Raw genomic sequence first — 269,346 nt, forward strand, 5'->3', positions numbered from 1 at the left:
AGACACTGAAATAGAGAACAGGCTGACAGTGACCAGAGGGGAGAGGGGAGGGAATTTCGGGGGAAATAAGGGAGGGATTTAGAGGAACCTATATAAAGGATACATGGACAACAACTGAGAAGGGTGGAAATGGGAGGGAGGGGGGAGGATGCGGGGTGGGATGGGATGGGAGTAATAGACAGAAAACTGTACTTGAAAAATAATTAAATAAACAAATTGAAGAAAAAAAAAAAAGAAAACCACTTAATAGGCTCCTAAGTTATTCAAAGTAAAAAGTATATGCCCAATTTTCCTGGAGAAAAATGTAAAAAACCAATAACCTGACAGGAGTTGTAATACAGGGTGTAGCTAAGAGGGGGGCCACAAAAGGGATTTATAATGGGGTCTAGAACTCTAGGTGTTTAATGAATATTAGAAAGACATATAAGATGTCCTCACCCCTTCTCCACCACAGGTGTGAGTTGGGAGGAGGGACACATGGAGCAGGAACATGCAGGGCTATTTTGTACAGCCACAGCTTTGCAGCTAATCAATGGCATGGTTATTTAACATATCTACAACCTTTAACTGTCTGCATAGATATGTTAAATAGTTGTGGCCATGCTCTGAGCCAGGGGAATCCAAAGGGACTTCCTCCCAAGATTCAACTGGGGGCAGTTCCGCCAGGTGACAGTGCCTGCATGAGAGCTGGGACAAGATTGGCTCCATGACATGGGGTCACAGATGCCCAGACTTGCAATGGCAGCCCACTAAACTTGGAATAATACAGGTATGCTGGCAGGTGTACCAACTGATTGTATGTAGGAGGAGTCAGAAATGAGGGTACAGAGGAAGATTGGCGGGGAGATTTAAACCCAGACACAGCAGCCACTGGGGGGTAGAGCTATGCACTTTTTTGGCCAGAGTGAGGATCCCCTCTTGGCTTTGCCAGGAAAAGAGATCCACATGGTTTGGCCAGAGTGCAGACCTCCACAGCTCTGACTGAGAGAAGAGCCATGTGGTTTTGGCCAGAGTGGGGAACCCTGCAGCTTTGGTAGAAGAGGACCGTGTGGCTTTGGGGTGCTCCCTTTGGCCACCTGGCCTGGGAAGGAGGAATGACTTTTCCTGGAAGAAAGTTGAGAGAACTCTTGCCAGTAGGCCATGAGAAGGTGCCACATGGCTTTGAATTAATTAGGAACAAGGGGACAGTGACTAGAGGGGGGAGGGAGGGAATTTCAGGGGGAAAGGGGGAAGGATTTACAGGAACTAGTATAAAGGACACATAGACATGTTCTTATACATGAAATTTGTTGGATTCCATGATATTCAGAAGTAAGTATTCTTTTTTTTAATATAGACCTTTGTTTTCTTTTTTAAGCCATAAATTAGTTTACAGACTTTTATAGAAATATGTATGGCACAGTAAGAAGCATTTTTATTCAGGGAAAACAAAGGATCTGAGTGAAACATTCTTGAGCCATGACTAACTAAAAATATAAGAACAAATAAATTTTAAAAAGTGAATCTGAATAGTAAAACAGGTTCAATTTAAAGGATCAAGGTTGGGGAGTGAGGATGGCTGGGGTGGAGGAGAATGGAGGGGGTAAAATGGAGACAACTATACTTGAAAAATTAAATTAAAAATAGGCCCTGGCTGGTGTAGCTCGGTGGATTGAGCGCGGGCCTGCGAACCAGACGATCGCGGTTCAATTCCCAGTCAGGGCACATGCTTGGGTTGCAGGCCAGTTTCCGGCAGGGGCCAGTTCCCTGCAGGGGATGCACCAGAAGCAACCATACATTAATGTTTCCTTCCTCTCTCCTTCCCTTCCCCTCTAAAGATAAATAAATAAAACATTTAAAAAATTTTAAATTAAAAATAAACTTAATGGAAAAAAATTAAGAGCTTATACCACCTGAAACTGATTAACCTGGTAAAATCTCAGGCTATATAATCTTCATAGCAAGGTTAAATAGTACAATATATCACAAGAATTGGTCTCCTAATCTATTTCTGCTTCCTACAGTTTATTTTTTAAAATTTATTGTTGTTCAAGTAGAGTTGTCTCCATCCCCCCCAACCATGCCTCTGCATGCCAGACATTCCCTCTTCCCACCTATGATCTTAACCCACTTTTGTTTTGTACATGTGTCTTTTATACCTGTTCCTGAAGACTCCTCCTACTTTTACCCCATTTATCCTCTCCAACCTCCCCTCTAGGTCCTGTCATTGTTCTTAATTGCACTGTAACTTTGTTGTGTTTCCATCATAATTGGATGCTTCACCTTATCAAATGCTTTTTTGTATCTATTGATATGATCATGTGGTTTTTGTCTTTCTGGTGCAGGCAGGGCCTTGGTGCACTGGGAGGTTTTTGATTATTGCTTCAATTTCATCTGCTGTTATCAGTCTGTTCAGGCTTTCTGCTTCTTCTTCATTCAGTTTTTGTGGGGGAGCTCCTCCCAGCAAAGTTCTCCCAGCTGCCATGGATGAACAGAACTTGCTTGGATGGTTTAAAGCCAGCAGGAGGCTTTTGTTGTTGTTGTTCCTTCCCTGTCCCCCACAAGTGAGGCATTAAGATCTGCAGCTGTGGAAGGACCAGAGTCAGTACCAAAGAAGGCTCATCCCAACAATTGAGAAACTGAGACAAATTTCACTTTGCTATTCCAGAAAATGTGCAAGTTATAGCTGTATTATTATTTTTCAATATTTTTAATTTTTATTCATATTTTGGTTTCTCTTCTTTCTGTGTAATTTTCTTTGTTTTGTTTGTTTAATTGTACTGTTTGACTTGTTTCCCTTGTTCTCTTTTTCATAGTGTATTTTTAATTTTCCATCTTTCAAAGGTCAAAGCAATGGTTATAAGGAAGCTTTCTTGCTGGACAATGCTCCATGGTCAGGTAGACCAGTTGAAGTTGATAGTAATCAAATCAAGCTATTAATTGAGAATAATCAATATATCATGTAGAGATAGCCGATATATTCAAAATATACAAATCAATAAAGTCATTAGTAAAAATAAAAATGTGTCTTTTATTATGGAAAAAAACTAAACAAGGCATTTGGCTAACTCCACAGTAGTGACAGCAGAGAATTAACTCAGCCTTTGATCCTGCTTTTTCCCTTGCAAATGACAAACTGCACCCAATGGATACAAACACACTGATCCAGTCACAAGAAAACTACTGTAATAAAATACCCACTTGCAAACTTTTTTAAAAATTCATGAAAAAATCATGAAATCATGAACACATGAAAAATCATGTGTTCCAGGCAAGATCTAAAAATCTTTAATTAAAATGAAAATAAAATCATAATAGATAAAAACACCAGTGTCTTCAGTACAATCTATATTTGATATTTAAATGCATGTTTTGTCCTCCAAAGCATTTTTACTTTGTCTTCACTGGTATTTCAGTAACCCAAGAATAAGTATAGAAAGTTCAGGTAGAAAAAAAGAAAAAGCTTCCCTGCTATGAACCTAAAATTGCTCTAAAAAATAAAATTTATCTTTAAAACTACATAATACCTTGATTTCAGTTCCAGTTTCCTTTCCATCACTATCAGTTTCCTGTGCATTGTCCTTCATTTCAATTAGTTTAGCCTTCATATGTTCCTCTAATTTGTGACTAAAACCAACCAGTTCTGTGAGCATCCGGATCACCAGTATTTTGAACTGTGCATCTGAGAGGTTCGCTATTTCTTGGTCTCTTAGAGTTATTGGCTCTGGGGCTTTAAGTTCTTGAGCCATATTTTGGACTGTTCATGCTTGTTATGTATGAGGAGTGGAGCCCTAGGTGTTCACCAGGGCGGGACAACTCAGTCTCTGGGTTGTGATGCTGTATGTGGGGGTGGGGTCAAAGAGGAGCAATGGCTGTCCCCTCTTCTGCTTCCTGCACCTGGGGCCTGCACGGTTCATCCCACGGCGCGCAAATGTGTGACGGCAGTCAGCCTGCCACCTTGCGCCCTCACTGGGTCCGCCTGTTGCCACCCTATGCCTGGGATCTGTCCCAGCTGCCTGGGTGCCTGGGGTTGGGGGATCCTTCCTGCCCGACCCTGCTCTGCTGCTGGCTCTGCCCCTCTTACTGGTCTGGTTGAACGATTTGTTGTTGTCGGACTTCCTTATAGTTCAATTTTCTGTTCTTTGGCTGCGTCTTTGTTTACTAAACCTTTGTTGTATTCAAATTTGGTTGTGGGAGAAGGCACAGTGTTTCCACCTATGCCTCCATCTTGGCAGAAGACCAAATAGAAAAATGTGAAGTAACAAGAATTCAAAAAAATGAGGAGAGGCTTAGGAACCTCCAGGACATCTATAAACATTCCAACATCTGAACTATAGGGGTACCAGAAGGGGAAAAGAAACAGCCACGAGTGAAAAACTTATTTGAACAAATAATAAAGGAGAACTTCCCCAGTCTGGCAAAGGAAATAGACTTCCAGGAAATCCAGGAAGCTCAGAGAGTCCCAAAGAAGTTGGACTCTAGAAGGAACACACCAACGCACATCATAATTACATGAGCCAAGATTAAAATGAAGGAGAGAATCCTGGAAGCAGCAAGACAAAAGGGGACAGTCACCTACAAAGGAGTTCCCATCAGACTGTCAGTGGATTTCTCAAAAGAGACCTTACAGGCAAGAAGGGGCTGGGGAGAAGTATTCCAAGTCACGAAATCCAAAGACCTACACCCAAGATTGCTCTATCCAGCAAAGCTTTCATTTAGAATGGAAGGACAGATAAAGAGCTTCTCAGATAAGGTCAAATTCAAGGAGTTCATCATCACCAAGCCTTTATTATATGAAATGTTAAAGGAACTTATCTAAGAAAAAAAGATAAAAAATATGAACAATGAAAGGACAGCAAACTCATGGTTAACAACCACACCTAAAACAAAAGCAAACGAAGAGGACAGCTAGATCGGGAGCAGAACCATAGAAATGAAGAACACATGGAGGGTTAGCAACAGGAGAGTGGGAGGAGGAGAAGAGGGTAGAAGGTACATAAAATAAGTAGCATAGACGGTAGGTAGAAAATAGATAGGGGGAGGGCAAGAATAGTAGGGGAAATATAGAATCTAAAGAACTTGAGATACATGGTCATAAACTAAAGGGGGGGGATGGTGGGGGAGGGACTGTGCAGTGTGAAGGGGAATGAAGGGAGGGAATAGAACAACTGTAATGGTATAATCAATAAACTATATTTTGAAAAACTACATAATACCTACAACACTACTCATATAATAAAGTTTTAATGCCTCAAAAAATCTAAATGTGAGATTTGAGACAGCTAGGATTCTGTCATCTGAAAGCGCTACCCACCTGCTAAAATTAACGGTCTTTTAAAAAATTATTTTATTGTTGTGCAATTACAGTTGTCTGCATTCCCCACCACCACCACTCCACCCTACCCCACCCAAACACCCCTCCTTCCCTTGCTTCCATCCTCTACCTTTCCCCCCATTATCACTGCCACCTCCTCTCTGGTTACTGTCAGATACTACTTACTTTCAGTGTCTCTGGCTATATTTTCCTTGCTTTATTCTTTTGTTGATTCTTTTCCAGCTAAAATCAGCTTATACGGTATTTGACCTTTACTGCCTGGCTTATTTCACTTAGCATAATGATCTCCAGCTCCATCTATGCTGTCTCAAAGGGCAGGAGTTCAGTCTTTCTTTCTGCTTCTTAGAATTCCATTGTGTAAATGTACTACAGTTTTTTGACCCACTCATTTGCTGATGGGCACTTAGGTTGCTTCCAGCACTTGGCTATTTTAATTGTACTGCTATGAACATTGGGGTGCATAGGTTCTTTTGGATTGGTGTTTCAGAATTTATATGGTATAATCCCAGCAGTTGAATTGCTGGGTCAAAAGGCAGTTCCATTTTTAGTTTTCTGAGGAAATTCCATACTGTTTTCCACAATGGCTGCACCAGTCTGCATTCCCACCGACAGTGCATGAATGTTCCCTTTTCTCCACATGGTCTCCAACACTTGTTTGTTGCTTTGTTTATGGTAGTCATTCTGACTGGTGTGAAATGGTATCTCATTGTGATTTTAATTCACATCTCTCTGATAGCTAGCGATGCCAAGCATCTTTTCATATGTCTCTGATCCCACTCTATGTCCTCCTTGGAGAAGTGTCTGTTCATGTCTTTGGCCCATTTTTTTGTCTTCCTGAAGCAGAGTTGTATAATTTCTTTATATATTTTGGAGATTACACCCTTGTCCCAGGTCTAACTGGCAAATATCTTTTCCCATATAGTTGGTTCTCTTTTCATTTTAATGTTGTTTTCTTTAGCCAGGCAGAAGATTTTTAATTTGATAAGGTTCCATTTGTTAATCTTTCTTTTATGTCCCTTGCTTTAGGGGACATAACAGTGAAGATATTCCTAATCGGAATGTCTGAGATATTATCCTGATGTTTTCCTCTAGGAATTTTATGGTGTCATAACTTATATTTAAGTCTTTTATCCACCTCAAATTTATTTTTGTGTATGATGTAAGTTGGTGATCGAGTTTCATTTTGCATGTAGCTGTCCAGATCTCCCAACACTATTTGTCAAAGAGGCCATTTTTACTCCATTTTATGCTTCTTCTTCTGTTGTCAAATATTGACCATAGAAACTTGAGTTTATTTCTGGCCTCTCTGTTCTATTCTATTGGTCTATGTGTCTGTTCTTATGCCAGTACCAGGTTGTTTTCATTATAGTAGCTTTGGAATAGTTTGATATCAGGTGTCATGGTCCCTGCTACTTTGTTCTTCTTTCTCAAAATTGCTGCAGCTCTTTGGGATTATTAATAGTTTCACATAAATTTCTGAAATATTTGTTCTATATCTGTGAAACATTTCATTGATACCTTAATAGGGATTGCATTGAATTTATAAATTGCTTAGGGTAGTATGGTAATTTTGATTATGTTAATTCCTCCAATCCATAAGCATGGTACATACTTCCATTTGTTTGTCTTTCTTAATTTTTTCCTTGGAAAAAGGAAAAAAAACCTAACCTCCTTGGTTAGGTTTATTCCTACGTACTTTGTTTTTCTTGTTGCTGTAGCAAATAAGATTTTTTTCCTATTTTTTTTGCTTCCAATATTTCATTGATGGTGTCCAAAAATTCCTTTGATTTCTGGATGTTGACTTTGTATACTGTTGTTTTGGAACATTAACTTATTAGGCCAAGTAGTTTTTTGGTGGAGTCTGTAGGATTTTCTAAGTACACTATCATGTCATCTGCAAACAATGACAGTGTTGCTTCCTCATTTTCAATTTGGATGCCTTTATTTCTTTTTCGTGTATGATTACTGTGTCTAGGCCTTCTAATACTATGTTGCATTGGATTGGTGAAAGTGGGCATCCTTACTTTGTTCCTGATCTTAGTGGAAAAGCTCTAGATTTTTTCCCATTGAGTATGATGTTGTCTGTAGGTCTCTCATATGACCTTTATTATACAGAGGAACTCTCCATTTCCACTTGCAGGGTGTTTTTCTCATAAATGAGTTCTGTACCTTATCAAATGCTTTTTGTGCATCTATTGATATGATCATATGGTTTTTATCTTTGCTTTTATTTATGTGATGTACTATGTTTATTGATTTGCAAATGTTGTACAATTCTTGCATCCTTGGGATGAATTTCACTTTGTCATGGGCTATGATCTTTTTAGTGTATTCCTGAATGTGTTTTGCCAATATTTTATTGAGGATTTTTGCCAATATTTTAGCGTGTATGTTCATTAGTGATATTGGCCTGAAGTTTTTTCTTTATTGTCTTTATCTGTTTTGTGGATTAGGATGCTGGCTTCATAAAAAGAGTTTGGGAGTCCTCTGTTTTCTTGGATTTTTTGTAATAGTCTGTGAATGATAGAAGTTAGCTCTTCCTTAAATGCTTTACAAAATTATCCTGTGAAACCATCTGGTCCAGGACTTCTGTATGTCAGGATTTTTTTGATACTGCTTCAATTTCATCTTCTGTTATTGTTCTGTTCAGACTTTCTGCTTCTTCATTCAGTTTTGGGAGTTAATACTTTTGTACAAATTTGTCCATTCCCCTGAAGTTTCCATATTTCTTGATAGACAGTTGTTTGTAGAATTTCTTACAATCCTTTGTATTTCTGTGGTATCAGTTGTAATCTCTCCTCTGATTGTGTTTATTTGGGCCCTGTCTTTTTTTTTCTTGATGAGTCTGCTTAAAGGCTTGTCAATTTTTTTTCAAAGAACCAGCTCCTGGATTATTTGATCCTTAGAATTGTGCTTTTTGTCTCTATGTCATTTAATTCTCCTCTGATCTTAGTTATTTCCTACCTTTTACTTGCGATGGGCTGTGTTTGTGGTTGTTCTTCAAGTTCTTACATATGTAGGGTTAGGTTGTTTATTTGAAATGTTTTTTTTATCTTTTTAGGTAGGCCTGGTTCACTATCAACTTCCTTCTCAGGACTGCCTTCACTGTGTCCCATATGTTTTCATTGCTGTGAGTTCATATTCACTTGCTTCAAGAAACGCTTTAGTTTTTTCCTTAATCTTATTTTTAAACCATTCATTGTTTAATAGCATACAATTTGATCTCCATGAGTTTGAGTGTTTTTGAGTTTTTTTCCTTGAGGTAGGTTTCTAGTTTCAGTCCCTTGTGGTTAGACAAAATGCTTTGTATGATTTCAACTTCCTTGAATTTGTTGAGGCTTGTTTCCTGTCCTATCATGTGGTCAATCTTTGAAAGTGTTCCTGTGCATTTGAAAAGAATGTGTATTTTGCTTCTTTGGGATGAAAGGCTTTATTATATCAGTGAAACCCATTTGATCTAGGGTATCATTCAATGCCACAATATCCTTATTGATATTTTATTTGGATGATCTGTTCATTTTTGACAGTGGGGTGTAAAACTCCTCTACTATAACTGTGTTGCTTCCAATATCCTTCTCAAAGTCCTCCAAGATTTTATTTGGCACTCCAATGTTGGCTGCATATATTTATAATGTTTATGTATTCTTGATGGATTCTTCCCTTGAGTATTATGAAGTAACCCTCTGGGTTTCTTTTTATAGCCCTTGTTTTGAAGTCTATTTTGTCTGATATGAGTATTGCTACCCCAGCTTTTTTTTTTTCCTGTTTGCTTGGAAAATTTGTTTCCAGCCATTCACTTTTAGTCTGTGTAGGTCTTTTGTCCTGAGGTAGGTCTCTTGTAGGCAGCATATGTGTGGGTCATTCTTTCTTATCCATTCAGCTATTCTATGTCTTTTGATTGGGGCGCTTAATCCATTTATGTTTAATGTTATTATTGATTGGTACTTATTCATTGCCATTTTTTGTACCTGTGTTCCTCTTTCTCTCTCACTCTTTTTCTTACTGTTCTTAAAGCAGACCCTTTAGCATCTCTTGCAGAGCTGGTTTGGAGGAGGTATATGCTTTCAGGCTTCTTTTCTCTGGGAAGCTCCTTATTTGGCCTCTATTTTTATTGAGAGCCTTGATGGATAGAGTGGTCTTGGTTGTAGGCCCTTGGATTTCATTACTTGGAATCCCTCCTGCCATTCCTCTCTGCCTGTAGCATTTTCATTGAGAAGTCAGCTGCTAGCCTTATTGGAGCTCCCTCATATGTTACTTTTTGTCTATCCCTTGCTGCCTTTAAGATTCTGTCTTTGTCTTGGAATTTTGCCATTTTAATTATGATATGTCATGAAGTAAGCTCCTTTGGGTTCCTCTGGATAGGGGCTCTCTGAGTTTCCTGGATTTTTTCTCATCAGATTAGGAAAGTTTTCCATTATTACTTTTTCAAACAAGTTTTCCATTCCTTGCTCTTCTTCTTCTCCTTGTGGTATCCCTATAATACAGATATTACATTTCATGTTGTTCTGCATTTCCCTTACTTCCTCTTCATTGTTTCAGAGTCTCTTTTCCTTTTCTGCTGTTTGGGTGTTTTTTTCTACTTTGTCCTCTAGCTCCCTGATCCAGTCCTCTGCTTCATCGATCCTGCTTTTGATTCCTTCTACTGTGTTCTTAAGTTCATAAATTGTATTCTTCATTTCTTCTGGGCCCTTATTGATAGTTTCTATTTCCTTTTTCATGTTGATATAGTTTGCAGTGAGTTCACTGTAGTTTCCCTGTAGTTTCTGCTAATACTCTGTGAGCTCATGGAACTTCCTGATCACCATTGCTTTGAATTCAATATGTGATAATTGACTTGCCTATATTTCATTTATCATTCTTCCTGAGGTTTCCTCCTTTCCTTTCATTTGGGTATAGTTTCATCTTTCCATTGTTTGTGAGGCTCTTCTTGTTAGCCTCAGCTTGTTAAATTGATTTTTTTCTGACTCCCTTAATTTATAGAGTGAATTTCTATGGTAGAATACCCATGAGATTCAGGCTTGTCTTGGGGTGTCATTTATGTTGGCTCTCTGTATGTTATGGGTTTTGAGTGTTGCTGTGTCTTTCTTTGTTGGGTCCTTCCCTCCAGATGGTTAACTAAGTGTCACTTCATCAACCATGTCTTCTATTCTGTTGTGCAGGTGTGACAGGTTGTGTTGAAGCTGGTTCTTCTGTATATACGAGGTTTTCAGTCTTCTCACTATTGTTCAGTTCTTTCTCCTGGGTAATTTCTCCACCCTTTAGTTGCATTTCCAGATCAGTTCAGGGCAGAGGTTAGTGTGTCTTTCACTCACTGCTTCACCTTCTTCTGTTTTTATCTGTTCATGATTCCTTTGTTGGTGGGTTTCCTCTTCCTGCACATATACTGGTGTTCACAGTTCCCTCCTACTCTTTTTTGTGATGTTTCATGGGGAAGGCAAAATGGTTTAAGACAGTGGGAGTATATTCTATGGTATTTAAAGTACCAGCCCATAGAGAAGATACAGGAGATCCTCTGAGTAAGTATAATGTTAGTGGTGATATTTCACCCAACTAGTCACTTTTTATAAAGGGTGTCAAAATATGAGTCTTGTGGGGCAAAGTATTGTGAGTTGAATCTAGAAAGCAGTGACCTTATGGGAGGGCAGATTATGAGGTAAAATGTGAGTAAAGGATAGAAAATAGGTGTAGTATACAAGAGAATATAATTAACTACAATGGCAATATAGTTCCAGAAACAGAGAAGTGAGTTAAGATGTGGGAATTGTGTTATGTAGTATTTACAATTGTATGGAACAGCAATTATTTACAATAGTAATGGAGCAACAATCATATGACAGAATCTATGTGTACTAAGACGAATAGGAAGTAGAGGACCTAGAATAGTGTGCTATTGGATCCCAAGTGAAGTGAAAGATGGAAAATTAAAAATATACTATGAAAGAGAGAACAGGGGAAATTTGTCAAACAACACAATTTAACAAACCAATTGAGAATACTAAACAGAAAGAAGACAAATAAAAAAACTAATGAAAAATGTAAACCTAATGAAAAAATAATAATAATACAAATATACAATAACTTGCAAGTTCTCTGGAGTAGCAAAGTGAAATCTGTCTCACTGTCTCAGTTGTTGGGATGACCCCTCTTTGGATCTAACTCTGGACCTTTCACAGCTCCAGGTTTTATTGTCTAACTTGTGGGAATAAAAAAGAAAGAAGGAAGGAAGAAGGAATATTTTTTTAAAAAGAAGAAAGGAAGAAGAATAATTTTTAAAAAGGCTTCTTGCTGGCTTTAAATAAACCAGGACAATTCTGTTGGTCTTCCTGGCTGTAGCAGGCTAGGGGGATTGGTTTCACTTTTATCCTTTCCTGTGGTTCTGAGAGAATAGGGGCCAGGTCTGAGTCTCACTCTTCACAGTTGCCCATCCTCCATTGCAGTTCCTCAGTCCACTGCCAGGCCCTCGGTACCCTTCTGTGCTTGGCCTATGCCTGCAGCCCACCAGTTGTGCTGTTCTTGAGGTGCACCAATTAGGGGCAATTCACACTCCACCTTCTCACTCTTTGCTATCCTAGATGTTAGGGACTCTCAGAGTCTCTTCAGGGTAGTTCAGCCCCCCACTAATTAAGTCTTTCTGGGGATTGCTGACTCCCTGAGCCCTGCAGATCTCCTCTGCAGGGGTGTCTCTGCCTTTGTCTTAGAGAGCCAATCAGCCCTGCAGGGCAGGGGCACTACCATGGCTGCTGCAGCTGATGCTGCACACACCTCCACAGCTGTGCCTGGGGAAGTGAGGTTGGGTGTGAGGTTCCTCTGGGCAGCAGGGTAAGGTGTGTGCCATCCTCAGGGATGTGGGCATGTGTACTCAGCCTCTGCAGCTGGGTGAGATTAGCAGGCGCTGGCCCGAGGGTTCAGGTATGTGCCATCTCTGGGGCTTCAGGTGTGAGCATGCAGCCTCTGCTGCTGCTGCTGCTGCACTGGCTGGGCGTTTGGTGGTGGGGTGAGGTACTTTCTGCCCTGAGGCTGTGCACGTGAGTTCTCAGCCTCCTAGAGAGGGAGTGCAGTCACTTCGAGGGCAAAGGTGTCAGTGCATACCAGCCTCCGCTGCTACAGCAGCAGCTGCAAAAGGGTGGGGGCAGCTGGGTCAGTGGCACACCACTGGGATCACAAGTGAGGCTGGGGCTCCTCTGCTGCTGCAGCCAGGGGTAGGGTCTCAGTAGTGGTCCTGGCAGCAGAAGTGGGCCCACAGCTGAGGCTGAAAAGGCAGCACACACAGGAGAGGTGGGGACGGCTGCTGTGGGAGAATACCCTAAACAGCTGCCAAGTAGCTTTTTGTTTTTTAAAAACTTCCTCCTATTCAATCCTGCTGCTCCAGAAAAGCACCTGGCCTTTCACACAATGGTCCAACCAAACTGGAGACTCTCTGGGTAGGGTCTGTCATGGCCCACCTCTTCAGGCTGTCAACCACAGTCTCAGTGGGCATACACTGTCCCTGTGGTTTGCCACTTTGTCCTTATACCCTGAAGCAATTTCAACCATCCAGATGCATCCTGTTGCTGCACAAACTTTGTTTGGCAGCGAAGGGAGCCATTGACCTCGTTCTCCCCCAAGAATCCTGTGGCAGACCCAGTGGGCTCCAGACCTGGGGCTATAGCTGCCCTGGTCCCTGTTCTGGACCCAGGGACTCTATACTCCTGAAGAACTCTCCTTACTATCTGATTTTTCAATGTCCTCTACAGTTTTGGCCTCCAATCTTCATATATGCTGACATACCATTTGCTCTTCACTCTGATCCTCAACAGATAAGCTAGGGGTTCCACCCATGAACAGGAGGAAATGGACTCCACCACCATCTATCTCACTCATATCTTCTCAAATTAAAAATTTTGACAAATACACAAATCCAAAAAATTAACATCACTTTCTGTATTTTTTATTTAATTGTTCTTCAAGTACAGTTTTCTGTCTTATATTTCCAGCCCTGCCCCCCAGTGCCTCCCACCTTAGTTATTGTCCATGTGTCCTTTATGCTTGTTCATGTGAGTCCATCCCCTTTGCCCCTATGATTTTCTCCTCTCTCCTCTCTGGTGCCTGTCAGCCTGTTCCGTATTTGAGTGTCTTTGGTCATATTTTGCTTGCTTGTTTGTTTTGTTGTTTAGGTTCCTGTTAATGGTGATATCATATGATATTTGTCTTTCACCACCTGGCTTATTTCACTCAGCATAATGCTTTCCAGTTCCGTCCATGATGTTGCAAAGGGGAGGAGCTCCATCTTCCTTTCTGCAGCATAGAATTCCATCGTGTAAATATACCATAGCTTTTTGATCCAGTCATTTACCGATGGGCAAGTAGGTTGCTTCCAGTACTTGCCTATTATAAATTGCGCTGCTATGAACATCGGGGTGCATAGGTTCTTTTTGATTGGTGTCTCAGGGTTCTTAGGATATACTCCTAACAGTGGAATGGCTGGGTCAAAAGGCATGTACATTTTCAGTTTTCTTAGAAAATTCCATACTGTTTGTCATAGTGGTTGTACCAGTCTGCAATCCCACCAACAGTGAACTAGGGTCCCCTCTTCCCCACACCCTCTCCAGCACTTGTTTGTTTCTTTGTTTATGATAGTCATGCTGACTGGTGTAAAGTGGTATCTCATTGTGGTTTTGATTTGCATCTCTCTGATAGCTTGTGATATTGAGCATATTTTCATGTATATCTAGTTCCTCTGTATGTCCTCCTTGAAGAAGTGTCTGTTCAAGCTCTTTGCCCATTTTATAATTGGATTGCTCGTCTTCTTTAAGTGGAGTCAAGTGAGTTCTTTGTATATTTTGGAGATTAAACCCTTGTCTGAGGTATCATTGGCAAATATGTTTTCCCAAGCTGTTGCTTCTCTTTGTATCTTGATACTGTTTTCCTTAGCCATGCAGAAGCTTTTAATTTTGATGAGATCCCATTTGTTTATTCTTTCCTTTATGTCCCTTGCTCTAGGGGATATATCAGTAAAAAACTTCCTGTGTGGAATGTCTGAGATTTTCCAGCCAATGTTCTCCTCTGGGGCTTTAATGGTTTCACGGCTTATATTTAAGTCTTTTATCCACCTTAAATTAATTTGGTGTATAGTGTAAACTGCTGCTCGAGCTTCATTTTCTTGCATGTAGGTGTCCAGTTCTCCCAACACCATTTGTTCAAAAGGCTATCTTTACTTGATTTTATGTTACTGCCCCCTTTGTTGAATATAAATTGATTGTAGACATTTGGGTTTATTTCTAGACTCTCTGTTCTATTCCATTGGTCTATATGCCTGCTTTTATGCCAGTACCAGGCTGTTTTGATTACAGTGGCCTTGTAATACAGTTTGATATCAGGTATTGTGATCCCTCCTACTTGGTTCTTTTTTCTCAAAATTGTGAAGGCCCTGGCTGGTGTAGCTCAGTGAATTGAGCATGGGCCTGCGAACCACAGGATCGCGGTTCGATTCCCCGTCAGGGCACATGCCTGGATTGCAGGCTGGTTCCCAACAGGCCCACTCCCAGCAGGGGACGCATGAAAGGCAACCATACATTGATGTTTCTGTCCCTCTCTACTTCCCTCCTAAAGATAAATAATAAAATCTTAAAAAAAATTGTGGCTGCTATTCAGGGTCTTTCATGGTTCCATATAAATTTTTGAAGTGTTCGTTCTATGTAAGTGAGATATGCCATTGGTACTTTAATAGTATTGAATATAGCATTAGACTCTTTCAAAAGCATTGAATCTATAAATTGCTTTGGGTAGTATGGACATTTGGATGATGTTAATTCTTCCAATCCATGAACACAGTATATGTGTCCATTTATTTGTGTCTTCCTTGATTTCTTTCTTCAGTGTTGTGTAGTTCTCTGCATATAGCTCTTTTACCTCCTTGGTTAGGTTTATTCCCAGATATTTTATTTTTGTTTTGCTATATCGAATGGGAATTTTTTCTTGATTTCTGCTTGTGCTGCTTCATTGTTGGTATATAAAAATGCCTTTGATTTCTGGATATTGACTTTCTATCTGGCTGTTTTCCCAAATTCATTTATTATTTTGAGCAGTTTTTTGGTAGAGGCTATAGGATTTTCCATGTACACTACCATGTCATCTGCAAACAATGCCAGTTTTCTTTTCTCCTTTCCGATTTGGATGCCTTTTATTTCCTTTTCTTGTCTGATCACTGTGCCTAAAACTTCCAATACTATATTGAATAGAAGTGGTGAAAGTGGACAACCTTGTCTTGTACCTGATCTTAGTGGAAAAGCTTTTAGTTTTTGCCCATTGAGTTATGTTGGCTGTAGTTCTTTCATATATGGCCTTGATTATATTGAGGAATGCTCTATTCCCACGTTGCTGAGTGCCTTTATCATAAATGGGTGTTGTACCTTATCAAAAGCTTTTCCAGAGTCTACTGATATGATCATGTGGTTTTTGTCTTTGCTTCTGTTTATGTGATGTATTACATTTACTGATTTATGAATATTGAACCATCCTTGCATCCCTGGGATAAACCCCACTTGGTCGTGGTGTATGATGTTTTTGATGTATTGCTGGATGCGATTTGCCAATATTTTATTGAGGATTTTAGTGTCTATGTTCATCAGCGATATTGGCCCGTAATTTTCTTTCTTTGTTGTGTCTCTATCTGGCTTTGGAATTAGGATGATGCTGGCTTCATAAAAAGAGTTGGGGAATTTTCCTTCCCTTTAGATTTTTTTGGAATAATCTGTGAAGAATAGGGGTTAGCTCTTCCTTAAAAGCTTTGTAGAATTCTCCTGTGAAACTATTTGGTCCAGGGCTTCTGTGTGATGGGAGTTTTTTGATTACTGCTTCACTTTCATCTGCTGTTATTGGCCTGTTCAGGCTTTCTGCTTCTTTTTCATTGAGCTTTGGAAGATTATATTTTTCTAGAAATTTATCCATTTCACCTAGGTTTTCAAATTTCTTGGCATACAGTTCTCCATAGTAATTTCCTACAATCCCTTCTATTTCTGTGGTATCAGTTGTAATCTCTCCTCTTTCGTTTCTGATTGTGTTTATTTGGGTTCTCTTCTTTTATTGATGAGCCTACTTAAAGGTTTGTCTATTTTGTTTATCTTTTCACAAAACCAACTCCTGGATTCATTGATACTTAGAATCGTGCTTTTAGTGTTTAAAATATTTAATCCTGCTCTGATCTTGCTTATTTCCTTCCTTCTACTTGCTCTGGGCTGTCTTTGTTGTTCTTCCTAGAGGTCTTGTGGGCGTCAGGTAGAGTTGTTTGTTTGAAATGTTTCTGTCTTCTTTAGGTAAAGCTGTGTTGCTATGAACTTCCCTCTCAGGACTGCCTTCACTGTGTCCCATAAGTTTTGGGTTGTTGTGAGTTCATTTTCATTTGTTTCCAGAAACTGTTTGATTTTTTTCCTGATTTCAATCTTGACCTCTTCATTGTTTAATAGCATACCAGTCAGTTTCCATGAATCTGGTTGTTTTGTTTGTTTTTTTCCTGTGGGGTTAGATTCCAATTTCACTCCCTTGTGGTCAGAGAAAATGCTTGGTATGATTTCTATTTTCCTGAAATTGTTGAGACTCGGTTTGTGTCCTATCATGTGGTCTATCTTTGAAAATGTTCCATGTGCGTTTGAAAAGAATGTGTATTTAGCTTCTTTGGGATGAAGGGCTCTATATATATCAGTCAAGTCCATTTCATCTAGGGTGTCGTTTAATGCTGCAACATCTTTGTTAATATTTTCTTTGGAAGATCTGTCCATTTTTGACAATGGGGGGGTGGTTAAAATTCCCTACTATAATTGTATTGCTGTCAATATCTTTCTTGAGGTCCTTTAGGATTTTCTTTATATATGTGGGTGCTTCTATGTTGGGTGCATATATATTTATGATGTTTATGTCTTCTTGGTGGATTCTTCCCTTGAGTATTATGAAGTGACCTTCTGGGTCTCTCTTTATGGCCCTTTTTTTGAAGTCTATTTTTTCTGATATGAGAATTGCTACCATGGCTTTTTTTCCAGTCCATTTGCTTGGAAAATTTGTTTCCAGCCTTTCACTTTTAGTCTGTGATGGTCTTTTGACCTGAGGTGGGTCTCTTGTAGGCAGCATATGTGTGGGTCATGCTTTCTTATCCATTCAGCTATTCTATGTCTTTTGATTGGTGCATTTAATCCATTTACGCTTAAAGTTATTATTGAAAGGTACTAATCATTGCCACTTATGTACCTGTGTTCCCCTCTGTCTCTCTCTTTTCCTTTCTTTCCTTAAAGGAGACCTTTTAGTAATTCTTGTAGTGCTGGTTTGGTGGAGGTGTATTCTTTTAGACTTCTTTTGTCTTGGAATCTCTTTAGTTTCTTGGAAACTCTTTTTTTTTGGCCTTCTATCTTGATTGAGAGCCTTGCTGGTTAAAGTAGCCTTGGTTGTAGGCCTCCGTTTCTCATTATTTGGAATAATTATTGCCATTCTCTTCTTGCTTGGAATGTTTCCATTGAGAAGTTAGTAGCAAACCTTATTGGGACCCCCTTGTATGTTACTTCCTTTTTCTCCATTGCTGCCTTTAGGATTTTCTCTTTGTCTTGGAGGTTTGCTATTTTAATGATGATGTATCTTGCAGTAGGCCTCTTTAGGTTCCACCTGCCTGGAGTCTCTGTGATTCCTGGATGCCTGTGACTTTCTCTCTCCTCAGCTTAGGAAAATTGTCTGTTATTACTCTTTCAAGTAGGTTTTCTATCCCTTGTTCTTCTTCTTCTCCTTCTGGTATTCCTATTATTCAGATATTATTACGTTTCATATTGTCTTGTATTTCTCTTAAACTCTCCTCATTCTTTCTGATTCTCTTTTGCATTACTTCGTCCGTCTGGGAGATTCTTTCTACCCTGTCCTCTGCCTCATCAATCCTATTTTTCATACCTTCTACTGTGTTCTTCAGTTCAGAAATTGTATTCTTCATTTCCTCTTGGCCTTTGCTGATGGTTTCTATTTCCTTTTTCATGTTGGTATAGTTTGCAGAGAGTTCATTGTAGCTCCCCTGTAGTTTCTGGTAGCTCCTTGTAAGCTCTTTGAATTTCCTGATAACCAGTGCTTTGAATTCCATATCTGATAGTTGACTTGCCTCTATTTCATCTAACATTCTTTCTGAGGCTTCCTCCTTTTCTTTCATTTGGGGATTGTTTCTTTGTCTTCCCATTGTTTGTGGTACTTTTCTTGTTGGCCTCAGCTTCTTAAATTGATCTGTTCTGGTTCCCTGGGTTTATGGTGTGAACTTCTGTGGTAGGATACCTGTGAGATTCAGTGGTGCAGTCTCCTGTACGTATCTCAGTCTTTTCCACTTCCACCTACTCCTCTTGTTGGCTTCCAGCTGGTCAAACCTTTTCTTCTGGTCTCACTAGCTGCAGCAGCCCGAGGGGCCAATAGTGTGGCCTTCCTTGCTTCTTGGTGAACTCAACCGGTCTCACCAGTGCCCTCCCACGATCCAGACTTGCGCTGCTCTCTAGCACCCCACTGAGAGCAGATTTTTCCCCATGATTCCCAGTCCTGGCCTGGCATGAGTGCGTGCGCTCTCAGCAAAGCTTTCCTGGTCTCGCAGGCTTGGGCGTGGACCTTTCCCAGTGCTATGGAAGAACGCAGAGGGCAACTCAAAATCCTCCCAAGCTCGCAACCATGGCCTGATTCCAGGCGTTTTTCAGTCCGCGCCGGCTGGGTAGGGAGGGATCTGATGACTGGCTTTCTTCCAGGGGCCTTGCTAGTAGCCCTAGGCTCCCTGAGACTGTGGGAGACCTGGCTTGGCCCAGCGGTACAGGGAACACACGGGCGACTCTCAGTTCTCCCAAGCTGACAGCTACAGCCTGACTACTGGTGCTTCTCAGTCTCCCTTGGGTGGGTAGGGAGGGAGCTGGTAACTGGCTCTCTTCCAGCAGCCTAGCTAGTAGCCTGAGGCTCTCAGAGTCTGTGGCAGACCTGGCTCTGTCCTCGAGCTGCAGGGAATGCATGGGTGACTCACAGTTCTCCCAAGCCAGCAACCACAGCCTGACTCCACGGGTTATCAGAGCTCTCTGGTTTGCTTCCCAATGCCCACTCTTCTCTCTGCCACTACAGGCAAATCGATCTCTCCTGGTGTTTTCCAATCTGTGCCCTGCTGGATAGGGAGGGTGCCAGTGACTAGTTCTCTCTGAGGGTTGTTGTTGCCTGCCCTTGGCTCTCAGAGACCAAGGCATCCCGGCCAGGGCCCTGGCGAGGCCCAGCAGAGGGCCTGCAGCCTCTGCGCTGCTCCCTTGTACCTTGTTGATCTGTGGTCGACTCCTCTCCTCAACCTCTGGTCATTCAGTGTCCACTACACTTTCTGGAGTCCTGCCCTCCTATATGCTGGGTCCCTGTTGAGTATCCGCTGCGCTCCTCCGCAGATCAGCCCGGTTTTTCTCCGGCGTGTGGAGGGAAGCGAAATCCTTTTCCCTCCTCCGCTGCCATCTTCTCCAAGGGCCAAATTAACAACATTTTCATTCTTTCTACCTTTTTGTAATTTCACAAACTTAAAGAAGAAAGCTTCACTGTGAGTGATAAACCTTTTATCATTTTCAATAAGTGCATGAATATCATATCTTAATATCTGAACCAAATTTGGTGGGTGATCCATCTAATTTTTACAAGGAGAACCCAACACTTGTCCCAATCAAATGCTGTAATTAATTCCAGAAAGAGATGTGTCCATGTGTGTGAGAAGGTATGAGAGCCATGTAGCTTCTGAGCAGTATTTCACAGACCTCTCGTTTTAACACTGCATTTTGTGGAAGCTTCCAGAGACTCTTGACATTTGTAGTAGCTTCCAGATGAGTCTGAAGAGTCCTGCACTTCAGTGATGGGTTCGTGGAGATATTCCTGCCCTTTCACCTAAGCTTTCCAATGACTGTAAACCTCAAACTCTCTACAAGCCCAAGTCCTGCTACTGAAATGAGTGGTGAACCTGTTTTCTGCACTGAACCCTGCTGATAAACTCAATTAATAACAAGCTCAGTGGGGTCTCAGATTTAGTGCACACATGTAAATATCCATCCCATGAGGGCAGACTTTCCCCTTTATCTGTTAGAGTCTGAATCAGCAAGATGAGGCAGGATGAGTACATTTTAGCAAGCCATCCATCACAGGAAGCCCAGGATTGGTACTGATCAGGAATATAAAACCAGAGAGCAGTTGCTAGTCTACGGGTGAGATTAAATCAGATCTGGAAGAAGGACATTTGAAACACAGAAACAAAGCAGGGAGGAAGGAGATTTCACATGGAACTCAGTGGAGGAGATATTTTTCCAAACACAGTGCATCTTTGACAAATTCATTGAATAGTTGCTGCTGGTTAGGATAACTTTGATTGGCCAACACTCAAATATTGAAGGTCTCTTCCATGTGTCTACATGCAATCATATGACTCCTGATCTGCCTCAACTAGGACACCCTGAGTAATAAAATCTAGCAGGAATGGAGTCCACAGACATATCAAGAAGAAAAGCCAGCCCCTGGGTGCCCAAAGAAGCCTGAAGAGGAAATATACTTTCATTAAAGTGTCTCTAGAACTGATTGGTAAAAAGCAGAACCAAAATGAGAACAAGAGTCTCTGTAGTTCTGGAATGTAATCCTTTGTCCTTGTTTATACACATTTGGGGGCAATTTGTTGCTGGCCAATTGGCTTTACTTTAAAGTCCATGAACCTCACACTGCAGACTGTCTCTGAGACTTTACAGCTGCTAAATAACACCTGACATTGTTTTTTAGGTTTTCTTCCATTTTGGCTGGCAAGTCTGCAGAACCCAAAATTTCCCCTGTTATCTGTAAAACCATTTGCTGCTGCTGTTGAGAACAGTTGTTCTGCTAAATATATCATGACTCAGATTTTCATTTGGTGTCTTCATGTGAACATTGCCAAAAATGCTTGCTAGTCATCTTTTCCTGAATCCTCCTCTCACCCTTATCTACATCTGTTCTGTCTTCCAACCGAAGATCAGTGGCTTCTTTTCTCTGAGTTAAGAATCTGTTCAGCTCACACTAATATTCTCCTCATTCACCTCCAAGATAAAGACACTAGAAGTAGAAAGGCACTTTAGTAAGTTTCAAATCTTTTGAAAGAACAGGTATGGGAGAACTGTGCAGAGGGGAATATTTTGCTTGCTAAAATCAACTTGTAAGGTACTGTATTAAAATCCAAAAACAGTCAGCAGTGACCACATATCTGTATATTTCTTGTTGCTGCATCAGATACCTCCCTAGTTTTATCCTTTAAGGGTGGGCTGCTATCAGTGTTATTTTTTAGGTTTTAAAATATATTTTATTGATTATGCTATTACAGTTGTCCCATTTCCCCCTTTCATTCCCCTCCACCCTGCACACCCTCTCCCACCCACATTTCCCCCCTTTAGTACATATCCATGTGTCTTAAGTTCTTTAGCTTTTACATTTCCCATACTATTCCTGACCTCCCTATTTTCTACCTACCATCTATGCTACTTATTCTCTGTACCTTTTCCCCCCTCTCCTCCTCCCACTCCCCTGTTGCTGTCCCTCCATGTGATCTCCATTTCTGTGGTTCTGTTCCTGTTTTAGTTGTTTAACTTGCTTTTGTTTTAGGAGTGATTAATAATTGTGAGTTTGCTGTCATTTTACGATACACGTTTTTTATCTTCTTCTTAAATAAGTCCCTTTAACATTTTATATAGTCAGAGCTTAGTGATGATGAACTCCTTTAACTTGACCTTATCTAGAGAGCACTTTATCTGCCCTTCCATTCTAAATGAAAGCTTTGCTGGATAGAGCAATCTTCGATGTAGGTCCTTGCCTTTCATAACTTGGAATACCTCTTTCCAGCCCCTTCTTAACTGCAAAGCCTCTTTTGAGAAATCAGCTGACAGTCTGATGGGAACTCCTTTGTAGGTAACTGTCTCCTTATCTCTTGCTGCTTCTAGGATTATCTCCTTCATTTTTATCTTGGGTAATGTAACGATGATATGCCTTGGTGTGTTCCTCCTTGGGTCCAACTTCTTTGGGACTCTCTGAGCTTTCTGAACTTCTTGCAAGTCTATTTCCTTCACCAGATTTGGGAATTTCTCCTTTATTACTTGTTGAAATAAGTTTTCCACTTGTTGCTCTTCCTCTTCTCCTTCTGGTACCCCTATGATTTGGATGTTGGAACATTTAAAGATGTCCTGGAGGTTCTTAAGCCTCTCCTCATTTTTTTGAATTCTTGTTTCTTCATTCTTTTCTGTTTGGTTGTTTCTTTCTTCCTTCTGGTCCACTCCATTGATCTGAATCGCAGTTTTCTTCCCAGCACTATTGGTTCCCTGTGCATTTTCCTTCATTTCACTTAGTGTAGCCTTCATTTTTCCATCTAATTTTGGATCAAATTCAACCAATTTTGTGAGCATCCTGATCACCAGTACTTTGAACTGTGCATCTGATGGGTTGGCTATCATTTGGTCACTTAGTTGTAGTATTTCTGGAGCTTTGATCTGTCCTGCTTATGCCTTTTTTTTTTTTGGTCTCGTTGCACCTCCAGTGTTACTTTATGATTCCTGGTTGAGCTCTGGGATCCACAGTCTGGAGATTCTGAAAGAGCAAAGACATGAGTGATACCACTGATGCTGCATTATGGTGAAGGTGAGTGGCCAAGATGGCAGAAAGTTAAGCAAGACACAGCCAATCAATATTGGTAAGCAAATGTCTTAGAAACAAGTACAAAGGAATATAGCCTTGTTCACATGCAAGTTATCCACTTTTATATTCTTTGATATAGACACATAAACACAAAGTTACACTCACTATACTAATCCTTCTTGTCAAGTTTGTTCACATGTGACACATGACAGACCAAGATAAGTGCAGACAGAGAACCCCCATAACCACACTGACTGAGGCTGACAGATCCCTGAGTAAAGCAACACATGTGTGTACTCAGGCCTACATTATCCCAGAACACACCCACAGACAGATGACAACTGTGTGGATGCCTTTGTCGTGTATGACAGGACAAAGTGCTGTCAATCATACGCACTTATCTGTCATGTAGTAATTGTGTGATGTCATCAATTCCCTCCTTAAGTCTTTTTTCTCTGATTAACAGTTACATTCCCTCAGAAAATCATTTTGACAAAATCTTACTGATGGAAGAAGACTCAGAAAAAATTAAAATAAAAACCGAAGCACACTTCAAGTTTCTGAGTATAAAATATTGAATCATCTTTTACTGCCATGGCATTTCCAAGTTCCTGTTTAGTCCTCTTCTGAACACTGAGTTTTCTGGAGTATTTTAGAACAGGATAATCATTTAAATAGTATAATTTCCCCTTTTCCTTGAATTATGGTCTCCATAAAAGTACTTAGAGAGCTAGGAAATACGTCTACACTAATAAAAGTATGAAATACTTCAGACAAAGTATAGGAATATAATGTAACTATTTGATTTCAGGAACTGAACATCTTGAAGAAGAAATAAACATTTGTGCCATTAAATAGTACATGATTGAAAGAGTTAAAGAAAAGGTCAAAATGTAATAAAATACATGCTGGAGATTTAGAAAAAGCCCACAAACTTGTAGAAATAAAGATCTTCACATATAATAACTAAGGCTATTGACATTGCTTGCTATGATAAAAACAAGATTTTCTTTGTAGTAGGAAATGGAATTTCAGGTATGTTAATTATGCTACTCTTCTGCTGTTTTTAGCACTAATGCAAATTCATAAGGCACTATCTCCCATTAAAGCAATTCAGATTTCAATCTTCAGATCACCTACTAATATCACTATGACTCTTGAAGGAGGTCAAAACTAACCTTGAAATCCAAGGCCCAAATATTAATCTAATGTTCTATTTGACACCTAGAGAGAGTTTCTCTGATGCTAAATTATATTCACAAACTCCCTCTAGAATATTTCCAGATTAAGCTCCTATTATAAACACGTCACAGTCCATGGGTGGTAAAATGCTACATTTTAGAAGAGTCAGTGGACCATAAAACTGCCATTAGACACAAATGGCTTTGCACACTCATAAAAAGTGCAAGAGCCATGTCCAAAGCTGAGGTCCTCCTCAGTCAGTAGCACCCTGAGGACACTGAGAATAGCAGAGACTAAAAAGACAGGTAGGCATTTCACAGTAGCTTGCTGTTTTGTGATGTATCAAGTTAGAAAATTCAGTCAGTAATAATTATTACATTTTAATTAATAATAAAACCTTTTATGGATTGGCTTACTTACCCTTTACTCTCTCCTCCTTCTAGTTGGGAAGCTGCAAAGCTAAAATTTTTATTTCCCAGACTCCACTGTAACACGGGATTATATACACAAATCAAGTTCTGCCTGGCACATATACTCAGTTCATATGTGGAGGCAGAATTGAGGCCAAGAGCAGCTTGCTGTGGCTCTGGGAAGTGGCTGCTGGCTATCCTGGTTATGGAGACACAAAGCTTCTTTACAGAAGCTCTGCAGCATTTACACATTAGCTCCCAGAAGCAATGGCCATGATCTAGATCACAGTACAGTTGTCCCGCCTCCACATTCCTCAGACAACTAAGGGCATAGTGAAGGTTCTTGTGCTGACATGTCACTAAGGGATGCCTAAAGGCAATGCTCTCCCTTAAGTTACACCTGCATGGTGCTAGGACTCAGCAAGGGGCTTGTGCCAGAACTGGTGCCTTACATCTTTCCACTAGATTTGTAGGCTCCAAACACTTGAATTAAATCCCTACCTGATTAAAATACACCAAACTCTAGCTGACATTTCACCTATTTGTACACAATTTATAAATAGACCATGAGATATAGTCCAAGAGTGGCTTTACAGGTGGATTCTAATCCTGGTCTGTCCATGTATTAGTTATGAGCTTATCTAACTTTTCTCAGTCTCCATATTTCTAAACAGCAATTTTCAACTTGTATGTGCCAGTACACCAGTGTGCTGCAAGAATTTTTAAAAACAAGAATCCTAAAACACCAATCCAGGGGGTCTCAGGGACATGAGTAAGGACGGAGGCGGCCAGACCGGCGGCAGCCATTAGCCGGCGCGTAAAGACCTCGGAGCCGTGGCTGCCGCAGCGGTTGGAGCCCAGAGGCTTCCTTCCATCTGTGCCCAGTGACAGGGGCGTCTGCAACGGAGAACTCATCAGGAGCCCAGCAACCCTGAGAAAAGTCAAGGGCAGCAGCAGCGGTGGCAGCGGAGGCAGGACGGCAGCCATTGGCCGGCGCATAAAGACCTTGGAGCCTTAGCTGCCTCAGTGGTCGGGGCCCAGAGGCTTCCCCCTGCGCCCAGCGACAGGGGCGTCTGACACAGAGGACTCATCGGGACCCCAGCACCTGTGAGTAAAAACAAAAGCGGCAGCGGCAGGGCCGGCTGCCTCGGGAGCCAGACACCCCAGAGTAAAGTCAAAAGCAGCAGCGGCGGGACCAGCAGCCATTGGCCGGCACGTAAAGACCTCGGAGCTGCTGCTGCCGCAGCTTCCAGGGCCCAAAGGCTGCTATCCATGGCCAGCGTCCGGGCGTCTGCCACAGAGGACTCAGCGGAAGCCCAGCAACTGTGAGTAAAGACAAAAGCGGCAGTGGCAGGACCGGCTGCCCTGGGCCAGCCCAAAACGCCTCAGAGCCGCCACTGCCGCTGTGTTAGGGGTGTAGAGGCTTCTATCTGTGGCCAATGCCACGGAGGACTCGTAGGGAGCCCAGCACCCAGTGGAGGATTGGGCCGGCTGTGGGGTCCCTGGAAGAGCTGGCTCCCTCCCTCACCATCTAGGAGGGGCTGGGTGGCAGAGACCTGTCTGCCTAGGTGTGTGGGGAGGGTGGCAAGGACAGGGGGCCGTGTTCAGTTGCGATCTCTGTGGTCGCCAGCCCACCAGCCTGCCAGCCCAGGAAATTTGAGAGGAGCATTGTCCTAACCAGTCAGGTTGGGGTTGGCCTGGGCTGAGAGGCACGCTTTCTGGAGAAGTTTTTACTGGAAAGTGGACTGAGGTGTTCTGTGAAGGCAGCTTGACTTGCTTCTCACCCAGCCACTGTACAGTACCAGATAGCGTGGGACCAAGGCAGCGTGTAAGGTGGGCGGGCGCCTGCACCCCAGTCTGGTAGCCTGGCTGGTGGGCGGGTGTGCGCCTGGGCCTAAAACCCAGTCCACAGAGGGGCCCCAACAAAACCAGAAAAACCGGATTGGACAGTTTGAAACCAACAAGGAAGGAGTTTTTGTTGTTGGGTGTTTTTTTTGTTTTTTTGTTTTTGTTTTTTACTTTTATTTTTAAACTTTTTTCAGTAATCATATATATTTTTTAATTTTATTGTTGCTGTATCTTTCAGTACTCTGTTCCTCTCCTTTCTTTTTTCCTGTTTTAGTCCCTCTTCATTTCACCCCAAACTTATTGCATTTTCCTCACTTCTCTTGCCCTTTTTTTGTGTGTTTGATTGTTTGTTTGTTGCTTTCTATAGCACTGTAAATACTTCACAACAAATCTCTCCAGTCTTAGCCCACTTTACAGGTTCCTGAATTCTATTACTGTAGTGACTAACTCTACTTGCTCACACACTACGTCTATTAACTATTCTTTACTCTCACCTTACCTCAAAATCTGAGCACCCGAAACCTCACTGCTTTCTAGATACAACTCACAAGCCTTCCCTCGCCAAAAAGAGGCTTATCTTTGGTCTATCCTTTCCTAGAGGTGGCAAATTGGGTTGAAGATTACAGTTAACACTATATAGAGCCTAAAGATCTTCTATCTCTTCTCTGCCAGCTGTGACTGTAAATATCATACTCTCCTGCTGTCATAAACCATTTTGCCTCCCCCTCCAGCTGATCACACACACACAAAGAAAGGAGTAGGTGGAAGCAGAGAACATCAAGATACCTGCAGGAGACTGTACCACTGAATTTCACAGGAATTCTACCACAGAAGTTCACACCATAAACCTAGGGAGTCAGAACAGATCAATTTAAGAAGCTGAAGCTAACAAGAAGAGTCTCATAAGCAATGGGAAGACAAAGAAACAATGCCCAAATGAAAGAAAAGGTGGAAGTCTCAGAAATAATGTTGGATGAAAGAGAGGCAAGTCAGCTATCAGATATTGAATTCAAAGCACTAGTTATCAGGAAATTCAAAGAGCTCACAAAGAGCTACCAGAAACTAGAGGGGAGCTACCAGAAACTAGAGGGGAGCTACCATGAGCTCTACACAAACTATACCAACATGAAAAAGGAAATAGAAACCATCAGCAAAGACCAAGAGGAAATGAAGAATACAATTTCTGAACTGAAGAACACAGTAGAAGGAATGAAAAGCAGGATCGATGAGGCAGAAGATCGGATCAGTGAGTTGGAGGACACAGTAGAAAGAATCTCCCAGAAAGAGCAAGAAAGGGAAAAGAGGCTCAAAAAGAATGAAGATGGACTAAGAGAAATGCAAGATAATATGAAACGTAATAATATCCGAATAATAGGAATACCAGAAGGAGAAGAAGAAGAACAAGGGATAGAAAACCTATTTGAAAGAGTAATGATGGAAAATTTTCCTAATTTGATGAGAGAAAAAGTTACACGAATCCAGGAATCACAGAGAGTCCCATTCAAGAGGAACCCAAAGAGGCCCACTTCAAGACACATCATCATTAAAATGGCAAAATTCCAAGACAAAGAGAGAATCCTAAAGGCAGCAAGGGAGAAAAAGGAAGTAACATACAAGGGAGCCCCAATAAGGTTAGCTACTGACTTCTCAATGGAAACACTCCAAGCAAGAAGAGAATGGCAAGAAATATTTCAAGTAATGAGAACCAGAGGCCTACAACCAAGGCTACTTTACCCAGCAAGGCTCTCAATCAAGATAGAAGGCCAAATAAAGAGCTTCCAAGACAAAAGAAGTCTAAAAGAATATGCCTCCACCAAACCAGCTCTACAAGAAATACTAAAAGGGCTGCTTTAAGGAAAGGAAGGAAAAGAGAGAGACAGAGAGGAACTGTGGTACAAAAATGGCAATGAATAAGTCCCTATCAATAATAACCTTAAATGTAAATGGATTAAATGCTCCAATCAAAAGACATAGAATAGCTGAATGGATAAGAAAGCATGACCCACACATATGCTGCCTACAGGAGACCCACCTCAGGACAAAAGACCATCACAGACTAAAAGTGAAAGGCTGGAAACAAATTTTCCAAGCAAATGGACAAGAAAAAAAAGCCGGGGTAGCAATTCTAATATCAGACAAAATAGACTTCAAAAAAAGGGCCATAAAGAGAGACCCAGAAGGTCACTTCATATTGCTCAAGGGAAGAATCCAGCACGAAGACATTAACATCATAAATATATATGCACCCAACATAGGAGCACCCAAATATATAAGAAAAATCCTAGAAGACTTCAAGAAAGATATTGACAGCAACACAATTATAGTAGGGGATTTTAACACCCCACTGTCAAAAATGGACAGATCTTCCAAACAAAATATCAACAAAGATATAGCAGCATTAAACGACACTCTAGAAGAAATGGACTTGACTGATATATATAGAGCGCTTCATCCCAAAGAAGCTAAATACACATTCTTTTCAAATGCACATGGAACATTTTCAAAGATAGACCACATGGTAGGACACAAAATGAACCTCAACAAATTCAAGAAAATTGAAATCATACCAAGCATTTTCTCTGACCACAAGGGACTGAAATTAGAAACCAACCCCACAGGAAAAAACCCCAAACATCCAAAATCATGGAGACTGAATGGTATGCTATTAAACAACGAATGGGTCAAGATTGAAATTAGGGAAGAAATCAAAAAGTTTCTGGAAACAAATGAAAATGAACTCACAACAACCCAAAACTTATGGGACACGGCCAAGGCAGTCCTGAGAGGGAAGTTCATAGCAATACAGGCTTACCTAAAGAAAATAGAAACATTTCAAACAAACAACCTAACCCGACGCCTGCAAGAACTCGAAGAACAACAACAAAGACAGCCCAGAGCAAGTACAAGGAAGGAAATAACCAAGATCAGAGCAGAATTAAATGACATAGAGACCAAAAGCACAATTATAAGGATCAATGAATCCAAGAGTTGGTTTTTTGAAAAGATAAACAAAATAGACAAGCCTTTAAGTAGGCTCATTAAGAAAAGAAGAGAGAGGACACAAATAAACACAATCAGAAATGAAAGAGGAGAGATTACAACTGATACCACAGAAATAGAAGGGATTGTAAGGAATTACTATGAAGAACTGTATGCCAAGAAATTTGAAAACCTAGGTGAAATGGACAAATTTCTAGAAAAATATAATCTTCCAAAACTCAATGAAGAAGAAGTAGAAAGCCTGAACAGACCAATAACAGCAAATGAAATTGAAGCAGTAATCAAAAAACTCCCATCACACAAAAGCCCCGGACCAGATGGTTTCACAGGAGAATTCTACAAAGCGTTTAAGGAAGAGCTAACCCCTATTCTTCACAGACTATTCCAAAAAATCCAAAATGATGGGAAACTCCCAAACTCTTTTTATGAAGCGAGCATTATCCTAATTCCAAAACCAGATAGAGACACAACAAAGAAAGAAAACTTTAGGCCAATATCACTGATGAACATAGATGCTAAAATCCTCAACAAAATATTGGCAAATCGCATCCAACAATACATCAAAAAGATCATACACCATGACCAAGTGGGATTCATCCCAGGGATGCAAGGATGGTTCAATATCCGCAAATCAGTAAATGTAATACACCACATAAACAAAAGCAAGGACAAAAACCACATGGTCATATCAATAGACGCGGAAAAAGCTTTTGATAAGGTACAACACCCATTTATGATAAAGGTACTCAGCAAAGTGGGAATAGAGGGAGCATTCCTCAATATAATAAAGGCCATATATGAAAGACCTACAGCCAACATCATACTGAATGGGCAAAAACTGAAAGCTTTTCCACTAAGATCAGGAACAAGACAAGGTTGTCCACTTTCACCACTTCTATTTAATATAGTATTGGAAGTTCTAGCCACAGCAATCAGACAAGAAAAGGAAATAAAAGGCATCCAAATCGGAAAGGAGGAAACAAAACTGTCACTGTTTGCAGATGACATGATAGTGTACATGGAAAATCCTATAGACTCTACCAAAAAACTGCTGGAACTAATAAATGAATTTGGCAAAACAGCGGGATACAAAGTCAATATCCAGAAATCAAAGGCATTTCTGTATACTAACAATGAATCAGCAGAAGCAGAAATCAAGAAAAAAATCCCATTCGATATAGCAAAAAGAAAAATAAAATATCTGGGAATAAATCTAACCAAGGAGGTTAAAGACCTGTATGCAGAAAATTACACAACACTGAAGACAGAAATCAAGGAAGACACAAACAAATGGAGACGTATACCGTGTTCATGGATTGGAAGAATTAACATCATCAAAATGTCCATACTACCCAAAGCAATTTACAGATTCAATGCAATACCTATTAAAGTACCAATGGCATATTTCACAGACATAGAACAAACACTTCAAAAATTTATATGGAACCATAAAAGACCCCGAATAGCAGCTGCAATGTTAAGAAAGAAGAACAAAGTAGGAGGGATCACAATACCTGATATCAAACTGTATTACAAGGCCACTGTAATCAAAACAGCCTGGTACTGGCATAAAAACAGGCACATAGACCAATGGAACAGAATAGAGAACCCAGAAATAAACCCAAATCTCTACAGTCAATTAATATTCGACAAAGGGGGCAGTATCATAAAATGGGGTAAAGATAGCCTCTTCAACAAATGGTGTTGGGAGAACTGGACAGCTACATGCAAAAAAATGAAACTCGAGCACCAACTTACATCATACACCAAAATAAATTCAAGGTGGATAAAAGACTTAAATATAAGCCATGACACCATTAAAGTCCTAGAGGAGAACATTGGCAGGAAAATCTCAGATATTTCACGCAGCAACATTTTTACTGATATGTCCCCTAGAGCAAGGACTATAAAGGAAAGAATAAACAAATGGGATCTCATCAAAATAAAAAGCTTCTGCGCAGCTAAAGAAAACAGCATTAAAATAAAAAGACAACCAACTGTATGGGAAAACATATTTGCCAATGATACCTCAGACAAAGGTTTAATCTCCAAAATATACAAAGAACTCACACGACTTCACTCTAAGAAGACAACTAACCCAATTAAAAAATGGGGAAAGGACTTGAACAGACACTTCTGCAAGGAGGACATACAGAGGATCCAGAGACACATGAAAAGATGCTCAATATCACTAGCTATCAGAGAGATGCAAATTAAAACTACAATGAGATACCACTTTACACCGGTGAGAATGGCTATCATAAACAAAGCAATAAACAACAAATGTTGGAGAGGGTGTGGGGAAAAGGGGACTCTGGTCCACTGTTGGTGGGATTGCAGACTGGTACAACCATTATGGAAAACAGTATGGAATTTTCTCAGAAAACTAAAATTGGACTTGCCTTTTGACCCAGCAATTCCACTGCTGGGATTGTATCCTAAGAACCCTAAAACACCAATCCCAAAGAACCTATGCACCCCAATGTTCATAGCAGCACAATTTACAATAGCCAAGAGTTGGAAGCAACCTAGGTGCCCGTCAGTAAATGAATGGATCAAAAAACTATGGTACATATACACAATGGAATTTTATGCTGCAGAAAGAAAGAAGGAGCTCCTACCTTTTGCAACAACATGGATGGAACTGGAAAGCATTATGCTGAGTGAAATAAGCCAGGTGTTGAAGGACAAATACCATATGATCTCACCTCTAACAGGAAGCTAAACAACAAAGCAAACAAGCAAGCAAAATATAACCAAAGACACTGAAATAGAGAACAGGCTGACAGTGACCAGAGGGGAGAGGGGAGGGAATTTCAGGGGAAATAAGGGAGGGATTTAGAGGAACCTATATAAAGGATACATGGACAACAACTGAGAAGGGTGGAAATGGGAGGGAGGAGGGAGGATGCGGGGTGGGATGGGATGGGAGTAATAGACAGAAAACTGTACTTGAAAAATAATTAAATAAACAAATTGGAAAAAAAATAAAATAAATAAAAATAAAAATTAATTTTACTCTTTAACATTTTGTATAAATAAATTCATACAGTATAACTGTAAAAAAACAAACAAACCACCAATCCAAAAGAATCTATGTGCTCCAGTGTTCATAGCAGCACAATTTACAATAGCCAAGTGATGGAAGCAACCTAAGTGTCCATCAATAAATGAGTGGATCAAAAAAGTATGGAATGTTTACATAATAGAATACTATGCGGCAGAAAGAAAGGGGTTCTTGCCCTTCATGAGAGTATGGATGGATCTGGAGAGCATTATACTAAGTGAGATAAGCTAGGCAGTGAAAGACAAATACTGTATGATCTCATTTATGAGTGGAACCTAATTAATAAAAAAAAAAACAAGCAAGAAAAATATAATCAGACATGGAAATAAAGAGCAAACTGACTACAATCAGAGGGGAGGAGGAGGGGGATAACAGGGGATAAAAAAGGAAGGATCATCAAAGAACATGTATAAAGGACACATGGACAAAGCCAAAAGAGGGTAGGATCAATGGTCAGAGGTGGGGACAGGTGGAGCAGTGGGATCTGGTGGGAGAAAAATGGAGACAACTGTACTTGAACAACAATAAAATAATAAGAATAAATTTAAAAATAAAAAAGGAATTTTTAAAATATTCAATACCTGACTATTTGGTCAGGATCACTTAGCTATTTTCCCTTAGGCTGTCAAATTAAAAAATGATTACAGCCAATATAACAAGAGCCATCAACTGTGAATAAATTAAAATTATAGTTATTTTTGTCAGACTGGCAAAAAATATAACATACTTTTTGGTATGTGCAGAATTTTAGCAATTAATTTGTGTGCCATGACATCAAAATGTTTGAAAATTGCTGTTCTAAAATAGGCACAATAACTGCCTCACATGGTTAAATATATTAAATTAGACCTTAGGAATAAAGTGACTTTCCCAGCATTAAGCATAGATTTGATTCTCAAAAAGTTTGTACCTGACTCTTTCACAAGTCTCACTCAATGAATGTTATATACTCAGAAAATTTATTTCTTTTCCCCTTTCCTGTTCACAACTGTAATCTCATTTATTTTATATCTCTATTAAAAAACAAGTATTACTTAAGAAAAGTAATTACAAATTTGACCCTCAACACCTATCAGACACATATTAGGTTACCAACAAATGAGTAAGATTAATGTATATCCAAACTTATCACAACACAATTTTTCATTTATAAATATTGATCCATGTACTTCTTCACTCACTATGCACAGAATAAAAATGGAAAACACTACTAAAAATCCCAAGGTTTATAAACCAGACACCATAAAAACAGAGTTAAGCTACTTAACAACTGGGTTATTGTTTATTATGAAGAGCTAAAACTAGTGTTTGTCTCTTTCTCCAATGTTTTTAATACTTAAAACCTCATAACAACCTTTGAGGTGGTAAAATTAGGGATACTGATAGGGCCAGCCACTATGTACCCCTAGACCATATTCAAGCCTCTCTGAAGCTCAATCACAGCCTTTGAACAAGAGGACACCAAGAATTCCTATCCAATAGAGCTACCTGAGATTTCAGTGAGCCATGTGGTCTTGTTACTCTTCTTACATCTTATATTCTGGAATCCCGTAAGAGATATTTTCACACAATGACCATCTTTTCTACACTCCTTTGCCTTGAAATTCCTAATGAAAAAATTCTTATTTGTTGTGCTATGAACCTGGAAAAAACAGCTGCTCTCTTCAACTTGTTTCTATCTCTCCTTCCCTGAGAATTTTGAATCAAAGACCTTGTGATTGCTTCTATCCAAGATAGGTATCTGCCTGAAGACCACCTGCTGCTCACCAGACACACAACAAAAGGGCATCTGTCTTGTTGGTCCTGGGTACAGCCTGGAATTCTGATGACTGATGATGGTCTGATGCCCGACATGTTATCCTTAGTCAGCTGGCTGGGCTAAGTTCCCCATTAGCAATGTCCAAGGGTTCCGCCCATTGATACAAGACTGACATTAGTGTTTATGCTGACAAGCTGAATTTGTTCACTCTCTCCTTCTGATAGACAAACTTGTAACTGGCCACTCATACTCTCAACAAAGGTTTAAAGGGGTTCTTTGTGCCAAAACCGAGCCAAGTTCTAGTGATAAAAAGGATGAATGATACTCCCTGGTCTCAAGGAGGTCACTATCTAATACAGTCAGTCTTCATGAAACAAGCTCCATCTCAATGTCTGCTCTCATCAGAAGCAGTGTGATTTGCATTTCTGTTTCATTGGCCTCATAAAGGACTAAACATGAATATATATGTGACCAGACCACATGCCTTCTATCTCTGCTTAATCTGTTTTCACAAGGATTTTTCTAGAATGATACTTGTGCTATATCAGTTATTCCAGTCAAAATCTGGATTCTTAGCTAAAACCTGTTTTTACCATGTTGCTTGCTTTTGTTTTCATATTTACCAGAGCTATCAGGGACTATATTCTTTTATTCCAAATTAAAGCTTTCCAGCTGTATTAAGAAACTCTGGCCTCCTGCAGATCAATATACACTCAACTTACTTGGAACCTGATAGTTTTATTTTTATTAGGGCAAATGTTACTTAAAGGAAAAGTATGCTGGGGCCAACATGTAATGATCTAAGAGTGACCTGGATAGTTCTAAGTGCACAACAATATGTTTCCCATCCAGATGTCACAGCAACTGACATTTCAGTACAGAGATTTATTCCTTTGAATTGTGTCCCTGCCACCTGCTTTCAGTGCTAGTAACATCATGTAGCTCACACTGAAGAGCTGCAAGGGCTATGTTCCAGCAAAGACTGTACTGCTATAAATGAAGGTTTTCTTTATTAATTTTGGTAATACTATCAACCACTTAATGATTTCCTAATGCATCCAACAGCAAGGGAGTATTCACAGTTCTATCATTTAATATGTACAACAAACTTGTAGGACCAGCATTATCATCACCCACATTTTACAGCTGAGAGGAACTTGAGGAGAGTAGTTAGAAAGCCCTGACTTGGGGGAGAGAGAGGCACAGAAGAAATTTCAAAATCATTACTCACTAGCAATGTGTCCTTGGAAAATTTAGTCCCTTCACCTGTGAAAACAATGGCAATGATATTTTATTCCTGAGTTTGCTACAAAGAGTAATAGGTACCTGACAGAGACTGAGTCTCAAACGCTGGATCTGAAGGATAGGTAAGGAAGCCATGATCAGAGGTCAACCCAGCTGCCCTAGTCACAGCGAACAAGACCCCACAGCCTAGATTACCTCCACCACAGTACAGAGGTGGTAGGTAGTGACTAAACTTTCCATTTAGCTTTGTAGTTTGTTCAGCTTAGTGCTGCAAAGAACTGTGTACTTCAAATTCAAACATTTTAGGTAACCATGAAAGGGCTCCTTTTCTCTCTAATTGACATCTTTTTCCCTCATTTATCCATTTATGCTGCCTCAGACCTAATCTTCTGTGTCTGATATTTGCTAAAACTATCAAACACAACCAAACGTAAATTCTAAGAAAAATCTTGGTCTCTCCTCCTCTCCCTGTCACCTTCTTTTGGGCCAGAAGAGACAGTCTGTGTCTTCATGATCAGTTGCCAATTATCCTAAGAAGATCATTCTTATAAACCGTGGCTGTGTGGTGATATCCCCTAATGTGGCTCCTCAGGCCTAAACAAGTCTGATTACTCAGTTTCCAAAATAAGAAAAGGAAGTAGAAACCATCAACCAGCTTTCTTCTTACTAAATATTGTGCTTTTTTAAAAGAAGAAAACCTTTCCTTTTCACAGAAAATACTACTTGCTTCTGAAAAAAACACTTGTGAAACCTCTGTCTTCTTGAAAATAGCAAATATCTAAAATTTTGGAAAAATTTTCACAGGTTGGAATAGGTGTGCTCTCAAAGGTCAAACTTCCTGAGCCCAGCTCTACCTCTCCAGCTGTCTCTCCATATCATCCTGTGGATGTCCCAGCTGGTTTAGCACAGAGAGCTCTCCCAGCCTCCTTCTCACAGAAAGGTCATTGGCCCAGGTGCTATATTGCCTGCAATGTCCCCACCACAATGGTCCCTCACCATCCAGTGCAGTTGGCCTCAATAGCTCCAGCCTGTCTCTGCATTCTCACTGCTCAGCTCTCTTCACCTTTCCAAAAATCTGCAAGAATCCATCAATGGCATTCTGGACTCCTCCAGTATCCTTCACCCCATTGCCAGCATTTCTTTTCTAAAATACAGAATGAAGTGACAGCATATCCTGGCACCACTTCCTGTCTGGTCCCACTTCATTCCTGCTGCTCCTCATGGCTGGCCACCATCCCATTTCCTTCTGTGTGACTCAGTGCTCCCAACTTATTGTCTCTGCCTAGACCCTCTTCCTACACCTCCTAACATCCAGAACATGCTTGGTGTCACAAATGGCCTGTTCCACCCCACAGCACTGCCATGGAAAGCTAACATCATCTCATGTATGTATGTGCTTTAGGTTTACTATTGGTCTCCTTCTAAGTCCCTGGAGGATAGGCTGCTTATTCTGTTTCCTACTCAGTTCTCAGCACCCAACACAGAACCTGACACATTAAGCAATATTTACTGCTCTGGCCTGGTGGCTAAATTTGCTGGAGCCTCATCCCCTACACTGGGTGTCCAACCATTTGGTGTCTCTGGGTCAAACTGGAAGAACAGTTGTCTTGCGCCACACATTAAATACATTGCAATATGTAATCACAAAAACATTTTCAATGTTTTAAGTAAATTTATACTTTGTGTTGAACTACATTCATAGTCATCCTCAGCTGCATGTGGCCCACAGGCTGCAAGTCGAACTCCAAACATGGCAGGTTTGATCCCTGATTGTAGTGGGTACAGGAGGCAACAATGCTTCTCTCTCACATTGATCAATGTTTCTCTCTCTTTTTCTCCCTCTTTCCCCCTTCCTCTCTCTCTACAATCAATGAAAACATATCCTCAATGAGGATTTAAAAGATAACAAAAATAATGTTTACTAAAATAACTCAATAAAAAGCACAACATTGATCATGTATTATGTTGTATTTCAGTAATTTGTGTGCATTCCCATCTTTCTTTTTTATTTTATTTTTTAATTTTAATTTTTATTTACTTCTTGTTCAAGTATAGTTTTCTGTCTTATATCCTCAACCTTGCTCCCCCAGTGCTCCCTACCTCCCTCCCATTTCCACCCCCCACCTTAGTTATTGTCCATGTGTCCTTTATACTTGTTCATGTGAGTCTATCCCCTTTTCCCCTATGATTCTCTCCCCTCTCCCCTCTGGACCCTGTCAGACTCTTCCGTATTTGAGTGTCATTGGTCAAATTTTGCTTGCTTGTTTGTTTTGTTGTTTATTCCTGTTAAAGGTGAGATCATATGGTATTTGTCTTTCACCGCCTGGTTTATTTCACTCAGCATAATGCTTTCCAGTTCCATCCATGATATTGCAAAGGGTAGGAGCTCCTTCCTTTCTGCAGCATAGAATTCCATTGTGTGAATGTACCACAGCTTTTTAATCCAGTCATTTACTGATGGGCATCTAGGTTGCTTCCAACTCTTGGCTATTGTAAATTGTGCTGCTATGAACATCGGGGTGCATAGGTTCTTTTGGATTGGTGTTTTAGGGTTCTTAGGATATACTCCTAATAGTGGAATTGCTGGGTCAAAAGGCACGTTCATTTTTAGTTTTCTTAGAAAATTCCATATTGTTACCATAGTGGTTGTACCAGTCTGCAATCCCACCAAACAGTGAACTAGGGTCCCCTTTTCCCCACAACCTCTCCAGCATTTGTTGTTTGTTTCTTTGATTATGATAGCCATGCTGACTGGTGTTAAGTGGTATCTCATTGTGGTCTTAATTTGCATCTCTCTGAGAGCTAGTGATATTGAGCATCATTTCATGTGTCTCTGGATCCTCTGTATGTCCTCCTTGGTGAAGTGTCTGTTCAAGTCCTTTGCCCAGTTTTGAATTGGGTTGCTCGTCTTCTTTGAGTGGAGTCGAGTGAATTCTTTGTATTTTTTGGAGATTAAACCTTTGTCTGAGGTATCATTGGCAAAAAGGTTTTCCCAAGCTGTTGCTTCTCTTTTTATCTTAATACTGTTCTCCTTAGCCATGCAGAAGCTTTTAATTTTGATGAGATCCCATTTGTTTATCCTTTCCTTTATGTCCCTTGTTCTAGGGGATGTATCAGTAAAAATCTTGCTGCGTGGAATATCTGAGATTTTCCTGCCAATGTTCTCCTCTAGGGCTTTAATGGTTTCACGGCTTATATTTAAGTCTTTTATCCACCTTGAATTAATTTTGGTTTATGGTGTAAGTTGGTGCTTGAGTTTCACTTTTTTTGCATGCAGCTGTCCAGTTCTCCCAACACCATTTATTGAAAAGGCTATCTTTACTCCATTTTATGTTATTGCCCACTTTGTCAAATATTAATTGACTGTAGAGAGTTCGGTTTATTCCTGGGCTCTCTGTTCTATTTCATTGGTCTATGTGCCTGTTTTTATGTCAGTACCAGGCTGTTTTGATTACAGTGGCCTTGTAATACAGTTTGATATCAGGTATTGTGATCCCTCCTCCTTTGTTCTTCTTTCTCAAAATTGCAGCTGCTATTCGGGGTCTTTTATGGTTCCATATAAATTTTTGAAGTGTTTGTTCTATGTCTGTGAAATATGCCATTGGTACTTTAATAGGTATTGCATTGAATCTGTAAATTGCTTTGGGTAGTATGGACATTTTGATGATGTTAATTCTTCCAATCCATGAACACAGTATATGTTTCCATTTGTTTGTGTCGTCCTTGATTTCTTTCTTCAGTGTTGTGCCCATCTTTCTTCTCAATTGTAACCTTCTTGAGAGCTGAGACTATGTATTAATTATACTTATATTCCCCAGAGCACCTAGCATTTCACAAGGTCATATCAATGATCAATAAAACTTCCTGAACAGTAACTGTATCTCTCACAAACCTATACTCATCTCCCCAAATGTAAAGAGCATTGGATGCAGGGAACCATGGCCTCAGCCTCAAAGCTCTTAGCTCTCATCCAATTAAGATCTGACTGACCCATGTAAACTTGCTTAACTTCTCTGAAACTCTAATTGCTCATATGAAAACAGCGATGATGGAAATGCTTCTGCCCAATTCACAAGGTAGCTGTGATGATTAAATGTATGGTTTAATCACATGTATGTGATTAAATGATGATTTAAGCACATGTATGCATTTCTCTCTGATTAAATTGCAGTCTCTTCAAGGGCAGAACTGATGTGGGCTGCTTATTTCCCTCATCTATACAAAATAGCCTCACACTGTGGGCCCAGAGAGCAACCAATAATAGCTGTCCTTTACTGAGCACTTGCTATGTTATCCACACTGCAGTAGGCACCTGGCATATGATATCATGCTGGGAACCATCCTGCCTGGTTTCAGGAGTTATAACCCCACCAACAGGCAAAAAGTCCCCAGAGCTAGGGGACCATGAGACAATAAGCCACTAAGGAGATAAAAGTTATCCTCCCAGCAAAGGCTCAGTCTCTGCCCCCTGTACTTCACCCTGTTTGGCCCCAGGTGGATGACTGGTTAGCTGATGATGGGTAAGATTCCTCAAGAAAGGAACAACCTAAGACAGGCACAGTCACAAAGGGACCACCAGGGAAGGACTTAGGGGACTATAGCAGAGGGGTGATGGACCCTCACCCTTCAGCTTTGTCACAGCCTGAGTCCTCATTCTATCTGTAAAAAGTCTCCTAATCTCTTGGCTACCTGCATTCCCCACCTGTTCAGGCTTGAAACAATGCCAGAGGTAGGTGCGGCCTTGTGCTGGAAAAGGCAGTTCCCCAGGACAATCAGGCCTAAGAAAGAATGCATAAAATCCTGTGAAACCTGCCTTGCTAAGAATACCCTCCTTTTAAATGTTAAGTACCCACGTATAAAATGAGTTTGTTTCCCAAAGGGTTTTATGGCCCTTTGGCTATCTGATCCTGACTCAGAATAAGTCCTTATAGTTCTTTGATCTATTCCTTGATAATTACTGCCTGACAATGCTTGATGAGCTTTATGTATATGCCCAGTATTCCTGTGCAAACTAAACCCAATAAAGCCCATTGAGAAAGAGACTCAAGGCCCTTATCCGCTGAGAGATTGGCCACCTTTCTTACCCAAGCAGATTATGCCTTGGTAGATTTATTCTCATCTATGTGGTTGGGAGGGCTTTGCTGGACAAAGCTACCCCACAACACCATATTTAATTTAATCCTTAAATTACCAGGTAAAACTAAACATTGGGACACCCATTTGAGGGAGAAGAAAAATGCCTATAGAAATGGTATTTGCATAAGCCATACAGTTAGTCACTATCGATGCTGACATTTGACAGCAAATCTGTGTGAACATTTTAAGTACTAATATGTATTTATCTTTTTTGACTACCCAAGATCCACATCTTTCCTGAGAGTTGCCCTACTGCCTTAGTAAATCCTGGTTTCTGCTAGAAGCCCAAGGGAGCCCTTCAATCCCTCTCATTCCCATTTTGAAGACAGGTAAGGACCATGCCCATGACCTAAATGTGACCATGTTCCCCCCAGGGCAGCATGTCTTGAGAGAGTGATAGAGTACAGAGGCAAGAAGGAGTTTACTGTCACCAGTGTGTTCCTTACAACACTGTCCTGTGGTCCCTGCCACAGATCATGTAAGGGCCGTTCCTCCTCTGCTTCTAACCTGGTCCTCCAGTCCTCATTCAGGATATTGAGTTCCCTTCTAGTAAGTCATTTCTGTCCTTAAATTCACTAAGTTAAGTTTTTAGCATTAACAAAACCCCAACTATGCAAAAAATGATGTAAATTATAATGAAGTCTAAAAAAACATTGTAATGAATAAATAATAAATATGCTAAGGAATATCCCTATTCCTATAAGCACATAAAATATTAAATAATAGGTTAAGTACTACATTCAAACACATCACAAAAAGGTAATGCCCCAAGATAGTACATGATTAATTGCCAAATGAAGAGCCAAGGCTGTGAGTACAGAAGGAGATCAAAGGGAAAAAGGACATCACAAACTTGCATGGTTCGGGAACCTCCATAATTCCACATACTTGCTGAGTGAGCATGGATAATACACTTCCTTGGGCACCCCTAGGGGCACTAATGAATATGATTCTTCTCTCAGACATGAAGGTGGGAGTTGGAATGGCTCAGCAAACATCAGCCTCACTACTCCTCCTCACAACCATGCAACCCAGCAAGGACTTGCCACAGGGAGAGAGAGAGAGAGACAGGCTCTGTTCACCACTGTAGGTTTAGGTGCTGCCAGTCAACAAGCCCACATAGAACAACCAGTGAACCAGACACCGGGAAGGTGCTGGGATCACACAGAGGTGTCTTGTTCAGACTCCAGAATTGCACTAAATGAACAGAGACACAGTTGAAATATTGTGAATACATGTAACTGCACAGAAAACAGCCGAAAAGCTGAGCAAACTCTCAGATGGAACATCTGACACAATGGGAGGCAGGACAGCCTTTTAGAAGATAGCTGCTTAGGTAGATCTTCAAGAACAGATAGAATTGACAGAGAAAAGTCAGGAGACTGACTTTCTATGAAGACAGACAAATATTAGCAAAAACACAGGAACAAGGAGTACTGAGATATGCACAGGTGTGGTGTGAGATAGGTAGTAAAAAGAAACCAAATTCTAGTGGAAAGCAGGAGCTGAATATGGAGCATTTATATGTGGTGACACTGTGGCCCTGCATTGACCACACAAACCCTCACTGGCCAAACATAAGTGTGATGCCCACCTTTGCAGGTTGGAGAGGAATACACATCATTCAAGCTCCATGAATTGAGGAGAAATGAAGAGATGTCCTGAAGGCTGAGAAACAGCTGATATACATAGAGAAAACTAATGGTTGCATCAAAATCCAGTGACCAAAGAACTTAATCATAATTATACTCTTTCATGAATAGTAATTTCAGCTTAACAATAAAATCTGTAGAACCATGCTGGACTGTAGGCACTATCAAGAAAAAGACATGCTTAGTACATAGTACATGCTCAACTGAATCTGTTCAATAAATAAAGAATTCATATAATGTCAAGTTTTATACTCACTGCCAATTTTATAAGGTGGATATTTTTATTCCTACTTTATAAATAGGTGAATTATTTTATTGTGAGCTGAAATTATTTTGGTAATTTTTGGTGAAGAAATATATAATCAGATTATTATTTTTTTGGACATTGAATAAAAATAAATGATTCAAAATCTAGAAGGCAGGATTTTTATTTTATTTATAAAAAAACTACTTTCCTAGGAAGACAAAAAATCTACTAGTCTTAGGATGTTTCCCACTTAGTGAGATGTTGATGTAAATAAAAACTGCTTTCCTTGGAGCAGGAAGATGGACACCCTGAGCTTCAACAAAGTAGTCTGTAATTTCTCTTGTAGTGTTGTAATATTTCCTAGGGAAAAAGGTGTCTGAATGGCTGATTTCTTTTGCTACAGTGACACCTACTGTTACTACCAATACCTTGCCTCTAAGAAAGAAATATTTGGAAAATATGCTGGAGCTCTACTAAAAAGGCTGTGAATATGAATTTTTTTATGTTGGTGGTTTAACTTATAAGTTATAATATTTATAAAGGTTAAAATAAATATATATCATTTATACACCTTTGAAATATATGTGGATAAAGTCTTACCAATTATTAAGATATTAACTTAATAAATGGTCATTACAAGATCTATACACACATATGCATATGTATTAATGCATATATTCATTTTATATGTGCATATATAAGGCATTTTAAACAATAATTACAAAAATTTTAATATTAAGCTTAGAAAAGTTTAGACATTTTGTCAAATTAGTAACCCTTATACATTTTGTATGCAAATAGGAGAACATTTTCTCCAAGCTGACAAAATAACTCTAAAATGTCCATTTTGAATAGTATTAAATATAGCCTATGTACACATTTATATTCACTATAATAAATGCCTAATTTTTCTAAATTTTTTAAGAACTAGAAAGAACCTAAAAGGACACTGGGCCCATTTTGCAATCTCAGGAGTATGCATTTAATTCATCTCAGGAGGGTGAGAAGCTCATTGAGTTGTAGCCCACAGCTCAATGGAGATGGAGAGGTAAGATCTCTCTTGCATGGTAGATGTTAGTTTTTCACACAAACATCTTAAAAACATTAAAATTTGAGTAGAATCAAACCTCAAGTTGTCTCCATTTACTGGTTTAAAGTGCTCACTATGTGAACAGGCAAGATCATCTCACTCAGCTCACACTAGACTGAGTCTCATGTATCTCCACACAGAAAATAAGGAAACAGGCACAGAAACATTAGTGAACTTTCCTGCAGGAGAGCAGCCAGTGGTAGGTGGAACTATTAAACCCAGAACAAACAGGGTACAGGGAGAGAGCCCAACCTAGGATCACCAAGGTTTTTAATGTTTTGATGCATGAAAAGGAGCACAGAGTTTTAAAGAGAGAAGAGCAGTTTGAGGAAAGGCAAAGTCCTGTGTATTGGAAAGTGCCCAGCTACCTCCACTCTCCCTCTGCGGTCCCTGCCTAACACTCCCAGTGGGACACAAAAGAGCAGGAAAATCTCAGTATAACTGATCTATACAACATGCCTGTTCAACCCCACAGCATTATTTTACTTGAATAAACTCATGCTTTTTAGAAAACATACACAGGTACAGTGATCAAACCAAAGTAAAAGAAATAAAGCATTGTATAGAAATCAATTTAAAAAAAAAAGAAAACAAGTAATCATGGTGATCACACAAGCATGACACCAATTGTAAACTGACAATGTTAAAAAGTGGGCTGCACCAAACCCAGGAGAGATTTCCCCCCAGGCTCTGGACTGCTGAATGCAGACAGACTAGATTAACAACCAAGGAGTCAAACACAGACAGTAGATCTTTGGCAAAGAGCAGGCAGAGTGGATTAGAGACATTTCAGGAGAGACTAGGGATGAAGACTTTGGGGAGAGGATTGAGAAAGCAGCAGCCAGGATGCCAGTGCTGAGTATCCCCCCTACAGTAGCAGCCATCCTGCTCAGGCAGACCACTCCCACTTGAGCAGCAGCAGCCTGATGAGAAACAATAGCCCCCACACCAGGTGGTATTCTTCCTCCAAACTATGGGGCTTAAGCCTGTCTGCTGAGTACATAGTTACTAGATTAACAACTGAAGAAAACAATTATAGACATTAGATCTCTGGAAGTCTTGGAGAAGGCTGCCTAAGTTCACATGGGGGTGAACATCTGACATCACCAGAGGTGGGTCCAGAAAGAAAAAAAAGTGATAAATAAAAGAGGATACCAAGATGAAATCCACTGTGCTCTTGTCCATGATTTGTGATATGATCTTTCCTGCATAGCTTTTAAACATTCATTTCCTGTCCATCAAGTTTGTGCATATTAAGGCACCATATTTTATACTATAGTTTATTTTTATTCTTAATCTTTTTACCCCCTTATTAGCACTGGTCCATTTGCTGTTGATATTGGGTTTGTGGGGGAAGTATATTTTCATGGATGAGGGTTTCTTCCCTGGGCTTTGTGGTTTTCTTCTGGCAGCAACTGCACAACAGATGCTTAGCCAAATGACGCTCAGTCAACCAGCTGGAGGGAAGGTCCCACCAAAGAATGAACCCAACCCAATCAAAGCCAAATTATACCCAGAGAGCCAATATAAGTGGCATAAAGAGAATCCCAAGAGCATAAAGTTCAGAAGATAAACGAGACTCAACCACTGAATCTTATAGGTCTCCTACCATAGAAGTTCACACAACAAACTCAGGGAGTCAAAACAGATCAATTTAAGAAGCAGAAGCAAACAAGATGAGTCTTAATAATAATTGGAAGACAAGGGAACAACCCCCAAATGAAAGGAAAGGAGAAATCCTCAGAAAGAGTGTTAAATGAAATACAGGCAACTCAACTCATAGATACCGAGTTTAAAACAACAACTGTTATATAGAAGCTCAGTGAGCTCAGTGATAATTAACAAAAATACAGGGAAGCTACCAGAAACTTACTGCAAATTACACCAGCATGAAAAAGGACACAGAAAAAAATCAACAATGGCCAGAGAAAATGAAGACTACAATTTCAGAATTGAAGAACACAGTAGAAGGAATCAAAAATAGGCTAGATGAAGCAGAAGATCTAATTAGTAAGCTTAAGGACAGGTAGAGATGAAAGCTCCCAGAAAAAGCAAGAAAAGAAAAAAAAAACATTAACAAAGAATAAAGAAGCATTAAGAAAAGTACAGGACAATATGAAACATAGTAATATCCAAATAATATGGATGCCAGAATGAGAAGAAGAGGAGTAAGGGATAGAAAATGTGTTTGAAAACTCATGATGGAAAGCTCCCTTATTTAATGAAAGAAGTCATACAAATTTAGGAAGCGGAGAGTATCCCAATGAAGAGGAACTCAAAAAGGCCCAACTAAGACACATACCATAATTAAAATAGCAAAATTCCAAGATAAAGAGAGAATCTTAAAGGCAGCAAGGGAGAAACAGGAAGTAACATGTAAGGGAGCCCTGATAAGCCTAGCACCTGACTGTTCAATACAAACGCTACAAGCCAGAAAGGAATGACAAGAAATATTCAACTAATGAAAAGCAAAGGCCTGCAACCAATACTAAACTAGCCAGAAAGTCTCTCAGATAAAATAGAAGGCAAACTAAGGGGTTCTCCAGAGGAAAAAAAGCTAAAAAAATATAGCCCCACCAAAAAAGCATTGCAAGATAAGCTAAAGACACTACTTTAAAAAGATGATGAAAAAGAGTCATAGAGAGAAGAACACAGGTAATAGGAAAGTAAAATAGCAATTGATAAGTACCTATCAATAATAACCTTAAATGTAGAAAAATTCAATGCTCCAATCAAAAGACATAGAATAGCTAAACGGATAAGAAATCATGACCCATACATATCCTGCCAACAAGAAACTCACATCAGAACAAACCACCCACACAGACAGAAAGCGAAAAACTGGAAAAAATATTCCAAGCAAATGGACAGGAAAAAAGCTGGGATAGCAATACTCATATCAGACTTCAAAAAGGGGGGTATAAAAACAGACCCAGAAGGTCACTTCATAACACTCAAGGGAACAATCAACCAAGAAGACATAAACATTGTAAATATATATGTACCCAATGTAGGAGGACCTAAACACATAAAAAAATCTTAGAGGACTTCAAGAAAGATATTGACAGCAACGCAATTATAGTAGGGGATTTTAACATCCTACTGTCAAAAATGGACAAATCTTTCAAGCAAAATATCAACAAAGATATTGCAACATTAAACAACACCCTAGATGAAATGGATTTAACTGACATACATAGAACCCTTTATACCAAAAAAGCTAAATACACATTGTTCTCAAATGCACATTGAACATTTTCAAAGATAGACCACATGATAGGACACAAAACAAGCCTCAACAAAGAAAATTGAAATCATACCAAACATTTTCTCTGATTACAAGGGACTGAAACTACAAACCAACCCCAAGGAAAAAAAACCAAAACATTCAAAATCATGAAGATTGAATAGCATACTAATAAACAATGAATGGGTCAAAAATGAAATTAGGGAAGAAATCAAAAAGTTTCTGGAAACAAATGAAAATGAACTCACAACAAACCAAAACTTATGGGACACAGCAAAGGCAGTCCTGAGAGGGAAGTTCATAGTAATACAGGCCTGACTAAAAAAGATAGAAACATTTCAAATAAACAGCCTAACACTAGAACTACAAGAACTCAAAGAACAACAAGAAAGACAACCCAGAGAGAGTAGAAGGAAGGAAATAAACAAGATCAGAGCAGAATTAAATGACGTAGAGACAAAAAGCACAATTCTAAGAATCAATGAAGCTAGGAGCAGGTTCCTTAAACAGATAAACAAAATCAACAGGCCTTTAATCAGGCTCATCAAGAAAAACCAACAGAGGACACAAACAGACACAGTAGAAATAAAAGAGGAGAGATTACAACTGACACCACAGAAATACAAGGGACTGTAAGAAATTACTATGAAGAACTTTGTACCAAGAAATTTGAACACCTAGGTGAAATGGACAAATTTCTAGAAAAATATAATCTTCCAAAACTCAATGAGGAAGAAGCAGAAAGCTTCAACAGATCAAAAACAGCACATGAAATTGAAGCAGTAATCAAAAAACTCCCAACACACAAAAGCCCGCAAGTGTGTGGTTTCACAGGAGAATTCTACAAAACATTTAAGGAAGAGCAAACCACTATCCTTTACAGACTATTCCAAAAACTCCAAAATGATGGAAGACATCCAAACTCTTTTTATGAGGCCAAAATCCTAATCCCAAAACCAAATAAAGACACAACAAAAAAGAAAATTTTAGGTCAATATTGCTGATGAACATATACTATACAATCCCCAATAAATTATTGGCAAACCACAACCAACAATACATCAAAAAGATCATACATCATGACAAAGTGGAATTCATCCCAGGGAATGAAGGATGGTTCAACACTTGCAAATCAGTAACTGTAATACGCCACCAAAAATGACATGATCATATAAATAGATGCGGGAAAAGAATTGGATAAGGTACAACAAACATTTACAATAAAAAACTCTCAGCAAAGTGGAAGTAGAAGGAGCACTTCTCAACATAACAAAGGGCATATATGAGAGACCTACAGAAAACATCATACTCAATGGGAAAAAACTAAACGCTTTTCTACTAAGATCAGGAAAAACACAAGGTTGTCCACTTTCACCACTTCTATTCTACATACTATTGGAAGTTTTAGACACAATGATCAGACAAGAAAAAGAAATAAAAGGCATCCAAATTGGAAAGGAGGAAACAAAACTGTCACTGTTTATAGACCAAATGGCAGTGTACATGGAAAATCCTATAGACTTTACCCCAAAACTGCTCGATTTAATAAATGAATTTGGCAAAAAGCAGGATACAAAGTCAATATCCAGAAATCAAAGGCATTTTGTAAAAGGCAAAAGATTTATAAAATCTGAAGAGAAACTAGATTATCAAAGGCATTTTTGTATACCAACAATGAAAAAGCAGGAACAGAACTGAAAAAAATCCCATTCGATATATGAAATAGAAAATTAAAATACCTAGGAATTAACCTAACCAAGGAGGCAAAAGACCTGTATACACAAAACTACACAAGACTGAAGAAAGAAATCAAGGAAGACACAAACAAATGGGAACATATACCATGTTCATGGATTGGAAGTAATAAGATCATCAAAATGTCAATACTACCCAAAGCAATTTACAGATTCAATGCAATACCCATTAAAGTTCCAATGGTATATTTCACAGACATAGAACGAACACTTCAAAAATTTATATGGAACCATATAAGAGCCTGAATAGCTGCTGCAATTTTGAGAAAGAACAAAGTAGGAGGGATCACAATACCTGATATCAAACTGTATTACAGGCCACTGTAATCAAAACAGCCTGGTACTGGCATAAAAACAAGCACATAGACCAATGAAATAGAACAGAGAGGCTAGAAATAAACCCAAATTTCTACAGTCAATTAATATTAGACAAAGGGGGCAGTAACATAAAATGGACTAAAGATAGCTTTTTCAACAAATGGTGTTGGGAGAACTGGACAGCTACATGCAAAAAAATGAAACTCAAGCACCAACTTACAACATACACCAAAATAAATTCAAGGTGGTTAAAAGACTTAAATATAAGCCGTGAAACCATTAAAGCCCTAGAGGAGAACATTGGCAGGAAAATCTCAGATATTCCACGCAGCAATGTTTTTACTGATATGTCCCCTAGAACAAGGAACATAAAGGAAAGAATGAACAAATGGGATCTCATCAAAATAAAAGGCTTTTGCATGGCTAAAGGAAACAATATTAAAATAAAAAGAGAACGAACCATTTGGGAAAGCATATTTGTCAGTGATACCTCAGACAAGGGTTTAATCTCCAAAATATATAAAAAACTCACACAACTCCACTTTAAGAAGGCAAGTAACACAATTACAAAATGGGCAAAGGTCTTCAACAGACACTTCTCCAAGGAGGACATACAGAGTATCCAGAGACGCATGAAAAGATGCTCAGTCTTGCTAGCTATCAGAGAGATGCAAATTAAAACCACAATGAGATACCACTTTACACGGGTCAGAATGACCATCATAAACAAAGCAAAAAACAACAAGTGTTAGAGAGGTTGTGGGGAAAAGCGGACCCTAGTTCATTTTTGGTGGGATTGCAGCCTGGTACAACCACTATGGAAAACAGTATGCAACAGTATGCAACTTTTCTGGATACTCTGGCAACTTTCTAAGAAAACTAAAAATGAATCTGCTTTCTGACCTAGGAATTCCACTGCTAGGATTATATCCTAAGAACCAAATGGATCCAAAAACTATGGTACATTTACACCATGGAATTCTATGCAGCAGAAAGAAAGAAGGAGCTCCTACCCTTTGCAACAGCATGGATGGAACTGGAAAGCATTATGCTGAGTGAAATAAGCCAGGTGGTGAAAGACATATACCATATGATCTCACCTTTAACAGGAACCTAAACAACAAAAGAAACAAGCAATCAAAATATGACCTAAGACACTCAAATAGAGAAGAGGCTGACAGTGTCCAGAGGGGAGAGGGGAGGGAATTTCAGGGGGAAAAGGGAGGATTTACAGGAATAAGTAGAAAGAACAAATGGACAAAAACTAAGGTGGGTGGAAATGGGAGGGAGGTGGGGAGCACTGAGGGGGAGGGCTGTGATGTGAGTAAAAGACAGAAAACTGTACTTGAACAACAATTAAAATAAAAAATTAAAAAATAACTTACATGGAACCATAAAAGACCCCAAATAGCTGCTGCAATTTTGAGAAAGAAGAACAAAGTAGGAGGGATCACACCTGACATTAAACTATATTACAAGGACACAGTAATCAAAACAGTCTGGTACTGGCATAAGAACAGACACATAGGTCAATGGATTGGAATAGGGAGCCCAGAAATACACCCGTGTCTCTGTCATCAAATGATATTGAACAGAGCGAGCATAAGTATAAAAAGAAGTAAAAAAGAGCCTCTTCAACAAATGGTGTTGGGAGATCCAGATAGCTACATGCTAAAAAATGAAACTTCCCCACTAACTTATACCATACACAAAAATAAACTCAATATGGACAAAATACTAAAGAGTAAGTCACAACACCATAAAACTCCTGCAGGAGAACATAGGCAGGAAAACTTCAGACATTCCATGCGGCAATATCTTCACTGATATGTCACAGTCACAACACCATAAAACTCCTGCAGGAGAACATAGGCAGGAAAACCTCAGACATTCCATGCAGCAATATCTTCACTGATATGTCCCCTAGAGCAAGGAACATAAAGGAAACGAATGGGACGTCATCAAAATAAAAAGCTTCTGCATGGCTAAAGAAAACATCAGTAAAATAGAAAGGGAACTAACGGTACCAGAAAATATATTTGCAAATGATACCTCAGACAGGGGTGTGATCTCCAAAATATTTAAAGAACTCATGGGAGCCTACTCCAGAAAGACAAACAACCCAATTAAAAAATGGGCAAAGGACCTTAATATACACTTCAAGGAGTATATACAAAGGGGCCAGAGGCATATGAAAAGATGCTCAGTACCACTAGCCATCAGAGAGATGCAAATTAAAACCACAGTGAGATACCACTGCACATCAGTCAGGATGGCCATCATAACCAAATTAACAAAAAAGTGCTGGCAATGTTGTGAAGAAAAGGGAATCCTAATGCACTGTTGGTGGGAATGCAGGCTGGACAGCCACTGTGGAACACGTATGAAATCTCCTCAGAAAACTAAAAATGGAACTTTCTTTTGGCCCAGCAATTTCACTGCTGGGACTATATCCTAAGAACCCTGAAACACCAATTCAAAAGAACCTATGCACCCCAATGTTTATAGCAGCACAATTTACTATAGCCAAGTGCTGGAAGCAACCTAAGTGCCCATCAGTAAATGAGTGGATCAAGAATCTGTGGTACATTTGCACAATGGAATACTACACAGCAGAAAAAAGGAGGAGCCTATATACTTTGCAACAGCATGGATGAATATGGAAAGTATTATGCTAAGTGAAATAAAACAGATAGTGAAAGGCAAATACAATATGATCTCACCTATAAGTAGAACCTAATCAATAATACAAAGAAGCAAGCACAATATAGCCAGAGACATTGAAATTAAGAACAAACTGATAGTAAGCAGAGGGATGGTATAGGGGTTAATGGGTAAAAAAAGGGAAGGGTCATCAGAGAACTGTATAAAGGACACATGAACAAAGTCAGAGGGGTGGGAGGTGTGAATGGCTAGATTGGTGGGGCAGAAATAGAGACAACTGTACTTGAACATCAACAACAAAATATACAGAATAAAAATTAAAAGTTGGCTCCAATGAAGAACAAATTTCACTACTATAAGAAGTAAAGTGGAAAAGAACCTCAGAGTTAAGGCTCTGTCCTAGCCTCTCAGGAATTAAATAGCAAAGGAGTCAGGGAAATTTCATGAACACAGACATCACAGCTATCAGCATTCTCATTCCTTTGAAGGAATTTCCTTGACACAAATATACTTGTACAAGACATGTAGATGAATGCATATGATGAGCTCTACAGAAACATGGATCTCTTTCTGAACTTGGCCCAGTCATCTATGTCATCACAAAACTACACTAATAAGGAAAACATCATTCAATATGCATGTTTTGAAGAGAACATAAGTGAACAGTAGGAAGGACAGAAAGAAATACAAGGATGGGGAAAATATTCTTCACATATGAGAATTAACATTATCAGACAGAACACCAGACTTTCATATATTAAATTATGGGGTTTGAGAAAGAATGACAACCTACCACTCAGATTGTTTCAGAAGGGTTAGTTCACAAGAGGTAAGGAGTAAGGAGGTGATTTCTTTTTATTGATGTATTTACAGAGGCAAAGAACAGGGAAAGCGTTCTGGGCAGGGTGGAGTCAGTCAACTTCAGAAGGAAGTGTTACATGTGTGCTCCGAAGCTGGTTGTCCTGAGAATAGAGAACTCAGAGAGGCTACTGAGTCCATGATTCACCAAGAAATGTGGGGCTGCCAACTCAGGAGTTAGTATTTCATTGTACTTGGTGACAAGATTTAGAAAGATTTTTATCATAGGGATGACTCTACAAAAGCAGTGTTTTAGGAATAATATTGGTAGAGATGGAAAAGATAGACCAAGAGGAACAGAGGTAGGTATGACCAGCTGAAATTTGTGGTATTCACACAGGTATGAGATTGTAGGATCTGAATCAGGCTGTTCACACTACAAGTAGTAATAATAAAGCAAGATTACATTTAAAGGATTTGGCAAAGACTGATCAGGCTGGTATTTGCCTGTGGTGCAAAGTGCAGATAACAAAGAGCAAGAGGAAACTCACCCAGCAGAGGCTCCAAATGGTCAGCTGTCCTGAAGCCTCAGAATAACCAGCCAGGTAGGGGTCTGCACTCCTAGGAGAGGCCAGGGAAATAAATACAACAGTTGAAATAAATAGAACAGTTGAAAATTACACAGAAAGTGTGAGGATTGTTCTATTCATTACCCAGAATGAAAGAATGTCCTCTAAATAGTAATGACTGTAAAAGCCAAGTCAATATGTGCAAAATCCAAGCTGTTTGGACCAAGTAACAGAAAAGGATACACAAGAGAGAAGAAATAAGAAAAATAAAAAAAGGGACTTCCGCCAAGATGGAGGCATAGGTGGAAACCCTGTGCCTTCTCCCACAACCAAGTTTGAATACAACAACGGTTTGGAGACCAAAGACACAGCAAAAAACCAGAAAACTGAGTTATATGGAAGTCCGACAACCACTAACCATTCAACCGGGATGGTAAGAGGAGCGGAGCCAGCAGCGAGCAGGGTTGGGCAGGACAGATCCCCCGACCTAGGCCCTCAGGCAGCCCGGAACCAGTTGGGGTACGGGGCAGACTGACCTCAGTCACACATTCGCGCACAGTGAGACGGACCACGCAGGCATCAGGGGGCAAGGGCTGACGGCGGTGGCACACTCGCGTGCAGAGGGACAAAACGCACAAGCCCGGTAACAGTGGCAGCTGCAGCACCTGTGGGGGCCGTGGTGGGAGGCGGCAGACGGAACGGCATAGTTCCTCGTTGACCCTGCCCCCACATACAATGTCACAACCCAGCGATTTAGTTGCCCTGCTCTGGTGAACACCTTAGGGCTCCGATCCTGCTCCAGAACAGGCACAAACAGCCCGAAAGATGGCACAAGAAGAACTCAAAGTCCCAGAGCCGAGAACTCTCAGTGACCGAGAAATTGACAGTCTCTCAGAAGCACAATTCAAAACACTGTTTATTAGGATGCTAACAGAACTGGTTGATTATAGTCACAAATTAGAGGAACATATGAAGGCTAAACTAATTGAAATGAAGGGAGATGCACAGGAAACCAATAGTGCAGGAAAGGAAACTAGGACTCAAATCAATGGAAGGGACCAGAAGGCAGAACGAAACATATGACCAGAAAGGAATGAAGAAATGAGAATTCAAAAAAATGAGGAGAGGCTTAGGAACCTCCAGGACATCTTTAAACTTTCCAACATCCAGACTATAGGGGTACCAGAAGGGGGAAAGAAACAGCCACGAATGGAAAACTTATTTGAACAAATAATAAAGGAGAACTTCCCCAGTCTGGCAAAGGACATAGACTTCCAGGAAATCCAGGACACTCAGAGAGTCCCAAAGAAGTTGGACCCAAGAAGGAACATACCAAGGCACATCATAATTACATTAGCCAAGACTAGAATGAAGGAGAGAATCCTAGAAGCAGCAAGAGATAAGGGGACAGTCACCTATAAAGGAGTACCCATCAGACTGTCAGCAGATTTCTCAAAAGAGACCTTACAGGCAAGAAGGGGCTGGAAAGAAGTATTCCAAGTCATGAAATCCAAAGACCTACAGCCAAGATTGCTTTATCCAGCAAAACTTTCATTTAGGATGGAAGGACAGATAAAGTGCTTCTCAGATAAGGGCAAGTTCAAGGAGTTCATCATCACCAAGCCCTTATTATATGAAATGCTAAAGGGACTTATATAAGAAAAAGATGAAAAATGTTAACAGTGAAAGGACAGCAAACTCATTGTTATTAACAACCACACCCATAACAAAAGCAAACCAAGAGGACAGCTAGATCAGGAGTGGAACCATAGAAATGAAGAACACATGGAGGGTTAGCAACAGGGGAGTGGGAGGAGGAGAAGGGGGGGGAAGGCACAGAAAATAGCATAGATGATAGGTAGAAAATAGATAGGGGGAGGGCAAGAATAGTGGGGGAAATATAAAATCTAAAGAACTTGAGACACGTGGTTATAAACTAAGGGGGGGAGAATGGTGGGGGAGGGAGTGTGTGGGTGGAGGGGAATGAAGGAGGGGAATAGAACAACTGTAATGGCATAATCAATAAAATATATTTAAAAATAAAAATAAAAATAAATAAATAAAAATGTCAGGCAGCCAATAAGACAAGCAAAAAAAAAAAGTGGCAAGAAAATCATGTCATGAGAAGTGGCAAATAGTTGTCACCTTGACAAAAGAAGATCAGAGATAACAGTGCACACTGAGGAGCTAGTACAGCCTGGAAGGCCAATGTGGCCATGAAATTAAACATCCATAATAAAAAATTAAACATCTGTCATTCAGTCACCATAACAGTGCCTGATTCCCAAATCAGAAAATAAAAGCCTGTGAGATCACCAGTCCAGATTTACTTATGAGGGCAACAAACAGAATACTCGGCATTTGACATTCAGGAAGGGAAAGAAAGGCAGAAAGTGGAAAGAGCATCCAAGCCATACAAATCACCTCCCAAAGTCCCTGCTGTCCACCATACAGAAATGCTCTTCCCTGGATCTTCCCATAATTCAGAGCCTCCCTTCTTTCACTCTCTACACAAATATAACCTCCATGACCTCACCAGTCAAATTAACATCTCACTCAGCCAAGTCACTCTTTAACTCTCTAAAGTGTGTTTTTATCTACACAACCTGTGGCTCACTGAACTCACACATTTATTTATTTATTTATTTATTTATTTATTTAATCCTTACCCAATAACATTTTTAAATTGCTTTTAGAGAGAGAGGAAGGGTGATGGAGAGAGAAACATCATGTGAAAGTGAAACATTGATCAGCTAACTCTGGTACGTGTCCTGACTGGAGATGGTGGCCTGAGAGGGGAGTAAACCTACACTTTGCTTTACAGGACAATGCTCCAAACAAGTGAGGCACACCAGCCAAGGCTATAGCTTTATTTTTTAGTGTTCTATTTCCTGCCTTGCCCTAAAAGTTAAGTTCTCCAGGACCAGGAACCTTATCTTTCTTATTCATCAGTGCATTCTATTAATTCGACAAGTTCCGCATTGTTTAGGAAATGAGTGGATGATTCTCTACCCTCTCCCCTCTGGACCCTGTCAGTCTGTTCTGTATTTGAGTGTCATTGGTCATATTTTGCTTGCTTGTTTGTTTTGTTTAGATTCCTGTTAACGGTGATATCATATGGTATTTGTCTTTCACCACCTGGCTTATTTCACTCAGCATAATGCTTTCCAGTTCCATCCATGATGTTGCAAAAGGGAGGAGTTCCTTCTTCCTTTCTGCAGCATAGAATTCCATTGTGTAAATGTACCATAGCTTTTTGATCCAGTCATTGACCGATGAGCATCTAGGTTGCTTCCAACTCTTGGGTATTGTGACTTGTGCTGCTCTGAACATCAGGGTGCATAGGTTCTTTTGGTTTGGTGTTTCAGGGTTCTTAGGATACACTCCTAACAGTGGAATTGCTGGGTCAAAACGCATGTCCATTTTTAGTTTTCTTAGAAAAATTCAATACTGTTTTCCATAGTGGTTGTACCAGTCTGCAATCCCACCAACAGTGAACTAAGGTCCCCTTTTCCCCACAGCCTCTCCAGCACTTGTTTGTTTCTTCGATTATGATAGCCATGCTGACTGGTGTAGAGTGGTATCTCATTGTGGTCTTAATTTGCATCTCTCTGATAGCTAGCAATATTGAGCATCTTTTCATGTGTCTCTGGATCCTCTGTATGTCCTCCTTGGAGAAATGTCTGTTCAAGTCCTTTGCCCATTTTTTAATCGGGTTGCTTGTCTTCTTTGAGTGGAGTCGAGTGAGTTCTTTGTATATTTTGGAGATTAAACCTCTGTCTGAGGTATCATTGGCAAATATGTTTTCCCAAGCTGTTGCTTCTCTTTCTGTCTTGATACTGTTCTCCTTAGCCATGCAGAAGCTTTTAATTTTGATGAGATCCCATTTGTTTATTCTTTCCTTTATATCCCTTGCTCTAGGGGACATATCAGTAAAAATATTGCTGCATGGAATATCTGAGATTTTCCTGCCAATGCTCTCCTCTAGGGCTTTAATGGTTTCACGGCTTATATTTAAGTCTTTTATCCACTGGGCTCTCTGTTCTATTCCATTGGTCTATGTGCCTGTTTTTATGTCAGTACCAGGCTGTTTTGATTACACTGGCCTTGTAATACAGTTTGATATCAGGTATTGTGATCCCTCCTCCTTTGTTCTTCTTTTTCAAAATTGCAGCTGCTATTTGGGGTCTTTTATGGTTCCTCATAAATTTTTGAAGTATTTGTTCTATGTCTCTGAAATATGCCATTGGTACTTTAATAGGTATTGCATTGAATCTGTAAATTGCTTTAGGTAGTATGGACATTTTGATGATATTAATTCTTCCAATCCATGAACACGGTATATGTTTCCATTTATTTGTGTCTTCCTTGGTTTCTTTCTTGAGTGTTGTGTAGTTTTCTGCATACAGGTCTTTTACCTCCTTGGTTAGGTTTCTTCCCAGATATTTTATTTTTGTTTTTGCTATATTGAATGGGATTATTTTCTTGATTTCTGCTCCTGCAGCTTCATTGCTGGTATACAAAAATGCCTTTGATTTCTGGATATTGACTTTCTATACCGCTGTTGTGCCAAATTCATTTATTAGTTCCAGCAGTTTTTTCGTAGAGGCTATAGGGTTTTCCATGTACACTACCATGTCATCTGCAAAAAATGACAGTTTTGTTTTCTCCTTTCCAATTTGGATGCCTTTTATTTCCTTTTCTTGTCTGATCACTGTGGCTAGAACTTCTTATATTGAATAGAAGTGGTGAAAGTGGGCAACCTTGTCCTGTTCCTGATCTTAGTGGAAAAGCTTTTAGTTTTTGTCCATTGAGTATGATGTTGGCTGTAGGTCTTTCATATATGGCCTTTATTATGTTGAGGAATGCTCCCTCTATTCCCATTTTTATGAGTACCTTTATCATATATGGGTGTTGAACCTTATCAAAAGCTTTTTCCGCATCTATTGATATGATCATGTGGTTTTTGTGTGTGCTTTTGTTTATGTGGTGTATTACATTTATTGATTTGAAGATATTGAACCATCCTTGCATCCCTGGGATGAATCCCACTTGGTCGTGGTGTATGATCTTTTTGATGTATTGTTGGATGCGATTTGCTAATATTTTATTGAGGATTTTAGTGTCTATGTTCATCAGCGATACTGGCCTGTAATTTTCTTTCTTTGTTGTGTCTCTATCTGGCTTTGGAATTAGGGTGATGCTGGCTTCATAAAAAGAGTTGGGGAGTTTTCCCTCCTTTTGGATCTTTTGGAATACTCTGTGAAGAATAGGGGTTAGCTCTTCCTTAAAAGCTTTGTAGAATTCTCCTGTGAAACCATCTGGTCCAGGGTGTTTGTGTGATGGGAGTTTTTTGATTACTGCTTCAATTTCATCTACTGTTATTGGCCTGATCAGGTTTTCTGCTTCTTTTTCATTGAGTTTTCCAAGATTATATTTTTCTAGAAATTTGTCCATTTCACCTAGGTTTTCAAATTTCGTGGCATACAGTTCTGCATAGTAATTTCTTACAATCCTTTCTATTTCTGTGGTATCATTTGTAATCTCTCCTCTTTCATTTCTGATTGTGTTTATTTGGGTCCTCTCCGATTCTTGATGAGCCTTCTAAAAGTTTTGTCTATTTTGTTTATGTTTTCAAAAAACCAACTCCTGGATTCATTGATCCTTAGAATTGTTCTTTTAGTCTCTATGTCATTTAATTCTGCTTTGATTTTGCTTATTGCCTTCCTTCTACTTGCTCTGGGCTGTCTTTGTTGTTGTTCCTTGAGTTCTTGGAGGTGTCAAGTTGGTTGTTTGCTTGAAATGTTTCTGTGTTCTTTAGGTAAAGCTGTGTTGCTATGAACTTCTCTCTCAGGACTGCCTTCACTGTGTCCCGTAAGTTTTGGGTTGTTGTGAGGTCATTTTCATTTGTTTCCAGAAGCTTTTTGATTTCTTCTCTAATTTTAATCTTGACCCATTCATTGTTTAATAGCATACCATTCGGTCTCCATGTTTTTGGGTGTTTTGGGTTCCTTCCTGTGGGGTTGGTTTTTAATTTCAGTCCTTTGTGGTCAGAGAAAACGCTTGGTATGATTTCTATTTTCCTGAAATTGTTGAGACTCAGTTTGTGTCCTATCATGTGGTCTATCTTTGAACATGTTCCATGTGCATTTCAAAAGAATGTGTATTTAGCTTCTTTGGGATGATAGGCTCTATATATATCAATTAGGTCCATTTCATCTAGAGTGTCATTTAATGCTGCAATATCTTCGTTGATATTTGTTTGGAAGATTTGTCCATTTTAGACACTGGTGTGTTAAAATCCCCTACTATAATTGTGTTGTTGTCAATATCTTTCTTGAGGTCCTCTACGATTTTCTTTATATATTTGGGTGTTCCTATGTTGGGTGCATATACATATATGATGTTAATGTCTTCTTGGTGGATTCTTCCCTTGAGTATTATGAAGTGACCTTCTGGGTCTCTCTTTATGGCCCCGTTTTTGAAGTCTATTTTGTCTGATATGGCAATTGGTACCCTGGGGTTTTTTTTCTTGTCCATTTGCTTGGAAAATTTGTTTCCAGCCTTTCACTTTCAGTGTCTGGTGGTCTTTTGACCTGAGGTGGGTCTCTTGTAGGCAGCATATGGGTGGGTCATGCTTTTTAATTCATTCAGCTATTCTATGTCTTTTAATTGGTGCATTTAATCCATTTACATTTAAGGTTATTATTGATAGGTACGTATTCATTGCCATTTGTGTACCTGCGTTCCTCTCTGTCTCTCTCTTTTCCTTCCTTTCCTTAAAGCAGCCCTTTTAGTAATTCTTGTAGTGCTGGTTTGGTGGAGGCATAATCTTTTAGACTTCTTTTTTCTTGGAAGCTCTTTTTTTTGGCCTTCTCTCTTGATTGAGAGCCTTGCTGGATAAAGTAGCCTTGGTTGTAGGCCTCTGTTTCCCATTACTTGGAATATTTCTTGCCATTCCCTTCTTGCTTGGAATGTTTCCACTGAGAAGTCAGTAGCCAACCTTATTGGGACCTCCTTGTATGTTACTTCCTTTTTCCCCCTTGCTGCCTTTAGGAGTTTCTCTTTGTCTTGGAGGTTTGGCCTTTTAATTATGATGTGTCTTGCAGTAGGCCTCGTTGGATTCCACCTGCCTGGGACTCTCTGGGATTCCTGGATCCCTGTGACTTTATCTCTCCTAAACTTAGGAAAATTTTCCGTTATTACTCTTTCAAGTAGGTTTTCTATCCCTTGTTCTTCTCTTCTCCTTCTGGTATTCCTATTATTCGGATAATATTACGTTTTATATGGTCTTGCATTTCTCTTAAATTCTCCTCATTTTTTCTGAGTCTCTTTTCCATTACTTGGTCCATCTGGGATATTCTTTCTATCCTGTCTTCGATCTCACTTATGCGATCTTCCGCCTCATCAGTTCTATTCTCCATACCTTCTACTGTGTTCTTCAGTTCAGAAATTGTATTTTTCATTTCCTCTTGGCCTTTACTGATGGTTTCTATTTTATTTTTCATGTTGGTATAGTTTGCAGAGTTCATTGTAGCTCCTCTGTAGTGTCTGGTACCTCCTTGTAAGCTTTTTGAATTTCCTGATAACCAGTGCTTTGAATTTCCTGATAACCAGTGCTCTGAATTCCGTATCCCATAGTTGGCTTGCCTCTATTTCATCTAACATTCTTTCTGAGACTTCCTCCTTTTCTTTCATTTGGGGATTGTTCCTTTTTCTTCCCATTGTTTGTGTTGCTCTTCTTGCTGTCCTCAGCTTCTTAAATTGATCTATTCTGGTTCCCTGGGTTTCTGGTGTGAACTTCTGTGATAGGATGCCTATGAGATTCAGTGGTGCAGTCTCCTGCAGGTATCTTGATGTTCTCCGATTCCACTACTCCTTTGGTTGGTTTTCAGCTGATCAAACCTTTTCTTCTGGTCTCACTAGCTGCAGCAGCCTCAGGGGCTATTAGTGTGGCCTTTCTCCCGTCTTGGTGAACTCAGCTGGTCTTGGCAGTGCCCTCCCAAGATCCAGACTGGCGCCGCTCTCCTGCACCCTACTGAGAGCAGGTTTTTCCCCAGGCTTCCCAGCCCTGGCCTGGCCTGAGTGTGTGCGCTCCCAGCCAGGCTTTCCTGGTTTTGCAGGCTTGGGCTTGGACCTTTCCCAGTGCTGTGGCTGAACACACAGAGCAACTCTATTCTTCTAAGCCGGCAGCCACAGCCTGACTTCCAGTGCTTCTCAGTCTGCGCTGGCTCTGTAGGGAGGGAGCTGGCGACTGCCACTCTACCAGGGGCTCTGCCAGTAGCCGCATCTCCCCAAGACTGTGGGAGTACCGGCTCAAGTCCCGCCCTCTCAGTTCCCCAAGCCGGCAACCACAGCTTGACTCCATGGGTTACCAGAGCTCTCCGGTTTGCTTCTCAATGCTCACTTCTCTCTCTGCTACTACAGGCAGGCCAATCTCTCCTGGTGTTTTCCAAACTGTGTCCTGCTGGTTAGGGAGGGTGCTGGTGACTAGTTCTCTCCCAGGGTTGTTGTTGCCCGCCCTCAGCTCTCAGAGACCGGGGCAACCTGGTCAGGGCCCTGGCGTGGCCCAGCAGGGGGCCTGCATCCTCTGTGCTGTTCCCTCGTACCTTGTTGATCTGCGGTCATCTCCTCTCCTCCACCTCTGGTCATTCAGTGTCTGCTACACTTTCTGGAGTCCTGCCTTCCTATATTTTGGGTCCCTGTGAGTATCCGCTGTGCTCCTCTGCAGATCGGCCCGGTTTTTCTCCGGCGTGTGGAGTGAAGCGAAATCCTTTGTCCTACTCCGCCACCATCTTCCGAATTTTTCTATTTTAATGATGGCAATATTCTTGCCATTTTGTCATTTAATGATGATGTGTCTTGAAGTGGGCCTTTTCGGGTTCCTCTTGATTGGGACTCTTTGTGTTTCCTGGATTTGTGTGACTTTTCTCATCAAATTTGGGAAGTTTTCCATCATTACTTTTTCAAATATGTTTTCTATTCCTTACCCTGTCTTATCCTTCTGATATCCCTATTATTCGAATATTATCATGTTTCATATTGTCTTGCATTTCTCTTAATCCCTTTTCATTCTTTCTGAGCATCTTTTCCTTTCCTTGCTGTTTCTGGGTGGTTTTTTTTCTATTTTTCCTACAACTCACTGATCTGATCTTTTGCTTCATCAATCATGGTTTTGATTCCTTCCACTGTTTTCTTCAGTTCAGAAATTCTATTCTTCATTTCCTCTTGGCCCTTGCTGATAGTTTCTCTTGCCTTTTTCATGTTGATATAGTTTGCAGTGAATTCATTGTAGTTCCCCTGTAGTTTCTGCTGGTTCGTTGTGAGCTCTTTGAACTTCCTGATACCCAGTGCTTAGAATTCAATATATGATAGTTGACTTGCCACTATTTCATCTAGCATCGTTTGTAAGACTTTCTCATTTCCTTTCATTTGGGGATTGTGTCTTTGCCTTCCCATTGTTCATGAGACTCTTCTTGTTAGCTTCAGCTTCTTAAATTGATTTTTTCTGGCTTCCTGGGTTTATGGTTTGAACTTATGTGGTATAATACCTATGGGATTCAGTGCTGTAGTCTCGTTGATTTCCCAAGCTCACTGGTCCTGGTCTGTCCTTTAAGATGTCTATGTAGTTTGTTTTGGGGTTTTGGTTGTTTTGGTGTCTTTCTTTTGTGGGTCCTTCCTACCAGCTGGGTAACTGATGGTCTTCTGTCCACCTCCTATTTTACTTTGTTGTACTGGTGAGTGCAGGTTGTGTTGAAACTAGTTCTTCCATGAGTACAAGGTTTTCAGGATTCTCTTTTGCTCTTGTTCAGTTGTTACTACTGGGTAGTTTCTCCACTATTTAGTTGTATTTCCAGATAGGTCTTGGATTGAGGTTTGTGTGGTTTCCACTCCCTCCTTCACCTTCTTCTGTTGTTTTTTGTTGCTGGCTCCTTTGTTGCTGTTGCTTCCAGTGGATATCCTGGTGTTCATTGCTTCCACCTACTCTTTGTGTGTGTGTGTGTGTGTGTGTGTGTGTTTGATCAGTTGGAAGGGAAGGCAAAATGGTTTGTGACAGCAGGATAATATTCTATGATACTTACAGTAGCAGCCAGTAGAGAAGAGATAAGAGATCTTTTGGCTATGTATAGTGTTAACCATAATCTTTGACCCAACTAGCCCCTTTGAAGAAAGAATGGACAGAAGATAAGACTCTTTTTAGGGAGGGAAGTCTCTTGTGAGTTGGATCTAGAATATGGTGAGGTTGTGGGAGGTCATAATCTGAAGTAAGGTGAGAGTAAAAGATAGTAAATAGGTATAGAGTGTGAGAGAATAGAGTTAACCACTACAGTAATATAGTTCAGGAAGCAGGTTAAGATCTGGGAGGGGTGTTGTGAAATATTTACAGTTGTTTAGAACATCTATTACTTATAATAATATTAGAGCAATAATCATATGATAGAATCTACGTGATCTGGATAACATAAATAGGGGGTATAGAACTTTGAGTAGTGTGCTAAAGGAACACAAGTGACATGAAGGATAGTAAATTAGCAATACACTATGGAAGAGAGAACAGGGGAAATCTGTCAAATGATACAATATAACCAGCCAAGGCAAAGAAGACTATACAGAAAGAAGAGGAATACAACAATACTATTAAAATAAAAGACATAAGAATAATGAAAAATATAATAATACAATTATGCAGCAACTTGTAGCTTCTCTGCTACAGCAAAGTGAAATTTGTCTCTCTGTCTCTACTGTTGGGATGCTCCCTTTGTGTTCAACTCTGGTCTTTTCACAGTTCCAAGTTGTTTGCCTCACTTGTGGGTAAAAGAAAAAAAAGAAGAAAAAAAAGTCAGGAGAAGGGAGCAAGAAGCAATAAATTTGGAAAGAAAAGACGAAGGAATACAACAAGAATGAAGGAAAGAGAGGAAAAAGATATTGAAAGATAAAGCAATAATAAAATTAAAAAAATAAAAGATTACTTTAAAAAAAAACACATCTCATTGGTTTCAAATGGTTTCAAACTGGCCAAGTTGGTTTTTCTGGTCTTGCTGGCTGCAGCAGGCTGAGGGGTGATTGGTATGGCCTTTCTCCCTTCCTGATGTGTATTCAGCCAGTCCTTCAAGCACTCTCCCAAGAGCTAGTCTGGTGCCTCTCCTCAGTGCCCCATGCAAGGGATTCAGGTCATCTTCATAGCACTCTTTCCCCAAGGAAAGAGTCATTGCCAGTCATTGCCATGGGCTGGGGTGCGGGTGGACCCACCTGGCCAGGCTGCCTAGGTCATGTGGGTTTGGGTGAGAACTCCTCCTAATGCTGTGGGAGAATGCAAGGCCTTCCGCCCAACCTCTGGATCACAGCCAGGCTGGGTGGAGAGTATGCCAAGCAGCTATGGCAGAAGAATTCTTCAAACAGTTTATTTTTTTAGAAATTCCTCCTAATCAGGCCTGCCACTCAGTTTAGCCCAATTCTCCAGCCAGACCAGTGACTATCAGAGTCAGAGCCCGACACTGCACCTGTCAATTCTACCAAGCCGGTGACCCCAGACTCCAAGCATGATCATGGCCCTTGTGTTTACTTCTTGGTCCTTATTCCCCTCTCTGCAAACTCAAGCAACCAAGTCTCACCAGGTGTTGCCCAAACCCTGCTTGGCCGGGGAGGGAGGGAGCTGATGCCCTGGCTCTCTCCCAAGCACCCTGTGGCAGGCCCTGGGCTCCTAAAGAGTCCGTGGTAGACCTGCCGGGTGCTGGGCGCCGGCCGAGGCTGCCACCACCTTTGTCTCCCTGCTAGTCCCTGGAATCCTACTGTCCTACAACTGTCTCCTTACTGTCTGGTTTTTAAGTGTCCGCTACAACTTATGGTCTCTTATTTTCATATATGCTGAGGTACTGTTGCCTGTTTGCTCTGTTCCTCCATAGATCAGCCAGGTTTTTCTCCCATGTGTAGGGGGAGGTGGAATCCACTATGTCCTACTCTGTCGCCATCTTCCAAAGTCTCAGGATGACCATACCTTCATATTGATGTTCTCATTCTTAATCTACCATCCATATGTGCATAGTGGACAACATGCTTCCTTCCTTCCCAGAATGCTCTGGAGGACCTCTCATCCAGTCACATCCAACTGACTCAGGAGCCTGGCCCTCCTTCCAGGTCCAAGCGTGGCAACTAACACAGGAAGGGTTCCTCAGAGGGCCAATGGTAGGTACATGGATTGGCATGGACTCCAAAGTAGGGCAGCTCAGACTCAGGCCCAGGGGTACTCTTGAAGCTGAATGATCTTTGTATTCTCTGAAGTCTCTTACAAGTAGAGCATAAGCTTGTTTGTTACTGAATGAAGGGTTGTTGCCAGAAAATTAATCCAACATGAAAGGAAAGCAGAGATACATGTGAGAAGAGATGTATTTCTGATAATGTGGTTTGAATTCCTGGATGAAAAGGTGCCTGAAATTTAACATTTTCAACTTTCTAGGAACACAAGATCATCAAAGCATAACCTTATTTAAGCTAATTTGAGTTCAATTTCTTTCTCTTGCAATGGAAAGAGTCCTGACTAATGAAAATTTTGAAAATTCAGGCAAGTCCCACATCAGTTACTTGTAAAACAGTGAAAATAACACCTACTGGCTGTGGAGAAAATCAGTACTAGTTTAAATCATACAAATAAAGAACAAAAATAACAAAGTGCCTCATACAGTAGACACTCAATAAATGGGAAAAGAAGCTCACACGTGTTTACAGAAGCATTATGAAGAGCAGCAGAGATCATTGCCTTCAAAAGGAGCAATGGAGATAGGTTTTCATGTGAGCTCTATCCATAAGAGAGAGGCTGACATGAGCTACATTCAGACTGAGCACATGAGAAATAAAACCAGCACCACACCTCAGAATGAAGATGGTAAGATATGAACTGAAAGAAAAACAAGAAGATCAAGATTGTCCACCAGGTGAGCAAATTAGAGATACTGAGTTGCTAGGAAGTCAAGTTTGGAATACTGGAGACAAAAAAATAGATTGAATTGGGTGAGTGCAGACAGCTGAGGTAATATTGCAGCCATGTACTCTGGCCATCTCATGAAGACCCTGGTCTCATTCACTGGACAGACAGCATATCTCTGAAACATCAGATACTTTTTCTGATGTACTGTATCCCAAATTAACTTAATTAATGAATCAAAATAGGTACAGACACCCTCTTGAAATATGAATTCCTTTCTTTCTTCTGGTAATGGCAAAGCTTTATAATGTTCTTCTCCTATGGAAAGAAAGTGAGTCCTTGAACACAGCTCGGAAATCAGCCTGACCCTAGCTCTGTTCTACACAGTGTGTAGTCCTCTGCATCATTTCACATCAAAGGGGCACCTGGTCATGGTATTCATCATTTTTTAATCAACTAAATATCGTTGAGAATGATTTTACCATGCAATTATGAAAGCAGTCCTCAGTAAGAAGATTAATGTATTTTCCTATCTTGTGTTCAATGTTAACTGAAAATAAATATAAATGTATATATACAAGCTAGTGCATGAATTTATTTCATTTATTTTCTGAGGAGTAATTTGGTATTTTGAAATAAGACATATCAGAGGAGACTAACAGTATCTTGAGAGTCAGAAAACTTTGAAGCCGAAGTAGTTTCCCAGTGAACTGAGATTCATGTGAAAACCTTACTATTCATCCCTGAAAACCAGCCCCAATAACACTACTCCAAGAGATCTTTCTGGCACTGACCCCAAAGATCTGTTCTCATTTTCTACCATCTGTACCATCTCATAGTATCTCCACAGGAAAGTAATTCTTTCTGTACTTTTGCTTCCCATCCACCTGCATTACCACATCCCAAAACAATGAACTTCCTGAAAACACATCCCATAACTCTAACCCTAATACAGAGCCAGACCAGGCAGGGGAGCAGTGAGGGACAGTGGCTGGATGACATAGCCTATTGGATATATTTACACTGCAGTCACATGAACCTATTTTGTCAAAACTTAGTTTATTATCACTCTAACAGCTGTTGGGGAATCAAATTCACTCAGATTTTAAAAGAATGAAAGTAGATTGATCTAGCATTCGCTAACCTTAAAATTTCTCATAACTTAGAATAATATTATCATCTAGAAGCATTTCAAAAACATTTTCTCTGTGTTGCTTTGCTTCAACAGTGAACTAATGTATTGGTGCATGGGAAACACTTCATATGTTTTCATCATCTTCCCATATGTTTAGTAGAAGTTAATATCAACACTGATTTTTTAGTTGAGGATAGCAAAGGTCAAGTATGGAAAAACTCTTGCTAAGAAAGCAGGGTTGCCATTTGTCAATATTTTTGTCACTTCCCCACTCTTTATTGTTACCTCATTGATTCAACTAATGGACCAGAGTGTTTTTCAATATATGAAGTGTGGTGAAGCAAAATTCTGAGGAAAGTTGATTCAGCTGAAAAATAACATGAAGAGTTCAAATTCATTACAAGGATGTAATTAGAAGAAATTACAAGGATGTAATTTCTGACATATTGCTTACACCTAGAATTCTATTCAGAGTCAAATGTTATAGAAACCTGTGGAGGAAAGTGTGACCTGAGGTTACTCTGCAGAGCTGTTGCTACAGAACACCTAGTAGTTAAGAGCACTGACTTTCAGAGTTGATACTCCTGAACTTGAACACACCACCTGTAGGATTAGAAATTGACACGTTTCTTATCTCTCTACACAGCTCCCTTATCTGTAAAATGAGAACAATAGTAGTATGACTATTTTCAAATTAAATTGGTCCATGGGAAACAAAGTATTCAGTACATTTTTAGCTAACACTATTGTTATTTTTGCCCCATTATTATGGAGATATCTTAGGCCTGAGGCTTAATCAAGACTGTAAAGTCTCCTGATACATATGTTGAAATGACAGGAGTTAACTCCCCTTCATATAATCAATACACTTAGGTAAAGAAAAAAAATCACAGAATTAGATAATAGTAACAGATAAAAAAGGCATGGCATCTACATGGAAGAGAATAAATGATGGCTTCTTCCAAAAATTAAAGAACCATTTGGTACAAGGTTCTTTGGTTTAGAAATGCAGAATAGAAGCCCTGGCTGGTGTAGCTCAGTGGATTGTTTGCGGGCCTGCGAACCACACGACCGCGGTTCGATTCCCAGTCAGGGCACATGCCTGGGTTGCAGGCCAGTTCCCAGCAGGGGACGCATGAGAGGCAACCATACATTGATATTTTTCTCCCTCTCTCCTTCCCTTCCCATCTAAAAATAAATAAATAAATATCTTATGAAAAAAGACTGAGAAATTACCTTCTTTCTTCTGCTGGTTTGAGAGGCAAGTCATAAAAATGCCTGGGTATAATCAATCATATGTTGAGATGCAATTCAGATTTGCCCTGGCTGGTGTAGCTCAGTGGATTGAGCACAGGCCTGCGAACCAGAGGATCGCAGTTCGATTCCCAGTCAGGGCACATGCCTGGGTTGCAGGCAGGTTCCCTGCAGGCCAGTTCCCAGCAGGGGATGGACGAAAGGCAACCATACATTGATGTTTCTCTCCCTCTCTCCTTGCCCTCTAAAGATAAATAAATAAATAAATATTTTTTAAAAAAAGAAATGCAGAATAGAGAGCTGAGTGATTACTAACTCCAAATGTTGCCCTGGAACTTGCTTTCTTGAAAGATTAACTAATGAGTGAGTAAGTATGTGTGTGAACTTAATAATTTCATATTTTTTCATAAAGGAATGTGAACATAGAAGTTCTGCACAGATACAAAACTTCTGGGTAGGGTTGTCAGAATTAGCAAATAGAAACACAGCACACCAGATAAGTATGAATTTTAGATAATTTTTAGTACAAGTATGCGTATGCCTCATGCACACCTCCAGGCTAGTATCCTGGAAGGTAGAGGTACTCCATAACAAATTTACGTATTTATCCCTGCCCAGAACCAGTGGTAAAAGGAGGATGAACTATGTGAAATACCACTGAAATGAGGCTTTGCAGAAAGAGGTCAGAAAAAAGGGCAAATCACTATAACCTTCTCAGCTAAAAAAGACATAGATCCCCTCAAACATTACTCCCAGCTTAATGAGTCCATAAGATACCATGGAATTTCAAGATTTAAGTTCTTGACACACAGGTCTCAATAAATACATTTTTAATCATATGTCTCTGGACCCTTTGTATGTCCTCCTGGGAAAAGTGTCTGTTCAAGTCCTTTGTTTAATTGGGTTGTTTATCTTCCTGGAGTGGAGTTATGTGAGTTCTTTATATATTTTGGAGATCAAACACTTGGCCAATGCTCAGGATCACTAGCCATCAGAGAGATGCAAATTAAAACCACAGTGAGATACCACTTCACAACAGTCAGAATGGCCATCATAAACAAAGCAACAAACAAATGTTGGAGAGGATGCAGAGGAAAGGGAACCCTAGTGCACTGTTGGTGAGATTGCAGACTGGTACAACCACTGTGGAAAACAGTATGCAATTTCCTCAGAAAACTAAAAATGGAACAGTCTTTTGACCTGGCAATTCCACTGCTGGGATTATACCCTAAAGAGCCCTGAAACAGCAATTCAAAAGAACCTGTGCACTGCAATGTCCATAGCAGCACAGTTTAAATAGCCGAGTGTTGGAAGCAACCTAGGTGTCCATCAGTAAATGAGTGGATCAAAAAACTATGGTATATTTACACACATGGAATACTACACAGCAGAATGAAAAAAGGAGCTTTTACCCTTTGCAACAGCATGGATGGATCTGGAGAGCATTATGCTAAGTGAATAAGCCAGGTGATGAAAGACAAATACCACCTAATCTCACTTATAAGTGGAACCAAATCAGCAAAACAAACAAGCAAGTAAAATATAACCAGAGACATTGAAATTAGGTACAAACTGACAGTAACCAGAATGGAGGGGGGAGGATTAATGAGGATAGAGGGGGAAAGGTTTTCAGCAACATGTAGTATAAAGGACATATGGACAAAACCAAATGGGAGTAGCATCAAGGGTGGGAAGTAGGGATGGCTGGGGCTGAAGGGGAGGGGTGGGGAAAAATGGAGACAATTGTACTTGACTAACAAAAAAAAATTGGAAAAAGTAGATTTTTACTCAATAATTAGAAACAAGTGCTGCTCAGTTTTAAGATTATTTTTTCAAGGTAAATGGCAATATACCTTTGTATTCAGTAGGTACTGAAAAGTTGGCAGTTGTTAAAGAAAAGACCTCTAAGTTCACTGCCTGCATTCATGTTTGTATGAAGTCGTTAACAAGAAGTCCCATGTCTATATCGTGAGTGCTAAGTGCTCCTGCTTTCATATGACTGGACTCTTTTAAGATCTTTAATCCTCTGAGGGGCTGAGAAGGATTTGCACTTGTGCACTTGGAGCTGAGATGAAATTCCCTGAGCACTTCTGGTAGGGAGAGGCACTGCCATTCTCAACCCCATTTAGCACCAACATCAGTATAAAAAGCAGAAAAAAAAAGGAAAAATATTGCAGCAACTGAGTGATACAAAGGACATGAGTCTATTATAGTGACAGAGCTTGCAGCAGTCTCACTCAATATGACACAGCATGTCATGCACTTGAAACTGGGCCCCATGTAGTAACTAAGAATTTCAGTTTTCCAAATTTTACAGAATTCTGTATTATGTTGGACACTCCATTTTTACACTAATGGCTGGTTCCACAATGCTGACAAAATACAAAGATGAGAAAATATCACTAAAAAATGCAAAAAGTGCTTGCAATCTTGATGCTATAAAACCAATTTCCTAGGATAAATTTCCATTTTCACATCATCATGACACTTTCCAGTGGCAACTGGAGGGTTTGCATCTTACTGGGAGCAGTAAGGTAGGAGTTGTTGGCCTTCTGTGATCTCCTCAGGGCATTTCTCTACCCTGGCCCTACTTGTCACTCCATGTCAGCTCCTCACATTCATAGAAGAGATTATTTTCCCCAAACAAGTTAAAATCTAAGAGATTTTAGCAAGACTAAGACAGGGGACCAATCTCATGGGTCATTCCCCTCCATCAAGCTTCCATGGGACTGAGCTGGGCTGTAGTTCAGGTGAAAATGAGAGCCTTGCTCACTCTCTAGCTGTGTCTCTGAAAAGTGGTCCTTGCTTCCTCTCTGTCCAGCTGAATGAGTCCAGGGTCTCTGCATGATGCTGCCTGAGATGCAGACAAGCCCCTCTCCCCTGGCTCTGCAGCCCACCCTGGGCAGGAATATCCCCAAAGACATGTGAAGATGTAACAAGGTTCAGACTCTCTTAGCTTACTCCATGCTGCCTCTGCCTCTGTTTCCTTTTCCAAATGTCTTCCTGCTTCAGCCAAATCAACCTTGGTACCATGTGTGCCCTGCTTTTCTGGCCTCCCAATTCACAACTGGCCACTTGTCTTGTGTGCAGTCATTTGTAAGTCTGATTAATTACCTGGCTGATGCTCCTTTGACGGGGACTCAGGCTTGTCTGGTTAGCTGCTCCCAGAGGCAGCTCTAGGGAGCGTTCTGTCCTTTCTGGGGTCTCACCCTCCTGATTCAGTACCAGAAAGTCAGATGTGGACCTGTATTCTCAGACCCCTAAAAATAATTCCTTCTAATTAAAAGTCACTTGGTAAGGAGGTAGTGTACCATGATGGAAAGAGTACAGGTTTTGAAGACAGACAATCAAGAGTGTGAAATCCTGACTCAGCCCTAATCAGCTACACGACCTTACCAAAGTTACTTGACCTTCCTGATCTTCCATTTCTCCATCTGGAAAATGGAGGCACTGGTCCTGTGCCTGGAAGGAGAGCAGTGAGATGAAGATTTGTAGGGTGTGTGTTGGAACGCTGCCCCCAAAACTGGGCTTTCTGATTATAACATACATTTGATATTATACTTTACTGCCTTTCACCTCTCTTCCTGGAAGAAAGGGGTTAGACTGCCCCTCATCCATCCACTCATCCTCTGTAAAACTGTTTTGTACTCAGATGTGAGCATTTTTCCAAGATTGTTGAGGCACTCAATAAAGCTCAATGGGAAAAATTTACTGTATTACATATCATTACCCCAGTGGGAATATTTTGTGCTTATAAAATGCAGGTGTCTCTTTTTATATTGGTATAAAATGTCATTAAAATCTACCTACAAATGAAAAGTTATTTATTATTAAAAAGAAAAGACTGTATTTTAAAAGAAGCTGATTGGCTGCTATGTGTTGGTTAATATGCTTATCGGAAATCACTGCATTCCAGCATTTGCATCTCAGACTGCCATTTGCATCTCCATCTGTGCCACTGAAGGGGCAAGAAGTAAAGCCACTGGTAAATCCTGCTTCCACAAAAATCCAGGCCAAAAGCACCTTGTCATAGCATGTAATGACAATACAGTGATAGATTACACTGCCAGAAAATTTACCTTCCTTTATTCCTTTCAAATGCTTACAAGAATCCCTTATGTCTGTGTCCTGGGCACTTGTCACCAATAATAGGTGACACCTTCAGGAATACCATGTGGCTGCAAACCATACACTACATTCCCAGCTGAGAAGTCATTCCCAGGAACACTTCTTAGAAAGTGGGTTTCTGGAAATGGAAGAAATCCAGAATACACTACCTTCATTACTGACACTTAATGGTCATAACTGTAACGTCCATGTATATGTATTATACTGCAAATGTTTACTTTTTATAAAGGTCTTCCATTAGCTTTCTGTACCAAATATGAATATTAGAATTAGAATTTTTCTACCAAAAATTTAAAAAAGAAAAAGACAGTTGAAGCCTTGCCGTTGTCTAGGTCACCCCAACTGGGCTTTCCTTTTTTAAAAAAAGATTTTATTTATTTATCTTTAGAGGGGATGGGAAGGAGAGAGGGAGAGAAACATCAATGTATGGTTGCCTCTCGTGAGTCCCCTGCTGGGAACTGGCCTGCAACCCAGGCATGTGCCCTGACTGGGAATCGAACTGCGATTGTGTGGTTCGCAGGCCCACACTCAATCCACTAAGCTACACCAGCCAGGGCAGGGCTTTCTTGATAGGGCTAATAATATTAGCCCTAGGGCTAAAAGTAAGCTTTCTAATATTCATGTTTGGTACAGAAAGGTAATGGAAGTACCATTAGCTTGATAGGGCTAAAAGTATTAGGGCAACATAATAACTTCCATTACTGAGCACATACTCAAAATGTAGCAGAACTCCTTTAATTTAATCCTTACAACAACCCTAGTAGGTAAATTATTACTTCTCTGTTTCTTACAAATAAACTTACTTTTATTTATTTTGCTTGTGTTATTTATTTATTCTTATCATTCCCTTGCCTCTTATAAGTAAGGAACCTAAGACTTACAGAAGATAAGTAACTAGTCTCCACAGCTAGTGCTGTAGCCAAATTCAATGCCTGGTTTTAAGTCTCAAATACAACTAGTCACAACATGAGTATCCCTCAGTCATTTGAACAGCCAGTTCTTCCTCAGTACCCAAGGCAGGGGTCAGATCTGAAATGCTTTTAGGAGTTAGATAGATAAAGAACCAAGTTTCTGGTGTAAAAATCAAAGAAAACAGTAGGCTCTATGGTAGAACTGGAGGGTATTGGTTCCCTCTAAAGACATTCAGCATTTTTATGATACTAGCAATCAAAATAAACAGATGTAGCAGCCACTTCATCCAAGACAACATGCTTAAAACTCTCAACTTCTAGACTAATTTTAAGAAAATATCAGTCATGGAGTATTTTCAGAACATTCTTTGCTGTTTATAAATACTGACTCTCTAACCAGTGAAAATGAAGCAGATATGAAACAGAAGAAAATAAAATGTTAGCTTTCATGGAAGAGATGATTAAAGAATATTGATATGGGAACTCAAGAATATTGATATGAGAATTCTCCTGCAGCAGTCATTCAGGCCTCCTCCCTACCCAGCTGGGCAACACTCCCGAGGTGTTAAGGAAGGCCCTTCACACTCCCATAGCCATGGGAAGAAGAGTGTGCACCCAAACCTGAGGGTCTGGAAGTGACCTGGTGGAGCACAGATGCCAGCAACCAAGGGAGAGTGCACTCTGAGGAAGGCCTAGTTCCCACACCCAAAGTCCTGGAGAGAGGGACCAAGCTAGCCCTGGGGAGAGTGGGCACCCAAAATGTGGAACTTGGGGAACCAGAGGCTACTGGGGAGATGGGATGGAGGTTGACTGACTGCAGATCAGGAAGGGAGAAGAGCAAAACCAATTGTCCTTCAGCCTGCTGCAGCCAGGAAGACCAGAAAAACAAGTTTGGCCATATTGAAGACAGCAAGATGCTTTTTTAAAAAATGTAATTTGTTTTTTTATTATTACTTTTTTATCTTTCAACTCCTTTTCCTTCTTGTTCCTTCTTTCTTGTTTTATTCCTTCCTCCCCTCTTTCCAATTTTATCTCTTCTTCCTTCTCTTTTTTTTAAATTCCCACAAGTGAGACAAAAAAACCCCTGGAACTGTGAAAAGACCAGAGTTGGAACCAAAGACAGGTTATTTCAACAGCTGAGACAGTGAGACAAATTACACTTTGCTACTACAGAGAACCTGAAAGTTATTGCATATTTGTATTATTATTTTTTATTATTTTACATCTTTTATTTTATTAGTATTTTTGTATTCCTCTTTTTTCTCTTTTGTCTTCTATGCTTGGATGGTTAAACTGTATTGTTTGACAGTTTTCCCTTGTTCTCTATTTCACACTGTATTGTTAATTTACTGTCCTTCACTACACTTGTGTCCCATTAGCACACAACTCAAGATCCTATACATCCTATTCTTGTTATCCAGATCACATAGATTCTGAAATATAATTGTTGCTCATTATTATTGTAAATAATACCTGTTTCATACAATTGTAAATACTACACAACACCCGTTCCAGATCTTAGTCAACTTTGGTTTCCTGAACTATATTACTAGGGTTGTTAACTCTATTCTCTCACACACTACACCTATTTACTACCCTTTATTCTCACCTTACCTCAGAATCTGACCTCCCACAACCTAACTGCTTTATAGATCCAATTCACAATCAACCCCTCACACACAAGGCTTTTATCTTCTTTCCATCCTTTCTTAAAAGTGGCTAGTTGGGTGGAATATCACAGTTAACACTATACAAAGCCAAAGGATCTCCTATCTCTTCTCTAGTGGCTGCTACCATAAATATTATAGAATACACTTGTGCAGTCTTAAACCATTTTGCCTTCCCCCTTCAACGGATCAAACTAAAGAGTAGGTGGAAGCTGTGAACACCAGGATAACTAACGGAAGAGGAAACCCAACAACAAAGGAACCACCAACAGATAACAACAGAAGAAGGTGAAGGAGGGAATGGAAGCCACACTAACCTCAATCCAGGACCTATCTGAAAATACAACTAAATAGTGAAGAAAATAGCCAGAACAAACAACTGAACAAGGGCAAGAGAGAATCCTCAAAACCTTGTACATAAAGAAAAACCAGTTGCAACACAACCTGCGCACACCTGCAAAATAAAATAAAAGAGGTAGTGCGCAGAGTAACCCTCACTTAATCAGGTGGTGGGAAGGACCCACCAAAGAAAGACCCAACAACAATAAAAATCCAAAGACAAACACAGAGCCAACATAAACAACAGCCCAAGGCCAGTGATCTCAGGATATCAAAGAAACAACACCACTGAATCTCATAGGTATTTCACCATAGAAGTTCACACCATAAACACGGAGTTACAAGAGATAAATTTAAGAAGCTGAGGCTAACAAGAAGAGTCTCGCAAACAATGGGAAGACAAAGACACAATCCCCAAATTAAAGGAAAGGAGGAACAATATAAAATGAAACAATATAAATGAAATACAGGCAACTCAACTTTAAATATTGCGTTCAAACCAATGGTTATCAGGAAGCTCAATGGGCTCACAAAGAATTACCAGAAACTACAGAGAAACTACAATGAACTCACTGCAAAGTATATGATAATGAAAAAGGAAATAGAAACTATCAACAAACACCAAATGGAAATGAAGAATACAATTTCTGAACTGAAGAACACAGTAGAAAGAATCAAAAGCAGAATCGAAAAAGCAGAAGATCGGATCAGTGAACAGGAGGACAAAGTAAAAAACAACACTCAGAAAGACCAAGAAAAAAAAAGAGACTCAAAAAGAATGAAGAGGTGGTAAGGGAGCTCCAAGACAACATAAAATATAATAACATCCATACAATAGGGAAAACAGAAGGAGAAGAAGAAGAGGAATGGATAGAAAACCTATTTGAAAAAGTAATGATGGAAAACTTCCCTAATTTGATGAGATAAAAACTCACACAAATCCAGGAAACACAGAGTATTCCAATTAAGATGAACACAAAGAGACCCACTTCAAGAAACATTATAATTAAAACAGCAAAATTTTAAAACAAAGAGAGAATCTTAAAGGCAGTAAGGGTGAAACAGGAAGTAACATACAAGGGAGCCCCTATAAGGTTAGGTGCTGACTTCTCAATATAAACTCTCCAAGCCAGAAACGAATGGCAAGAAATATTCCAAGCAGTGAGAACCAGAGGCCTGCTACCAAGGCTACTTTACCCAGCAAGGTTCTCAATCAAAACAGAAGGCCAAATAAGGAGCTCCCAAGACAAAAAAAAAAAAGTCTGAAAGAATACACCTCCTCTGAACTAGCTGTGCAAGAGATGCTAAAGGTACTGTATTAATGAAAGGAAGGGAAAGAGAGAGACAGAGGTGAACACAGGTACAAAAATGGCAATGAATAAGTACCTATCAATAATAACCTTAAATGTAAATGGATTAAATGCTCTAATCAAAAGACATAGAATAGCTGAATGGATAAGAAAACATGGCCCACACATGCTGCCTACAAGAGACCCACTTCAGGAAAAAAGACCTATACAGACTAAAAGTGAAGGGCTGGTAACAAATTTTCCAAACAAATGGACAGAAAAAATAATGTTGGGATAGCAATACTCATATTAGATAAAATAGACTTGAAAACAGGGTCCATAAACAGAGACCCAGAAGGTCACTTCATAATACTCAAGGGAAGAATCCATCAAGAAGACATAAACATTGTAAATATATATGCACCCAACACAGGAGCACCCAAATATATAAAGAATATCTTACAAGATTTCAAGAAAGATATTGACAGCAACACAATTATAGTAGGGGATTTTAACTCCCCACTGTCAAAAATGGACAGATCTTACAAATAAAACATCAACAAAGATAATGTGGAACTGAACAATGCCCTAGATGAAATGGACTTAACTGACATATATACACCTCTTCACCCCAAAGAAGCTAAATACACATTCTTCTCAAATGCACATGGAACATTTTCAAAGACAGACCACAGGATAGGACACAAAACAAGCCTCAACAAATTTTAAAAAAAAACTACAATCATACCAAGCATTTTCTCCAACCACAAGTAACTGAAACTTGAAACCAACCCAAAGGAAAAAAAACCAAAACATGCAAAATCATGAAGATTGGATAGCATGCTATTAAACAACGAATGGTTCAAGAATGAAACTAGGATAGAAATAAAAAACTTTCTGAAAACAAATGGAAATAAACTCACAACAATACAACACTAATGGGACAAAGTGAAGGCAGTCCTGAGAGGGAAGTTGACAGTGATACAGGCCTACCTAAAAAAGATGAAAATATTTCAAACAAAAAAACAACATAACCCTATGCCTCAAGAACTGGAGGAACAACAACAAAGACAGCCAAGAGCAAGTAGAAGGAAAGAAATAACCAGGATCAGAGCAGAATTAAATGACATAGAGACTAAAAGCACAATTCTAAGGATCAATGAATCCAGGACCTGGTTCTTTGAAAACATAAACAAAATTCACAACACTTTAAGACTCATCAAGAAAAAAAGAGAGAGGACCGAAATTGACACAGTAGAAATGAAAGAGGAGATTACAACTTATACCACAGAAATAGAAGGATTGTAAGAAATTACTATGAAGAACTGTATGGCAAGAAAGATGAAAACCTAGGTGAAATGGACAAATTTCTAAAAAAATATAATCTACCAAAACTCAGTGAAGAAGCAGAAAGGCTGAACAGACCAATAACAGAAGATGAAATTGAAGCAGTAACCAAAAAGCTCCAGCCACCAAAAGCCCTGGACAGGATGGTTTCACAGGAGAATTCTACAAAGCATTTAAGGAAGAGTTAACCCCTATCTTTCACAGACTATTCCAAAAATCCAAACTTATGGAAGTCTCACAAACTCTTCTTATGAAGCCAGCATAATCCTAATACCAAAACCAAATATACACACAACAAACAAAAAAAAACTTCAGGTCAATATCCCTGATGAACATAGATGCTAAAATCCTTGACAAAAAATTGCCAAACCACATCCAACAATACATTAAAAAAATAATACATAATGGTCACATGGGATTTATCCCACGGATGGAAGGAAGTTTCAACACTTGCAAATCAATAAATGTACTACATCAGATAAACAAAATCAAAGATAAAATTCACATGATCATATCAATAGATGCAGAAAAAGCATTTGATAAAGTACAACGCCCATTATGATAAAAAACACTCAGCAAAGTGGGAATAGAGGGAGCATTCCTCAATATAATAAAGGTCACATATGAGAGACCCACAGCCAAGATCATCCTCAATGGGCAAAAACTAAAAGCTTTTCCACTAAGATCAGGAACAAGACAAGGTTGTCCACTTTCACCACTTCTATTCAATATAGTATTGGAAGTGTTAGCCACATCGATCAAACAAGAAAAGGAAATAAAATGCATTTAAATCAGAAAGGAGGAAACAATTGTCATTGTTTGCAGATGACAATAGTGTACATACAAATCCTATAACTCCACCAAAAAACTGCTTGAACCGATAACTGAATTTGGCAAAATGGCAGGATGCAAAGTCAATAACCATAAATGAAAGGCATTTTTGTATACCAACAATGAAACAGCAGAAGCAAAAATTGAGAAAAAAATCCCATTTGATATAGCAAAAAAAAATAAAATACCTAGGAATAAACCTAACCAAGGAGGTAAAAGATGTGCATGCAGAAAACTGCACAACACTGAAGAAAGAAATCAAGGAAGATACAAACAAATGGAAACATACACCGTGTTCATGAATTGGAAGAACTAACATCATTAAAATGTCCATACTACCCAAAGCAATTTACAGATTCAATGCAATACGTAAAGTACCAATACATTAAAGCACCAGATTCAATGCAATACCTAAAGTACCCAACACAGTAAAGTACCAATGGCATATTTCACAGATATAAAACAAATACTTCAAAAATTTATGAGGAACCATAAATGACGCCAAATAGCTGCTACAATTTTGATAAAGAGGAACAAAGTAGGAGGGATCACCATACCTGATATCAAACTGTATTACAAGGCCACTGTAATCAAAACAGCGTAGTACTGGCATAAAAATAGGCACATAGACCAATGGAAGAGAATAGAGAGCCAAGAAATAAACTCAAGTCTCTGTGGTCAACTAATGTTAAAAAAAAGGGGGCAGGAACACAAAATGTAGTAAAAATAGCCTCTATTTTTAGTAAAACAAATGGTGTTAGTAGAGCTGGACAACTACATCCAAAAAAATTAAACTCGAGCACCAACTTACACCATACACCAAAATAAATTCAAGGTGGATAAAAGACTTAAATATAAGTTGTGATACCATAAAATTCCTAAAGGAGAACATAGGCAGGAAAAATTCAGATATTTTATACAGCAACATTTTCACTGATATGTCCCCTAGCGCAAGGGAGGGACATTAAGGAAAGAATAAACAAATGGGACCTCATCAAAATAAAAACCTTCTGCATGGCTAAACAAAACAGTATTAAAATGAAAAGATAACCAACATTATGGGAAAACATATTTGCCAATGATACCTCAGACATGGTTTAATCTCAAAAATATATAAAGAACTTACATGACTCCAATCTAAGAAGACAAGCCAATAAGAAAATGGGCAAAGGACTTGAACAGACACTTTACCAAGGAGGACATTTCAGAGGATCCAGAGGCATATGAAAAAATGCTCAGAATTGCTAGCTCTCAGACAGATGCAAATTAAAACCACAATGAGATAGCACTTCACACCAGTCAGAATGGCCATCATAAAGAAAGCAACAAACAACAAATGTTGGTGAGGTGGTGGAGAAAAGAGAAACCTAGTGCAATGTTGGTGGCAATGGAGACTGGTACAACAACTATGGAAAACAATATGAAAATTTACTCAGAAAACTAAAAATGGAAATGCCTTTTGACCTGGCAATTCCACTGGTAGGATTTTATCCTAAGAACCCTGAAACACCAATCCAAAAGAACCTATGCACCGCAATGCTCATAGCAGCAGAATTTACAATAGCCAAGTACTTGAAGCAACCTAGGTGCCCATCAGTAAATGAATAAATCAAAAAACTCTGGTACAGACTTCCAGCCAAATGGAGGTATAGGTAGACACACTGTGCCTCCTTGCACAACCAAAATTAAGAACAAGAAAAAAATTAGAAACAAAAAAACATCCAGAACTAACAGAAAATTGAACTGTTTGGAAGCCCAACAACCATTCATCCAGACTGGTAGAGGGGCAGAGTCGGCGGCCAGCAAATCCTGGGTGCGGGGTGGGGGGGGGGGGGGCCTGAACAGACCCAGTGAGGCACTCAAGGTGGCTGGCTGACCTAGGTCCCACATTCAGGAGCAAATAAACCAGGCAAAAACAGGAAGTGAGACAGATTGCGCAACCCAGGGCCCAAGCCCTGAGAAACAAAGCCTAAAAGCACTAATTGGAAATACTTGTGGGGGTCGAGGTACTGGAAGAGACTCGTAGCCTCACAGGAGAGTTTGTTGGAGAGACCCACAGGGTCCTAAAACATACACAAGCCCACCCACCCAGGAATCAGCACCAGAAGGGCCCAATTCGCTGGGAAGTGGAATAAGGAACTGAAATCCCAGAGAGAGTGGAGCAAATGCCATTGTTCCCTCTTTGACCCTGCCCCCACATACAGCCTCACAACCCAGGGACAGCAGTTGCCCCACCCTGATGAACACCTAAGGTTCTGTCCCTCACTATGCAATAGGTGCAACCAGATGAAAAAAAAAAAATGGCTCAAACAGAAGAACAGATCAGAACCCCAGAGTCAATACATCTAAGCGACCAAGAGATAGCCAACAGTTCAAAGTACTGGTGATCAGGATGCTCACAGAAATGGTTGATTTTGGTTGCAAATTAGATGGAAAAAAGAAGGGTATGCTAAGTGAAATGGATGAAAATGCACAGGGAACCAATAGCAATAGAAAGAAAACTGGGACTAAAATCAATGGAAGAAAGAAACAAACAACCAAACAGAAAAGAAAGAAGAAACAAGAATTCAGAAAAATAAGGAGAGGCTTAGGAACCTCCAGAACATCTTTAAACATTCCAACATCCGAATTATAGGGTTACCAGAAGGAGAAGAGGAAGAGCAACAAGTGGAAAAGTTATTTGAAAAAATAATAAAGAACTTCCCCAATCTGACAAAGGAAATAGACTTCCAGGAAGTCCAGGAAGCTCAGAGAGTTCCAAAGAAGGTGGACCCAAAGGCATATCATAATTACATTACCCAAGATTAAAATGAAGGAGAGAATTCTAGAAGTAGCAAGGGATAAGGGGACAGTCACCTACAAAGGAGTTCCCATCAGACTGTCAGTTGATTTCTTAAAAGAGACCTTACAGGCAACAAAGGGCTAGAAAGAAGTATTCCCAGCCATGAAATCCAAAGACCTACAGGCAAGACTGCTTTATCCAGCAAAGCTTTCATTTAGAATAGAAGGGCAAATAAAGTACTTCTCAGATAAGGTCAAGTTAAAGGAGTTCATCATTACCAAGCCCTTATTATATAAAATGTTAAAGGGACTTATCTAAAAAAAAGAAGATAAAAAATGAGAACAGTAAAAAGCAAACTCACAGTTATTAACAACCACACCTTAAACAATAGCAAGCTAAGGAAACAACTAGAACAGGAATAGAACCACAGAAATGGAGATCACATGGAGGGTTAGCAACAGGGGAGTGGGAGGAGGAGAAAGGAAAAAGGTACACAGAATAAATAGCATAGATGGTAGGTAGAAAATAGACAGGGGGAGGGCAAGAATAGTATGGGAAATGTAGAAGCTAAAGTACTTATGACACATGGACATGAACTAAAGGGGGGGAATGTGGGTGGAAGGGGGTGTGCAGAGTGGAGGAAAATGAAGGGGGGAAATGGGACAACTGTAATAGCATAATCAATAAAATATATTTTTAAAAAACTATGGTACATTTACATAATGGAATTCTATGCATTAGGAAGAAAAAATGAGCTCCTGCCCTTTGCCAACAGCATGGATGGAACTGGAAAGCATGATGCTAAGTGAAATAAGTCAGGCAGAGAAAGACAAATACCATATGATCTCACCTTTAATAGGAATCTAATCAACAAAGCAAATAAAGAAGCAAAATATAACCAAGACAATGAAATTGAGAACAGGCTGACAGTGATCAGAGGGTAGAGGAGAAGGAATTTCAGGGGATGGGGGAAAGGGTTTACAGGAACAATTATAAAGGGCACATGGACAATAAGAAGGGGTGGGGTGGAGACAGGAGGAGGTGAGGGCTGGGACAATGGGCTGGGATGGAGATAAAGGACAGAAAACTGTACTCAACAGCAGTTAAAATTTTAAAAAGTTAATGCAAAATAATAATGTTATCTTAATTTGAGAGCAATTACAATGACATAAGCAGTTCAGCATATTCCAACTCACAGAAAGAGCTTTTTGTGAAAGGAGTGGGAGGCAGTGAGACTGTTCAGGAAGCAGTTAATATGTATTAAGCGCCCGCTGTATGCTATGCTTGTAACAGGCTTTCATCTACTCGGAGGACACTAACAAAAAGATTTTAAAAATCCTAACAACTTTTACAAAATTCCACCATGTCCAAATCTAAAATAATTCTCAAAATTAGAAACACATACAATTAAAAGAACAAAAATATCATTAATTCCCTTGCCACTTCCTATATAACATGAACTGAAGAAAAAGTCAGGAAGCATGCCACAAACATTGGGTACAAAATATTTATATTAACATGTGGCAACTGTAAAATATTTTACAGAAGTCCTCCATAAAACAGCAATAACATGTAGTTCGTGAAATTTAAAAATAGCTACCCTTTTTAACAGGTTCCTTTTAAGGCCAAAATATTAATGCTTCAACTTTTATCATGTATTGCCTAAGAGCAGACTTTCCCAGTGTCTTTACCTGACATTATCTGCATAAATGATTTTTTCACAACAGGAAAGTCAACAGGAGTCCTGCCATATTTCAGAGCTTAATGGCTGCTGGCATCAGGATCATGAAAAGCAAACTAGGTTTGGGAATTTGCCAAACTAAAGAAAATTGCTGGGGCCTCTGGGACACTCACCACAACAAAGAATAACAAGTGTCCAAAAAACACCCCAAAACAAAAACCCTGGGGAAAGGTACCCAAGTCACCTGGTAGAAACGTTGGCTTTCTTATTGTCAAAAGAGGGATGAACAAAGTATAAAGTAGGATGCTAGTTATTACAGGAAAATAGATCTATGAGAAATAATCTTCTAGGAGAGTCTCTATTTAAGTCATTCAATTTTACTGGACAAAAAAGAGAAATTTTACAACACAACTTAATCCTATGAAAGTGAGAAAGTAAAAATGATTTTTAAAAGTTTCTGTCAATATGTTTCTATAGTTTATGTTTCAAAACAATGTTATTAGCTAAACTGTTAAATTAACTTACAACTTGAGACTAGATGGCCAATATGCAGGTTTTCACACAGAAAGCATCACTACAGAAAACAAAGCCTTCCTTCCTTCTTCCTGGACAGAAATAATGTATTTTACTGTGAATTAAATGAATCAAAACAATCAAACAAACTTAGTCCTGTATCCTAACTCTACCACTTGCAAACCATATGGCTCTGGACTTAACCCCCTGCATCCTGGGTTTCTATCTAATAAAATGGAAAAGGTGACAGTCACCTTACACAGTCCCATAGACAAATAGAAAAATAGAACTGTCCATCTCACACTCTTAGTGATTGGTGTACACATTCATTTATGCATTTGTACACTCAGCAGATGTTTCCCAAGACTTCCTGTGGGTCAGCCCCTGCTCTTGGTGCTGGAGACACAGCAATGACAATCCGGGACAGGTCCTGCCTTCATGGCATGCACATTGTAGTGGAGAACACAAACAATAATAGGACATCTCCAAATACATAATACAAATACAATTTCATGTGATGATGAGTGACTTGAAAAAGTAAAGCAGGGTAAAGGGCAGAGAAAGGGATTAGGTGATGTAGGGTATGGTGAAAATAGAATTCATCAGCTTGGGTGGGAGGGAAGTCGTCTCTGAAGACAGGAGACCTGAATTAGGTAAAGGAGGGTGCCCTGACAACATGAGGGTACAGAATCCTAAGCAGAGGGAGGAGAAATCTGGAAATAATTTGGCAAGAACAAAAAAGTCTATGTGCAGGAGCAGAGTGGAGGTGGGGAAAGGGCAAGAGATGATGATATGTCAGGGCAGCCTCCAGCCAGGTCAGAAAAGTCCACACTAAGAGATCATTGTCTAAGAAAAACCCGTTAAAATTATAAAGTCTGGATGGCAGTGTTCCCTGAAATACAAATTTATCCGCCATTAACTCTAACAAACTGTGCATGTTCTGAAGCCTAGGAGTGGCAACAGTTTGGAAGTGGCACCATTTATCAGCATTGTTGTTCATCAGACAGGCCATTCCCATGTGTATTATGATTACACATACCACCTGTGCTGGATGATTCATCAAATCAGACACTCTCACTCAGGCCTACAGTACATGTAAACAATAGCTGCCATAAAATGCAAACAGCAGAAACAAAACATCTAAAGAAAAACCTTTTTGAAATTTGTAACCAAATGCCCATCCATAGTCCTTGTCCTTTTTCAAGGCTCTATTAATCATCTGCCTGCTGATGATCTACAAAAGGACTGAGGTAAATGGACTAAAAAAAAAATATGAACACTAATAAAACAGACTTTTTTAGTTTAAAAAATGTTTTTGTTTCTTCAAAAACGTATCTTCACTACCTGAGGAGAAGCAAAATGAAACGCAAATGAAAAAAAAGGTGTCATGCTGAATAATTTTGAATTTATAAGTGTTTAGAATAAATTTATTAATCTTCATACATTTATTTAACTAAAGAAAAATAAGATCCTAATCGCATGCATCAATGAATAGGAAACCAACTGCAAATTACCTATTACATTAACAACACATTGTCACACCATAAAAATGATAAAAGGTTGATCCTGTTCCCACTCCAGAATGTACCAGAAGCAGTCATGCAAATCCACAGTCTGCAGCATTGCTAGAATCTGCCTCTATCTCTGCTCATTGGCAGTAGCTCTGGAATGTCTGCATGAACACCACAACCTGATGGAAGCTGGTGAGCTCTCCCACTGATCTCTACAGCATCCAGATAATAGGTCAGCACATAGAGAAAAGACTCTAGAGGGCTGGTCTGGGGCTCACACTCCCAGAAGAGTTGCACCTATGACCTTGGACCAGACTCACATACAGACCATGGCAGAGACGCTTGCCCATTCATATATCTGGATAAATCCCAAGAGGCTTTATGTGACTGCATCTCCAATGTACATAACAGGGCTCTGAGCTAGTTTAACTATTCCGGGAATCTACCTAGCTGATTTAACTTTTTGAAAATTATACTCTTTTTTTTTTTTAAAGTAAATCTTTTTTTTTTAAGATTTTATTTATTTATTTATCTTTAGAGGGGAAGGAGAGGGAGAGAAACATCAATGTATGGTTGCCTTTCATGTGTCCCCTGCTGGGAGTTGGCCTGCAGGAAACTGGCTTGCAACCCAGGCATGTGCCCTGACTGGGAATCGAACCGTGATCCTCTGGTTCGCAGGCCTGCGCTCAATCCACTGAGCTACACCAGCCGGGGCTGAAAATTATACTCTTAAAAACTGATGGCAAACTGTACAACTAACTGTATTTGAATCATTCTACTAAATTAAGGATAAAGACCCTTTCAGACTAGGAACTAAGATCAGGTTAGTATATTCAAAGCTTGCAAGAAGATCAAGTCTTCATAACAAAGTTAAGGTTACAGTTATGCAATACTGATAGCATCATCATCATCATTAGTAACACTTATTAAACACTTAATTAGTCCAATGCTTTTTCCTAAATCCTTTACATGAACCACCTCATTTAATTATCACAAAAGCACATGGTGGGACAAATGCATATTCATGAAAATGTGTAAATCAGAAATTGTGTGCAACTCCTTACAACATGTCAGCAATCCTTGGATTTCACTATGATGCTGACTTATACCACCTAGAAGAAACATTATATTGTTATCCACCCAGTAGGAGTTCAGCTCTTATTTTTATTAATTATATTATTACAGTTGTCCCAACTGTTCCTCCTTTGTTCCCTTCCACCCAGCACACCCCACTCCCTCCAGCAATCCCCTCTCCTTTGCTGATGTCCATGGGTCATGCATATAAGTTCTTCGGAAACTCCATTTCCTATACTTGTTGTTAACATTCCCCTGCTTATTCTGTAACTACCAATTTGTATGTACTTCTTAATCCCTCCTCCATTTCCCCTATTCCCCCTAACCCCCTTCCCAACTGGCCACCACACCAATGTTCTCCATATCTTTGATTTTGTTTCTGTTCTTGTTTGCTTAATTTCTTTTTTAAATTCAGTTGTTGATAGTTTTTCATTGACATTTCAATGTTCACAGTTTTTATCTTTTTATTTTTTCCCAATTTTTTAATTTAATTATTTTGCAAGTACAGTTTTCTATTACTCCCATCCCATCCCACCCCCTGTGCTGTGCCCCCCTCCCATTTCCACCCTTCTCAGTTGTTGTCCATGTATCCTTTATATATGTTCCTTTAAATCCCTCACCTATTTCCCCTGAAATTCCCTCTCCTCTCCCCTCTGGTCACTGTCAGCCTGTTCTATATTTCAGTGTCTTTGGTTATATTTTGCTTGCTTGTTTGTTTTGTTGTTTAGCTTCCTGTTAAAGGTGAGATCATATGGTATTTGTCCTTCAACACCTGGCTTATTTCACTCAGCATAATGCTTTCCAGTTCCATCTATGATGTTGCAAAAGGTAGCAACATCTGTGCTTTGATTCTAAATGATAGGTTTGCTGGGTAGAAAAACCTAGGTTGTAAGACCTTGCTTTTCATCACTTTGAATACTTCTTGCCAATTCCTTCTAGCCTGCAAAGTTTATTTTGGGAAATCAGCTGATAGTCTTATGGGAACTCTTTTGTAAGTAACTATCTGTTTTTCTCTTGCTGTTTTTAAGATTCTCTATTTATCTTTAACTTCTGGCATTTTTAAAATACATTTTATTGACAATGCTATAACAGTTGTCCCTTCTTCCTCCCTTTTATTCCCTTCCACCCTGCATCCCCTCTTCTCCTGAATTAGTTCATATCCACAGGTCATTCGTACAAGTTCCTTGGATTCTGCATTTCCTTTACTATTTTGTATATACCATTTTGTATATACCTGTCTATTCTGTATATACCATTTACTCTTATTCCCTATACCTTTTCTCCCATTCTCCCCCCTCTTCCTCCCCACTGATAACCCTCCATGTGATCTCCATTTCCGTGATTCTGTTTCTGTTCTATTGTTTCCTTAGTTCACTTTTGTTTGAGGGTTTTGTTTAGGTTCAGTTGTTGATAGTAGTGAGTTTATTGTCATTTTACTGTTCACATTTTTGTCATCATCTTTTTCTTAGATAAACCCCTTTAACATTTCACATAATAGGGGCTTGGTGATGATAAACTCCTTTAACTTGACCTTATCTGGGAAGCGCTTCATCTGCCCTCCTATTCTAAATGATAGCTTTTCTGGATAGAGTAATCTTGGATGTAGGTCCTTGTCTTTCATGAATTTAAATACTTCTTTCCAGCCCCTTCTTGCCTGTAATGCTTCTTTTGAGAAATCAGCTGATAGCCTATGGGCACTCCTTTGTAGGTAAATGTCTCCTTTTCTCTTGCTGCTTTTAAGATTCTCTCCTTATCTTTACTCTTGGCTAATGTAATTATGATGTGCCTTGGTGTGTGATTCCTTGGGTCCAATTTCTTTGGACTCTCTGAGCTTCCTGGAAGTCTATTTTCTCCACCAGATTGGGAAAGTTCTCCTTCATTTTGTTTTCAAATAAGTTTGCAATTTTTTGCTCTTCCTCTTTTCCTTCTGGCACCTCTATGATTCAGATGTGGGAATGTTAAAGGTTTTCCTGGAGGTTCCTAAGCCTCTCATTTTTTTATTTAATTCTCGTTTCTTCATTCTGTTCTGTTTCAATGTTTATTTTTTACTTGTGCTCCAAATTGTTGATATGAGTCTCAGTTTTCTTCCTTTCACTGTTGGTTCCCTGTATACTTTCCTTTATTTTACTTTTCATAGCCTTCACTTTTTCCTCTATTTTGCAACCATACTCAACCAATTCTGTGAGCATCCTGATTACCAGTGTTTTGAACTGTTAAACATCTGAGAGAGTGGCTATCTCTTCATTGCTTAGTTGCATTTTCTCTGGAGCTTTGAACTATTCTTTCTGTTGGGCCATTTTTTTTTTTTGGTCTCAGCACTCCTGTTATGTTGTAAGGGGCACAGCCCTAAGTATTTGCCAGGAAGGGGCAACCTAAGTTGCTGCATTGTGGCACTATGTCGGGGGTAGTGGTCTGAGAGGGAACGATGCCACTTGTTTATCTTTTTGCCAGCTTTCAGTCACTTCCCCCGCTACCCACAATCAAATTGGGCCCTTCTGGTGCTGATTCCAGGTGGATGGGTTTGTATACATTCTAGGATCCTGTGGGTCTCTCCAATGAACTCTCCTATGAAGCTGGGTGTTTCTCCTGATGCTTCAACCCGCACAGGTCTTTTCAGAGGTTTGGAGGCTTTGCACTGGAACCATGGGGTGTGCAGTCTGTCTTGTTTCCCAGTTGTTCCTACTGGTTTATCTGTATGCAAATGTAGGTCTACTGGCTCCACCAGTTGCCTATTCCGCCAGCCGCCACCTTGCTGGGAGTCCTCTCCACCAGGCTGCCCATCTCCACTCCTCCTACTGGTCTGAATAAATGTTTCTTCTTTAATTCTTTAGTTGTCAGTTTGATTGTTCTGTCAGTTCTGGTTGATTTTTGTTTTTAAATTTGTTGTTGTCCTTCTTTTGGTTGTGCAAGGATGCAATGTATCTACCTGCACCTCCACCTTGGCCAGAAGTCTATACTGATATATTTAACCAGTGTCATCTGTCTCCATGTTCTCTGGCCTTCTGAAATAACCCCCTTTGTGTGTGTGTGTGTGTGTGTGTGTGTGTGTAAAAGCTGTCCCAAGCCGCCATGCCACATAGGTGAAGAAATGCTTTATTCCCCTATCATTTCCTCCCACTATGCTTCCAAATGATGTTTCTTCACCTTCGCTCCAGCAAGAAATAAGCTTCTAGGAAGTAAGAGCTCCCACCCCACCCCACTCTCCATGTCTATGACATCCTCTTAATTCTCATTCAGGCAACTCCAACCTGCTTTTATTTATCCCTTCCTTCCAGACCACACTCTGAGTTCCATCTGTTCACACCCAAGTGATTCTGTAAGTGATTTTACTGAATCAAGAGACAATCTTTCCATGATTAATTATGGCACTGAAATGTTCTCCCTACAACTTGTGTACAGTGCATTCAAAACACACCTAGATACTGTGGGCTGATGTACCAGAAATCACATTTTATCTCTTCAAGAGAAAAAGCTGAAACACACTCTGTAGAGTTAAAAAAAAAAAAAAAAAAGAAGTCACCCTGGAGCAGGTATGAACACCCATTCTGGAAAACAGGCCTGACATCTCTGCACAGTTATCAGAGATTTCAGCACAGGTCAGGACACTCAGCATGAGAGCCTGGGTGCTTGAAATTCAGGCAGAGAGGGGGATAACACACAGTGCTGTGTTATGAAGTTTAACAACTGGTTCACTGAATTTGGATATAAATGCTTATTAACCTTTTCATTTCTGTTAATGAACAAGACAAAAATGAAACAATAGAGATGAATGATAAAACTTAAGCCATTTGTAAATATGAGCAACTGTATCACTAAAATAAAAAGATACACCAAATTGTATTTTGGGGTCTATACCATTCTTCTAAAACCATAAAGTTATAAAAGTTATAAAGTTATAAAACCATAAAGTTATAAAACCATAAAGCTAAATTTTTAATTGTAAAGTGTTTTTTTTTCACTTTCCATCCATGTTCCATGGTACCCATCCATTTAAACAAAGGTTCTAGCCTTAGCCAGGTGGCTCAATTGGTTAGAGCATTGTCTTATACACCAAAAGGTTGCAAGTACCAGTCCCAGTTAGAGCATATACCTAGGTTTCAGGTCTGATCCCCCATTAGAGCACATATGAGAGGCAACCAATCAATGTCTGTCTGTCTGTGTCTCTCTAAAAGCAATAAACATCCTTGGGTAAGGAAAAAAATCTTAAAAAAAATTGTCTATGCTCTATATATGCTTTAAAGTATTAGAATAATATAGCAGAATCTGTCATATCTAACATATTTGTTAGAGTTCCTCTAAAGTATAAATGAGAGCATTTTCCATTCCACCAATAAATACAGTTTTATGAAGATATTCTCAAATGTTTCCAGTTTTATTTCATTACTAGCAGTAACAACCTACCTCTGCCATCTTCCTAATGACAATTTTCATTAGGAAGATAAGAAAAGCCATTGTGTTTAGAAACTCAGCATTGCAATTGTAATTCTTTGGTGAACATTTCCATCACTTCCTGTTTTTCCTGTTCAGCATTAATCAACTACCTCCCCATAAATATTCTACATTTCATTTAGAGATGGTGTGTAAAGTTAATCAACTCCTATACTCTATTTCATTTTCAGGAACCATTTGGGTATGTGTCAGGAGAAAACAAATATTAAAGCTGAAAATGTATTTCTTAATGGATTTAAAGTAACATTTCATTAATTTAAGCCCTTTCATACAAAAGAAGTGAAATGAAAAGATCCCAACATTTCATGAAAGTATTCTGTGAACGTAATTACAGGAAAAGGTTTTCTGGCCACATCTGAAAAGAATGGTAAAGAAGACCACCTTACCCTAAGCTTGGGCTATTTTCTGCAGTTCCCCAGCTACACAGAATGGTTCTAGTTTGATAGTTTCTAGTAAACATCCAGACCTTTCCTCCCATAGAAAAGTCAAAGTTTCATAATAATTTTCCTATTTAGCAGCAGTTTCTGGCCTTAACCTACCACTAGATCTGTGTCAGCACTCTTACCAGAGGGCTAGTGTGGTATGAATACCACATGGTGAGCTTCTGAATGACTTCTCAAGAAGTCCCTAAGGTAGGAAACTGAAATTCACAACAATGGGTCATGAAGGATCTGTGTGTCCATGTATTATTTGTTCAATAAACATGTTCCAAATCCTTACTAAGTGCCAGGCACAGGCTAAGTAATGTCCCCTGCCCTGGTAGGCTACAATTCCTGGATGATTATTTGTTGGGAATCACTCTGCATGGTTTCAGGAATTGTAACGGCCTCCCATGGCAAAGGATGAGTGAGTGACCTTCAGAATGCAAGCCACAAGGAGACAAAGCTTGTCTCTGGTAGCAAATGCTGCCTCTGTTTCTTCCTCTGCCCTCAATGCATGGTCAGATAATTAGAGATGGGTACGACCCCTCAGAAGGGGGGCAACCTAAGCCAGTCACAATCACTTGGGAGGCCTTCATTGGAAGGACTCGGGAGCTGCAACAAAGAGGGAGTGATGGACCCTCACCCCCTGGCTATTCTGACAGCCCGCCTGAATCCCCCTGTCCTCTGGGAGAAGTGCTTCCTGGCTCTAATCCACTTCAGCTGGAAAACCTGTGGGGTTTTTGGGAGGCAGTGCAGCCTCTTGCTGGCTAGAGCGGGATCTGGGGTGATCAGGCATAAGAAAGAATTCCTTAAAGTCCTGTGAAGCCTGCTTTGCTAAGGGTGCTTTTACTCATATGTTAAGGGTCCAAACAGGAAATGAGTATGTCTCCCAAAGTTTCTGCAACCCCCTTTCCTGACAGACACTGACTCAGACTAAGCCCTCAGATTTCTTTGAAATGTTATCTACTGTTTGATCCTTAGCACCTGTATTCCTGTGTATTACAACCCAATAAAAGCAGTTGAGGAAGGGGCTCTTGGCCTTTTTCCTCTGAGAAATTGGCCACCTCTCCTCCCTGAGCAGATCATGTCTTGGTAGTGTTACTTTCATCCGTGGTGGATGGGGGGACTTGCTAGCAAAGTTGCCCCTACAACTATTTGCTCCAACATTACTATTATCTTTTAAACATCCCTGTGGATGATACTTTGAGTAACCTAGCTTCTGGGTTGCTTAATTTGATTTTCCCAAATTAGGTCCTAAAATAAGTGCTTGGCTGCAGTTTATATGAGAAATGATCCCAGGAGTATAAGTGAGATGGAACATGTGGTATTCACAATGGTCCTTTTAAAACATGTGAGGACCATCAATACCTACAAATTATACTCAGAGTCCATGTGATGGCCTGCCATTCCTTAACCAATTCAGCAGCCACTTACCCTTCCAATGTCATTTCCCACTGTCATCTCCTTCTCTCTCAGACCTAATAACCAGGCCTCCTTACTAACCTGAAACAGACCCTGCTGATTTCTGTCTCAGGGCCTCTGCACCTGTCATGCCTTCCACCTGAACGTGCCCTGAGATGTCTGTTTCCCTCCTCAGATCTTAGTTCAATCATAACCTTCTTGGTGACTCTGCCCAGAGTGCCCTGTTTATCACTTCAAACCCTCCAATACCCCCATCATCTGCATTATTATAATTCATGACACTTATTACACTTTATTTTATTGTCTGTCTCCTCCCACTAAAATGTGAACTCCAAGGTGGAGGTGGGGGAGAACAGGTGATTTTTGTATGTATTACTCACTTCTGTATCACCTGAAATAGTGGGTTGTACAACAGACACTCAGTAAATACTCTCAGGTGAATTAACAATAAGCTAGCACAAACAAGAGGTCCATCATTATAAATAAATTTTCTCAACAGGTGGCACCATTAACTGACGAAGACAAGTCTGACTTTCAGTTGGCATCTATCTTTCAAATACAGACTGATGAAAAGTTCAGGAATCCCAGGGAAGTATTTGAAAAACCTTATGGAGCATTAATTAGTAAGGAAGAACATCTTTGAGAAATATACTGTAAATTTGAAACTTGTACAAATAGGAATTGTGCAATCAAGGAACCTCTAGAAAGAGTACATGTTGGGACATTTGGTCATTTAGAGGAGGAGGTCAAATATATGTATTTATACACTCTAAATTACATGTAATTCAATACATGTGATAAGTCAATGTGTGACATAATTGAATTTTCTTCTATTTTATCACTCACCTCTCCAAAAATGGATGGGAGAGATGCATATTAAAATTTAAAAAAACTCTGTTCTGTGGTCTTTGAAGAAAATCTATAAAAAGTAAATTTAGAACCCTAATGAAATAAGGTACGTGTAAGTGCTTTGTAAACTTTAAAAGGAATAAAGTTAAAAAGAAATGTAAAATACATTTTTTACATCTTTAATATGATACTAAAAGTAAGTCAGGGAGCAGGGTTCACCATGATGCCCCTGAGAGGAGAGAAAGGCTACACACAGAGATGAGGGGACAGTAGTGTGGGAGGAAAAGAAGACAGCTCAGTTCCATAACTAATTAGGGGCAGGAAAATTCTGGTCTCAAAATCTAGTCTAAACTGATGGTCCTCCATTGTTAGACACAAAGGAATCACCAGTTCTTTGCTCCAAGCCCAGGCCCTCCTGTCTCCACTTCCAGATCCATTTGCAAGTGTGGCTGAGCCGAGTGTCTGTACTGAGCAGCACCACAGACAGTTCCAGTGGTGTGGTTGGAAAACAGTTTCATTCAGAAAGCACTGCTCCAAGCTGAGTCCTCTCTTTTGTTTTCATTTTAGGTGCTTTCTTAATAGTGGCCAAAAGATGGCATGCATAACACTAATTCCAAAAATGGGTCCATGTGAGCCGACCTGTACCCATATGAATTAAGGAGTTACATATTCAGTACTTGCCGGTGGAGAGAGCATAGAAGACAAATAAAGGTTTGAGGAAACAGATGGGAGAAAGGCCACATAGACTCAACCACCATAATCATCTGACCATGAACACAAATACATCACAGAATAACCCGTTCTGAGAAACTTTTCTCGGTATGAAAGCCTAGGATTTAAATATTGGCTTATATGTTATTCTAGACTTCTTTTTTCTTGTTTTGATGTTTGGTTGTTTGCTTGCTTTTTAAATATTTGTAGCCTTAATTTTCCATTTAGAACAGCCATAATGGGAGACTAAGCTCTCAGGGTATTTTATTTCAAGTCAAAAAACACAATCTTTATGAGGCCCCTCCCTGAGTACCAGATAAGCCTCTGAGGTCATAGCAATGAAGAAATCAGTATTCAATCATCAGAGACCCTCCTCTACACCAGTGAGAAAAGAAGACACGGCACAAATGGAAACACAGGAAGCAGCCTGGGACAACTAAGGAAGAAACCGCCCTACTTGCCCCTCTCCCCAGTATGAGAGAGGACAGGTACTGTCTACCCTGCACAGCAGCCTCATCTGGTGAGTGATAGTCACTCATTCCATTGTTAATCTCTGCTGTGACTCCAGAGTGTGTGCTATGGTCAACTCAGGACAGCTGTATGCCCTAAGCTAGGCCTGGGTGCTAACCATGGAATGGCATGTTGACAGGTTCCCTGGGGGCCAGGGTGGTGGCAACAGTGATTAGTAACTCAGGGCTGAGGAGAAGAGCCTAGTTGCCCCACAGATCCTCATCCCACTACTGACCACAGAGGATCAAAGAACAGTGAACAAAGATTCATGTAGTGTCCCTTGTAAGGAGCATCACAGTTCTGGCTCTTCGCAAAATTTCTTTAATCAATCTTTCTTAAGGTTGATTAAAAACTCTGCATTCTGCCCTGGCTGATGTGGCTCAGTGGACTGAGAGCTGGCCTGTGAACCAAAGGGTCACTGGTTCAATTCCCAGTCAGGGCACATGCCTGGATTGTGAGCCAGGTCCCCAATGAGAGGCAACCACACATTGATGTTTCTCTCCCTCTCTTTCTCCCTCCCTCTCTCTGAAAATAAGTAAAATCTTAAAAATCTCTGCATTCTTAATGCCTTCAGTGTCTTCCATGAGGTGGTATTTTTTTTTTTCCAATTCTCCTACCAGAAAAAGCAGAGCATTTCCCTAAAGATCGAAAAGCATAACCTTTCATCAGTCAAGTTAGTTGAAAATAATGCCTGATCACCTGACCCATGGCCTGAACTCCACCAATCATGAGGAGGAGGTACATGGAGAACAGTAACAACATTTGCTATACTTCTAACTACAGACGGAAGTGCTAAAGAATGGCCTCATTTGACTTTGCAATAGAAGGCTCAAAATGCAAGCCAAAAATAATACAAAAAGCAGTGATGATAACACATTGTACCAGGAAAGCAAATCCTCATAAAATACAATACCTACAATTGAATGGGCTCAGGTACACTAGTCTTTTCATCTCCAAATATGCTCATCGTTAACAGCCAGTGCATGATGGTTCACAAACAATTCAGCAGAATGACTCACAAAGGCACATGGAGAATGTGGGACTCCTGCCAGCTATGTAAAAGAGGAACTAGGTAGCCATCTACAGTCTTTTCTGAACTAGATCTTTAAGACTGAACTGGTTATACATGTCTAGTCAGGCATACAAATGAAGACAAAGGAAACACTATTGTTTAGGCACTGCACCAGGTGCAACAGGCACCCTACTGAGAACAATACCAAAGTGATCATGATCCTACTCCATTTATACCTCTTACTCTCCTTTGTGTCTAAGTCACCAGCTGAGATTGCACTTTGTACTATATGACATTAGTTCTTTGAAGAGACCAAGATGGACTTCAGTTCTGTTCTCTGATATATTAAATCATGGCATTTAATTATGAAATTCTGGCAACTCCTCTAGCAGAGAAGTCACAGATCTCTGTATGTCCTCTGAGGCTACTTCTCAAGCTTTCTTGTTGGTATGAATCACCTGGGACCTCTCTCCTCCAGTAAGCATGGGCAGGGCCTGAGACGCTGAATGAACACCTGAGAGGCCCCAGGACTTCAGTGTTGCTGCCACATGCACCTCTATGATGGGGTCACCAAAAAGAAGCTCTAAGGAGTCACAGGAGACTATGGTTCAGATAAAATTGTTCTCACTGGTGTTTTCCATGAGAACCTGTTGTATACAACTCTGGATGTGTTTAACCAAAACACAGGTAATTAAACATCTTGTCCTTGTGAAGATATATACATATATAATTTCCAGTAAATGTCAATATAAATAAGGTAATATTTACTTTATTGTTTTAGATGTACTTAGAGTAATCTTTATTGAAGCAGAAAAAACCTTACTGAAGAGGAGGTACTAAAATAAAGGAAAAGAATGAAAGACATACAAGAAATGAATTGGAATAAAAAAACTAAAGACAAATATATGAGGTTCAAAGATGTGAGGTGGCAAAATTGGCCAGGAGCAGGACTAGAAAGTCAGTAAATGAAGGCAGAAATGGCAGGAGAGAAGAAGGAGGCAAGACAAAGTATAATGAGTCCCCATCCAGAGGCTTTACCTAAGCAAACCACTCATGCTAGGAATTTCTTCTGGCCCCTGTTGCTGCCCTGCTCTTCCACCACTGGATTCTGAAAAGCTGACAAATATCACTCAGTCCCTTATGAGTGATGGTATCTATAACACTGCCAAATTGTCACCCACCTTCCAGTCTAGTGTTCATAGAGAACGCCCAACCAACTCATCACAAGCCCCCACCATAAGGAAATACTTTCTGGCAAGTCATTCCAACTCTTCAGAGTAACTCCTTAATTTTCCACGAGGAACTCTGAGTTCTCTTCTAAAAACAAAGCCCATATTTGGCACCATAAAGAAAAGAATAAGATTTTGGTGTATCTTATTTTAATCTACTAGGGGAAAAGTCATTATGTTCACCCTTTACAAAGCAGTTTGTCAGAAGTTGAAAATTTTTTAAAGATTTTATTTATTTATTTTTAGAAAGAGGGGAAGGGAGGGAGAAAGATAGGGAGAGAAACATTAGTGTGTGGTTGCCTCTGGAATGCCCTCTAATATGGACCTGGCTTGCAACCCAGGTATGTGCCCTGACTGGGAATCGAACCAATGACCCTTTGCTTCACAGTCCAGCTCTCAATCCACTGAGATACACCAGCCGGGGCAGAAGTTGGATATTTTGAAATTTGGTTAAAGAGTAATTTTTATTTGTTCTATACAAAATAACCTTTCACCTCATTTAAACAATTCAACTTTAAAGAGTGAGTCAGCACCACAATCCCAAAGTATAACTCCTTCCTAATTCAGTGAAAGATAAAAGTGGCATTTTCTCTCCATCCTATATCTCAAAGAGTAAGAAGAGAGACCCCAGAATATGAAGTACAGGAGACAGGACATGAGGCCTGCTCTGGGAGCTTAAACCACCTTTAGGAGAAGAACCAGCTAATTAGTGGGACGTCCAAACGACATGCAAGGAAAGGAATCTCAACCAACCAGACACATACATTTCTTTATTATCTCTATGATCTATGACACCCCCTCCACCTCCAACTTAACTTTCACAAACACAAATTAATAAAACCATACAGTAAAGCCACAATTTTGTCTCTTCTTCACTGCTGTGTCTACAGCACCTAGAACAATGCTCTCAGTGAGTGCTCAATGAATAAATCCATTTTCAGTAAGTTAATATATTTCCCGGCTCTCTACCTGTGGTGAAGGGCCTGCTCCCTGCTCCCACTACCCAGAGAGTCTGGCAGTTGTCGAGCTGTGCTAGACCAAGTCACTGATTTAATTCATAGCCATTGATGGCTCCACTCAAGTCCTGTGCACGTGCTCAATGCAGTGCTGCTTGGCTATGCTGACCACTGAGTTCATCTATCACTTTGCCCCAAGTTCAAGAGAAGAAAAAAGATGCTATTTATTAGGTAGCTTTGAATCCTATCATTTTTGTTATTAAAGCTCTTAATTTTAAGTGGACTTACTTTATTAGAGTCATCTGGTCATGTTCTACCACTCTAAAATACAGGAATAAAGTGTGTTCAACAAGCAGAGGTGCTCAACACTGCATGCACTGTGGAAGGGGCTCAGGGGGAAGGAGGGCCCTGGTACTTTCCCACTCACCTGTCCAGGAGAGCTGTCCCTAATGACCACCCAAAATGGGCTCTGACTTCACACGCCTTTCCCCTCAGTGTATCTGTGGTCCAATTAAACGTTCTTGTCCTGAAAAGGCAGATCTGCAAGGGTACGTCTCTGGCAGAGAGGAACACTGAGCTCCACCTAAAAGACCAACACACTTCTGGTTTTTCTCTGTCTTCACAAAGACATCTGCATATTTCAGAAGATCAGAGTCCTCCACATGCACCCTGGTAATGCCATTTCCCCCATTTTTGCTGCCGTGTTCATTATCTGCCACTGGAGACCAAGGAGATCCATGTTCACCTCCTTTAGGCCTTTTACAAATACCTCAGAGATGGGGTTGTAGAAGCTTGGGGACATCTGCTGGACTCTTGTGCCTAGAGGTTAATGAACCACTCCATACGATGTCCTGCAGAACTACCCCACTAAGTGACCACATGCATATACTGATTCATTTAGGCCACTGCTGACTTCAAGGGTTGTTCGTACATTTAAAAAGAAAGAGAGTACAGTCACTTTAGAAGAGGGTTTCATGGCTGCCTACAAAACTAAATATGCTCTTACCACACCATTCAGCAATCACACCTCTTGGTATTTACCAAAGGAGCTAACAACTTATGTCCACATAAAACCCAGCATATGAATATTTAAAGCAGTTTATTCATTAATTTCTAAAACTTGGAAGCAACCAAGATGCTCTTAAGTAGGTGAATGGACAAATAAGCAGTGGACCACCTAGACAACAGAATATTATTCAGTACTAAAATGAAATGAGCTATCAAGCCATGAAAAGATGAGAAGGAACCTTAAGAGCATATTTCTTAAGTGAAAGGAGCCAATCTGAAAGGTCTACATACTGTAGGATTCCAACCATATGACATCCTGGAAAAGACAAAACTATGGAGACAGTAAGAGATTAGTATTTGTCAAGAGCTGGAAATCCAGGGGTAGGGGGAGCATGGAGGATTTTTAGGACACTGAAAATATTGTGTATGATACTATAATGAATGATGGACCTATGTCATTATATATTTCCCCAAACCAATTAGGATATACAGCACCAAAAGTGACCTGTAATGTAATGTAAACTGTAACAAACTGTGGACTCCAGGTGACAATGTAGGTTCATCTATTGTTACAAATGTACCACTCTGGTTGGGGATGATGTTGATGGGGGAAGCTGTGTATACATAGGGCAAATGGTGTATGGGAAATCACTGTACCTTTGGCTCAATTTTGCTGTAAATCTGAACCTGCTCTTAAAAAAATCAAATATAAATAAATAGTGAAAGAAAAAAAATATTTTTCAAGGGAAACAGAGAGGGAGGTGCTTCTCTGTCAGAAAATTGTTTGCAGTATTTATTTTCTCTTCTACAGAAGGCTCTAAGTCAGCAGGGCCACATGCCACAAACAAGTCAAACCAAAATAACAAATGAAAAATTCCCACTGCTGAGATGAGGAAATTGGTGTGTTGTGATGGGAAGGATACTGAATGTATCTCCTTCCTTCCCCTGCTGGTTCAGAACACCTTGCCAGATGCTAGTACGGAGGCTAGATTCACACCCTTCCCAAATCTGAAAGCCTAGAAATACATTTTTCCAGCAAAACTTTAATAAGTAGCAAAATAACTCTAAAGTAAGCAAGTTAGAGGTGGTATAGAATTCATTTTAAATTGAATATTGACTGAATATTAAAATCAATAGTTTAAAAGCTCAGAATGAAAATTTTTTTTATATTTTATTTATTTATCTTTCGAGGGGAAGGGAAGGAGAGAGGGAGAGAAATATCAATGTATGGTTGCCTCTGCCGAGGACACACAATGTATCGTGTGTCCCCTGCCGGGAACTGGCCTGCAACCCAGGCATGTGCCCTGACTGGGAATCAAACAGAGACCCTCTGGTTCACAGGCCCGTGCTCAATCCACTGAGATACACCAGCCAGGGCTTCAGAATGAAATTTTTAATGATGAAATAACCTTTTTTGTATTTTCCATCACCATTTATCCCCCCATACCCTTTTCTGCCCCCACTAACCCCTTCATCCTGCAATCACCACACTGCTGTCTGTGTCCCTGAGTTTTTTTCTCTTCTTTTCTTTTTTGCTTACTACATCCATCCCCTCAACCCCAACTCCAAGCTGTCAGTCTGCTCCCAATCTAAGAATCAAGACTCAGAATAGTTTTATCAATTAATACTTACCTAAAACTTAAAAAAAATATTAGATTTTTAAATTCTTAAAAATTTCAGAGCCTATGAAAACAATAGAGCCTGGTTGTGTATTTCAACCATCCCTGAAAGAACTTAATATCAGGTAGGGTCAAAACTTTTTTAAAGACATTGCCAAAACACCTGAGTTTTTCACTGGAACAGAAGGAGGAAACAGAGCAGGAAGAAATAGTAAACAGAAGCAAACAAAAATAATAAAGCTGGAATCCCAGTTACCTCATAAGCTTTTAGATAGAATGTATCCCTACCCCCCAGATTCTTTCAGGATTTCTTCCTTGACTAGATTTCCTGTAGATGCAATAATGCATATTGTGGGGGGCTCCCCGCCAGGCCTCAACCCCAGCTGCCATGGATGAGAATAAGTCTACCAAGACATGATCTGCTTGGGGAGAAAAGGTGGCCAATCTCTCAAAGTAAAAGGGCCTAGAGCCTTTTCCTCAATGGACTTTTATTGGGTTGCTTTTGCACAGGAACACAGGTAAAGCTCATTAATCATTGTTAGGCAATAAGGATCAAACAATAGATAGCATACAAAGAACTCCAAGGGCCTATTTTGAGTCAGAGTCAAATAGCTAAATGACCATAAAACTTTGAGGAACAAACTCACTTCTTGCTTGGACCCTTATCATTTGATTGAGAGCATTCTAAACAAAGCAGTTTTCACAGGATTTTACATATTGTTTCTTAGGCCTAATTGCCCTAGGGAACCCACTCTTTCCAGCACAGGGCTGCACAGCCCTCTGTCATTGTTTCAGGCTTAAGTCAGGCAGGGGAAGTAAGGCAGCCAAGAGATTAGGAGACTTCTCACAGACAGAATAAGGACTCAGGCTATGTCAAAGCCAAGGGGTGAGGGTCCATCAACCCCTTTTGCTATAGTCCGCCAAGTCCTTCCCTGGGGCCTCCCTGTAATAGTGCCTGTCTTAGGTCATCTCCCCCTAGGAGAACCTTACCCATCATTGGCTAACCAATCAAGTATGGGGGGCAGTTATGGATGAAGTAAAAGGAACAGAAGGGGCACTTCTGTCAGGAAGATAAGCTTTGTCTCCTTAGTGGCTTATGATCCAAAGGTCTCTCACTCAGCCTTAGCCATGGGGGGAGGGGCGGTGATGGGGGACAGTTACAGCTCCTGAAACCAAGCAGGGTGTTTCCCAACAGCATATGGCACCCTCATAGTGAAGGTTGAGTGGGTCATCAGTTTGTTCTCTATGTCAAACCATGAGTGCCTTCCAGATTTTTCTCTAGAAATTCAAAGCAGAATAAGTCACTAAGCCTGTATCTTCTCAGACAGATTGCCAACATAGGCTAACAACCATAGAAGATGAGGGTTCCCTCTACTTATAACTTTCTGATAGCTTATTATAAAGGGAGACTTGTTTTTTTAAATTTTTTAACTAAATTATTGTTCAAGTACAGTTTTCTGTCTTTTACTTCCATCCCAGCCCACTCCCCCAGTGCTCCCTACCTCCCTCCCATTTCCACCCCCCTTAGTTGTTGTCCATGTGTCCTTTATACTAGTTCCTGTAACTTGTTTTGTTATGCGTTCATTTTGAGGGGACACCTAATTTAGCATGAAGCTGCCTTCGACTTCAAACTCCAGACTAGACTTTGTGAGACAGAGCAGGAATCTACCAAGTTCTGCCACTTGCTAACTGCGTAACATTATGCACTCATTACCAAGGCACCATTCAAAATGCTTTACTTGGATTAACCCATTTAATCCTAAAAAATAAAAATAAAAACAAACCAACAAAAAGAAAACTCTGGGAAAACATATTTGCCAATGAGACCTCGGACGAGGGTTTGATCTCCAAAATATTAAAAAACTCACACAACTCCTTCAGTGAAGACAGAAAATCCAATTAAAAATGGGCAAAAGACATGAAAAAACACTTCTACAAGGAGGACATGCAGAGGGCCCAGAGACATATGGAAAGATGTTCAACATCAGTAGCTATCAGAGAGATGCAAATTAAAACCACAATGAGATACCACTTCACACCAGTCAGAATGGCCATCATAAACAAAGCAACAAACAAGTGTTGGAGAGGATGTGGAGGAAAGGGAACCCTAGTGCACTGTTGGTGGGAATGCAGACTGGTGCAGCCACTGTGGAAAACAGTATGGAATTTCCTCAGAAAACTAAAAATGGAACTTCCTTTTGATCCAGAAATTTCACTCCTGGGTCTATATCCTAAGACACCAATCAAAAAGAACCTATGCACTCCAATGTTCATAGCAGCACTATTTACAATAGCCAAGTGCTGGAAGCAACCTAGGTGCCCATCAGTAAATGAATGGATCCAAAAACTATGGTACATTTACACAATGGAATTCTATGCAGCAGAAAGAAAGCAGGATCTCCTACCCTTTGCAACAGCATGGATGGAACCGGAGAGCATTATGCTAAGTGAAATAAGCCAGTCTGTGAAAAACAAATACCATATGATCTCACCTTTAACTGGAACATAATCACCAAAATGAAAAAGCAAACAAAATATACCCAGAGACATTGAAATTAAGAATAATCTAATAACAGCCAGAGAAGAGAGGGGAGGGGACAATGGAGGGAAGAGTTTTCAGGAGCTGCTATAAAGGACACATGGGGGAGGGTGGAAGCAAGGGAGGGAGTAGAGAGGAGGAAATGCAGACAACTGTAATTGAACAACAATAAAATAATTTTTAAAAAAACTCTATGAGATGGGACCCAAGAAGATGAGGAAACAGACAGAATAAGCAACATACTCAAGATCATACAGCCGGTAAGAGAAATAATAAGAATCAAGTAGCCCTGTTGCTAGAGCCCATGCTCTTAACCACTGTCAGGGTGGGTTTTAAATTTTTAAGTATAACCCACTATAAGAATTATCTTTTATTTTAACCCATGTTAACATGTATGTTCTACAACACAACCCAGTACACAACACATATATAATTGAAACCAAAATCTTATGAGACTACATTGATATTTTCTATTGTATTTTTTGTTTAAAATTAAATTGCTGGTCACTCCCCACCAAACTGACCCCAGGATCCACTGAAATTCATGAGCATAAGTTTGAAAAACAGGCCCCACATTTCCTCTTACCATCAGAGGAATTTTGCAAGTGCCAAACTCTTAGCACAATGCCTGAAACATACTGTGTGCTCAGTAAAGTAGGGATTGTTGATCTTGTAAACTGACTACAATTATGGGAGTCAAGGACGCTAAGGAGGAAACCCTAATTGGGCCAAAGTTGAATTCCTTGCCAGTTAGCAGTGAGACCAGGAGCTTCCCCTATATTTTTACCTTGTACTAAAATGGAAATCTACATTTAGGAAGAAAGCTGGCTTGTGGCTAAGTCTGGTTTCCTCTTCTCCTCTAGAAAGGGCAATTTACAGTTGCTATGCCACTCTGGTGGAACCCTCAGGAACATCTATGTTTACAACTAACACTATTCTGGACACTATCAGCTATTTAAATTTGGTCTTCATAAAGGAGTCCATCTGGGGAGATACACTCATTTCCTGATAATGCTTTATAAATTACCTCTAACTTAGTGGCTTAGGACTGATGTGGACACCGGTCCGCAGTGTCCTCGGCATTATGGATGAGATGAGATACATTCACATGGACTACAGAGTCCAGTGGAGGAAAAGGGCAAGCATGGCTTTTCTCTCAAGGAGAGAAAGAGCCACAGGCTCCACCATGACTGGCCTTTATTGGGTTTCTCGGCACATTACATGATGGTCCTCATTTACTATGCACAGGTTCGATTTAGGTGGTTACCTTTTACAGAAAACAAAGGAGCCAATGCCAAATATTTGCAAATATCCTTCCTCCTATCACAGAGGAAGGATATTTGCAAATGAAAAGGGAAAAGTGGTTGAACCGGTTACACTCCATACTGGGGAGTTTTAGCATAGATTTAAGGAAGTTACAGTAAGCACTTTCTGTCTCAATTCAGGCTGAGGGAGTTTTTAGCAAAAGCAAGACTCAAAATGGCCTAGGCACATTGCAGGCCTGATTCACCATGGGGGAACCTATCTGTGGGCATGGGTCTTGTGCATCTCCGAGTGGGAGCTGGGCCCACACCATGCAGAACAGTCTCCTACATAGGATAAGACAAACTTATTATCTTAAAAACGTATTGTCTTCTAGAGGTCAGAAGTCTGAATCGGATCTCACTGAGCTAAAAGCAATGCATCAGCAAGGCTGCATTCCTTCTGGAAGCTCCGGAGGAGAATCCATTTCCTCACCTTTTCCAGGTTCTTTCTTGAGGCCATTGTATTCCTTGGCTTGTTACCCATTCCTCTTCCTCCAAAGCCTGCTATAGCAGGGTGAAACCTTCTCCTATCAAATCGCTCTGATTCTGACTCAGACTCTGTTTCTCATCTCCTTGTCTGAATCTCCTGACTTCTTCATCCATCTGACAAAAATGAAGACCCTTGTAATAACATTGGGCCTATGTGAATAACACAGGATAATATGTTTTAAGATCCTTGATTTAGGAAGATGGTGGCGGAGTAGGACAAAGGATTTCGCTTCTCTCCATGCACCGGAGAAGGACCTGGCTGATCTGCAGAGGAGCACAGCAGATGCCCAACTGGGACCCAGCATATAAGAAGGCAGGACTTCAGAGAGTGTAGCGGACACTGAATGACCAGAGGTTGAGGAGAGGAGACGACCCTAGATCAACAAGGTACAAGGGAGCAGCGCAGAGGCTGTGGCAGGCCCCCTGCCAGGCCATGCCAGGGCCCTGGCCAGCTGCCCCGGTGTCTGAGAGCAGAGGGTGGGCAACACCGACTCTGGGAGAGAACTGGTCACCGGCACCACCCCCCCATCTGGCAGGGGGTAGATTGCAAAACACCATAAGAGATCGGTCTGCCAGTAGTGATGGAGAGAGGAGGAAGCAAACCAGAAAGCTCTGATAACCCGTGCAGTCAGGTTGCCGGCTTGGGAGAACTGAGAGCTGCCCGAGCATTCCCTTGCCAGAGCATTCCCTGCTTCGAGGGGCCTGTACCGACCCTTGAACAGTCTTGGGGAGTCTCGGGCTGCTGGCAGGGCCTCTAGAAGTGAGTCAGTTGTGAGCTCCATCCCTACTCACCTGGCACAGACCAGCTCCATCCCTGCTCAGCTGGCGCAGACTGGGAGGCACTGGGAGTCAAGCCATGGCCTTCAGCTTGGGTGGCTGCAGGTCGCCAGTGCCTCCCGGGCCCTGCGGGCCCGCGCCAGCCCTTGGCTTGACCAACCACCGGTTGCCCGCGCCTTCCCGGCCCTCTCTGGGCCCGCACCAGCCCTTGGCTTGAACAACCATCCTTTGCCCGAGCCTTCCCGGCTCTCACGGTGCCCATGCTGGCCACGGCCTTGAACAACTGCGGGTCACAGGCGCCTCCCAGCCCTCGCATGGCCTGCGCAGACAGGGAAACACAAGGAGTCAGGATGTGGCTGTTGGTTTGGGAGAATTGTGAGTTGCCCTGTGTGTTCAGCCACAACACAGGGAAAGGTCCACACCCAAGCCTTCGAGAACAGGATAGCCTGGCTGGGAGGGCGCACCCTCACGCCAGACCAGGGCTGGAAAGCCTGGGAAAAAATCCGCTCTCAGTAGGGCATGGGAGAGTGGCACCAGTCTGGATCCGGCGGGGGGGGGGGGGGGGGGGGGGAGGGGNGGGGGGGGGGGGGGGGGGGGGACTGGGGAGACCAGTTGAGCTACTGAGGGGAGAGAAGAGCCACACTAACAGCCCCTGAGGCTGCTGCACCTAGTGACACCAGAAAAAAAGGTTTGAAATAGCTGGAAACCAACCAGAAGAGTAGTGGGAGCGGAGAACACCAAGATACCTACAGGAGACTGCACCACTGAATTTCACAGCTATCCTATCACAGAAGTTCACACCATAAACTCAGGGTACCAGAACAGATCAATTTAAGAAGCTGAGGCCAACAAGAAGAGCATCACAAACAATGGGAAGACAAAGAAACAATCCCCAAATGAAAGAAAAGGAGGAAGCCTCAGAAAGAATGTTAGATGAAATACAGGCAAGTCAACTATCAGATATGGAATTCAAAGCACTGGTTATCAGGAAATTCAAAGAGCTTACAATGAGCTACCAGAAACTACAGGGGAGCTACAATGAACTCTCTGCAAACTATAACAACATGAAAAAGGAAATAGAAACCATCAGCAAAGGCCAAGAGGATATGAAGAATACAATTTCTGAACTGAAGAACACAGTAGAAGGCATGAAGAATAGGATCAATGAGACAGAAGACTGCATAAACGAGGTAGAGGACAGGGTAGAAAGAATCTCCCAGAAGGAGCAAGTAATGCAAAAGAGAATCAGAAAGAATGAGGAGAGTTTAAGAGAAATACAAGACAATATGAAACGTAATAATATCTGAATAATAGGAATACCAGAAGGAGAACAAGAAAAACAAGGGATAGGAAACCTACTTGAAAGAGTAATAACGGAAAATTTTCCTAAGTTGAGGAGAGAGAAAGTCACACGAATCCAGGATTCACAGAGACTCCCACCCAGGTGGAACCCAAAGAGGCCTACTGCAAGACACATCATCATTAAAATGCCAAACCTCCAAGACAAAGAGAAAATTCTAAAGGCAGCAAGGGAGAAAAAGGAAGTAACATACAAGGGGGTCCCAATAAGGTTGGCTACTGACTTCTCAATGGAAATATTCCAAGCAAGAAGAGAATGGCAAGAAATATTCCAAGTAATGGGAAACAGAGGCCTACAACCAAGGCTACTTTATCCAGCAAGGCTCTCAATCAAGATAGAAGGCCAAAGAAAGAGCTTCCAAGACAAAAGAAGTCTAAAAGAATACGCCTGCACCAAACAAGAATTACTAAAAGGGCTGCTTTAAGGAAAGGAAGGAAAAGAGAGAGACAGAGAGGAACACAGGTACATTAATGGCAATGAATAAGTACCTTTCAATAATAACCTTAAACGTAAATGGATTAAATGCACTAATTAAGAGACATAGAATAGCTGAATGGTTAAGAAAGCATGATCCACACATATGCTGTCTACAAGAGACCCACCTCAGGTCAAAAGACCACCACAGACTGAAAGTGAAAGGATGGAAACAAATGTTCCAAGCAAATGGACAAGAAAAAAAAGCCATGGTAGCAATCCTCATATCAGACAAAATAGAGTTCAAAAAAGGGGCTATAAAGAGAGACCGAGAAGGTCACTTCATAATACTCAAGGGAAGAATCCACCAATAAGACATTAACATCATAAATATATATGCACCCAACACAGGAGCACCCAAATATATAAAGAAAATCCTAGAGGACCTCAAGAAAGATATTGACAGCAACACAATTATAATAGGGGATTTTAACACCCCACTGTCAAAAATGCACAGATCTTCCAAACAAAATATCAACAAAGATATTGCAACATTAAACGACACTCTAGATGAAATGGACCTAATTGATATATGTTGAGGGCAAGGGGGAACTAGCCAGAGCATAGCTATAAGGAAGTAAAAGTTGTTTTGCTAACTACTGTAAGGGGGCTCCGGGACACACCCAAAGAACAGGGTGTTCCAGGATGTGGTGCAAGAAAGAGAGTTAGGCAGTTTAGCCATCTGGACAGTTACTAAAGAGGAAATTTTTACCCCTGTGCACGAGCTCCACTGACCAATCAAGTAAAAGAGCACAAGCCAGTGCACGAGTTAACTCACCAATCCCTAACTGCCACATTGTGCCCCTGAGCCAATCGCTAACCGCCACATCTGCTTCTGTATCCAGCTTGCTTGCACGCCTCTATAAAACCCTGAGCCTGTAAGGGTTTGGCGCGACTCTCGTTTGCAGCCCTCGCGGGCACCGTGTCCTTGGACACCCTGAGAGTTCGCCCCTGCGCAGGTTAATCTTGGCCAATAAAGCAACATCTTTGAACCCCTGAAAGTCTCTGACGTTTGCTCTCGCGGTTTTGAATGCAACAATATATATAGAGCCCTCCATCCCAAAGAAGCTAAATATACATTATTTTCAATTACACATGGAACATTTTCAAACATAGATCATATGACACGACAGAAAACAAGTCTCAACAACTTCAGGAAAATAGAAATCATACCAAGCATCTTCTCTGATCACAGGGGACTGAAATTGGAAACCAACCCCACAGGAAAACACCCAAAACACCCAAAAGCACAGAGATCGAATGGTATGCTATTAAACAACGACTGGGTCAAGATTGAAATTAGGGAAGAAATCAAAAAACTTCTTGAAACCAATGAAAATGAACTCACAACAACCCAAAACTTATAGGACACACTGAAGGCAGTCCTGAGAGGGAAGTTCATAGCAATACAGGCTCACCTAAAGAGGATAGAAACATTTCAAACAAACAACCTAAACCGAGGCCTGCAAGAAGTCAAGAAACAACAACAAAGACAGCCCAGAGCAAGTAGAAGGAAGGCAATAAGCAAGATCAGAGCTGAATTAAATGACATAGAGACTAAAAGCACAATTCTAAGGATGAATGAATCCAGGAGTTGGTTTTTTGAAAACATAAACAAAATAGACAAACCTTTAAGTAGGATCATCAAGAAAAGAAGAGAGAGGGACGAAATAAGCACAATCAGAAATGAAAGAGGAGAGATTACAACGGATACCACAGAAATAGAAAGGATTGTTAAGAAATTACCATGCAGAACTGTATGCCAAGAAATTTGAAAACCTAGGTGAAATGGACAAATTTCTAGAAAAATATAATCTTGGAAAACTCAATGAAAAAGAAGCAGAAAACCTGAACAGGCTAATAACAGCAGATGAAATTGAAGCAGTAATCAAAAAACTCCCATCACACAAACGCCCTGGACCAGATGGTTTCACAGGAGAATTCTACAAAGCTTTTAAGGAAGAGCTAACCCCTATTCTTCACAGAGTATTCCAAAAGATCCAAAAGGAGGGAAAACTCCCCAACTCTTTTTATGAAGCCAGCATCACCCTAATTCCAAAGCCAGATAGAGACACAACAAAGAAAGAAAATTACAGGCCAATATCGCTGATGAACATAGACGCTAAAATCCTCAATAAAATATTGGCAAATCGCACCCAACAATACATCAAAAAGATCATACACCATGACCAAGTGGGATTCATTCCAGGGATGCAAGGATGGTTCAATATCTTCAAATCAATAAATGTAATACACCACATAAACAAAAGCACACACAAAAACCACATGATCATATCAATAGATTTGGAAAAAGCTTTTGATAAGGTTCAACGCCCATTTATGATAAAGGTATTCAGCAAAATGGGAATAGAGGGAGCATTCCTCAACATAATAAAGGCCACATATGAAAGACCTACAGCCGACATCATACTCAATGGACAAAAACTAAAAGCTTTTCCACTAAGATCAGGAACAAGACAAGGTTGCCCACTTTCACCACTTCTATTCAATATAGTATTAGAAGTTCTAGCCACAGTGACCAGACAAGAAAAGGAAATAAAAGGTATCCAAATTGGAAAGGAGGAAACAAAACTGGCATTGTTTGCAGATGACATGATAGTGTACATGGAAAACCCTATAGCCTCTAGCAAAAAATTGCTGGAACTAATAGATGAATTTGGCAAAACAGCAGGGTACAAATTCAATATCCAAAAATCAAAGGCATTTTTGTATACCAACAATGAAGCAGGAGAAGCAGAAATCAAGAAAAAAATCCCATTCGATATAGCCAAAACAAAAATAAAATATCTGGGAAGAAACCTAACCAAGGAGGTAAAAGACCTGTATGCAGAAAACTACACAACACTGAAGAAAGAAATCAAGGAAAACACAAACAAATGGGAACATATACCGTGTTCATGGATTGGAAGAATTAACATCATCAAAATGTCCATACTACCCAAAGCAATTTACAGATTCAATAAAATACCTATTAAAGTACCAATGACATATTTCACAGACATAGAACACACACTTCAAAAATTTATATGGAATCATAAAATACCCCGAATAGCAGCCACAATTTTGAGAAAGAAGAACAAAGTAGGAGGGATCACAATACCTGATATCAAACTGTATTACAAGGCCACTGTAATCAAAACAGCCTGGTACTGGCAAAAAAAAAACAACAACAACAAAAAAAACAGGCACATAGACCAATGGAATAGAACAGAAAGCCCAGAAATAAATCCAACTCTCTACAGTCAATTAATATTCGACAAAGGGGGCACTAACATAAAATGGAGTAAAGACAGCCTTTTCAACAAATGGTGTTGGGTGAACTGGACAGCTTCATGCAAAAAAATGAAACTTGAGCACCAACTTACACCATATACCAAAATAAATTCAAGGTGGATAAAAGACTTAAATATAAGCCATGAAACCATTAAAGCCCTAGAGGAGAGCATTGGCAGGAAAATCTCAGATATTCCATGCAGCATTATTTTTACTGATATGTCCCCTAGAGCAAGGGATATAAAGGAAAGAATAAACAAATGGGATCTCATCAAAATTAAAAGCTTCTGCATGGCTAAGGAAAACAGTATCAAGATACAAAGAGAAGCAACAGCTTGGGAAAACATATTTGCCAATGATACCTCAGACAAGGGTTTAATCTCCAAAATATACAAAGAACTCACTCGACTCCACTCAAAGAAGACAAGGAACCCGATTAAAAAATGGGCAGAGGACTTGAACAGACATATCTCCAAGGAGGACATACAGAGGATCCAGAGACACATGAAAAGATGCTCAATATTGCTAGCTATCAGAGAGATGCAAATCAAAACCACAATGAGATACCACTGAACACCAGTCAGAATGGCTATCATAAACAAAGAAACAAACAACAAGTGCTGGAGAGGTTGTGGGGAAAAAGGGACCCTAGTTCACTGTTGGTGGGATTGCAGACTGGTACAACCACTATGGAAAACAGTATGAAATTTTCTAAGAAAACTAAAAATGGACGTGCCTTTGGACCCAGCAATTCCACTGTTAGGAGTATATCCTAAGAATCCTGAAGCACCAATCCAAAAGAACCTATGCACCCCAATGTTCATAGCAGCACAATTCACGATAGCCAAGAGTTGGAAGCCACCTAGATGCCCATCGGTAAATGACTGGATCAAAAAACTATGGTACATTTACACAATGGAATTCTCTGCTGAAGAAAGGAAGAAGGAGCTCCTCCCCTTTGCAACATCATGGATGGAACTGGAAAGCATTATGCTGAGCGAAATAAGCCAGGCAGTGAAAGACAAATACCATATGATATCACCGTTAACAGGAATCTAAACAACAAAACAAACAAACAAGCAAGCAAAATATGACCAATGACACTCAAATACGGAACAGACTGACAGGGTCCAGAGGGGAGAGGGGAAAGAATCATAGGGGAAAAGGGGATGGACTCACATGAACAAATATAAAGGACACATGGACAATAACTAAGGGTGGGGGGCGGAAATGGGAGGGAGATGGGGAGCATGGGGCGGGTGGTGGGCAGGGTTGGGAATATAAGACAGAAAGCTGTACTTGAACAAGAATTAAATAAAAAAATATTTTTAAAAAAGATCCTTGATTTAATCATGTATGCTTAAACCCCCTTTCCTATGTAAGGTAACATTCAGAGGTCCCAGGGATTAAGACCTGGACCTTTGGAGGGAAAAGGGGCAACTTTTCTGCCTACCCCAGGAGACAAACCACACAACAGTACATAGATAGAACAACAACACATAGAATTACTGAACATTTGCTGTACAATGGGCATTTTGCTCAATATTGTGCTAACATCAATTCATTCCTCTGTGAGAAACCAAGGATACAGAAGATAACGCAAACTGCCCAAAGTCACACAAGTAGTTCACACCCAGGTCTGCCTGACTTCAACATTCCACTCTCAAGCACTTTGCTACATAATTCAGCACTAAGTGTGTGAATTCAATGTTTTGCAACTTCTCCCCATCACAGACCCATTTTATTTTCTTCCCCCATGGACCTTATTTTGAAAGACTTTGTAAGTGAATTCTTTTTATTAATGAAAGACAAATATCTAATTTTAATGTCTGAGAACTCTCACTGCCTGTTTTTGGACTTGTATAGTTACAGCCCAAATGATGCTACTTAATATTGTATTGCACGTGTTTTGGAATCATTCTGGAATACTAAAAGCAGGAGCTCAAATAACACCATTCATAGATGTCTGCACAGAGGAAGGAAATCAATGAATGAAGCAATCAGGGGAAATCAGTCTGATCTCAGTCTCAAAGAAACAGATTTTGGACAGACCACAAAACAAAACATGTGAATGACATCTAGGAAGTAGGGAGAGGTTCATGCAGGAGTCAGATACAGGAAGGCTGCTAGAGAGAACTAAAAAATGATTACAGAGGATAGATAAAGCATGAAGGCTTTGAAACAGGTAAACAGGTTAAATTTAACCAGACAGGAAAATGCAGAAGCTGGAAAGGTTCTGAGCAGATATTCTCAGGCTTGGGGAGGCTCATCAGCTAGAACAAGGAAAGGAAGATTAAGAAACTAGCCTTGTAACTCACCTTCCAGAAAGGAAATCAGGTGCAGAGACTACCTTCATTATATCCCCTTTTAATTTTTCCAAATTTTATACAATGCAAGTATATGAACTAATGTTAAAGATGGCTACATGTATGTAACACATGTGTATATATGTGTAATACATAGGTATAATCCTATAATGTGTACAATAGTATACCTGTGATATATAGGTACATGTGTCTAATATAGGCATAGTTTCTGCATAGAAATGTTCAAGCTTAACAGAAAATTTGATGCAGATTCATTGCCCTACTCACTCAGTCATTTTGAATGTGATGGCCACACAGTACACATACTCACTCAGTGGTGTCAATGGCTCCTACTGACTAATACAGTAAAATCATCATGGTTCACACACGCATATTCCAGTCGACTCTCCTTGGCTCTCAGGTTACATTGATGTCATGCAAACCATTCTCACATTAACAATGCTATGTATCTATATTTAACACATGCATGTGCACATTACAGCTATATTACATACATGTATGTCTATATTACATGCATGCAGGTCTGTATTACATACACATATCCACATATTACATGCATAGATAATCCATCACATGTGTGTTTGTGCTTATACATTTAATATGCCCCACATGGATATAGTGTGTAAAACATATTTGTGACATGCCATCTATATATTACTTATTACGCATGCCTGCAATATATCAATAAATATATGCTACATGTAGAGGCATATATGTAATATATTTTATGCATTTCCATAATGTGTGCACACATGTAATATTTTGCATACACCTATAATACATAGGTGCCTACATATAGTATATATTATATAGTCACATACTACATGCATACATCTATGTATATAAGACTTTCTTTACTGACCCCAAGTCCATACAGTAAACTAGGCATCTACTCTGGGCACACATAGAAGCTAGGATGAACCCTCCTCCATTCTACCAACCCCTCAAGTAAAGCTACTCTAGCAATTTTCTCTTTGCCTAAAAATTGTTCCTTTGCTCTGCCAATCTACGTCATGCTAAGCATAAAAAGCTTGGCACCCAAGCATTTCATACTCCTTTTATACATCTGTCCAACTTGGATGAGAATCTACTACAGAACTGACTCAAAAGTCTCACAGATGATGTCATTTCCCCCCTGATTATCCATAATCAGCCGTAGAGTTCCAAGGCTCACACAGTCCAGCCCAACTCAGGGCCCTGGCTCAACAATGCCTTCCAGCTGGCCTCATCCCAACCCCAGGTTCCATGTCACAACCAGAGGATAGGGAGCAGTATTTATCTTTTCAAATTAGTATGCAATTCCAAGGGAATTTTTATCTCATAGATCAATAGGCATCCAATTGTCATCTAGCTGTTTTGTTTTTAAGAGCTAACTAATGAAATAATTCCATCAGTGTTTGAGGTGGACAGATGCTGAACCTCTGCACTTTCTGAAGATTAATGTAAGCTCTTTTGTGGTGTGGGGAAGCTCAACAGTCAAAGCAAGCACCCCACAGACCTAGGCAACCAATCTGTTGTATTAATGCTGTGAAAAGAGACCCAGGCAAATAGAGGCTTCAGAATTGTTTCACTGTTGTGATGTAGTAAGAGATACATTAGAAAATGTTTACTTAATCAAGTTGTCACTTAACTGCACTCAAAGTCATAGTGTCAAGCTTTTGTTAAGAGGTTAGATGTTATACATGAGATTATATAAACAAATACAAGTTACAGCAGGCACAGGAGAAACAATAAGCCAAAACTCATTGTGCAGCCAGATCCTAAAAGCCAGTTTGGTTATTCTTCACACATTTCACCCATTTTCATGTGTAAGGTCACATGCTATATTGTCTGAATGAAAGTGTATGCATCCATTTACTTTATCTGCTCATCTTATGTTAGTGCAGAAATATTCCTCGAGCTCCTCACAAAAATTTTAGAAGTTATGTCAAAAGGAAAACATCCAAGGATGGAGTAATTGCTAAGCCTCTAAAACCCATTCTATCCTTGCTTGAAACTCCTGGGAGGCAGGAAATATGCTATGTTTTTCTGTATGTACCTAGCACAGTATTCACCCTCAAATGATCTGGAACCAGAATAAAGAAAAACTTAGAGCCATGATTCAGAACTGAAATTAATTAGTATATCACATTCATGAAGCATTTCCAGGTATCATCTCTTTCATTCCTACTGTAATTCTCACAAATGAAGAAAGAATTTCCAGCAAAGATAGCTACCACGGGTATTAAAATAGAGACCGCAACAAAGCATGACCCTATTAAGATGTTTTTATATGAGTAATTAAGACCAAGCAAATATTGCAGAGATTTCTAGAGCCTTGGCCCATTTACTCACAAATTACAGATAAGGTATTGCAAACTAATATAATGGCACCGACTCTTAAAATATGTGCCCATTGGGTTAGGGATAAGAGGGTGCACACAAGCTTCACTATGGAATGCAGCCCACTAATGGTCCCAAAAGACACCTTCCCATCTTGGCACTTCCTAGCCCTCCCTAAAATGTGCCAGAAGTTTCTAGGAGTAGCTTTCTTCCCATCTCTCATGTCAACAGTGGTTCTCCCAGTGATCCACATCACCTCTTCCCACAGTTCTTCTCAACTACTTTCACTCTACAAAATAACCATGATTCCATCCTCCACTCTTCAGTGTGAACATCACAGAATCTCTTCAGTGTTTCTATTCAATATGTGTGTCATACACATACATACACACTTCTTAATGACTAGGTGTTTCAGGCACTTAATTTGGTTTATGCACCACTCAAGGCCATCACCTCATCAGAAAGCAAATATGAAGAAAGCTGCAGCCCTGGCTGGTGTAGCTCAGTGGATTGAGCACGGGCCTGCGAACCACATGATCGAGGTTTGATTCCCAGTCAGGGCACATGCCTGGGTTGCAGGCTAGTTCCCATCAGGGGACTCATGAGAAGCAACCATACATTGATATTTCTCTCCTTCCCTTCCTCTCTAAAGATAAATAAATAAAATCTTAAAAAAAAAAGAAAGCTGCAAATATGTGCCATTTGGCTGCACTTTTACTTACACAGGGCCCATTATCACTATAACTCTGGGAGACCATACCATGGACTTCATGAACAAGACCTCTCCTTTACTCCCAGTCCTGGCACCTCTACTTAGGGTACCTGAAGCTAGAACTTTGCTTTTAGGCTCAGCTTCCACATTGTTAAAATGGAAGGTGTTGTGGAGAATCTTTACCACCATCCCACCATTCCAGATACTTCATCATTGGAGAAGATATCCTTTCATTGGAATACCACGGCTAGTGCCCTGCTGCCTATCAGTCACCCCTCCACACCTGCTGTGTTGAGAACCGCTCTGCCTGGTTTCAGGAGTTGTAACTGACCCCCACTGCTAAGGACGAGTGAGTGACCTCCAGAATTTGAGCCACTAAGTAGACAAAGCTTATCTCTGGCAGCAGTGCAACTTCTGCTTCATTCCCTGCCCCCAACGCTTGGTTGGCTAGTCAGAGACAGGTACAACCCCTCAAAGGAGGGGCAACCTAAGCCAGACATGATCACTCAGGAGGCCCTCAAGGAAGGACTCAGGGGGCTGTAGCAAAGGGGAGTGATGGACCCTCTTCCCCAGGCTATTCTGACATAGCCTGAGTTCCCATTTCTGTCTGGGAGAAGCGCTTCCTGGTTCTAATCCATTTAAGCCTAAAACCCATGATGGGGGCAGTAGTGTATCCCCTTGCCAGCTACAGCAGATTCTGGGGTGATTTGGCATAAGAAAAAGTTCCTAAAGCCCTGTGAAGCCTGCTTTGCTAAGAGTGCTTTCACTCATATGATAAGGGTTCGAGCAGGAAATGAGTATGTCTCCCAAAGTTTTTACAACCCCCTTACCTGACAGACACTGACTCAGACTAAGTCCTCAGATCTTTTTGAAATGTTATCTATTGTTTGATCCTTGCTGCCTGATGCTGATTGATGAGCTTTACATGTATTCCTATGTGTTCTGAACATAATAAAAGCCATTGAAGAAGAGGTTCTTAGTTCTTCTCTGAGAGATTGACCACCTCTCCTCCCCAAGCAGATCATGTCTTGGTAGAGCTACTTTCATCTGTGGCAGACCGGGGGACTTGCTGGCAAAGTTGCCCCCACATTGCCTGTAATCCAACCTAGGGGAAGAGAAGCATCTTACCTGACTTGTGAGTTTGGGAATATAGTGGCTGATTGCTTTCTCTTTTTTTTCCTCTTTGGACTCTTCCAGCTTCAGAATATGTTCAGCTCCTCCACATAACACACTGACAGGGCAGACTCCATGGGGAAGGCTTGGTTTATCCTTCCTGTAATTAGGTGGGTAGAGGATTAGTAAACTCATTTGCCAGTAGCTCTAAATCACATTCTCCAAATTTCAGGATAAAGATCACATTTTGATATCCATCTCCACTGCTCTTTTGCTTACTTCTCAGTTTGTTCTGAACTTTGGATAAAGAATATCACTTATTAGCCCCATCATATCTCAATAGGGATAACAGTTAAAACACAAGGTTGTCTTAATATTTTACTTGGTAGAATGTAAGACATTTTATCTATAAGGAGTTAGTATTTCAATTTCGTAGTCAGTTTTTAAGAAGATTCATTTAATCATTCAATCAGATGAGTTTTGACCAAGTCTACTAAAAGGAATAAACTTAATATCTAATTATACTTGAAATAAAATATCTTTCATCCAATGTTTGCATTTGTACACATATTATTTATAAATATGCAGTAAAATTTTAATTTTCTAAGTAGGTAACAGAAAATACTACTGCACTGAATACAGTCTAGAATTTAAAAAAATTATTGGAATATTGGCTGCAAATTTTTTTAATCCGATACTTTTTTCATAATTTTACTTCTGTAAACTATAATGACCTTTAAACATGAACTTGTCACTTTGAAAAAATTGAAACTTGAAATGAGCAAGCCAAATAATTCAGCGTGCTTTTAACCTAAGAACTGCAGTCTTCAGTTGGTCATAACAGCATCCTTCCATGGCCTACAGTGACAAGGGGTGGATTGTCACCACCTTCATTCACTATCCTAGGCAGTGTTGAACAAAACAGATATGGCCCTTGTCTTCATGGAGATCACATTTGAAACTAAAGCATGGCTATATAGTTTGTGATTTGCAAATCACTTTTCAGTATTTCATAAGCCAGCCTTAACAATCTTACAAAGTTGATATCTCTTACTGAAACTAAAATTTGCAAGGCCCCGAATACTTTATTTTGAGAAAGGAAATTAATATTTATTGCATATTGCCTTACTTACATAATCCTGTTTAATACTTATAATTAGCCTTCAGAAAGGTATTCTTTCACTACTTAACAGATGAAGGAAGCAAGTAAGCTAGTGGGAATTACATAATACAATTTCATAATAACCAATGCACTTTGGTTACTGAATGAGGAGACTTCTAACTCATGTGATCTGATTCCAAAGCCCCATATTTTTCTACTAGAATCTTTCAGTTAATAGCAATATATTCTAAGTCAAAATGTTATTACAATGAGAAAGATTTCTAAAGGGTAAAAATGATGGGTACAAAGACTTTAGTAAACTATTACTAAAGAGACACATCACTATTTTGATTACTAGACTGAACTTCTTTAAAAGGTATCCTTGCTCGCATATACAATAACTCTTCATATAATAATGTTGAGGTATAACATAATTCACACTCTATCTTTCATAAGTCTCACTTTGTGAGAGCAGTTGAACAGATTCAGATGCATCAATATAATTGGTTCCTTGGTTCCAATCCTGGCTCTGCCACAAAATAGTGATAGGATGTTACAAAAGTAACTAACATCTCTACGCTTCAGTTTCTGTATCTGCAAAATGATAATGACAGTGCATAGTGCTCTGGTATTAAATGACTGAGATGCAGGTACAAGGGCTCCTGGGTGGGGAATAATTGCTCCATGAACTTGTCAATGTCCTCTAGCCAAAGACCACGAAGGGCACAACTGCCATTCTAGAAAGCTGGTTTCCTGACTCACTGCAAGGATAAAGGTACACCTTGGGGAAGCATGGAGTATCTCAGTAAGAGGATATTAGGAATAAATTACTACAAGATTAGGACTTGTTTTAGGTAATTTGGAGAGCATTCTTAAGGTGGGAATCTTCCCTGTCCTGGATGATGCCTGGTAATTCTCTGATGAATATCTTAATAATTCTTATTTAGGCACTGAGAATAGTGAAATTGAGCTCAAGCTGCAGTTGGTAAAGCAATCAGTCACTCATTATTAGCCAGGGAGGGTTATATTTGCCCATTTTTTTGTTCTGGATTATTTCTTATTTGTGTGTTCAGTGGTCTTATATTCCACTTGCTCTACCATAGTCACAAAGTAGTCTTATGTGAAGTTGGTGTTCTCTAAACATGTTTATATTCAACAGAATCTCACATATGCACTGTGAGTGCCAGGCCAACTCCCAGCTTGTAACGGGGACTATGTTCCTCTTTCTCAAACTAGGTAAGAATGCTTAAAGGGCAGGGCTGGCCAGGAAAATAGCAACTATTATTGTTATTATTGACATACATTGACAGCTTTATGGTTTATAAAGTCCTTTTACAGTCATTGTCTATCTTGAGCCACCCAGAACAATCCTAAAGGGCAAGCAGGCCACAGGCCTCACACTGAACACATTCAGTGGCCCCACTGATAATGTACTCCATGTGAATGGCACCCCCAGTGTGAACAGTGTCCCCTGGAGTTGTTCAACAAGGCTGCCATGGCAGGGCAGACATTGCCATTCATTTTAACATTCATGAAAATTGAGTCAAAAATGCTTCCTGAGTGTCCCTTGTTTCCCAATAAAACTTCAAGTGCTTTCTGGAAACTTGTTCAGATGCTGATGTTGCAGTCCTGCTTCAGTTTTCACACCAGTCTGCCTCTTATGGCCTGGACCTACATGGGCTATTCTGCCTTCCACAACTTTGTCTCTGCCTGCCCAAAACAGGATGATACAAAGGGTACTGAACTTATAATCTCTTTCATATGGCCACTTCCTAAAGCAAAAAAAAAAAAAAAGTATAAGTCTGTGTATTGCCTTAAAAAGTCAATATACTTCAATATATTTTGCTCAAAATATTCTGCTAAATTCAGGGTTGAAAGTTTTAAATGCTAGTAGATTGAACTACTAGTAACATATCTTTCCACACCCTTGGAAATCTACCAAGTAAAATATTAAAGAAAAGTGGAATTTTCCATGAAATCACTATTAATAATCAATTTTTCCAGCAGTGTCTTGTGCATCTGGGAAATCCCCTCTTGCTACTAAGTTTCCTTCCTGAGGCATTATATAAAGTGAAACTTAAAATGAAATAACCCACTTATAATAGCAAGCAGTTCCCAGAAAGCATATGGGCTTTAGTTCAAACAGATTGGTTCAGGAATCCTGTCTCTATAATCTACAAACTCTGTGACTTTGGGCAATTTACTTCGCCTTTCTTTCATTAAATTACCATGCATGCTTCTCTCCTCTAAGATCTGAGACTGCCCTGAATTTCCATATCAGAGTACACTTGACTGTAATTGTATGTTCAGGTTTCTCTCTCCCTTAGAATACTAAAAGCAGGGGCCACATGTATTTTGTTATCCTTGTATTTCCAGCATCCAGCATTATGGCCCATAAAAATATTTGTTTAATTTATTTATTGCCTTATGGAAGGTAGACTGGAGATCTGAAGAATCAGGAAGACTTACTTTTCATTTTTATATGTTTTCATAATTCTTGAATATTTTAACATGTGAATTTGGTACATGTATTTCTTTTTAATTAAAAGTCATATTTATATAAAAAGAAGAAAAAGAAAATGTTTCTTACACATATATATTTGGTAATGAAATAGTAGGCAGTCAAAACTCAAAACTGCTCAATTTCCTTTTTCTAAGCATGGGATCAAAGTAGATCATATTTAAGGCAAGTTGTTTTCTCCACTTTCTTCTACATAAAAAACCATATGTATAATTTGAGGACTAAAGTGCAGTGTCATTTAAATGTAATTTTTCTTCTTTTATGAAAAAGCAATAGTCTAGCCAAGTGTATCTTAGATCCAGAACATTCCCATTTGAGGTTAGATGGAGGAGGACAGCAAAGGGGGTAAGTCATTGGGCCTTTTGCCTACTGCTGTAGTCATCAGAACTATGAAAATATACTATAGTTTTCTTCCTGTTGCCACTATTATCTGTGTGCATAGATCTATCTGAGCACCTACCTCATAGAACAAGAGGCCTGGAAGTTGAGGCATGATGTCACTAAGCCTGAGTCCCTTGGCCTAATGCTATCAAATATCACCAAAATTCCTACCCCACTCACTCCAATCTTAACTTTCAGCAAGCTAGTTTCCCTGCATGGAATACTTCCAAAGACTTTAGCTCTGATTATCATACCCTGAATGACCACAAAAAATCCTTCAATTTTTCCAAAAGCCTTCTATGTCTGAGCTACAAAGATTTGAGCCAGAATTTATACACTGATTGCATGTTCTCTACCAGATTATGCTCTATATTTCCCATTTTTAAGGTTTGACAATGTGATAGGTTTTAGTAAGTAAATAAAATGAGAATTTTCCCAGGCTATAATCTAAAAGGTAAAGGGAAAATTTCCTCAGGCTTTCTAATCTAAATGAAAATATTTTCTAGATACATATTAATTTATCTGGTTAATTAATGAAAAGAGGTCTTATCTTATTTCATATTTACAGTATCAGTTAAAGCAATATTTTTATAGAAGGAGAAAACAAAGCTCAAAGAGGTTAAGCAGGCTGCTCAAAGATATACAGATCATAGATAATGAAGTAGATAATGGATGTCAGATCTGTATTCTTCCAAATATCATGCTTACTGAAAAAGAGAGCCAATATAGCAAAATACAGATGCAAGAGATTCATGAAAGGCTAGAAAAATGCACTTACATAGATGTGAAATACAACAATATGATTAAGTTCAAAAACTGAACTAGGTCTACAGGTGAAATATTACTACACACTTACTAGATAGCTAAATAGTAGCAATACTAAATGCTGATTAGGATTCAGAGAGAATGTAAAATGACATTGGTGCTTAGAATGTAAAATGACACAGTCATTCTGGAAAACAGTGTGGCAGTCTCTTAAAATGCTAAACATGCCCTTACCATTTGAGCCAGCAATTACACTCCCGAGCATTTGTCTCAGAGAAGTGAAAATGTATGTCTTCACAAAAACCTGTACACAATTGTTCATTGAGGCTTTATCAGTAATAGCTAAAATGTGAAAACAATTAAAATGCCCTTCAATCAGTGAACAGTTAAACAGCCTTGGTGCACCCATACCCTAGAAAACTATTCAGCAATAAAAAAGAATCAACTATTGATACGAGGAAGACCCTGGGTAGATCTCAAGGACATTCTGCTGAGTAAAAGAAGCCAACCTCAAAAAAATCACACACTTGCATTAATGTAACATTCTTGAACTGATAAAATTATAGAAATGGAAAACAGACCAAGGGTCAGGGATTGTAGGGAGGGTTGGGTAAGTGGGAATGATTGTTAAGGGGTGAGGTGAGGTAAATCTCTGTGGTGACAGACTAGTTTCATATCTTGACTGAATTTCAAGAATCTATGATTGTGATAAAATGACATAGTGCAACATACACACATTGGATGAATGCAAAATTACTGGTTTTGATATTGAACTATGATTATATAAGATGTAACCATTGGAGAAACTAAGTAAAGGATACATGAGACCCCTCTATGTTATCTTTGTGACTTCTTCTTATTATCAATTATTATTTCCAAATGAAAAAAAATTTTTTAAATTGTACCTTGGGTGTTTTAGTATTCTGGGGCTGCCATAACAAAGAACCACAAACTTGGTAGCTCAAACCACAGAATGTATTGTCTACTATTTCTGGAGGCTAGAAATTCAAAATCAAAATGTTAACAGACTTGGTTCCTTCCCAGGGCGGTGAGAGAGAACCTGTTCCATTCCTCTCTCCTAGGTTCTGGTAGCCTCAGGCATTCCTCGGCTTGTAGATGGTTTGTTTCTCCCTGTCTTCACAATGTCGTTCCTTTATGCATGTCTGTCTCTATGTCCAAATTTTCCTTTCTAATAAGGACACCAGTCATATTGGATTGGTGATCCTAATGATCTCATCTTAACTCGACCAGTTGCAAAGACCCTGTTTCCAAGTATGCTCACATTCATAGGCACTAGGAGTTAGAACTTCAACCTCTTTGTGAGGGGTACACAATTCAATCCATAATACTGAGTCTAAAAGAATTGACTGTGTGAGTACATGAGAGATAACTTCATTTAAAGGCAGTTTACATTTTAAAAGAAAAAAGAATGAAAGAAAGAAGGAAGGAAGGAAGGCAAACCCTGACTACTGTAGATCCATTGGTCAAGCATCATCCTGCAAAGCAAAAGGTCACCAGTTGGATTTCTAGCCAGGGCACATGCCTGGGTTATGGGTTGCCCTTAGTCACGGCAAGTATGATCAGTGTTTATATCTCACAAAGAGGTTATCTCTCCCTCTCTTTCTCCCACCCGTCCCCTCTCTCTAAAAATAAATAAGCATTTTCTTAAAAAAGAAACAAGCTAACAAACAAAAACCTCCAGTTTTAGTTGATCATAGGCTCAACCTAAATCAATAGTTTAACAAAACTTCAGTGTGGTGGAGACTCGGGAAGGGTAACTCAATCAGTACACACAGGTGGTAGCCCCAGAGGGATAATTAAGCAACTGGTTAGATTCCCCTGAGAAGAGTGGGGTCTAAACCTTAAGCTGGGATCTCCAGACTAGAGCACCAGAAACTAAAACATACAGAGATAAGAACCAGCAGGATTTCACTCTCCCACAAATGTCAGCTGGAGACACAAAGAGCCATTTAAAGAGCCAACACACAACTTTTCATTTGTAGCAACTCTCCCTAGGATCCAGCAAAGATGAGAGCAGAGTGGGCTAGAGACACATGAGGATGACTGGGGAGAGAAGCTTTGGTGACAGAACTAAGAGAGTAGCTGCTAGAGCCCCAGAGCTGAGTCATCCCCCATACAGCAGCAGCTAAGGCAGAGCAGCAGCAGCAGCTTGACAGGAAACAATAGCCCAGATACCAGGAGGAATTCTTCCTGCCCCATAGTGCTAAAACCTGACTGCTAAATGCAGAGTGACTAAATTAACAACTGAAGGAGACAGCCACAGAAAGTAGATCTCTGGAAGTCTGGAACTGGCTGCCTAAGGTCAGATTGGGTCAACATCTGATATTACCAGAGGCAGATCCAGAAAGAAAAATCAGTGGTAAATACTACAGGCTACCGAGAGGAAATACCCTCTGGTCTTCTCCATGATTAGCAATATTTTCTTTCCTACATACTTTTTAAACATTCATTTCTTATCCATCAAGTTTGTGCATATTAAGTCACTAGATTTTATATTTATTTCTCTCCTGCCTTAATCTCCTTACACCTTTATTAATACTGGTTCATTTGCTGTTGATGGTATGATTATTGGGTGGGACTCATTTTTGAGGATGTGGGTTTGTTTTCTGGGAAAACAAATCTACATGGCAGCCAGTATTCTTCTGGCAGCATCTGCACAATAGCATACAAGACATAGTGGGCAGACTGACCCTAAATCAACTAGCTATAGGGAAGGACCCACCAAAGAATAACCCAAAAACAATTAAAACCCAAACACATACAGAGAACTAAGATAAACAATATAAAGGGCATCCGGAGAGCATCAAGTTCAGGAGATCAAACAAACTGCACCACTGAATCTCACAGGTCTCCTACCATAGAAGTTCAAAACACAAACTCAGGGAGTCAAAACAGATCAATTTAAGAAGCAGAAGCAAACAAGAAAAGTCTCACAAATATTGGAAAGACAAAGAAACAACCCCCAATTGAAAGGAAAGGAGGAATCTTCAGAAAGAGTACTAAATGAAATGGAGGCAAATCAACTACCAGATATCGAGTTCAAAGCAATGATTATAAGGAAGCTCAAAGAGCTCACTGAGAATTACCAAAAGCTACAAGGAAGCTATGAGGAACTTACTGTAAACTATATCAGCATGAAACATGACATAGAAACTATCAACAAGAGCCAACAGGAAATGAAGAATACATTTTCTGAATTGAAGAACACTGTAGAAGGCATCAAAATCAGGCTAGATGAAGCATAGGATTAGCAAGATGGAAGACAAGGAAGAAAAAAACTCCCAGAAAGAGCTAGAAAAGGAAAAAGACTCAAAAAGAATGAAGAGGCGTTAAGGGAAATTCAGGACAACATGAACATAATAATATCCATATAATAGGGATACCAAAAGAAGAAAAAGAGGAGCAAGGGATAGAAAACCTGTTTGAAAAAGTAATGATGGGAAACTTCCCTAATTTGATGAAAGAAAAAGTCAGGAAGCAGAGAGGACCCAATAAAGGGGACCCCAAAGAGGCCCAATACAAAACACATAATTAAAAAGGCAAAACTCAAAGACAAAGGAAGAATCTTAAAAACAGCAAGGTAGAAAGGGGAAATAACAACTAGGGAACCCCAATAAGGCTAGTAGCTGACTTCAAAATAGAAACACTACAAGTCAGAAGGAAATGGCAAGAAATATTTCAAGTAATGAAAAGCAAAGGTCTACAACCAAGACTATTCTACCATCAAGGCTCTCAATTAAAACGAAGGCAAAATAATGAGTTTCCCAGACAAAAGAAGACTAAAAGAATACACCTCCACCAAAGCAGCACTGCAACATAAGCTAAAGGAACTGCTTTAGGGAGAGGAAGAAAAAGTGTGAGAGAGAGAAACACAGGTCCGCAGGGAGTAAAAACTCAATGAATAAGCACTATCAAAAATAACCTTAAATGTAAATGGATTAAATGCTTCAATCAAAAGACATAGGGTACCTGAATGGATAAGGAAACATGACCCCCACATATGCTGCCTAGAAGAGACCCACCTCAGAACAAAAGACCTATGCAGACTGAAAGTGAAGAGTTGGAAAAAATATTCCAAGCAAATGGACAGGGGGAAAAAAAGCTGGGATAGCAATACTTATACCAGACAAAAGAGACTAAAAAAAAAAAAAAAACTCAATAAAAAGAGACCCAGAGGACACTTCAATACTCAAGGGAAGAAAACTCAGGGAAGAATCCACCAAGAAGGTAACCAAAATAAGAGTAACCAAACATATAAGGAAAATTTTGGAGGACTTCAAGAAAGATATTGACAGCAACACACTTCTACAGGGGATTTTAACAACCCAATGTCAAAAATGGATAGATTTTCCAAACAAAATATTAACAAGGATATCGTGGCATTGAACAACGCCCTAGATCAAATGGACTTAACTGATACACATAGAACTTTTCATCCCAAAGAAGCAAAATACACATACTTTTCAAATGCAGATGAAACATTTTCAAAGACAGACCACATGATAGGACAGAAAACAAGCCTCAACAAATTCAAGAAAACTGAAAAATTATCAAGCTTTTTCTTGGACCACAGGATCAGAAACGAAAAACCAACCTCAAGGAAAACACTCAAAAACACTCAAATTCATGGATATTGAATACCATGCTATTAAACAATGAATGGGTCAAGAATGATATCAAGAGGGAAATCAAAAAGTTTCTGGAAACAAATGTCAATGAACATATAAGAACAGTCCAAAACTTCTGGGACACAGCAAAGGCAGTCCTGAGAGGGAAGTTCATAGTGATATCTTTTTTAGGCCTACCTAAAAAAGATAGAAACATTTCAAATAAACAACATAACCCTACATCTACAAGAACTGGAGGAACAATGACAAACAAGCCCAGAGCAAGCAGAAGAAAGGAAATAACCAAGATCAAAGCAGTAGCAAATGTTGTAGAGACTAAAAGAACAATTCAAAGGATCAATATATCCAGGAACAGGCTATTTGAAAAGATAAACAAAATTGACAAGCCTTTAACCAAACACATCAAGGGGAAAAAAGGATAGAACCCAAATAAATAAAATCAGAAATGAGCCCTGGCTGTTGTGGCTGAGTGGGTTGAGTGCAGGCCTGTGAACAAAAGGGTCACTGGTTCAATTCAGTCAGAGCACATGCCTGGGTTGCAGGCCAGATCCCCAATAGGGGATGTGCTACAGGCAACCAATATTGATGATTCTCTACCTCTTACTCTCTCCTTTCCCTGCTGTCTAAAAATAAATAACATCTTTAAAAAGGAAAGAAAATATTGATATCTTTAAAAAATAAATGAAAGAGGAGAAATTACAACGGATACCATGCAAATACAGAGGACTGTAATAATTTACTATGAAGAACCATAAGCCAAAAAAATTGAAAACATAGTTGAATGGACAAGTTTCTACAAAAATATAATCTTGCTAAATTGAATCAAGAAGCAGATAGCTAGAACAGACCAAAGATAGCTAGTGAAATTCCAAGAGTAATAAACAAATCTCCTTGCACACAAAAGACCAGACCAAATGATTTCAAAGAACTTTACAAAACATTTAAGGAAGAACTACCCCCTATCCTTCTCAGGCTATTCCAACAAATACAAGAAAAGAGAAGACTCCCAAACTCTTTTTAGGAAGCCAGCATCATCCTAATCCCAAAACCAGACAAAGACACAACAAAGAAAGAAACCTATAAACCAACATCACTGATGAACACAGATGCAAAAATCCTCAAGAAAACATTGGCAAACTGCATCCAACAATACATTAAGTATGTCATTCACCATAATCAAGTGTGATTCATCACCGGGATGTAAGGATGGTGCAATATTCACAAATCAATAAATATAATAAAGGAAAGAAAAAATCACATGATCATATCAACAGATGTGGAAAAAGCTTTTGATTAGGTACAGCACACGTTTGTGATAAAAACACTCAGCAAAGTTGGAACAGAGGGAAATACTTCAACATAATAAAGGCCACATTCAAGAAACCTACAGCTAATATCATACTCAACAAGGAAAACTAAAAACATTCCCTCTAAGATCAGGCACTAGACAAGGGTATCCACTTTCACCACTTCTATTCAAAAAGGTATTGGAAGGTCTAGCCACATCAATCAGACAAGAAAAAGAAACAAAAGGCATCCAAATTGGAAACCAAGAACCAAAACTCTCATTGTTTGCAGATGACATGATAGTGTACACAGAAAATCCTATAGACTCCACCAAAAAACTACTCGACCTAATGAGTGAATTTGGCAAAATAGCAGGATACACAGTCAATATTCAGAAATCAAAGGCATTTATGTACACCAACAATAAAATATCAGAAAGAGAAATCAGGAAAAAAACAATCTCATTTGATATAGCAACAAGAAAAATAAAGTATCAAAGAATAAACCTAACCAAGGAGGTAAAAGACCTTAACTCAGAAAAGTACACAACACCGAAGGAAGAAATTAAGGAAGGCAAAAACAAATGTAAGCCTATATCATGTTCATGGATTGGAAGAATTAACATTATCAAAACGTCCATATTACCCAAACCAGTTTATAGATCAATGCAATCTCAATTAAAATACCAATGACATATTTCACTGATATAAAACAAACATTTCAAAACTTTATGGGGAGCCATAAATGACCCCAAAGAGCCTCAGCAATTTTGAGAAAGAAGAACATAGTAGGAGGGATCACAATACCTGATATCACACTGTATTACAAAGCCACTGTAATAAAAACAGTATGGCACTGGCATAAGAACATACACAGAGACCAACAGAACAGAGAGCCCAGAAATAAACACAAGTCTCCATAGTTGATTAATATTTGGTAAAAGGGGCAGAAGCATAAAATGAAGTAAAAATAGCCTTTTCAACAAATGGTGTTGGGAGATTTAAAGAGCTACATACATGCAAAAAAAAAATGAAATTCAACTACCAACACACATCACACACCAAAATAAACTCAAGATGGGTAAAAGACTTAAATATAAGCTGTGATACCACCAAAGTCCTAAAGAAGAACATTGGCACGAAAATCTCAGATATTCCATGCAGCAATATTTTCACCGATATGCCCCCTAGAGCAAGTGACATAAAGGAAATAGTAAACAAATGGGACTTCATCAAACTAAAAAGCTTCTGCATGGATAAAGAAAATATCAGGAAAATGAAAAAGGAAACCAACTTTATGGGAAAATATATTTTCTAAAGATACCTCGGACAAGAGTTTGATCTCCAAAATATATAAAGAACTCATATGACTCCACTCCAGGAAGACAACCCAATTAAAAAACAGGTGAAGGACCTGAACAGACACTTCTTCAAGGAGGACATACAGAGGGCCCAAAAGGCATATGAAAAGATGCTCAGCATTACTAGCCATCAGAGAGAGGCAAATTAAAACCACAATAAAATACCACTTCACACTGTTGAGAATGGCCATCATAAACAAAACAACAAACAAATGCTGGCAAGGTTGTGGAGAAAAGGGAACTCTAACACACTGCTGGTGGGAATGCAGACTGGTGCAGCCATTGTGGAAAACAGTATGGAATTTCCTCAAGAAATTAAAAATGGAACTACCTTCTGACCTGGCAATTCCACTGCTGGGATTATACCCTAAAAATCCTGAAACACCAATTTAAAAGATCCTATACACTCTGGTATTCACAGAAGCACAATTTATAATAACGAAGTGTTGGAAGCGACTTAAGTGCCCATCATTAAATGAGTGGATCAAAAAATTGTGATACATTTACACAATGGAATACACAGAGCAGAAAGAATGAAGGAATTCCTACCCTTCACAACAGCACAGACGAAACTGAAGAGCATTATGCTAAGTGAAATAAACCAGGCAGTGAAAGACAAATACCACACCTATAAGTGGAATCTAATCAACAAAACAAACAAGCAAGCAAAATATAACCAAAGATATTGAAATACAGAACAATCTTACAGTAACCAGAAGGGAGAGCAGAAGGGGATAACAAGGGAAGAAGGGGAAAGGTTGTCAAGGAATATGTATAAAGGATCTACAGACAAAGCCAAAGGTAAGAAGGATTTAGAGTGGGTTGGTGGATAGTGGTGGCAGGAAAATGGAGACAACTGTACTTAAACAATTTTTAAAATGCTAAAAAATAATAAAAAACACAAAATTAAAAAATGCAAAAATAATAAATCAAATATAGAAAATTTTTAAAATCTGCTTAAAAAGTAAATACTATCTTCCAGGCTAAAGGACAAACATGCATCTTTAAGTTGAAAAATGTTTGAGAAAAGTATTCTCCACATTGATATTAATATTACCTTTTTGATCGTAAAAAGCTTGATTTAATATTATCTTTACTAATAGTTCTAGTGTGACTATTTACTTTTTCTAATTGACATGTGGAGAATTTGGTTGATCAGAAATTTATTTATCAATCAATTTTAAAATGACATCATGTTTAATCTAGAACTGAATATAAGTGAGAAACATTATTGTGCTCACTAACCACAAAAATTGTATTTCTCTGACTCTTCATAACAAGAGACTCCATGTCATCAAACATACCAAGTATTTTTAAGATTGCTTTTTGAGGAAATGACATCAAATATACCCCAAATGTTTGTTTTCCCATGCGAAACATTATTATGTAATTATAGAGATTTCTGCAGAATTTGTTTTTAAAACTTACTAGATGCTTAAAAAAAACTTACTAGATGCTGTTCAACTAAAAATTTTTTTAAAAACTATAATATGAGATGTTTGAAATTCTTGGACTTCTACTTTTTATGTGGTTCATTTTTCAATTTTTCTGTCTTGTTTCTATTTTAAAAGATAAGAGATTCCAAGCTATTATTACCTAAAATAGCACATGGGAAAACAAATCTTAATGATTTTAAAGGATTTGTAACAGGTGAACTGATTTTAGCTTGATTTGCATAATTATTCTTTTTTCTCATTTAGTTGATGTACTTCTGCATAAGTATTCATTACACTTTTTGTTGTCAACCAATTAATTATTGGAATTAATTAAATTATACATGGTTAATAACATATTTTGTAAATATTTTTAAATTTATTTTTAGAGAGAGGAGAAGGGGAGAATAAAGTGGGAGAGAAACATCAATGTGTGATTGCCTCTTGCAGGGCCTCTACTGAGGATGTGGCCTGCAACACAGACCTGTGCCCTGACTGGGAATCAACCAGCAACCCTTTGGTTCGCAAGCTTATGCTCAATCCACTGAGCTACACCAGCCAGGGCTATATTTTTAAAAACTGTATAATGGTGAAAACTATTATGAAAGGTAAAGATTTGAGGTTGTGGTAGATGAATTGAAGACAGTTCTTCCAGCCTTCAGTGATGCGGACACTGGCCTGCAGTGCCTGCAGCGTTATGGATGGAAAATCAAGACAAATTCACAGGGACTACCAAGTCCTGTGGAGGAAAAGGGATGGCACAGCTACTCTCTCAAGGCGGGAGAGACTCAGAATGGCCTGGCCACTTTCTCAAGGAGAGAGCGCGCCGACCCTTGCCTAGACAGGCTTTTATTGGGTTTAATTTGCGCAGAACTACAGGTACAGCTCATTAATCACTGTCAGGCAGTAAGGATCAAACACTAGATAACATACAAAGAACTATTAGGGCTTCTTCTGAGTCAGGGTCTATCAGCTAAAAGGCTACCAAACTTTGGGAAAACAAATTCATGTTCTGCCCGGGGCCTTTATCATTTAGCTAAGAGCATTCTTAGCAAAGAATAAATGCATGAGTAAGTGAAGGAATCAATGAATGTGTGAGTAAATATGAGTTAGTGAATGAGTGAATGAATATATGAGCAAGTATATGAGTGGGTGAATGAGAGAGTGTATAAGTGGAAGAGTGAGTGAATGAATGAGTGAGAAAGTGAATGAGTGGGTGAAGGAATGAGCGAATTAATAAACAAATGAGTGAATAAGTGAGCGAATGAATGAATGAATGAGTGAATGCATGAGTGAGTGAATAAGTGAAGAATGAATAACTGACAGAGGGGAATGATTGAGTTTGGACAACACTCTAGTAAAGCGCTCACTGAAGACAAAGCACGGAGGGTGAACCATGTGTGAAACATAGCCTCCCACTGAGAGTGACAAGAGCTCTTAGGACGCCGCTGCCCTCGTACTCGTACCGGGGCACCAACGGCCGGCTTGCCTTCTGTCGCTGAAGCGCCCTTGGTCCGGGTCTTAGCTAGGTCCGAAGGCTGAGGGCTTTGGAGCGCGTGTCTGAGACTAGTTGCCCTACTCGACCCCGCAAACCCGGCGCTCGCAGCCTTACCTGGCTCGCTACACTTCTTCAGGTGGGAAGCCGCGTCAGTGCGGCAAAAGACCTCCCGTCCAGGTCAGGGAGCGGTGCTGAGAGGACTGTGCCCAGGGCGAGCGGTCTGAAAAACCGGCGAGCGGCCGAAAGCGCGTCCCCCAATCCCAGGCCGAATGGGCGTCCAGCTTCTTCACAGGCCTCAGGAGTTACCAAGTCAGCGGCCTCGGGCCTTAGTTCTGCTAGGTAGAAGTGTGCAGCTGAGCCATTGAGCGGGGGCGGGGCTAGATGGGGGTGGGAGTGGGATGAGCCAACAGAGTGGGGCCGGGTTGGCGGGGGCTGGGATTCGGCGGGTAAGGCTGGGATATGGGCAGGGTCAGGGGAGGAGCCGGAGGACGAGAGCGAGGGCGCCTGGTTGGGGAGGAGCCGGAGGGAGCTTGCTGTGTTGGGGGAGGGGTTGGGCGGGGTGGAGGGCGTCACGTAAGCAGGGTAAGAGGAGGAGCCCCAGGCTGCAGGCTGGGTGTACTGTTGAGCAGGAGGCTCCTCACCGCAGCCCATGAAGAGTCGCCAACCTGCGTCCTGACCGATCTCCGCTGATCTGCCGGAAAGCGTTGGGCGGCGCGGCGTGGGCATGGGCACCCTGGCGACTTAGTACCATCCGGCAGCAAGGGTTCCAGCTGGCTGCAGGACTGACTGTACAGAAGCCAGAAGCAGCGGCAGCGCGGCCGGGAACCCTGAGCATGGAACCCATCTGCAGCGCGCTGCCCGCCATACCCTCGCAAAAGCTCGCAGACTTGCGCTTCCTCAGCCGAGGCGCATCCGGCACCGTGTCGTCTGCGCGCCACGCGGACTGGCGCGTGCAGGTGGCCGTGAAGCACCTGCACATCCACACCCCTCTGCTAGACAGGTAGGCCCTTCCGCACCACCGCGAAGACTGCGGTAACCTGGAAGTCCGGCTCCCTCCCTGCGCCTAGTCCTCACGCACTGTCCCCGTGGTGGGCGTTTCCCTGGGTCCCTGCCTCGCGTTCCCGGCAGCGCTGCCCACAGGGCTTTGAGCATCAGTGGGGCTGGGCCGGGCACCCAGCACGGGGCGTCGTGGTTGTCCCTGTAGGCTCTGGGTCTAGGACGTCTGGGCTTGGGGCCCTTGTACTCTGTGGCTGGCTGAACGCTTAGTCAACTGAGGCTTATTCTCACAAGAGAGCCTGTCGCAGAGGATATACTGTGCTTTCTGCTAACAGTGACCTGAATTAGAACTTATACAGGACCAGAAACTTGGACAGCCTGGCACATCCTGCAGGACTCAGTGGGAGCTCTAGTTTCTGTTTCCAGGAAGCACTGCAACCGCGCACGGCCGGCCCTGACTTCCCATTGCTCAGGGGTCACTCTTCCTGTCCATTCTCCTGAGCTCACATCCGAGTCGAGGTGGCCCGTGTCAAACCCCTTCCTCAGCTTTGGCCCCTAAGTTTCTTAGCTGCTCTGGTATCAGGCATGCCTGGCCCAGATCTCTGCAGACTGGCGACGCCCCTAAGGCGGTCCCACCTCATTTACACCCCAACCCTAGTCTCGTCAACGCAGGGTGTGGCCTCTTTACCCTGGGCCTTTAATTCTGTGCAGCAAGTGCAAGGGGAGTGTGTGGACCGTATGTAGCCGACCTGCGGGGGTGGGGGTGGGGTGAAATCAACTGCAAATACACTGAAAGCCACTTTGTTGAGAGCCAGTGCTGAGGGTCTGTTCTAAAGCTAATTGACCCTCCATTGTGGATATTAATTAAAGTTCTGTGCCTTGTAGGGGCCAAGGAATGAAGAGGGAGTTCTCTTTGCTTACTCATTAATAATTTCATAATCTAAAATTCTTCACTAAATGCGTAGGAAATTAATTCTGTCTTCAAAAAAGCCATAAGACTAGTGAAATACTCCGACATCTCTGCATCACATGCTTTTCTACCACTTGGTTCCTGGCATGTGGACATCAGCAGTATTTGCATAGACTGAGCACAGGGCTGAGCTGTGCGCTGTTGGCTCACAGGCTATTTCCTCACTTATAAAATGTGAATAATAAATACATGGACTTCTTGGGCTCTGGTGCGGATAATGTTTGCTTTGTTCTTTGGGGTCACCTGAAAGAAAAGTTTGTGTGATGGTTCTTGTTCTTACTTTAGCAATTGGTTAGTCCTCCTCCATAACCTGTTTTCAGCTCCTGAGTGGCCATTCCCCAACAATTTCCCAACTCCTCATGAGTAGATGGTATTGACAGGTCATTCAAACACCCTGTAGATACCATAAGTGGGGTTTTTGGTGATAAGTCTACAGAAGCTATATTTTACATTTTTTATTGTTGTTCAATTACAGTCATTCCAGTTCTACCCCCATTGCTTTCCCCGTTCAACTGTCTGCTCCCAAAGAAAATCCCACCATTGTCCTTATCCATGGGTCCTTTATACATGTTCCTTGACTTAACCCTTCCCATTCTTTCCCCTTTTACCCTTGCCACCCCCACCCTGGTCACTGTCAGTTTGTTCTTTATTTCAGTGTCTCTGTTTCTTTTCTGCTTATTTGTTTGCTTTGTTGATTACATTCTACTTATAAGTGAGATCATATGGTATTTGTCTTTTATTGCTTGGCTTATTTCACTTAGCATAATGCTCTCCAGTTTCATCCATGCTGTTTGCAAAGGATAGGAGTTCCTTCATTCTTTCTGCTGTGTAGTATTCCGTGTGTAAATGTACCACAATTTTTTGATCCACTCATTTAATGATGGGCACCTAGAATGTTTCCAGCCCTTGGCTACTGTAAATAACGCTGCTATGAACATTGGGGTGCATAGGTTCTTTCGAATTGGTGTTTCAGGATTCTTAGGCTATAGTCCCAGTAGTGGCATTGCCAGATCAAAAGGCAGTTCTATTTTTAGTTTCCTGAGGAAATTCCATACTGTTTTCCACACTGGCTGACCAGTCTGCATTCCCACAAACAGTGTATTAAGGTTCCCTTCTCTCCACAGCCTTGCCAGCATTTGTTGTTTGTTGTTTTGTTTATGGTGGCCATTCTGACTGGTGTGAAGTGGTATCTCATTGTGGTTTTAATTTGCATCTCTCTGATGGTAGTGATATTGAACATCCTTTCATCTGCCTCTGGGCCCTCTATGTCCCTCTTGGAGAAGTATCTGCTCAGGACCTGGCCCATTTTTTTAAATGGGTTGTCTTGTCTTCCTAGTATAGAGTCATGTGAGTTCTTTATGTATTTATAAAATCAAATCTTTGCAAATATTTCAAAAATTTATATGGAACTATAAATGACCCTAAAGAGCCTCAGTAATTTTGAGAAAGAAGAACAAAGTAGGAGGGATCACAGTACCAGTTATCAAACTATTTTACAAGGCCACTACAATCAAAACAGTCTGGTACTGACTGCATAAGAACAGATACATAGACCAATAGAGCAGAATAGAGCACCCAGAAATAAACCCAAGTCTCTATGGTCAATTAATATTCAAAAAGGGGGGGCATTAGCATAAAGTGGAGTGAAAATAGCCTCTTCAGTAAATGCTGTTGGGAGATCTGGACAGTTGCATGTACAAAAAGATGAAACTAGACCACCAACTTACACCATACACCAAAATAAACTCAAGATGAATGTAAGACTTAAATGTAAATCATGACATCATAAATGTCCTAAAGAGGCAGGAAAATTTCAGATATCACATGCACTAGTATTTTCACCTATATGTCCCCTAGGGCAAGGGATATGAAGGAAAATAAACAAAAGTGACTACATCAAATTAAAAAGCTTCTCCACAGCTAAAGAAACCATCATTGAAATGAAAAGGAAACCGACCGTTTGGGGAAACATTTGCCAGTGACACACCTTGGACAAGGGTTTGATCTCCAAAACACATTTTTATTTTTAAATATATAAAAAACTATTTTAAACTGTTTTGGCTTTTTCTGTTTTCCCACTCACTAAATCTTCCCAAAACCTGACTTGAAGAACCTACTGTCTTCTTTGATCATGCACTAGAATGGAAAGAACAAGCTTTAGAGTCCCACAATTGTAACTCAAATCTGATTCCAAACCTGCCACTTATTGGCATGACCATTAGAAAATTACGAACTGACTGGAGCCTCAGTGTCCTCAGGTATAAAGTGGGGTAATGAACCAAACTTGAGGGGTTGATAGTAGAATGACAGGGTATATAAAATGGCTGACACATAATAGATCAAAATAGAAGGGAGAATGCCTCATACCCTTCCTACTGGGAGGAGGAAAGAGTGTAGTAAGTACCACTGAAAGTTTTCCAGCATGTCCATCTGTCTGTTGTTCTTTCTCAGAGTGCCCATCCTCTGTCTCCTGCCAGTGTGCTACCCAGTAACTCTCTTGTTGACCTACATCTCTTGATGCAAATGCACAACTGTTACAACTTAGGGAAAGAAGTTTAATTAAAACATGTCCCTCACCTGGGAGCTTAATAAATGGGTGAAGAGCAAAGTGTGTACCCTCGTGTAACTCTTCAATTGTAAACATATATGATCATTTATTCAAAACATAAATGACTAAGGTTTTTGCTATATTTTTGGTTTTGTTTACTTTTAAAGCAGGCCTTATTGTTTGGTTTGGAATGTCTGTTGCTTTTCTTCTTGCAATAGCCATTTACCCAGAGGTTGGGTGGTTTAAGACCCAACTAATCACCATCATTCACCTAGCAGGCTTCTCCTGGAGACTGTTTTATTTCTATTATTGCTGATACCAACACCCATTCACAGAATGAAAACTGATAACATCTTTAAATCCTTTTGTTTTAAATACCTGTAGTGAGTCAGTCAGTCACCACAGCCTAGAAATGCTAGTTAGCTGGTGTTTTTCTTTCCATTTCCACTGTGACCTTTATAGTTTCAGGCTTTCATTGCTTCACATCTTAACTAGTATTATAGCTAACACCTGACTTTCAAACTCTACCTTTCTGCTGATCCTCCAACCTTCTGTCAGGTGAATCCTAAAAGTTTGTTCTGCTCATGTCATTCCTTTGCTTAAAAACCTGCAGTCACAGCTCATAGACTAGCAAATAAAGTGTAAACACCCTTGTCTGGCTTTAAGGCTCTGAGATGTAGTCCTGCCTGCACCAACAACCTTCACTTCTTTTAAAACTGTTATATATCCTGATTCATATTAGACAACTTGCCATTTTCTAAACATAGCCCTCACTTTAACTTCCTTGAATATATTTGGTATGTATCTATTATCTACTATCTACTACATGCCAGGCACTGTTCCAGGTTCTGGGGACACACAGATGAAAAAGGCAAAGTCCCGCTCATCTTGGAGGCCACATCCATCTTCGATGTCCATTCTCCAAATATTGAGATTCTATCCATCCTTAAAGTGTAGTTGAAATCCCACTCCTCTGACAACTGTGGTGACACCCCAAGCCCAAAGTTTACTTTCTTTACTTTGGGTTCCCACAGTTCTCTATTTATTCATTTAGTTATTTTGAGGGGAGAACTAATCACATTCTGCCTTATATTTTAAGTGTTTATTTTTATTTTTTCATTGTTTTTCTTATTTTTTAATTTTATTAAAGAATAATTGACAAATACAATTGTATATAGTCGTGCACTATGTAAGGACAGGCATATGTTCTAACAACTGCATTGTTAGATGATTTTGTCATTTGTGCAAACATCATGAAGGCACTTGCACAGACCTAAATGGTGTAGACTACTGCACACTGGACTACATGGCACAGCTTATTACTCCTGGGCTACAGGCTGTATAGCATGTTACTGTACAAAATAATACCAGGTTAAGGCATCATAATGGCTACAGTGTCACTAAGTCATAGAAAATTTTCAGCTCCATTACAATCTTATGGATCCATCATTCTATATGGTCCATGGACTGCATATATGACTGGTATTTAAAGTGTGCTTCATGATCTTCTGGCCAAGATGGAGGTGTAGGTAGACACACTGTACCTCTTGGCACAACCAAAGGAAGGACAACAACAAATTTAAAAACAGAAAACAACCAGAACTCCAGAAAATCAAACTGTATAGAGTTCAACAACTAAGGAGTTAAAAAAGAAATATTCATCCAGACTGGTAGGAGGGCTGGAAATAAGCAGCCACTGCTACCTACGGACAGACAGCCTATGCAACTTCTTTATGCAGATTATACTTCTCCAACTGACCCCCAGGCATACCGTCAGCCTGTCCAGGGGTATGGCACTGGTGCTTATGATACCACCACTGCTACAGTCACTACCACCCAGGCCTCCTATGAAGCTCAGTCTGCATATGGAACTCCGCCTGCTTACCCAGCCTACGGGCAACAGCTGGCAGACATGGCACCTGCAAGACCACAGGATGGTAACAAATCGCTGAGACTAATCAGCGTCAATATAGCACAGGGAGCTACAACCAGCCCAACCTGGGGTTCGGACAGAGTAGCTACAGTTGTCCCCAGGTACCTGGGAGCTACCCAATGTAGCCAGTTACAGCACTGCCATCCTATCCTACCAGCTATTCCTCTACACAGCCGACTAGTTCTGATTAGAGTAGTACTCTCAGCAGAATACCTATGGCAACTGCGCAGCTATGGACACCAGATTAGCTGTGGTCAACAAAGCAACTATGGGCAGTAGCCACCCACTAGTTACCCACCCCCAAAGTGGATCCTGTAGCCAAGCTCTAAGTCAATATAGCCAACAGAGCAGCAGCTATGGGTAGCAGAGTTCGTTCCGACAGGACCACCGCAGTAGCATGGGTGTTTATGGGCAGGAGTTTGGAGGATTTTCTGGACCAGGAGAGAACCGAAGCATGAGTGGCCCTGATAACTGGGTCAGGGGAAGAGGGGGATTTGATTGTGGAGGCATGAGCAGAGGTGGCAGGGAGGAGGTTGAGCTGGAATGGGCAGTGCTGGAGAGTGAAGTGGCTTTAATAAGCCTTGTGGACCTCTGGATGAAGGAACAGATCTTGATCTAGGCCCGCGTGTTGATCCAGATGAAAATTCTGACAACAGTGCAATTTATATACAAGGATTAAATGACAGGGTGACTCTAGATGATCTGGCAGACTTCTTCAAGCATGCAGAGTTGTTAAGATGAAGAGAACCAGGAAATCCATGATCCATAAATACTTAGACAAGGAAATGGGAAATCCCAAATGTGTTCTACAGTGTCCTATGAAGATCTGTTAACTGCCAAGGCTGCCGTGGAGTGGTTTGATGGGAAAGATTTCCCAGATAGCAAACTTAAAGTTTATCTTCCTCAGAAGAAGTCTCTGATGAACAGCTTGGGGTTGGGTTTGACACCCCGAGAGGGCAGGGGAATGCTGCCACTGCTCTGTGGAGGTCCAGAGGGCCCAGGAGGCCCTGGGGCTTGAATGGATCACATAGGAGGCTGTGATAGAAACAGAGGAGGCTTTCCCCAAGAGGACCCTGGGATTCCCAAGGGAACCCATCTGGGGGACGAAATGTCCAGCACCAAGTGGGTGACTGGCAGTGTCCCAATCCAGGGTGTGGAAATGAGAACTTTGCCTGGAGAACAGAATGCAGCCAGCATAAGGCCCTGAAGCCTGAAGGCTTCCTCCTACCATCCTTTCCATCTCTGGTGATGACCATGACAGAGGTGGCTCTGGTGGCAGGCAGGGACTGTGGCGGTCCTGGTGGCATGTTCAAAGGTAGCCATGGTGGAGACAGGTGGCTTCTGAGGTGGCCAGTCATTGGACTCTCGAGGTAGCTTTGATGGATGAAGACGAGATGGCCCTGGAGGTCCTCCTGGACCTTTGATGGAACAGATGGAAGGAAGATGAGGAGGGCCTGGAGGCCCTGGAAAAATGGATGAAAGTGAACACCGTCAGGAGGGAAGAGGCCAACCCTACTAGATGCAAAGATGCCACAGAGCTGCATTGACTACCAGATTTTTTTTTTTTAACCAGAAAATGTTTTAAGTTTGTAATTCCATGTTTATAATGTTGGTCACAACATTATGATTATTCCTTGTCTGTACTTTAGTATGTTTCACCATTTGTGAAGAAACAGTAAAACAAGTTAAATGGTAGTGTGCTGAGTTGTTGTTTTTTTTCCTTTTAAAGATGGTTGTTTAAGACTAAATGATGGGAACCCCTTGTGAGCATGCTTAGTATTACTGTAGAGAACCAAAAGGGCCTCTAACTAATTGTAACAATGTTCATGGTTGTTTTTTTTTTGTTAATAAAATTCCAAATGTTTATAAACAAAAAAAAAGAGAAATATAAATAGTAGGTACAAAATAGACATGGAAAGGTTAGGAATAGTATGGGAAATGGGGAAGCCAAAGCACTTATATGTATGACCCATGGACATGAACTAAGCCGAGGGAAATGTGGGTGGGAGGGGGTGCAGGGTGGAGAGGAATAAAGGGGGGCAAATGGGGCAACTGTAATAGCATAATCCATAAAATATATTTAAAAGAAAAAATAAAATGTGCTTCATGATGATTTGATATATATACATTGTGGAATGATTACCAAATCAAGATAATTAACACATCCAAAGAAGACATACAAAAAGCCAACAGGTATTTGAACAGGTTTTCAACATCACTGACCACCAGAAAAAAAATGCAAATCAAAACCACAATGAGTATTGATTTTTCTTATTTTTTTATTTTTCAATTAGAGTTGACATAAAGTATTATATTAGTTTCAGATGTGCAACTCAGTGATTAGACATTATGTAACTTAAAGTGATCACCCTAATAAATCTAGTACCTACATGACACCATACATAGTTATTGCATTATTACTGACTATATTCCCAGTGCTATACATATTTTTCTTAAAAGATTTTTGGGCAGCTGGAAAGTCCAGACTGTTTTTTCATCTTTATATTCTCCATACTGCTGAGCACAATTTATTCTTAATAATAGTTCAATATTTATTTGTTTTGTATATGAGTAAGCAAATGCACCTGGGACCCAGAGTTATCCCAGGCATCTGTTAGAAGCACTCACCTGTTCTCAGTGTTCTTTCCCTGGGTTCCAGGATATAATTTCTAAGTTTTATTGACCCTCATGCAACTAGCACCTAGTCATTTAAATCTACAACATTTAGATGTTTTAATATTCAGGGTATTTGGGAAATTTTTACATGGTATACAACCATAAAATTTAATATGATAGCCTAATCAAATATGATCACTTTAATACAATATAAACTTAATAGTTTAATTAGTTCATACACTAATCATTCTAGTACTTTATAAACTTGTCTATTGTGTTCTTTCCCTTTCCTACAAAAGTGCTGTAATGATAACCTAGGTGCAGCATTATTTTTCTGTCAGTGGCTTATAGAAGTTACTTTGGTCTCTAAACAAACCTTACAATACATAAGGCAGGTGTTTCCCCTACTTTATCTATGATGAAACTAAAGGACAGAGAAGTTACATAGTTCACAAGAAGTTAAAAGCTGATTACTGAAAAAGTCCAGACTAACTTAATATCATGAGCAAAACTGTGTTTTTCATTACTTTAAAATAATTATGTTTTTTTTTTCTTTAGTGAAAGAAATGATGTCTTAAGAGAAGCTGAAATTTTACACAAAGCTAGATTTAGTTACATTCTTCCTATTTTGGGAATTTGCAATGAGCCTGAATTTTTGGGAATAGTTACTGAATACATGCGAAATGGATCATTAAATGAACTCCTACATAGGGTAAGTATTGTACACTTTCAGTGGCTATAATTCTGTGAATCAAGCTATATAGGACTTTAGTTTTATATACGATCAACTTATTTGGGGATATATAGATGAATCAAAATAAGAATAATGAAAAACAATAGCAGTTGTAAAGTTTCACCATTTACAGCTTCTTTTTTGTTATTAAAAATTATGTGGAGTCAGGGCTTGTATTCTGAGGAACCTAGATTTTTTGTTTAGGTTACTGTTCCTGAATTTTACACTGAATTGCCTTATCCACATGTATATTTACACAGCTAGGTGTAACAGAGAGAAAAGATAAACTCTGTTCTCAGTACAGTCCACTGTTAGGCAGGATTTTAGTTTATGTTAATGACAATTTAGGGTTCAAGCTAAATGTTGATAATACCAGTTTATAAAGTTCTAAATTTATAGGCCAAATAAATCTACCTCTGAATACCAAATGCATCAGCTTTTCCACAATCAACAATGGCATGAGCCATTTACTTTTTTCTCAGGGTCCCAGTTACTTTGGCTTTGACTGTAAATCCCATCAATAAACAAATTAGGGGCTCTTCATTCTCAAAATATGTGTATTCATCTATTGTTTGCTTAAGCTGATGTTATCTCCAACCTGCAGTTTCTCTCAATAAGTCTTTTTATACCACTCAGTCCATTTAATGAAAGTTAGTTAAAACTGGGTAATATAAAGTATAAAATCCAGTTTTGGGGTGCTCCTAAATTCTGATAGGTCAGTGTTCTGTAAGTGAAAAGAAAGAGTGGGTGCCACTCTCAGCCCCTGGTGGAGTGACTCCCTCTTCCTTTATGATGTGACCATCTAAAACAGGATGGAGCCTAGTAGCTGATTTCAGTGTATGAGATTTGTGTAACCACCACGGTAATCAAGTTGCAAATATTAATTAAACATAATTTTTTCTTTTTGAAAAATAAGTAGAAATATTAATGTTTTCTTCCCATACCTCAGCACTCTAGTAGATATTCAGACACCCAAATTTGGAGCCCACTAGGACTTCTAGAGCCTCCTGTAGGAGGACTACTAACTCCTAGAAAGAATCATGACCAGAAGCCCTTATTTAGAGAGGACTTCTTCTGGCTTTAAAACTACATAATTTCCAGATTTACAGATTAATAGATTAATCTTTTTACAAATTAATAGATTCACTTACTCAAGATTCATTTATTCAAGAAGTACTGTTCAACATGAATATGTGTGTTTCTTTTGGTTTTCTGTATTGCATTATTAGGGTGGGATTTATCTTGAAGTGCCCTCCTCCACCCACACAAAAGATTATTGAAATAAATCAAAATACAATGTAAACACAAAGTATTTTGACCCACTTCCCTACCAGGTTGATCACTGCATTATAGGCTAATCCACTTACAGAAAAAATTCTCAAGAACAGTTTGGAGCTTTCAGTAGAAGTATGCTTTCTCATATCATTTAGAAAAATGTAACCAGTGGCTGGTGACTGAGGACTCATTGGAGGATCTCCCCAAAATATCTAATGTTTCTGAGTATATTCATTCTCCTAAGATGCTGCATTAATTTTTATATTCAGAAACATTTATTTTATCACTTGGAAGCACCAAGAAATATAAAGCATTATTTTTAATGTGTCTATATTATATATGCTTTATAAATGAAGATTATCTTTGTCTCCATAAAAACAAAATGTAATGCTAATTTTTCAATTAGAATGCAAACAAATTATATAATTTAAAGTGTGAGATTAATGCTTAGTCAATAAATATAATATGGTCATATTTTTAATTTATGCAATGATTATAATACCTTAATTTGTTTTTACATTAATAGGAAAAGTAAAACATTACTTTGAATGAATGATTTGGTATGTACTAGAAACAAATTTTGTGTGTGCATGTGCATGCACAAACTACTTGATGTAAGCCATAGAATGGGGAGATGGGTGTGGGTATAGGTTTATGTGTGTAGGTATTATACAAATTAAAAAAAAATTAAAGCCGTGTCAACAGAAGAAAAAGACTTGATATCATGTAGTTGTATTACTAATATAAACTAATAGAGAATATTAATACTATATATTTATTATTTTCCCTAAAAAGTAAGGAAAATAAGATACAAGTATGTTAATGTCAAATTGATACTATGTAATAAAAATAAGGACTTCCGGCCAAGATGGAGGCATAGGTGGAAACACTGTGCCTCCTCACACAACCAAGTTTAAAGACAACAAAGTTTTAGTAACAAAAACGACATCAGTGAACTGTTCAGCCAGACCGGTAAGAGAGGCGGAGTCAGGGGCTGGTGGAGCTGGGTGGGGCAGCAAAAATCAGCTGGACTGACCCAGGAGCACAGGCCGTGGTTGGCAGATCCCAGGCGCAGGGTTGGAATGGGCAGACCCAGTGGGGCCGCAAGGCAGCTGGCTGACCAAGGTCACAGATTCACACACGCAGATAAACCAGACAAAGGAGCAAGCAGTGACACAGACTGTGCAGGCTAGGGCCCCAGAAATGGAAATTAAAGCCTAAAAGCACCAGTTGGAAAAACTTGGGGGGTCAAGGTGCCAGGAGAAGCTCCCAGGCTCACAGAGAGTTTGTTGGAGAGACCCACAGGGTCCTGGAGGATGCACAGGCCCACACAGCCAAGAGCCGGCACCAAGGGGGCCAGGTTTGCTTGCGGGAAGCAGCAGAGGGGACAGAAATCCAAGAGAGAGCAGAACGCCATTGCCCCTCTCTGACCCCGCCCCTACATACAGGGTCACAACCCAGCAACTAGGTTGCCCTGCCCTGGTGAACACCTAAGGCTCCACCCCTCATATAGAACAGGCGCAAACAGACCAAAACATTATGGCTAAAGAACAGCTCAAAGCCCCAGAGCCAATAATTCTAAGTGACCAAGAGATAGCCAGCCTATCAAGATGCACAGTTCAAAGTACTGGTGATCAGGACGCTCATAGAACTGGTTGATTTTAGTCACAAATTAGAGGAACAAATGAAGGCTAAAATAATTGAAATGAAGGGAAATGCACAGGAAACCAATAGTGATGGAAAGGAAACTGGGACTCAAATCAAGGGAGTGGACCAGAAGGAAGGAAAAAATGACCAAACAGAAAAGAATGAAGAAACGAGAATTCAAAAAATGAGGAGAGACATAGGGACCTTCTTAGGACATCTTTAAACGTTGCAACATCTGAATTATAGGGGTACCAGAACGGGAAGAGGAACAGCCACAAGTGGAAAACTTATTTGAACCAAATAATAAAGGCGAACTTCCCCAATCTGGCAAAGGAAATAGATTTCCAGGAAATCCAGGAAGCTCAGAGAGTCCCAAAGAATTTGGACCCAAGAAGGAACACACCAAGGCACATCATAATTACATTAGCCAAGATTAAAATGAAGGAGCAAGAGATAAGGGGACAGTCACCTACAAAGGAGTTCCCATCAGACTGTCAGCTGATTTCTCAAAAGAGACCTTACAGGCAAGAAGGGGCTGGAAAGAAGTATTCCAAGTCATGAAATCCAAAGACCTACATCCAAGATTGCTCTATCCAGCAAAGCTTTCATTTAGAATGGAAGGACAGATAAAGTGCTTCTCAGATAAGGTCAAATTCAAGGAGTTCATCATTACCAAGCCCTTATTATATGAAATGTTAAAGGGACCTATCTAAGAAACAGAAGATAAAAATATGAACAGTGAAAGGACAGCAAACTCACAGTTATTAATAACCACACCTAAAACAAAAGCAATCTAAGGAGACAGTTAACTGGTCAGGAGTGGAACCATAGAAATGGAGATCACATGGAGGGTAGCAACAGGGAAGTGGGAAGAGGAGAAGGGGGGAGAAGGGACAGAGAATAAGTAGCACAGACAGTAGGTAGAAAATAGATAGGGGGAGGGCAAGAATAGTAGGGGAAATATAGAATCTAAAGAACTTGTGACACATGGACATAAACTAAAGCGGGGGATGGTGGGGGAGAGGGTGTGCAGGTGGAGGGGAATGAAGGGGGGGAATAGAACAACTGTAATGGCATAATCAATAAAATATATTTAAAAAAATAAAAATAAAAATGAGCATATGTTTTGACCTTAGTTTATACTATATTTCATCATGGAATGTTTCATTTTCTACATGGGAATGTAATGATATTTGGCCAGTGATTTTAGTTTTGTTTCTTTCTTGAATATATGAAGAAAACAGAATATCCTGATGTTGCTTGGCCATTGAGATTCCGCATCCTGCATGAAATTGCACTGGGCATAAATTACCTACACAATATGAATCCTCCTCTACTTCATCATGACTTAAAAACTCAAAATATCTTATTGGATGATGAATTTCATGTTAAGGTAATTACTTTTTAAAAAGTCTATGTGTACCTTGTGTTTAATAGCTTTAAGAAGGCCTTAGTTATTTTTCCACCTAGCCAACAAAATATCTCTCCGTGTTCCATAGCCCCTAATTCTTTTTTTCTTTTAATATTTTATTTTGTTTTATTATTTTTGTCTTTGTTGAAGTACAGTTGTCTCCATTTCCACCACAACACACCATCCCCCACTCTACTCATCCCCACCTCCCACCCTTGAACCTATCCCCTTTGGCTTTGTCCATGTGTCCTTTATACATATTCCTGGTGGTCCTTTCCCTATTATCCCTTTCTCCTTCCTCTCTGGTTACTGTCAGTTTGTTCCTAATTCTTACCTTCAGTGTCCCTTCTTCCTGCCCCAATGGCTTTAGTTATTCCTCAACCACAGAGATAGACACAATTATAGCACAAAATACAAAGTCATTATGTTTTAACTGAAATTGGGGAGTACACTTTTTTTACTTTTACTTTGAAATTATTATAGATTCACAGGAAGTTGCAAAGGTAATGCAAAAAGGTTCCATCTACCCTTCACCTAGTTTCCACCAATAGTTACATCACAGATAATAATAGCACAATTCAAGACCAAGAATTTGACATTAATACAATGCATATATGTAGTTCTGTGTCTCTTTGTCACCTGTGTAAATCTGTATAATTAACCAATCAAGATACAGCACTACCCCACACCACAAAGAGCACTCAGGTTACTCTTCAGTCACACTTGCTTACTGTCCTTTACCATCCCTGGCCCCTAAAAACCACTCGTCTGTTTCCCATCTCTGTAATTTTGTCATTTTGAGAATGCTTTATAAATAGAATCATACAGTGTGTGATATTTTGAGATTGCCTTTGTTTATTTAGCATAATGCCTTTGAGATCCATCCAAGTTGGCTATTGCTGAATAGCCCACTTATTTAACCATTCACTTATTGAGAGACACTTTGGTTATTTCCAGTCTTTGGTAATTATTATAAAGCTCCTGTGAATAATACTGTGAAACTTTCTGAATGAATATCAGTTTTAATTCTTCTGGGATAAATGCCCAGCTGTTTAGTCACGCGGTAAGGGCATTCTTAGTTTTTAAGAAATTATCCAACTATGTCCCAGAGAGGCTGTACCATTTTATGTTCCACCAGCAATGTGTCATAGATGCAGCTTTTTCACATCCTCACCAGCATTTGGCATTACCAAAGTTTTTGTTTTAGTTGTTCTAGTAAGTGTATACTAAGATCTCATCATGATCTTAATTTGCATCTTCCTAATGGCTAATGATGAATGGCTATAGATGTATCATCTATACATCCTTTTCAGTGCAGTATCTCATTGTGTCTTAAGCTGTTTCCTAATTCAATTTGGGGGGTTACTGTTGAATTTTAAGAGTTTATATATTTTCTTGATTTAAATCGTCCATCAGGTATGTAGTTTGCAAATATTTTTCTCCTGATCCATAGCTTGTTCTTTTCATCCTTTGAACAGGGTCTTTCACAAATCAAAACTGTTAATTTTGATGAAATCCAACTTACCATTTTTTTTCTTATGATCTCGATTTTGCTGTCATGTATAAGGACTCTTCATTAAGCCATAGCTATTGAAGGTTTTCTATGTTATCTTCAAAAAGTTTTGTAATTTTATGCTTTTGAACTAATTTGTTTATTTTGAATTAATATTTGTGTAAAAGATGTAAGTATCTTAAGGCAGTAGATAGTGATTTCAGTTACCTTACATCTAACTAATGACAGCAAATAAGAGGTAGTTGCTGAGTAATTAATACTAAATGTAACTCACTTTATTTTTACGTATTATTTTGCTATATTTGTCACAATGAAGTACATAATTGAAGATTATTATAAATATCAAAAGTATTCAAAGAGATAATTAATAGGGAAGTTAGAACAACAGAAAAATAATACACAAATTTTGAGAAAATTAAGTGAAAAAAATAAATCTTTACTGAAGGCACTTCCTCTTCCTAGAATAAAATGGGAGAAGAGAGGAAAAGGAAGCAAGCTGCTGCCTCATTATTGCTAGAGAGACTAATCTATGACATCAGTGTAGGGGACCCTATAGGTAGAAGTTCCTTAGCAGTCACTTAGTCCCCTGGGTCCTCTCCGCAACAATCTCCAGTCTCCCAAGGCAATTATCCTATAACAGGGGAGTCTCAACATGCATACTTGAATAACTGTGACATTTTCTTATGTGATCACCCAAAATTCCTCTATGTAATAAATTGAGTCAGTCCGATTCTGCTTCTACAGGACAGTTCTTTTGATATTTGAGGATGACTACGGCCTGCCCCTCACTCTCTTATGTTATGGCCTTCTTGCCAACCAGTTTCCTTATGGCATGGGTTTTAATCCCAGATGCTATCTATATGCTATTCATATAGCATCCCACAGATGCTATATGAATCTGTGTTTCAGTCTCTCTTAAATTTTGATCCTCAGAACCGAACAAAATGTTCTCCATGTGGTCAGACCACTTTAGAATTGGATGGAATTGTCATTTACCCTCTAGTCGTAAATGCTTTACTTAGTAGGTCCTTAATAATTCATCAACTTTTGGGGGACACCCACATGACAACACTCAAATTGGGCTTAGTCTCAACAAAAAGTCCTGAGACATTCTTCTTTTCATATATTGTTGCTTAAGCCACATGTTCTTATCATGTGCTTTGCAGAAAACTTTTTGGGCATCAGCAGTTTAATCTTGTTAGACTGGAGCAATTCACTTCACCCTTTAAGACCTTTTTGAATGTTATTTCTCTATCCCATGGATTGTAAGTTATTTCCCAGCTTTGTATCATCCTAAAATTTAATTAGGCATTTACTCATATATTTGAGTCATGACTAAATATTAACTGTGCAGAGCTCAGGTCAGAGCTGCACTACCTGATGCTAAGAACCTCCCTCAGGTCCATGTCATCAGCACTGTTGGAAGATAATCATTGTTTGTTGGAAGTACTCCTAAAAGAATTTTTTAAAAGCCCATATTTCCTAATTTTGTACATAAGAATATTATGAAAGTCTTTGTTTGACTGTTTCCCCAGACATCCTCATGACTCACTCCTTCTATATCTTCAGCCGCATTTCCAGATGACTGTCCCTAGACCACCCAGCCAGTTCCTCTCTACCATCATGCCTCAACTTATGCTTCCCCCTACTATTTTTCACCATCTGACATAACAGTTTTATTAATGTTTATTGACCATCCCCCCAATTGGAAAGTAAGCTCCATGAAGACAGAAATTTAGTCTATTTTATTAACTGCCATATACTCAGCATGTGTCATATTCATGCTATTCAATAATCTGTTGATCTTCTATATGTACCAGATAGGCCTACTAGTTTTGTAATCAAGTATGTTATTATTAAAGTACCCCAAAATGTTTTATAATATACAACTTGTTTTTACACTTACTCTGCAAAAAAGGAAATGAAGTCAGTCATTCTTATACTCAGTGAATATTTGTGGAGAAACTGTGATGTGCCAGGCACTGTGTCCAGTGCTTCTGACATATCACATGAGATCTGAAATTGATTACTGGTCTAATATAATTTTTTAATGAATTCTTGCTGGCTTTTTCATTAATTATAAAAATTTTCTAAATTTTTGAACCAGGGATTAAGGATAGTCTCTTGCTAGTATGTAGATTTGTGAAATCAGTAATATTTTTCATTTTTAAAAATCAGAATGACATCCACTTTTCTCATGTGCTATCCCACAAAGAACACTGAGAGCACCCAGGAGGTATTTGCAAGTGTTCAGTAATCTGAAATATATATAAAATAACCTAAGACTTGCACTTTATAAACCTTTCAACCTCCTTGGACTTTACTTTCTGAGCCTTAGTCCAGAGAAAACAGAAACAAAGTAATGGGCAATCATTCTTTCTCTTCTCCATTGATCAGTAGGGTACTCTTAGTCTTTATTTGATATGAATAGAGTTTAAAAGAAAGTATTTTTATTTCTCTGCTATTATGTCAGTCCTCTGTGGAAACCAGAACACTTACAAGTGGTTCTTCCTAGCTTGTTTATACTTTTGAGATGAACAGTACATATAAATGAAAGTACACAGCTATTCTAGTAGAGTGGTAGGATTATGGATAATTTTTTGAATAGAGTAATTTAATTTCCTCTAATTTTTTTTATCTTTTTAATTAAAAAGAAAACCTTTAGGTTGAAATATATTTAAAGGTCTTGTATAGAAAGGGAAAGTTCCTATTCTGTCTGCACTGATGAATGATTGATTTATCAAGACTCTCAAGACATCATGGAGTTCTTACTAACTTCATCACATTTTCAAGTCTTCCTTTTGTTGAAAACTCAGGTTTAATGAATTATGTATTTCCTATGATACTGTTTGGGACAGAGAAAGGGGAGAAGTGTGGCTCCATATGGAAGAAAAACTAAATTAGCTGATAGAGGGAATCCTGACTAAGGGTTCTAGGCCGGGTTAGAAAACTCAAAAGATGAGGCTCTTACCTCAAGTAAAAGGAGCACATAGGAAGCAACCTCAGGCTGTTTCTCCAACACTATACCCAAACCAATACTGATCCCAGTAGTCTGTAAGTTAGGGATCAAGTATAAATGAGACCACATCCCTATTTTTTGTGTAGGTTTTTCACTCTGGAGCAAAAATAAACTTAGTTGCCATGGCAATGCTTACAATCCTGGCAGGTGTGTGCCTGGAATACCGGTTTTGCCTTTATTTTATTTTTTTAATAATTTTTTAATTTAATTCTTGTTCAAGTACAGTTTTCTGTCTTATATTCCCAGCCCTGAACGCCCCCCGCCCCGTGCTCCCCACCTCCCTCCCATTTCTGCCCCCCACCCTTACTTACTGTCCATGTGTCCTTTATACTTGTTCATGTGAGTCCATCCCCTTTTTCCCTATGATTCTCTCCCCTCTCCCCTCTGGACCCTGTCAGCCTGTTCCGTATTTGAGTCTCATTGGTCATATTTTCCTTGCTTGTTTGTTTTCTTGTTTAGATTCCTGTTAACGGTGATATCATATGGTATTTGTCTTTCACTGCCTGGCTTATTTCACTCAGCATAATGCTTTCCAGTTCCATCCATGATGTTGCAAAGGGGAGGAGTTCCTTCTTCCTTTCTGCAGCATAGAATTCCATTGTGTAAATGTACCATAGCTTTTTGATCCAGTCATTGACCGATGGGCATCTAGGTTGCCTCCAACTCTTGGGTATTGTGAATTGTGCTGCTATGAACATCAGGGTGCATAGGTTCTTTTGGATTGGTGCTTCAGGATTCTTAGGATATACTCCTAATAGTGGAATTGCTGGTTCAAAGGGCACATCCATTTTTAGTTTTCTTAGAAAATTCCATACAGTTTGCCATAGTGGTTGTAACAGTCTGCAATCCCACCAACAGGGAACTAGGGTTCCCTTTTCCCCACAACCTCTCCAGCACTGCTTGTTTGTTTCTTTGTTTATGATAGCCATTCTGACTGGTGTTAAGTGGTATCTCATTGTGGTTTTAATTTGCATCTCTCTAATAGCTAGTGATATCGAGCATCTTTTCATGTGTCTCTGGATCCTCTGTATGTCCTCCTTGGAGAAATGTCTGTAAGTCCTTTGCCCATTTTTTAATCAGGTTGCTTGTCTTCTTTGAGTGGAGTCTAGTGAGTTCTTTGTATATTTTGGAGATTAAACCTTTGTCTGAGGTATCATTGGCAAATATGTTTTCCCAAGCTGTTGCTTCTCTTTTTATCTTGATACTGTTTTCCTTAGCCATGCAGAAGTTTTTAATTTTGATGAGATCCCATTTGTTTATTCTTTCCTTTATATCCCTTGCTCTAGGGGACATAGCAGTAAAAATAATGCTGCATGGAATATCTGAGATTTTCCTGCCAATGCTCTCCTCTAGGGCTTTAATGGTTTCACAGCTTATATTTAAGTCTTTTATCCACCTTGAATTTATTTTGGTGTATGGTGTAAGTTGGTGCTCAAGTTTCATTTTTTTGCATGTAGCTGTTCACTTCTCCCAACACCATTTGTTGAAAAGCTGTCTTTACTCCATTTTATGTTATTGCCCCCTTTGTTGAATATTAATTGACTGTAGAGAGTTGGATTTATTTCTGGGCTCTCTGTTCTGTTCCATTGGTCTATCTGCCTGTTTTTATGCCAGTACCAGGCTGTTTTGATTACAGTGGCCTTGTAATACAGTTTATTTCAGATATTGTTATCCCTCCTACTTTGTTCTTCCTTCTCAAAATTGCGGCTGCTATTCGGGGTATTTTATGGTTCCATATAAATTTTTGAAGTGTTTGTTCTGTGTCTGTGAAATATGCCATTGAAACTTTAATAGATATTGCATTGAATCTGTAAATTGCTTTGGGGAGTATGGACATTTGATGATGTTAATTCTTCCAATCCATGAACACGGTATATGTTTCCATTTGTTTGTGTCTTCCTTGATTTCTTTCTTGAGTGTTGTGTAGTTTTCTGCATACAGGTCTTTTACCTCCTTGGTTAGGATTCTTCCCAGATATTTTATTTTTGTTTTGGCTATATCAAATGGGACTTTTTTCTTGATTTCTCCTTCCGCTGCTTCATTATTGGTATAGAAAAATGCCTTTGATTTCTGGATATTGACTTTGTATCCCACTGTTTTGCCAAATTCATTTATTAATTCGAGCAGTTTTTTGGTAGAGGCTATAGGGTTTTCCATGTACACTATCATGTCATCTGCAAACAATGCCAGTTTTGTTTCCTCCTTTCCAATTTGGATTTATTTCCTTTTTTCCTTTTATTTCCTTTTCTTGTCTGATGGTTGTGGCTAGAACTTCTAATACTATATTGAATAGAAGTGGTGAAAGTGGGCAACCTTGTCTAGTTCCTGATCTTGGTGAAAATCTTTTAGTTTTTGCCCATTGAGTATGATGTTTGCGGTAGGTCTTTCATATGTGGCCTTTATTATATTGAGGAATGCTCCCTCTATTCCCATTTCTCTGAGTACCTTTATCATAAATGGGTGTTGTACCTTATCAAAAGCTTTTTCCAAATCTATTGATATGATCATGTGGTTTTTGTGTGTGCTTTTGTTTATGTGGTGTATTACATTTACTGATTTGAAGATATTGAACCATCTTTGCATACCTGGGATGAATCCCACTTGGTTGTGGTGTATGATGTTTTTGATGTATTATTGGATGCGATTTGCTAATATTTTATTGAAGATTTTAGCGTCTATGTCCATCAGCAATATGGCCTGTAGTTTTCTTTCTTTGTTGTGTCTCTGTCTGGCTTTGGAATTAGGGTGATGCTGGCTTCATAAAAAGAGTTGGGGAGTTTTCCCTCCTTTTGGATTTTTTGGAATAGTCTGTGAAGAATAGGGGTTAGCTCTTCCTTAAAAGCTTTGTAGAATTCTCCTGTGAAACCATCTGGTCCAGGGCGTTTGTGTGATTGGAGATTTTTGATAACTTCTTCAATTTCATTTGCTGTTATTGGCCTGTTCGGGTTTTCTGCTTCTTTTTCATTGAGTTTTGGAAGATTATATTTTTCTAGAAATTTGTCCATTTCACCTAGGTTTTCAAATTTCTTGGCATACATCGTCATAGTAATTTCTTACAATCCTTTCTATTTCTGTGGTATCAGTTGTAATCTCCTCTCTTTCATTTCTGATTGTGTTTATTTGGGTCCTCTTTCTTCTTTTCTTGATGAGCCTACTTAAAGGTTTATCTATTTTGTTTATCTTTTCAAAAAACCAACTCCTGGATTCATTGAACTTTAGAATTGTGCTTTTAGTCTCTATGTCATTTAATTCAGCTCTGATCTTGCTTATTGCCTTCCTTCTACTTGCTCTGGGCTGTCTTTGTTGTTCTTCCTTGAGTTCTTGCAGGCCTCGGGTTAGGTTGTTAGTTTGAAATGTTTCTATCTTGTTTAGGTGAGCCTGTATTGCTATGAACTTCCCTCTCAGGATTGCCTTCACTGTGTCCAATAGGTTTTGGGTTGTTGTGAGTTCATTCTCATTTGTTTCCAGAAGCTTTCTGATTTCTTCCCTAATTTCAATCTTGACCCAGTCGTTGTTTAATAGCATACCATACATTCTCCATGATTTTGAGTGTTTTGGGTGTTTTCCTGTGGGGTTGGTTTCCAATTTCAGTCCCTTGTGATCAGAGAAAATGCTTGGTATGATTTCTATTTTCCTGAAATTGTTGAGACTCGTTTTGTGTCCTATCATGTGGTCTATCTTTGAAAATGTTCCATGTGCACTTGAAAAGAATGTGTATTTAGCTTCTTGGGATGGAGGGCTCTCAATATATCAATTAGGTCCATTTCATCTAGGGTGTCATTTAATGCTGCAATATCTTTGTTGATATTTTGTTTGGAAGATCTGTCCATTTTTGACAGTGGGGTGTTAAAATCCCCTATTATAATTGTGTTGCTGTCAATATCTTTCTTGAGGTCCTCTAGGATTTTCTTTATATATTTGGGTGCTCCTGTGTTGGGTGCATATATATTTATGATGTTAATGTCTTATTGGTGGATTCTTCCCTTGAGTATTATGAAGTGACCTTCTCGGTCTCTCTTTATAGCCCTTTTTTTGAAGTCTGTTTTGTCTGATGTGAGGATTGCTACCTCTGCTTTTTTTTCTTGTCCATTTGCTTGGAACATTTGTTTCCATCCTTTCACTTTCAGTCTGTGGTGGTCTTTTGACCTGAGGTGGGTCTCTTGTAGGCAGCACAGGTGTGGGTCATGCTTTCTTATCCATTCAGCTATTCTATGTCTCTTAATTGGTGCATTTAATCCATTTACATTTAAGGTTATTGTTGAAAGGTACTTACTCATTGCCATTTGTGTATCTGTGTTCCTCTCTGTCTCTTTCTTTTCCTTCCTTTCCGTAAAGCAGCCCTTTTAGTAATTCTTGTAGAGCTCGTTTGGTGGAGGTGTATTCTTTTAGACTTATTTTGTCTTGGAATCTCTTTATTTGGCCTTCTATTTTGATTGAGAGCCTTGCTGGGTACAGTAGCTTTGTTTGTAGGCCTCTGTTTCTCATTACTTGAAATATTTCTTGCCATTCTCTTCTTTCTTGGAATGTTTCCATTGAGAAGTCAGTAGCCAACCTTATTGGGACCCCCTTGTATTTTACTTCCTTTTTCTCCCTTGCTGCCTTTAGAATTTTCTCTTTGTCTTGGAGGTTTGGCATTTTAATGATGATGTGTCTTGCAGTAGGCCTCTTTGGGTTCCATCTGATTGGGACTCTCTGCGATTCCTGGATCCCTGTGACTTTATCTCTCCTCAACTTAGGAAAATTTTCCGTTATTATTCTTTCAAGTAGGTTTTCTATCCCTGGTTCTTCTTCGTCTCCTTCTGGTATTCCTATTATTCGGATACTATTACGTTTCATATTGTCTTGCATTTCTCTTAAATTCTCCTCATTTTTTCTGATTCTCTTTTCCATTACTTCGTCGGTCTGGGAGATTCTTTCTATCCTGTCTTCAGTCTCACTTATGCGATTCTGCCATATCGATTCTATTCTTCATACCTTCTACTGTGTTCTTCAGTTCAGAAATTGTATTCTTCATTTCCTCTTGGCCTTTACTGATGGTTTCTATTTCCTTTTTCATGTTGTTATAGTTTGCAGAGAGTTCATTGTAGCTCCCCTGTAGTTTCTGGTAGCTCATTGTAAGCTCTTTGAATTTCCTGATAACCAGTGCTTTGAATTCAGTATCTCATAGTTGGCTTGCCTCTATTTCATTGAACATTCTTTCTGAGGCTTCCTCCTTTTCTTTCATTTGAGGATTGTTTCTTTGTCTTCCCATTGTTTGTGGTACTTTTCTTGTTGGCCTCAGCTTCTTAAAGTGATCTGTTCTGATTCCCTGGGTTTATGGTGTAAACTTCTGTGGTAAGATACCTAGTAATTCAGTGGTGCAGTCTCCTGCAGGTATCTTGATATTTTCAGCTTCCACCTACTACTCTTGTTGGTTTCCAGCTAGTCAAACCTTTTCTTCTGGTCTCACTAGCTGCAGCAGCCTTAGGGGCTATTAGTGTGCCCTTTCTCTAATCTCAGTGAACTTAGCTGGTCTCGCCCGTGCTCTCCCATGCCCCACTGAGAGCAGGTTTTTCCCCACACTTCCCAGCCCTGGCCTGACGTGAGGACACGCGCTCCCAGCCAGGCTTTCCTGGTCTCACAGGCTTGGGTTTGGACTTTTCCCAGTGCTGTGGCTGTACACACAGGGCAACTCACAATTCTTCCAAGCTGGCAGCCACATCCTGACTCCCTATGCTTCTCAGTCTGCGCCTGGCTGGATAGGGATTGAGCTGGAAACTGGGGCTATTCCAGGGGCCCTGCCAGTAGCCCGCAGCTCTCCGAGACTGTGGGAGCGCAGGCTCAAGTCCTGTGCTCTCAGTTCCCCACACAGGCAACAACAGCCCGACTCCCAGTGCTTCTCAGTCAAAGCTGGATGGGTAGGGAGGGAGCTGGTGACTGGCGCTCTTCCAGGGGCCCTGCCAGTATCCGAGACTGTGGGAGTGCCAGCTCAGGCTACTGGGAATGCAGGGGCTACTCAGTTCTCCCAAGCCGGCAACTGCAGCCTGACTCCACTGGTTTTCAGAGCTCTCTGGTTTGCTTCCTAATGCCCAATCCTCTCTCTGCCACTACAGGCAAACCGATCTCTCCTGGCGTTTTCCAATCTGTGCCCTGCTGGTTAGGGAGGGTGCCAGTGACTCGTTCTCTCTCAGGATGGTTGTTGCCCGCCCTCGGCTCTCAGAGACAGGGCGACCCGTCCAGGGCCCTGGCTTGGCCCAGCCGAGGGCCTGTAGCCTCTGCACTGTTCCCTTGTACCTTGTTATCTGTGGTCGTCTCCTCTCCTCAACCTCTGGTCATTCAGTGTCCGCTATACTTTCTGGAATCCTACCTTCCTATATGCTGGGTCCCTGTTGGGGATCCACTGCGCTCCTCTGCAGATCAGCCCGGTTTTTCTCCAGTGCGTGGAGGGAAGTGAAATCCTTTGTCCTACTCCACCGCCATCTTCCTCTAACTTTCCGGTTTACTGAAATTAATGTGGCCAGTACACTTGATGAAGAAAGCCGGGATGTGATGCTGGTGTGACCGGAAGTCCAGTTTTGCCTTTAGAGGGTGAGGGAGGAGTAGACTCTGCAAAGCCAAATGGAATTAAGTGGGATATGTCCTCCTTGGAACCTTAATACCACTCAGAGCAACTCAGAGCCTAAAATATGGCTCTTTGCTTGATAGCATTATATGAAAAGTGCCACCTTTAGGGAGACATATATTCCTGTAACCAAAACATTAACAATACTAATTTAGCTCATTTAATTTTCACAGTACAACCCTACCCTATAGAGACTGTTATTACTCTCAGTTTGCAGATGGGTAATCTGAGGCACAGAGTGATGGGATGCTCCACCAGCAGAGGTCCCCTGGGTCATTAGGTATGAGAATAAAAATGCCCAACAGGTGATCTACTTGGGGAGAAAAGGAGAAAGGTCCTGAACACCTTTTCCCTGAATATTTATTGAGTTCAGCTCACACAGAGATACATAGTATGCACATAAAGCTTATCAACGAGTGTCCAAAAAGCTGCAGTCCTGAAAAGCATCATTTACAGATAATAGTTGAAGAAACAAGAATTGTCTCTGGTCAGGGTTGGCTTTAGCTCAAGTGTCTGTTTCATAGCAACAGGGCAGAGCAAACCTCAAAGGAAACAATGTATATTCTTTCTCTGGCCAGATTCGCCAGCAGGAGCCATCTGTTCCAATACAAGTTCCAATACAAGGTTGAAGCTGCCTCTGGCATACTTCCAAGGCTGAGCCAGATGGGGAGAGCAAAAGCAGTTAAGAGGCTAGGAGACTTTTACAGAAAGACTGAGGACTGAGACTATGACAAAGCCAAGGGGTGAGGGTCTTTATGCCCCTTCTCTGAAGACCCCTAAGTCCTTCCCTGATGGCCCATAGTGACTGTGCCTATCTTAGGTCGCCTCTCCCTTGAGGGATCTTACCCATCTTTGGCTAACCAGTCATCTGCCCAGGGCCAAGCAGGGGGAAGTAAGGGAGGCAGGGGCTGTGCTCCTGCCAGGAGGAAATGTTCTGTCTCCTTAGTGGCTCATGTCCCCAAGGCCTTTTCACTCAGCAGTATCCTTGGGACCCTTATTGTCTGTTAATGAGGCTATAGTCCCTGAAACCAGGCAATATGACTCCCAACAACAGAGAAACTTTAAAACTTTCTCAGGATCACACACCTAATTAGGGGTAGAATTAGAATAGACTATAAATCTAAACAGTCTCGGCTCTAGAACCCATGTTCTCAGCATGTGCCTTTCAATTCTGTCCAGCTTATCACTTCATGTACTGGCACCATGTTCTCTCTCCATCTTTTCTAATTTTTTTCCTTAGGCTAACCCTTTTGTTATAATAGCTCATGAAAGATTCATACAGTCTACACCCTCCCATTTTGGAGTGGGGCTATATTTTTTATTTTGTATTCATCTACACACTAAACAAATAATTTATTCTATTAAAACTAGTAAAAATATAGGTAGTAAATAGCTGAAACACAAGTAGTGTCCTGGATGGCACTCAATCCACTATGTTGACTCTGACATTCTGCAGTATGGATGTGTAAGTAATTTAAATTAACTGCCTTCAAAGTTTTCCCATACTTTTTTTGTCCACTAAATACTGTTTTTGTTCTTATATTTTTTCTTCCATTTAGAAAAATAAGGTATCTTTTAAATATTTAGTTATAAGATACTGTATAACATAATAGACAAGATTTACAAGCAATATAAAACTAAAGGACATATAAAAAGCTTGGAATGTTTGTCACTGATAATTCTTTAGGTACTCATTGTCATGGAAGTAAATATGCTTTACATGCTAACTCTACTATTGCCAACAAATGACACTTTTAAGAATAGTCATAAATCATATAATAATGAACTATATGATATTTGCATTCTGCTTACTTTGGAATTTAAGATGCTATTTTAAAAGCTCTTAGAACATTATAAACAACAACATATAAACCTGATGTTATATATATATATATATATATATATATATATATATATATATAACAGCATGTAAACTTGATTACAACTCATAGAAATGAGTTTTAAAAATGCCAGTGAGAATCAAATGACATATGAGTAGTTAGCAGTTCTGTGAGATGTAGGTGAATTTGAAAATCACATGCTATGGAGCTATTTGTCACAAACAGTAAAGTGTTTAGTGTATACACTCATTCAGATTATAAGAAAAAAATAATCCTCTTTCCTTTTTCAAAAGTCTCCCTTTTGAAATTTGTAATAGTTTGCTAAACTTCAAGCCAGTATGTATTGCTTCTAGAGTTATTTGGATCAGCACTATGGAATCCAAGAAACTCATGGAATATGTAGAAATAAAATATTAATATATATAATATTTCCTCTGATCTCATATTGAATACATGTAAAGAAAGGCACTCAATTCTTGGATTTGTTTAAAGAGAAAATGTTTAAATTCAATCACTCTTTTCCCTCACAGATTGCAGACTTTGGTTTGTCAAAATGGCGCATGATGTCCTTGTCACAGTCACGAAATAGCAAATCTGCACCAGAAGGAGGGACCATTATCTATATGCCACCTGAAAACTATGAGCCTGGACAAAAATCAAGGGCCAGTGTCAAGCATGACATATATAGGTATAGTGCATTAGTTACGCTCAGAGTTAACTTGTCTAAAAAACAAGATTAATCCATCAGAATTTTGGAAGAATATTTTATAAGTGTGATTTTTCTTCTTCTCTCCTAAATGTGGGGAAAATAAAATCGAGCCCATAGTGACTGGTATTTCTGAAGTTAGACATGCTTTGCTTTAAGCCACTTTTACATCCCTGAAAACATTTCAAAAGACATCTTATTGTCCTGTCGATTTATAATACTTCAGGGCTTGTTCATATGTGACTTCAATGAGGGCAGTGGGGTGGGGAGAGGGGCTCAGATAGGGACAGTCTGGTTATCATTTAACACTACTGAAGAAGACAGTACTTAGACCAGAACAAAGTCAATAAATAGAGCTACATAGGACAGTTTTCTTACTGCTCTCTATTTTGTGTGAATAATGAAATCATATAATTAGAGGGTATAGCCTATCTAGGTGTTTAAGAATGATTACTGAATTATGCACAAGTTAGTTTTGCATATAACTTCATTTTTATAACAGTAGTTTCCAGATTCTTTAATTTAAGACTTATTCCCTTTTAAAACTGAATATTCATCATCTTGGTTCTAAACACTTAATTCTTTATACAATTCACTAGTTTGTCACTTTCAAAAAAGGGTATCTCCACAGTCAGCTTTTAAATTTAGTATTATAGTTTATTATGCATAGCTAGTGTATAATATACTGTCTGTATATTTTTATCTTAAAACAGCTATGCAGTTATCACATGGGAAGTCTTATCCAGAAAACAGCCTTTTGAGGGTGAGTGTTCTGGGTAACATCATGTTGGTGGGCCACATGTAGAATTCTCTAAAGCTCATTTTATTTTAAATCTGCCTACCATTCATTTTGTAGAAAACACACTACAAAACATAACTTACCATGAATCCACTGTACACCAAAAAATGTACTAGATTCAAAATCAGAAAAATTAGATTCTAATTCTTGCAGTAATTAGTTCTGTCAAGCTACTAAATTTCTTGTCTTCATTTTTTTTCTCTGTGAAATGAGAATTTTGAATTCCTGTTTCTAAGATTCATTCCAGCTATCAAATTCTTCATATGAAAATTTAATTAGTGGCCTCGGTACAAAGACCAGCAAACATTAAGGAATAATGTTTAAATTTTCTGAAAATATTATTTTTTTAGGTTTGTATACGCTTGCTATATAGCAGACATCTCAGAATCTCAGTAACTTATAAAATAAACATGTATTTCTTATTTACATTGGATATTTGTTGCTGTGGCCCTTCCTGGATCTAATAAGTTCAGCTCAGCTTGCCCAAATCCAATCACATGGCGGAGCCCAATGCCAATGAGGTAATGATGTAAACTCTGCTCATGGAGGCAGACAAGCCTTGTGATGGCTGGGTATACATATGTCCTTTACAGAATGTGGGGGGGTGGGCAACTAATTAGTCCCAAAATTTTAAGATTCCCTCATTTTCACTTGGTTGGGTTTAGAGTGCATTTAGCATATTGGATCATAAAATATTTCTAATGAATGACGTTTGTTTTCACAGAAGTCACCAATCCTTTGCAGATTATGTATAGTGTGTCACAAGGATACCGACCTGACACTAGTGAAGAAAGTCTGCCATTTGATATACCTCATCGAGCACTGATGATTTCCCTCATAGAAAGTGGATGGGCACAAAACCCAGATGAAAGGCCATCCTTCCTAAGTGAGTAAATACTTTCCTCTGGACCTTCTGAATTAGAAAATAGTGAATATACTGTGAATAAAATATTCCTTGAAACACAAATTAGATGACAAGCTCAAAGTTGTTTTTATTCTGTTTACTCTTATTATTCATAGCATTAATAAAAAGTTCACTGCTTCTAGAGCAGAATTGAGATTCCTAATAGAAAAGAAATCTGATAGGGGTAATAATTCCATTCTTGTATGCAACAAATATTTATTTACCAAACCCTTCCCTTGTGCCATGCCTATGAGGTGAGCACTGAGAGCAGAGTAGTGACCAAAACAATCTTAGTTGCTTAATTTCTATATCTCACATCCTAGTTGAGAAAGCAGAGGAAAAAAACAAATAAACAAGCTGTAATTTACCAGAGTCCTATAAGAAAATAAGCAAGGTAACAATAGTAATGGGAGGGGAAGAAAACCCTTTTACTTAGGAATAAATGTTTAAAGTGAAATTCACAGCTTGAAAAGAGGCAGCCTTCTACAGATAAAAGCAGGTATTTCAGGCAGAGAAAACAGCCAGGGGCAAGCATTCAGCTGGAAGAGGAAAGTTTGTATTCAGAGGAACAAAAGAGGCCTGAGAGGCTGGGATACAGTAGCTGGAAAGGGAATGATGCTCAGAGGGAAGGAGAGGCAGCTACTATCATGAAAAGGCTAGATATTTGTTCCCAGTACAGTGGGACACCATGGAAGCATGTCTCACAAGAAATGAGCTGATCTAATGTGAGTTTAGAAGTCATTCTTGTTGTGTGGAATGGAGGCAGAGACTGAGAGGTTTTCTTAGGCTCCGCCGAGAAAGAAATGCCAGTCAGCCATAAAATAGGCAATAAAGAGCTTTATTGGGGATTGTGCACCCGGGTGAGATTCCACGGTCTGCAGGATGAGGCCGTGGAAGTCATGCCCAAGCAGGGAATGTAGTGGGGTTTTATTTTCGTTGGCTCCCCGTGGGAGCTGGGGATTTGGTGCCCTCTGAACAAAGAAGCAGTACAGCATTGGTGGTCTCTTCCTCCGACCCAGGTTACTGTCAGGATGTCTGTCTTGGCAAAGTCCAGCCGGGGCTTCCTCCTACCCCCACCCACCCTAACAGAGACCAGCCAGGAGACTTTCCTAATTGACATGGTAATCCTGGAGACAGAAAAATTAGACAGATTTAAGATTTACTTCAGGGGGAAGAATGGATCATCACCTAAATGAAGACATAGGGGAAAATTTCATGACCTTGGATTAGACAAGTTGTAGGATGTGACACCCAATACAAGATCCATAAAAGAATTGATATTTGGATTTCACAGAAACTGAAATTGTTTGCATTTCAAAGATGTATTAAAAAATGAAAAGACAAGCCACAGACTGGGAATATTCATTCCAACTAAAAAATGAAATTATTTTTAATTCACAATGTATATTCACGGCTCATCTGTTATATTTAAAAAATTGAAATTTGCTAAAATTTAGAAGTGGGTTCACATTTTATCTCTTATTTCCCAGAACTGTGTGGGAGGTTAATACCTCTTATGCCCCCAGGGCCACTTCTAAATAGTTTCTTCTCCATTTCCTAAAAGTTCTAGCTCTTCTGCAAATCATGCATTAGGCAATACTACTTCCTCTGCGTGCCTCCTGGGTATTCCCTGCTATTTCCTGATGACTGTAGCATCTGGCCTACTGACTTCTCCACCTGCATTGGTCAGGACTCTGAGTATTTGACAATCCTCCACACACTACAATTACAGAGTACCTCTCCTCTCCTGTACTCTGTCCTGTTAACACAGTCTGCCTTGGTTGACAGTCTCCTGAACAAAATGTCCCCAGGCTCCACCTCATGCACACCCTTCTCTCAAGGCTGTAAGCCTGGCAATCCTAAGGCTCACTGAATGTTTCTCATTTCTCACGTCACTGTCCTCCGTTGCCTGATAGCCGCTGTCTTGAAAACCACTCACTGTTTTGTGTATATGTCTGGGGTTTTTGGTTTCTTAAGGCAAGAGAGTAAATTTGCCCCTGTTACTCCATCTTGACCACAGTGGAACTTCCTGGTTTCTTTTTAAATCAATGGCCCAAACTGGACCCTTAAACACTGCTTCTTAAATATATTTACTGCTCCATTCTCACATACCAGCTGTTCTTAAGCTGTGGTGTGGGACTCCAGAGGTGGGGCGGAGGGCAGTTCTTGAGATTCTTATAGGGGTTCACAAAACCAAAACAATTTTTAACTAATAAATACTAGAACTAATATTCCTTTTTTACTTTCATCCTCCCAAGAGCCTATAATGGATTTTTTCCAGATGCTAAATGAGGCATGATGGTATCATTGCTATACTGGATAATGCAATGTTTTGATATACTCTTGCTTTAAATTTCTCCATTTAAATTTCTAATATACCAAATATCAGTAAATATGACCCACATCTACAAAAGCTCTTCGGGTTACTAAATAATTTTGACAAGCCCTGAGTCCTAAAGGCTTCAGAGTTGCTATCTTAGATGATCACCTTGACATCTTTATGTCTCCGAAGTAAAACTTAAAACATTCCATCTGGTGGCTCCCAAGGCACAAGAGACCACTGTCACCTCCAAAGTGAAACTCTCCTTAAAATTTCCCATTGGTGGCTTCCAAGACACAATGGACTACTATTGTCTCTTACTCAATGTTTTAGCTTCCTCTGCTCAATTTCTAACTGCCTGAAAACAACAGAACTCTATTATGGGTTCTTGACTGCTTGCTGTCTATACTCTTCCCAGGTGTTGCAGTCCAGACTGTGACTTTATTTACCACCTATGTATCCGTGCACTTGTTTTGATACCTGGAGCACCAGCCCCTCCCTTGAGCAAAAAGTTCATTTTTTTGTTGTATTAATAGTAGTAATTATGATTGTTTCTACTTGTTGGCTATTATAAATAATGCTGCTATGACTATTCATATGCCAGTCTTTGTGTGAACATGTTTCATTTCTCTTAGGTAACTACCTGTGAGTAGAATTACTCAGTTGTATGGTAAAGTATCTTCCTTTTTAAAAAAAACTGCCAAATGGTTTTCCATAATGCCTGCATCATGTGCATTTCCACCACCAGTGGATGCAGTTTTCAGTTTCTCTGCACCACTGTCAATACTTGCTACTGCCTGTCTTTTTAACTATAGCTATGAAGGGGGACCCCCAAAAACCAGAATTATCTTCTGGAGGGCAGACCCTTTGTAGTACAGGCTTCCTTGCTAAGTGAGTGTTCTAGGAACCCATCTGTATCAGTGGACCAGATGGCATTGTTGTGAGAGGCTGCATTTGGATTCAGCAAATATTTTTTCAAGATGCATTTGCCCATTTCATGATGGGTGATTTATGAGCACACCTGCCACACTGTGCTGATTATTCACCTATTTTTCACCAAAATTTGCATGACCACGCTGCCCCACCCTCCCTATTCACCCAATCTCACCCTGAGCAACTATTTTTTGTTTCCCTTGATAAAAAAAAGTGCTCACAGGGAAATATTTTCCCAATGTGGAAGAGGTAAAACAAAAAAATAGTGAGAGCACTAAAAGGCATCAAAATCAAGGAGTTCAAAAACTGTTTTGATCAGTGGAAAAAAGTCTTGATAGGTGTATTGCATCAAATGGAGAGTACTTTGAGGGTAACTGAACTTTAAACATGTATGAATACACAATTTTTTATAAATAAATTCCAGGGATTATTGTCCCCCTCTTATATTTTGGTGACTATGGAACAATAGATATTGAAAGGTTTTCTTAGGCTCCGCCAAGGAAGAAATGCCAATCAACCACAAAGTTAGGCAGTATAGAGCTTTATTGGGGTGTGCACACCTGGACGAGCTTCTCCAGTCCACAAAGTGAGACCAAAGAAGTTGGGCCCAAGTAGGGAATGTGGCGGGGTTTTATTTTGGTTGGCTCTCTTTGTGGGAGCTGGGGATTGGTCCCCTTTGAACAAAGCGGCAATACATCATTGGTGGTTATCTGCTTGTCCTCCACATGGAGGCACAAGGGACGAACCTCTAAGGAGACAGGCATCCCTCCAGTGGCCAAGCTGTCGGCACTTGGGGCAAGGCTTCCTTGGTGGCCAAGGTTGAGGACGCTGGTGGTCCCAGTGGCCTTCTTTGGCATACTTGAAACAGGCCCCAGTGGGATATTTTTTGGCCCAGACTTAGGCTTTGCCCCCGTGCCGCTGTTTGCTGCTGGCCACAGGGCCGCTGGCATGGCTTGGGTTTGCAGGGCTACCTTTTGCTGTAGGCGAGCCTGATGGGCAGCCTCAGCCTCTGCTTCCCAGTTATTGAAAACCTTAAATGCCATATTTATCAGATCTTGGATGGGGGTTTGAGGACCATCCTCGGCCTTTTTCGGTTTCCTTCTAATATCTGGGGCTGACTGGGAGATAAAGTGAGTAGCTAAGACAGTGGTCCAGCATTAGAAGCTGTGTCAAGGCAGGTATGGAGCACCATTGCCTCAGTTAATCTATTGAGAAACAGCGCCTGATTTTCTCCAGGGCCTTGGGTGACCTCTCTGAGCTTATCATAATTGACTACTTTCTGGGCAAATTGATGCATATCTGCTATCAGGCACTTGGCCATTTGGTCGCAGCACCTCCGACCTGCCTGTCCTACCTGGTAGTCCGTCTGGTTCCGCCTCTGGCACGGCTTCAGCCCCTACTGGCATGAGGGGATTGGTGGCATGGGTTTGGTCTGCATGAGCCCTAGCTGTAGTCTGGATGCGATCGCGCTCATCCGGGGTCATGGTGGAAGTTAAAATGATATGCAGGTCATGCCATGTGAGGTCATAAGCCTGGGCTAGGTACTGGAATTCCCTGATAAAATTGGTAGGGTTAGTGGAGAACACGCCTAGGTGTTTTTCAATTGAACAGAGGTCACTTAGTGAAAAAGGGACATGGACCCAAACAACACCTTCTTCTCCCACCACTTCCCAGAGGGGGCAAATACGGGAGTCAAGGGACTCTAGATTCAGGCGGGAGCAAGTATGCGAGCTGACTGGAGAAGAAAGGTCTTCAGAGGGAGGGGGAGAATCCGGTTGAGAGGGGAGGGTCAGGGCTGGAGTAGCCGTTGGCAGGAGCTGATAAGGAGGAGGAGAAGGAGGGGAAGCAAGATCTTCAGGGGAATCAGAAAAGGGGGAGGGAGGTTCTGGGGCAGTAGGCTTAGGAAGCCGGACAGGTTCAGGATTCCTTTGGGTGAGGAGAACTTGGGCTGTGGAGCAGATCCAGGTGGGAGCACAAGGCCCAAAAGCTCTGAATGTAGGGGACCTCAGACCATTTGCCAGTCCATCTGCAAAAATTATCTAGGTCAGTAAGGGTAACGAAATCGAAAGTGCCTTCAGGAGGCCAGGTTTCACGATTATCGAGCTGACATAATGTGGCCAGGCCATAGTGGATAGAAAATTCAGCCGTTTTCACTTGAGGCCAGGGTCAATTGCTGGCAAATTTTTCAGAAGTCATCCTAGAGGTGACTTAGGATCTGGCTTGGACTCCTGCCCCCCGCCCATTCCTGGTCCCACAAGGATCAGCAAATGGGAATCGGCATCCCTCAACCCAATCTGCTGATCCAGTCTGGTAAAAATGGAGGTCTGGGTCCAGGGACATCTGCTCCAGTGCCCAGAACCTCTCACCAGTGGGAGAGCAGCCTCTCCTGAAAGGGTCACCCCAACGCAGTGCTGTGGTTTTGGTGTTAGAGCAGTCTCTCCCAGTAGACAGGGGCCTGGAATCAGCGTTTGGGAACCAGAAACTTAAGGGCAACGGCACTTAACCATGGTTCTTAGTCCAGACTGGTGGGGTGGCCACGAGGCCTCCTCGGGGAGTAGGGAGAGGAGTGGTCTCTAGCAGACAACAACTCCTCCCGGGTTTTGGCAACAAATGAAAGGTTTTCTTAGGCTCTGCCAAGGAAGAAATGTCAATCAACCACAAAGTTAGGCAATAGAGCTTTATTGGGGTTTGCGCACCCAGATGAGGTTCTCCAGTCCACAAAGTGGGACCAAAGAAGTTGCGCCCAAGCAAGGAATGTGGCAGGGTTTTATTTTGGTTGGCTCTCTTTGTGGGAGCTGAGGATTGGTCCCCTTTGAACAAAGTGGCAATACATCATTGGTGGTTCTCCTTGGGCTCAGGCTGCTATGCGGATATCCCTTTTGGCAAAGCCCGCTGTTTCAGCTCCCTGGTTTGAGGTCAGCTGTCTTTTCCAGGTTGTAGTTCAGCCGCCATTTTTGTCCTACCCCGCCAATCCTGACAGATATCTCATTGTAGTTTTAGTTTGTAGGTCCTAATGACTGATGATATTAAACATACTTTCATGTGCTTTTTATCTATTTATCTCCTTTAGTGAAATCTAATTGTTTGCCGATTTTTAAATTGGGTTCTTTGTCTTAATAAGTTGTCCAGAGTTCTTGTGTATTCTAGATATAAGTCCTTTAGCAGATATGTGATATACTAAAATGTTCTCTCAGTCTGTGACTAGTCTTTTCATTTTTCAATATATTATTTTTAATATATTTATTGACTATGCTATTACAGTTGTCCCATTTCCCCCCCTTCACTTCCCTCCACCCTGCACACCCCCTGCCACCCACATTCCCCCCATTTAGTTCATGTCCATGGGTAATACATATAAGTTCTTTGGCTTCTACATTTCCTATAGTAGTATTCTTACCCTCCCCCTGTCTATTTTCTACCTACCATCTATGCTACTTATTCTCTGTACCTTTTCCCCCTCTTTCCCCCTCCAACTCCCCTGTTGCTAACCCTCCATGTGATCTCCATTTCTGTGGTTCTGTTCCTGTTACAGTTGTTTGCTTACTTTGCTTTTGTTTTTGTTTTAGGTGTGGTTCTTAATAATTGTGAGTTTGTGTCATTTTACTGTACATGTTTTTATCTTCTTTTTCTTAGATAAATCCCTTTAACATTTCATATAATACAGGCTTGGTGATGATGAACTCCTTTAACTTGACCTTATCTGAGAAGCACTTTATCTGCCCTTCCATTCTAAATAAAAGTTTTGCTGGATAGAGCAGTCTTGGATGTAGGGCCTTGCCTTTCATGACTTTGAATACTTCTTTCCAGCCCCTTCTTGCCTGTGAGATCTTTTTTGAGAAATCGGCTGACACTGATGGGAACTCCTTTCTAGGTAAAATCTCCTTTTCTCTTGCTGCTCCTAAGATTCTCTCCTTATTTTTAATCTTGGGTAATGTCATTATGATGTGCCTTGGTGTGGGCCTTAGTTTGTTCCACCTTGGGTCCAACTTCTTGGGACTCTGAGCTTCCTGGACTTCCTGGAAGTCTATTTCCTTCACCAGATTTGGGCAGTTCTTCATTATGTTTTCAAATAAGTTTTCAATTTCTTGCTCTTCCTCTTCTCCTTTTGGTACCCCTATAATTTAGATGTTGGAACATTTAAACATATCCTGGAGGTTCCTAAGCCTCTCCTCGTTTTTCTGAATTCTTGTTTCTTCATTTTTTTCTGTTTGGTTGTTTCTTCCTTCTGGTCCACTCCATTGATTTGAGTCCCAGTTTCCTTCCCATCACTATTGGTTCCATGTACATTTTTCTTCATTTCACTTAGCATAGCCTTCATTTTTTCACCTAATTTGTAACCAAATTCAACAATTCTGTGAGCATCCTGATTACCAGTGTTTTGAACTGTGCATCTGATAGGTTAGCTAAGTCTTTGTCCTTAGTTGTATTTTTTTGGAGTTAATCTGTTCTTTCATTTGGGCCATTTTTCTTTTATTTTTATTTTTCTTTTTTCTTTTTTCTTTTTTTGGTCTCAGCATGCCTGTTATGTAGTAAGTGGTGAAGTCTTAGGTGTTCACCAGGGCTGGGTAATCCACGTTGCTGCATTCTGACACTGTAGTGGGGAAGGGGTTAGAGAGGGAACACTGGCACTTGCTCAACTCTCTGCCAGATTTAAGTCCCTTCCCCCACTACCCACAAGCAAAGTGGGCCCTTCTGGTGCTGATTCCTGGGTGGGCGGGCTTGTGTAAGTTATAGGACCCTGTGGGTCTTTCCAACAAACTCTCCTGTGAGGCTGGGAGTTTCTCCTGCTGCTACCTCAACCCCCACAGGTGTTTTCAATCAGTGGTTTGAGGCTTTATTTCCCCATGCTGGAGCCTTGGGTTGCTCAGTCTATTTTACTCCCCAATTTTTCCTCCAAGTTTATTGGCTCTCAAATGTGGGACTGCCCAGTCCACCAGCCACATCCTGGCCAGGTCCACCAGCTGCAGCCTTGCCTGATCCACTCCACAATCCACCACCTCACTGGGTCCAACAGCCACTGCCTCGCCTGCCCTGGTCCTCCAGCCTCCGCCTTGCCTCAAGTCCTCTCCACCTGGCTGCACATCTCTGCCCCTCCTACCAGTCTGGGTCAATGTGCCTTCTTTAACTCTTTGGTTGTCAGACTTCCATAGAGTTTGATCTTCTGTCAGTTCTGGTTATTTTTTGTTTTTGAATTGTCCTTTTGGTTGTGTGAGGAGGCACAGTGTGTCTACCTAGCCACCATCTTGGCTGGAAGTCTCATTTTTCTTAATAGTGTCTTTTGAAGTGTAAAAGTTTTCAATATTTTGAAGTTCAGTGATCAGGTTTCTTATAGATCCTGTTTTTTTATGTCATATATAAGAATTATTTGCCTAACAAGGTCATGTAGATTTTCTCCCATATTTACATTTACCTGCATGCTCCGTTTCAGGTTAATTCTACATATGGTATGAGGGTAAGATTCTAAATGTATCTGTTTCCCTGTGTCTATCCAACTGTCCTAGGACCATTTCTTGAAATGTCTATACTTTCCCCATTAAATTGCCTTTGTAATTTTGTCCAAAAAAGCAATTGACCATAAATGTAAGGGTTTAATTTTAGACTCTATTCTGTTTCTATCCCATTGATCCATATGTCTATCTTTTTTCCCCATCCCCCTACTCCCCTCCCCTTTCATAACCACCAGTTAGTCCTCTGTGTCTTTGGGTCTGTTTCTGTTTTTAGTTTTTATTTTTTTAAATATATTAACTTGATTTGCTATTATAGTTCATGGGTCATACATGAACATACATGATGATGTATGTGTGAGAAGGGTCCAAGAGGGAACAATGCTACTTATTCTGCTCTTAGCCAGGGCTTTTAAGTCATTCCTGCTGCTACCCACAAACAAAGTGGGCCCTTCTGGTGCTGATTCCTGGGTGGGTGGTTTTGTGTATGTTCTAGGACCCTGTGGTTCTTTCCAACAAACTCTCCTGTGAGGCTGGGTGTTTCTCCCACCCCCTCAACCCTCGGGTTTTTTCAGTCAGGTTTTGAAGCTTTATTTCCCCTTGCTGGAATTCTGTGTTGTATGGTCTGTCTCACTCCCCAGTTGTTCCTTCCAATTTATGTGCACTCAAAAGTGGGACCGCCCACTTTGCCATCCACCTTCCCTCGCCTATTCCACCAGCTGCTGCCTTGTGTGCCCAGGTCCTCCAGTGGCCACCTTGCTGCAAGTTCTTTTCACCCCAGCTTTCCATCTCTGCCCCTCTGGATGAATGTTTCTTCTTCAAGTACTTGGTTGCTGAACTTCCATATAGTTCAGTTTTTCTGTCGGTTCTCATTAATTTTTTGTTTTTAAATTTGTTGTTGTCCTTCTTTTCATTGTGTGAGGAGGCACAGTGTATTGACCTTTGCCTCCATCTTGACCAGAAGTCAAGATATTTGGTTGTTTTTTTTTTAAATTATTGTTGTCTAGACTTCCAGCCAAGATGGAGGTGTAACTGGAAATACTGTACCTCCTCACACAACCAAATTTAAGAACAACAAAGATTTAGAAACAAAAGCACAACCAGAACAGACAGAAAATTGAATTGTACCCAAGTACTAAAATGACAAACCATTCATCCATATCAGTAAGAGGGGCGGAGTCAGCAGCCGGTGGCAGAGAGAAGTCCCGGCAGGAAAAGGGGGTGGTTGGCAACCCGGGTGCAGGGAGGAAACCAGCAAACCCAATAAGGCACACAAGATGGTTGACCAACAACAGACACACATTTATGCACAGATAAACCAGGCAAAAAATGGGCAGTGAGACAAACCATGCAACCCAAGACCCCAGCAATGGGAAATAAAGCCTAAAAGCACCAATTGAAAAAACTTGCCAAGGTTGAGGTACGGGTAGACACTCCTTGCCTCACAGGAGAGTTTGCTGGAGAGACCCACAGGGTCCTAGAATGTACACAAGCCCACCAACCCAGGAACCAGCACCAGAAGAGCCCAATTCACTTGTGGGAATTGGCAGAAGGAACTGAAATCTGACAGAGAGCAGAGCAAGCGCCATTGTTCCCTCTCTACCGTGCCCCCATATACAGCCTCACAACCCAGGGACTGCGGTCTCCCCACCCTGGTGAACACCTAAGTCTCTGCCCCTCACTATGTAATGGGCACAACCAGACCAAATAAAAATGGCTCAAAACCCCAGACTCAATACATCTCAGCGACCAACAGATAGCCAACCTATCAGGTACACAGTTAAAAGCACTGGTGATCAGGATGCTCACAGAACTGGTTGATTTTGGTTGCAAATTAGATGAAAAATGAACGCTACACTAACTGAAATGAAGGAAAATGCACAGGAATGCAATAGTTATGGAAAGAAAACTGGGACTCAAATCAATGGAGTGCACCAGAAGGAAGAAAGAAACAACCAAACAGAAAAGAATGAAGAAATAAGAATTCAGAAAAATAAGGAGAGGCTTACGAACCTCCGGGACATCTTTAAACATTCCAACATCCGAATTATAGGGGTACCAAAAGGGGAAGAGGAAGAGCAATAACTGGAAAACTTATTTGAACAAATAATAAAGAACTTCCCCAATCTGGTGAAGAAAATAGACTTCCAGGAAGTCCAGGAAGCCCAGAGAGTCCCAAAGAAGGTGGACCCAAAAATAAACACACCAAGGCACACCATAATTACATTAGCCAAGATTAAAATGGAGAGAATCCTACAAGCAGCAAAAGATAAGGGGACACTCACCTACAAAGGAGTTCCCATCAGACTGTCAGCTGATTTCTCAAAAGAGATCTTACAGGCAAGAAGGGGCTGGAAAGNGGAACCTCCGGGACATCTTTAAACATTCCAACATCCGAATTATAGGGGTACCAAAAGGGGAAGAGGAAGAGCAATAACTGGAAAACTTATTTGAACAAATAATAAAGAACTTCCCCAATCTGGTGAAGAAAATAGACTTCCAGGAAGTCCAGGAAGCTCAGAGAGTCCCAAAGAAGGTGGACCCAAAAATAAACACACCAAGGCACACCATAATTACATTAGCCAAGATTAAAATGGAGAGAATCCTACAAGCAGCAAGAGATAAGGGGACACTCACCTACAAAGGAGTTCCCATTAGACTGTCAGCTGATTTCTCAAAAGAGATCTTACAGGCAAGAAGGGGCTGGAAAGAAATGACTATTCCAAGTCATGAACTGGAAGGACCTACATCCAAGACTGCTCTATCCAGCAAAGCTTTCATTTAGAATGGAAGGGCAGATAAAGTACTTCTCAGATAAAGTTAAAATCAAGGAGTCCATCATCACCAAGCCCTTATTATATGAAATTTTAAAGGGACTTATCTAAGAAAAAGAAGATAAAAAATATGAACAGTGAAAGGAGAGAAAACTCTCAGTTATTAACAACCACACCTAAAACAAAAGCAAGCTAAGCAGATTCCTAAAACAGAAATGGAGCCACAGAAATGGAGATCACACAGAAGATTAGCAACAGGGGAATAGGCGGAGGAGAGGGAAGGAGAAGGTACAGAAAATAAGTAGCATAGATGTTGGGAAGAAAATAGGGGGAGGGCCAGAGTAGAGTGGGAAATGTAGAAGCTAAAGAAGTTATGACACATGGACATGAACTAAAGGGGGGAGTGGGGGGAGGGGTGTGCAGGGTGGAGGGGAATGAAGGGGGGGAATGGGACAACTGTAATGGCTAATCAATAAAATACATTAGAAATAAATAAATCTATAAATTATTGTTATCCTTTTGGTTCTACAAGGAAGCACAGTGTATCTACCTACACCTCCATCTTGGCCAGAAGTGTTGTATTTTGTTTTGTTTTTAGATTCCACAAGTAAATTAAGTCATATGGTATTTGTCTTTTCTCTGTCTTACTTATTTCACTTAGCATAATACACTCTGTACCCATCCATGTTATCTCTAATGGCAGGATTTCATTTTTTATGTGGTTGAATAATATTCCATAGTATGTGTACCACATCTTTATCCATTCATCTACTGATGGACACTTAGGTTGCTTCCATATCTTAGCCATTGTATATAATGCTGCTCTGACTATAGGTGTGCACATATCTTTTCAAATTAGTGTTTTTGTTTTCTTTACATACAGTTTTAGAAATAGAATAGCTGGACCATAAGGCAGTTCCATTTTTAACTTTGGGGGGAAACTTCATATTATTTTCCACCATGGCTGTACCAATCTGCATTCCCACCACTGTGACACTACATTTCCTTTTCTCCACATACTTCCCAGCACTTGTTATTTGTTGATTTACTGATGGTAGCCATTCTGGTAGTGTGAGGTAATACCTCATTGTAGTTTTAATTTGCATCTTATTATTACTGATGTCTAGCATCTTTTCATGTCTACTGGCCATCTGTATATACTCTTTTTAAAATATATTTTATTGATTATGCCATTACAGTTGTCCCATTCCCCTTCTTCGCTCCCCTCCACCCTGCACACCTCTCCCACGCCATTCACGCCCTTTGGTTCATGTCCATGTGTCACAAGTACCTTAGATTCTCTACTTCCCATAGTATTCCTGCCCTCCCCCTATTTTCTACCTACCATCTATTCTACTTATTCTCTGTACCTTCACCCCCTTCTCCTCCTCCCACTCCCCTGTTGCTAACCCTCCATGTGATCTCCATTTCTATGGTTCCACTCCTGATCTAGCTATCCTCTTGGTTTGCTTTTGTTTTAGGTGTGGTTGTTGATAACTGTGAGTTTGCTGTCCTTTCACTGTTCATATTTTTCATCTTCTTTTTCTTAGATAAGTCCCTTTAACATTTCATATAGTAAGGGCTTGGTGATGATGGACTCCTTGAATTTGACCTTATCTGAGAAGTGCTTTATCTGCCCTTCATTCTAAATGAAAACTTTGCTGGATAGAGCAATTTTGGTCTTTGGATTTCATGACTTGGAATACTTCTTTCCAGCCCCTTCTTGCCTGTAAGTTCTCTTTTGAGAAATCCGCTGACAGTCTGATGGGAACTCCTTTGTAGGTGACTGTCCCCTTATCTCTTGCTGCTTCTAGGATTCTCTCCTTCATTTTCATTTTGGCCAATGTAATTATGATGTGCCTTGGTGTGTTCCTCCTTTGGTCCACCTTCTTTGGGACTCTCTGAGCTTCCTGGACTTCCTGGAAGTCTGTTTCCTTTGCCATATTGGGGAAGTTCTCCTTTATTATTTGTTCAAATAAGTTTTCCACTCGTGACTGTTCCTCTTCCCCTTCTGGGACCCCTATAATTCAGATGTTGCAATGTTTAAAGATGTCCCGGAGGTTCCTAAGCCTCTCCTCATTTTTTTGAATTCTTGTTTCTCCATTCTTTTCTGTTTGGACATTTTTTTCTTCCTTCTGTTCCACTCGATTGATTTGAGTCCCAGTTTCCTTTCCATTACTATTGGTTTCCTGTGCATTTCCCTTCATTTCAATTAGTTTAGCCTTCATATGTTCCTCTAATTTGTGACTAAAATCAACCAATTCTGTGAGCATCCTGATCACCAGTGTTTTTAACTGTGCATCTGAAAGGTTGGCTATTTTTTGGTCACTTAGAGTTATAGGCTCTGGGGCTTTAAGCTGTTCTTGAGTCATAATGTTTGGTCTGTTCGCACCTGTTATGAATGAGGGGTGGAGCCTTAGGTGTTCACCAGTTCGGGGCAACTCAGTTGCTGGGTTATGAGTCTGGCTGTATTTGGGGGTGGGGTCAGAGAGGGGAAAAAATGGCCCTTTGCTCCATTCTGCTCTCGCTCAGATTTCTGTCCCCTCTACGGCTTCCCACAAGCAAATTGGGCCCCTCTGGTGCTGGTTCCCAGGTGTGTGTGTCCATGTACTGTCCAGGACCCTGTGGGTCTCTCCAACAAACTCTCTGTGAGCCTGGGAGCCTCTCCCAGCCCCTCGACCCCAAGGAAATTTTTCCAGTTCGTGCTTTCAGGCTCTAATTCCCATCGCTGGGCCTCTAGCCTGAGCAGTCTGCCTCACTGTTTGCTCCTTTGCTTGGTTTATCTGCACTCGAATGTGTGACCGCTGTCAGCCAGCCACCCTGTGCCCTCACTGGGTCCGCCTGTCTCCACCCCATGCCTGGAATCCACCAACCACCTCCGCCTCCGCTCCTGGTTCAGTGGGACCGAACGATCTTTCCAGCCCGACCCCACTCCGCTGCTGACTCCGCCGCCCCTCTTACCGGTCTGGCTGAGTGGTTTGTTGTCGTCGGACTTCCATACAGTTCAATTTTCACTGTTATGGCTGCGTTTTTATTACTAAAACTTCACTGTCTTTAAATTTAGTTGTGGGAGGGGGCACACTGCTTCCACCTACGCCTCCATTGGCCGGAAGTCCCTTTTGGCCTTCCCTCGGCACTAAGTCTTATACACGCTGCCTGTAAAGCTGCTAGGGGAGGACTGCGCTGCTGGGAGCCTGTGCAGCAAGGCGGGAGTCGTAGTCCCCAGGCAACGTTTGTTCTGTATATACTCTTTGGAAAAGTGTTCAGCCATTCTGCATTCTGCCCGTTTTTTTGTTTTTGTTTTTTTTTTTTTCAATTGGGTTGTCTGTTTGTTTGTGGTGTTAGTTGTGTGAGTTCCTTATATTTTTGGGATATAAACCCTTTATTGGATGTATCATTTACAAATATCTTTCCCCATTCAGTAGGTTGTCTTTTTGTTTTGTTGATGGTTTTCTTTGCTGTGTTGACGCTTTTTAGTTTGTTGTTTTCCCACCTGTTTACTTTTGCTTTTGTTGCCCTTGTTTGAGGAGACACACTAAGAAAATATCACTGAAACTGATACCAAAGAGTTTATTGCCTGTTTTCTTCTAGGTGTTTTGTGATCTCAGGTCTCACATTTAAGTCTTTAATCCACTTTGAGTTTATTTTTCTGTACAATGTAGATATGATGTCTCTAGGTGTATAATAAAGGCTGTTAAGACAGTTGATTGTCATCAGTTTGGAGAAAAACTGACTTAAGGTCTTATCAATTAAATACTAGTATTTATACTATTCAACTTAATGCTTCTATGCAGTCTGAACTCGGATTGTTTTTTCTTCTTTAGAATGCTTAATAGAACTTGAACCAGTTCTCAGAACATTTGAAGAGATAAGTTTTCTTGAAGCTGTTATACAACTAAAGAAAACAAAGGTAAATGCATTGCTAAATGAAGTTCTGGAAATCAGACTTTAAACAATTACATACTAGTCATGAAAAATTTTAGTTTAGTTTATAGTTCTTACCTGTATACTTTTCACAGGTATGGGCTACAGTATTGGGGTGGTGATGCAGACCCGCCAGCACGGTCCATGTGCTGTTGCTGCGACAAACAAACTCACACGGACTACAGAAGTCCTGTGGAGAAAAAGGGACAGCATAGCCACTCTCTGAGTGAGAGAGCGCTGTGACCCCTGCCCGGACAGGCTTTTATTGCTTTTCTGGGTACATTACATTGAGGATGGTCCTCATTTACTATGCACAGGTTCACTTTAGGTGATTACCTTTCACAGATAACAAAGGAGAGGAAGTTGCTAATTACTTCAGAGAAAAAGAATAGTTGCAAATGCAAAGGAAAAAGTGGTTGAACTGGTTACACTCCATCCTTGGGAGATTTGGCACAGATTTTAGGAAGTTACTTTAAAGATATGCAGTAAACATTTCCTGCCTCAATTCAGGGTGAGGGAGTTTTAGCAAAAAGCAAGCCTCAGAACAGCCTAGGTACAATGCAGGCCCCATTTCCCACAGGAAAACCAATCGGTGAGCTTGGCTCCTGTGTGCCCACTTGCTCCCTGCTGGTTTTCTGAATCAGTGGCTGAGCTAAATTCGCCATACCACGCGGATAGGTTCTCTACAGGGTGGGAGAGTTTACTAGAGACTATAAATATTATTCTTCTAGGTCACCTAAGAGGTCCTCCATTTCATTCAAATTGGCCACCTCCAAATTTCAAAGATATTTCCAAACTCCTATATATTAAATTTAAATGTAATATGTAATAAGTGCCAGTGTCTACAATGAATTCCCTAAATCAGCTAGAGGTTTTTTTAAATCTACATTTATTTCCCTAAAGTTTTATATATATCCAGAGTAATAGATGTCGGGGTTCTTGCACTTCTCTTTGTCCAGTGTTCTCAGGCTTTTCTGAGACTTAAGTCAAGCTATAGGATTTTTACTAAAAATTGAGGCCAAAATGTGTATTTTTAAATTGTTTCTTTTTTAGTTGTCCTCACTTGATGTTGCATAGACCAAAGTAGCAGTTGATATGGATCTAAAACAGGTGCCTTATTCACTTATGCTGGCTCTTGCCAGTCCGAAGAACTGAACAGACCTAATACTGCAGGGTTTTATTAACATTATCAAAAGATGTTTTAAAAGCAACTATAGTCCTTTAGGGATGGAGCATAGTTTAGCACTTACTGGGTTTCATTATATTGTATTTGGAATATGACAATAAAAATCATTAGTTATGATCCAAACTCTTGAATTGTTTACTTAGCACTAAGTGACATTGCTGTTGGCCCCTTGCAAGTTGCCTGGTGGATTGATATAACCTTTGGTTTAGAAGGACACACATAAAAGAAACAAACTACCCTTAACTGAACTAAAAATTGACAGTGATAGTACTAGTTAGTGCCTGAGTTTTTTAAGTAACTAAAGACGAACTATGTTAATTATTTTGATAAATTTCCACTGACTTCCTACTTCTGAGTAGATACAGTCTTTTCCAGAACATTCCAATTTTTCTACTTAGTAGATTAAAACTTCTGATAACATTTCTTTTTGCTTTATTTTTCAGTTCCCTTTTCTTTCTTTATAACTTTCTCTTCTAAGCAGAGGTTGATAGAAGAGTCTGTTTTCTTGGTTTTAAAATAGAAGAGAACCAGTCTAGTTCCTTTTTGTCCCCAACAATTTTCACATTTGAATCTATATTTAAAACTGTTAGTTTTAAAAGAAATTTTTACTTTTTAGCCCCAGCTGGTGTGGCTCATTGAATTGAGTGCTGGACTGTGAACCAAAGGGTTGTGGGTTCAATTCCCAGTCAGGACATATGCCTGGATTGCAGGCCAGCTCCCTATTAGGGGGCATGCAAAAGGCAACCACACAGAGTTGATGTTTCTCTCCCTTCCCCTTCCCCTCTCTAAAAAAATAAATAAGTAAAAACTTAAAAAAGAAAGTTTTAGTTTTTAAATAAAGTAATTAAAGTATTTAATATATATTTTCAAATACCTGAATATCATTTAACAATAGCATTACTTTCATTATTATTTTTAACTTGCTGTATTGTTTTCACTTAGAGTAGTTATAGTTATTTTTAATTTAAAAAATCCTTATATTAGTTCTGTAAAACTGGTAGGGCAAGAATACAGTCTCCATTGTATAGGTGAGATAACGAGCTACATGGAAGTGAGTGACAAAGCACCATACACAGCTAGCAAACAGCAGGGCCAAAAGTAGAATACAAATTTAATAAGATTTTTCATAAAGAAATTTCTGAAAACAGATCACCATTTAGCATGAGTTGCTTTGTTTGAGAGTTTTACTAATATAATTTCTTAATCACCTCCAATTAAAGTCCATATATATATTCACTCCAGTTGCAGAGTGCTTCGAGTACTGTTCACTTATGTGACAAGAAGAAAACAGAGTCATCACTGAACATCTCTCTAAATCATAGTCCACAAGAGGTAAAAAAAATTGTTTATAAACTCAAACTGTGAAAAGAATATGCAAAGTCACTTACTCTAACTCCTTCTTTCATATTCAAGAAGCTAGCCTGGGAGGCCATAGGATCTGTCAGGTAGCCCTGGAAGTCCCCACTGGAACTGCAGTGCTTCTTCTTTGAGTTGTCCCCGCAGAGCACGGTTCTGCCTCGTTTGGCACTGACTGTGGTGCTCCACTGACTACAGTTCTGCCTCTACAGTTATGCCTGCCTGCCCTTTCCTCTTATGGTGATTAATAAAAGAAAAATGCCATTTGCATGCCTATCCACAAAGAAAGATTTCTTCAAGCGCATTTGTGCAGGCTTACTTCATATTGGTCATTTCATTTAAGAATATGTGTGTTCACTTTACAGATTCAGAAAATAGCTTCAAAATGAACCATAAAGCACTCTACATGGTCTCTGAATCACCTTTACATACACTCTCTCATTAGATGTCTGAGCCCGTACATGCATATTTTTAGATAGTACAGAGATCACAGAAAAAGAACCAGAGAGCCAAGAAAGGCCTTGTAGAAGGTGAGTTAATATCTCCATGATGGAGCTAGAAGTAGGTCGAGCTCTGTCCCACTTCTCCATGGACCCCTTCATGTGGAAGGAATCTGGTACATTGAGAGTGGGCATTTGCTCTAAATCAGTAGGTAAGCAGAATTACAGATTTCAAGATTCTTTGTTTATAATAAGCCAAATGCAAGAACTATTTAGAAATTATAGCTGTATAACTTTTAAAATGGCTTTTCATTAACCTAAATTGTTTATCCCCTGTTTACTTTAGGAATCATGTGGATCCTCTCAACTTCATAAACATAGTGCTTCTCCTGGAACCTCAAGGTCCCTGTCAGCTCCTCAAGACAATGATTTTTTATATAGTACGTAAATTTTTTTAGTCAGTATGATTTATAAATTTTCTATTTTTTTCAAGATGATATTCATGGCAAACCATCATGGGTTGAATGACACATATGTTTCATTTGCGTTCATTTCATTTTTACAAAGGGACAGAGAGTAGAGATGTTCTAGGGATGTTCAACAAATACACTTAAGTATCAAATACATGATGTTAGACATTATAGAAAAAGTTTAAAAGTCTCTTGTAAAAAAAAGGAGCAGTGTCTAAGTATCCACAGTGTGAGATAGAAAATGAGGTAACAGGGAGGTGGAAACAGAACTGTGGTGTTTCAGTGGGAGAGTAGCATTTTAACAAGTACTTTCACAACAACCTTGTGAGGGAGACTTTCCTCATTTTACAGATTTTTAAAATCAAGACTTCTGGATCACATGGTTAGTAGCTGACAAATCCAAGACTCGAAGCCAGGTCTTTGATAAATATTTTTATGTCACTCTGCTATACCATGTGGTCATCATGAAGAACTATTTCTGGCTGAAGATTGGACCTATAGTTATAAAGGATGGGCATTCCAGGCACAGGAACAGCATAGAGGCTCAGCAGCAAGAAAACACAGAACAGTGAGTAGTTGGGATTATCTGAAGAGGGAATGAAGGAGAGGAGCAAAGGTCAGTAGGGTGGTGTCCAATACCAGACTGTACTGTCTGGGCTTTCCCTTGGGTAGGGAGCCACTAGTACAAATTTTTGAGCAAGTGTATGATATGATGAAATCTTTTGTTTTAGGAAGATTCATTCTGGCCAGAGTCTGCAGGATATTGTGGAAGCAAAAGGAGACAAGGTGGAGAGATCAGTGAATATACTCTTGGTCTATTGCTGCAGCACAGCTGAGAGACTAGGTTCCCTGATCAGAGTACAGGAAAGGAGGAAGGTGTGCCAGGTGTATGGACACTCTGATAGGACTTGATAACTTTTCACTTGTAGAAGGGAATGGAGAGAAATAAAGCTGTGACTGGGAGAATACTGGTGTTAACAACTGAAATAGATTTTAAAGTTAAGATGAATAATTTAATTTTTCATGTTTCTTTTTTAATCTGAGGTACTCAGCAGTGTATATGAGGGTGATGTCCAGTGAGCTGTTTAAACCTGAGACTGAGGTTCTGTGAAGTCAGAAAATTTAATTACATAGACTCGGGAAGAGAGGTGACAGCTGAGGCCCTGAGGCTGAATTGAATTACCAAAGGAGAGTATAGAGACATATGTCATGCACAGAATTAGAGGACACATTTAAACTGCAGGAGGAGGAAGATGACATGGAAGAAGAAAGAGGAGATGGTGTATAGAAGTGAATTTCCATGATTTTTAATTTACGTAAGAGCAGCCCAGGCTGGCGTAGCTCAGTGGATTGAGCGCGGGCCTGGAAACCACATGATTGCGGTTTGATTCCTAGTCAGGGCACATGCCTGGGTTGCAGGCCAGTTCCCAGCAGGGGACGCACAAGAGGCAACCATACATTGGTATTTCTCTCCCTCTCTCCTTCCCTTCCAATCTAAAGATAAATAAATAAAATCTTTAAAAAAATTTATGTAAGAGCAACAAGCACAAACAGAAGTATGGTAGAAATATTCAATACAAACCTTTTTATACCTTCTAAAAAATATGTATTTGTAGAATTAGGTTTATGAGCCAGCTTTAACAGCAATGAAAAATTACACATATTTGAGTACTCTCATCTGTATGACCAGATGTTGATACTTGATCTAACAGGAATAGCTAAGGAATATTCTACCCCAATGAAGATGTTGTTTTTCAGGAAAAACCCAGGACTTCTCTACCCTGCTTCACCCCCCAGTAAATCACAGCTGGGATGACGTGTGTGTAGCTCAGAGAGCTACATTCTGTGATCACAAGACTGCCCTGTGCTCTTTAGCAATAAATCCACTCTCAGCCAAGGGAAATTCAGGTAAGTATCTACTATGAAGTACTTGTGATACCATTTACCTCACAACTACATGCTCAGTAGATCTGCTATAACAGTGTTTTGTCTTTATTTCCTTAATATGATAAACATATACATTCTTAAGTTGTAAAGTGCTTCCAATCCCAGAACATAAGAGGGCTGATGTTTAACCACAGGCTTAATGGTATGCCATGAGCATCACTCTAGGGAGGGATGCTAAGAGGAGATGTGACCTGATATCTTACTAAAGGCAAAGTTATTTCCATTTATTTAACAAATATGTTGATATCTTATATATATATATATATAAAAAGATTTTATTTATTTATTTATTTATTTATTTATCTTTAGAGAGGAAGGAGAGGGAGAGAAACATCAATGTATGGCTGCCCCTCGTGAGTCCCCTGCTGGGAGTTGGCCTGCAGGGAACCGACCTGCAACCCAGGCATGTGCCCTGACTGGGAATCGAACCGCGATCCTCTGGTTCGCAGGCCCGCACTCAATCCACTGAGCCACACCAGCCAGGGCCTTTTATATATTTTTTAAAAATCTGAAAAATGGTGTTGCCCCAGTAATTTATAGCATATAAAAAGGCAGCACTTTTTTTGTGGGAGGGGATGGGAAGAGATAACTCAAATATCTGAATGTTTCCTAAAACTTAACCACATCCCCCCAAAATACTAGTTTTCCATATTAGCACAATCATGGTAAATTAGATTTTATGCCTTATCATTTCTTTTTTCAGCTCATTTTACTCCTCACCTTACCTTTTAATTGTCACCCCTGCTCTGTACAGAATGGTCACAGCCTGGAATAGCCCAGCAGTGGATCCAGAGTAAAAGGGAGGATGTTGTGAGCCAGATGACCGAAGCCTGCCTTAACCAGTCACTGGACGCCCTTCTGTCCAGGGATCTGATCATGAAGGAGGACTATGAACTCATCAGCACCAAACCCACAAGGACTGCAAAAGTCAGACAGTTACTGGACACCACTGACATCCAAGGAGAGGAATTTGCCAAAGTTATAGTACAAAAGCTGAAGGACAACAAGCAGATGGGTCTTCAGCCATACCCGGAAATACTGCCAGCTTCTCAATCATCATCTTTAAATTTGTTTCAAAATAAAAGCTTATAGGTGACTCTTTTTCAAGAAGAAAAGTCAGTTTATTAAAAGGTATTTTATATTTATTTATTTATGTTGCCCTGATCAGACTGTTGTTATGAAACCCATGTGAGTATTGGTAGCTTTAATGAAGTTTCTCCTTCAGGTAAAATATTAGTTTCCTACATGACAGTATGGTATTTTTTTTAATTAATACAGTAGAAAATTTGCATTTTGCTACATAGTTCAACTTTCATCTCTGGTTAACTGAAGCTATTTTTAAATGTAATAATTATATGTTTTTTGTACCTAATGATGTCTGTAGTTATCAGGCATTTCTCATGGAAGCCATCTTCACATTCACTTTGTGGATTATTTATTACTCATCTGAGATACAGTTTGGCTTTTGTGTTGTGCCCTTTGTGCTTACATCAGAGAGAGCACAGCTCTGCCATCCAAGTTCATATCCTCTCCCAAGGGGTGTGTATTGAACTCCCCAGAGTACATTTTAAGTGTTATTTATTGAATAATTCTTTTAAAAGTTATTTCAGAGGTAAAACAATTCCAAGTAAATTTCCAAAGAAAAATACTCATCTTTCCACATGTGTTTCTACCTCCATTTCTGACCTCAGCCAGTCACACAGAGTGAACAGCGTGATGTGTGTTTCCTTCTGTCCCCTTCTTCCTGCTCATTTGGAAAAGGGCCTATCCTTATACTATCAGTATAGCTTTATCCTGCAGCCCGCTTTCTGTGCTAAGTAACATCATGTCTGTACCACACAGAGCTCTTGTGGATTCTTTTTAACTGCATAATATCAAAGCAGCTTTTTTTATTTCTTTAAGATATAATGTGAGTTCTTTCTTGATTGAGTTATGCCAAAGTAAAAATATACAAGGAATAACAGCCCTTTTCTGAAAATGTTTATAATATTAGCAATGTCAGCAAAAAGTATGATACAGGACAAATTTGAAAGTACAAACTTTCAATAAGCACTACACCCACAGTATGAAAAAATGAGTAAGAGTAGAAATTATTGGATGGCATTGAGGGAATTAAACATTATATTCAGATTATAAAATATGTATTTTAATCTCCATTTTGGAGGTTGACATTAATATGTAGTGCCACTTTACTATGGCTCTGAGAAATGTGGAAATACATATGGAAAATGGAAACTAATTAAGTATTGGGTTATCTGTTATTATAACTGTTATTTTTTAAAGTGTTAGGATAAAGATTTAATTTGAGAAGTTTCCCCTTTCTCTTTACATATTCTAAAATTTTATTTATTTTAAATCTTGACAGTTTCTAATAGGTCTTGATATTGGTTTGATGATAATCAAATTGGTTTGGTGATAATCTGATTGGTAAAGTGAACATTGCGCCTTGTTTTCCATTCTTCCTAGATCTAAAAACTCAGCCTTCCAACCAGTCTATATGCGTATGATACTTGCATACCAGCTACTTTTCCCCATAATTTAATATGGGGAGACAGAATAGTCATCCATGAATAGCAACTTATGGTGAAATATTAAAGATCCAGGTGGATCTGCAAGCAGCCCTCATCCCTAGTAGAACTGTTTCCATCCCAGCAGCCAGCTTTCATTGCAGCCCATGTTCAATAACAGTGATGTATAGGGAAAGTGTGGCAGGGTGTGCTGAGTATAACTGTCCAGAAAACAAGCAGGCCTGGTACAGAGGTGGTAGTTCAGTGGGCGACATTAGGTGGCACACAGAGGACACAGTAATAAATGACATTTGGGTCCTGTAGTAAGGAAGTTCTTTTCAATTCCTGCTCAAGCCTTCTTACTACTGCTGTCACATTTTAGCTCCCTAACTTCAGGGTCAGAACCTTAGAAACAATACAAGAATTTTTTCATTGTTCTAAATTGTATTTTGTTTGAAAATGACCTTCTACATGTAACAATTAGTACTAGTTTTCTATTTATAATAAAGTTTTATTTTATAGTATCCAAATAAAGACAACTTGAAGTATTAAATTATATAGGTAGTACCTGAATGTGATAATAATCATAGTCATACTAGGAGAATGACATTAAAATTCATTCACTGTAGGAAGGGACCAAATAATCTCTAATCTGTCTTAACTAGGAAGTATTAGATAACACTGAGGATTGCATTCTTCACACTGTATTTTAGGATGGTGCTACCAGAAGTGCAGTCCACAGAGCTGCTGCCATGGTGTGGCAGCAATGGAGCTTGTTAGAGATGCAAACAAACCTGTGGCTCCACCTCAGACCTTCAGAATCTGGCTCTGGTTTGAGGCCCAGAAAGCTCCTGTAACAAACCCCCCAGGCCATTATGCATGCAAAAGTTCCAGACCTCTTGTTTTAAAAAATACTATAATTGTGCATAAAATAATTTCTCTTTAGGTTCACAAATCTGTTTTCCTTATGTTTTGTTGCCCTTTGTCTTCAGAATGTACAGTCTCAGAACCGAGGTTTGATTAAAATATTTCACATTATTTTGCATCCAAGTTGAATTCCCAAAACAAGTTTGGTTATGTTTTGTTTTTTAGAAAGATCACTTAACCACCATAATCAGGCCAGGAGGCTTGAATCTACAACTCAGCTCTTTAAGGAAGAAGTTCAGAGGGACAGACACTTGAATGATGACAACAAGACAAGAAGACTGACTGCTGAAGGCTCCACCAACAAGATGGGTCTAGCAGGAGTGCTAAGCAGTGTGGCTGCTTTCCATTTCCTTCATCAATCATCCTCTGCCCACCCTTTCACCATCAGTGAAATACTTGGTTTCCTAATTTATACAGAAAAGTTTTATGACCAGTTGGGAGAACAGGAGAATCAGTAAACGTTCACATTTAGCCATGCTCACAAGCATCTCCATTAGTTTCAGAAATTTGTTTCTCCTCTAAAATTGCACCTCCTATCCTTCACAGAGCCTGGTTTCCCAGCCATTTCTTGCATTCTCTCTCTCTCTCTCTCTCTCTCTCTCTCTCTCTCTCTCTCTCTCTCTCTCTCTCTCTCTCTCTCTCTCTCTCTCTCTCTCTCTCCAGGGGATGATTTCTTCCTCAATCAAGATTTCCTTTAAAAACAAACTCCTTTATTTCTCTTATATATCTCTTCTAATCTGTTTCCTGGAAAATTATTCTAACTGCCTCTACTCTTAGTACCAATTTTGTTCTTAATCATTTAAAATTTGATGTCATAGAATTAATGACTCTCTAGGTTGAAAGGAACAGTTGTACATTGGATATGCCTCAATTTTCTCTACATTATACATGTTAAGCAAAAACTTCTGCTGGTGATGGGGATCTACTTCCCATTCAGAGTGCCCTCATCCCCAGACAGTTCTGTCAGGTAATCTTTCCTAGGCTGGTTTAGAAATCAACTTCCTATAGTTTGTATCCACTAGTCCTGGATCCAAACCTTGGGACAGAATAAACAGTAAATCTCATGTATGCCCACATGACAACTCTTTATGTATTTCCAGGTAACTATCCTGTTCCTGGTACCTTCTTTTTTTATGCTTCAAAATAATCCCTTTTCCTTCAGTGGCTGTTTAAAGAAGATTGATCTGTATTCCTGTACAGAATGGCCCCTGTCACTGACACAATGCTCCAGTCTAGTTAGGTGTCCCCAGCACAGTGGGATATCTCTCCTATATAACTAATGTACTAAAAGCCCATTTATCATCACATGTCATTGTTGAATTGATGTCACTGTTAGCTAAAATACTTTTACTATGCTGTTTTTGCCTTCTCTCTCCTTTTTTTATATGTCCTCTGTCTGTAGATTCCAAGTGATCAGTTTAACTCTCCTAACCTGCTTTTCCATGTGTGTTTGTGTGTATGTACTATTCCTGATGGTAACAGATGCTGAGGGAGTCAGACCAAGATGGCTTTGTTGGCACTGTGCCACTGGGGAGAATCTGCTGAAGCTGGAGCCCCTGCAGTATGTCATATTGGAATCAAACCTCCTATTGCTGAAAATCGCAGGACCTCTGATCTCAGAACCATCAGATAAGCTACCAGAAGATATCATCTTAGATATCCATTTAACAGGAGACAGAGCTGTAATTGATAGAACTGTCTTGGTTTGAAAATTTCTACAAGAAGGCAGAAGAGCCAAGTGCACAAATGACAAAACTAATGCAGAAGCACCACAGAGACAAAAGCTAAAAGCATGGCAGAAACAGGGAGGTCAGATCTCTAAAATGTGTTATTTTTAAAAGCATCAGACAAACACATGGCAGAGACTACATACTCCTAATTATTTTCTGGCCTTTACTCACAGATAAGCATCGTATGAAAAGTACAGCATCTTTGGCATGAGGAAAGGGGAAGGAATGATTATGGGAAAGTACAGACATGTTCTAGAAATCATCCTGGCTGCTGCTTGCCCTGAGCACTGACATGATGATGCTCGTTCCTAGGATGCAAAGATGAGTGATAGTGTGAGGATATTAATGATGATAATATTCCATCCATTTCTCAACATTTATGGTTTTCCTCTTCACTCCCACTGCCACTATCTCAGGCCTGGTACCATCAACTCCTAAGTTAGTCACTGAAAAAGCTTCCATCATCATTTTTCCTTTTTTCACACTGTGCCCTACTCTAGCCATATCTCTCTCCATCAGCACATTTATCACATTGTGCCTAGGCTCCAGAAGCAGCAGAAAACTTGCCTGTTGAATGGAATCTGAACTACAAGGCCTTGTATTTAAGACCCTCCTCTCTTTTTCCTTTATTGTACTCAGAATTGAGTTGGCTTTTTAGGCCCATATATAACACTTTGCTTTCATCTCTCTTAAATTAAATTTTCTAACATCATCCCTAATTTCAGTCATATAGTATAGTTTGATTAGTAAATCTGGAACTTCACACAGCTCACCATTCACAAATTTTTAATATATTTTCTTGATTATACTATTACAGTTGTTGTTCTATTCCCCCTTCATTCCCCTCCACCCTGCACACCCTCTCCCCCACCATCCCCCCTTTAGTTTATGACCATGTGTCTCAAGTTCTTTAGATTCTATTTCCCCTACTATTCTTACCCTCCCCCTATCTATTTTCTATCTACTGTCTATGCTATTTTCTGTACCTTCTCCCCACTTCTCCTCCCACTCCCCTGTTGCTAACCCTCCATGTGTTCTTCATTTCTATCGTTCTGCTCCTGATCTAGCTGTCCTCTTGGTTTGCTTTTGTTTTAGATGTGGTTGTTGATAACTGTGAGTTTGCTGTCCTTTCACTGTTCATATTTTTCTTAGATAAGTCCCTTTAACATTTCATATAATAAGGACTTGGTGATGATGAACTCCTTGAATTTGATCTTATCTGAGAAGCACTTTATCTGTCCTTCCATTCTAAATGAAAACTTTGCTGGATAAAGCAATCTTGGATGTAGGTCTTTGGATTTCATGACTTGGAATACTTCTTTCCAGCCCCTTCTTGCCTGTAAGATCTCTTTTGAGAAATCAGCTGACAGTCTGAGGTCACTAATTAAAATATTGAATGGTGCTGGGACAAGGACAAAGTCTGCAAAATGCTACAGGCTTCCATCCTTCAATTTGACAAAGCTCAAGCATTGCTATTCAAATACAACCATTCCCCTGCTAATGAGTATGATTTAAAAAATTTAATGTATCATAAAAGAATATATAATTCCAATTTCCAGGTCAGTTTTTAAAGCATTGGATTGTTTTTTCATGTAAAATGTATATTTCAATGTAAGCACACTTTTGTTTTACAATGATATTAAAATATTGAAAGGACATGACCCCCCTCTCCTTACATAGAAACAATATGGTATTGCTTAGGCTCTGCCTATGAAATCTGAAATTTGGTGGGCAAGGCAGTGTGCCCACCAAGATTCCATGTTTAAGTATACCAATTGTATAAAGAGTCCCCAAATTCAACATCTGGAAAAAAAAAACCTTAGAAAATTAAAGATTAAACTGAAGACAACCTTAAAATTAGGTAAAATAATACCCTTAGAGAGATTTGAGTGGGTGTATCTTTAAAGCTAGAAATGATTATGCAATAGAAACAACTATAAATCTGGAAAAATTTGGAACTATGATTCTCAGTAAGCCAGAAACTGTCCATTCTTAAAAACTGTCCCCCTTTGTTACCGATAGAGTCTCCAGAGTGTCAGGGGAGTCATCTTATTGACCCAAGATGGCAGCAGGGAGAGGTTCTTAAACTGAGCTGGCAGAAAGCTAGAAATATGAATAGATAGGTCCCTGAACATGCCAAAAGCTAGAAAGATAATCATGTTTTTAAAAAGTCTCACCTCCCTATCCCTATATAAATCTTGGGCTTGAGCTGGAATATTGAGATGGGAGTCTACCATTTTCCTAGGTAGTGTGGTGCCACAGTCCAGCTTCAGCAGGGTCCAGGGGTCCCTCGAAGTGAGGATAGGCGTCGGCGCTGGGTAACAGGCAACTACACATCTCAAAGGCAGGTGAAGCACTGTTCCGTTTATTGCAAGTACAAGCAGGTTTTTATATTTTCATTTCTAATAGTGATTTATCATTTACAGGTGCAAGCATGATCAGTTAAGCAGAAAAAATTAATACAAAGGTAATCAGGAAAAGTACAAAAGTTCCCATAATTTTTAATTATGTTGAACAAAATTGTTTTGACCAGGAGAACCATTAATCAGACAACTTAAAATAGCTCTATGTACAAAGTTCAGATGTCCTATTATTTATCATAGTTCTTAGAGTTAGTTATGGGGCAAAATGATATGCTAGACCAAGCAGAGGTTAGGAACTCATTATAAGTCTTTGTGATGTCTAATTTAGCTATCTTTCTGTCTAAAATATCTCTCTGTGTACTAAGAACTCTATCTTCTTAGTAATTATTTTTACATGCTTAATAGCTAACTAGTTTCTCTATTTTTCTGCCTGTCTAATTCTAATAGATATATATCCCTATTCAAGGTAAAGGGAGGGGATGTTATTCTAACAACTTTAGACATTCAGGGGCTATTTTATCAGAGGGGATTTGCCTCAGGACTTACTTAAGGGGGCTGTTTGGATGTTCCAGGCCCCGTACTAGCTAATATTATTTTATCCTACAATTGCTCAATCAGGTCAGGGAAGGAGGTGTTATTTTGTGGAAAAGCTAAGGTGATATTGTTCTCAGTTGACTTAGTTGCTGTTCAGCTCTGAGAATGGTCAGCATTTCTAGGAGATTCGAAATTATCAGAAAAGTAAAGGTTAGAACACCAAGAGACAGCAAGATTAAGATCAACACCACATATCCATTCTTGCCACATCTGCCAAGCCGGAACACGCTTCTTTGAAGTCGTCCTCCCCATGCTCGGACTTTGTCAGACAGCATGGTTGGCAGAGCTGGACGTGGCAGTGTGGCACCTGAATAAACTCCTTTCCTTTTGTACCAACGTCTGCCTCAGGAGTTTGGCTTTTGGGGTGGCAGGAAGCCAAACCTCCATTTTATTTATAACACCTTCTCATTTGACTCCTGACCTAAGACAATGGCTACAGGAGACAACCAGTCAAAAGCTCCACCTTCCTAAATTTTGGTTGATTCCTTTCGAGAATATTTAGAGACCCTAAGCAAATGGGAAGCCAAAAAGGATGTGGCTGCAGGTACTTGTCATTTCTGGCCGTAAGTCCCTCCCCTTCCTGGGTGACAGTGCTGAGCTCTCCCACCTCTGCTCTGAGTCTCTCCCAGCAACTAAAGGAGGATGAGCTCACTAAAAAAGGCTCAGCTGGTAGGGTGACCACCACTTTCATTTTCACCTCTGTCCTTAGTAGATGGTGAACAGTTTAAAGGGACAAGAAAACAAGGTTTGAAAATTAACCATCTCTAGTTTGGGGGATATAGCTTTATCACAAATGACATTTCACCTATGCCTCCCAAGAAGGTTAAAAGGACTCAAAATTCTCAATTTCTTTTACTTCCAGGAGAATTCATAGATTTAGAATTTGGAGTTCCAGTGGGCAAGGAGCTGAACCTGTCCTGAGGGAAGGAGGTGGACACAATGGGGGGCTTGTGGCCCACTAATCTAAGCATGACAAGCACAGAACTCATGGCCTGGGAAGATATTTTAACTTGTAATTTATTTTAAAATCAGAAGGAAAAAATGAATATAATAGCAGCAAATATAGCTAGGACTGTAGTAGTCTTAAGAATGTAGTTTAAAACATCATATTGTCTATTTTATGTTGTGTGGGCAGGAACCCACAAAAGTCCCAAAGCAACCCTGATTGAGAGGCAGCTCCACTGGTTAAGGAGGGTGGTTGGTAGTTTGGGATATTCTCCTGGGTTGTAAAGACTGGACCTAGCAAGCAGGGCACACCAGAGGTACAAGGATGGACAGGACAGATGTGGATACTCTTCAGGAAGAACCAGTGCCCAGCAGCTCTTCCTGAGGCAGAAAAGCAACCAGCCAGACAGGCAGTGAGTACTGAAAGTTAAGGTGTGGTCCTTGGACCATAAGAACTCTCCCATCCCATCTGCCAGGATGGCCACAACCCTCAGGACCCAGAAGCAACACTAGATTAAGATTTCTCACCAACCCCTTAAGGTAAAAGCCTGAGCCAGATTTAATTTAGAAACAAATATGTATCTTTTTCCTGAGCATTATAAGCAAAATAACTCCTAATGCACAGGCTTATTGGAGAAAAGAATTTTGAGGGGAAAATATTTCATCTTAAATTGCTAACATATAGTTCTAAAAGTAAATGGAATTCTTAGGAAACATGCTCTGTTGCAGGTGCTTGTCTGTCTGACCCAGGAAGCAGTCTGTCCTCCAGCAGCATTAGGCATGGTAGCTCCTTGAAAATGGAGAAGCAGGAAGGTCGTTCTGACCTTCTGGCCCTTCTTCCCCAAATAAATCACAAAACTTTCTGTGAAAAGCACTATCACTGCACCAGGAAAAAGGCAGACACTTCTCACTGGATAGGGAACTGGGAACCAAGAAATTTGTACCAACGAGACTGTTAAACTTACCCTCATCTTCCCAGTTACTTCTCCACCATGTACTATTCCTCACTCAAAATCCATCTATCTCAGGGGTGTCAAACTCATTTTCACCAGGGGCCACATCAGCCTCACAGTTGCCTTCAATGGGCAGAATGTAATTTCAACTCCTTAACAGTTAAGGAGTAGTTACATTTATACAGCCCTAAAATTATTTTGGCCCTTTGGAGGGAACTACAAGGCTCATGTGCCCTGCCCCTGGGAAAATGAGTTTGATACCTCTGTTCTATCTTGTCAGTTTTTCCTGCTCTAGTCATTTCTTCAGGTCCTCATTTTCTTGTGAAAGCTCCTATGCATGTGTAAAAATTTAATAAAATGGGTATGCTTTACTCCTGTTCATCTGTCTTTATCAGTCTGATATTCAGACCCAGCCAGGGACCTAAGGGGATCAAGGAAAACCCCATCCTCCCCTCAAGGCACTAAGTTCCAAGCTTTAGGATATTATCCAGTAAATTTATCCCTAAATTTGTGTCTATCTGAAGTATGCCATTTCTTTAGCTCTGATCAACATAAAACTTTTCAGGTCACTTCCCTTTTTTTCCGTTAGTGGTCATATAATCATTTCCACCACAGTCATTGAGGAAGGAAAATGACAGTTAAATGAAGAAACCCACTGTGTAACATCTATGATAAAATCAGATGTGGACATGTCATATACAGCCTTACCAGTTTATTTACTAGTAAACACAGTCTTTAAAGAGAGCCATTTAAAACAAATTGTATTGTTGTTCAAGTACATTTTTTGCTAATGACATTACAGGTAAAATAGTTGTGCAGGGTATTTTAGACCTGCACAACTGTTTCCCATCAAAAAATGCCAAAAACAAAGAAATTGATTACAGCATAGACAGTTGCCCTCAAGATGCTATGTGATAACTAAGGACAATTAGAAATGTTAAAAATCAATTAACTAGATATTTTATTTGTCAATATTAACATTACTATATTAAGAACTTACCAATTAAAATGTTTAAACGATTTACTACTGCTGTAGGAAATATACTCAAAAACAAAATACCTTCTTAACCCAGAAATTCTCTCCACAAAGGTAGTAAAGAAAGTTCCTGAATAAGCACTCAACCACAATATGATGTGAAGGGCAACAGAAATGTCACCCTTTTGTGTGTAGCCAAGCAAACACAACACACTTCACTCAACTTCTCAAGATAAACAGTAGCCAGTCCTCAAGTCAGAGAACTGGACAGCACCATTGGTCACACACAGTTCATCCTAGATACACTTAGTAATTGGAGTGACCATCCATATTGACCAATTGACTTTATTCAAAGAAGAAATAAACTCATATATTTAAGAGACAGACAGCTCCCCACCAAGTTAGGCTCAGACCTTCCATGGATACTGGAAGATGGGGGCTCTCTTCTTTGGTGATTGCATTCCAAAGAGATGGTCCACAGGTCCTTAAGAAAGACACACTGAGTTGTAAATATGACCAAGGGCCTATCTAGTCTCCAGAAAAATTTATGTACATTCCAAATAAATGAGAGATACTTACCATTAAACTTTTCAAAAGTACATTTACTTCTGAGTAAAAATGAATGGGAGTAAAACATCTTTAACAGGGAGAAAGAAGCCTCCTGGTTTTAATTTGCATTTTGCATTTGTCCTTACACCAAGTTTGGCATTTTTGAAAGCCTGGAAACTGGGCTATTCATTTCACAATGTACATATAACTTTTATTTCATATAATATCACTCCAAGAAGGACCCTATCCTAAAGGAAATTACCTTTTTTTTAAAGATTTTTTATTTATTTACTTATCTTTAGAGGGGAAAGAGAGAGGGAGAGAAACTTGAATGTATGGTTGCCTTTCGTGCCTCCCCTGCTGGGAGTTGGCCTGCAGGGAACCGGCCTGCAACCCAGGCATATGCCCTGACTGGGAATCGAACCGAGATCCTCTGGTTCGCAGGCCCGCGCTCAATCCACTGAGCTACACCAGCCAGGGTGAAATTACCTTTTTGTGGATGAGTAAATTATCTACCAAACAACAAAAAGGAAGATAATTGCAGATTATAGAATGAGCTAAAAATGAAATAAACAAGGTCTCAGAGAATTTATGTGAAGTGGAGAGAATAAATTTTCTTGGAATGGTAGGAAACACCTCTCAGCTTGTGACACTTAATTCAACATTATGGAAAATGAGGGATAGGGGAAGCCCTTTGCAGTCTCAAAGAAGGGCTGGGGCATTATGGCTGGAAGCCTTGGGGAGGGTGGTGAGAAAAGGTGGAAGAGATAAGTGGCGCCCCGAACTGGAAGTGCATTTAACTCTAAGGAGTTGATCTTATTCTAAACATGGAAGGAAATTGCCAATGAGTTCTAAGGAGTAATTAATGACACCAGTGGTAGATTGTGGGACAGGCAAGAGGCAAGAAGGGGACTTCACTTGGAGGCCTGGACAGAGTGGTACAGTTTAGATGGTAAGATAAACAGATTCAATATGCATTTCAGGCTTAGAACCAATATAATATGGTAATGGATGAGATCTGAGGGAAGGAAGGACTAATAATTACCTTATTTCTACGTTTGGACCTGAGTAACTTAGTGGATGGGAAAGAGATTAAGTTTTGGTTTGGTTTGGGTTGGGTGGGTTGGGGTTAATACTTGGTTTGGCAAATTGGAACAGGTACCTGTTCTGGATGTAATACATTTCAGAAGCCTTTGGGACACCAATCTGGAGTCATCTGGATATCATGCAAGGGCACCAAACCAGAAATATAAATGAGAGCATGAGCAATGAGATGATTTCTGTAACTGGTCAACAATAATGCAGTAGCTAACATCTCTGAATGCTTACCTATTATCCTGCCAAGTGCCTCTGCAAATATCATTAATTCTGAGAATAGTACTATTATTATCCTCACCATACAGATGAGGAAACTGAGGTTAGGAAGTTACTGGGGATAAATGGCCTTCCCTAGATCACCCAGCCACCATTTGCAGTCTAGGAATCACACTGCTACGTCCGACAATGATGCCATAACCACCCTGACATCCTAAATCAACTCTCGAACCCTGTATATTACTGAACATATTCTTCCTCCTTCATTTGTTGACTCCTTGACACTTGATAGGTGCTATTGTGAAACCTAACATTGTATTCTTTTACACTAAAAGAATTGTGGTCCCACCCAAGAGGGAGGAAATGACTGTGAGCACATCTCCCAGATAATCAGCCATGGGTTGACAAGAGAGTTAACCCATCTTTACTGGGCCCCTTGTGTTAAAAGTCTCTGTGTTGAGACTATACAGCACAGAGAAAAGCACAACATGGACCTGTGCTCTCCAGTCACCTCTTTCCAGTTGTAGATAAAGATACATACATATCAACAGTTAAAGATGACAGATGAGTATAGAGATGTGTATGCTGGATAGGCCTAAAGAGATCAGTGACTCACTAAACAAAAGTTACCGAAGCCCTGTGTACCCTGCACTGCTTAAGGACTTGGCACACAGGTGCACCAGGAGATAGAACATACATGTGTCTCTTTAGTCTTTCTCAACCTCTGACCCTCTCTTCCCAGGTCCTTCACATGCAGATCACACAGCTGTGCCATCTCAGCCTCCAAGTGGTCCCCTAAGGCAGAGAGCATGGCTGGCGGGTCAAGTACAGTCAGCAAGTAGGGCCCAGATTGTGTCTTCTAAAACCAAAATCATTATTTTTACATGACTCCCCAGTTCTTGACTAGTATGCCTAGTAGTAGTAATAGTAGTAGTAGTAGTAGTAGTAGTAGTAGTAGTAGTAGTAGTAGTGCTCCATGAAATATGTCAAATAGTGGCCTTAAATCATATTATGTTGATATCTTAACCTTTGGAACCTGTGACTATGACCTTACTTGGAAAAAAAGATCTTTGCCGATATTATTAAATTAATGAAGTCAAGCTAAAGCCACCCTGGATTAATTGGGTAGTCCTACATCCAGTGACTAGAGTCCTTATAAGAGACACAGAAGAAGACACTGACAGAGAGAAGCCACAAGAAGATGGAGGCAGAGTTTGGAGTGATGCAGCCATAAACCCAGGGATGCCAGGAGCTCCTAGAAGCTAGAGAGGTAGAGAGGACCTTCCACTGGAGCATGGTCTGGGGACAACATGAGTTTGGACTTCTAGCCTCCAGAACTGTGACAGGATACATTTCTGTTCTGTTCCTAAACCACCAAGTTTATGGTAGTTTAGTATTGTTAGCTGTTAGGACACAAATACATTCCCTTTTTTAAAAAACAATTTTTAAACATTCTAGATTATTTCTAGAACTGAGAAGCCAGGACATAGAATTCCTATATCTCCTGTACTCAATTTATCCTATTACTAACATTAGTCTTGCATTAGTGTAATTTGTGTCTTTGTTATAATAACTGTTGGACCAATATTGATACATTATCATTAAAGTACACAGTTGATTCAGATTCCCTAAGTTTTTACCCAATGTCCTTTTTATGTCCCAAAGTACCACATCACAGGTCACTGTCTTATCTCCTTAGGCTTCTACACATTTTTGACCCAGCAACTCAATATCCAAGAATCTTCTCTAAGGTAACAATCACAGGTATGTGTAAAGATTAAGGTACGTGACATTTACTATTAATGCCTAAAAATTATAGAGGAACCACAGGCTTTTGTTTTTGTGAGCTGTAACTACCCATATCTACCACAGTAGAAATTAAGCTAAGAAAATGTTTAAAACACTTAATTCATGTAAAAATAATTATACCCACATTAATGTATCTTTATGAAAAATAACTATATTTTCTAAAATGAAATACAATCTATAATATTGGTATTGCTTACATTTTTGTAAATAATATTAAATGTTTAAGAGAGATATATAGAGTAAACTGAGTTTTCATAATACCTTCAGCCTGTTGCAGAACCAGAAGTCACAAAGCCTCTGGAAAACTTTGCTGTTCACCTGGGAGAGAGAGTCAGAAATGCAACAATATTTTAGAATTGTACTGAAAATATGTTTGACCTCATGGACCCTTTGACAGGACAACAGGGAGTCTCAGGGTCAGACTTTGAGATATGCTAACTTAAAACAGCAGAAAGTGTGAAACTGTGATGTTATTTGATAAAATATACCACACGACAAAGGATAAATGATTCTCCATCTTATTTGGCAAGAACTCCTAATTCCTGTAACTGAACTGACAATGTGCTGTTGTCTTCTTGCTCTTTTTCTCTGCCAGCAGAGGTAGCCCCTCTCTCTAGGAATAGCCCTGCATTTTTTAGTCCTCCCAGCCTTATAGTACCTGCCTCCCAGAGCCTTGGCCTCTGGAGGCTCTGTCCAGCAACACTAAACCTGCTCAAAGGTCTCATGTTTCAATAAATAGTCTCTTCCTTCTCCATCCATTTCTCTCTTTCCCCTTCCCCTTTCTATTACAGCACATTTCTTTTTTCTCCTCCCTCCCCACTTTCTGAGATCATAAGGTAAAAATAAAAAATCACAGTTATATGCAATGTGCAAAGTGGAAGTGCCCCATAATCCCTAACCTCCCCTGTTGGGGACCATTCTATGTGGTTTCCAAGACGATAGCCCTGCAAAAGCAAGCCCTGTAAGTCCCCCTGGAAAACCCGGTAAAAACGCAGGTGGCAGACATTACCCAACTCTAACACTGAGTGTTCCCATGGGAATCATGCCTAATAAATACATTTTATCCTTTGAAGCTTGCTCTGCTTTATTTTGTATAGCCCTGGTGATATAAATTGGATGTTTAAGTTCAAGGCATAAGGAGAAACTCTTTATCTCATGAAACACATCTTAAAGACCTTCTGGCATCATGACTAACAGACCCTGACATATGACAGATCTATATTCCTTCAATTGTTATCTAGATAATAGCTGTTTTTGAATGACTATAGTATTTTTCACACTGAGTGATGAATTATGCATGTATGCTGTATACACCCACACATACCATCCCCAATAAAAGCCATTTGGGAGAAGGGCTCAGGGCATTCCCCACTAGAGGGAATTGCTACTCCTTTCCTGCCTGTTCTGTCATCTAGACATCAGTGGCTCCAGAGCCAATTATTTCTCCTGACCTGACTCATTACAGTAGCCTTGGCCCTTGATGGTTCCATAGGAAAGTCAACATTACATCCAGCCTTCCATTCCGCATTGCCACACACAGCGACAACCTGCTTCCCTCCCTACCACTCATTCCCATCCAAGAAGAAATCACTAGTGTTTCGATTCTTCCTTCAAAGGTGAATTTTCAAGACAATGCCCTGGCTGGCGTAGCTCAGTGGATTGAGCATAGGCCTGTGAAACAAAGGGTCAATGGTTCGATTTCCAGTCAGGGCACATGCCTGGGTTGCAGGCCAGATCCCCAGTAGGGGACACATGAGAGGCAACTGCACATTGATATTTCTCTCCCACTCTTTCTCTTTCCCTTCCTCTCTCCTAAGAAGAAGTAAATAAAATATTTTTTAAAAAATCTGTTTCCAAAGGTGAATTTTCAAGACAATGTTTTCCACCCAACTGCACTACCATGCTTCAAATCCAGCACCTCTTTGCCAAGTACCATGCCAGCTTAAACATCTAACACCCTTTCACTTAAAACACTCCATTATGCTTAGTAAAAAAATCTACATGATCAGAGTCTGATCCCTTGAATCCCATGACTGACATAACCATTCAGGTGGGAGGCAGTGTGGCTTGGACCGGGGTCTTGGCAGTGGCAGTGGAGACAAGTGGCCAAGTCAATACATATTTTGGAGATAGAACAAGACTTGTCCACATATTGGCTCTGGAAACACAGGGACAGGGTAGAAAGAGACATCAGGATAAGCCCCAAGATTTTAGCTTTTAAATGTGGTTGAATGATGCTATCATTTTCTGAGATAAATGAAACTGGGAGCAACCAGGTTGCAAATGAAGAACACCAAAAGTTCAATTTGGGGGACATTAAGTTTAGGATTGCAATGACAAGTCCAGTAAAGTCTGTAATCAGAGAAATAAGTAAAACTGAGCAGCATCAATGAATATAGGGCATATAGACATCACTTAAAATAATCAAAGGGGTAAGGTCACCAGGAACGAGAAAGGAGAAAACTGGTTAAATAAAGTTATACTGAAATATAGTAAATAGGTGGTGACTATCCAAAGGGTAATAAATGGAAGATCCTGAAGATTACTTCTTCTCTCCCTGCATATACAGTGTCTGGCAGAAGTAACATCTGCTTGAAAGTGGTTGGTACTGTATGTGAATGCCTCACACAAAACAAACAGCAATTTAAACATTTCACATAAAATGTCATATGGTGTACTTGTGTGTTATATTGTTATCTTACAGAATTACGTGCTTAAGATTGTGTAATAAACAATTTTATGATAAAAAGGGTCATTATTTGTGCCACACACTGTACACTTTGGATAAATCTATGTTATTTAAAATTTTTTAACTTAATCATGATTGTGGAAGTCTATCAGGAAATTATGAAAGTAGAATGATGTCATTTGTAACAACTTAGTCTTCATAAGAAAAGAATCTACGTAGTAAGAAGGAGATGTTGATTTCCATGGAAAAGAGTGATCTGTTTTTGAAAAGATCCATGTATTTTTCAGTTCTATTTTAAATACTTTGCAAGGTCATGTGTGGCAGGCAATTTATGAACACACCCTCATTAAGATAATTTAACACTTGTGTCAAATGAAGATCAAATATAGACTGCATCTAGAGCTCTTGAGAGTGAAATGCTGTATTTAGCAGCCACTAAAGGCATGTGACTTTTCCAATTGCAGGCGGGAGGATTGAGACTAAGCTGAAACTCCAGGAAGGAAATGAGGTCAGTGCCCCATCCTACAGGACTGGAAAGTTTAGATTCTATTTATTTATTTATTTGTTTGTTTGTTTGTTTGTTTATGTTCAAGTACAGTTTTCTGTCTTTTACTCCAATTCCAGCCCACCCACCACCTCCCTCCCATATTCACCCCCCTTAGTTGTTGATCATGTGTCCTTTATACTAGTTCCTGTAAACCCTTCCCCCTTTTCACTAGAAATTCCTTCCCCTCTCCCCTCTGGTCACTATCCCCCTGTTCTCTATTTTGGTGTCTTTGGTTTTATTTTATTTCCTTGTTTGTTTTGTTGTTTAGCTTCCTGTTAAAGGTAAAATCATATGGTATTTGTCTTTCACTGCCTGGCTTATTTAACTCAGCATAATGCTATTCAGTTCCATCCATGCTGTTGCAAAGGGTAGGAGCTCCTTCTTTCTTTCTGCTACATAGAATTCCATTGTGTATATATACCATAATTTTTTGATCCATTCATTTACTTATGGGCACCTAGGTTGCTTCCAGCTCTTGGCTATTGTAAATTGTCCTGCTATGAAAATTGAGGTGCATAGGTTCTTTTGGATTGGTGTTTTAAGGTTCTAAGGATATAATCCCAGCAGTGGAATTACTGGCTCAAAAGACAGATCCATTTTTAGTTTTCTGAGAAAATTCCATACTGTTTTCCATAGTGTTTGCACTAGTCTGCAATACCACCAACAGTGAATTAGGGTCCCCTTTTCTCCACAACCTCTCCAACACGGTTCTTTGTTGATGGCCATTCTGACCAGTGTAAAATGGTATCTCATTGTGGTTTTATTTTGCATATCTCTGATACTAGTGATATTGAGCATTTTTTATATGTCTCTGGATCCTCTATATGTGTTCCTTGGAGAAATGTCCGTTCAAGTCCTTTGCCCACTTTTTAATTGGGTTGCTGGTCTTCTTAGAGTGGAGTCATGTTAAGTTCTTTGTATATTTTGGAGATTAAACCTTTGTCTGAGGTATCATTGGCAAATATGTTTTCCCACACAGTTGGTTCTCTTTTTATTTTAATACTGTTTTCTTTAGCTGTGCAAAAGCTTTTCATTTTGATAAGATCCCATTTGTTTATTGTTTCCTTTATGTCCCTTGCTCTAGGGGACATATCAATAAAAATGTTGCTGTGTGAAATATCAGAGATTTTCATGCCAATGTTCTCTTCTAGGACTTTAATGGTGTCCCAGCTTATATTTAAGTGTTTTATCCATCTTGAATTCATTTTTGTGTATGGTGTAAGTTGGTGCTCAAGTTTCATTTTTTTGCACGTAGCTATCCAGTTCTCCCAACACCATTTGTTGAACAGGCTATTATTAGTCCATTTTATGTTGCTACCCCCTTTGTCAAATATTAATTGACTGTAGAGAGTTGGGCTTATTTCTGGGCTTTCTGTTCTGTTCCATTGGTCTATTTGCCTGTTTTTATGCCAGTATCAGGCTGTTTTGATTACATTTTCCTTGCAATACAGTTTGGTATCAGGTATTGTGATCCCTCCTACTTTGTTCTTTTTCTCAAAATTGCAGCTGCTATTTGGGGTCATTTATGGTTCCATATAAATTTTTGAAGTGTTTGTTCTATGTCTGTGAAGTATGTCTTAGGTACTTTAACAGGTATTGCATTGAATCTGTAAATTGCTTTGGGTAGTATAGACATTTTGATGATGTTAATTCTTCCAATCCATGAACATGGTATGCATTACCATTTGTGTCTTTTTGATTTCTTTCTTCAGTGTTGTGTAGTTTTCTGCATACAGGTCTTTTATGTCCTTGGTTAGATTTCTACCTAGGTATTGTATTTTTCTTTTTTGCTGTATCGAGTGGTAATTTTTTCTTGATTTCTACTTTTGAAGTTTCATTGTTAGTATACAAAAATGCCTTTGATTTATGGATATTGACTATGTATCTTGCTCTTTTGCCAAACTCATTTATTAGGTTAAGCAATTTTGGGGTAGAGTCTATAGGATTTTCCATGTACACTATCATGTCATCTGCAAACAGTGACAGTTTTGTTTCTTCCTTCCTGATTTGGATGCCTTTTATTTCCTTTTCTTGTCTGATGACTGTGGCTAAAACTTCCAATACTATATTGAATAGAAGTGGTGGAAGTGAACAACCTAGTCTTGTTCCTGATCTTAGTGGGAAAGAGTTTAGTTTTAGCCCATTGAGTATGATGTTTCCTGTAGGTCACTCACATATGGCCTTTATTATATTGAGGAATGCTCCCTCTATTCCCTTAACTGAGTGTTTTTATCATCAATGGGTGCTGTACCTTATCAAGAGCTTTTTCTGCATTTATTAATATAATCACGTGATTTTTGTCCTTGCTTTTGTTTATGTGGTGTATTACATTTACTATTTGTGGTGTATTACATTTACTGATTTGAACCATCCTTGCATCCCTGGGATGAATCCCACTTGGTCATGGTGTATGATCTTTTTAATATATTATTGGATGAGGTTTGCCAATACTTTGTTGAGGGTTTTAGTGCGTATGTTCATTAGCAATAGTGGCCTGAAGTTCCCTTTCTTTGTTGTATCTTTATCTGGTTTGGGGAATAAGATGATGCTGGCTTCGAACAAAGAGTTTGGGAGTCTTCTATCATTTTGGATTCTCTGGAATAGTCTTTGAAGGATAGGGTTTAGCTCTTCCTTAAATGTTTTGTAGGATTCTACTGTAAAACCATCTGATACAGGACTTTTTTGTGATGGGAGTATTTTGATTACTGCTTCAATTTCATCTGCTATTATTGGTTTGTTCAGGCTTCCTGCTTCTTCTTCATTGAGTTTTGGAAGATTATATTTTTCTAGAATTTTGGCCATTTCACCTCAATTTTCAAGTTTCTTGGCATGTAGTTCTTCATAGTAATTTTTAATATATATATTTTATTGATCATACCATTACGGTTGTTCTATTCCCCCCCTTCATTCCCCTCCACCCACACACCCCCTCCCCACCATTCTTCCCCCCTTAATTTATAACCACGAGTCTCAAGTTCTTTAGAGTCTATATTTCCCCTGCTATTCTTGCCCTCCCCCTATCTATTTTCTACCTAATGTCTATTCTATTTTCTGTACCTTCTCCCCCCTTCTCCTCCTTCCACTCCCCTGTTGCTAACCCTCCATGTGTTCTTCATTTCTATGGTTCCACTCCTGATCTAGCTATCCTCTTGGTTTGCTTTTGTTTTAGGTGTGGTTGTTAATAACTGTGAGTTTGCTGTCCTTTCACTGTTCACATTTTTCATCTTCTTTTTCTTAGATAAGTCCCTTTAGCATTTCATATAATAAGGGCTTGGTGATGATGAACTCCTTGAATTTGACCTTATCTGAGAAGCACTTTATCTGCCCTTCCATTCTAAATGAAAGCTTTGCTGGATAGAGCAATCTTGGCTGAAGGTCTTTGGATTTCATGACTTGGAATACTTCTTTCCAGCTCCTTCTTGCCTGGAAGGTCTCTTTTGAGAAATCTGCTGACAGTCTGATGGGTACTCCTTTGTAGGTGACTGTCCCCTTGTCTCTTGCTGCTTCCAGGATTCTCTCCTTCATTTTAATCTTCGCTAATGTAATTATGATGTGCCTTGGTGTGTTTCTTCTTGGGTCCAACTTCTTTGGGACTCTCTGGGCTTCCTAGATTTCCTGAAAGTCTATTTCCTTTGCCAGACTGGGGAAGTTCTCCTTTATTATTTGTTCAAATAAGTTTTCCACTCATGGCTGTTTCTTTCCCCTTTCTGGTACCTCTATAATCCGGATGTTGGAACGTTTAGAGATGTCCTGGAGGTTCCTAAGCCTCTTCTCATTTTTTTTTGAATTCTCATTTCTTCATTCTTTTCTGGTTGGATGTTTCGTTCTTCCTTCTGGTCCATTCCATTGATTTGAGTCCCAGTTTCCTTTCCTGCACTATTGGTTTCCTGTGCATCTCCCTTCATCTCAATTAGTTTAGCCTTCATATGTTCCTCTAATTTGTGACTATAATCAACCAGTTCTGTGATCATCCTGATCACCAGTATTTTGAACTGTGCGTCTGAGAGGCTGGCAGTCTCTTGGTCGCTTAGAGTTATGGGCTCTGGGGCTTTGAGTTCTTGAACCATCTTTTGAACCGTTCATGCCTGTTACATAGCAGGATTAGAGCCCTAGGTGTTCACCAGAGCATGGCAACTCAGTTGCCCAGTTATGACTCTGGCTGTATGTGGGGGTGGGGCCAAAGAGGAGCACTGGGGGTCCCGTCTGCTGCCTCTTGCCGCCACCACTGGCACCGCCACAGGTATCGCAGCTGCCACTGTCACCAGGACTCGCGGGTTTCGTCTCACTGCACCACTGGGTTCGCCGCTGGGGCCTGCGTGGTCCATCTCACAGTGCTCAGATGTGCGACTGTGGTCAGTCTGCCCCACACCCTGACTGTGTCTGGGCTGCCTGCACGCCTCGGGGGATCTTTCCTGCCCGACCCTGCTGGCTCAGCCCCTCTTACAGTCCCGGTTGAAAGGTTCGTTGTTTTCGGACTTCCGTATAATTCAATTTTCTGTTCTTTGGCTGCATCTTTGTTCTCCAAACCTTTGTTGTATTCAAACTTGGTTGTGGGAGAAAGCACAGTGTTTCCACCTAGCCTCCATGTTGGTGGAAATCTTCATAGTAATTTTTTTACAACCTTTTGTATTTTTTTGGTGTCAGTTGAAATCTCTCCTTTTTCAGTTCAGATGGTATTTGTTTGGGTCCTCTCTCTTTGTTTCTTGATGAGCTTGCTTAAAGGCTTGTCAATATTACTTTTCAAAAAACCAGCTCCTGGATTCATTGATCCTTAGACTTGCACTATTAGTCTCTATGACATTTAATTCTGCTCTGATATTGTTTTTTTCCTTTCCTGTTCTTGCTCTAGGCTGTCTTTGTTGTTGTTCCTCGAGTTCTTGTGGGCATAGGGTTAGGTTGTTTGTTTGAAATGTTTCTATCTTCTTTAGGTATGCCTGTATTGCTATGAACTTCCCTCTCAGGACTGCCTTCACTGTGTCCCATAAGTTTTGGATTGTTGTGAGTTCATTTTGTTTCCAGAAACTTTTTTATTTCTTCCCTAATTTCATTCTTGACCCATTCATTGTTTAATAGAATGCTATTTATTCTTCACAATTTTTATTGTTTTGGGTTTTTTCCTCTTTGGGTTGGTTTCTAGTTTCAGTCCCTTGTGGTCAGAGAAAATGCTTGGTATGATTGCAGTTTTTTTTTAGTTTGTTGAGGCTTGTTTTGTGTCTTATCATGTGGTCTATATTTGAAAATATTCCATGTGAATTTAAAAACAATGTGTATTTCACTTCTTTGGGGTGAAGGGCTCTAAATATATCAGTTAAGTCCATTCCATCTAGGGCATTGTTCAATGCCACATATCTTTGTTGATATTTTGTTTTCAAGATCTGTCCGTTTTTGACAGTAGGATGTTAAAATCCCCTACTATAATTGTGTTGCTGTCAATATTTTTCTTGAAGTCCTCTAACATTTTCTTTATGTATTTGGGTGCTGCTGTTTTGGGTGCATATATGTTTACAATGTTTATGTGTTATTGGTAGATTCTTCCCCTTGAGTATTATGAAGTGACTTTCTGGGTATCTCTTTATGGCCTTTTTTTTTTTTTGAAGTCTATTTTGTCTGATAGGAGTATTGCTACCCTAGCTTTTTTCTCCTGTTTGCTTGGAAAATTTTTTTCCAGCCCTTCACTTTTAGTCTGTGTAGGTCTTTTGTCCTGCAGTGGGTATCTTCTAGGCAGCATGTGTGTGAGTCATGCTTTCTTATCTTATCAGCTATTATGTGTCTTTTGATTGGGATATTTAGTCCATTTATATTTAAGGTTATTATTGATAGGTACTTATTCATTACCATTTTTGTACCTGTGTTCCTCTCTCTCTCTTTTCCTTCCTTTCCTTCGAGCAACCCCTTTAGCATCTCTTGCAGAGCTGGTTTGGGGGACGTGTATTCTTTTAGACTTCTTTGGTCTTGGAAGCCCTTTATTTGGCCTTCTATCTTGATCAAGAGCCTTGCTGGGTAAAGTAGCCTTCGTTGCAGGCCTCTGGTTCTCATTACTTGGAATATTTCTTGCCATTCTCTTCTTGCTTGGAGCATTTCCATTGAGAAGTCAGCAGCTAACCTTATTGGTGCTCCCTTGTATGTTACTTTTTCTCCCTTGCTGTCTTTAAGATTCTCTCTTTGTCTTGGAATTTTGCCATTTTAATGACGATGTGTCTTGAAGTGGGCCTCTTTGGGTTCCTCTTGATTGGGACTCTCTGTGATTCCTGGATTTGTGTGACTTTTTCTCTAATCAAATTAGGGAAGTTTTCCATCATTACTTTTTCAAATAGGTTTTCTATCCCTTGCTTTTCCTCTTCTTCTGGTATCCCTATTATACAGATAGTATTATGTTTCATACTGTCTTGCATTTCTCTTAATCTTTCTTCATTCTTTCTGAACCTCTTTTTTTTCTTTCTCTTTCTGAGTGTTTTTTTTTCTACTTTGCCCTCCAACTTGCTCATCTGAGCTTCTGCTTCATCAATCCTGCCTTTGATTCCTTCCACTTTTGTTATTCATCTCAGAAATTGTATTCTTCATTTCCTCTTGGCACTGGTTGACAGTTTCTGTTTCCTTTTTCATGTTGATAGTTCCTCTGTAGTTTCTGGTAGCTCGTTGTGAGCTCATTGAACCTTTTCATAGCCAGTGCTTTGAATTCAACATCTGATAGTTGCCTTGCCTCTATTTCATCTAACATTCTTTCTGAGGCTTTCTCCTTTCATTTCATTTGGGGATTGGTTCTTTGTCTTTCCATTGTTTGTGAGACTCTTCTTGTTAGCCTCTGCTTCTTAAATTAATTTCTTCTGTCTCCCTGGGTTTATGGTGTCAACTTCTGTGGTAGAATACCCATGAGATNATCAGTCTGGATGTATTTGGTTTCTTTAATTCTGTAGTTTTCAGACTTCCATGCAACTCATCACTCATTTAGTTGAGTGATGGTGTCTCTAGGTTTTAATTGTTGTTGGGTCTTTTTTTTTTTTTTTGCTGGGTCCTTGCCACCAGGTGGTTAACTGACAGCCACTCTGCCCACCATCTCTTGTAAGTTGTGTTGGTGAGGGAGGGTTTTGTTGAATCTAGTTCTTCCATGAGTACAAGGTTTTGAGGATTGTCTCTTGCTCTTGTTCAGTTGTTTATACTGGGTAGTTTCTCCACTATTTAGTTGTATTTCCAGATAGGTCCTGGATTGAGGTTTCTGTGGTTTCCACTCTTTCCTTCACCTTCTTCTGTTGTTATCTGTTTGTGGTTCCTTTGTCGTTGGGTTTCCTCTTCCAGTGGGTATCCTGGTGTTCACTCCCTGCCCTTTTTTTGTTTTCAGTTGGAAGGACAGGCAAAAATGGTTTATGACAGCAGAAGAGTATTCTATGATATTTACAGTAGCATCAGGTAGAGAAGAGATAGGAGATCCTTTGGTTATATACATAATCAAAGGATCTTCAACTGTGATCTTCCACCCAACTAGCCACTTTTAAGAAAGGATGGAAAGAAGATAAGACTCTTGTTGGGGAGAGAGGATTGTGAGTCAAATCTAGAAAGCAGTGAGGTTGTGGGCAGTCAGATTCTGAGGTAAGGTGAGAATAAAGGATAGTAAATATGTGTAGTGTTTGAGAGAATAGAGTTAACCAATACAGTAATAGAGTTCAGGAAACTCTGAAGTGGGCTAAGGTCTGGGAGGGGTGTTGTGAAGTATATACAATTGTATGGAACAGCTATTATTTACAATAATATTAGAGGAAGAATCATGTGACTGAATCTATGTGATCTGGATAATATGAATAGGGGGTATAGAACTTTGAGTAGTACACTAAAAGAAAACAAGTGACATGAAGGACAATAAATTAGCAAAACACTCTGAAAGAGAGACCAGGGGAAACCTGTCAATTGATACAATATAACCAACCAAGCAAAGAAGACTATATAGAAATAAGAGGAAAAGAAAAGTACTATTAAAATAAAAGATGTAAGAATAATGAAAAAATAATACAAATATGAGTAACTCTTAGTTTCCCTACAATAACAAAGTAAAATTTGTCTCAACTTTTGGGATGTCTGCCCTTTGGGTCTAATGCTGGTCCTTTCACAGTTCCAAGTTTTTGTCTCACTTGTGGGTATTAAAAAAAGGCAGGATAAGGAAGAAAGAAGAGATAAGATTGGAAAGAAAGGAAGAAGGAATAAAACAAGGAAGAAGGAAAGAGAGGGAAAAGGTATCAAAAGATAAAACAATAATAAAAAGTAAAAAAATAAAAGATTACTTTAAAAAAACCCTCTTGGCCCTGGCTGGTGTAGCTCAGTGGATTGAGTGCAGGCTGCGAACCAAAGGGTCATGGGTTCGATTACCAGTCAGGACACATTCCTGGGTTGCAGGCCAGGTCCCCAGGGGGGGGGGGGACACATGAGAGGCAGCCACACATTGATGTTTCACTCCCACTCTTTCCCCGTCCCTTCCCCTCTCTCTAAAAATAAATTAAAAAATATATATATTTTTAAAAAACCCTTTTGTTGGTTTCAAACTGGCCAATCCATTTTTTTCTGGTCTCGTTGGCTGCAGCAAGCTGAGGGGTGATTGGTTTGGCATTTATCTCTTCCCAATATGTACTCAGCTAGTCTTGCCAGCACTCTCCCAAGAGCTGCATTTTTAGTTTTCTGAGAAAATTTCATACTGTTTTCCATAATGGTTTTACCAGTCTGCAATCCCACCAACAATGAACTAGGGTCCCCTTTTCTTCCCCACACCCTCTCCAACATTTGTTGTTTGTTGCTTTATTTTTTTTACAAGCCCATTTGTCATTTTATTACCATGTCTTATAATAGATGATAATTATAGATCTATCAAATATCTGACTTAGAAATAACCTAAATATCAAAAAATGGTTCAATCTCTTCATTTACAGTTGAGCAAATGAGATTTAGAGAGTTTACTCATTAGTGGCAGAGTCAGTGCCAAAGTCCAAACTTGTTAATCTTGGACACACGAGGTGATTCAGGTTTGATTTGTGTCTCGGGGAGACTTACAAAGCCTTTGGAAGTCAGGACACATTAAACTGAAACAAAAAATGGGAACCCTGGAGGTTCAAACTTTTTATAGTTTAATATTCTTGAAGGTGAGAGGGAGGGAACCCAGGAGAGAACATCATGGTCATGGCTGCAGTGGTTTCCCAGATAGGCTAATGAGAGAATTGGTGGCAGACATCACCTAATCACCAAGATGCCCCTGGCGATTTTCTGCATGCAAACTTTGTGCCCAAGAGTAGAAATGAAGAACACATTTGACTCTCCAATGTTATTATGTTAGGAATGAAATAGCCACTTAATCTGAACTCAGCTCTAGCTACTACAAATACCAGCATGGAGGATCTTTCTGGAGAGTTCTTAGAACATATGACCACCAGGAGTTCCTAAACCCTTAACTCATGTTGACCCCTCCTAGTGAGATTGATTCTACCATTCCAAATGCTGAGGAAAACCAGGATTATGGCAACTTAACCTCAGCTGAACATTCACCATCTGCTCTGAACTGCTGCGTGTGGATATAACCCACATCTCCACTTTCACGTCTTTCAGAGGTCCCCAGAATTGGCAGCACATGAACAAGGGCACATGATGGCAATGACATGGGTTTACTATTTCATTTCGTATGGTGGGAAGGACTGATTTACATGGCAGCCAAATTTATATTTCCTTGAAATCAAGTCAATCTTGGAAAAAAGCTCTACTCCCAAGGTTCACTGTCAAGAGCTCAGGGGAGATGAAAGTAGCTGTGCCCTGACAGCCCAGTGCACCGTGTCATCACCCACTTCTGTGTTTGATGGTGAGGGCTGAGCTCAGTTCAACTGGCAGGGGGATGCCTCGCTCTTATCCTCACAGATGGACACATCTATTACCATGTCATGTAGGCATCAGCTAGAGCTGACTATGGTTTCCTCAGCTTTGGCAAAATCATAATGATTATATAAATGTATCTGAGGGCTGTTAACTTGTAAGGAAGAGAGGAACTATGTCCTGTGCATGTGTCAGTTGTGTAATGGCTTTCTGTTTTCTCTCGACAGCATGGTATGGGGATTCCCTCCATGTCTATCATGCTTAATGAACTTCTCAAATTACTGTACCACTCCCAGTGCTATGTTGTTATCATCATCAGAATTGGTACTTCAGGGGGAATAGGTAAGATGCTTGACTTCTACTATTAAATCTGAGTCATTGTCCCATACAAAGTAGCTGCCAAAATAAACCAACATACTCAGAGCCCAGCAGAAAATATGATGGTCTAAAAAGTGTGAGGAGGCTAGGCCTGAAGACACTGAAAGAAATTGAAATTTAAAGAAATTTTAAAATGTATTACCTTTTTACCTACCTTCCTTTTCTCCATGAAAATCTGGATTGAAAGATCCTATTCCCTATTACCCAGGTAAACGTAGGTGTTCTTAAGAGAAAGAGTAAAAAAAAATTCTAGGAAATATATTTTCAAATACAGTTTTCTGTTTTTCACTCCCATCCAGCTTCACCCTCCTACCTCCCTCCCCACCTCCCTCCCATTTCCACCCCCCCTTGGTTGTTGTCCATGTGTCCTTTATACTAGTTCCTGTAAATCCTTCTGCTTTTTCCCCTGAAATTCCCTCCTCTCTCCCCTCTGGTCACTGTCCCCCTGTTCTGTATTTCAGGGTCTTTATTTTTTTTTCTTTTTGCTTGCTTGTTTGTTTTGTTGTTTAGCTTCCTGTTAAAGGTGAGGTCATATGGTATTTGTCTTTCAACACCTGGCTTATTTAACTCAGCATAATGCCCTCCAGTTCCATCCAAGCTGTTGCAAAAGGTAGGAGCTCCTTCTTTCTTTCTGCTGCATAGAATTCCACTGTGTATAAGTACCACAATTTTTGATCCATTCATTTACTGACAGGCACCTAGGTTGCTTCCAGCTCTTGGCTATTGTAAATTGTGCTGCTATGAACATTGGGGTGCATAGGTTTTTTTGGATTGGTGTTTCAAGGTTCTTAGGATATAATCCCAGCAGTGGAATTGCTGGCTCAAAAGACAAGTCTATTTTTAGTTTTCTGAGAAAATTCATACTGTTTCCATAATGGTTGTACCAGTTGCAATCCCACCAACAATGAACTAGGGTCCCCTTTTCCTCACACCCTCTCCAACATTTGTTGTTTGTTGGTTACTTTATGATAGCCATTCTAACTGGAGTAAAGTGGTATCTCATTGTGATTTTAATTTGCATTTCTCTCATAGCTAGCGATATTGAGCATCTTTTCATGTGATTCTGGATCCTCTGTATGTCCTCCTTGGACAAGTGTCTGTTCAAGTCACTAAGAAGACAAGCAACCCAATTAAAAATCGAGTTTCATTTTTTTGCACATAGCTGTCCAGGTCTCCCAACACCATTTGTTGAAGAGGCTCTCTTTACTCCATTTTATGTTGCTGTCCCCTTTGTTGAATATTAATTGTCCATAGAGATGTGAGATTATTTCTGGGCTCTCTGTTCTGTTCCATTGGTCTATGTGCTTGTTTTTATGCCAGTACCAGGCTGTTTTAATTACAGTGGCCTTGTAATACAGTTTGGTATCAGGCATTGTGATCCCTCCTACTTTGCTCTTTTTTCTCAAAATTGCAACTGCTATTCGGGTTCATTTATGGTTCTATAGGATTTTTTGAAGTGTTTGTTCTATATCGGTGAAATATGCCATTGGACTTTAATAACTATTGCATTGAATATGTAAATTGCTTTGGGTAGTATGAACATTTTGATGATGTTAATTCTTCCAATCCATGAACATGGTATACGTTTCCATTTGTTTGTGTCTTCCTTGATTTCTTTCTTCAGTGCTGTGTAGTTTTCTGTATATAGGTCTTTAACATCCTTGGTTAGGTTTATACCTAGGTATTTTACTTTTCTTTTTGCTATATTGAGTGGGATTTTTTTCTTGATTTCTACTTTTGAAGTTTCATTGTTGGTACATAAAAATGTCTTTGATTTCTGGATATTGACTTTGTATCTTGCTCTTTTGCCAAACTCATTTATTAGGTCAAGCAATTTTTAGGTAGAGTCTATAGGATTTTCCATGTACACTATCATGTCATCTGCAAACAGTGACAGTTTTGTTTCTTCCTTCCTGATTTGGATGCCTTTTATATCCTTTTCTTGTCTGATGACTGTGGCTAAAACTTCCAATATTATATTGAATAGAAGTGGTAAAAGTTAACAACTTAGTCTTGTTCCTGATCTTAGTGAGAAAGATTTTAGTTTTAGTCCATTGAGTGTGATGTTGCCTGTAGGTCACTCACATATGGCCTTTATTGAGGATTGCTCCCTCTATTCCCTTAGCTGAGTGTTTTTATCATCAATGGGTGCTGTACCTTATCAAGAGCTTTTTCTGCATTTATTAATATAATCATGTGATTTTTGCCTTTGCTTTTATTTATGTGATATATTATATTTACTGATTTGTGAATATTAAACCATCCTTGCATCCCTGGAATGAATCCCACTTGGTCATAGTTTATGATCTTTTTGATGTATTGTTGGATGCAATTTGCCAATATTTTGTTTGGAAGATCTGTCCATTTATAACAGTGGGGTGTTAAAATCCCCTAATATAATTGTGTTATTGTCAATGTTTTTCTTGAAGTCCTCCAAGATTTTCTTTATGTATTTGCGTGCTCCTGTGTTGGGTGCATATATATTTACAATGTTTATATCTTCTTCCCTTTAGTATTATGAAGTGAACTTTTGGATCTATTTTATAGCCTTTGTTTTGAAGAATGCTTTTTCTGATATGAGTATTGCTATTCTAGCTTTTTTTTTCCTGTCCATTTCATTGGAATTTTTTTATAGCCCTTCACTTACAGTCTGTGTAGGTCTTTGGTTCAGAGGTGGATCTCTTGTAGGCAGCATAAGTGTGGGTCATATTCTCTTATCCATTCTGCTAGTCTGTGTCTTTTGATAGGGGCATTTAATCCATTTACATTTAAGATTATTGTTAGTTATTTATTATTTGCCTTTTTTTCAAACCTGAGTTCCTCTCTCTCTTTTTTTAAGGTTTTGTTAAAGCAGACCCTTTAGCATCTCTTGCAGAGCTGGTTTGGAGGATGTGTGTTTGGAACCCTGCTGCCTGGTTTCAGAAACTTAAATCCCACCAACAGGCAAAAAGGCCCCATGGCTAGAGGACCTTGAAACCATAAGCAACTAAGAAAACAAAACTTATCCTCATGGCAGGAGCATAGCTTCTATACCCTTTATTTCACCCTGCTTGGCTGCTGGAGGACAGCTGGATAGTCAATGACATAGGATTACTCAAGATATGAAAAGCATAAGACAGGCACAGTCACAAAGGAGCCTTTGGATTTAGGGGATTATCGAGAAAAATTTATGGAGAAGGATTTAGGTGATTATCAAGAAGGCTCAAAAATCTAATGAGGCAGTGTATATAAAGGTAATTCAGAGACCATGTAGAGTGCTTTATGGTTCATTTTGAAGCTATTTTCTGAATCTGTAAAGTGAACACACATATTCTTAAATGAAATGACCAATATGAAGTAAGCCTGCACAAATGCGCTTGAAGAAATCTTTCTTTGTGGATAGGCATGCAAATGGCATTTTTCTTTTATTAATCACCATAAGAGGAAAGGGCAGGCAGGCATAACTGTAGAGGCAGAACTGTAGTCAGTGGAGCACCACAGTCAGTGCCAAACGAGGCAGAACCGTGCTCTGCGGGGACAACTCAAAGAAGAAGCACTGCAGTTCCAGTGGGGACTTCCAGGGCTACCTGACAGATCCTATGGCCTCCCAGGCTAGCTTCTTGAATATGAAAGAAGGAGTTAGAGTAAGTGACTTTGCATATTCTTTTCACAGTTTGAGTTTATAAACAATTTTTTTTACCTCTTGTGGACTATGATTTAGAGAGATGTTCAGTGATGACTCTGTTTTCTTCTTGTCACATAAGTGAACAGTACTCGAAGCACTCTGCAACTGGAGTGAATATATATATGGACTTTAATTGGAGGTGATTAAGAAATTATATTAGTAAAACTCTCAAACAAAGCAACTCATGCTAAATGGTGATCTGTTTTCAGAAATTTCTTTATGAAAAATCTTATTAAATTTGTATTCTACTTTTGGCCCTGCTGTTTGCTAGCTGTGTATGGTGCTTTGTCACTCACTTCCATGTAGCTCGTTATCTCACCTATACAATGGAGACTGTATTCTTGCCCTACCAGTTTTACAGAACTAATATAAGGATTTTTTAAATTAAAAATAACTATAACTACTCTAAGTGAAAACAATACAGCAAGTTAAAAATAATAATGAAAGTAATGCTATTGTTAAATGATATTCAGGTATTTGAAAATATATATTAAATACTTTAATTACTTTATTTAAAAACTAAAACTTTCTTTTTTAAGTTTTTACTTATTTATTTTTTTAGAGAGGGGAAGGGGAAGGGAGAGAAACATCAACTCTGTGTGGTTGCCTTTTGCATGCCCCCTAATAGGGAGCTGGCCTGCAATCCAGGCATATGTCCTGACTGGGAATTGAACCCACAACCCTTTGGTTCACAGTCCAGCACTCAATTCAATGAGCCACACCAGCTGGGGCTAAAAAGTAAAAATTTCTTTTAAAACTAACAGTTTTAAATATAGATTCAAATGTGAAAATTGTTGGGGACAAAAAGGAACTAGACTGGTTCTCTTCTATTTTAAAACCAAGAAAACAGACTCTTCTATCAACCTCTGCTTAGAAGAGAAAGTTATAAAGAAAGAAAAGGGAACTGAAAAATAAAGCAAAAAGAAATGTTATCAGAAGTTTTAATCTACTAAGTAGAAAAATTGGAATGTTCTGGAAAAGACTGTATCTACTCAGAAGTAGGAAGTCAGTGGAAATTTATCAAAATAATTAACATAGTTCGTCTTTAGTTACTTAAAAAACTCAGGCACTAACTAGTACTATCACTGTCAATTTTTAGTTCAGTTAAGGGTAGTTTGTTTCTTTTATGTGTGTCCTTCTAAACCAAAGGTTATATCAATCCACCAGGCAACTTGCAAGGGGCCAACAGCAATGTCACTTAGTGCTAAGTAAACAATTCAAGAGTTTGGATCATAACTAATGATTTTTATTGTCATATTCCAAATACAATATAATGAAACCCAGTAAGTGCTAAACTATGCTCCATCCCTAAAGGACTATAGTTGCTTTTAAAACATCTTTTGATAATGTTAATAAAACCCTGCAGTATTAGGTCTGTTCAGTTCTTCGGACTGGCAAGAGCCAGCATAAGTGAATAAGGCACCTGTTTTAGATCCATATCAACTGCTACTTTGGTCTATGCAACATCAAGTGAGGACAACTAAAAAAGAAACAATTTAAAAATACACATTTTGGCCTCAATTTTTAGTAAAAATCCTATAGCTTGACTTAAGTCTCAGAAAAGCCTGAGAACACTGGACAAAGAGAAGTGCAAGAACCCCGACATCTATTACTCTGGATATATATAAAACTTTAGGGAAATAAATGTAGATTTAAAAAAACCTCTAGCTGATTTAGGGAATTCATTGTAGACACTGGCACTTATTACATATTACATTTAAATTTAATATATAGGAGTTTGGAAATATCTTTGAAATTTGGAGGTGGCCAATTTGAATGAAATGGAGGACCTCTTAGGTGACCTAGAAGAATAATATTTATAGTCTCTAGTAAACTCTCCCACCCTGTAGAGAACCTATCCGCGTGGTATGGCGAATTTAGCTCAGCCACTGATTCAGAAAACCAGCAGGGAGCAAGTGGGCACACAGGAGCCAAGCTCACCGATTGGTTTTCCTGTGGGAAATGGGGCCTGCATTGTACCTAGGCTGTTCTGAGGCTTGCTTTTTGCTAAAACTCCCTCACCCTGAATTGAGGCAGGAAATGTTTACTGCATATCTTTAAAGTAACTTCCTAAAATCTGTGCCAAATCTCCCAAGGATGGAGTGTAACCAGTTCAACCACTTTTTCCTTTGCATTTGCAACTATTCTTTTTCTCTGAAGTAATTAGCAACTTCCTCTCCTTTGTTATCTGTGAAAGGTAATCACCTAAAGTGAACCTGTGCATAGTAAATGAGGACCATCCTCAATGTAATGTACCCAGAAAAGCAATAAAAGCCTGTCCGGGCAGGGGTCACAGCGCTCTCTCACTCAGAGAGTGGCTATGCTGTCCCTTTTTCTCCACAGGACTTCTGTAGTCCGTGTGAGTTTGTTTGTCGCAGCAACAGCACATGGACCGTGCTGGCGGGTCTGCATCACCACCCCAATACTGTAGCCCATACCTGTGAAAAGTATACAGGTAAGAACTATAAACTAAACTAAAATTTTTCATGACTAGTATGTAATTGTTTAAAGTCTGATTTCCAGAACTTCATTTAGCAATGCATTTACCTTTGTTTTCTTTAGTTGTATAACAGCTTCAAGAAAACTTATCTCTTCAAATGTTCTGAGAACTGGTTCAAGTTCTATTAAGCATTCTAAAGAAGAAAAAACAATCCGAGTTCAGACTGCATAGAAGCATTAAGTTGAATAGTATAAATACTAGTATTTAATTGATAAGACCTTAAGTCAGTTTTTCTCCAAACTGATGACAATCAACTGTCTTAACAGCCTTTATTATACACCTAGAGACATCATATCTACATTGTACAGAAAAATAAACTCAAAGTGGATTAAAGACTTAAATGTGAGACCTGAGATCACAAAACACCTAGAAGAAAACAGGCAATAAACTCTTTGGTATCAGTTTCAGTGATATTTTCTTAGTGTGTCTCCTCAAACAAGGGCAACAAAAGCAAAAGTAAACAGGTGGGAAAACAACAAACTAAAAAGCGTCAACACAGCAAAGAAAACCATCAACAAAACAAAAAGACAACCTACTGAATGGGGAAAGATATTTGTAAATGATACATCCAATAAAGGGTTTATATCCCAAAAATATAAGGAACTCACACAACTAACACCACAAACAAACAGACAACCCAATTGAAAAAAAAAAAAACAAAAACAAAAAAACGGGCAGAATGCAGAATGGCTGAACACTTTTCCAAAGAGTATATACAGAACAAACGTTGCCTGGGGACTACGACTCCCGCCTTGCTGCACAGGCTCCCAGCAGCGCAGTCCTCCCCTAGCAGCTTTACAGGCAGCGTGTATAAGACTTAGTGCCGAGGGAAGGCCAAAAGGGACTTCCGGCCAATGGAGGCGTAGGTGGAAGCAGTGTGCCCCCTCCCACAACTAAATTTAAAGACAGTGAAGTTTTAGTAATAAAAACGCAGCCATAACAGTGAAAATTGAACTGTATGGAAGTCCGACGACAACAAACCACTCAGCCAGACCGGTAAGAGGGGCGGCGGAGTCAGCAGCGGAGTGGGGTCGGGCTGGAAAGATCGTTCGGTCCCACTGAACCAGGAGCGGAGGCGGAGGTGGTTGGTGGATTCCAGGCATGGGGTGGAGACAGGCGGACCCAGTGAGGGCACAGGGTGGCTGGCTGACAGCGGTCACACATTCGAGTGCAGATAAACCAAGCAAAGGAGCAAACAGTGAGACAGACTGCTCAGGCTAGAGCCCCAGCGATGGGAATTAGAGCCTGAAAGCACGAACTGGAAAAATTTCCTTGGGGTCGAGGGGCTGGGAGAGGCTCCCAGGCTCACAGAGAGTTTGTTGGAGAGACCCACAGGGTCCTGGACAGTACATGGACACACACACCTGGGAACCAGCACCAGAGGGGCCCAATTTGCTTGTGGGAAGCCGCAGAGGGGACAGAAATCTGAGCGAGAGCAGAATGGAGCAAAGGGCCATTTTTTCCCCTCTCTGACCCCACCCCCAAATACAGCCAGACTCATAACCCAGCAACTGAGTTGCCCCGAACTGGTGAACACCTAAGGCTCCACCCCTCATTCATAACAGGTGCGAACAGACCAAACATTATGACTCAAGAACAGCTCAAAGCCCCAGAGCCTATAACTCTAAGTGACCAAAAAATAGCCAACCTTTCAGATGCACAGTTAAAAACACTGGTGATCAGGATGCTCACAGAATTGGTTGATTTTAGTCACAAATTAGAGGAACATATGAAGGCTAAACTAATTGAAATGAAGGGAAATGCACAGGAAACCAATAGTAATGGAAAGGAAACTGGGACTCAAATCAATCGAGTGGAACAGAAGGAAGAAAAAAATGTCCAAACAGAAAAGAATGGAGAAACAAGAATTCAAAAAAATGAGGAGAGGCTTAGGAACCTCCGGGACATCTTTAAACATTGCAACATCTGAATTATAGGGGTCCCAGAAGGGGAAGAGGAACAGTCACGAGTGGAAAACTTATTTGAACAAATAATAAAGGAGAACTTCCCCAATATGGCAAAGGAAACAGACTTCCAGGAAGTCCAGGAAGCTCAGAGAGTCCCAAAGAAGGTGGACCAAAGGAGGAACACACCAAGGCACATCATAATTACATTGGCCAAAATGAAAATGAAGGAGAGAATCCTAGAAGCAGCAAGAGATAAGGGGACAGTCACCTACAAAGGAGTTCCCATCAGACTGTCAGCGGATTTCTCAAAAGAGAACTTACAGGCAAGAAGGGGCTGGAAAGAAGTATTCCAAGTCATGAAATCCAAAGACCAAAATTGCTCTATCCAGCAAANACACAGCAAAGAAAACCATCAACAAAACAAAAAGACAACCTACTGAATGGGGAAAGATATTTGTAAATGATACATCCAATAAAGGGTTTATATCCCAAAAATATAAGGAACTCACACAACTAACACCACAAACAAACAGACAACCCAATTGAAAAAAAAAAAAAAAAAAACAAAAAAACGGGCAGAATGCAGAATGGCTGAACACTTTTCCAAAGAGTATATACAGAACAAACGTTGCCTGGGGACTACGACTCCCGCCTTGCTGCACAGGCTCCCAGCAGCGCAGTCCTCCCCTAGCAGCTTTACAGGCAGCGTGTATAAGACTTAGTGCCGAGGGAAGGCCAAAAGGGACTTCCGGCCAATGGAGGCGTAGGTGGAAGCAGTGTGCCCCCTCCCACAACTAAATTTAAAGACAGTGAAGTTTTAGTAATAAAAACGCAGCCATAACAGTGAAAATTGAACTGTATGGAAGTCCGACGACAACAAACCACTCAGCCAGACCGGTAAGAGGGGCGGCGGAGTCAGCAGCGGAGTGGGGTCGGGCTGGAAAGATCGTTCGGTCCCACTGAACCAGGAGCGGAGGCGGAGGTGGTTGGTGGATTCCAGGCATGGGGTGGAGACAGGCGGACCCAGTGAGGGCACAGGGTGGCTGGCTGACCTCGGTCACACATTCGAGTGCAGATAAACCAAGCAAAGGAGCAAACAGTGAGGCAGACTGCTCAGGCTAGAGGCCCAGCGATGGGAATTAGAGCCTGAAAGCACGAACTGGAAAAATTTCCTTGGGGTCGAGGGGCTGGGAGAGGCTCCCAGGCTCACAGAGAGTTTGTTGGAGAGACCCACAGGGTCCTGGACAGTACATGGACACACACACCTGGGAACCAGCACCAGAGGGGCCCAATTTGCTTGTGGGAAGCCGTAGAGGGGACAGAAATCTGAGCGAGAGCAGAATGGAGCAAAGGGCCATTTTTTCCCCTCTCTGACCCCACCCCCAAATACAGCCAGACTCATAACCCAGCAACTGAGTTGCCCCGAACTGGTGAACACCTAAGGCTCCACCCCTCATTCATAACAGGTGCGAACAGACCAAACATTATGACTCAAGAACAGCTTAAAGCCCCAGAGCCTATAACTCTAAGTGACCAAAAAATAGCCAACCTTTCAGATGCACAGTTAAAAACACTGGTGATCAGGATGCTCACAGAATTGGTTGATTTTAGTCACAAATTAGAGGAACATATGAAGGCTAAACTAATTGAAATGAAGGGAAATGCACAGGAAACCAATAGTAATGGAAAGGAAACTGGGACTCAAATCAATCGAGTGGAACAGAAGGAAGAAAAAAATGTCCAAACAGAAAAGAATGGAGAAACAAGAATTCAAAAAAATGAGGAGAGGCTTAGGAACCTCCGGGACATCTTTAAACATTGCAACATCTGAATTATAGGGGTCCCAGAAGGGGAAGAGGAACAGTCACGAGTGGAAAACTTATTTGAACAAATAATAAAGGAGAACTTCCCCAATATGGCAAAGGAAACAGACTTCCAGGAAGTCCAGGAAGCTCAGAGAGTCCCAAAGAAGGTGGACCAAAGGAGGAACACACCAAGGCACATCATAATTACATTGGCCAAAATGAAAATGAAGGAGAGAATCCTAGAAGCAGCAAGAGATAAGGGGACAGTCACCTACAAAGGAGTACCCATCAGACTGTCAGCGGATTTCTCAAAAGAGAACTTACAGGCAAGAAGGGGCTGGAAAGAAGTATTCCAAGTCATGAAATCCAAAGACCAAAATTGCTCTATCCAGCAAAGTTTTCATTTAGAATGAAGGGCAGATAAAGCACTTCTCAGATAAGGTCAAATTCAAGGAGTCCATCATCACCAAGCCCTTACTATATGAAATGTTAAAGGGACTTATCTAAGAAAAAGAAGATGAAAAATATGAACAGTGAAAGGACAGCAAACTCACAATTATCAACAACCACACCTAAAACAAAAGCAAACTAAGAGGAGAGCTACATCGGGAGTAGAACCATAGAAATGGAGATCACATGGAGGGTTAGCAACAGGGGAGTGGGAGGAGGAGAAGGGGGTGAAGGTACAGAAAATAAGTAGCATAGATGATAGGTAGAAAATAGATAGGGGGCAAGGCAAGAATAGTAGGGGAAATACAGAATCTAAAGAACTTGTGAAACATGGACATGAACGAAAGGGAGGGAATGGTGGGGGAGGGAGTGTGAAGGGTGGAGGGGAATGAAGGGTCAAAATAGGACAATTGTAATGGCATAATCAATAAAATATATTTTTTTAAAAAAGGAGTACAAATAGGTAGTTACAGATTACCCATGGGTATGTAAAGTACAGTATAGGAAATAGAGTAGTGAAAGAACTTGTACACATGACCCATGGACATGAACAATGGTGGGGGATTGCCTGAGGGTGTGGGAGAGTGCTCGGTGGAAGAAGGCAAAGGGGGAAAAATCAGGACACCAATAATAGCATAATCAATCAAATAGAATTAAAATAAAATAATAAAATGAAAAGACAAACAGCCGAATAAAACATGTAGAAGAAAGAAAAAATGAAGCAGTAATCAAAAAACTCCCATCACACAAAAGGGCTGGACCAGATCGTTTTACATTAGAATTCTACAAAAACATTTAAGGAAGAGTTAACCCCTATCCTTCAAAGATGATTCCAAAAAAATTCCAAAATGATAGAAGACTTCCAAACACTTTTTATGAAGCCAGCATCATCTTAATCCCAAAACCAGATAAAGATACAACAAAGAAAGGAAACTTCAGGCCAATATCTTTGATGAACATAGATACTAAAATTCTCAACCAAGTATTGACAAACCACATTCAATAATACATTAAAAAGATCATACACCATGAACAAGTGGGAATCATCCCAGGGATGCAAGGATGGTTCAATATTCACAAATCAGTAAATATAATACATCACATAAATAAAAGCAAAGACAAAAATGACAGGATCCTACCAATAGATTAAGGAAGAGTTTTTGATAAGGTACATCACCTAGTTATGATAAAAACTCTCAGCTAAGTGGGAATAGAGGGAGCACTCCTCAATATAATAAGGGCCATATGTGAGAGACTTACAGCCAGCATTATACTCAATGGTCAAAAACTGAAAGCTTTTCCACTAGGATCAGGAACAAGACAAGGATGTTCACTTTCACCACTTCTATACAATATACTATTGGAAGTTATAGCCACAGTCATCAGACAAGAAAAGGAAATAAAAGGCATCCACATTAGAAAGGAAGAAACAAAACTGTTACTGTTTGCAGATGACATGATAGTGTACATGTAAAATCCTATAGACTATACCCCAAAATTGCTTGACCTAATAAATGGATTTGGCAAAACAGAATACAAAATCAATATCCAGAAATCAAAGGCATTTGTTTACCAACAACGAAATAGCAGAAGCAGAAATCAAGAAAAAAATTCTAAAATCTATGGTATATTTACACAATGGAATTCTATGCAGCAGAAAGAAAGAAGGAGCTACTACCCTTTGCAACAGCATGGATGGAACGAGAAAGCATTATGCTGAGTGAAATAAGCCAGGCAGTGAAAGACAAATACCATATGATCTCACCTTTAACAGGAACTTAAAGAACAAAACAAACAAGCAAGCAAAATATGACCAAAGACACTGAAATTGAGAAGAGGCTGACAGGGACCAGAGGGGAGAGGGGAGAGAATTTCAGGTGAAAAGGGGAAGGATTCACAGAAACTAGTATAAAGGACACAGGGAGAACAACTATGGTGGTAGAAATGGGAGGGAGGTGGGGAACACAGGTTGGGGGGCTTGGGATGGGAGTGGGGGATGGAAAACTGTACTTGACAAATAATTAAATTTAAAAAATTAAAAGAAAAAGAAAAAATCCCATTTGATATAGCAAAAAAAAAAAAAAAACAAATGAAATAAACCTAAGGAATAAACCTTAGGTTTATTTTAAAAAATAAAATAAACCTAGTAATAAACCTAACCAAGGATGTAAAAGACCTGTATGCAGAAAATTACACAACACTGAAGAAATTAAGGAAGACATAAAGAAGTGGAAACATATACCATGTTCATGGATTGCAGGAATTAACATCATTAAAATGTCCATACTACCCAAAGCAATTTACAGATTCAATAAAGTACCTATTAAAAAGTACCAATGGCATATTCATAGACATAGAACAGCACTTCAAAAATTTATATGGAACCATAAATGACCATGAATAGCAGCTGCGATTTTGAGAAAGAAGAGCAAAGTAGGAGGGATCACAATACCTGATACAAACTGTATTGCAAGGGTACTGTAATCAAAAGAGCCTAGTACTGGCATAAAAACAGGCACATAGACCAATGGAACAGAACAGAGAGCCCAGAAATAATCTTACATCTCTATGGTCAATTAATATTCAACAAAGGGGGCAGCAACATAAAATGTAGTAAAAATAGCCTCTTCAGCAAATGGTGCTAGGAGAACTGGACAGCTCCATGCAAAAAAAAATGAAACTTGAGCACCAACTTACACCATACACAAAAATATATTCAAGGTGGATAAAACACTTAAATATAAGCCGTGACACCATTAAGTCCTAGAGGAGAACATTGGCGTAAAAATCTCCGATACTTCACACAGCAATATTTGTACTGGTATGTCCCCTAGAGCAAGGGACATAAAGGAAACAATAAACAAATGGGATCTCATCAAAATAAAAACCTTCTGCATGGCTAAAGAAAACAGTATTAAAATAAAAAGAGAACCAACTTGTATGGGAAAACATATTTGCCAATGACACCTCAGACAAAGATTTAATCTCCAAAATATACAAAGAACTTACATGACTCCACTCTAAGAAGACCAGCAACCCAATTAGAAAATGGGCAAAGGACTTGAACAGACCCTTCTCCAAGGAGGACATACAGAGGATCCAGAGACACATGAAAAGATGCTCAATATCACTAGCTATTAGAGAGATGCAAATTAAAACCACAATGAGATACCACTTTACACTGGTCAGAATGGCCATCAACAAAGAACAAGTGTTGGAGAGGCTGTAGAGAAAAGGGGACCCTAATTCACTGTTGGTGGTATTGCAGACTAGTGCAAACACTATGGAAAACAGTATGGAATTTTCTCAGAAAACTAAAAATGGACCTGCCTTTTGACCCAGCAATTCCACTGCTGGGATTGTGTCCTAAGAACCCTGAAACACCAATCCAAAAGAACCTATGCACCCCGAGTTCATAGCAGCACAATTTACAATAGCCAAGAGCTGGAAGAAACCTAGGTGCCCTTCAGTAAACGGATGGATCCAAAACCTATGGTACATTTACACAATGGAATTCTATGCAGCAGAGAGAAGGAAGGAGCTACTATACCCTTTGCAACAGCATGGACGGAACTGGAGGGCATTATGCTGAGTGAAATAAGCCAGGCACTGAAAGACAAAAACCATATGATCTCACCTTTTACAGGAACCTGAACAACAAAACAAAGAATCAAGCAAAATATAACAAAAGACACTGAAATAGAGAACAGGCTGACAGAGACCAGAGGAATTTTCAGGGGAAAAGGGCAAGAAAGAAGTATAAATGACACATGGACAAAAACTAAGGGGGGTGCAAATGGTAGGGAGGTGGGGAGCACTGGTGGAGGTGAGCTGGGATGGGAGTAAAAGACATAAAACTGTACTTGAAGAACAATTAAAATAAATTTAAAATGTTTATTTCAGTAACATTTTCCATTTTGATCTCCTTCCTTTTTTCAAACATAAGCTTTGTCATATTTTATATATGGAGAATTGAATTCCTCTTGTAAATCTGTTTTTGCCTTCTGAGTGATTTTATAATATTTTATTGAACTATTCCTCTGTTGCTAGAAATAGAAAATATTTTAATTTTTTCAAATATAAATAACATTGTGTGTACATCTCTGTATACAGAATCATATGCCTTTATCATTATTTATTCACAATACAGTCCTAGCAACAGATTTTGCTAGGAAAAGGGTCAAAATATATATATAGGTAAAATTTTGTTACTGCTACAAAGATATTTCATTGGTTCTATGGTGCACATTTTTACCACTTTACTGTCTGTGAAATCAGACGACTACATACACCCCATGGGATCAAATTCCACTGTTTGCCAGGCATCCACCACTGACACTGGCCTGGTGTTTCTGTGGTGGGGGGTGGACAGAGGCACCAGGAGACTGGGGATCATCCCCATTCTGTCACCTAGCCTGATGGGGACCATCTGAAGAAGGATGGAGAGTCCTGGTTATTCTCCAAAACTTCTGGTAAGGTGAAGAAAACACAGGTCTCAAAATTTACAAGTTGGGTTTAAATAGTTAGAGCTCACATTGAAGGAAGGATATAACATTTACCTTTAATGGCACAGAAGACAAAATTATATATGGGGGAAAAATCATGGAAATAAACAACTCCCATTGAAAGAATGACTTGGAAAACTTGGATTCCAAATATAAAGAAGTTTTCTCATTCTTTCCTTTTTATATATGAACTAGGATTATAAAAATATAATTTCAGGGGGAAGATGGTGACAGAGTAGCATGGAGGGAACCCAGCTCCCATGCATCTGGTGGAAAATCCAGGTGGATCTACCAAAGAACAGCATAATCAACCAATTCCCCAACATTTATGAAAACGAGAGACCAGAGAGTGTGACAGAGGAACCAGACAGCTGCAGGTGGGTGAGGACTCCAGAGGACGAAAACCGCTGTGCCCCCAGCCTCCTTGGCAGCAGGCTGGGCCCTTGGCGTGCCCAAGGCTGGCGACCTCCGGTGGTGTGTGAGTATGGAAGAGAAGTGGCAGGCAATCTGGGCCTGCACAATCGGTGGGAAACTGAAGCCCCATCTGAATCCAGGGCGGGAGCCTGTGGTGGAGGGAACTCCAGAGGCCCAGCACCCGGTGGGCGGGCAACAGACTCCGTGGGAGCCGTGGGCCTGCTACAGGTTCCGTGAAAGAGAACTGAATCCCCTCCTCCCCGTCTATGCAGGCTGGGTAATACTGGGCAGAGACCTGAGGGCTTAAGTTAATGTAAAGGGTGGCAAGGGCGGAGGGTCCTATTCAACTGTGGACTCTGTGGTCGCTAGCCCACCAGCCCACCAGCCCGCCAGCCCTGGGGATTTAAGAAGAACTCTGTCGTTGCGGATCTTTTGGGATTGGGCTGGGCTGAGAGGCAGGCTTTGCAGAGAAGCCTCTATTGGAAAGTGAACTGAGGTGCTCTGCAACAGCAACTTGCCTCACGGCCCAACCACCCAGCAGCCATCTAGGGGAGGGGTGGGAATACCTGGGTCCCGCCATGGGACTGAGAAAGACAGTACCAGATACCTCGGGACACAGGCAGCCTCACAGAGGTGTGGGCACCCACATCCCAATCCGATAGCCTGGCTCAAGTGTGTGCACATGGGCATGCACCCACGCACCCGAATACCTGCCCTCAGAGAGGCCCAGCGGGCAGACAGTTTGAAACTGACAAAGGAAGGGGGCTTTTTGTTTTTGGTTTTGGTTTTTTTGTTGTTGTTGTTTTGTTTTGTTTGTGTGTGTGTATGTGTGTGATTTTTCCCCTCCCCCCTTTTTTTCCCTCTCTCAACCTCTTTTTTAAGTAATCTTATATCTTTTAAACTGTATTGTTGCTCTATCTTTCAATACTCTGTCCCTTATTTCATTTTTCTTTTTGTCCGGTTTTAGTCCTTCCGTTCTTCCCAAATTTTCCGCTTATTACTCCTTTCTCCTGACTGTGTGTGTGTGTGTGTGTGTGTCTGGGTGTGTTGGATTGTTTGTTTCTGTGTTGCTTAGTTTTCTTTTAGGTGTATTATTATTTGTTTGCATTATTCTTACTTCTTTTTTTTTATTTTAAGAATATCTTTGTATTCCTCCTCTTTCTCTACAGGTTTCTTAGTCCTGGCTGGTTATATTGTACTACCTGACAGGTTCCCACTGCTCTTTCCTCCACAGTATATTACTAATTTTCTATACTTCACTTGCTTTCCTTTGCTATACTACCCAAGCTCTATAACCCCCATTTAGACAGATCACATAGAGTCTATAACGTGAGTGTTGCTCTAATATTATTGTAAATAAGAGCTGTTCTATACAATGGTAATATTCATAACACATCTCTCGGACCTTACAACACGTTACAGGTTCCTGAATTCTATTACTCTATTTACTTACATGCTACATCTAGTTACGAAACTGTATTCTCACCTTACCTCAAAATCTGACCACCCGCAAACACACTGCTTTCTAGATACAATTCACAAGCCTCCCCTTCCCAACAAGAGACTTAGCCTATGTCCATCCTTTCTTAAAAGTAGCAAGCTGGGTTGAAGAGCACAATTAACACTATACATAGCCGGAAGATTGTCTATTTCTTCTCTACCGAACTGTGACTGTAAATAACATAAAATAATCTTCTGCTATCATAAACCATTTTGCCTCCCCCTCCAACTGATCACACACACACAATAAAGAAAGGAGTAGGTGGAAGCAGAGAACACCAAGATACCTGCAGGAGACTGCACCACTGAATTTCACAGGTAACCTACCACAGAAGTTCACACCATAAACCGAGGGAACCAGAACAGATCAATTTAAGAAGCTGAGGCCAACAAGAAAAGTACCACAAACAATGGGAAGACAAAGAAACAATCCCAAAATGAAAGAAAAGGAGGAAGCCTCAGAAAGAATGTTAGATGAAACAGAGGCAAGTCAACTATCAGATATGGAATTCAAAGCACTGGTTATCAGGAAATTCAAAGAGCTTACAAGGAGCTACTAGAAACTACAGGGGAGCTACAATGAACTCTCTGCAAGCTATACCAACATGAAAAATAAAATAGAAACCATCAGTAAAGGCCAAGAGGAAATGAAGAATACAATTTCTGAACTGAAGAACAGAGTAGAAGGTACGAAGGTTAGGATTGATGAGGAGGAAGATTGCATAAGTGAGATAGAAGACAGGATAGAAAGAATCTCCCAGACGGACCAAGTAATGGAAAACAGACTCAGAAAAAAAGAGGAGAATTTAAGAGAAATGCAAAACAACATGAAACGGAATAATATCCGAATAATAGGAATACCAGAAGGAGACGAAGAAGAACCAGGGATAGAAAACCTACTTGAAAGAGTAATAATAGAAAATTTTCCTAAGTTGAGGAGAGATAAAGTCACACGGATCCAGGAATCGCAGAGAATCCCAATCAGGTGGAACCCGAAGAGGCCTACTGCAAGACACATCACCATTAAAATGGCAAAACTCCAAGACAAAGAGAAAAATCCTTAAGGCAGCAAGGGAGAAAAAGGAAGTAACATACAAGGGGGTCCTAATAAGGTTGGCTACTGACTTCTCAATGGAAACATTCCAAGCAAGAAGAGAATGGCAAGAAATATTTCAAGTAATGAGAAACGGAGGCCTACAACCAAGGCTTCTTTACCCAGTGAGGCTCTAAATCAAGATAGAAGGCCAAACAAAGAGCTTCCAGGACAAAAGAAGTCTAAAAGAATACGCCTCCACCAAACCAGCTCTACAAGAATTACTAAAAGGGCTGCTTTAAGGAAAGGAAGGAAAAGAGAGAGACAGAGAGGAACAGAGGTACATAAATCACAATGAATACGTACCTTTCAATAATAACCTTAAACGTAAATGGATTAAATGCACCAATTAAAAGACATAGAATAGCTGAAGGGTTAAGAAAGCATGACCCACACATATGCTGCCTACAAGAGACCCACCTCAGGTCAAAAGACCACCAGACACTGAAAGTGAAAGGATGGAAACAAATGTTCCAAGCAAATGGACAAGAAAAATAACCATGGTAGCAATTCTCATACCAGAAAAAATAGACTTCAAAAACAGGGGCATAAAGAAAGACCCAGAAGGTCACTTCATAATACTCAAGGGAAGAATCCACCAAGAAGACATTAACATCATAAATATATATGCACCCAACATAGGAGCACCCAAATATATAAAGAAAATCCTAGAGGACCTCAAGAAAGATATTGACAGCAACACAATTATAGTAGAGGATTTTAACACCCCACTGTCAAAAATGGACAGATCTTCCAAACAAAATATCAACAAAGATATTGCAGCATTAAATGACACCCTAGATGAAATGGACCTAATTGATATATATAGAGAGCCTATCATCCCAAAGAAGCTAAATACACATTCTTTTCAAACGCACATGGAACATTTTCAAAGATAGACCACATGATTGACACAAATTGAGTTTCAACAAATTCAGGAAAATAGAAATCATACCAAGCATTTTCTCTGATCACAAGGGAGTAAAATTGGAAACTAACCCCACAGGAAAAAATCCAAAACACCCAAAAGCATGGAAAATTAATGGTATGCTATAAAACAATGAATGGGGCAAGATTGAAATTAGAGAAGAAATCAAAAAACTTCTGGAAACAAATGAAAATGACCTCACAACAACCCAAAACTTATGGGACACAGTGAACGCAGTCCTGAGAGGGAAGTTCATAGCAACACAGCTTTACCTAAAGAAGACAGAAACATTTCAAACAAACAACCCAACCAGACGCCTGCAAGAACATGAGGAACAACAACAAAGACAGCCCAGAACAAGTAGAAGGAAGGAAATAAGCAAGATTAGAGCAGAATTAAATGACATAGAGACTAAAAGCACAATTCTAAGGATCAATGAATCCAGGAGTTGGTTTTTTGAAAACATAACAAAATAGATAAACCTTTAAGTAGGATCATCAAGAAAAGAAGAGAGAGGACCCAAATAAACACAATAAAAAATGAAAGAGGAGAGATTACAACGGATACCACAGAAATAGAAGGGATTGTAAAGAATTACTATGCAGAGCTGTATGCCAAGAAGTTTGAAAATCAAGGTGAAATGGACAAATTTCTAGAAAAGAAACTCAATGAAATGGTCTTGCAAAACTCAATGAAAAAGAAGCAGAAAACCTGAATAGGCCAGTAACAGCAAATGAAATTGAAGAAGTAATCAAAAAACTCCCATCGCACAACAGCCCTGGACCAGATGGTTTCACAGGAGAATTCTACAAAGCTTTTAAGGAAGAACTAACCCCTATTCTTCACAGACTATTTCAAAAAATCCAAAAGGAGGGAAAACTCTCCAACTCTTTTTATGAAGCCAGCATCATCCTAATTCCAAAGCTAGATAGAGACACAACAAAGAATGAAAACTTCAGGCCAATATTGCTGATGAACATAGATGCTAAAATCCTCAATAAAATATTGGCAAATCACATCCAATAATACATCAAAAAGATCATACACCAGGACCAAGTGGTATTCATCCCAGGGATGCAAGGATGGTTCAATATATGCAAATCAGTAAATGTAATACATCACATAAACAGAAGCAAAGACAAATCCACATGATCATATCAATAGATGTGGAAAAAGCTTTTGATAAGGTACCACACCCATTTATGATAAAGGTCCTCAGAAAAATGGGAATAGAGGGAGCATTCCTCAATATAATAAAGGCCATATATGAAAGACCTACAGCCAACATCACACTCAATGGGCAAAAACTAAAAGCTTTTCCACTAAGATCAGGAACAAGACAGGAACAAGACAAGGTTGTCCACTTTCACCTCTTCAATATAGTATTGTAAGTTGTAGCCACAGCGATCAGACAAGAAAAGGAAATAAAAGGCATCCAGATCAGAAAGGAGGAAACAAAACTGTCATTGTTCACAGATGACACGATAGTGTACATGGAAAATCCTATAGCCTCCACCAAAAAACTGCTTGAACTAATAAGTGAATTTGGGAAAACAGCAGGATAGAAAGTCAATATCCAGAAATCAAAGGCATTTTTGTATACCAACAATGAAACAGAAGAAGCAGAAATCAAGAAAAAAGTTCCATTCCATATAGAAAAATCAAAAATAAAATATCTGGGAATAAATCTAACCAAGGAGGTAAAAGACCTGTATGCAGAAAACTATACAACACTGAAGGAAGAAATCAAGGAAGATACAAACAAATGGAAACATATACCATGTTCATGGATTGGAAGAATTAACATCATCAAAATGTCCATACTACCCAAAGCAATTTAAAGATTTAATGCAATATCTATTAAACTGCCAATGGCATATTTCACTGATATAGAACAAACACTTCAAAAATTTATATGGAAGCATAAAAGACCCCGAATAGCGGCTGCAATTTTGAGAAAGAAGAACAAAGTAGGAGGAATTACAATACCTGAAATCAAAGTGTATTACAAGGCCACTGTATTCAAAATAGCCTGGTACTGGCATTAAAACAGGCACATAGCCCAATAGAATAGAACAAAGAGCCCAGAAAAAAGCCCAAATTTCTACAGTCAATTAATATTGAACAAAGGGGGCAGTAACATAAAATGGAGTAAAGACACCCTTTTCAACAAATGCTGTTGGGAGAACTGGACAGCTACATGCAAAAAAAAAAAATGAAACTCAACCACCAACTTACGCCATACACCAAAATTAATTCAAGGTGGATAAAAGACTTAAATATAAGCCATGAGACCATTAAAGCCCTAGAGGAGAGCATTGGCAAGAAAATCTCAGATATTCCACGCAGCAAGATTTTTACTGATACATCCCCTAGAGCAAGGGACATAAAGGAAAGGATAAACAAATCGGATCTCATCAGACTTAAAACCTTCTGCATGGCTAAGGACAACAGTATCAAGATAAAAAGAGAAGCAACAGTTTGGGAAAACATATTTGCCAATGATACCTCAGACAAAGGTTTAATCTCCAAAATATACAAAGAACTCACTCGTCTCGGCTCAGAGAAGACAAGCAACCCAATTAAAGAATGGGCAAAGGACTTGAACAGACATTTCACCAAGGAGAACATACAGAGGATCCAGAGACACATGAAAAGATGCTCAATATTGCTAGCTATCTGAGAGATGCAAATTAAAACCACAGTGAGATACCATTGTATACTTGTGAGAATGGCCATCATAAACAAAGAAACAAACAACAAGTGTTGGAGAGGTTGTGGGGAAAAGGGGACTCTAGTTCACTGTTGGTGGGATTGCAAACTGGTATAACCATTATGGAAAACAGTATGGAATTTTCTAAGAAAACTAAAAATGGACGTGCCTTTTGACCCAGCAATTCCACTGTTAGGAGTATATCCTAAGAACCCTGAAACACCAATCCAAAAGAACCTATGCACCCCGATGTTCACAGCAGCATAATTCACAATAGCCAAGAGCTGGAAGCCACCTAGATGCCTATTGGTCAATGACTGGATCAAAAAATTGTCGTACATTTACAAAATGGAATTCTATGCTGCAGAGAAGAAGGAGTAGCTCCTACCCTTTGCAACATCATGGATGTAACTGGAAAGCATTATGCTAAGCGAAATAAGCCAGGCGGTGAAAGACAAATACCATATGATATCACCGTTAACAGGAATCTAAACAACAAAACAAACAATCAAGCAAAATGTAACCAAAGACACTGAAATACAGAACGTGCTGACAGGGTCCAGAGGGGAGAGGGGAGAGAATCACAAGGGAAAAGGGAAAGGACTCTCATGAACAAGTATAAAGGACACATGGACAATAACTAAGGTGGGGGGTGGAAATGGCAGGGAGGTGGGGAGCACTGGGAGGGGCAGGGCTGGGAATACAACACAGAAAACTACTTGAACAAGAATTAAATTAAAAATAAAATAAAATAAAAATAAAAATATAATTTCAAATCTAAAGAAGTTGAAAATATCTCAGTAAGTATGAAAATAAATGTTATAAATGAAAGACGTCATGTCATAGTATTCAGCAGGTTTTAATTCTTTCTTCGTGGTAAATTAGAGTTACATATTAAGGTCAGTGATATCTTTAATTCAACAAAGCACATTGTAATGGTAAATTAATTTTCAAAGATGTTACAACAGTTTACATACCAGCACTGTATGATGGTGGACAAATAATTTAATTTTAATTCTATTATAATTCTATAAAATATAGACTCTATTAGAATATAGAGTAAAATAGAATATAAAAATTCTACTAAAGCATTAATATTTATGGAAGACTCCTTAAAATATAAATAAATACAAATATCCATATATCTTCCATCTTGTGTAAAATAGTTACACAGTGAATATTTGTTGGTGATAATGTACTTCTTACTGCTATAGTATCAATTTAAAAAAATATCACTAAGGTGATATTTAAACATTAAGTATTTTAACATGAAACTACTCTGCTTTTGAAAAGGTATTTATAGTAAAGGAACACTAGTACCAGACTGGCCCTCATCCTCTTCACAACTAATAACTCATAGTCTTTCTAAAACTGTGCCTCTTTAATTGACAGAAAAATAACAACTGAATTCGATCAAGATGAAACAGGTTCTGGAAGTTCTGAGGTTCTGGAGAACATTATAATAACAACACAAAAAATAAGTTCTTTTCTTAACCACCTATCTTACCAAACCAAGTACCCACTGCATATCAAATAGAAATTTTATGCAGTAAGTATTATTATGCCTCTTCCACAGAGGAGGAAACAGAGCCTCATGCCAGGTATTTAGTGTGAAATCACTGGTGGTCAGAAGCAGTGAGAAGTATTTTGAGGCCTATGAACATTATATTCTCAATTTATAATAAAAAAATCTGAAAGATATCAAGATGGCAGATATCAAGATGACAGATATCAAGGTAGGTTGGAGAAGAGCACAGCTAGGCACAGTTCTCTCTGTGCCTAGCTGGAACACCTAGCCAATCTTCTGAGGAACAGAGTGAACAGCCAACAGAATCCCAGCTTATATGAATTTTGGAGGTCAAAATTTGTAGAGGACATTGAAAAACAGATGGTGAGGAAATAGTGTCCCCGAGGACACTAAGGTCCATGGGATCCGCTCAGGGACCTAGGCTGCTGTGGCCCCTGACCCAGTGCCTGATGCAGGATACATGGAGGAGAGTTAGATCACCAGCTCCCTCCCCTACCAGAGCAGGGAGGGTGCCCGAGCACTAGGAGGGACCTGGATGCTTGAAGTCACTGTGGGGCAGGGTGGGGGGCAGAATAGAGACAAAGTGGGAAACACTCAGAGGCAGTGTACACCTGCTGGGACTGTGGATGCTGGCTAAGTCATTACCAGAGAATTGGGAAGCCGGACAACACCTGGAGAAGGGAAACAAGTTGGGCCATGTTAGACTCTGACCCAGCTTGCCTGCTCTTCACTAGGCCGCACAGTTGTGCCACCCCACTGAAGACTGACTGGCACTGCTCAACCTGTAGCTGATTTTGGCTATTCATAGCACCACTCACCCCGAGGCTGATTTGAGCCAGCACCTGAGCTTGACTCATGCTGCTCTCCCAGAGGCTGAGTGGCACAGTGCACCCAGTGACTGACTGGCACTGCTTGCTCGGTGGTGGTCTCCAGCTGCAGTGGGCCCTGGTTGTGGTGGGCTCTGGCTCTGGTAGGTTCCAGCCACGGTGGGCTCACAATGAGCAAGGAGGAGGCACACCGCACAGACCTCGGTGCAACTGGTGCATTAAAGGCACAGGCCTGGTCCAGATGGACAGTGAGAGCTTGGCAGCTCATGGACGACCTGGGTCGGAAACTGGGAAACTGGGAACATTGCAACCCAGACGTGGTCCCCATCCTTCTAAAACCATGGAAAGGGAGAAAAGCAAAGCCCAGTCCCCCTTTCCTGTGGCATCCAAGAAGACCAGGAGAACTCACTCAACTGGTTTAAAGTCAGCAGGAGGTTTTGTTTTTTTTTACCTCTCTCATTTTTTTTTCTTCCCCCAAGTGAGACAATAAGACTTGGAGTTGTGAATGGTACAGAGACATATCCAAAGGGGGAGCACACGGCTAACCCCCAAAACTGAGAAACTGAGACAAATTTTACTTTCCTATCCTATAGAACTGTCATTTTATTGTTTACTTGTATTATTATTATTTTTCATTATTTTTACACCTTTTATTTTATTATCATTTTTAATTTTTCTTTCTGTTTAGTTTTCTTCATTTTAGTCCTCTGTTTAATTTCATTCTTTGACTGGTTTGTCTTATTCTCTTTTTCACATTGTATTTTAATTTTCCTTCTTACACTTCACTTGTGTTCCAATAACACACTACTCTTGATCATATACTTTCTATTCTGGTTATCCAAATCATATATTTCTTGTCATATTATTGTTGTTCCAGTACTATGGTAAATGAATGTTGTTCCATACAATTATAAATACTATACAGCACCCTTCCCTGATCTTAGCCGATTTGATTTTATTCCTGAGCTTTATTATTGTTATGGTTAACACTATGCTCTTGCATACTATGCTTACTTTCTAACCTTTACTCTCACTAAATCTCATCATCTAACCTTGCACAAATACTCTGTTTTCTGGATTCAGCTCACAATCCTCCTCTTCTCTAACAAGAGTCTTATCTCTCTTTCATCTTTTACAAAAAGTGGCTACTTTGGTGAAAGTTAATATCAAACCATTAACCATATATAACCATTAATATCACAGTTAATACTACACTTATCCAAAGGATTGCCTATCTCTTCTCTACTAATTAGTACTTTAAATCCCATAGAATACTCTCCTGCTGTCTTAAAACATTTTGCCTATCCCCTGCCACTGATCGTATACAAGATTGGGGGGAGCTGTGAACATCGGTATACCTGCTAGAGAAGAGAACCCATGAACAAAGGAACCACCAAAAGGTAAAAATCCAAGTACAACAAGAGAGCCTACACAAACAGGAGAAAGGGCAACACTAGAGCAGACAAGGACACCAAAGAGATCAAACCACTGAATCCCATAGAATTCCTAACATAGAAGTTCACCCTACAAAGACAGCTAGCAATGTGAAATATCAGAAAGCACAGAAACAAAAAGAGTCACCTAAAATGGGGAGACAAAAAAGAACCTGCGATCAAAAGACTCCCCACTAAAAGAGCTAAATGAAATGGAGGTAACCAAACTATCAGATATAGAATTCAAAATAGTGGTTGTAAGTAAAGATGCTCAAGGAACTCAACTACAAGAAACTGAGTGAGAACTACAACAGTATGAAAAAGGAAATAGAAACTCTCAACAAAAACCAGCAAGAAATGAACAATAAAATTTCTGATATAAAAACACACTAGAAGGAATTACAAGCAGGCTGGATGAAGCACAGGACCAAATTAGTGAGCTGGAAGACAGGGTCAAAAGAAACACCTAGATAGAGCAGCTGCATTAAAAAGACTCAAAAATATGAAGATAGCTTAAGGAAACTTCAAGATAACATGAAACTCAACAACATTCGAATCATAGGAATACCAGAAGGAGAAGAAAATAAGGGATAGAAACACTGTTTGAAAAAATGACAGAAAACTTTCTGACCTGGAGAGGAAAAAACCATGAAAGTTCAGGAAGTACAGATAATCATAATCAAGATGAACCAAAAGAGGTCAACAGCAAGATATATCATAATTAAAATGACAAAACTCAAAGACAAAGAGAGAATCTTAAAATTATAAGCTGGAAACAAGAAGTAACATACAAAAGGGCTCTGAAAAGGTTAGCAGCTGATTTCTTAACAGAAACACTCCAATCTAGGAGAGAATGGCAAGAGATATTCCAAGTAATGAAAACAAAGGTCTGCAACCAAGATTACTCTTCCTAGCAAAGTTCTGAATTAAAATGGAAGACAAAATGAGTTTCCCAGAAAAAAAGAAGGCTAAAAGAATGCATCTCCACCAAACCAGTACTACAAGATTTACTAAAGGGACTATTATAAGAAGAGAAAGGAAAAGAGTGAAAGAGAGAGAAACACAGGTACAAAGGGGGAAAATGAACAAATGCTTATCAATAATAACCTTAAATGATAATAAAATAAATGCTTCAATCAAAAGACACAGGGTAGCTGATTGGATAAGAAAAGATAATCTGCATATATCTGCCTAGAAGAGACCCACCTCAGAACAAAGAACCTACACAAACTGAAAGTAAAGGGTTGGAAAAAATATTCCAAGCAAATGGGAAAGAAAAGCTGGAGTAGCAATACTCATCTCAGACAGAACAGACTTCAAAACAAGGGACATAAAAAAAGACCCAGAAGGACCCATCATAATACTCAATGGAAGACTCCATCAAGGTGACATAAACATTATTAACATATATGCACACAACATAGGAGCCCCAAATACATAAGAAAAATCTTAGAGGACTTCAAGAAAGATATAAATAGCATATTATAGTAGGGTATTTTAACATTCCACTGTCAAAAAAGAAAAGATCTTCCAAACAAATTATCAACAATGATATTATGGCATTGAACAATGTCCTAGATCAAAAATGACTTAACTGATATATATAGAAACTTCATCCCAAAGAAGAAAAATATGCATTTCTTTCAAATGCATATGGAACATTTTCAAAGATAGATCACGTGATAGGACAAAAATAAGCCTCAACAAACTCAAGAGAACTGAAATCATATCAAGCCTATTCTTGGACTATTGGGTCTGAAACTAGAAAACAACCAAGAGAAAAAAACTCAAAAACACTCAAATTCATGGAGATTGAGTAGCATGCTATTAAACAATGAATGGGTTAATAATGAGATCAAGGAAGAAATCAAAAGGTTTCTAGCAACAAATGAAAACACACAACAATCTAAAACTTACGGGACACGGACAGGCAGTTCTGAGAGTGAAGTTCTTAGCAATACAGACCTATTTAAAAAGGTAGAAACATTTCAAATAAATAACCTAGCTCAACATCTACAAGAAGCACTGGAGGAACAACAACAAAGACAGCCCAGAACAAGTAGAAGAAAGAAAATAGTCAAGATCAGAGCATCAAGAGAACCTGTCCACATGGTATGGTGAATGTAGCCCAGCCCCTAACTCCGAAAGTCCAGTGGGGAGTGAGTTGGCACACAGGACCCATGCCCATGGATAGGTTCTCCTGTAGAGAATCAGGCCTGCATTGTACCTAGGCTGCTTTGAGGCTTGTTTTTTTTTTTTTTTTTTTGAATTGAGGCAGCACATGTTTATTGCATACCTTTAAAGTAACTTCCTAAAATCTATCCTAAGCCTCCCAAGGATGAAATGTAGCCAGCTCAACCACTTTTTCCTTTACATTTGCAAATAGCCTTTTTCTTTGTAGTAATTAGCAACATCTTCTCCTTTGTTATCTGTAAAAGGTAACCACCTAAAGTGAACTTGCGCATAGTAAATGAGGGCCATCCTTGATGTAGTGTGCCCAGAAAAGCAAGAAAAGCTTGTCCAGGCAGGGGTCAGAGACTCTCACTCAGACAGCAGCCATGCCATTTCTTTTTCTCCAAAGGACTTCTGTAGTCTGTGTGAATTTGTTCCTCACAGCCACAACACATGGACCCTGCAGGCCAGGGTCTGCATCAAGAGCAGAATTAAATGACATAGAGACTAAAAGAACAATTACACCTACACCTTTAACAAACTTTGTTAGTTGGTTGTGAGTAGGTATTTGTTGTTGCACTGTTTTTCAATTTTGTCTCTAGAGGTTCACTAATTCTGTATTTCAAATATTGAATTTTACTGGTTCTATCTCCTCCTCTTTCTTTCATCTCAAATGTTAATTCTGCCATCTTAGCATGTTTTTTCTTTTTCTTTTTTTGTCTTTCTTCTATTTCTCTTTCACCCTACCCTTTTATTTTTCCTTATTCCTTTCTTCTCTTTTTCCTTACATTCCAAATTTTAATTTTTCCCTCTCTTGGTCTGGTTTTTGTTCCTGACTATTAGTATTCCCTCTTCTTCTATCATTTCAAAATCATTATTCATTCATCTAAACATCTCTTAGACTTTTCTTTGTTTTTTTTCTCCTTATTCCCATACCACCTACATTAATTTTAGCTCACTTGTTGTGGATATTACTCTGGTGGATCTTTCTCTCCAATTTGGCTCCTAATTTTCATTAATTATTTACTATTTTTCTTTCCTTTTTCTTTCTCTCTCTCACTTTATTTTATATTATTTTAATTTCTGTTTAAACCTAATACTATAAACTTCCCTCCTCATACTCAATTCCACATTCATCATTCCCTTCTTTATTCATGAGATAAATTTTACCTTCTCTCTTTCCATTTATTGCTCCAACTCCCAACTCTTATTAGTGATCCTCCCTCTACCCTCTCAAAATCATTTCTCTTTCAGTAGGTCATCACATATCCTCTCTCCTTTCTTATAATAGTATTAATCTCATTATACCCTTATTAATACTGGTTAATTTGCTGTTGATAGTGAGAATGTGAGGTGGGAGTTATATTTGCAGTTATGGGTTTGTTTCCTGGGATTTGAGGTTTTGTGGTGGCAGCACCTGCACAACAGCACATAAGACCCAGTGGGCAGAGGGACCCTCAGTCAACCAGCTAGAGAGAAGGATCCACCAAAGAAAGACCCGACAATAATCAAAACACAATTACATCCAGAAAACCAGCATTAAAGGCATAAAGGGCATCCCATGAGTATCAAGTTTAGGTGATCAAGAAGAATGCTGATAATACCGAATCTCACAGGCTTTCTAGTGCCGTGACCAGCATGGCTACATTGGTCAGGTCCCAAGAGAAGGCAATGGGGGATTGAGAATAAAGAGACAGAGTCAAAGCAGGGTCAGGTGGAGTTCCTTCTTTGGAATACAGAGAAGGGAACTGTTTATTGGTGAAGTCAGGCTGTATATATTGAAGCTTTGAAACAGAGCATGAGAAAGACAAACCACAAGGCTAGGTACATTGCATTTTTTAAGAACATTTGCTGCTCCTTCTTGGTACAGTAATATAGCAAGCAGCCAAGTCATTCTTTCCTTACAACAATCTATCAGGCAGTCTTCCATGGACTGGGGCAGTTGTGCTGACCCCAAGACCTGCTTCCAACTCCCTTGGAACGCATTATCCTGATTGGCCCTCCACATCCTGACATAGAAGTTTACACCGCAAAGTCAGAAAGTCAAAAAGATTAATTTAAGAAGCAGAAGCAAACAAGAAGAGTCCTACAAACAACAGGAAGACAAAGAAACAACTACTATTCAAAAGAAAAGGAGGAATCCTCAGAAAGAATGCTAAATGAAATAGAGGCAAGTATCAGATATTGAGTTCAAAACAATGGTTATAAGGAAGCTCAATGAGCTCAGTGTGAATTATGAAAACTATAGGGAAACTATGAGGGATATACTGCAAATTTTATCAGCATTAAAAAGGACATAGATACAATAAACAATGGCCATGAGGAAATGAAGAATACTTTTTCTAAATTGAAGAACACAGTAGAAGGATTCAAAAGTAGGCTCGATGGAGTAGAGGATTCAATCAGTGAGCTGGAGTACAAAGTAGAAAAATATTCCCAAAATGAGCAATTAAAAGGGGAAAAGATTGAAAAAGAACAAAGAGGGGTTAAGCAAAATGCAGAACAACATGAAATGAAATAATATCCATATATTAGGATACCAGAAGGAGAAGAAGAGGACAAAGGGATAGAAAACCTGTTTGAAAAAGTAATGATGGGAAGTTTTTCTAATTTGTAAAAGAAAAAGCCACACAAGCCCAGGAAGCAGAGAGGGCCTCAATCAAGAGGAACTCAAACAGGCCCACTTCAAGACATATCATAATTAAATGGCAAAATTTAAAGATAAAGAGAGAACCTTGAAGGCAGCAAGGGGAAACAGGAAGTAATATACAAGGGAGCTCAGATATGTTTAGCAGCTGACTTCTCAACACAAACATTACAAGCCAGAGGAAATGGCAAGAAATATTCTAAGTAATGAAAAGTAAAGGCCTGCAACTGATATGGCCTGCAACATGACTCCATACCAGGAAGACAAGCAGTCCAGTTAAAAAATGGGCAAAGGACCTGAACAGACACTTCTCAATCAGTCAATAAAGAGAGCCCATATACTCATGAAATAATGCTCAACATCACTAGCCATTAGAGATGCAAGTTAAAATCACAATGAGATACCACTTCACAATGGTCAGAATGGACATCATTAAAATATCACATCATTAAAATCAATAAACAACAAATGGTGGTGAGGTTGTGGAGAAAAGAGAACCCCAGTACACTGTTGGTGGGAATAGACTGGTGCAGCCACTGTGGAAATTGTATAGAATTTTCTCAAAGAACTAAGGACAGAACTGCCTTTCGATCCAGCGAACCCACTGCTGGGACTATAAATTAAGAATCCTGCATCACCAATTCAGAAAAACCTAGGTACCCCATGTTCATAGCAGCAAAATTTACAATAGCCAAGTGCTAGAAACAGCCTAAGTGCCCATCAGAAAATGATTAGATAAAAAAACTGGTACATTTACATGATAGAATACTATGCAGCATAGACAAAGAAGGAACACCTACCCTTCATTGATGTGGACCCTGGCCTGAAGGGTCTGTGTGTTGTGCCTTCGATGGACAAATTCACACAGACTACAGAAGTCCTGTGGAGAAAAAGGGATGGCATGGCCATTCGCTAAGTGAAAAGGCCCTGACCTCTGCCTGAACAGGCTTTTATTGTTTTTCTTGGTATATTAAAACAAGGATGATCCCCAGGTATTACAGGTTTGCTTTAGGTGGTTACCTTTTACAGATAGCAAAGGAATGAATGTTGCTAATTACTTCTAAGAGACAGATGTTGCAAATCAAATGGGAAAGTGGTTGAACTGATTACACTCTATCCTTGGGAGGTGTAGCACAGATTTTAGGAAGTTACTTTAAAGCTACCTTTTACTGTTTAATAGCAGTAAACAGGCCACTGTAATCAAAACAGCCTGGTACTAGCATAAAAATGGGCACATAGACCAATGGAACAGAACAGAGAGCCCTGAAATAAACCCAAATCTCTATCGTCAATTAATATTTGACAAAGGGGGCAGCAACATAAAATGGAGCAAAAATAGCCTCTTCAACAAATGGTGCTAGGAGAACTGGACAGCTATGTGCAAAAAAATGAAACTCGAGCACCAACTTACACCATAAACAAAAATAAATTCAAGGTGGATAAAACACTTAAACTGTCACACCATTAAGTCCTAGAGGAGAACATTGGCAGGAAAATCTCAGATATTTCACACAGCAACATTTTTAGTGATATGTCCCCTAGAGCAAGGGACATAAAGGAAAGAAGAAACAAATGAGACCTTATCAAAATGAAAAGCTTCTGCATGGCTAAAGAAAACAGCATTAAAATAACAAGTGAACCAATTGTATGGGAAAACATATTTGCCAATCATACCTCAGACAAAGGTTTAATCTCCAAAATACACAAAAAACTTACATGACTCCACTCTAAGAAGACAAGCAACCCAATTTAAAAATGGGTGGGTTTGAACAGATATTTCTCCAAGGATGACATACAGAGGATCCAGAGACATAAGAAAAATGCTCAGTATCACTAGCTATCAGAGATGCAAATTAAAACCACAATGAGATACCACTTTACACTGGTCAGAATGGCCATCATAAACAAAGCAACAAAGAACAAGTGTTGGTGAGGTTGTGGAGAAAAGGGAACCCTAAGGGGACCCTAGTTCAGTGTTGCTGACTGGTACAACCACTATGGAAAACAGTATGAAATTTCTCAGAAAACTAAAAATGAGCGTGCTTTTTGACCCAGCAATTCCTCTGCTAGGATTATATCCTAAGAACCTTGAAACACCAATCCAAAAGAACCTATGTACCCCAATGTTCATAGCAGCACAACTTACAATAGCCAAGTGCTGGAAGCAACCTAGGTGCCCATAAGTAAATGAATGGATCAAAAAACTATGGTACATTTACACAATGCAATTCTATGCAGCAGAAAGAAAGATGGAGCTCCTACCCTTTGCAACAGCATGGATGGAACTGGAAAGCATTATGCTGAGTGAAATAAGCCAGGCGGCGAAAGACAAACACCATATGATCTCACCTTTAATAGGAACCTAAACAACAGAACAAAGAAGGAAGTAAAATACAACAAAAGACACTGAAATAGAGAACAGACTGACAGTGACCAGAGGGGAGAGGAGAGGGAATTTCAGGGAAAAGGGGAAGGATTTACAGAAACTAGTATAAAGGACACATGAACAAAAACTAAGGTGGAGTGGAAATGGGAGGGAGGTGGAGAGCACTGGCGGGGGGTGGGGTGGGGGGGAGTGGGCTGGGCTGGGAGTAAAAGACAGAAAACTGTACTTGAATAACAATTAAATAAATAAATTTTTAAAAAGATATGCATTAAACATTTGCTTCCTCAATTCAGGGTGTGGGAGTTTTAGCACAAAGCAAGCCTCATAGAAGCCAAGGTACAATGCAGTCCTGATTCCCCACGGGAAAACTGATCAGTGGGTTTGGCTTCCTCTGTACCTACCTTGTTCCCCACTGGTTTTCTGAATCAGGGGCTGGGCTATATTTGCCATACCATGCAGACCTGTTCCCTATACTTCACAACAGCATGGATGGAAATGTAGAGCATTATGCTAAGTGAAATAAGCCATGCAGTGAAAGACAAATGCCATATGATCTCCCCTATAAGTAGAACCTAATCAAAAGGCAAACAAATAAGCAAAACAGAAACATAGACATTGAGATAAAGAACAAACTGACAGTAACCTGAGGGGAGGAGGCAGGGGGATAACAGGTGAAAGAATGGAATGTAAGAGGGTTCAGCCAGGAGGCCTCCCAAATAGGGACTTGTAATGGGGTCTAGAACTCAGGGTGTCCTGGAAATATTTTAAAAAATTAATGTCCTCACCCCCACAAATCTGAACTAGGGAATGGGACACATGGGCAGGGCCATTGAGAGTTGTTCTACATAGCAACAGTTTTGCAACTAACCTCAAACATGGTCATTTAACATGTCTATAACTTTTACCTGGTTTCATGATATGTTAAATACCTGTGGTCATGCTTTGAGCCAGGGAGATAGGAGTGACTTCTACCCAGGATATAACTGGGAAGCAACTCCCCCTGGTTACATTACCTGTGTGAAAGCTTAGAGATGATTTGCTCCATGCCATGGAGCCATGCCTGCCCAGAATTACTATGTTACAGCAGTCTAAAAAACCTGGAAAAATATGGGAATGCTGACAAGTGTACTCAATTGTAGGAGGAGTCAGAAATGAGAATGCAGAGGAAGAGTGGCATTGGGATTTAAACCCAGGCATGGTGGCCATGAAAAGAGGGAACCATGCTGCTTTGGTGAGAAAAGTTAGGACCACATGACTTTTGGTGAGAAAGGGACAGCCACATAGCTTTGGGGCTCCCTTTGCCATGCAGCTTAGGAAGCAAGATGTAGCAGCAATGTAGAGCTCTCTCTTAGCAGTTTGGAAGAATGCAGGAGAGATGCTGCAGGTAGGAAAAGGGTGAAAGGACTCTTGCTGGTGGGCCATGAGAATGTGCCGTGTAGGTTTGGATTAAGAACTGGAGATCATGGTAATCACACAGCTGATGGTGCTTGGAACAGAGGGAGGCCTGCCAGCCAAGCATGTATTACTGGGAAGAATCAGGGGCTACATGAGCCACAGACTTCTATTAATTTCCCTGAGATATGGTACCCCAGACTGGGCAAAGTGGGGGAAGGAAGGACTGTGTGTGTTTGTGAGTATTTTAAAGGACTTTGGGATTTTGATAAAGGCATTAAGTCCTTACTCTAAGTCTGTAGAACTTTTGGAATAAATAATTCCTTTCTTATTCACCAATATCTAACATAGAGGACTATAATTCCCTGGTGGTGGGCAAGGCGAATTTACTCCAGGGGGACCCCAGGAGAAGGGGGTGTTCATTCAGTAATAGTATTTTGCCCCCCCTCCCATAGGTCAGCTCTGTAACAAGAAGGGGGAAGCAAAAGAACACAGGGGACTGATGGGCACAAACAACGGGGGAATTGACTGCGGGAATGGCGGGGACAACGTAGGTGTGACCAATGGTAAAGAAGGCAAGACAACTATAACTGAACAACAATAATTTTGAAAAATAAAATTTAAAAATAAAAACATTTAAAAATTTTTTAAAATGCCAAAAGCTAAAGATAAAGAGAGAATCTTAAAAGCAGAAAGAGAAGAGAGTTACCTATAACGGAGTCCCCATAAGACTATTAGCTGATTTCTCAAAAGAAACTTTGCAGGCAAGAAGGTACTAACAGAAGTATTCAAAGCGACAAAAAGGAAGGACCTACATCCAAGATTACTGTATCCAGCAAAGCTATCATTTAGAATACAAGAGCAGATAAAGAACTTCCCAGACAAGGTAAAGCTAAAAGAATTCATCTTTACCAAGCCCCTAGTCTATGAAATGTTAAAGGGACTTATTTAAGAAAAAGAAGACCAAAACTATGAACAGTAAAATGACAACAAACTCACAACTATCAACAACTGAATCTAAAAAACAAAACAAAACAAACTAAGCAAACAACTAGAACAGGAAAAGAATCATAAAAATGCAGATTGCAGGGAGAGTCATCAGTGTAGAGGGGAAGGTGGAGAATATACAAAAAGTTAATGGATCCAAAAGCTGGTTCTTTGAAAAGATAAACAAGATTTACAAAACTTTAAATAGACTTATCAAGAAAAAAGAGAGAAAACTAAAAGAAATGAAAGAGGAGAAATAACACCTGATGCCAAAGAAATACAAATGAGTATAAGAAAATATATATACAACTATATGCTAAAAAACTGGACAACATGGATGAAGTGGATACATTCTCAGAAACATAAAGTCTCCCAAAACTAAATCAGGAAAAATCAGAGAATCTGAACAGGCAGATTATACCCAGTGATTTTGAAATAGTAACAAAAAAAACTCCCAAGAAACAAAAGCCCTAGATCAGATGGCTTACCAGATGAATTTTAACAAATATTGCAAGAAGAATTAACTAACACCTCCCCTTCTCAAACTATTTCACACAATTTAAGAGGAAGGAAGGCTCCCAAACTCCTTTCACAAGGCATTATCTTAATTCCAAAACCAGATAGATACTACAATGAATGAAAATTATAGGCCAATATCCATTTTTGTATACCAACAATGAAGCAACAGAAGCAGAAATCAAGAAAAAAATCCCATTCGATATAGCAAAAACAAAAATAAAATATCTGAGAATAAACCTAAACAAGGAGGTAAAAGACCTGTATGCATAAAACTATACAACATTGAAGAAAGAAATCAAGGAAGACACAAACAAATGGGAACATATACCGTGTTCATGGATTGGAACAATTAACATCATCAAAATGTCCATACTACCCAGAGCAATTTACAGGTTCAATGCAATACCTATTAAAGTACCAATGGCACATTTCACAGACATAGAACACACACTTCAAAAATTTATATGGAACCATTAAAGACCCCAAATAGCAGCTGCAATGTTGAGAAAGAAGAGCAAAGTAGGAGGGATCACAATACCTGATGCCAAACTGTATTACAAGGCCACTGTAATCAAAACAGCCTGGTACTGGCACAAAAACAGGCACATAAACCAATGGAATACAACATAGAGCCCAGAAATAAAACCAACTCTCTACAGTCAATTAATATTCGACAAAGGGGGCAGTAACATAAAATGGAGTAAAGATAGCCTTTTCAACAAATGGTGTTGGGAGAACTGGACAGCTACATGGAAAAAAATGAAACTTGAGCACCAACTTACACCATACACCAAAATAAATTCAAGGTGGATAAAAGACTTAAATATAAGCCACGAGACCATTAAAGCCCTAGAGGAGAGCATTGGCAAGAAAATCTCAGATATTCCACGCAGCAAGATTTTTACTGATACGTCCCCTAGAGCAAGGGATAAGGGAAAGAATGAACAAAGGGGATCTCATCAATATTAAAAACTTCTGCATGGCTAAGGAAAACAGTATCAAGATAAAAAGAAAAGCAACAGTTTGGGAAAACATATTTGCCAATGATACCTCAGACAAAGGTTTAATCTCCAAAATATACAAAGAACTCACTAGACTCCACTCAAAGAAGACAAGCAACCCGATTAAAAAATGGGCAAAGGACTTGAACAGACATTTCTCCAAGGAGGACATAGAGGATCCAGAGACACATGAAAAGATGCTCAATATCGCTAGCTGTCAGAGAGATGCAAATTAAAACCACAATGAGATACCACTTTACACCAGTCAGAATGGCTTTCATAAACAAAGCAACAAGCAACAAGTGTTGGAGAGGTTGTGGGGAAAAGGGGACTCTAGTTCACTGTTGGTGGGATTGCAAACTGGTACAACCATTATGGAAAACAGTATGGAATTTTCTAAGAAAACTAAATATGGACGTGCCTTTTGACCCAGCAATTCCACTGTTAGGAGTATATCCTAAGAACCCTGAAACACCAATCCAAAAGAACCTATGCACCTCGATGTTCATAGCAGCACAATTCACAATAGCCAAGAGTTGGAGGCAACCTAGATGCCCATCGGTAAATGACTGGATCGAAAAACTATGGTACATTTACACAATGGAATTCTATGCTGCAGATAGGAAGAAGGAACTCCTCCCCTTTGCAACATCATGGATGGAACTGGAAAGCATTATGCTGAGTGAAATAAGCCAGGAGGTGAAAGACAAATACCATATGATATCACCGTTAACAGGGATCTAAACAAAACAAACAAGCAAGGAAAATATGACCAATGACACTCAAATATGGAACAGGCTGACAGGGTCCAGAGCATAGAGGGGAGAGAATCATAGGGGAAAAGGGGATGGACTCACATGAACAAGTATAAAGGACACATGGACAATAACTAAGGGTGGGGGTCAGAAATGGGAGGGAGGCGGGGAGCATGGGGCGGGGGGCCGGCAGGGTTGGGAATATAATACAGAAAGCTGTACTTGAACAAGAATTAAATTAAAAAATTATTTAAAAAAAGAAAAAAAAAGAAAATTATAGGCCAATATCCCTGAAGAACACAGAAAAATATTGGCAAACCAGATCCAACAATGCATCATAAAGATCACAAACCATGATCATGTGAGATGTATTCCAGGAATGCAAGGTTGGCACAACATTTGCAAATCAATAAATGTAATTCACCACATTAACAAAATGAAGGATAAAAACCACATGATCATATCGATGGATGCATAAAGAGTATTTGATAAAATCCAGTACCCATTTATGATAAGAACTCTTAGCAAAGTGGAATTAGAGGGAACCAATTTAAACATAATGAAGGCTATATATGACAATCCTCCTGCCAGCATCATACTCAATGGGCAAAAACTATAGGCATTCCCTTTGAGATCAGGAGCAAGTCAGGGATGTTCACTTTCACCTCTCTTATTCAATATAGTACTGGTAGTTCCAGCCACAGCAATCAGACAAGAAGAAGACATAAAAGACATCCAATTTGGAAAGGAAGAAGTAAATCTGTCATTATTTGCCAATGACATGAGAGTGTACATAGAGAAGCCCAAAGATTCCACCAAGAAACTACTAGAACTGATAAATGAATTCAACAAAGTAGCAGGATAAAAAATTTGTATTCAGAAATCAGTTACATTTTTATATGCCAGTAATGTTCTAACAGAAAGGAAAATTAAGAAAACAATACCATTCACAACTGCTACAAAAGAATAAAACACCTAGGAATAAACCTAACCAGGAATGAAAAAGGTCTGTACATGGAAAATTATAAGACACTGAAGAAAGAAATATAAGATACAAATAAGTGGAAGCACATGCTGTGTTCATGGATGTGAAGTATTAATATCATTAAAATGGCCATAGTACCCAATGGAATCTATAGAATCAATGTAATTCCTATGAAGAGTGAGTCCAGTGATGTATTTCACACAACTAGGACAAATATTTCAAAAATATATATGGAACCACAAAAGGCCCCACATAGTAACAGCAATCGTGAGAAAATACAAAGTTAGAGAAATCATGCTACCTAATATGAAGCCACCCTATAAGGCCATAGTAATCAAACAGCATGGTACTGTCATGAAAACAGATATATAGATCAACAGAACAGAATAGACAGCCAAAAATAAACTCACATCTTTTTAGTCAATTAATATTTGACAGAGGAAGCAATCACATACAGCAGGCTAAAACTAGTTTATTCAACAAATGGTATTGAGAAAATTGGGTGGATATGGGCAGTAAAATGAAGCTAGACCACCTTCTTACACCACACACAAGAATAAATTCAAAATGGATCAAAGGCTTAAATGTTAAATCTAAAACCATAAAAATGTAGAAGAAAACATAGGCAGCAAAACCTCAGACATTGATCATACCAATATTTTTTTAGATATATCTCCCCTGGGGAGGGAAATGAAAGAATAAACAAATGGGACTAGATCAAACTAAGAAGGTTTTACACAGCAAAGGAAATCATCAACAAAATAAAATGAAAACCCACAGAATGGGAGAACCTATTCACCAATACATTGGGATAGGAGTTAATATCCAAAATTTATAATAAACTTATAAAACTCAACACCAAAAAAGCAAACAACCCAACTGAAAAACAAGCAAAGGTCCTTATAGGAGACTGTTCTGCGTGGTGTTGGCCCAGACAGGACCCACACCCACAAGTAGGTTTTCCCATGGGGAACCAGCCCTGCATTGTACCTAGGCCACTTTGAGACTTGCTTTTTGCTAGAACTCCATCACCGTCAATTGAGTCAGCAAAAGTTTACTGCATATCTTTAAAGTAACTTCCTAAAATCTATGCTAAACCTTCCAAAGATGAGTGTAACCAGTTCAACCACTTTTCCCTTTGCATTTGCAAATATCCTTCTTCTGTGATGTGATTAGCAGCATCCTGTCCTTTGTTTTCTGTAAAAAGTAATCACCTAAAGCAAACCTGTGCACAGTAAATGAGGACCATCATGTAATATGCCCAGAAAAGTAATAAAAGTTTGTCAAGGCAAGGGTCAGGGCACTCTCCCCTTGAGAGAGTGGCTGAGGTGCTCCAAGGCTTCTTCTTCTCTTGAGAGAAAAACCATGCCACCCCCTTTCCTCCACAGGATTCGGTAGTCCATGTGAATTTCTCATGTCTCATCCACAATGTCTCAGACCCCATGAGCTTCTCACCCACAATGTCTGTGGACCCCTATTCAGGGGTCCACATCAGGTCCTGAATAAACACTTCTCCAAAGAGGACATACAGATGTCCAATAGACATATGAAAAGATGTTCAACGTCAATCACGATCAGAGAGATGCAAATTAAAACCATAGTGAGATACCATCTTGACACAGGATGCAGCCAGGAGGGGTGGGAGTGCAAAAAGGAATTTGGAATGGTGTCCAGAACTCAAGGGGTATAAGAATATTGGAGAGACATATAAGATGTCCTCACCCCTTCCCCCACAGGTATGAGTTGGGGGAAGGGACACATGGAGCAGGAACATGCAAGACTATTTTGTACAGCCACAGTCTTGCAGCTAATCCATGGCATGGTCACTTAACATATCTATAGTCTTTGGTGGGTCACTTGGATATGTTAAATGGCTGTAGCCAGGCTTGGAGCCAGGGGGATGAAGTCACTTCCCCCAAAGATGTAACTGGGGGGCAGGTCCCCCAAGTTACAGTGCCTGCATGGGAGCTTGGAGAAGACTGGCTCCATGACATGGAGCCATACCTGCTCAGACTCACGATGGCAGCCCAGTGAACTTGTAATAATACAGAAATACTGGCAGGTGTGACTGATCATGGGAGGAGTCGGAAATAGGGGTACAGAGGAAGATTGGCACAGGGACTTAAACCCAGACACGCAGCCATTGGGGGGAGAAGCACAAGGTTTTAGCAGAGTGAGGACCCCCTCTTGGTGAGGTAAAAGGGAAGAACCATGTGACTTTGCCAGATTGGGGACCCCTGCAGCCAGGTGAAGAAGAAAGACATGTGCTTTTGGCGGAGTGTGGACCCCTGCAGCTTTGGTACAAGAGGCCCACATGGCTTTGGGGTGCTCCCTTTGGCCATGTGGCCTGGGAAGCAGGAGGGACTTTGCTTGGAAAAATGGGTACAAAGAACTCTTGCCAGTGGACCATGAGAAGGTGCCGCATGACTTTGGATTAATTGGAGATCCTGCCTGGACAGCAACACAGCTGACAGTACCAGCGGCATGGAAAAAAATGGATGTGCGCTCTTTTCTACAGTAATTAGGACAGGGGGAGAAGGGAGCGCTGTGTGAGTAGGTAGATATCCTAAAGGACTTTGATATTTTAATGAATATGTTAGGTCTGTATAGCATTAAATAAACATTTCCTTTCCTTTTCACAAATCTTTGGCATTGAGAGATGTCTTTCCAATTGGCAATGGATGGTTGGGCCCAGTAGGTGCTCCAGACAGTATTAGTATACCATCCTCTGGAACATCTTCTGGAGTTCCAGGCCCCGGTGTATCTGTTTGGTAACAGTTTTTGGTGTCCCTGGGTTGGCCAAATATTGCCCTCCCTGGACCTCTGTTCTGTAACAATTTCACACCTGTCAGAATGAGTATCATCAAGCAATCAACAACCAACAAGAGGATGTGGAGAGAGGGGAACCCACTTGCTCTGTTGATGGGAGGAATGCAGACTGGGGCAGCCACTGTGGAAAGCAGTATAGAGAGATACCTCAAAAAAAAAATAGATCTGTGTTTCAGCCAGTGATCCCACTTCTGGGAATACAGCTGAAGGAACCTAAAACACAAATTTGGAAGAACATAAGCACCCCTCTGTTCATCACAGCATATTTACAATCTCCAAGATATAGAAGCAGCCCAAGTGTCCACCAGCTGATGAGTGGATAAAAAAACTATAGGACATTTGCACAACTGATACCACTTGGCCATAAAAAAGAAGAAAGTTTAACCCTTTACAATAGTATGTATGTACCTGGAGAACATTGTGCTAAATGAAATAAGCCAGTCAGAGAAAGACATAGCACATGCTTTCACTCACATGTGGAATTTAATCAACAAACTGAATTAACAAGTAGAATGGGGACAGATTCATAGATAGAGAGCAATATGACAGCTGAGGGAGGAAGTTTAGAGGGTGGTGGGATTGAGCAAAAAGGAAAAAGGGTCAGAGACATGGACCTGGAGAACATTGTGGTGAGTGCTGGGGGGAGGTGTATAAAAGGGAACTACATGCTAATAAAAAAATACAAAAAAATAAATTTTAAAAAATAATAAGAAAGAAAAAGAACATTACAAAAAATATTAGAGACCCTGGAAACTTTCTCACAAGAATTCCAGAATGTGAGCTCTATCCACAATATAAATCCATGCCTGATCTTTTACAATTATCAACTTCAGCTTAGTGTTCCTGAAAGTGACAAGCGCTGAATCCTTCCTATTCACCAATACTGGTTTTGAAGTAGGTAGTAAAAATTAAACAGCTTTATAAATTATAATACTTAAAATATCTCATTATCTTTTTTTTAGATCATGCCCCTGCTTTCTATGGTACTGAATGCAATGCATTGCCAAGAAATCAGAAAAAGAATAGAGTGAGTTGAAAATAATGAGAATACAGTGGCTGATACGTGAAAAGAACATTAGAGAACAGATGGTCCAAATTCCAGCCAACAAATTCCTTTCTACAATGTGCTAAGTAACACTACCCTAGGATTAAGGAAGCCAAAGGCAGCACTTCTGACTGCCAATCAATGCTAATGTCTACTCCTTTTTAAATGTTTATTCCTACTACTTCTACCATGACTGTCACTAGTACTGATTTTATTATATTTGCACAGAACTTTCACATATATTATCTCATTTAATCTTCACAAAAATTATATTAAGTAGGGAGGTCAAAAATTATTATCCCCACTTTATAAATGGGGAGACAGAATCAAGAGATTAGGTAACTTGTCTAGGATCACAGAGCTAAGCAAATGCTAGCCCACCACTGACTAAAACCCACAAGCCTCTTCTTTCTGTGTTAATTATGCTGCTTTGTTAGAAAGTTTTCTTTTGCTGAACCAAAATTTGCACCTTTGGTACCCTTCTCTACATTAATGCAAATCATTGTCCCCTCAACCAAGAACTTCGAAATAATGTTTTTTTCCCCAATTCCTTTGACTTTGATATTGACATTTGGAAGGAACTTAACAGAATTCTCCAGGAAGTTATGAAGAAACCAGGAACATTCTATATAGTATCTGTTTGGGTTGGGTTCAGCTACTTGGGAGAGAAACCCAAAATAACCATGGCTTAACAGATTGGCTCACATGAATGTGGAAATAATGTCATCAGCTGTTAGCATGGCTTCACACACTACTGCACTATCTCCGCTGCACCAGGGGATACTAAAAGCAATTAGTTGAGTGGACTCTGCTACAGGAAACTTCTATCTGATAAAGAATTTGTCATCAGAATATAAATAAGCACATAAAGAGATGTTCAGCAGTATTAATTTTTCATGAAAAGTAAATAAAACCAGATGAGGTGCTACTACATACCAACAGAGTATCTAATATTAAAAAGAGGGACAACACCAAGTGTTATGGAGGATAACAAACAACTGAAACTCTCATACATCACTGATGAGAAAGCAAAGTGAGACACTCAAGAAATAAAATGCAGTCATTATAGTGGAACTGAAAACTTACTAAAATCAAGTTGGTTGAAGCATGAGGAAATGATTCTATTCTTGTTTTTACTTGCCTAAGTAGACTGAGGCATGAGAATATAATTCAATTCTTATTTTAGCTTGCCTAAGAATGTAAAATTTTGAACATCTCAACCCTCATCAATGCTTAGATATACACAGAATCTCCAGATAACCCTCTATCACCCCCAGAAAGAAAGAATGTTCATGTATCTAGACCACCTGACATCCAGTATATCCAGACAACTGATCATCTAGAGGATCACCATCTCTGACCAATCCAAAGGCTAAGAATTCAGGACTGGTTCTTCTCAGAATGTAGTTTTTACCGTGAGAACTCTTTTCTTTATTCATAGGAACATTCTGGGCATTGTTCTGTGGCATTTCCAGTTTGCAAACCCTGAGACCCTTGAATGAATCTTGATCACTTATTTCTAGCCAAAGTCTCCAGACTCTTTTGGAATTCCTTTGACAAAAATGATACAGTCACTTTGGAAAACAGTTCAGAAGTTTCTCATAAAGATAAGTGCTCTCTGCCATATGATTCAGCAGTCCCACTCCTAGGTATTTCCCCAGCCAAATGAAAATGTACATCTAGCCCTGGCTGGTGTAGCTCAGTGGATTGAGCATGGGCCTGCGAACCACACGATTGTGGTTCGATTCCTACTGGGGGCACATGCCTGGGCTGCAGGCCAGTTCCCAGCAGGGAACTCAGGAGGGGTAACCATACATTGATATTTCTCTCCTTCTCTCCTTCCCTTCCTCTCTGAAGATAAATAAATAAAATATTTTTTAAAAAACATACATCTACACAAAGATCTGTATGCAAATGTTTATGGCCACTTTATTTAGTTAGTTATTTTTAAGATTTAATTTATTTTAAAATAAATTAAAAATAAGAGAGAGGAGAAAGGAAGGAGAAAGAGAGGGAGAGAAACATTAACACGTGGTTGCCTCTCACATTCCCCCATCTGGAGACCTGGCCTGCAGCCCAGGCATGTGCCCTGACTGGTAATCAAATTGGCAACCCTTTGGTTTGCAGGCCCATCCTCAATCCACTGAGCTACACCAGCCAGGACATGACCGTTTTATTTTTAAATTTTTATGCATAATAACCCCAAGCTGGAAACAACTCCAAAGTCAATCAACTGGTAAATAATTTGTGGTAGTTCACGTACTGGAATACTACTCAGTAACAAAAAAGAAGACATTCCAGGAAAATTAAAAAGCTGGCACAAAGGCTCAATACAAGACATATCTTGGTGCATTGCTATCATTACTAGGATTTGGAGGTCACTGGAAGTTTCAGTAAAAGGGGATAAGCAGCAGTTAAAATAGATATAATTTGTATGCTATGCCAAGGCTTAAAGCTTATATTTTTGGTGAAGGAATAATTGATACAATTTGATCTGAACAGAATACTACAAAGAAGCAGATATTGAAATAAAATAAATAGAAAAGAAAGTATTTGTTCAACCAAACATGTACTGATGTATCATTAAGGAATCCTAACCTGGGCAGGTAGGTTTGGAGTCAAAGTCACAGAAAAGAATGGTATCCATTAAATTTTCCAAGTGTGTGATTTGATATGTAGGATACATGAGATCCCCAATGTGTTTCTAAGTCATTTATGAGTGTTTACAGTAGTTGTACAGTTTCTCTTTTAATATTCAGGTTAACACATTATTGAAGTCAAGGAAGTAGTGACAGTCTTGGCAGTCATAAATATGAAGCTCTTTTTTTTCTTTTTTAAAGATTTTATTTATTTATTTTTAGAGGGGAAGGGAAGGAGAGAAGGACAGAAATATCAATGTATGGTTGCCTCTCATGAGTCCCCTGCTGGGAACTGGCCTGCAACCCAGGCATGTGCCCTGACTGGGAATCAAACTGTTATCGTGTGGTTCGCAGGCCCGTGCTCAATCCACTGAGCTACACCAGCCAGGACATTATGAAGCTCTTTCAAGTAATCAAGAGAATATCTATAGAGGAAAAAACAGTATTTTCTTCTGCCAATAGAATACATGAAGTTTTAATTCTATACTGTATTACTTCAGGTTTTCTCTCTAAAGTATACCTTCTTAAGATGAAGCCAAGAATTTTAACACATCAATGAATCACACAGGGTTTACAGACAACACTTCCATTTAACAAAGTAAATGGCTTTGTTGACAAAGCCCATCAGTTTGGGTTAGCAACAGGAGTGCCACAAGTAGAAATAGAAAGTAGAAAGAAAAGGTAGATTTTGGTCACTAGGGAAAAGTTGGAACCAAAAGGAAGAGGTAAATGAGGCAGTTAACAGAGATGTAACAAGGCAACTTACATCCGTGGAAGCTTATTGCCAGCTGCTACCTTTGCACCAAGGTTCTCCTCTGCAGTCCTGAACATCCCACCTGGGCCTGTCATCTTAAAGAGGTAGCCAGGTGATCATGCTAGAAGGAAGAGATGCATGTCTAAAGGAATAAACAAATAGAGGAATGAAGAGTCAGGACAACACAATGACTCAGTTCCAGCAGATTATAACCCCTTGTCTATGAGCTCACAAACCACTTGGATTTATTGCATTTGTAGCTGTCTAAACTCAGCACATGTCTGAGACTGTCAGATGGGTTCAGTTCATTTACCTGTGCCTCAATTCTGGTAATGAGGCCTCTGTTGGAACCCAAAACCCTAGGGCCCATTTTGACTAAAATAAATGAAATTTGTTTTTTTAATATATTTTATTGATTATACCATTACAGTTGTTCTATTCCCCCCCTTCATTCCCCTCCACCCACATACTCCCTCCCCCACCATTCTCCCCCCCTTAATTTATAACCATGTGTCTCAAGTTCTTTAGATTCTATATTTCCCCCACTATTCTCGCCCTCCCCCCTATCTATTTTCTACCTACCATCTATTCTATTTTCTGTGCCTTCTCCCCCCTTCTCCCCCTCCCACCCCCCTGTTTCTAACCCTCCATGTATTCTTCATTTCTATGGTTCCACTCCTGATCTAGCTGTCCTCTTGGTTTGCTTTTGTTTTAGGTGTGGTTGTTGATAACTGTGTGTTTGCTGTCCTTTCACTGTTCATATTTTTCATCTTCTTTTTCTTATATAAGTCCCTTTAGCATTTCATATAATAAGGGCTTGGTGATGATGAACTCCTTGAACTTGACCTTATCTGAGAAGCACTTTATCTGTCCTTCCATTCTAAATGAAAGTTTTGCTGGACAAAGCAATCTTGGCTGTAGGTCTTTGGATTTCATGACTTGGAATACTTCTTTCCAGCCCCTTCTTGCCTGTAAGGTCTCTTTTGAGAAATCCGCTGACAGTCTGATGGGTACTCCTTTGTAGGTGACTGTCCCCTTATCCCTTGCTGCTTCTAGGATTCTCTCCTTCATTTTGGTCTTGGCTAATGTAATTATGATGTGCCTTGGTGTGTTCCTTCTTGGGTCCAACTTCTTTGGCACTCTCTGAGCTTCCTGGATTTCCTGGAAGTCTATTTCCTTTGCCAGACTGGGGAAGTTCTCCTTTATTATTTGTTCAAATAAGTTTTCCACTCGTGGCTGTTTCTTTCCCCCTTCTGGTACCCCTATAATCCGGATGTTGGAACGTTTAAAGATGTCCTGGAGGTTCCTAAGCCTCTCCTCATTTTTTTGAATTCTCATTTCTTCATTCCTTTCTGGTGGGATGTTTTGTTCCTCCTTCTGGTCCATTCCATTGATTTGAGTCCCAGTTTCCTTTCCTGCACTATTGGTTTCCTGTGCATCTCCCTTCATTTCAATTAGTTTAGCCTTCATATGTTCCTCTAATTTGTGACTATGTTCCTCTAATTTATGACTATAATCTACCAGTTCTGTGAGCATCCTGATAAATAGTGTCTTGAATTGTGCTTCTGAGAGGCGGGCAATCTCTTGGTCGCTTAGAGTTATTGGCTCTGGGACTTTGAGTTCTTCTTGCACCATCTTTTGGGCTGTTCGTCCCTGTTCCATAGCAGGATCAGAGCCCTAAAGTGTTCACTAGAACAGGGCAACTAAGTCGCTGGGTTGTGATGTTGTATGTGGGGGCAGGGTCAAAGAGGGACAATGGCTTCCCGTCTGCCGCCTGCCGCCGCAGCCCCGGCGCCGCAGCCACCACCATCACCAGGCCCACGCATTTCGTTCCACTGCACGTGAGTGTGCCACCGCTGTCAGCCCTCCACCACTGGGTTCACCCCCTGGGGCCTGTGTGGTCTGTCTCACTGTGAGAAAATGTGCGACTGCTGTCAGTCTGCCCCACACCCCGACTGGTTCCGGGCTGCCTGCACACCTAGGTTGGGGGATCCATCCTGCCCGACCCAGCTCTGATGCTGGCTCCGCCTCTCTTACCATCCCCATTGAACAGTTCATCATTGTTGGACTTCCGTATAATTCCGTTTTCTGGTCTTTGGGTGTGTCCTAGTTCTCCAAACCTTTGCTGTGTTCAAACTTGGTTGTGGAAGAAGGCATAGTGTTTCCACCTATGCCTCCATCGGAAGTCATAAAATAAATAAAATTTGGATTAAAACAGGCCTGTTTTGTGCCATGTGTCAGTGTTATTTTCTTGGTACTTCTGTCTATACAGAACTTTCTTGGCTTTTCCTAGTCCCACTCCCATGAAATGGAATCTTGGCCCTGGGTAATGAACAATTAGATGTAAATTCCATTGCCAGAGTAGTTTTGCTGGCTGTAATTAGGTGTCAAATAATAATAAAATAATAATTAAGTACTGCGCATGACAGCAGTAGATTCAAGTTCAAAATACTGGTTTGATCCTTTTTAAGAAATAAATGAAATATTTTACTTTACCCTTGGTATAGTGAACATTCAGAAACTATATAATATTAGGCAAAATGTAGTCAACTATTTTAAGGGAAAAAAGGGGGAAAATTCTTTACTTACCATTTTTGCACCCATGATTCAAGTAAATATAATGATAAGGAAATAACTAATGAACCCAATCGGAACTCACAGGAAACAGTAAAAGAAGATTAGGAAAATTTGCATATATTAAAGAAATTAATAGATTTTAGGTTAACACATAAGAACAAGCTGCTATTGGAAGGACTCCTTCCTCCCAATACAAACACATTGATCAAATATAACCAGGGGTATCTATCAAGCTAGAAATCAACAGGAAAATCTCCAGACTGTAGAAATAAAGAAATGGAAAATGTGGGCAGTGACTAGTGAACTGGAGCAGAAGCCAAAACAGCTTATGTCTTAAGGTGACTACAAGGTCATCACACACATACTTGTTTACTAAGGGTAGGCCTGCTTTGCACCTGCTGCTTCAGGGTAATGAATAATCATGCCCCATTCCAGTTTTCAGAGTTTCCTGATTTAAATGATATGTTATAAATCCTCCTAATGAACGTATTGAAATCAGTGGGGTGCTGGGATTCTGAAAAACATAAATGAGTGTCCTGGATGAAAAACCGAAGTATGAACTTCCTACATAGGACCAGGAGTCATAAGGGGTCACCTTTCTATGGGATGGAAAAACTTGATCCACTGACCCTTCCTAGGAAACTGGAAGGGAGCTTGAGTGGAAAACAAGACACCCACAGGAAGCCAGCAGCTCAGTCTGTGGGTAGATGTGGAATTCAAAGTCATTCTGTTGGCTTGGCTTGAATAATCCTCAACTGAGATATTTTCATTAAAACTAGTCTAATTATGGTAAAATCCATCCAGTCTGGGCAGAGACAAATGTAAAACTGGGTTGTATTTAAGATTCTACATCCTGAGTATATAGCCTAAACCCCCAAATCAAGCCCTGCTGGAGATGAATTTACATCTACAGATTATAATAATCCATTTGAAGAATCACTATGAGGAAGTACTAGCAGATACAACACATCAAAGAATTATACACCAAGGACTAGAGAAAAAGGATATAATATAGTCTGAAATATACTTGACATAAATATTTAAAAGGAAAAAAGGAATATAAATCACAATGAAAGAACAAAATACTATTTAAATAAGTACACACAGATATGTAAAGGAACCACTCAGAATCTTTCTACCATGAAATATATACTCATAAGAAAAAATAATGAATAGATTTCAAATATCATTTATCTAATTAGTTTTTCTAAAATTCAGATGTCTTTTGTTAGTTAACTCTGGAGGTATACACTTCCATACATAGTATTTTAAAACAGGGAAGAGCATTAATCACCTTTAGCCCTGCTCTGCTAGAATTGCACAAGGAAACTAAGTATGTTTTACTTGCTTTTACACAAAGAAGGTGATTCCAAACCATAATTCTGAGCTTTGGATGCCATACTAAATAAAGTTCTAACATACTTACAGAATGAGTTTTAATTGACTTCTGTTTAATAAATTAACATAAAAATGTACACAAATAACCACATTCCCCAGTAAACCCCCAAAAGAACAATTCTATTAAATATTCTATTTATAGCACTGTAACAGGCAATTAGACAATTGATCAAATGACTATTTTAACTATGTCATGACAGCTACATATTCTAAAATAAAAATTTAAGATATAACTATATGCTTACATTTGTGATTCAAGCTACTGTTTGGGAGGATTTATAATAATCTATTTTAAGACTTCCAGCCAAGAGGGAGGCATAGGTAGATATACTTTGCATCCTTGCAAAACCAACAGAAGGACAACAACAAATTTATGAAATCAAGAAATAGCAAAAACTGGCAAAAAAAAAAATCCAACTGTATGGAAGTCTAACAACTAAGGAGTTAAAAAGAAATATTCATTCAGACTGGCAGGAGGGGCAGAGATGGGCAGCCAGGGCAGAGAAGACAGGCAGCAAGGCAGCAGCTAGAGGAACAGGGGGGTGAGGCAGCAGATGGAGGATAGGGCAGTCCCACATTTGCATGAAGACAAATTGGGAGGAACAACTAGAGAGCAAGACAAACTGCACAACCCAGTATTTCAGCAGAGGGAAATAAAGCCTCAAAACCTCTGACTGAAAAAATCTGTGGGGGTTGCAGTGGTGGGAGAAACTCCCAGCCTCACAGGAGAGTTCATTGGAGAGACCCACAGGGTCCTAGAACATACACAAACCCAGCCACCTGGAAATTAGCACTAGAAGGGCCCAATTTGCTTGTGGGTAGCAGAGCAAGTGACTGAAAGCTAACTAAGAGCTTAGCAAGCAGCATTGCTCCCTCTCAGACCACTCCCTAACCTGCAGTGACACAAGGCAGTGATGTGGGTTGCCCCACCCTGGTGAATATCTAACACTCCTCCCTTACTATGTAATAGGCATGCTGAGACAAAGAAATATGGCCCAAATGAAAGAATATATCTAGGCTCAAAAAAACATACAACTAAGCAATGAAGAGATAGCTGATCTATCAGATTCAGAATTCAAAACACAGGTAATAAGGTGTTCACAGAAATGGTTGAGTATGGTTGTAAAACAGGAAAAAGTGAAAACTATGCAAAGTAGAATAAAGAAAAATAGACAAGGAGCCAGCAGTGAAGGGAAGTAAACCAGGACTCAAATCAACGATTTGGAGCAGAAGGAAGAAATAAACATTTAACCAAAACATAGTGAAGAAATAAGAATTCAAAAAAATGAGAAGAGACTTAGGAACTTCTGGGTTAACTATAAACATTCCAACATCTGAATCATAACGGCACCCGAGGCAGAAGAGGAAGAGCAAGAAATTGAAGACTTACTGGAAAAAAAATAGTGAAGGAGAACTTCTCCAAACTGGCAAAGGGAAAAACTTCAAAGAAGTTCCAGGAAGCTCAGAGAATCCAAAAGAAGTTGGACCCAAGGAAGGACACACAACAGCACATCATAATTAAGTTACCTAAGATTAAAGAGAAGGAGAGAATCTTAGAAGCTCAAGAAAAAAGGAGACAGTTATCTACAAAGGAGTTCCCATTAGACTATCAGCTGATTTCTTTTGAGAAATCAGCAGGCAAGAAGGGGCTGAAAAGACCTATTCAAGGTGATGAAAGGCAAGGATCCAAGATTACTCTATTCAATAAAGCTATCATTTGGAATGGAAGGGCAGATAAAGTGTCTCCCAGATAAGGTCGAGTTAAAGGAGTTCATTATCACCCAGCTATTATTATAAGGAATGTTAAAGGGATTTATCTAAGAAAAAGAAGATTATCAAAAATATGAACTGTAGATGTCCAGCCAAGATGGAGGCATAGGTAGACACACTGTGCCTCCTTGTACAATCAAAATAAGAACAAGAACAATTTAGAAACATAGTAACAACTAGAACTGACAGAAAATTGAACTGTATGGAAGTCTGACAACCAAGGAGTTAAAATAGACACATTCATCCAGACCAGTAGGAGGGGCAGAGTTGGGTGGCTGGGATAAGAAGGGTCATGGCAAAAAAAAAAGTGGTGTCACCTGGAGCACAAGGCAGAAGCTGATAAACCGCTGGCATGCAAGATCACAGCAGACAGACCCTGGGCATGCAGGCAGTGGCTGGCAGACCCCAGTACAATCATCCCATTGCAGACTCAGCAATGGGATGATTGTGAAGTGGGGCACGTAGCACATAGTAGCTGGCTGACCAGACAGTCCCACATCACGCATAGATAAACCAGGCGAAACTGGGGAGCGAGACAGACCACGCAATCCAGGGTCCCAGAACAATTAAATAAAGCCTCAAAACGCCTATTGAAAACACCTGTGAGGGTTTGAGGTGCTGGGAGAGACTCCCAGCCTCACAGGAGAGTTTGTTGGAGAGACTCACAGGGTCCTATAACTTACACAAGCCCACCAACACAAGAATCAGCACCAGAAAGGCCCAGTTTGCTTTGGGGAAGTGGTGGAAGGGACTGAAATCAGACAGAGAGCAGAGCAAATGCCATTGTTCCCTCTCGGACCCTGCCCCAACATACAGTGTCACAACTCAGTGACTGGGTTGCTGGCCTTGGTGAACAATGAAGGCTCCACTCCTCGTATATAACAGGTGCAACAGGACAAAAAAAATGGCCCAAACAGAAGAACTGATCAAAGTGCCACACCAAATACAATGAAGTGACCAAGAGATAGCCAACCTATCAGATGCACAGTTCAAAATACTGGTGATCAGGATGCTCACAGAATTGGTTGAATTTGGTCACAAATTAGATGAAAAAATGAAGTCTCTTCTAAGTGAAATGAAGGAAAATGCACAGGGAACCAATAGTGATGGGAAGAAAACTGGTACTCAAATCAGTGGAGTGGACCAGAGAGAAGAAAGAAACATCTAACCAGAAAAGAATGAAGAAACAAGAATTTGAAAAAATGAGGAGAGGCTTAGGAACCTCCAGGACATCTTTAAACATTCCAACACCCGAATTATAGAGGTACCAGAAGGAGAAGAGGAAGAACAAAAAATTGAAAACTTATTTGAAAACATAATGAAGGAGAACTTCCCAAATCTGGCAAAGGAAATGGACTTCCAGGAAGTCCAGGAAGCTCAGAGAGTCCCAAAGAAGTTGGACCCAAGGAGGAACACAACAAGGCACATCATCATTACATTACCCAAGATTAAAATGAAGGAGAGAATCCTAGAAGCAGCAAGAGATAAGGAGACAGTCACCTACAAAGGAGTTCCCATCAGACTGTCAGCTGATTTCTCAAAAGAGACCTTACAGGCAAGAAGGGGCTGGAAAGAAGTATTCCAAGCCATGAAAGACAAGGACCTACATACAAGATTACTCTATCCAGCAAAGCTTTCATTTAGAATGGAAGGACAATTAAAGTGCTTCTCAGATAAGGTCAAGTTAAGGAGTTCACCATCACCAAGCCCTTATTATATGAAATGTTAAAGGGATTTATCTAAGAAAAAGAAGATAAAAAACATGTACAGTAAAATGACAGCAAACTCACAATTAATAACAACCACACCTAAAAAAAGAAACAGGCTAAGTAAGTAAACAATAGAACAGAAACAGAATCATGGAAATGGAGATCACATGGAGGGTTATCAACAGGGGAGTGAGAGGCGGAGAGAGGGAAGAAAGGTACAGAGAATAAGTAGCATGAATAGATGGTAGGTAGGAAGTAGACAGAGGAAAGGCAAGAATAGTATGGGAAATGTAGAAGCTAAAGAACTTATGACCCATGGACATGAACTAAAGGGGGGGGAATGTGGGTGGGAGAGGGTGTGCAGGGTGAAAGGGAATGAAGGGGGAGAATGGAACAACTGTAATAGCATAATCAATAAAATATATTTTAAAAAATCTGTAAAATAACAACAAACTCACAACTATTAATAAATGAACCTAAAAAATAGACTAAGCAAACAGAATCAGAAAAATGAAGATCACACAGAGGGTTATCAGCAGGGTGGGAGAGGGGAAGAATGGGAGAAAAGGTATAGGAAATAAGAATCATAAATGACAGGTACAAAATATATAGGGCGAGGTTAAGAATAGTACAAGAAATGGAGAAGCCAAAGAACTCATAAATATGTACGACCCATGGACATGAACTAAGAGAGGGTAATGCTGGTGTCAGGGGCAGTGAAGGATGGAAGGGAATAAATGGGACAACTGTAATAGCATAATCAGTAAAATATACTTTATAAAAGATTGAGGACAAGGACAAATGTTTAGTTATTTTAGTAATACTATCTATCTCATATAACTATTACATAAATACATGTTTTCTGTCTTCTTTTAATATAGTTTTATAATTTTAAATGTCTTAAAATGCCAGGTTAAAAATTCTTCTTTTACTTTTGAAACACATCAAGAATAAATTATGTAATGGTGAATATTCTAGATTTTTTTAAAAATTTAATTCTTGTTCAAGTAAAGTTTTCTGTCTTATATTCCCAGTCCTGCCACCCCCCCCCCAGTGCTCAATAACTAAGGTGGGGGTCAGAAATGGGAGGGAGGTGGGGAGCACTCAAGTTTTCTTTTCAAATAACTTGAACTGATGTATTTGACATTACGGCTCTTTCAAATCTATAAAAAGCAAATGCAAAATTGATGTTCGATAAGAGTGAGAATCTTCAAATAAGCCACTGTTCATTTTAGATACTTCTTAAGACTCTGAGATCCATGTGTCAAGAAGCATCAACAATGAATATTCATACAAAAGAACTGCTATATCATAAAACCCTTTTATCAACTGGGGAGGCCAAATAGTCTTTTAAAACTAAAATAATGAAATTTGGAGCAAAATAACAAAAATACATTTTAACATGAAAAAATAATGACAGTGTCCTTATGAAACTACCTTATTTCATGGCATAAAGTAAAAATTCTGAATCCTCTGCAGGGAAATGTAGTAAATAAGTACCTTTCCAAAAATACCTTTGCTAGGCTTAGAATTTACTGTGATTTAATCACCAAACAAACCCTGAAGGGGGTGATTAGGTAGAAAGGACATCTATAATTATATTTGTTCTAATTCCTTTTTATGAATAAAAGTGATTAAGGGCAGGTAATACACTTTGCAAGATGCTGACTGGATAGGTTTATACCAAAAAAGTAACTCTATTTAAATCAAATACACAACTTTATCTATTTTAAAAAACTATAACAATCCATTTTTCTCCATTCAGTGTTCTTGATAACTTTCCTAATAAGGCTTAGCTGCTAGCATAATCAAAATAGAATCTAATACTGGCACTCAACTGACACCTAACTGGAACAAACTCTAAAACTATAGCATCAATGTCTCTAAACTGAGTTAAACTGTCTCGACACTTAATATTATTCTGAGGTATTAAAAAGCCTAATTTAAAGAAAGAAAAGCCTAATGAAAGAAATCAAAATTTTCTTATGAACCTGAAAAACTGAATATGCAGAGACCATGGCCAGACCACATATAAAAATAGAACTTTGACCCACAAACTGTAGCAACCTGCCCAAGAAACCAAAGTTTTTGTCTGTCATAAACAGCCCAGAAGCCAGGTTATGTCATACTTTGGGGAAGCCAGATTGCTATCTCTGGTGACAATCCAGGAAGCTTAACAAGAACTTCTGTAACAATCAGCCCCAAATGTCCAGGACTTCATAACTGACAGCTTCCCTAAATTTTGTCCCCGCTTCTCAATACCCAGCACAGAAGGCCAAATATACACCCCTAACCAGCGATGTCTCATTTCTAGTTAGCCAGCCTATAACTTCTACCTCCCTCCAGCCTCCATCAGGACACCTGTGGACTTCCCTTTTTTTTTTCCACTAAAAGTTTTTCCATTGTCTTTCTGCCTTTGGGTTTCTGCCAAAATATGAGTGCTGGTGGTCAACTCTATTTCTGTAGCCAGCTAAGAATAAGTAGCCTTTGCTTTTTTGATCTGGTTGGTCTTCATTAATTTCCACAACCCTACACAACAGAAAGTATTGTTAAGTAATATTTCATAAAAAGTTAATAGCTAACAATTTTCAGGTACTTATCATGAACTAGGCATTGTATTAAATGTTTTACATGCACTGCTTAAATTAACTTCGCAGAAAATATAATTATGCCTTTTGAAATTGGTACACTTACTATATTTATTTTACAGAAGAGGAAACTGAAACAGAGAAATATTAATTAACTTGATACATAGTTAATGAATAGATATGCCAGCATTAAAATACAGACAATCTGATTCTAAAAATTATAACTCTTAATCACTCTACTAAATTCAGCCTGAAATATGGAAATAGTGCATGTTTCAACTGCTTTCATAAGAAAAAAACAACAACAACAACATATAATTAATATTGTGTTTTCATCTCACCACTGGTAATAAAATATACTATTTGATAGAAGAAGAGAATTCTGAATTCATTTATACCAATCTTCTTTTTTAGATTACATAAGTGAGACTTAGAGAGGTGACGGTAACTTGCCCAATATTGTCTTGCCTTGCCCAATAACAGGCAAGGCAAGACTAAACCCTAGGTTTTCTGACTCCCAACCTAGATACCCACATGCTTCCCTGAGGGACAGAACATTTGCCTGGGAAGATTTATAACTCCACAAAGACTTTATGCAATGGTGTAATGCTAGCACATTCCAAACACATAGTATATAACATAAATAAACACATAACTTTTGTGGAGATAATGAGCTAAATGTTATTTAAGAGGCCACTGCAGTTCAACAAGTATTTATTTAGTGCCAACTATGTGTTCAGCACTGTTTCAGATACTTAAGCTTCATTAGCGAACAAAAGAAAAAAAACCTATTTATTGGTTTACATTTTAGTGGAAACAAATATTATACTACAGATATATCAAGTAAGCAAATTATATAATGTGATAAATTACATATTATAAACATATTACATAATATGTTATCTTTATACTATAATAAAATAAAAGTAGGGCAGGTCAGATCAAGAGTACCAGTTTGGGACAAAAAGGGCAGACTGTAATTTTAAACAGGATGATCAGGGTCAGCCTCATTGAGAAGGCAATATTTGAATAGATTCTGAGGAGGCGAGGGAATTAACCATGTGGATACGGTAGGGAGAGTGCTACAAGTTGAAGGAACAGACAACACAAATTCCTTTGGAGAGATTGCCTATTATATTTGGAGAGAACAGCATCGGGTGCACTGAGAATAACAGGTGAGATTAGAACTGTAAACCAGTATATGTGTAGGGAGCTTTTGACAACTGAATTAACTTTATCAGTAAAATCCAAGCTACATGTTTCCTGTTCACTAGAAGTATTTATTATCAGGTGAAAGAAGTATACAGTAGTCCCCCTTTTTTTGCAGTTTCACTTTCCACAGTTTTAGTTACCCATGATCAATCAGTCTGAAAATATTAAATGAAAAACTTCAGAAACAGACAATTCATAACTTTTAAATTGGGTGTCATTCTACATAGCATGATGAAATCTCCAAACTACAAAAGGTTCAGCCACAGTGTGTGATAAGTGCTCAGTTATGATGTAAAAGACATGAAACTTTAGCAAAGGTAAGTATATATAGGAAAAGACACTATATACAAGGTTTCAGGCATCTACTGGGGGTCTTAGAACATACCACTTAGGAATAACAGAGAACTACTGTAGTTCTTTCTGGCTTTCACTGTGTTATAAATACTAGAATTAAAACTGGTTTGAAGCTCTAATTTATCAACTTAATCATGTAAAAATTGCATATGAATTGCACATTAATGATTTGAATCATGTGAGCTTCCTTCATCAGACTTTTTAATTCAATCAGCGAGGGTGGGAAGGGTAGGAAGGGCACTGAGTTTTATTAATGCTCCTGGTGATTCTAATATGCAGCCATGGTTGAGAAGCACTACTCTGCCACTTGTGAAAAAGAGAAGGATTTTCTCTTTCCTGCTCCCAAGTAGTCAGCCCAGGATGCTCATCATTCTTGCTGCTCCAGCTCACTCAGTGTCGTCACAACCTGGAACTCCCAAATCATAGACTCCATCACAGAAATGTGGGGATCTTTCCTGTCACTCTATTGAAGGGGAAAGGTTGGACAGGTCACACACTTTTTTGCCACCCCATTCATGAGCTCCCACGACACCAACAAAGACTGGTGCCAAATGACTGGAAAGTTTGTTAGAGAATGACAATGTCAGACAAACGGTGAGAAAGAGAGCAGCAATGTGGTGGCATCAATTGTACAACAGAAATTTTAATAACAAGGCATCTAATATGCACTTTAACATTTTGGCATTGTCAAGGTAGAAAATATTCTGTCTCTCTACATCTTGTCTCATTTTATGTAAACCTGGTGCATTTTTTGGCATACAACAAATATGAGTAAATGAATTCAAGTGGACTGAACACAAAAAGTAATAAACCCCACCCATCCTTTCCCAATCCTCTAATCTTGTTCCCACAGGTAACTGTATTAACTTCATTGTTACCTTCCTCTCTAAACAATACACTTATGCTTCTAGTTCAGGATAGACCCTTGTTACATCTTACATACTCACTTCATGCCAAGATAGATAGGATTTTACTAAATTAACCACTCTAATTTTCTCTCCCTGTAAAACCTAATCAACTGTATAACTACTGGCTTTTCCATTAATAACAATTAGGATTAATTGTTAGGTTTAACAATTAATTGTTAGGTTTAACAAAAGTAGGTTTACAGTTGTGAGTAGATGAAACACAATGTATTCTCATATTATTATTTTTCACACAAACTGTAAACCTAGTTTTGCCCCACCCTGTATGTACTTAAACTCCTATTTCTTGTGTCATCCAAAAGCAATATCTCTTCATCAAATAAAAATATTGTATCCCACCCTGGCTGGTGTAGCTCAGTGGATTGAGCATGGGCCTGTGAACCAAACAACCATGGTTTGATTCCCAGTCAGGGCACATGACTGGATTACAGGCCAGTTCCTGGCAGGGGACACACGAGAGGCAACCATACATTGATATTTCTGTCCTCCTTTCCTTCCCTTCCCCTCTAACAATAAATAAATAAAATCTTAAAATAATATTGTATTCCATACCCTTCTCATCATCTCTCTTGCTCTTTTTACATTATCATGGTTAGCATTTACAGTCTGTTCTATAACCTTAAATAATGATTCTTGCTCTGTTTACAGGTGGACTATAAATCTGAAAATCAGTATCTACATGCCTACATAAACATTATTCTCTGCTGAAATTATATTCTATGACTATACTACTTGTTTTTTTGTATACTATTTGTCTCATAACCCCACCCTTATTGGACTTCTAACAGCCTTTTAAAATTTGTCCTGAATTTT

The 269,346-nt window shown here is 39.7% G+C and overlaps 1 protein-coding gene, 1 long non-coding RNA gene and 1 pseudogene across 4 annotated transcripts; 2 read left to right on the forward strand and 1 right to left on the reverse strand.

Moving 5' to 3' along the window:
• Window positions 1-22,796: 22,796 nt before the first annotated feature.
• LOC118989281 (uncharacterized) lies at window positions 22,797-132,577 on the reverse strand. 2 transcript variants are annotated; one of them, XR_005066986.1, is made up of 3 exons: window positions 132,312-132,577; window positions 117,217-117,361; window positions 22,797-22,888 (listed from the first exon to the last, which is right to left on the reverse strand). It is a non-coding gene; the product is annotated as an uncharacterized LOC118989281 (long non-coding RNA). The 2 variants fall into 2 exon arrangements; XR_005066987.1 differs by lacking the exon at window positions 22,797-22,888 and adding an exon at window positions 97,951-98,446.
• Window positions 132,578-132,853: 276 nt separating this feature from the next.
• RIPK2 (receptor interacting serine/threonine kinase 2) lies at window positions 132,854-187,662 on the forward strand. 2 transcript variants are annotated; one of them, XM_037049324.1, is made up of 12 exons: window positions 132,930-133,197; window positions 141,819-141,972; window positions 146,153-146,308; window positions 159,831-159,988; window positions 160,720-160,769; window positions 161,530-161,691; window positions 177,005-177,090; window positions 179,533-179,622; window positions 180,433-180,526; window positions 182,315-182,464; window positions 183,258-183,634; window positions 186,103-187,662. In XM_037049324.1, the coding sequence occupies exons 1-11, from the start codon at window positions 133,031-133,033 to the stop codon at window positions 183,593-183,595; spliced, it is 1,605 nt and encodes a 534-aa protein (XP_036905219.1). In that variant the 5' UTR covers window positions 132,930-133,030; the 3' UTR covers window positions 183,596-183,634; window positions 186,103-187,662. The 2 variants fall into 2 exon arrangements, with proteins under 2 accessions (XP_036905220.1, XP_036905219.1); XM_037049325.1 differs by lacking the exon at window positions 186,103-187,662 and having other exon boundaries at window positions 132,854-133,197; window positions 183,258-185,540.
• LOC118989282 (RNA-binding protein EWS-like) lies at window positions 138,335-140,385 on the forward strand (annotated as a pseudogene).
• Window positions 187,663-269,346: the final 81,684 nt, after the last annotated feature.

The sequence above is a fragment of the Sturnira hondurensis genome, unplaced genomic scaffold (assembly GCF_014824575.4).
Source record: "Sturnira hondurensis isolate 20B ecotype Veracruz unplaced genomic scaffold, ASM1482457v3 Scaffold0006474, whole genome shotgun sequence".
Classification (NCBI taxonomy): domain Eukaryota; kingdom Metazoa; phylum Chordata; class Mammalia; order Chiroptera; family Phyllostomidae; genus Sturnira; species Sturnira hondurensis.

Excerpts from the sequence above, each read along its gene's own strand:
- RIPK2 (XM_037049325.1), top strand. The coding sequence starts at position 133,031 with ATGGAACCCATCTGCAGCGCGCTGCCCGCCATACCCTCGCAAAAGCTC. Across the intron at positions 133,198-141,818 it reads CACACCCCTCTGCTAGACAG|TGAAAGAAATGATGTCTTAA; the intron begins GTAGGCCCTTCC and ends TTTTTTCTTTAG. Across the intron at positions 159,989-160,719 it reads GTCAAGCATGACATATATAG|CTATGCAGTTATCACATGGG; the intron begins GTATAGTGCATT and ends ATCTTAAAACAG.